This window comes from Martes martes (genome assembly GCF_963455335.1).
Source record: "Martes martes genome assembly, chromosome: 4".
NCBI lineage: Eukaryota > Metazoa > Chordata > Mammalia > Carnivora > Mustelidae > Martes > Martes martes.
The window spans coordinates 89,222,153-89,510,510 of record NC_137891.1 but is presented as its reverse complement, the minus strand read 5'-3'; the positions used below and the strand labels follow the sequence as shown (position 1 = coordinate 89,510,510).

The 288,358-nt window shown below is 43.2% G+C and overlaps 1 protein-coding gene across 1 annotated transcript; it reads left to right on the top strand.

Moving 5' to 3' along the window:
* Positions 1–104,206: 104,206 nt before the first annotated feature.
* LOC308341633 (myomegalin-like) lies at positions 104,207–239,062 on the top strand (the record flags this gene model as incomplete). Its single annotated transcript, XM_080801657.1, is given in 34 exon segments — positions 104,207–104,378; positions 105,444–105,495; positions 106,389–106,564; positions 160,299–160,384; positions 166,144–166,376; positions 171,365–171,800; positions 172,669–172,845; positions 172,850–172,859; positions 173,967–174,083; positions 174,698–174,861; positions 174,863–174,952; positions 174,956–175,069; positions 175,073–175,182; positions 176,739–176,913; positions 176,917–176,974; positions 177,985–178,036; positions 179,105–179,328; positions 179,943–180,095; positions 182,251–182,436; positions 185,679–185,930; positions 186,949–187,080; positions 187,726–187,845; positions 189,870–190,059; positions 190,900–191,024; positions 194,562–194,638; positions 194,642–194,774; positions 197,353–197,375; positions 197,379–197,469; positions 198,292–198,518; positions 199,668–199,807; positions 206,912–208,107; positions 209,746–209,948; positions 238,484–238,645; positions 238,877–239,062. Coding segments are annotated over 34 exon segments (6,042 nt in total).
* Positions 239,063–288,358: the final 49,296 nt, after the last annotated feature.

The following is a 288,358-nucleotide window of genomic DNA, read 5'->3' as shown; positions in this document are numbered from 1 at the left end:
AGGCTGTCTTCTGCATTTCCAATGTCACCATAAATTTCGTTCTGACCACAATGCAGGAAAGGTAGGAGTGGGTATTTGACCCTCATTTTGCTGAGGATGGGAAAACTGAAGACAAGTATGTTTGCATCCTCCCCAGGTTAGCAGTGACGTATAGGGTGGGTTAGAGCTTTCATCCCAGTGATTGATTCCTGGTGCAGACACAGAGATGATTGGTCCTGTCAGGATCCTCTCTGTCCTGTAGCAGATCCTTCATCACTGTTGGCCCAAGTGTCTGGGACTAAGGTTGTGCTTCATGTCATGCTTCTCAGATGTCCTGTTGGCTAAGCACCAAGATACCTAGAGTGGGGAAACATGCTGATTGTACACATGGCACCAGGTTTGTGGGGTGGGGAGAAAACTATAGCAGGTGACACAACCTACTTTCAACAAAATGGAAGTGGGGTCTGCTTTCCCTGAAACTGCGTTATCCATGAGGGACACCATCCACACAGTGACCCCTTTGTTGAGAGGGAACTCCTGCTCAGACTCTACTTCCCGAGTATACGGAGGCTATTTGATACCCAGTGGGAAGGCTGGGGGTGTTTAGGGAATATCAGACAATCTGTGCTACCTTCTCTGTCCCTGTCTGAGCTGAGGAACCTTCAGTGAGGGAGGACAGCCAGCAGGTCTAGGCCTGGGCCATGAGACATGTGGGCAAGTGAGAATGAGGGTGACTAGGGGAAACCACAGCCCCAGAAACCACCCAAGCCAGTGTGTGCGGCAGGCCTTCCCCCACAGTCAGCCTGAAATGGGGAGTTCAGCTGCCTGTTCTTTAGCAAGAGGCTGCAGTGACAGAAGGAGCCATGAAAATGGGGCATGTGCACAGCCGAATGACAGGAAGGAATTATGACAACTATGAGCCTGAATTTTTGTCATTTTCTCACAGTTTGCCTTCAATACAAGCAGAGGTATAGTTAAAAATAACTGAGGTGGAAAAAAGTAAAAATTGGAACCTGCTCTAGAGTAAGTGAAGAGATGGTGAGCTTTTAGTGAAGGATGACAAAGTTTGAACAATTTTCCTGATAATCATCACATAACTGTGGGAAACCAGTTGGGAAGATGATGAAAACAGATTATCACTGAGGGCTTGGGTGGAGGTAACATGGCACAGGGGTGAAGAGCATGGGCGTTGGGTCAGTCGGCCTGGATTCAAATCCATACTGCCTATCTTCCTGGGCCTCTATTACTGTCATGAGACTTACCTCTCTGAGTCAAAATGAATACTGATTAATTTCTTGTAAAGCTCTTACAGCAGAGTCTGGCACCATATAAAATTTGTTCGTAATTCTACTACTTCTAATGATACAAACTTTATTAGGATTTGGCCATGGTCCTTTCACATCCTTCTGGTTTTATGCATTCTAGTTCACACAGTTCTATCTGGATGAATGTTTACCTTTGAGACACTTGCTCACTATAGAAATCCCAGCTCAGGGGACCCATTGGTCCTATAGTCATGGGGGCCTGAAATCATGTCCCTGCTTACTGTTTTCCTCAAGAGTCTGCAGGGCTTGCTAGAGTGGCCAAGATCAGGGTTGGTGTCAGGGGATACGAATTCTGACTCTGCCAAATACCATTTAATCATGGTGTGTAACTCCTCTCTGTGTCTTAGGACTGTTTTTTCCTGGGGTCTAAAACAGGGAGTAATCCAGTGTCTTGTAGTTGGGAGGCTCAGGAATGAGACGTGGAGCTCCCAGCGCAGAGCCTGGTTGCCAGGTTCCATTTGTCCTGGGATGAACCCTGCCTCCTCCCTTGAAGGCAGCGAACATAGCAGCATGTCCAGCTTTCCACTGAGGCAGCCGTCTCTGTTTCTCAGAGTGTGAACAGTCCACAAACATCATTGAATCTGTTCTGGGGGAGCAGATGCTGTTTGAGAAGGGCAAGCGAGCAGACACGTTGGCTGAGAAGCTCAGGCAAGGAAGGCTTTGTGTGGGATGCTGGAGGGAAGCTCTGGGCATCTCTGACTTGGGGGAGCAACAAGTCTGGACCTGGAGAAGGGCAGAAACCATCATGGCAGGCCTATTATACAAACATATCTAGAACAATTTAGAGAACAGTGATTGGTAAATGATGGACTCCAATGACTCAGAGCCTCATTCTCTCCTTTGGAAAAAAAATCATATTCACCAAATTCAAGGGAATAATTTGTGACATTTAGCACATTGACAATGTTGTGAGATTAACACCTCATTTATCTTTCACATGGTCAGTACCTGGCTGACTACAGTCTGCCATGCTTTCTTTCAGAAAATGCTGTCTTCTTGGCCCTGCCGTTCTCCTGAGCTCACCAGTTAACACTAGCCATACTGTCCACGCTTCTGTGTCTGGCGCTGTGTCCATTTACTGCACGCTGCACTATATGTAGTTTTCCAGGAAAATGCTTGTGCCCCAAGTGAGCAGCTGAAGGGACATCTCTCTGAAGTGTGCTTAGGAGGATCCCTGGCTTTGTTTACAGAAGGAAGAGGCAAGGGATGTCCAGGGCATGAACAGGAGCACACTCAGATACAGAGGAGACCTTGATTAACCTACTTTCTCTACCACAGACAGGTCACCACACAGGCCAGAATTCCACGTTGAGGGCTCCTTGAGGAAATTCTGCCAGAAATCTTCACAAAAGTTCTTATAATCTATTATTCAACTCTTTGCATTTTACAATTTTCTCTCTGTCCCACCTTAGGCAATATTATATCCTAATTAAATATCAGGATAAAGAACTGACCCATTTGTATCAGAAGTTACGGGAAGGGAAAGATGTTTCTCAGCTACTCAATAAACATCTCTAGGACCTCCTCATCCATGACAACGCTGATCATTCCCAAGGACAAGTCTTCCAAGTGCAACTGGCTGAGAGTCGCAGTATGGCCAAGTGCCTTGTCCAAAAGCCCAGCCCAGGTAAGATGCCCTGATTGCACTGCACTGCTCCAAGTCCCTGAGCTTCCAAGAGTCTCCCCACTTACCCTCACAGTTTGCAGCAGCTGTCCTGGGCTCCCCATTGCACGTGGGCCCATGAGAGGACCAGGACTGGGAGGTGGTAGCAGAGAGGAACAACGCACAGGGTGGAGATCACGGTGGTCCACCCTGAGGGGACACAGACTTTCGTGTAGGAGACAGCATCAACCAGTGTTAGATCCCAGAAAGGGGAATGAGACAGGAGGCAGCTTATAACTGTGCAAGAATCCCTGAAGAAGTGGGAGCTTCCCAGACTCAGCATGGTCTGTATTAACTGTGGGTGAGAGAGTGTTACTGTCTCCATTACTGTTTCCTCATCTGTAAGGTATATGAAATAAATGTTGTAGTGATCAAATGGGAAAAATCCTTGCATGCACTTCAGTAAAAAAGAAAGTCCCTGGGCACCTGTGTGGCTGAGTGGGTTAAGCCTCTGCCTTCGTCTCAGGTCATGATCTCAGGGTCCTGGGATCAAGTCCCACATCGGGCTCTCTGCTCAGCAGGGAGCCTGCTCGCCCCCACCCAACCTTTCTGACTACTTGTGATCTCTGTCTGTCAAATAAGTAAATACAGTGTAAAGAGAAAGAAAGAAAGAGAGAGAGAGAGAGAGAAGAAAGAAAGAAAGAAAGCAAAGAATGAAAGAAAGAAAGAAAAAGGAAGGAAGGAAGGAAGGAAGAAAAGAAAAGAAAAGAAAAGAAAAGAAAAGAAAAGAAAAGAAAAGAAAAGAAAAGAAAAGAAAAGAAAGGCCCTGACAGTGTGGCGTTTGATGAGGTACTGGATGCAGTAGGACTTGGAGGTGGGAACGCAGTTTAGACTGGAACACTTTTCATAGACGTCCCCTTGAGACCACTGAAGCCCACGTGAGGGTCCATGAAGCCCCCGATGGAGGGTTGTAGGACAGGGTGGATGTCCTATTGTGAGGGCAAGGAGGAGGCTCTGTGTGAGACCTGTGACTTCACAGAGAGTCTGTGCCTGGGGTGGGACTTGGGACACGCTGCTTGACACGGGTGCAGAAGTTAAGACTGAACCTGGACAACAGTCCCCTGATATGGACAACAAGAGACAGGAGAAACAGTTGCCCAGGTTCAGTGATGCTGAGCCTCAGAATCACAGACACACTGCCTGATGGATCAGAAACCCAGACCACAGCAATTATCAAATATGCTGCCCTAAACTCAGTAAAATATCTACTTATGTAAAGAAACTTATGTCTCGAGGGCCATAGAAACCACTTTCTTTATAGTGGTGATGTGGGAAATTGCTGACAGGACATTTCTGGATTTCTTTGCAGAAAATTATGACAATGAGGATGATGAAGAAGAAGAAACACTGACCGCAGGGTGACAATGAATATTCAAGAACCGGTAATGTATGGGTAAAAATGTACAGGGACATAGAAAGAAAAGTAAATGAGGTCAAGAGTGTCCCGGGTGCCAGATGCAAGGATATGCAAGACTGCAGAGGGTCAACCCCGGATGCCCTGTGAGCCTGGCTTTCTATTGTCTCTATTGGGCTTGTAAGACTAAGATGAATTAGCAGCTTTAGGGTTCCCCGTACCTACAAAATATCTGTCCTTTCCTGTAAATGAACACGGGGAGGAGATGCATATCTATTTCCTACATGGTTCTCTAAGATCCGTGGTAGGAAGGTGACCATAGAGGAATTCATAAACAGACAACTAGGAAAATTAAACACCAAGAGAAGAACCTAACCAAAAACCAAAAATATGGTCTTTGCATTAGTGTTGTGACACTATTTATACAAAGTTACCTAGGAGGCACAAATTCCTGCCATCTGCAAACACTCCAGACCTGGAACCACTTGATTAATTCATGTTGAAGTCAACCCAACTCAGGCACGTGGTGGTTGCACCTGGGCTGGTCTCCATCTGTGCTTCATTTTGTGACTGTACCATACTAGGATGGTTGAGTCTCATACCTTGTCAGTTTTTCTGGTGCTTTGAGTATCTATTGCTGCTACTCTCCCAGCCCGAGGCAGCCACACTCTGTCTCTTGTTGGATGGATAGCTTTTTCCCTCTCCAGGCAACGGCCCTTTGCTTCTACTGACACTCCCTATTAACTCCCACCAAAACCAGCAAGGAAGCCACACTGTCTGATCCTCCTGGTTTTATCTTCTGTCATTCCTGTCTCACCTGGCACAGCAGGGAGCAGCACTAAGTTGAAAAGATGGAAGTCCCACAAGACGTAGACGAATGTGTTCTGATACCTTCAACTCTGCCAGAAGGGTGTGACAGTGCCCATTCTTACAATGATGGAGAATTTCCATTAGATGAACAGGAATTTGGCTCCACTCCAGATTTAGCCTCTGCATGCTCCCATTCTAAAGAGGATGAAAGTCCACGTGTTCCCTCAGGTAGTGTCCATATTGTTTGTTCCACACAATTTGTCTACACTGTGGAAGGTCATCTCTATACACAGACCTTATAAACACACATTGTTTAAATCAGGAAATAATGGATTTGGAAACACAGAGGTCAGGTGGGTCAGGGAGCCTTCAACCATCCTAGGTAGGGGCCATGCCTTGGCCTCCATGACCCGAGTGTCAAGCCATTGCACCTGTGTTCATGGGCAACAAACTATCCACCTCAGTAGGACATCCACAAAGGTGTTGTCAGATACCTTACTTGGATCAAATGTCTTTTGCATTTTGCACTGATACTTTCTTTACGATCAATCTCTCTCAAGGTTCTAGGCCTGTCCAACGTTGTTGGCTGACATAAGGTGCTTTCCCTCATTTCACTGCTCTCACAACCAGTTGCTCTCTTCTCTATGCTGGCTCAACTTAGCTAAGCAGTCATCTGGAAACAACTGTGTCATTATCTTGTGTGTTTGCTTCTGTGAAGAAGGGCTCTGGCATCACTCAAATCACAAATGGCTTTTGTTTCAGAAGACCAAAGATTATTTTTGATTTGAGGGTTTCTACAATTGATTCATTAGTCTAGTCTCAAGTATAAATTCCTGTGAAGCATCAAGATCATGATATCTCATAGAATTATCCCATTTTGCAACAACACTTCTGGCAGGTGCCTGGGCTCTTCCCCAGGACCTCTGGGGAAAAATATATTATGGCCTCTCCTCACAGACTCACATTAAAGGAGGATGATAATTTGTAGGGGACAAGGAAGAGAATTTCCCTAGCAGGTTAGGGCACAGTCCTATCTATTTTTCCGAAGGCTTACCCTTGGGCATCCTGGAATATCCCTGCCAGAACTGTATGGTTTTACACTGAGAAACTTAATGGCCTTGCAGGGTGTGTGGTCACTGTGTTGGTAACATGGGAAGTGTGATTTCCTTAGTGTGACCTTCTGTCTCCGAACTTACTTGCAGAAAGTCCTGATGAACTTGGGGAAGGGAATGGATGACAGCCAATGTGCCCCAGGTAACTGAAAACTGTGGACTATGAATTTTCGTGGTGACCCCTGGAGACCTCACATCCAGGGATAAAGAGAAAGTGCTGCCAGAACTATTTCATCTGTTCAGCCAATAGTAGAATATACCCTTTAACCATCTCCTCTATTTCCATGTGGTAGTTGTGCAGGCCTCAATTTCCTAACACTCTCTCATGTTAAGTAACCTGCAAAGAGTAGACACACGTAGGTCACCCAGCCCAGTGATTCCTGTAATCAGCTGTTCTCTCCTGAGTGGTTAAAACCCAGGTGAGAAGCATATCAGCTTTGTGCCTGTTTGACACCATCTGGTTGATACGATTTTTGATAGCAAGGACGGAGATGGAAGAATGAATGCATGTGATATCAAAATAGTGAGAAAATGTTCATTGGAATCAGAATACCTGAAAGTCAGTAAGGTCTCAGGAACGTTAGTTCCTTGGACACTGCAGATGAAACTCAGTGCAATATATGCAGAAGGGTTGAAGCCACTGGTTTGGATTCCCTCTGTGTGCTGGAAGTCATGACTATGACAGGGAGAGTTTAGTCTCCTCCTCCCATCACCTGGTTATGAGGCCAGTGCACGGAGCATCTACAACTCTCTCTCTGATCCTCATATAGGAGGACACACTTCATTCCTCAATAGGAAGATAGTTTTTTCCCTTGAATGGGACAGCCAAGTCGCTTTCTGTGAGCACAATCTGTTAACTCCCATCAGTACCAGCTAGGAAGACATGGTGTCTGATCCTCCTGATTTGATCTTTTATCATTCCTATCTCACCCAACACAGCAAGGAGCAGCATGAAGTTGAAAAGAAGGAAGTCTTATGGGACATAATGATTAATGTGGATTAATGTGTTTTGACTCCTTCAATTCTGGAAGAAGGGTGTGAAAGCAACCAGTGTCACAGTGGTGGCAAATTCCCATTTGGTGATCAGGAATTTGGCTCTGCTCTGGATGTAGCCTCTGAATGCTCCCATTCCAAAGGTGATGAAACTCTACATGGTCCCCCAGGTAATGATCATATATCTTATTCCTCACACACTGTGTAGACTCTGAGACTTGATCCCCCATAAGTCAATCATATACTTACAAACTCTTTTGATTCAGGCTCTAGGTTTGAATTTGAAATAAGACACTCAATGAGTCAATGATCTTTGCTCAACTCCTGTCTAAGCCACAACGCATTTTTGTCTGGGCCACTGTCCATCACTACTCTCAAGGCAGCCCTGACAGAATTGTGTACCTCTTTAGCCCAGGCACATGAGGTCACTTCCAGACCTCCTATTTTGAACTCAACTCTTATGTCTCTTGTAATGATCTAATTTCCATTCTTAACTCATATCCCTGAATTTCAATGCTTGCCAAGGCTGTTGGCAGCCTTTTCTATATCTTTGGAGATGCCACTACCATGGGTCACTGTACTCACTTAATTGATCTCTTCATTTCTCTTATCTCAAGTCACCAGAGAATCAGAACTAGACCCATGCTATCATACAGTGTATGTTTCTCTGGAACAAGACAGGATCCTGAAACTTCCCTCACCCATAAACAGCCCCTGTTTCTTTGTGGCTTTGAAGATTATTCTGATTTGATGGTGTGCAGATTCCATTCATTGGTTTAATCTCAATGGCTGATTCCTCTAAACCATTAACCAACAGCATTTCAGATGGAAAAGCCTGAATATTGCAGCAACACTCTAGGAAGGAGCCAAGTACTTTCACACAATCTCCGGGAAAAAGAATCGTTTATTGTTTGCATAGACTAAAGACAGGATACTGGGATGATGACCTCTCATATCAGGACATTTGTTTAATGGCTCAAAAGAGCAATCCCAGTGAGTGCTTACAGGGCCCTACCTAGGCTCTCTGGGATGATTTTTCTCACAAATTCCTATAATTACGCTGTTTATATTTTTGTTCTGTGCTACATGGGACATAGGAGTGGGCATTTGTGAGGCAGGATCTGCTTAATGTAACTCTTTCTCTTCATTTATTTGCAGAAAAACAAATGGATCAGGAGGGGCTGAAAGGACAGAAGTCAATTGCCCCCAGGTAATTCTGAATACTTGGGGGCTGTGAATTCCAAAATGTCAACCAGGGAAAAGCAGAAAGTGCTGAAGAGAGCTCTATTATCCATTTGATCAATGAGAAATGACCCATTTTCACGTTTTCTGTTTTCATCCTGGTACTTGGATTGCTCTCCATTTCTGAAGTACTTCTATAGTTGACTAACACACAGTCAGCTGACCCAGCTGTCACAGGGTGGTCTCCAACTGAAGTTGTTTCCAGTCATCCAAAGGACTCACCCTATTAGTCAATAGAGACAGTTTGGGCCCTAACTGACAGTTCTTCCTGGAACTGTCATTGCCATATGCCCCCACTGGGGGATCAAAACTGCCATGTAAAAATAATGAAGCCATAGGTTATTGTAGGAACCAGGCTGGAAAGGAGAGCACATGCTCTGCACCTTCTGTTCTTGATCTGATAGCTGAGGAGGTGGAAAATCACAAAATCTCTGTGTACCACAATCCTGGCCTCCAGCTCTAGCTGCTTCTTCTATCAACTTCATACCTGGGACAACCCATGCAGGAGCAAATCCTTTAGAAATTGAGATACAGGAAATTCAAGATGCTTACTCAAAGTCACACTTTCCCAGTCAGGTTTGCAGCTACAGCTAAGAGACCAGAGCTCTCTCTTTTCTTGTTCTCTTTTTTAGGGATTTCTAGTGAGAAAGAACAATGCTAGCTTCTGATACCCTCAACCAACATTCCCAGTCTGACTGTTTTTTCTCATGTTTGAAATAAATAATCTTGCATGCAGAATATCAACCTCAGACAAGATTCCTTTGAGACCTTGATAGAATGAGACAATGCAAGGCTACCTCACAATATTGTTTAGGAAAGATGAAAACAAGACCATAGTGCAACCTGCATCCCAAACATTGTCCTCTCTCCATAAGGAAATGACTTACTTCTTTACTACATTCATAGAATTGCCAGTGCTAATAGTGTACAGTAGAGAAAAACCCTGCATCTTTCCATGCTCCCCCACATCACCTACCCAAAGTCCAAATCCTTGAAAAATTCATCTTACTGAGACCTTAGTGTGTGGACTCTGGGAAACAAAACAACAACAACAACAAAAACAAACAAACAAAAACACAGCATCAGAAATACAGTTTATATTGTCCATGAGATGCCCAGGCTCCAGAGCTCCAGAACTTGCTTTGATCCCTTAAAGGAAGAAAAAAGGTGGGGGGGCCCTTTCTACCAAACCCCTTTAGTAACTAGCACAAAACATGGTGTTCAGGCAGATTTTCCCACCACTGCTTAAAACAGAGATTGCTCTTGATCTCAGGGTTGAGAGTTCAAGCCATACACTGGGTGCACAGATTACTTAAAAACAATATTTTTAATGAAATTGTTGAAAAATATGGAGCACTTTGATGGCTGAGTTGGGTAAGCCTCCAACTCTTGGTTTCAGCTCAGGTCATTTTCTCAGGTTCCCACAGGGCTCAGTGCAGAGACCTCTTGAGATTCTCTCCATCTCCCTCTCACGTTGCCTATTCCCACCAGTTGCAGGCTTGCATTGGAGCTAGGTCTTGGTCTCTCTCTCAAATAAATAAATAAATAAATAAATAAATAAATAAAATATTTTAAAAGTTAAAAAAGAAAAAAACAGATGGCCCTTCTTTTCACTACATCTGTGAAAAGAAGGGCCATCTGTACCCCAATGTTTATAGCAGCAATGGCCACGGTCTCCAAACTCTGGAAAGAACCAAGATGCCCTTCAACAGATGAATGGATAAGGAAGATGTGGTCCATATACACTATGGAGTATTATGCCTCCATCAGAAAGGACGAATACCCAACTTTTGTAGCAACATGGACAGGACTGGAAGAGATTATGCTGAGTGAAATAAGTCAAACAGAGAAAGTCAAGTATCATATGGTTTCACTTATTGGTGGAGCATAACAAATAATATAGAGGACAAGGGTAGATGGAGAGGAGAAGGGAGTTGAGGGAAATTGGAAGGGGAGGTGAACCATGAGAGACTATGGACTCTGAAAAACAACCTGAGGGTTTTGAAGGGGTGGGGGTGGGAGGTTGGGGGAACCAGGTGATGGGTATTAGGGAGGGCACCGATTGCATGGAGCACTGGGTGTGGTTAAAAAACAATGAATACTGTTACGCTGAAAATAAATAAAAAATTTAATTAAAAAAAAAAGAAAAAAACAAAAAAAGAAAAAACAAAAACTAAAATAGCCATCGAGGATAAGTTAGGAAAGAGCTAGCTACAAGAGAATGTGTACCACAGTATAGCTTAATAAGGTGGAGTCAGTTATAACCAGGTATTCCTAGCTAGGCTGCAAGCTCCAACCCTTCAATTAACAGAGGTAAGAGCTCTCTGATGACCCAACCAGAGGCAGGCGCTGGTGCTCTCAGCGGTCTCTCTAGCCCCAAGCTGCCACTCTGGACTCTTCCTCCTTGTCTAACTGCATCAGCTCAGAAGACACTGAGCCCAAAAACCATGTAACAGTATCTACCGGGATGTGGTATCATAGAACCGGAATTTTGCATTGATGACAAAATGAAAGGACTCTCGCCTGCCACATTCAGAAGGAAATGCTACATTTCTTTCAGGGATCAGTCAGTAGCAAGATGTCACCACTCTACCCTATTTAACTATTTTTAACTGTATGCTGTTCGGATTGGATTCTTCTGAATCTGTGACAAAGGCTGAGCTCCCAGTGTTCATGCCGCCCATCACCACCAAATGCATCCAGGACTGGATGGCTCTATGGGGTCTCCTTTCAGGTCCTTCCTTCCCTCCCTCTTCCCAGGAACCTTTGGAAAGCTGGTCCCCAAGCCTTACCCCAGCTGAGCGGGACACTCACATCACATCTCTTGTTCTGCCGCAAATCCTCTTCCTCACACCTGGACTTACCACACACACCTTATGGGTCTATCTTTCTTCTCCATTTGTTCTCTTACAATTTTCACTCTGATTTCCAGAATATACCCTTCTCATTATTCTATGAGTCTTTTGATGGTTGTTCTTATTCTTACTATTACAGTTTTCATTTTCAAGAGCTAGTTTTCTATAGGGTAGTCCCAGTCAGGCCACAGAAGCCACAGGAGGCCTAAATCCATGATATTGACACATCACTTCTTGCCTGGTCAGGTGCTGGACATTGGCCAGAGGGTGAGGTGGGTGGGACACGCTGTGGGCCTGGAGGACATAGAGAAGAGAGAAGGTAACCAGGAAGGGGACCGCATAATGGGTGAGTCTTCTGTGGAAAAGGCGGGACTGGGCTGCTGTTTACGCATCTGCTCCTCACAGGCTCTGGGACCTACTACTCTAGGACTCGCACGTATTTTTTCCACAAGTTCTGCTCTGAGGGACTGGAAGAGAGAGTGTGTGACTGTGTGCACCCATGTGAGTCCTAGAGACCATGAATGTGCAGTGTAAAGTGGACAAGGCTATGCCAGGGCAGCACAGGCTAACTAGCATATACTACCATGGGTATTCAACAATGCCCAAATTTTTTCAAGGTAAGATGGCTGTGTTGCACTTCCTATTTGGTTGTTGAAGCCTGTGCACATGACATAGAACATATGTTAGTGATATGTTTCCTGTTTGTAAGAACCTCTTTTCCACATTAGGACATGTTCTGGCCCACATTGAATATATGTGGTGTGTATGTGGTACATGAGGTCATCACTTACACAAGATGAAGCTGTTTCAGGTCATGTCCTATTCAATAACTCACATAACTGATGTGACAGGTTCCAAGGAACTGGAACCTGGAGCCACAGAAAGCCCTAGATTCTAAATTTGATTTCTTAAAGGGTTCTACACACATCACATACATCCTACTAAAAGCATGCCATAGGTAAGGACTCTCCCAATGTAACCACTGTAAGTGTGCATCCCAAGAGTTTCCTCACCAGATGTTTCCAAGGAAAATTAACTGGGATACATTTGTTTCCCAGGCCAGCCCCACTGAAGGGAAATCATAACACATAAAGGAATACAGTTTTTCCTCTCTTCCCCAGATTGTCTAAGGGGAGTTTTTAGGCACAGCTCATAAAGCAGCAGAAATTCAACTTTATTTCCTGACAAAGGTTACACTGGTTTCTTCTGGCATTGCTCTTTTGTCAGTGCCAGATTTCTGACAGAGAGCTATACATATTGTTAGAAGAAAGAGCATGATCCTCTCTGGAACCAACCCATTTATGAGCATGCTTTCTTTTTGATGGCTCCCATACCCTCATTTCCCTTTATTAACTATTTGACCAACATCCTTCCCAAGTGATGTACCCAGCTCAGAGGGATGTTTAACCTGCAGGTGAGGCCAAGGACAAGAATACACGTGCCTAGAAAGGGGCTGCATTTGGAGTCAGTCATGACTATGTGCAGTCATAAGCCAGCCTAGAACACCATTAAGAAATAGTACCATCAAATAAGTGGTGTGGATTTTTTAAACTTTTTTTGATATTAAACTTATTTTTACAAATATGGGTAGATTCAGGCCTGGCATCAGACAAAATGAAAGAAAAACGCTGTGAAGTGGGAAAGATATTACATTATTAAATTATACAGAGTTGTGTAATCGCAGTCTCCATTAACCCCACCTACCCACGGACATAGCCCACAAAACTTTTCAGTAGAGTATCCACGTGCCCTCAAATAGAATCTAAGGATATAATAACTTGAACTGTTACTCCAATGTTCCACTTTCTTTCCTATCCTGTACTGAATGCAAGGTCTTTCAATTGTCCATTCCCATTTTCAGATACAGTAGAACGTATCAATGAAACTAGAAGCTGGTTTTTTGAAAGAATCAATAAGATCAATAAACCATTGGCCACACTAATCCAAAAGAAAAGAGAGAAAGCCCAAATTAATAAAATTATGAATGAAAAGGGAGAGATCACAACTAACACCAAGGAAGTAGAAACAATCATCAGAAGTTATTATCAACAGTTATATGCCAATAAGCTAAGCAACCTAGATGAAATGGGTGCATTCCTGGAAAACTATAAACTCCCAAAATTGAACCAGGAAGAAATTGACAACCTGAATAGACCGATATCTAGTAAAGAGATTGAAGCAGTGATCAAAAACCTCCCAAAAAACAAGAGCCCAGGACCCGACGGATTCCCTGGGGAATTCTATCAAACTTTCGAAGAAGAAATAACACCTATTCTCCTGAAGCTGTTTCAAAAAATTGAAGCAGAAGGAAAACTTCCAGACTCTTTTTATGAAGCCAGTATTACCCTGATCCCCAAACCAGGCAAAGACCCTACCAAAAAGGAGAATTTCAGACCAATATCACTGATGAATAGGGATGCTAAGATTCTCAACAAGATCCTAGCAAACAGGATCCAACAGCACATTAAAAAGATTATCCACCATGACCAGGTGGGATTCATCCCTGGGTTACAAGGATGGTTCAACATTCACAAATCAATCAATGTGATAGAACAAATCGATAAGAGAGAAGAACCACATGATCCTCTCAATTAATGCAGAAAAAGCATTTGACAAAATCCAGCATCTGTTCCTGATTAAAACGCTTCAAAGCATAGGGATAGAGGGGACATTCCTGAACTTCATCAAATCTATCTATGAAAGACCCACAGCAAATATCATCCTCAATGGGGAAAAGCTCTCAGCCTTCCCGTTGAGATCAGGAACACGACAAAGATGCCCACTCTCACCACTCTTGTTCAACATTGTATTAGAAGTCCTAGCAACAGCAATCAGACAACAAAGAGAAATAAAAGGTATCCAAATTGGCAAGGAAGAAGTCAAACTCTCTCTCTTCACAGATGACATGATTCTTTATATGGAAAACCCGAAAGACTCCACCCCAAACTACTAGAACTCATACAGCAATTCAGTAATGTGGCAGGATACAAAGTCAATGTCCAGAAATCAGTGGCTTTCTTATACACTAACAATGAAAATACAGAAAGGCAAATTAGAGAATCAATTCCATTCACTATAGCACCAAGAACCATAAGATAGATGGTTCTGGAGAGGAGAAGGGAGTTGAGGGAAATTGGAAGGGGAGGTGAACCATGAGAGACTATGGACTCTGAAAAACAACCTGAGGGTTTTGAAGGGGCGGGGGGTGGAAGGGGGGGAACCAGGTGGTGGGTATTGGGGAGGGCACAGATTGCATGGAGCACTGGGTGTGGCGAAAAAACAATGAATATTGTTACGCTGAAAATAAATAAAAATTTAATTAAAAAAAAAAAAAGAACCATAAGATACCTCGGAATAAACCTAACCAAAGAGGTTAAAGTTCTGTACTCGAGGAACTACAGAACACTCCTAAAAGAAATTGAAGAAGACACAAAAAGATGGAAGACCATTCCATGCTCTTGGATCAGAAGAATAAACATCGTTAAAATGTCTATACTGCCCAGAGCAATCTATACTTTTAATGCCATTCCGATCAAAATTCCACCAGTATTTTTCAAAGAGCTGGAGCAAATAATCCTAAAATTTGTATGGAATCAGAAGAGACCCCGAATTGCTAAGGAAATGTTGAAAAACAAAAATAAAACTGGCGGCATCACATTACCTGATTTCAAGCTTTACTACAAAGCTGTGATCACCAAGACAGCATGGTACTGGCATAAAAACAGACACATGGACCAGTGGAACAGAGTAGAGAGCCCAGATATGGACCCTCAACTCTATGGTCAAATAATCTTCGACAAAACAGAGAAAAATATCCAGTGGGAAAAAGACAGTCTCTTCAATAAATGGTGCTGGGAAAACTGGACAGCTATATGTAGAAGAATGAAACTTGACCATTCTCTTACACCGTACACAAAGATAAACTCGAAATGGATAAAAGACCTCAACGTGAGACAGGAATCCATCAGAATCCTTGAGGAGAACATAGGCAGTAACCTCTTTGATATCAGCCACAGCAACTTCTTTCAAGATATGTCTCCAAAGGCAAAGGAAACCAAAGCAAAAATGAACTTTTGGGACTTCATCAAGATCAAAAGCTTCTGCACAGCAAAAGAAACAGTCAACAAAACAAAGAGGCAACCCACGGAATGGGAGAAGATATTTGCAAATGACAGTACAGACAAAAGGTTGATATCCAGGATCTATAAAGAACTCCTCAAACTTAACACACACAAAACAGACAATCATATTAAAAAATGGACAGAAGATATGAACAGACACTTCTCCAATGAAGACATACAAATGGCTACCAGACACATGAAAAAATGTTCATCATCACTAGCCATCAGGGAGATTCAAATCAAAACCACATTGAGATACCACCTTACACCAGTTAGAATGGCCAAAATTAGCAAGACAGGAAACAAGGTGTGTTGGAGAGGATGTGGAGAAAGGGGAAGCCTCTTACACTGTTGGTGGGAATGCAAACCTGTGCAGCCACTTTGGAGAACAGTGTGGAGATTCCTCAGGAAATTAAAAATAGAGCTTCCCTATGACCCTGCAATTGCACTCCTGGGTATTTACCCCAAAGATACAGATGTAGTGAAAAGAAGGGCCATCTGTACCCCTATGTTTATAGCAGCAATGGCCACGGTTGCCAAACTGTGGAAAGAACCAGAGAGACTACAGTGAGGGCAGAGAGTAATATGGTCATCCAGGGAATATTCTCTTTCTTGGTTTACTTCTCTACTTAGTGTGCAAACTTCTGTCCGCCAGTGGACCTCTGAGCACACACGGGAAACCCAACAAACATTAAAAGTATAGGATCTTGGGTTGATCTTGGGAATGTCAGCCAACATTTAGAATTCTCTCAGGGCTCAGAATGGCTCTTGATCTACAAGGACCAAGATAATTTCCCTGTCCTTCCCTGAGGAAAGGCACTCCAGATTCCTGATCCAGCACCTTACGATTTCCAAGGTAACATGCACACACAGACACACACACACCCTCCACTATTTTCTTGTTGGCAAAAGTGTTTACAAGTCTGTGACAGGCAGCTGTTAGATTCAAGCAAGCATAGGAGAAATATCTAGAGGGCAACACTTGGAACAACACTGAGCTCCCCACTCAGAAGAACTCTGCTGCCTTAGCCTGGGATGCTGGTGGCAGGGAGAGGTGTACTCATGGAATGCTGAAAAGGAGCAAGATGATGGAAGGGGGAGGAGCTCAGCAACATGGACTGTGGTGGGAAAGAGAGAGGAAAGTTGGGAAAGCGAGAGGGAGAGATTGCCTCTGGCCTCTTGCTGGGGCTGCTCCAGAGCCCTGAGCACTCCTTACAGGGTCCTCTGGAGACACTTTGGTCCTTCCAGTTGGAGCAGGTGTGCAAAAAGCAAGGGCTTTTGTTAGCCTTTCTATCCCTATGGATGCTGATCTAAGACTCCGGGGCTGAGGTGACTTCCCATCTGTTGCTATTCCTCTTTGTTAGCAAAAAGCAGGGGTGGCCCAAGGCAGAGGGATAGAATTCGATAGTTGGCCAGAATATCTTTCAAAATGGAAAGTGAGAAAAAAGAAGTGTGGGAAGGAACAAATAAAACTACAGTCAATCTTATACACCACAGGTTGGAACAGCATGTTTACATTGACAGGTGCATTTTTTACAAACAAAGCATACTACTCTAAATATATGTTCTCTTCCTTAAAACATTTTTTCCCTCTAGCTTACTTTATTTTATGAATGCAGTGTAGAATTCGTATAACTTGCAAAAGAGCGGCTAATTGACTCCTCTTGTTTTCAGTAAGGCTTCCACTCCACAGGTGACTATTAGTAGCTCAGTCTTGGGGGAGTCAAAAGTTACACATAGATTTTTGACCTTGAGAGTCAGCACCCTTAACCCTGCATTCTTCAAGGGTCAACCTGCACCTCTATTTACAAAGTACATGATTAAATATAGAAAAATTTCAAAGCATCCACACACAAAAATATTAAGAGTCCTTAAACTCATTCCGTAAGGTTGCAGGGTACTATATGTACAAAAATCACTTGAGTTTCTATGAACTACTACTGAACAATCTGAGAAAGAAATTAAGAAAACAATTCCATTTATGGTAGCACTGAAAACAGTAAAATATTTAGGCATAAATTCATTGTAGGAGAAGTAAGACTTGTACACTGAAAAGTCTAAAACAATGCTATAGGAGATTAAATACCTAATGGGAAAAACCACTGTGTGCATGTATGGATGATTTAATGTAGTTCAGATGCTACACAGGGATCTACAGAGTCAATATGATTCTATCAATATTTTTACTCTGCATTTTCTTTTTTTTAAAAAACATTTTATTTATTTGACAGACAGAGATCACAAGTAGGCAGAGAGGCAGGCAGAGAGAGAAGGGGAAGCAGGCTCCCTACTGAGCAGAAAGCCTGATGGGGGGCTGGATCCAAGGATTCTGGGATCATGACCTGAGCCAAAGGCAGAGGCTTTAACACACTGAGCCACCCAGGTGCCCCTAGTTTGCATTTTCTAATTGCTGTCAATCTCTTACCATACATTACCTTTCAGATATCATAGTTTTCATCTCTTAAAGATAGATAGGGTCTTGTTCATATTTTCCATTTATCTATTTTTCATTTTCAAGTGATGGAAAACTGTTTTACTAAATGTTTTCATGACCTTTTCTGGTGGTTCTCACATCTGTGTCAGCTCTGTGTTATTTTCAGATGACTGATCTGTCTACTGATTAGGGGTCATTTCTCCTGCGAGAGCTACAGGCCCTGTTCCCTCTACTGCTTTCAAATAATTGCCCCTGAGTTGCAGACTCTGCCTATTGGAAATTGTATAAAACAAGATACTGAGTTATGATAGATGACGTTTGGGATTTAGTAAGAGCTGGGGGTGCCTTTGTGGCTAAGTCTGTCAAGCATCTTCCCTCAGCTGAGATCATGATCCCAGGGTCCTGGGATCGAGCCACATGTTGTGCTCCATGCTCGGCAGGGAGCCTGCTTCTCCCTCTCCCTTGCTGCCCCCTCCTTGTATTCTCTCTCTCTCTGTCCCTGTCAATTACATAAATAAAATCTTAAAAAATATATTGACAGCTGTTATGATTCTGAACTTCCAGGAAATTGATGACAAGGAACCCAAAGTAGCAGGCCAATATGATTTGGGGCTTTTCGAGTTGCAAATGGGCAGGTGCAAAGGCAGGATACATGGTTTTGGAAGATACTCCAGCAACAAATTTGGCCACCATGGCCACAAAATCCATGATCCACCAGTCACTCTGTACACAGATTACCCTGCTTTAATTTGGCCAATGGCAATTATTTCAAGAAACATCAGATATTTGCATAAGAGCACATCCAACGAATATGGGAATGACATAAAGGATTTTATTGCTAAATCAGTCTCCCAGATCATAAATCATACCCAATATCAAGTTTTACTCATATTTTCAAGGGTCAAATTTTGAGGTATTAGCAAAGCACCTGAGACCCCAGCAGCACAAATTGCAGGAACCTGCTTCCCACAGGATGACACACTCTGACCCACACGAAACATATATTATCTTTAAGTTTTCTTTTTTTTTAATTAATTTATTTATTTTAATAAACATATAATGTATTTTTATCCCCAGGGGTACAGGTCTGTGAATAGCCAGGTTTACACATTTCACAGCACTCATCATAGCACATACACTCCCCAATGTCCGTATCCCCACCACCCTCTCCCAACCCCCCTCCCCCCAGCAACCCTCAGTCTGTTTTTTTGAGATTGAGTCTTTTATGGTTTGTCTCCCTCCCAATCCAATCTTCTTTCATTTTTTTCTTTTCCTACCTTCTCCAACCCACACCCCCACATTGCATCTCCACTTCCTCATATCAAAGCGATCATATGATAGTTGTCTTTCTCCGATTGACTTATTTCGCTAAGCGTAATATCCTCTAGTTCCATCCAAGTAGTCGCAAATGGCAAGATTTCATTTCTTTTGATGGCTGCATAGTATTCCATTGTGTATATATACCACATCTTCTTTATCCATTCATCTGTTGATGGACATCTAGGTTCTTTCCATAGTTTGGCTATTGTGGACATTGCTGCTATAAACATTCGGGTGCACGTGCCCCTTCAGAGCACCACGTTTGTATCTTTAGGATATACACCCAGTAGTGCAATCGCTGGGTCATAGGGTAGCTCTATTTTCAGTTTTTTGAGGAACCTCCACACTGTTTTCCAGAGTGGTTGCACCAGCTTGCATTCCCACCAACAGTGTAGGAGGGTTCCCCTCTCTCCTCATCCTCGCCAGCATCTGTCATTTCTTGACTTGTTAATTTTAGCCATTCTGACTAGTGTGAGGTGGTATCTCATTGTGGTTTTGATTTGTATTTCCCTGATGCTGAGTGATGTGGAGCATTTTTTCATGTGTCTGTTGGCCATCTGGATGGATGTCTTCTTTGCAGAAATATCTGTTCATGTCCTCTGTCCGTTTCTTGATTGGATTATTTGTTCTTTGGGTGTTGAGTTGCTAAGTTCTTTATAGATTTTGGAGACTAGCCCTTTATCTGATATGTCATTTGCAAATATCTTCTCCCATTCTGTCAGTTGTCTTTTGGTTTTGTTAACTGTTTCCTTTGCTGTGCAAAAGCTTTTGATCTTGATGAAATCCCAATAGTTCATTTTTGCCCTTGCTTCTGTTGCCTTTGGCGATGTTCCTAGGAAGAAGTTGCTGCGGTTGAGGTCAAAGAGGTTGCTGCCTGCATTCTCCTCAAGGATTTGGATGGATTCCTTTCTCACATTGAGGTCCTTCATCCATTTTGAGTCTATTTTCGTGTGTGGTGTAAGGAAATAGTCCAATTTCATTTTTCTGCATGTGGCTGTCCAATTTTCCCAGCACGATTTGTTGAAGAAGCTGTCTTTTTTCCATTGGACATTCCTTCCTGCTTTGTCGAAGATTAGTTGACCATAGAGTTGAGGGTCTATTTCTGGGCTCTCTATTCTGTTCCATTGGTCTATATGTCTGTTTTTGTGCCAGTACCATACTGTCTTGATGACGACAACTTTGTAATAGAGCTTGAAGTCTGGAATTGTGATAACACCGACTTTGGCTTTCTTTTTCAATATTCCTTTGGCTATTCGAGGTCTTTTCTGGTTCCATATAAATTTTAGGATTATTTGTTCTATTTCTTTGAAAAAAATGGATGGGATTTTGATAGGGATTGCATTATATGCATAGATTGCTTTAGGTAGAATAGACATTTTCACAATATTTGTTCTTCCAATCCATGAGCATGGAACATTTTTCCATTTCTTTGTGTCTTCCTCAATTTCTTTCATGAGTACTTTGTAGTTTTCTGAGTATAGATTATTTGCCTCTTTGGTTAGATTTATTCCTAGGTATCTTATGGTTTTGGGTGCAATTGTAAATGGGATTGACTCCTCAATTTCTCTTTCTTCTGTCTTGTTGTTAGTGTAAAGAAATGCAACTGATTTCTGTGCATTGACTTTATATGCTGACACTTTACTGAATTCCTGTACAAGTTCTAGCAATTTTGGAGTGGAGCTTTTTGGGTTTTCCACATATAGTATCATATCATCTGCAAAGAGTGATAGTTTGACTTCTTCTTTGCCGATTTGGATGCCTTTAATTTCTTTTTGTTGTCTGATTGCTGAGGCTAGGACTTCTAGTACTATGTTGAACAGCAGTGGTGATAACAGACATCCTTGCCGTGTTCCTGACCTTAGCAGAAAAGCTTTCAGTTTTTCTCCATTGAGAATGATATTTGCGGTGGGTTTTTCATAGATGGCTTTGATAATATTGAGGTATGTGCCCTCTATCCCTACACTTTGAAGAGTTTTAATCAGGAAGGGATGCTGCACTTTGTCAAATGCTTTTTCAGCATTTGAGAGTATCATATGGTTCTTGTTCTTTCTTTTATTAATGTATTGTATCACATTGATTGATTTGTGGATGTTGAACCAACCTTGCAGCCCTGGAATAAATCCCACTTGGTCGTGGTGAATAATCCTTTTAATGTACTGTTGGACCCTATTGGCCAGTATTTTGGTGAGAATTTTCGCATCTGTGTTCATCAAGGATATTGGTCTGTAATTCTCTTTTTTGATGGGATCCTTGTCTGGATTTGGGATCAAGGTGATGCTGGCCTCATAGAATGAGTTTGGAAGTTTTCCTTCCATTTCTATTTTTTGGAACAGTTTCAGGAGAATAAGAATTAATTCTTCTTTAAATGTTTGGTAGAATTCCCCTGGGAAGCCGTCTGGTCCTGGACTTTTGTTTGTTTGGAGATTTTTGGTGACTGTTTCAATCTCCTTACTGGATATGGGTCTGTTCAGGTTATCTATTTCTTCCTGGTTCAGTTGTGGTAGTTTATACGTCTCTAGAAATGTATCCATTTCTTCCAGATTGTCAAATTTGTTGGCGTAGAGTTGCTCGTAGTATGTTCTTATAATTGTTTGTATTTCTTTGGTGTTGGTTGTGATCTCTCCTCTTTCATTCATGATTTTATTTATTTGCGTCCTTTCTCTTTTCTTTTTGATAAGTCTGGCCGGGGTTTGTCAATCTTATTAATTCTTTCAAAGAACCAGCTCCTAGTTTCGTTGATTTGTTCTATTGTTTTTTTAGTTTCTATTTCATTGATTTCTGCTCTGATCTTTATGATTTCTCTTCTCCTGCTGGGTTTAGGCTTTCTTTGTTGTTCTCTCTCCAGCTCCTTTAGGTGTAGGGTTAGGTTGTGTATTTGAGACCTTTCTTGTTTCTTGAGAAAGGCTTGCACTGCTATATATTTTCCTCTCAGGACTGCCTTTGTTGTGTCTCACAGATTTTGTACTGTTGTGTTTTCATTATCATTTGTTTCCATGAATTTTTTCAATTCTTCTTTAATTTCCTGGTTGACCCATTCATTTTTTAGAAGGATGCTGTTTAATCTCCATGTATTTGCGTTCTTTCCAAATTTCCTCTTGTGATTGAGTTCTGCTTAGGAGCATTGTGGTCTGTAAATATGCAGGGAATGATCCCAATCTTTTGATACCAGGTGAGACCTGATTTATGACCCAGGATGTGGTCTATTCTGGAGAACATTCCATGTGCACTAGAGAAGAATGTGTATTCTGTTGCTTTGGGATGCAATGTTCTGAATATATCTGTGATGTCCATCTGGTCCAGTGTGTCATTTAAGGCCTTTATTTCCTTGTTGATCTTTTGCTTAGATGATCTGTCCATTTCAGTGAGGGGAGTGTTAAAGTCCCCTGCTATTATTGTATTACTGTCAATGTATTTCTTTGATTTTGTTATTAATTGGTTTATATAGTTGGCTGCTCCCACGTTAGGGGCATAGATATTTAAGATTGTTAGGTCTTCTTGTTGGACAGACACTTTGAGTATGATATAGTGTCCTTCCTCATCTCTTATTATAGTCTTTGACTTAAAATCGAATTGATGTGATATAAGGATTGCCACCCCAGCTTTCTTCTGATGTCCATTAGCATGGTACATTGTTTTCCAGCCCCTCACTTGAAATCTGGAGGTGTCTTCGGGTCTAAAATGAGTTTCTTTTTTTTTTTTTTTTTTTTTTAAAGATTTATTTATTTGTCAGAGAGAGTGAGCACAGGCAGACAGAGAGGCAGGCAGAGGCAGAGGGAGAAGCAGGCTCCCTGCCGAGCAAGGAGCCCGATGTGGGACTCGATCCCAGGACCCTGGGATCATGACCTGAGCCGAAGGCAGCCGCTTAACCAACTGAGCCACCCAGGCGTCCCTAAAATGAGTTTCTTGTAGGCAGCACATTGATGGGTTTTGTTTTTTTATCCATTCTGATACCCTGTGTCTTTTCATTGGGGCAATTAGCCCATTAACTTTCAGGGTAACTATTGAGAGATATGAATTTAGTGCCATTGTATTGCCTATAAGGTGACTGTTACTGTATATTGTCTCTGTTCCTTTCTGATCTACTACTTTTAGGGTCTCTCTTTGCTTCGAGGACCCCTTTCAATATTTCCTGTAGAGCTGGTTTGGTGTTTGCAAATTCTTTCAGCTTTTGTTTGTCCTGGAAGCTCTTTATCTCTCCTTCTATTTTCAATGATAGCCTAGCTGGATATAGTATTCTTGGCTGCATGTTTTTCTCATTTAGTGCTCTGAATATATCATGCCAGTTCTTTCTGGCCTGCCAGGTCTCTGTTGATAGGTCCGCTGCCAATCTAATGTTTTTACCCTTGTATGTTACAGACTTCTTTTCCCGGGCTGCTTTCAGGATTTTCTCTTTGTCGCTAAGACTTGTAAATTTTACTATCAAGTGACGGGGTGTGGACCTATTTTTATTGATTTTGAGGGGCGTTCTTAGCATCTCCTGGATTTTGATGTTTGTTCCCTTTGCCATATTAGGAAAATTCTGTACAATAATTCTCTCCAATATACCTTCTGCTCCTGTCTCTCTTTCTTCTTCTTCTGGAATCCCAATTATTCTAATGTTGTGTCTTCTTATGGTTTCGCTTATCTCTTGAATTCTCTCCTCATGGTCCAGTATTTGTCTCTCTTTTGCTCAGCTTCTTTATTCTCTGTCATTTGGTCTTCTATGTCACTAATTCTTTCTTCTGCCTCATTTCTCCTAGCAGTAAGAGCTTCCATTTTTGATTGCACCTCATTAATAGCTTTTTTTATTTCAACTTGGTTAGATTTTAGTTCTTTTATTTCTCCAGAAAGGGCTTTTATCTCTCCGGTGAGTGTTTCTCTAATATCTTCTATGCCTTTTTCGAGCCCAGCTAGAACCTTAAGAATCATCATTCTGAATTCTAGATCTGTCATATTACCAATGTCTGTATTGATTAGGTCCCCAGCCTTCAGTACTGCCTCTTGTTCTTTTTTTTTTTTTTTTTTGTGGTGAGTTTTTCCGCCTTGTCATTTTGTCCAGATAAGATTTGCTTTCTCCTCCTCTGGAATTCCGCTGTTCTTGTTGAGTGAAGTTGGTCTTGGCTGGGTTTCTTGTTGCCCTTCTGGGGGAGGGGCCTGTTGTAGTGTTTCTCTAGTGTTTTTGCCCCAGGCGGAATTGCACCGTCTTTACCAGGGGCTGGGCTAAGTAATCCGTTTGGGTTTGCTTTGGGGAGCTTTTGTACCCTGAGCACTTTCCGTAGGGTTCCGGAGGACAGAAATGAAGATGGCAGCCTCCCAATCTCCGGCCCGGAGGAGCCGAGAGCTTGGGGTCCTGCTCCTCAGTGCACCCTCAGAGAAAAGCGCCTAACCGCCCCGCCTCCCTGGCCTGCGGTCGCGCCTGGAGGAAAGCGCTCAGTTGCTCACACTAGGAGAAAAGCGCCCAGTCGCTTCCATCTCCGTGGCCTCTGGCTGCTCTCCGAGCCCACTCAGCCTGCAACCGGCTCAAGGTCACCCCGAGCTGAGAGCTCACTCCTTGGCTTTCTCGCTGTAGCCGGCTTCCCCACTCTAATACCTGCAAGCTCTGTGGCATTCAGACACCCCTGGTCCTTCTGTGACCCCGTGGGACCTGGGGTTACACTGACCCCACGTGGTCTTCCCCCCCCACACACCAGTTTAGCCTCCAGAGCGATTTCCCTCCGTGGAGCAGACTTTTGAAAGTCCTGATTTTGTGCTCTGTTGCTCCGCTGCTTGCCGGGAGCCAGCCCCTCCCCCCGTGGTCTGTCTTCCCGTCGCTTTGGATTCACTTCTCCGTAGGTCCTACCTTTCAGAAAGTGATCAATTTTCTGTTTCTAGAATTGTTGCTCTTCTTCTCTTTGATTTCCCATTGGATTTGTAGGTGTTCACAATGGTTAGATAAGCTATCTAGCTGATCTCCTGCTACCTGATGTCGTCTCAGCCTGCTACTTCTCCGCCATCTTGACTCCTCCCCTCTAAGTTTTCTTTTTTTAACAGCTTTTTAATTTTACTTATTTTTTTGACAGAGAGACACACAAGAAAGAGAGGGAACACAAGCAGGAGGCATGGGAGAGGGAGAATCAGGCTTTCTGCTGAGCAGGGAGCCTGATGTGTGGCTCAATCCCAGGACCCTGAGATCATGATGCTTAACAACTGAGCCACCCCAGTGCCCACAAAGGAGCTGTTTGGGGTGAATTCCCATGGCCATGCTTACATAGCTGATGTGACCATTTCTAGGGAATGCAGCCATATTAATCAATAGATTCTAAATTTGGTTCCTTAAAAATTTCTATACACATCGAATACTCCCTCCTGAGAGCATGCCAGAGAGGGGTCCTCCCAGAGGACACCAGCATTCGGGTTTTGGTAACAGGGTCTTCACTAGATGTTAACAAGGATAATTGACCAGGGTACTTTCTCTTTCTCTCCTTCTCTCTCTCTCTCTCTCTCTCTCTCTCTTTATTTCTTTCTTTTTCTTTCTTTCTGTTTCTCCCCTCCTCCCTACTTCCTCTCTGCCTCCTTCCTTCCTTCCCTCCATTCTTACCTTTTCTTTCTTTTTCCTCTCTTCCTCCCTCCCTCTTTTCTCTCTTTCTTTTCTTCCTTCCTTTCTTCTACTTTTCCTTCTTTCTTTCCATCTTTCTTTCTCTCTATCTGCCTTCTTTCTCCCTCTCCCTCTGCCCATCAACCCTGTTATAAATAATAAACAAACAAATAAATAAATAAAATCTTTATTAAAAAAGTAATAAAAAGTTAACATCACAATCTTATGTGAAAATAATACAACATTGTATGTTAAGTGTAGCGGGATTTTTTTTTTTTTAATTTTTCAAGGGGCACCTGGGTGGCTCATTTGTTTAAGTGTCAGTCTTTGGCTCAGGTCAGGATCCCAGGGTCCTGGGATAAAGCCCCATGTCCAGTTCCCTGCTCCATGTTGAGTCTGCTTCTCCCTCTCACTCACCCTTCCCCCACCATCACTCCTGCTCTCTCAAGCACTCTCTCTCAAATAAGGAAATAAAATAATTTTTAAAAAACATTGGGTGAGCCTGCTGGTGGGTATTGTATTACGGAGGGCATGTATTGCATGAAGCACTGGCTGTGGTACATAAGCAATGAATTCTGGAACACTGAAAAGAAATTTTAAAAATAAATAAAAATTTTTTAAAAATGCAATATTTCTCTCTGGAATCAACACATTTATAGGCCTACTTTCCTTTTGCTGCTGCCTAGTCCACCCCCATTTCTCTTTACTACCTACCTGACCTACATCTTTCCCCAGTGATGAAGATAGCTCAGATGCACTGCTTAACCTGGAGGTGGGGCCAGAGAGAAGAACACACATGGTACAATGGGCTGCCTTCAGAGTCATCCAAGGTAGCTACAGGCAGTTAGAAATGAGCCCAATGTGCCATTAGGAATGAGCACTGTGACTTTCAGTGGTATAGATTTTAAGTGTGGTATTGACATCAACTTCCTTGCACAAATATATATAGACTCAAGCATGAGACCATGGGATCAGAAGATTGAAAGAAAACTGTGTCAAGAGGGAAGATACTAAGTTACCAAAGTTACACTGACTTGTAGAACTGTTTTGTCTGTTTGCCCTCATTTCCACCACAGAAGCTAGAAAACGTTCAACAGAGTCTCCACTTGCCTACTTGCCTTCAAATTCAATCTGAGGACACAGTAATTTAAACTTAGCCCAAACTTTCTTTCTTTCTTTTTTTTTTTCTAACTTGTGTTGAATACCAGGGATTTTGATTGCCCATTCCAATTTCCAGTAAGACTGCAGTGAGGGCAGACAATAATGTGGTGCAGCTAGGGAACATTCTGTTTCTTGGTCTATTTCTGTTTTTAGTGTTCCAACTTTAGTCGGCCAGTGGACTTTTGACCACACATGGGAAACCCAGCAAATACTAAAAGAGTAGGGTCTCTGGGACCCTACATATCTTGGGAAATGTATAGCAACAATTAGGATTCTCCAGGCTCAGAATGACTCTTGATCTGCAAGGACTGAGCTACCCCATCCTTTCTGTCTTTCTTTAATTTTTAAAAAATATTTTATTTACTTATTTGGCAGAGAGATAGAGAGAGAACACAAGTAAGCAAAATGGCAGGCAGAGGAAGAGAGAGGGAAGCAGGCTGTCTGCCAAGCAGGGTCCTATTGTGGGGCTTTGATCCCAGGACCCTGCAATCATGACCTGAGTTGAAGGCAGCTGCTTAACCAACTGAGTCACCCATCACCCTTGCCCCATTCTTTCCTTAAAGGGGGGGGGGGGGTAAACCTGGATTCCTGACACATGTACCTGTTTATTTTTTCTTCCTTGTTTTTTGTTTGTTTGTTTCTGTTTTATAGCTAGTCTCCATCACCAAGGTGGGACCACTGAGATGAAGAGTTGCACACTCTACCCACTGAGACAGCCATGTGTCCCCTCAGGCACATTTGATATCCAGGCACATATCATGATTTTCATGTTGGGAAAAATAGATCAAACTCTGAGAATTGCCTTCAATCTGCTCTTCTCCCTCTGGGCATGTTTCCTGAGTTCTTGCTGTGTGGGAGTTCTATTTCCTACCCACTGATGGACAACTCTGTAGGAAATCATACCAGATCTTCTGGGATCTCTTTCATCCTTTCTGTGTAATCCTCTCCTGCTCTCAGTGTGTTTGTGGTCCTAAAAACACCTATGATTGGACTTCTGTGGGTTCCTGGAGCTACTTTGTACCCAGTCCCAGAGAATGAGGAGTAAGTGTCATATATGACCACCAGCCCCATTGAACTCCCCTCCCCAAAGGCACTCAGTCCTTCATTAATAGGTAGAGGAGGGTGAAATCCCCTTTCCTGGCCTGGGGGAGACTAACTCAGAAACACAAGATACCACTACGTTCTCTTGCCCCTGTCAGGACAAAGCTTCCCCACAGTTTTTGCTGAAAATCACCCCTTTCACAGTAATGAACTCCAAATGGTCACAGACCTAAGTAGAAGAGCCATAACAACAATTCAAGATGATTACACAATAGAAAATGGTCAGGACTTTGCATTAAGTAAAGAGTTACTTTAGCAAGACTAAAATATGGAAGAGAAAATCTTAAGATGAACAACTTATTTGCATCCAACTTTACTACTGAGAAAAGGAACAGAGAAACCAATGATAGGAGACAATATTTGTGATTAAATGCATGTAAAACCAGGTACCATTTTACAGGAGCAAGTGCAATTCTTTTCAAAAGATAATACCAAGTGTTGTTGAGAATGATTTCTACTTTTTTTTAGACTTTATTTATTTATGGGACAGAGTGAGAGAGCATAAGTAGGGTAGCAGCAGAGGAATAGGGAGAAGCAGACTCCCTGCTGAGCAAGAAGCCCAATGCAGGGCTGGATCCCAGGACCCTGGAATCATGTATTGAGCCAAAGGCAGACACTTCCCCAACTGAGTCACCCAGCAGGCCCCAGACATTGATTGCTTAGATATGATACCAACATTGTGGTTAATGAAAGAACAGACTGATAAACTGGACTTCATCACAATTTAAAACTTTTGCTCTTCAGAAGACATTGGTGAGAGAATGCAAAGTCAAGTCACACATCGGGAGAAACTAGTTATAAATTACATGTCTGATGAAGGTCTCCTAAAAGAATACTGAAAGAACTCTCAAAAGTCAATAAGAAGAAGACAAACAATCCATGTTAAAATGGGTCAAAGAAAAGTGCCTGGGTGGCTCAGTTGGTGAAGTGGCTGCCTTTGGCTCAGGTCATAATCTCAGGGTCCTGGGATCTAACCCCTGCCCCCCTCCATCAGTCCTCCTGCTGAGCAGGGAGTGTGCTCCTCCTCTCCCTCTGGCCTCCTCACCCCATCCCAAAGCCCTGCTCTTGCTCTCCCTCCCTCTCTTTCAAATAAATAAATAAAACTTTTAAAAAAGGAAATAAAATAAAATGGGTTAAAAGATTTGTAAAGACAGTTTAGCAAAGAATATATATGGAAGGCATGTAGGCATGACTTACATCATTATTTATTAGTAAAATGCAAACATAAACCACGATCTGCCAATGAAAATGGCAAAAATGAATGGAATCTCCATTCTGACTTTTGGCAAAGAGGTGAGGGAGATAAATTTCTCATATACTGTACATGGGAATGTTAAATTCTATAACCACTCTAGAAAATAGTTTGGAAATTCTTTTTTTTATTTATTAAAGATTGATTTATTTGAGACAGAGGGAGTAAAAATGAGTGGAGGGTGGGGCAGAGGGAGAAGTAGAGGGAGAGAATCTCAAGTATATTCCCCGCTGAACACTGAGTCTTACCTGGGGATCTGTCTCACCAGCAATGAGATCATGACCTGAACCAGAATCAATGTCAGACGCTTTAACTGACTCAGTCACCCAGGCACCCTAACAGTCAGGAAATTCTTCAAAATATTAAACCTATATCTACCATAGTTCATCACCATTCCACTCAAATGAAAAAAAAAAAAAGAAAAGATACATTCAAAAGAATCTACTGTCTATTTCTAATTGTCATTTATATCCATCCACAGAAGAATGACCAAAACAAATTGTGACATATCCAACTCATGGAATACTATTCAGTTTTGCAGAGTAAAATCTTCACATATGTAACACAATGGGAAGAATTTTTTTTCTCTGATAAATATTCTGATTAAAAACCCATCAAAACAAAATATGCTATCTATGTGATTTCATATGATTTCATTAATAGAAAACCTTAGAAATAGCAAATAATTCTACTGTAACAGAAAACCAATCAATGGTTTCCTGAGGTGGGAATGTGAGAGAGGAATTGCTAGAAGGACAAGAAAACTTGTGGGGGTGATAGACATATCCACTATCTGGGTGATGCATATATATGGTCAAACTTACTATACATTAGACTTTAATTATATACACTTTACTGCATGGAAATTATATCTCAATATACCTGTGGAAACAGTTTAAAACACAGAAAAGATCTTTTATACCCTGAAATTCAATACGTGTTTTTTATATTTTCCAAAAAAATCAACCATATGTTTTTGCAAGCTTAAAGGAGGCAATGAGTCATTTCTTTGGATATGAAAATGAATTTATCTATCTTTATCTTTCTATAGGTAACCCTTGAGGAAAATGCAACCTCAACAGAACATAAAGGGAAGCCACAGTATAGAAGTACGTTTTTCTCTGACAAAGGAATTTTCTCTAGAATTGGGTATCATCTAGTATGAGAAGATAATCAACAGAATAAAATAAATGGCCAAAAGACTCGAATTGAAACTTCACAAAACAAGACATATGATCAATTCTAATACTAGTACATGAAAAGAGGCACAATTCATTAGGCATGAGGGAAAGATATCAGTATACAATGAGAAAACATAGTATTCGGTATTTGCTTAATAAGCATAGGAAAGCCCAAAGGGATATCTGCTAGATTGTTTTTTTTTTTTTTTTTAAACCAGGACCCAACGTGGGGTTCTACTTCAGGACCCTGAGATAAAGCCCTGAACCAAGATTAAGAGTTGCATGCTTTTCTGTTGAGCTTCCAGGTGCCTTCAGGAATGGCTTCGAATATTCCCTCCTCTCTTCACTAGATCCGTGACCTTGGGAAGCATTGTCATCTTTCTAAGTATTTTTTTTTTCTCCTCAGGAAAAGGATAATATCTGAGTAATAAGATAGTTCCTAATATTAAGTATAATCACCTGATACTGTGCAGGAACTGTACTTTTTGCATAGAATATAGTTGACCTGGAATTCTCCTTTACACATTTTTAAAAGCACAGACAGACAATTGGCAGAGAACAGAGAAGCTGTTCTGAAATAAATATCCTTTCCCCTTTTCTAGAAAGAAATCATGTGTATAATAAAAAAAAATTGGAGTGGAAACAATTTGCATGGAACAACACTCCCAAAACCCTGAAGCAGATCTAGCTTCCATTCAGACCAGAGAGGAAAGTCTTGACTAGGTCCAACCCTGGCAATCTTCTCCGTCTGGGGGGGACTTAGAAAGTCCAGTCTAGCCCTAGACGATCTGGACTACTAGAGAAGTGTTACTCAGAAAGATCAACGACTCACCTCTAAAGGGCCTGAGCAATTTGTGAAACTGTGGGTGAGTTTAAGACCAGCTCCACTATAGAACTGGGACTTGCCCCTGAATCTAAGGCAGGACACCATTTCCAAATCTCTGTTAAAGGCCATGTCGTGCTCCAAAGGAGGGAAAACAGGCACATGAAGAGCAATTGAGAGAAATATCAATCAACAGTCAAGAGACATTATTAAATAATGTCCACCAACTACTAAAACACAGGAAAGTTCTCATTCAAAAGCAATGTTTTGAAGAACATATACATCTTCATGATTTGGGGTTAGAAGATGGTTTCAAAAGCACACTAGCAACCCAAGAATAAACAGATAAACTGGATTTCGTCATGTTAAAAGCTTTTTATTTCACAGGTCACTATCAAGAAAAGTGAAAAGACAATCCACAGAATGGGACAAATATTTGCAAATTATATATCTGATGAGATCTGTTATCTAGGATATATTTAAAGAAACTTCTTACAACTAAGCAATCAGTAATAAGACAGCCAATATTAGGAATGGGAAAAAGATTTTGATTAGACTTTCTCTAGAGGATAATACCATTGCAACAATGAACACATGAAAAGATGCTCAGTATCATTAGTCTTTCGGAAAATACGAATCTAAAGCACAGTGAGATCCCACTTCACCCCACTAGCATGACTTCAAGCAAAGATACAATACATAAGATGGGAAGCTTGTAGAAAAATTGAATTCTTACACATTCCTGGTGGGAACATAAAATATTGTCTTTGCTTTGTTTGGAAAAAAGTTAGGCAGTTCCTCAAAAAGTTAAACACAGAGTTACACATAATGCAGCAATTCCACTCTTAGATAAATAGCCAAGGAAACTGAAATTATATGTTCACATAATGGGAAAACAAGCCTACCTAACACAGAGACACAGTAAGAAGAATACTGAGAGAGTTGGGACAGAAAACAGTTTTCTTATTTTTCTTTTTTTCTTCTTTAAGACTTTATTTATTTATTTGAGAGATAGAGAGAACATGAGAGGGGAGAAGGTCAGAGGGAGAAGTGTACTCCCCATGGAGCTGGGAGCCTGATGCCACACTTGATCCCGAGACTCTAGGTTCTCCACCAGAGCCCAAGGCAGTTAATTAAACAACTGAGCCACCCAGGCGCCCCAGAAAACAGTTTTCAAAATTAATTGCATAAACTAAGTCTGGGTTGTGTTTTGTGTTTTTGTTTTGTTTGTTTGTTTGTTGTTTGCTTTCTTTTGTTTTGTTTTTGCTGTAAGAAAGCTTTATTTACTATATACATCCTAAGAAAGTATTGTAAATGGATGAAGATCTAAATAAATTGAAAAACTTTTCAAATACAAAACAACTAAAGATAACCAAATGGCTAGCATGTTTCTCTTGTGTTTTAATGGACAGAGAAAAAAAACTAGAGAAGACCTGGAGAAGAACATCCTGATAGTCTTCGACTTTAGAAATTCCCCTTACTAGAAAAGACTTAAGATCTTTTTTTCCTCTGTGAGAAGTGGGATGAGTTAATGAGCACCCTTAAGAACACCTGCTGGGAGGGGCACCTGAGGGGTTCCTTTGGTTGAGCATCTGACTCTTGGTTAGGATAATGTCATGGTCTCATGGGTTGTGACACTGAGCCCCTCTTCACACACTCTCCCTCTACCCATTCCCCCATTCTCTCTCTCTTAAGTAAATAAAGAGAAAGAAAAAAGAAAAAGTAAAAAGAAAACTTCTTGGGACACTATTTCTGCCTGAGGATATTATACACACGTAAGAGGATGACCAATGTAAACTATGCTGAGATGATGTTTTAGAGGAGATGGGACCTGTGCTATGAGCACAAGGGTAGACAACTACTGAGAGTGGCCACTGAGGGATGGATCCCATCAGTGGTGACCTTCAGGGGAGACCAGGCAGCCTTGTATATCAGCTTGACCTCGGCAACTGGAAGACAGGGGCTCCCCAGGTTCCACTGACAATCTGGACATTCCATTCTGTTAGTGCAAGTGCAGACAATTAGCTGGAATTCTGGGTGCTACCTCTGTCATTCCGGTTGGAATCTGAGCTATGAACAGTACCTTCAGCTCCCAGCCCTGCCATCTTGAACCTTGTTTTTGTGGTTACCACCTCTCAAGTGCTGTGGGGTGTTGTTCAAATTGTTCCCAACAGTAAGTAAAGAATTCATGTATCCTTATCCCTCAGTCCAGATTAAACCAACTTGATTTCACTAGAATTTAATCCATCATGGGTTTGGGTTTCTTCTCCTCAGTCCCCAGGTTAACCTCTTCTGCCACACGTCCCCATGCCAGCACCTCTTGGCCCTCTGTCTGAGGCAGGGGAAGAAATCAGCCTCCGGGAAATCAATGAGGAGCTTCAATCCCAGCTGGAGAAAAGCAAGCAGGACTTCCGAGACCTCAGGGAGAAATTCCTTATATCCAAAGCTACTGTCTATTCCCTGGCCAACCAACTTCAGAAATACCACAACTGTAGAAGTCCTATTAGGTCCTGGTCACCAAAGTCATGGCTGTCTATACTCCTTCTGAGAAACAAAAAGACTCTTCAGAGGCTGTCTTCTCCATTTCCAACGTCACCATAAATTTCATTCTTACCACAATGCGGGAAAGGTAGAAGTGGGTATTTGACCCTCAGTTTCCCAAGGATGAGAAAACCGAAGAAAAGTATGTTCACATCCTCCCCAAGTTAGCAGTGATCTATAGGGTGGGTTGGAGTTTTCATCCCAGTGATTGATTCCTGGTGCAGACACAGAGATGACTGTCCTGTCAGGATCCTCTCTGTCCTGTAGCAGATCCTTCATCTCATTTGGTCTGGGACTAAGGCACTCCATCAGGTCTTGGTTCTTGGATGTCCCATGGGCAAAGCACTGAGCTAGCTACACTGCAGAAACATGCTGATGGTCCATGTGGCACCGGGTTTGTGGGGAAGGGGGAGGACGATAACAGGTGACATTGACTGCTTTCTAAGAGATGGAGGTGGGGTCTGCTTTCCCTGAAACTGTGGTAACCATAAGTGATGCCTTCCAGATGAGAGGGTAACCATACTCAGGCTCTGCTTTGCTAGTCCACAGAGGCCATTTGATGCCCAGTGTTAAGGCTGGTGGTGTTTCAGGGAGCATCAGACAACCAATGCTACCTCCTCTGTCTTTCCCTGAGCTGGGGAACATTCAGTGAGGCAGGATGGCCAGCAGGTCCAGACCTGGGCCATGAAACACATGGCTAAGTGAGAATGAGGGTGAGTGGGGGAAACCAGAGCCCAAGAATCCAGCCAAGCCAGTGTGTGTGGGAAGCCCTCCCTCACAGTCAGTCTGAAATGGGGAGCTCAGCTGCTTGTTCATTTGGGGGGGGGGAGCTGTGTGACAGAAGGAACTATGAGAACGGGGCACGTGGACAGCTGAATGATAGGAAGGAATCCTGAAAACCAAGAGTCTGAATTTTTGACATATTCTCACAGTTTGCCCTCAAGACAACAAAGGAAGGTATAACTAAAAACAATCGAGGCAGGGGAAAAGTAAAAATTGAAACCTGCTCTTTAGGAAAGTGAAGGAAGGACAAGCAGAGTTTTGTTTACAACTTCCCTGATAATCATCACATAACTGTGGGAAACCATAAACAGCCCTTGTTTCTTTGTGGCTTTGAAGATTGTTCTGATTTGATGGTGTGTAGATTCCATTCTTTGGTTCAGTCTCAATTGGTGATTCCTCTAAACCATTAAGAGTCCTAATAGACTCTTAATCTCAAGATACATCCTGAGGGGGTCCTGGGTGGCTCAGTGCGTTAAAGCCTCTGCCTTCTGCTCAGGTCATGATCCCAGGGTCCTGGGATTGAGCTCCACAGCGGGCTCTCTGCTCAACAGGGAGCCTGCTTCCTCCTCTCTCCCAGCCTGCCTCTCTGCCTACTTGTGATCTCTGCCTGTCAAATAAATAAATAAAATCTTAACAACAACAACAAAAAAGATACAACCTGAGGGCTGCTGGGGTGTGGGAGGGATAGGGTGGCTGGGTGATGGACATTGGGAAGGGTATGTGCTATGGTGAGTGCTGTGGATTGTGAATGACTGATGATTCACAGACCTGTACCCCTGAAGCAAATAACACATTATATATCACTAATAATAATAATTTTAAAAAATCATGGGTTGTTATTTCAGTGGTTAAACTGAAGAACTGCATTTCAAGGAAAAAAACAGAAACTAACAAACATATGTATTTCATCTATTCTCCAACCACAAAGTTTCCCTTTCTACCATGATATGTGTCTTCACTGTATTACATGGCTAAGTTCCTTTCATGGACTCCTCCATTTCAATAACCTATCATCAGTTGAAGTGGTGAATTGATCAGTCAGTGGGATTCTCTGCTTTCCCCTGTTCCCTTTTTTTGGTAAATCCACAGTGAGAGGCATAGCTGTCTCTCCCTCTTTGGTGTTATCACACTGAGGATATATTGTACCAAAAGAATACCTAGGCAAAAATGCACATCATGTCACAGTAGATAGAGAAAGAGGCACTGAAGACAGGAGGTCTCTCCAGGTTGAGGATGCCTTTTTTTTTTTCTTAAAGATTTTATTTATTTATTTGACAGAGAGAGATCACAAGTAGGCAGAGAGGCAGGCAGAGAGAGAGAGAGGGAAGCAGGCTCCCTGCTGAGCAGAGAGCCCGATGCGGGACTCGATCCCAGGACCTTGAGATCATGACCTGAGCCGAAGGCAGCAGCTTAACCCACTGAGCCACCCAGGTGCCCCAAGGATGCCTTTAAAAGTCTATGTTCACTTGGTCACCAAAAGTAACAGCAAAAGAATTTTGGCAAAAATGTTGAAACCAACTTTGGGATTTTCCATGCTAACTGTGACCCATGACTTCCATTCCACAATCCTTCAGTTTGTTGCTCAGAAACTCCATTCTCTGGCCACCACTCTGAGATCCTTCTGTTCTCTAACAATCTCTACTGCCCCACAGCAGCCACACACTGCTCATCAAACAGGAGGTTAATTTTTGCATCATAATGGCTGTGCTCCTCTGTTATGACTCTACTTCTCAGCCTCCCATCAAACCAGTAGGATGCTGGAGAAACTCTTTTTCTTTTTTTTCTTTTTAATCTACTTTCAGTGAAACAGAATTCATTGTTTATGCACCACACCCAGTGCTCCATGGAATATGTGCCTTCCATAATACCCACCACCTGGCTCCCCCAACCTCCCACCCCGAACCCCTCCAAAATACTCAGATTGTTTTTCAGAGTCCATAGTCTCTCAGGATTCATCTCCCCTTCCAATTTCCCTCAACTCCCCATCTCTTCTCCATCTCCCTATGTCCTCAATGTTATTTGTTATGCTCCACAAATAAGTGAAACCATATGATAATTGACTCTCTCTGCTTGACTTATTTCACTCAGCATAATCTCTCCCAGTCCCATCCACGTTGATACAAAAGTTGGGTATTCGTCCTTTCTGATGGAGGCATAATACTCCATAGTGTATACAGACCACAACTTCCTTATCCATTCGTCCGTTGAAGGGCATCTTGGTTCTTTCCACAGTTTGGCAACCGTGGTCATTGCTGCTATAAACATTGGGGTACAGATGGCCCTTCTTTTCACTCCATCTGTATCTTTGGTGAAAATACCCAGTAGTGCAATTGCAGGGTCATAGGGAAACTCTATTTTTAATTTCTTAAGGAATCTCCACAGGGTTTTCCAAAGGGTAATGCTGACTTCATAAAAAGAGTCTGGAAATTTTCCTTCTGCTTCAATTTTTTGAAACAGCTTCAGGAGAATAGATGATATTTCTTCTTTGAAAGCTTGATAGAATTCCCAGGGAATCCGTCAGGTCCTGGGCTCTTGTTTTTTGGGAGGTTTTTGATCACTGTTTCAATCTCATTACTAGATATCAGTCTATTCAGGGTGTCAATTTCTTCCTGGTTCAATTTTGGGAGTTTATAGTTTTCCAGGAATGCATCCATTTCATCTTGCTTGCTTAACTTATTGGCATATAACTGTTGATAATAACTTCTGATGATTGCTTCTATTTCCTTGGTGTTAGTTGTGATCTCTCTATTTTATTCATAATTTTATTAATTTGGGCTTTCTCTCTTTTCTTTTGGGTTAGTGTGGCCAATGGTTTATTGATCTCATTGATTCTTTCAAAAAACCAGCTTCTAGTTTCATTGATACATTCTACTGTATCTCTAGTTTCCATCTCATTGATCTCTGCTCTAATCTTGATTATTTCCCTTCTTGTATGTGGAGTTGGCTTCATTTGTTGTTGATTTTCCAGTTCTTTAAAGTGTAGAGACAGCTGGTGTATTCTGGATTTTTCAATTTTTTTAAGGGAGGCTTGGATGGCTATGTATTTTCCCCTTAGGACCACCTTTGCTGTATCCCATAGATTTGGGACCAAAGTGTCTTCATTCTCATTGGTTTCCATAAATTGTTTAAGTTCCCCTTTGATCTCCTAGTTGATCCAAGCATTCATAAGCAAGGTGTTCTTTAGCTTCCAGGTGTTTGAATTCCTTCCAAATTTTTCCTTGTGATTGAGCTCCAGTTTCAAAGCATTGCGATCTGCGAATATGCAGGGAATAATCTCAGTCTTCTGGTATCAGTTGAGCCCTGATTTGTGACCCAGTATGTAGTCTATTCTGGAGAAGGTTCCATGTGCACTTGAGAAGAATGAATATTCTGTTGTTTTAGGGTGGGATGTTTTGTATGTATCTATGAGGTCCATCTGGTCCAATATGTCATTCAATGCTCTTGTTTCTTTATTGATTTTCTGCTTGGATGATCTATTACTGAGAGAGGCGTGTTAAGATCTCTTACTATTAATGTATTCATATCAATATGACTCTTTATCTTGATTAATAGTTTTCTTATGTAATTGGCTGCTCCCATATTGGGGGCGTATATATTTACAATTGTTAGGTCATGTTGGTGGATAGTCCCTTTAAGAATGATGTAGTGGCGGGGGAGACAAGATGGTGGGGAAGTAGGAGGAGGCGCCTTTTCAACCTGTACCCTAAAGTGAGCTGATTACCTACCAAAGAACTCCAATCACCCATGAAATCAGCCTGAGATCAGAATTATACATGTCTGGATCTCTACGGGGGGGCAGAAGATGCCAGTGGGCAGGTAAAGTGGAGTGGGAACGTCGGACTGATATCGGAAGATAAACAAAAGGGGGAGGGAGCCACCCAAGGTGACCGATTGGAAAATAATAACCCAATATGAGAGTGCCCTGCGTCTGGGGACCAGCATTAACTTGGAGTCTGGTTGAAAGCATTCAAAAGAGCAAAGGATCGTGGGGGGAAATTGTGGGAATCGGGGCGGCTAGGGACAGGGGCTTAAGTCCCCAGACCCAGGACAGCCTCCCCTGGCGCTGAGCCAGAGAGTGGGGCAGAGAAACCAGGTCTTGGACCCCGAGCCACCAGCGCGCCCGAGAATGAGTGGAGTACGGCTCCCGTGAGGGGCTGGGAGCCACGCCAGACAGCAGAACGTGCACCTTGCCTGAGAAGCACGTGTGCCCCACCCTCCCCTGAGAGAGGTGCACAAACGCCCAGCCAGGTGTTCTGGGACCCCGCCATGCTAAAGCCGGAGACGCCTGCGCCCCACACCCTCCCCTGGGAGAGGTGCATGCAAGCCCGGTGCTCTTAGACCTGGAAAGACCAGGCAGTCCCAGCCCTGGCCAGCAGGAAAATCTCAGTGTGCGATCGCTGCTTGGAACCTCTCTGGCGGTCTGGAGCTGTCCAGACAGCCGCCGCTGCCATGGTTTTGCATACAAGCAGGAGATCGTGCGTCCCCAGGGACCGCGACTCAGAACCTGCTTGCCAGCGGCCCAGTGGCTGCAGCACCTGCAGGGGAGCAGACTGAGGCTTCTCTCTGAGAGGGAGGTCGGGGTGCAGTTTGCTTTCCTCTAAACCTCCAAAAACCATCAAAAGCTGTCAAGGCGAGAGAAAAGAAGGGAACAAACATAAAAACCTCCAGAGAACAAAAGCCTGAAAAAACTGTTTTCCTCAGAGCCCACCCCCTTGAGGGGGGCTGGAGGACTTAACTCAGGGAACATCATTGACTGAAAACTCACGTGGCAGCCCCCTCCCCCAGAAAACAAATCAGGAAAAAAAAAAAAAAAAGACTACAAGAGAACAACCACCACTACTTCATAGATACAACTTTTATTTTTAACTCATTCCCACTATTCTGGTTCATTTTTTTTCTTTTTTAATATAGATAATTTTTTAACCTATTTATCATCACAGTGAGATGTCCAGTACATCAAATTCCATAATAAACTTCTAACCTGAATTTTTTGATACATACACATGTGTTTTTCTTTTGCTTTTCTATTTTTTTAATTTTTAAAAAAATTTTAGTTTAGTTTAGTCCAGTTTATTCCTTTTTTATTTTTATTTTCTAATATTCATATAGAGTTAAACTTCAAGGTAACCCCCTTTCTCCAATCAATGCTACCCCTATAGGTAAACCAATTTTTAATCCCCCTTTATCTTAGGAAAGTTGAGTCCTTCAACAAAGATATCAAGATATATCCAGGAAGACTCAAAATAACCTTCCTCGCCCACACTGAGAATCTATAACCATGCTCCCATCTTTTTCTTCTGCCAGTGTCCCTGTGTATTTATGTTTGTCCTGATAGTATATAAATATTATACTTGGGGTTCTTTTTGACGAGGTTCTTACTTTTTTTGCTTATATATATACATTTTTTTCTCTCGTCATATACTTTTATCAGTCTTTTTGTTTGTCTGTTTTTGTTTGTATACGTCATAAATCTTACCCTGGGGCCCATTTGGGCTGGGCCTTCTCTTTTATCTTCCCTTTTTTTCCTGTCTCTCTCTCTCTATCTCCTTTTTCTTTTTCTTTTCTTTTTTCTCTCGTTTGGGTGGGGAATCCTGAGTGCTCAGAAGCCTTCCAGGGTGCACCTTGACTGCACCACGGTCGATACATCCAGCTACATCTGTCCAGTCATCTCTCACCAAAATGACTAGGAGGAGGAATCCCCAACAGAAGAAAAATACAGAGGATGGGCCTTCTGCAACAGAGCTAATGGCTATCAACATAGACAATATGTCGGAAAGAGAATTCAGGCTAACAATTATCCAGGCAATAGCTAGATTGGAGAAAGCCATGGATGACCAAACGGAATTGATTAAGGCAGAATTGAAAGCCACCAGGGATGATGTTCATAATGTTAGGGCAGAGCTGAAGGCCACCAGGGATGAGGTTCACAATGCTCTCAATGAGTTCCAATCTAATCAAAATTCTCTAAAAGCTAGGGTAACTGAGACAGAAGATAGAATTAGTGATCTGGAGGACAAACAGATAGAGAGAAAGGATCAGGAGAAAGCCTGGAACAAACAGCTTAGAAGCCACGAAAACAGAATTAGGGAAATAAATTATGCCATGAAACGTTCCAACGTCAGAATTATTGGAATCCCTGAAGGGGAGGTGAAGGAAGGAATTCTAGAAGATATAGTGGAACAAGTTCTTCATGAAAATTTTCCCAATCTTGCGAATGGAACAAGTGTTCATATACTAGAGGCAGAAAGGTCTCCCCCCAAGATTATAAATTCCAAAAAAAAATCCAGGCACCTCATAGTAAAATTGAGGAATCATAATTGTAGATACAATCTCTTGAAAGCTGCTAGGAAAAAGAAACTCCTTACATACAGAGGAAAGCCCATCAGAATAACATCAGACCTGTCCACGGAGACCTGGCAAGCCAGAAAGGGCTGGCAAGATATATTCAGGGCACTAAATGAGAAGAACATGCAGCCAAGAATACTTTATCCAGCAAGACTGATATTCAAAATGGATGGAGAGATAAAGAGTTTCCAAGACCGGCAAGGCTTAAAAGACTATGCAACCACCAAGCTGACACTGCAGGAAATATTAAGGGGGGTTCTATAAAAGAAGAAAACCCCTAAGAATAGCACTGAACAGAAATATAGAGACAATCGACAGAAAGAAAGACTCCAAAGATAACACAATGTCAATAAAAACGTATCTCTCAATAATCATTCTCAATGTGAATAGCCTAAATGCGCCCATAAAACGACACAGGGTTGCAGATTGGATAAAACGACAGGACCCATCCATATGTTGTCTACAAGAGACCCATTTTGAACCTAAAGATACACCCAGACTGAAAGTGAAGGGATGGAGAAGCATCTTTCATGCCAATGGGCCTTAAAAGAAGGCCAGGGTAGTGATTCTCATATCAGATAAATTAGATTTTAAACTAAAGACGGTAGTCAGAGATACAGAAGGACACTACATCATTCTTAAAGGGACTATCCACCAAGATGATCTAACAATTGTAAATATCTATGCCCCCAATATGGGAGCAACCAATTACATAAGAAAACTATTAATCAAGATAAAGAGTCATATTGATATGAATACATTAATAGTAGGAGATCTTAACACGCCTCTCTCAGAAATAGACAGATCATCGAAGCAGAAAATCAATAAAGAAATAAGAGCATTGAATGACACATTGGACCAGATGGACCTCATAGATATATACAGAACATTCCACCCTAAAACAACAGAATACTCATTCTTCTCAAGTGCACGTGGAACCTTCTCCAGAATAGACTACATACTGGGTCACAAATCAGGGCTCAACCGATACCAAAAGACTGAGATTATTCCCTGCATATTCTCAGATCACAATTCTTTGAAACTGGAGCTCAATCACAAGGAAAAGTTCAGAAGGAACTCAAACACCTGGAAGCTAAAGACCACCTTGCTTAAGAATGCTTGGATCAACCAGGAGATCGAAGAAGAACTTAAACAATTTATGGAAACCAATGAGAATGAAGACACTTCACTCCAAAACCTATGGGATACAACAAAGGCGGTCCTAAGGGGGAAATATATAGCTATCCAAGCCTCCCTCAAAAAAATTGAAAAATCCAGAATACACCAGCTGACTCTACACCTTAAAGAACTGGAGAATCAACAATAAATCAAACCAACTGCACACGTAAGAAGGGAAATAATCAAGATTAGAGCAGAGATCAATGAAGTAGAAACCAGAGATACAGTAGAATGTATCAATGAAACTAGAAGCTGTTTTTTTGAAAGAATCAATAAGATCGATAAACCATTGGCCACACTAATCCAAAAGAAAAGAGAGAAAGCCCAAATTAATAAAATTATGAATGAAAAGGGAGAGATCACAACTAACACCAAGGAAGTAGAAACAATCATCAGAAGTTATTATCAACAGTTATATGCCAATAAGCTAAGCAACCTAGATGAAATGGATGCATTCCTGGAAAACTATAAACTCCCAAATTGAACCAGGAAGAAATTGACAACCTGAATAGACCAATATCTAGTAACGAGATTGAAGCAGTGATCAAAAACCTCCCAAAAAACAAGAGCCCAGGACCCGACGGATTCCCTGGGGAATTCTATCAAACTTTCGAAGAAGAAATAACACCTATTCTCCTGAAGCTGTTTCAAAAAATTGAAGCAGAAGGAAAACTTCCAGGCACTTTTTATGAAGTCAGCATTACCCTGATCCCCAAACCAGGCAAAGACCCTACCAAAAAGGAGAATTTCAGACTAATATCCCTGATGAATATGGATGCTAAGATTCTCAACAAGATCCTAGCAAACAGGATCCAACAGCACATTAAAAAGATTACCCACCATGACCAGGTGAGATTCATCCCTGGGTTACAAGGATGGTTCAACATTCACAAATCAATCAATGTGATAGAACAAATCAATAAGAGAAGAGAGAAGAACCACATGATCCTCTGCTTGATGCAGAAAAAGCTTTTGACAAAATCCAGCATCCGTTCCTGATTAAAACGTTTCAAAGTATAGGGATAGAGGGAACATTCCTGAACTTCATCAAATCTATCTATGAAAGACCCACAGCAAATATCATCCTCAATGGGAAAAAGCTTGCAGCCTTCCCGTTGAGATCAGGAACACGACAGGGATGCCCACTCTCACCACTATTGTTCAACATAGTATTAGAAGTCCTAGCAACAGCAATCAGACAACAAAGAGAAATAAAAGGTATCCAAATTGGCAAGGAAGAAGTCAAACTCTCTCTCTTCACAGATGACATGATTCTTTATATGGAAAACCCAAAAGACTCCACCCCAAACTACTAGAACTCATACAGCAATTCAGTAACGTCGCAGGATACAAAGTCAGTGTCCAGAAATCAGTGGCTTTCTTATACACTAACAATGAAAATACAGAAAGGCAAATTAGAGAATTGATTCCATTTACTACAGCACCAAGAACCATAAGATACCTCGGAATAAACTTAACCAAGGAGGTTAAAGATCTGTACTCGAGGAACTACAGAACACTCCTAAAAGAAATTGAAGAAGACACAAAAAGATGGAAGACCATTCCATGCTCTTGGATCAGAAGAATAAACATCGTTAAAATGTCTATACTGCCCAGAGCAATCTATACTTTTAATGCCATTCCGATCAAAATTCCACCAGTATTTTTCAAAGAGCTGGAGCAAATAATCCTAAAATTTGTATGGAATCAGAAGAGACCCCGAATTGCTAAGGAAATGTTGAAAAACAAAAATAAAACTGGCGGCATCACATTACCTGATTTCAAGCTTTACTACAAAGCTGTGATCACCAAGACAGCATGGTACTGGCATAAAAACAGACACATGGACCAGTGGAACAGAGTAGAGAGCCCAGATATGGACCCTCAACTCTATGGTCAAATAATCTTCGACAAAACAGGAAAAAATATCCAGTGGGAAAAAGACAGTCTCTTCAATAAAAGGTGCTGGGAAAACTGGACAGCTATATGTAGAAGAATGAAACTCGACCATTCTCTTACACCATACACAAAGATAAATTCGAAATGGATAAAAGACCTCAACGTGAGACAGGAATCCATCAGAATCCTTGAGGAGAACATAGGCAGTAACCTCTTTGATATCAGCCACAGCAACTTCTTTCAAGATATGTCTCCAAAGGCAAAGGAAACCAAAGCAAAAATGAACTTTTGGGACTTCATCAAGATCAAAAGCTTCTGCACAGCGAAGGAAACAGTCAGCAAAACAAAGAGGCAACCCACGGAATGGGAGAAGATATTTGCAAATGATAGTACAGACAAAACGTTGATATCCAGGATCTATGAAGAACTCCTCAAACTTAACACACATAAAACAGACAATCATATCAAAAAATGGGCAGAAGATATGAACAGACACTTCTCCAATGAAGACATACAAATGGCTACCAGACACATGAAAAAATGTTCATCATCACTAGCCATCAGGGAGATTCAAATCAAAACCACATTGAGATACCACCTTACACCAGTTAGAATGGCCAAAATTAGCAAGACAGGAAACAAGGTGTGTTGGAGAGGATGTGGAGAAAGGGGAACCCTCTTACACTGTTGGTGGGAATGCAAACCTGTGCAGCCACTTTGGAGAACAGTGTGGAGATTCCTCAGGAAATTAAAAATAGAGCTTCCCTATGCCCCTGCAATTGCACTACTGGGTATTTACCCCAAAGATACAGATGTAGTGAAAAGAAGGGCCATCTGTACCCCAATGTTTATAGCAGCAATGGCCACGGTCACCAAACTGTGGAAAGAACCAAGATGCCCTTCGACGGATGAATGGATAAGGAACATGTGGTCCATATACACTATGGAGTATTATGCCTCCATCAGAAAGGACGAATACCCAACTTTTGTAGCAACATGGACAGGACTGGAAGAGATTATGCTGAGTGAAATACGTCAAGCAGAGAGAGTCAAGTATCATATGGTTTCACTTATTTGTGGAGCATAACAAATAATATAGAGGACAAGGGTAGATGGAGAGGAGAAGGGAGTTGAGGGAAATTGGAAGGGGAGGTGAACCATGAGAGACTATGGACTCTGAAAAACAACCTGAGGGTTTTGAAGGGGCGGGGGGTGGGAGGTTGGGGGAACCAGGTGGTGGGTATTAAGGAGGGCACGGATTGCATGGAGCACTGGGTGTGGTGAAAAAACAATGAATACTGTTACGCTGAAAATAAGTAAAATATTTAATTAAAAAAAAAGAAAGATGTAGTGTCCTTCTGTATCTCTGACTACCATCTTTAGTTTAAAATCTAATTTATCTGATATGAGAATCGCTACCCCGGCCTTCTTTTGAGGCCCATTGGCGTGAAAGATGCTTCTCCATCCCTTCACTTTCAGTCTGGGTGTATCTTTAGGTTCAAAATGGGTCTCTTGTAGACAACATATGGATGGGTCCTGCCGTTATATCCAATCTGCAACCCTGTGTCATTTTATGGATGTATTTAGGCCATTCACATTGAGATTGATTATTGATACATATGTTTTTATTGACATCGTGTTACCTTTGAAGTCTTTCTTTCTGTAAATTGTCTCCATAATTTCTGTTCAATGATATTCTTAGGATTTTTCCTCTTTTATAGAACCCCCCTTAATATTTCCTGCAGTGTCAATTTGGTGATCGCATACTCTTTAAGCCTTGCCGGTCCTGGAAACTCTTTATCTCTCCATCCATTTTGAATATCAGTCTTGCTGGATAAAATATACTTGGCTGCATGTTCTTCTCATTTAGTGCCCTGAATACGTCTTGCCAGCCCTTTCTGGCTTGCCAGGTTTCTGTGGACAGGTGTGACATTATTCAGATGGGTTTTCCTCTGTACGTAAGGAGTTTCTTTGTCCTAGCTGCTTTCAAGAGATCCTGTCTACAATTGTGATTCTTCATTCTTACTATCACGTGTCTTGAGGTCTTTCTAGATTCTATAATCTTGTGGGGTGACCGCTCTGCCTCTATTACATGAAAGCTGGTTCCATTCACAAGATTGGGAAAATTTTCATGGAGAATTTCTTCCACTATATCTTCTAGTCTTCTTTCTTTCTCCTCCCTCTCAGGGATTCCAATAATTCTGACATTGGAATGTTTCATGGCATCATTTATTTCCCTAATTCTGTTTTCGTGGCTTCTAAGCTGTTTGTTCCAGGTTTCCTCCTAATCCTTTCTGTTTGTCCTCCAGATCACTAATTCTGACTTTTGTCTCAGTTACCCTAGCTTTTAGAGAATTTAGATTAGATTGGGACTCATTGAGAACATTGTGAACATCATCCCTGGTGGCTTTCAGTTCTGCCCTAGTCAATTCCATTTTGTCATCCATGGCTTTCTCTAACCTAGCTATCGCCTGGATAATTGTTAGCCTGAATTCCCTTTCTGACATATTGTCTATGTCGATAGCCATTAGCTCTGTTGCAGAAGGCCCCCCCTCTGAATTTTTCTTCTGTTGGGCATTCCTCCTCCTAGTCATTTTGGTGAGTGATGGCTGAATGGATGTAGTTGAATGTATCAGACATGGTATAGGCAAGGTGCACCCTGGAATGTTTCTGAGCAATCAAGAGTCCCCATCCAAACGAAAGAAAAAATAAAGAGAGAAAAAAGAAAAAGAGAGAGAGAGAGAGAGAGGGAGGGAGAGAGATAGAAAGAGAGAGGTGGGGGAAAAAAAAAAGAAAGATAAAATAAAAGAGAAGGCCCAGCCCAAATGGGCCCCAAGGTAAGATTTATGAAATATACAAACAAAAACAGACAAACAAAGAGACTGATAAAAGTGGATGACAAGAGAAAAATATATATATATATATATATAAAAGCAAAACAAAAAATGAACCTCATCAGAAAGAACCCCAAGTATAAGATTTATACACTAGCGGGGCGCCTGGGTGGCTCAGTGGGTTAAGCCGCTGCCTTCGGCTCAGGTCATGATCTCAGGGTCCTGGGATCGAGCCCCGCATCGGGCTCCCTGCTCAGCAGGGAGCCTGCTTCCTCCTCTCTCTCTGCCTGCCTCTCTGCCTGCTTGTGTTCTCTGTCTCTCTCTCTGTCAAATAAATAAATAAAATCTTTAAAAAAAAAAAAAAAAAAAAAAGATTTATACACTAGCAGGACAAACACAAATACACAGAAACACTGGTGGAAGAAAAAGATGGGAGAGTGGTTATAAATTCTCAGTGTGGGTGAGGAAGGTTATTTTGATTCTTCCTGGATATATCTTGATATCTTTGTTAAAGGACTCAATTTTCCTAAGATAAAGGGGGATTAAAAATTGGTTTACCTATAGGGGTAGCATTGATTGGGGAAAGGGAATTACCCTGAAGCTTAACCCTATATGAATATTAAAAAATAAAAATAAAAAAAGAATAAACTAAACTAAAATTTGAAAAAATTAAAAAATAGAAAAGGAAAAGAAAAACATGGGTATATGTATCAAAAAGTTCAGGTTAGAAGATTATGGAATTTGATGTACTGGACATCTTACTGTGAGGGTAAATAGGTTAAAAAATTATCTATAAAAAAAATGAACCAGAATAGTGGGAACGAATCAAAAATAAAAGTTGTATCTACGAAGTAGTGGTGGTTGTTCTCTTGCCTTTTTTTTTTTTTTTTTTTTTTTTGGCTTTCTGGGGGAGGGGCCTGCCACATGGATTTCAGGCAGTGTTCCCTGAGTTAAGTCCTCCTGCCCCCCTCAAGGGGGTGTGCTCTGAGGAAACCGGTTTTTCAGGCTTTTGTTCTCTGGAGGTTTTTTTGTTTGTTTCTTTGTTTTCTTTCGCCTTAACAGTTTTGATGGTTTTTGGAGGTTTAGAGGAAAGCAAACTGCACCCAGACCTCCCTCTCAGAGAGAAGCCTCAGTCTGTTCCCCTCTGGGTGCTCCAGAGCACATAAATTCCCCCTTGGCCACTGGCAGAGCATGTTCCCAGTCATGGTCCCTGGGGATGCAAGAACTCCTGCTTGTACCCAAAACCAGGACAGCTCCAGACCTCCAGAGAGGTCCCAAGTAGCGATAGCAAACTGAGATTTTCCCACTGGCCCAGACTGGGAGTGCTCAGACTTTCCAGGTCCAACAGAGCCAGGCTGGCACCTGCACGCAACTTTCTTAGAGGAGGGTGTGGGGCATGGCTCAGACTCTGGTCGCATGGCCTGCATGCATGGAGAGGGCAAAAGGCTGTTGTTCTGGTAGCTGGAGCCTGCACACACACCTCTCTCAGGGGGAGGTGTGGGGCCCGACTCAGACTTTGATAGCACAGCGCAGCGCGCATGTGGAGAGTGCAAAAGGCTGTGGTTCTGCCGGCTGGCATGGCTCCCAGCCCCTCACAGGAGCCACCACCCAGGCGCTCTCAGGTGCACTCGCAGCTCAGGGACCAAGACCCGGTACCTTCGCCGCACTCTCTCTGGCTCAGTGCCAGGGGTTGCTGTCCTCAGTCTGGGGACTTAAGCCCCTGTCCCTAACCGCCCCAATTCCCACAATTTTCCCCCACGATCCTTTGCTCTTTTTGAGTGCTTTCAACCAGACTCCAAGTTAATGCTGGTTCCCGGTCACAGGACACTTTCATATTGGGGTATTACATTCCAATGGGTCCCTTCTGGTGGCTCCCCCCACCTTTTGTTTGTCTTCCAATATCAGTCCGAAGTTCCCTCTCTGCTTTACCTGTCCCCTGGCATCTTCTGCCCCCACAGAGATCCAGACATGTATAATTCTAATCTCAGGCTGATTTCATGGATGATCAGAGTTCTTTGGTAGGTAATCAGCTCACTTTAGGGGACAGGTTGAAATGGCGCCTCCTCCTAGTTCCCCACCATCTTGTCCCCACCAGTGCTCCATATTTTTAAACATTTTGTTAAGATTTTATTATTAAGGAATCTCTATACCCAATGTGTGGCTCAAACTCTCAACCCTGAGATCAAGAGCAGTCTCTGTTTAAACCAGAGGTGGGAAAATCTGCCTGAACACCAAGGTTCATGTTAGTTACTAAAGGGATTCCATAGAAAGAGACTTTTTTTTTATTCCTGTTTAAAGATTAAAACAAGTTCTGGAGTTCCAGAGCCTGGTCATCTCATAGACAATATCAGCTTTATTTCTGGTGCTGGGTTTCGACAGCTGTTCATTCCTGGAAAGCTGGTGTTCATTCCTTTATGTCGAATTTCCAGGAACACATTTCTCATGAACCACACTGGCTTTTTTACTCCTTGCGGACAAAAGAACACACCCAAGGTCTCAGTAAGGACCATTTCTAGGATTTGGACTTTGATGTGGGGGAGCATGGAAAGAGGCGGGGTTTGTACTCTTCTGAACACTATTAGCACTGGCAGTTCTATGATTATAGTAAAGAAGTCATAGTCATTTCCTTATGAAGAGAGGACGATATTTGGGATGTGGGTTGCACTGTGACCTTGTTTTTGTCTGTCCTGAACAATATTGTCAGGTAGCCTTGTTTTGTCTCATTTTATCAAGGTCTCAAAGCAGTCTTGTCTGAGGTTGATATTCTGCATGCATGATTATTTATTTCAAACATGAGAAAATACAGTCAGGCTGGGAGTGTCAGTTGAGGGTGTCAGAGGCTGGAATCATTCATTCTCACTAGAAATCCCTAAAACAGAAGAAAAAAAGAGAGAGCTCTGATCTTACAGCTATAGCTGCAAACCTGACTGGGGAAGTGTGACTCTGACTAAGTGTCTTGAAATTCCAGTGTCTCAATTTCTCAATTTCAAAATGACTCAAAAGGACTTATCCCTCATGGGTTATCCCAGGTGTGAAATTGGTAGAGGAGGAAGGTTGATATGAGCCGGAGGCCTAGATGGTGGTACACAGTGCTTTCATGGTTTCCCACCCCTCCTGGGTTATCAGATCAAGAAGAGCAGGTGCAGAGCATGTGCTCTCCTGTCCAGCCTGGGTCCTACAATAACCTATGGCTTCATGATATTTACATGGCTGTTTCAATCCCCCAGTGGGGGCAGATGGCAATGACAGTTCCAGGAAGAACTTTGTTAGGGCCCAAACTGCCCTTACTGACCAGTAGGTTGAGTTCCTTAGATGATTGGAAACAACCTCAGTTGGAGACCACCTTAGCTATGACCCATAATCTATGAGACAGGAAAAGAAGAGACATTCCTAACTGTTGGGTCAAATTCCACATTAAAACCTGTTAAACCCCTAGGGCCTGCCTGGGCCTACTTAGCCATAGTGACTCCATGTTGCCTAGGTAGACATTTTGTTGTTTAATAAATGCCTCAGCAGTTACTGATATCAGTTCCAGGTAACTGTTGCTAAAACACATATCTAAAACAAGGCCATTTTGTTGTTTAATAAACGCCTCAGCAGTTACGAGTGTCGGTTCTGGGTAACCGTTCCTAAAACACACAGGTAGGAGACATCCAATCAGCCAAAGCCACATATGTAGAGGTCTGCAGTTGGGCCCTATAAAACTAGCCTGTAAGACCAAAGTGGGGTCACTTTCTTCGGAGGCGGCCCTGGCCGGTCAGTCTGACTTCTAATGCTTGGCATAGAATAACGCTTTGCATAACTTTCACTTTGTCTCAGTCTCATTCCTTTGATAACAGACCCAACACTAACCCCAATGCAGTTGCCACCTCAAGGCCTTCCTGCTCTCCCATCTTGAGGGTGTACTTACTGTAGTTCACCCAGGATTATAAACCAACTGAGTATAAACTGTAGGAGTGTAGAATTGTGACAAAAGCATGAGGGAAAAGTCCTTCTGGACATTTTTGTTTTAACAGTGGGAAGGTTGATTGACCAGTGTCCCCTGATATTCAGAAGTGGGTTTCTGGAGGGTGTGTTAAGAGCCTGGACAGGGAAGTTTGTAGCCAAGGCCTGTGAGGGGGCTCTGCTGCTATCAGTTGGTGGGGGACATTCTCCTAATCTCACTCTTCTGCAAGTGCACGAGGGATTGAGGTATCTGTTATACAGTCCTGGGGACTGCAGCCAAGACCTGACTTCGTCCCTTCTCTGTGTGCCTCCCACAGGAGCCTGAGCTGAGTCCACACTGAAAACAGAGAACAGATAGAAGAGATGGGAAGACAGGGTATCAGCAAGTTTAGAAGGTAAGAATAACACAAAGAAGAACAAGGCAATGGTGGAGCAGGTGGTTGCCAGAGGAGGGAAGAATAAACACAAGTTGAGTCCAGAAAAATCAGGGGAAACTGAGGAATACATGCAGCAGCATCGAATTTGCAAGGAGTAGCCTGAGCTGAGCAGGAAGGACTAGGACAGTAATGTAGTCCACAGTGAAACTGGGCCTCTGCCACGGAGCCTCAGCGGAGGGATCGGGATTCATTTGTACTGTGGGGAAGCACCAGTTCCCAGAGGAGGAGGATGTGACCATGTGGCTCTGCCCCAGACCCCGAGCTTCGACCTTGGAGCTGCCCTTATGGTGGATGTCTTCCAAGTAAGTGTGGGCTTAGGGGGATCAGTGATGTTTGGATAAGAGTTGGAGAGGTCCATTCATACTGCAGAATATTGTTGTAAGTTCAGAAATGACCACAGTAGGGGACTGTTGTCTCTGAGGTAGTGATACCAATAATAATTATCTGAATTTATGGTTTTAAAAGGCTTTATGCACAATATACCTTGTGTGTATGTTCTGTGTTTTATTTTCCTTAGTCTCTGTTAAGAACTTGGAATTCTGACGTCAGTAAGATTTCACTGAAGAGGTCAAGCAGTGAGTGGAAGAATGCAAACAAAATCTTGTAGTATGTGGGTATCTCAGTCCTTTGAGAGTCTGCCTTCAGCTCATGTCATAATCCCAGGCCCCGAGGATCAAGTCCCTTGGGGAGGGGGAGGGGCAGAGGGGGTCCCTGCTCAGCAAAATGGTGTGGGGGCTAGGCCAAGTACATCGAATCCTAATGACAGGGTGAGCCATTGAGAAGAATCCAAGAAGACAGTCCCTTCATCAGAGTGCACCACAAAGGAATGTCACGGGACATCGAGAGTGTCATGAGGCTCCTCTTTAAGGAAGAGGATTTGTTGCCTCCTGGGAGAAAGTAGAGAGTATTCCTGCAGGACATTCGGTCCAGGAGTGCAGTTGAGATTAGAGATTTTTGACCACTTCTATTGGATCAGGGAAGGAATGTCTCTGAGAGCTTCCTCCATGGTTGGTTTGGTCCTTGGAGCCATGAATACAGAGGTAAATACAATGTTATCTTAACTCTCATAGAGCTTTCAGTCTAGTAACCAGAAGTCATGAGGAGTGTGGGTGTGGTGAGTTCCTGGGAGGAAGTGGCCAGTGCTGCCTGGGGATGATATCAGTGGTTGTCCTGTTCTCTCACAGTGACCTATCTTGGCCCAGGGATCCTGGACTGTGACCAGATTTCAGCTTCTTGGGACACTGCCAACACCTGGGTTCCATGTTGGCCCAAAGCAGTCAATACTTCCAAGTTTTCCAGAGGAAACTGCTGGTATCAGTAGCTCCCCACTCTGTCTTGGCCAGCTGGAGAAATCGAGGGAAGTTCAAAAAGTGTAACAGGGGCATCATTGCCCTAATGATCAGTGATGTTCTGCCTTTCTCTTTGAGAACTTAAGAGCTTTCCAGACTTCAGTATTCTCTCTCCATATAAAAATAATGTAAATAGGGGTGCCCGGATGCCTCAGTTGTTGAACCTCTGCCTTCGGTTCAGGTCTTGATCCCGTGGTCCTGGGGTGGAGCCCCACATCGGGCTCCCTGCTCAGCGGGGGTCTGCTTCTCCCTGGCCCACTCCCCTGCTGTGTTCCCTCTCTCACTGTATCTCTCTCTGACAAATATATAATTAAAGTTTAAAAAAAAAAACATAAATAGTGGCCAGATTTTAGATCACGTTACTAACATAAAAAGGGATAAAGGCAACTTCCAAGCTGCACTGAGAATGTGCAGAAACTCCTAAAACTGAAGATTAATAGAATACGTCACTTTTAATTTGCATAACATATTTCTATAGTAATTCTGGAGTAGGCAATGTAAGTCTGCCACTTCATTTTTTTAACATTGTGACGTGCACACTGTGCATTGCTCCTCTCTGCTACCATCTCCCAGTCCTTGTCCTCTCATGGCCCCAACGTGTAATGGGGAACCCAGGACAGCTGCTGCAAACAGTGTGATGGCAGGCGGGAGCCTCTTGGCAGCCGAGGGTCTTGAGCAGCGCAGTAAAATCAGGGTCTGTGGCTGTCTTACCTGGGCTGAGCTTTCAGGCAAGGCACTTGGCCAGCCTGCGTCCCTCAGCCAGTTGCTCTTGGAAGCCCTGCCCTTGGGAATGTTCGGCATCATCATGGGTGAGGAGGTCTTAGAGGTGCTTACTGAGTAGTTGGGAAACATCTTTCCCTTCCCCCTAACTTCTGATACAAACAGGTCAGTTCTTTAGCCTGGTCTTTAATTAGCATATGGCATAGCCTAAGGTGGGACACAGAGAAAATTTTAAAATGCAAAGGTTTGTACAATAGATAAAATATCTTTCATAGAGATTTCTGGCAGAATTTCCCAAAGAGCCCCCGAAGCCAAATTCTGGCCTGTGTGGTGACATGTCTGTGGCAGAGTAAGTAGAAGGTTAATCAAGGCCTCCTCTGTATCAGAGTGTGTTCCTGTTCATGTCCTGGACATCCCATGCATCTTTCTTCTGTAAACAAAGCCAGGGGTCCTCCAAATTACATGCCAGAGAGATGCCCCTTCAGCTGCTCACTTGGGGCACACGCATTTCCCTGGAAAACTACATATAGTGCAGCGTGCAGTGAATGGACACGATGCCAGACACAGAAGCATGGACAGTACGGTTGGTGCTAACTGGTGCAATCAGGAGAATGGCGGATCAAGAAGACAGCATTTTCTGAGATAAAGCATGGCAGGCAATAGTCAACCAGGTCCTGACAGGTAAATGAGGTATTGATCTCATAACATTGTCAATGTGCTCACTGTGCTAAATGTCACAAATTGTCCCTTGTCCCATGAATTTGGTGACTTTGAAATTCTTTTTTTTAAAAAGATTTTATTTATTTATTTGACAGACAGAGGTCACAAGCAGAAGCAGGCAGAGAGAGGGGGGAGGCAGGCTCCCTATTGAACAGAGAACCCAATGTGGGGCTTGATCCCAGGACCCTGAGATCATGACCTGAGCCAAAGGCAGAGGCTTTAACCCACTGACCCACCCAGGCACCCCTTAATATTCTTTTTAAAAAGAGACAATAAGGCTCGGAGTCATTGGAGTCCATCATTTACCAATCACTGTTGTCTAAACTGTTTTAGATATGTTTGTATAATGTACCTGTCATGATTTCTGCCCTTCTATGGGCCCCAACTTGTTATAGCCAGAAGTCAGAGATGCCCACAGCTTCACTCCAGCCTCCCACACAGGGCCCTCCTTACCTGAGCTTCTCAGCCAACATGACTGCCCACTTGCCCTTCTCAAACAGCACCTTCTCCGCCAGCACGGATTTCATGAGGTTGCTGGACTGTTCACACTCTGAGAAACAGAGATGCCTGCCTCAGTGGAAAGCTGGATTTGCAGCTGTGCTGGATGCCTTCAAGGGAGGAGGCAGGGTCCATCCCAGGACAAATGGAACCCGGCAACCAGGCTCTGTGCTGGGAGTTCCACATCTCATTCCTGAGCCTCCCAACTACAAGACACTAGATTACTCCCCGTTTTAGAGCCCAGGAAAGAACAGTCCCAAGACACAGAGAGGAGCTACACTCCATGATTAACTGGTATTTGACAGAGTCAGAATTCGTATCCCCTGACACCAACCCCAATCTTGGCCACTCTAGAAAGCCTAGCTGCCTCTTAATTAAACCCTAAGTAGGGACCTTAAGTAAAGCCCCCAGGATTACAGGACCAATGGGTCCCCTGAGCTGGGATTTCTATACTGAACAAGTGTCTCAAAGGTAAAAATTCATCCAGATACACCGTGTGAACTAGAATGCAGAAAACCAGAGGGACCTGAAAGGAACATGACCAAATCCTAATAAAGTGTATGTAATTAGACACAGTAGAATTATGAACAGAGTTTACATGGTTCCAGGCTTTGCTATGAGAGCTTCACAAGAAATTCCTTAGGATTCATTCTGACTCAGAGAAGTAGGTCTCACGATGGTAGTAGTTTAACAGAGAGGGAAACTGAGGCACAGGAAGATAGGCATCAGGGATTTAAGTCCAGGCTAACTGACCCAGAGCCCATGCTCGTCACCCCTGTGCTGTGTTACCTCCAGCCCAAGCCCTCGGGTGGTAACTGTCTTCATCATCTTCACAACTGGTTTCCCACAGTTATGTGATGATTATCAGGAAAGTTGTAATCAAAACTTTGCTTGCCCTTCCCTGAAAGGTCATCATCTCTTCACTTTCCTAAAGAGCAGGTTTCAATTTTTACTTTTCGCCTCCTTAGTCATTTTTTAATTATACCTCCCCTTGTTGTATTGAAGGCAAACTGTGAGAAAATGACAAAAATTCAACCTCAGCATTGTCAGGATTCCTTCCTGTCATTTGGCTTTGCACATGCCCCGTTATGATTCCTTCTGTCACCACAGCAGCCTCCTAATGAACAGGCAGCTGAGCTCCCCATTTCAGGCTGACTGTGGGGGAGGGCTTGCCCCACACACTAGCTTGGGTGGCTTCTGGGCTGTGGTTTCCCCACTCACCCTCATTCTCACTTGGCCAAGTGGGTAGTGGCCCAGGCCTGGAACTGATGGCTGTTCTGCCTCACTGAAGGTTCCCCAGCTCAGGGAGAGACACAGGAGGTAGCACCGATTGTATGATGTTCTCCAAAACACTGCCAGCCTTATCACTGGGCATCAAATGGCTTCTGAGTACTTGGAAAGCAGAGCCTGAACATGGGTTCCCTCTCCCCTGGGAGTCCCTGTGTGGATGGCATCCCTCATGGATACCACAGTTTCAGGGAAAGCAGACCCTACCTCCATCTCTTGGAGAGCAGGTAGTGTCACCTGCTATAGTGCTCCTCCCTCCCTGCAACCCTGGTGCCGCGTGGACCATCAACATGTTTCTACAGTGTAGCTTGTTCGTTGCTTTGCCAATGGGACATCCAAGAACCAAGACCTGATGGGAGTTCCTTAGTCCCAGACCAACTGAGATGAAGGATCTGCTACAGGATGGAGAGGATCCTGACAGGACCAGTCATCTCTGTGTCTGCACCAGGAATCAGTCACTGGGATGAAACCTCTAACCCACCCTACAGGTCACTGTTAACCTGGGGAGGATGTGAACGTACTTGTCTTCAGTTTTCTCATCCTCAGCAAACTGAGGGTCAAACACCCACTTCTACCTTTCATGGATTGTGGTCAGAATAAAATTTATGGTGACATTGGAAATGGAGAAGACAGCCTCTGAAGAGTCTTTTTGTTTCTCAGAAGGAGTTTAGACAGCCATGACTTTGGTGAGCAGGACCTTGTAGGACTTACTGTATTTCTGCAGTTGGTTAGCCAGGGAGTAGGCAGTAGCTTCCGATATAAGGAGTTTCTCCTTGAGGTCTCGGAAGTCCTGCTTGATGTTCTCCAGCTGCGATTCCCGGAGGGATTTCTGCCCCTGCCTCAGAAAGAGGGCCAAGAGGTGTTGCCATGGGGACGTGTGGCAGAAGAGGTGGAGCTGGGGACCAAGGAGAAGAAACCCAAACCCATTATGGGTTAAATCCTAGTGAAATCAAGTTGGTTTAATCAGGACTGAGGGATAAGGATACACTAATTCTTTACAGTTGGGAACAATCTGAACAACACCCCTCAGCACTTGAGAGGCGATAACCAGAAAAACAACGTTCAAGATGCCAGAGCTGGGAGCCGAAGGCCCTGCTCATAGCTCAGACTCTAACCAGAATGACCAAGGAGCACCCAGAATGCCAGCTAATGGTCTGCACTCGCACTAACAGAATGGAACGTCCAGGCTGTCAGTGGAACCTGGGGACCCCCTGCCTTCCAGTTGCCGAGGTCTTGCTGATATACAAGGCTGCCTGGTCTCCCCTGAAGGTCACCGCTGATGGGGCCCACCCCTCAGTGGCCACTCTCAATAGTCATCTACCCTTGTGCTGATACCACAGTTCCCATCTCTTTCTAAAACATTATCTCAGCATAGTTCTCATTGTTTGTTCTCTTACGTGTGTAAAATATCATCAGGCAGAAATAGTGTCCCAGGGAGTTTTCTTTTTCTTTATTTATTTGGAGAGAAAGAATGGGGGCATGGGTAGAGGGAGAGTGTGTGATAAGGGGCTCAGTGTCACAACACATGAGACCATGACACTATACTAAACCAAGAGCCAGATGCTCAACCAAAAGAACCACTCAGGCACCCCTCCCAACAGGTGTTCTTAAGGGCTCTCATGAGCTCATCCCACTTCTCGCAGAGGTAAAACAGATCTTAAGGCTTTTCTCGTAAGGGAAATTTCTAACGTCAAAGACTGTCAGGATGTTCTTCTCCAGGTCTTCTCTAGTTTTTTTTTGTTTTTTTGGTTTTTTTTTGTTTTTTTTCTCTATCCATTAAAACACAAGAGAAACATGCTACCGGTTTAATTAGCTTTAGTTGCTTTGTATTTGAAAAGGTTTTCAATTTATTTAGATCTTCCTCCATTTACAATACTTTCTTAGGTTATATGTAGTAAATAAAGCTTTCTTTACAGAAAATCAAAAGAAAGCAAAAAACAAGAAACAAACAAACAAACAAAACCCCACAAAAACACAAAACAAAACCCAGACTTAGTTTATGCAATTAATTTTGAAAACTGTTTCTGGGGCCACTGGGTGGCTCAGTTGGTTAGGCAACTGCCTTCAGCTCTGGTGGTGATCCCAGAGTCCCAGAATCAAGTGTGGCATCAGGCTCCCAGGTCCCTGGGGAGTCCATGTCTCCCCCTGAACTTCTCCTCTCTCATGCTCTTTTGCTTGCACTCTCTCTCTCTCAAATAAATAAAGTCTTAAAAAAAAAAGAAAAATGAAAGAAAACTATTTTCTGTCCCAACTCTTTCAGTGTTCTTCTTCCTGCATCTCTGTGTTAGGTAGGCTTGTTTTCCCATTATGTGGACATATTATTTCAGTTTCCTTAGCTATTTACCTAAGAGTGGAATTGCTGCATCATATGTAACCCTGTGTTTAACTTTTTGAGGAACTGCCAGACTCTTTTCCAAAGCAAAGCAAGGACACCATTTTACATTCCCACCAGGAATGTGGAAGAATTCCATTTTTCTACAAGCTTCCCAACATGTGTATTGTCTCTTTGCTTGAAGTCATTCTAGTGGGGTGAAGTGGGATCTCACTGTGCTTTAGATTTGTATTTTCCTAATGACTAATGATACTGAGCATCTTTTCATGTGTTCATTGTTGCAAAGGTATTGTCCTTTAGAGAAAGTCTACTCAAACTCTTTTTCCCACTCTTATGTTGGCTGTCTTTTTACCTACTGCTTAGTTGTAAGAGGTTTCTTTAAATGTATTCTAGATAGCAGACCTCATCAGATGTAGAATTTGCAAATATTTCTCCCTTTCTGTGGATTATCTTTTCACTCCCTGATAGTGTCCCTTGAAACAAAAAGCTTTTAACATGATGAACTCCAGTTTATCTGTTTATTCTTGGTTTGTTAGTGCATTTTTGAAGCCAGCTTCTATCCCCAAATCATGAAGATGTATAACTCTATGTTCCTCAAAACATTGCTTTTGAATGAAATTTCTTGTGTTTTAGTAGTTGGTGGACATTATTTAATAATGTCTCTTGACTATTGATTGATATTTCTCTCAATTGCTCTTCACGTGCCTGTTTTCTTTCCTGCGGAGCATGCCATGGCCTTTAACAGAGATCTGGAAATGGTATCTATCAACAACCTTAGATTCAGGGGTGAGTCCAGGTTCTACAGTGGAGCTGGTCTTAAACTCACCCACAGTTTCACAAATTGCTCAGGCCCTTTAGAGGTGAGTCACTGTTGATCTTTCTGAGGAACACTTGTCTGATAGTCCAGATCACCTAGGGCTAGACTGGACTTTCTCAGTCCCCTCCAGATGGAGAAGACTGTTGGGGTTGGACTAGTCAAGACTTTCACCTCTGGTCTGAATGGAAAGTAGACCTGCTTCAGGGTTTTGGGAAAGTTGTCCCATAGAAATTAGTTCCTCTCCAATCTTATTATATACATGATTTCTTTCTAGAAAAGGAGAAAGGATATTTGTATTAGAAAAACGTCTGTTCTTAGCCAATTGTCTGTCTGTGCTTTTAAAAATATGTAAAGGAGGGGCGCCTGGGTGGCTTGGTTGTTAACCATCTGATTTCGGCTCAGGTCATGAGCTCAGGGTCTTGGGGTCAAGCCCCATGTCAGGTTCCCTGCTCTGCACAGAGCCTGCTTTTCCCTCTCCCTCTGCTGCTCCCCCTGCTTGTGCTCTCTCACTCTCTCTAGCAAATAAATAAAATCTTAAAAAGAATAAATTCATCTATATTCCTACCTGAATCAATATTTCATGAAATTTTTATTGCTGGGTAAGATTTCAAGGGTTTCATGTTTGCTTATACATTCATCTGTTACTGGACTTTCGTGTTACCTCCGGTTTGAGGCAGTTATAATTCAGGCCTAATAATGAAACTGTTATGAACATTCACATGCTAATCATTCTGTAGACATATTGCATAAATACCTAGGAATGGAATGACTCTTCATAGGATTTGTGTTTGTTTAGTCTTATAAGTATCTCGAAGTCAGCTTTTCTAAGTAGTATTATTTTTCATTCCCACAGCTACTTGAGACTTCCAGGTGTTTTATGCAAGATTTCAGCCTTTCTGACTTTAGTCATACCAGTAGATGTGTGGTGGTATCTCATTGTATACTGATTTCTGTCCCTCCTGATTAATGAGTTGTGCCTCTTGTCATGTGCTAATGAACCATTCATATATCTTGTTTTGTGAAGTTTCTGTTCAAGTCTTTTGACCAATTATTTTATTGTATTAATTATCTACTCAGACTACATGATATCTAGTTCTAGAGAAAAGTCCTTTGTCAGAGATAAACATACTTCTATACTGTGGTTTCCCTTTATGTTCTCTTAAGGTCGTCTTTTCTCCAAGAGTTACATATAGAAAGATAAAGATAGATAAATTCATTTTCACATCCAAAGAAATGATTCATTGCCTACTTTAAGCTTGCAAAAATATATGGTTGATTTTTATTTTTTTTTGAAAATAGAAGAAACACTTACTGAATTTCAGGGTATGAAAGGTTTTTTTTTGTATTTAAACTGTTTCAACAAGTATATTGAGATATAATTTACATGCAGTAAAGTGTATATAATTAAAGGCTAACATTTAATAAGTTTGAACATATATATGCATCATCCCGATAGTGGATATAACTATCACCCCGAAAAGTTTCCTTGTGCTTCTAGCAATTCCTCCCTCACATTCCCACCCCAGGAAACCACTGATTGGCTTTCTGTTACAATAGAATTATATGTAATTTCTGAGGTTTTATATTAATGAAATAATATGTTATGTACATTATTTGTTTTGAAGTCTTTTTGCTCAGAATAATTATCCAAGCAAAAAAAAAATTTCTTACCCATTTTGTTATGTATGTGAAGAGATTACTCTGCAAAACTGAATAGTATTCCATGAGCTGGATATGTCACAATTTGTTTTGGTCACTTACCTGTGGATGGATTTGAATGACAATTAAAAATAAGAGTTTCTATCTATAGATTTTTGTCAATATATCTTTTTTTTTTTCATTTGAGTGGGATGGTGATGGCCAATGGTAGGTGTAGGTTTAATATTTTGAAGAATTTCCCAACTGTTGGGGTGCATGGGTTACTGAGTTGGTTAAGCATCTGACTTTGATTCTCATTCAGGTCATGATCTCCTTGGTAGTGAGACAGAGCCCCAGGTAGGGCTCGGTGTTCAGCAGGGAGTCTTCCTGAGCTTCTGTCCCTCTCCCTCTGCCCCTGCCCCCACTCACTTTCACTCCCTCTCAAATAAATCATTCTTAAAGAAAAAAAAAAGTTTCCAGAATATTTTGTAGAGTAGTAGAATTTAGCATTTCCATGTGCAGTGTATGAGAAATCTAACTCTCTCACATCCTTGCCAATACTTGGAATGGAGATCCTTTCCATTTTTGCTATTTTCATTGGCAGAGAGTGGTTTAAATTGTATTTTCCTTAGGATTAATGATATAGATCTTGTCATGTTCTTATATGCTTTCCATATATATTCTTTGCTGGACTGTCTTTGCAAATCTTTTACCCATTTTATTATTTTAATTTTTAAAGATTTTATTTATTTATTTGAAAGAAACGGAGAGAGAGCAAGAGTGGGGGTGTGTGGTAGGGTCAGAAGGGCAGAGGCAGTGGAGAAGCACACTCCCTGGTCATTGGGGAGGGGTACGGGGGCTGGGTCCCAGGACCCTGAGATCAGGACCTGAGCCAAAGGCAGCTGCTTCACCAACTGAGCCACCCAGACACATTTCTTTTATCCATTTTAAATTGGATTGTTTGTCTTCTTATTGACTTTTGAGAGTTCTTTCAATGTTGTATTAGGAGACCTTCATCAGGTATGTCATTTATAACTGTTTTCTCCCTATGTGTGACTTGACTTTGCATTCTCTCACCAATGGCTTCTGAAAAGCCAAAGTTTTAAATTTTGATGAAATCCAGTTTGTCAATTTGTTCTTTCAAAAATCACAATTTTGGTATAATATCTAAGAAATCAATGTCCAGGGGCACCTGGGTGACTCCGTCAATTAAGTATCAGTCTTTGGCTCAGGTCATGATCCCAGGGTCCTGGGACCCAGCCCTGCATCAGGCTCCTTGATTAGCAGGAAGCCCACTTCTCCCTGTACCTCTGCTTCTCCCCTGCTTGTGCTCTCTTTCACCTGTCACATAAATTTAAAAAAATCTAAAAAAAAAAAAAATAGAAATCATTGTCCAACTTAAGGTTATAAGGATTTTTTAAAACGGTTTATTTATTGGGGTGTCTGGTTAGCTCGCTTGCTTACTCCTCTGCCTTCAGCTGAGGTCATGATCCCAGGGCCCTGGGGTTGCCCACACCCCCCTGCCCTGCCCTGCCCTCCCCAGGTTGGGCTCCCTGCTCAGCAGGGAGTCTGCTTGTCCCTCTGCCTGCCCCATGTTTTTAATTTTTAGAGAGACTGACAGAGACAAGCTAGTGGGAGGAGGGACAGAGGGAGAGAAATTAAAGCTGACTCTCCACTGAGAGCACGGCCAGCTCTGGGCTTGATCCCCCCACAACCAATGAGATCAGGACATGAATCAATATCATGGGTCACATGAGCCATTGACTGTGTGACCCACGTGTTCCTAAAGATTTTCTCCTATGCCTTCTTCTGAAAGTTTTAACATTTTAGGGTATCTATTTAGTCTCATGCTCTACATTAGGCTAATTTCTGTATAATGTGAGTTATGGATCCAATTTTATGTATTTATTTTCATATGCATACACATACATCATATCCATATTCATATGTTGAAAAGGTTACACTTTACCCTTGTTGAAAGATTATACTTTTTAAAAATATTTATATATTTATGTAGGGGGGGCAGAGGAAGAGAGAGAGAATCCCAGACAGATCCCCTGCTTAACATGGAGCCTGATGAGGGACTAGATCCCAAGGACCCTGATATCATGACCTGAGCCAAAATCAAGAGTCAGGCACTTCTCTAACTTAGCCACCCAGGTGCTCCAAAAGATTATATTTTTTACAGTGCTTTGCTTCTCACATTTGTCAAAAATCTGTTCACTATATAGGTATTAGTTGATTTTTGAATTCTGTAATCCATTTCATTGGTCTACTTACCTGTCATATGCCAATACCAATCCGTTTTGATTACTATAATTTCAGAATAGTTCTTCAAATCAGGTACAGCTAACCCTAAAACTTGGTTCTTTGTTTCACAAGTGTTTGGCAGTATGAGGTCATTTATATTTGTATACGAATTTTAAAATCAAATGGTCACTTTCTACCAAAGACATGGGCTGAGATTTTGAGAGATTGAATTGAATATATAGATCAAATGGGGAAAGTTGATGTTTGAACAGTGTTGAACCTTGTCACCCCCAAATACGGAAATTCTCTTCATTTTCTAAGGCTTTCTTCATTTCTCTGTGAAATATTCTGTGATTTTCAGTCTGATCTATTCCTCAGTATTTCAAGCTTCCCACTATTACAAATGATACTACTTTTCACATTTCAATTAGGCATTGCAATCACATAAGTCACACCTGAATTTTATATATTGATGTTGGATTTTGATACAAAGAAACACATTTCAGATTCAAGCTGGATCTGGCAGTGACCATATCACTGGAGACTTAGGTATTTGCCAGATGAGAAGAATCTGATTCCGTTCCCTTGCACTTTTCTCAGCAGCCTAGGGAAAAGGAATAATCCAACCCAAATCCAGTCATATGGCTGGGAAGATTGTACAGAGTCTTGCATGTGAAATGTTTTGTATGTCCATTAGTAACCTTTCCTTGAGAGTAACCATTCAGTTGGCGAGGCTGCCAATTTATCTTGTGTGTAGCTGTAACACCACAGTTGCAAAATTTAGATGCCAATGTCCTCTCTTATTACTTAATTTAGTCTTCAATAATCTATTGCCAGCATTATGTACTGCCAGAAACTTTGGAACAGTATGGAATTCTATCCATCAAATGCCATGAGTTTGTGTCCAAATCTGATTTGTTTCATTTCTGATGTGGTCTATTATAAAATGACACCAACAGCATGAAAATAAGTAATAGTGGCAGGCTGAGGGCTGTGTGTGACCAAGTCGTGTGACCGAGTCATGTGAGTCAGTTGCTTTAGGAGACAAAGGCTCATACTCCAGATCTGAAGTAGGTGTCCACTGCCATCTGTCTGTAAGCATCGGGTCTGGATTCTGCAACAGAATCTGTAGTCCTTTGTGTCAGCTTCATTTCCCTAAGGAAGAGTGAAGATCTTTGACTTAAGTAATGATTGGTGTGTGTAACATATTTAAGTTACCTCTTCAGTCACTGAACTTAACATCCTATCAGGTAAAGCTTGCTCACCAGTGTAACTCACAAGCTCACATTCCCTGTGTCTCAGGTAACAGGTCTCAAAGAAATCAAAGCATCCGTTCAGTGTTAGATGTCTCATAAAGTTCACCTCTGATGGGCTAACATGTGGCTCACAAACAGCTTTAAATATGTTTGCTTTAGGTTTGCCTAATGGTTTTCTAAAGTCCAATTTATGCAAATGACTTTCAGGCGAGTTTTTTTTTTTTTTAAGATTTTATTTATTTGACAGAGATCACAAATAGGCAGAGCAGCAGGCAGAGGGAGAGGGGGGAAGCAGGCTCCCCACTGAGCAGAGAGCCAGATGCAGGGCTGTATCTCAACCCTGAGATCATGACCTGATCCGAAGGTACAGGCTTAACCCACTGAGCCACCCAGGTCCCCCCCTGGCCAGTTTTTGTTTCCCAATGCTCTGCCTATTTCACTGGACCTATGAGTCAATATAAACATAGATTTATTCCAATTTGTTTATAACCAACTGATCATTGTGTAGATGACATATAATTCCATACATTCTTTCTTTTACCTGTTTACTTTTGGATGTTGAGATGATATGATATTACTTGCCTCTTCTGCTCTCTGTTGGAAAAAAAAAATCTGCTTTACCTTGTTGTTCATCAAAGTCATCATAGGATGTGTTTAAATCTGCATATTTGTGAGCATCATTATTTTTTAAAGATTTTATTTATTTTAGAGAAAGAGAGTAGTATGATCTGGGAGAACAGAGGGGGATGGAGAGGGACAAAGAAGCTGAAGTAGATTCTGTGCTGAGCATGGAGCCCAACTTGGTGTTGATCCCACTACCACCACCTCATGACTGAGCTGGAACCAAGAGTCAGATGCTTCACTGACTGAGCCACCCAGGTGCTCCTTGGTATCTATGAATAGAAAAGTCATTTTTGGTTGAAGCCAATAGTGGATAACCTGTGAAAGAATGACTGCAGATCATGGACTAAACATTTAGCGTCCATTGAATCCAAAATTGTGCTAAACATGTGTTCCCAAGATTGTGTAATGTTACCATGAGCCAGCCCACCTGCAACTTCAAGCCCCAACCTTCTTCTCCAAGACCTGGGAGACACTGTCACAAACTCAACCCATTCCCTTCTTGGGCCACTGCCCAAGTGATCTGTTCTATCGCACGACCCTACAGGCAGAGTAACTTTCCAGTTATGTGCATTAAGGGCATCCTGTTTCTGTACAACCAATGGAAGTAAGTGGTTTGCTTTGTTATTTGGCACCTAGAGCCACGATTAGGGTCAGATTTGTTAGGGCATAACTCCCTGCAGTAAGAATGGACATCTCCAACCCTTACCCAAACATCCTTGATCCCTCTAAGCCCACACTTTCTTGGAAGACATCCACCATGAGGGCAGCCCCAAGGTCGAAGCTAGGGGACTGGGGCAGAGCTTCATAGTCACATCCTCCTCCTCTGGGAATTGGTGTTTCCAGCAGTACAAACAAATCCTGATCCATCCTGTGGGGCTCCTTGGCAGGGTCACAGTTTCACTATGGACTAAGTTACTCTCCTAGTCCTCCCTGCTCAACTCAGGCTGGTCCTTGCAGGGTTGGATGCTGCTGCATGCATTCCTCAGTTTCCCCTGGTTTTTCTGAACTCGACTTGTCCTTATTCTTTTGTCCTTTTGCAACTACTTGCTCCACCATTGCCTTGTCCTTCTTTGTGTTATTCTCATCCCCCAAACCTGCTGATATCCTGTCTTTCATCTCCTCCTCCAGTTCTCTTTACAGTGTGGACTCAGCTCAGGCTCCTGCGGGAGATACACAGAGAAGGGACCAAGTCAGGTCATGGCTGCAGTCCCCAGAGCCGCAAAACCAGCACCTCAGTCCCTCGTGCACTCACAGAACTGAGCAGGAACGGATTTTGGAGAATTTGAATATCAACCTTATCTTACACATGAGGAAACTGAGGCCCACAGAGATTAGGAGAATTTCCCAAACTCCCCTACCAGCTGATAGCAGCAGAGCCCCCACACAGGCCTTGGCTGCAAGTTTCCCTGTCAAGGCTCCTACACACCCTCCAGAAACCCACTTCTGAATTTCAGGGGACACTGAAATTAAAAGTTCAACTTAAAAGTAAATTTTGAGGAGACTTTGTATCAAATGTAGGTATTTCCACTGTTTAAAATACCAGAAGCGCCTATCTGGGAATAGATCTTTTCTCATAATTATGTAATGCGGTTACTTATATTCACTTTTAAATCACTGGCTAAGAGATTAGGATCGCATAACACAAAAGTATTAACTAACATTTATCATAATCACTAGTAAAATGCACTTATGTGATTATCTATAAAATATCTGACTCCAGTGTCAAAGTTCATTTTCCTGAGACTGGCACTTGGTCTGCCTTGCTCACTCCATGTCCCCAGTGCCTCCTGCCCAGTGAAACATTCAGTATATACTTGTCAAGTGGATAAATAACAGTTCCCAGCAGTAACTATAGTTTACTGATCTCTAGTCCCAACCATATTTTCATTCAAACCCTATCCCAGGTCTGTGCTGAAGCAAGAAAAGCACAGCCTTAAGACAAGCAGTCCGAGATCCCAATGCCACATATGCTTTAGTGGACAATATAATTACCTCTTTGAGCATATTTATCTCAGGTATGATAGAGAGTGTAGGATATAAATTAGAGAAGGCAGCATGAAGCACGGGAATGTTAGATGTGAAATGGGATATCATGTAGCAGACAGGGCTCCCGTCCCTGGGCACCAGCTGCAGAACTAAAGAACACCTCCATCAGAGTCACTTTGGTGCCTGTTCCATTCCCCTGGGGGTAAGGCCTCCGAAGCTGCACTTCAGACAAAAACTCCAAGGAGATCCTCAGGTACGGACAAAGCCCATTTTAAACAAACAGCTGAGGATGGAGACTCTGAAAGACCCAGTGCTCATAAGACTAACTCTGCTTTGAGCAGACCACGTCCTTCATCCAAGGTGGCTTTCAGTGGGGCTATGGGGACATTTCCAGGAAGGACTCCTACCTGATGTGGGTCCTGCTTCCACAATTTGGGTTTGTAGGGCTTCTGCTGCCCTGTAGGCTTCCTTCTCTGTTCTAATTGCTGGGGATGTCAGCCCTCAGGGGGGTCATTCCTTTATGAAGACCTCTGTCATTGATTCTCTTCCTGGAGAAGAGACAGCAGAGATCAGTTCTGGGGCTCCACAATTCTAGCCTTCTCCTAAGCTGAAAGAATCATGACAGATAGAAATCCGGTCAGGGAAGAGGATCCCAGAGGAGTGAGATGGTGAGGGCAGCCCCTCCTGGGGGAGAGAACCACAACAAGGTCACTATCAGACCTGTTCAGGTGGGGACAACATACCAACCATTAAGGGGAGGATGCTGTCATGAGAAGGAAGTGGAAGAGCCAGAGACCTATGAGAGAAAGGAAAAAAAAAAAATTAAATGAAGATGCAAACAAATGGGAGCCCACAGGCAAAGCCTCATGTCACAGAGGATTATTCCTGGGTCTTGAAACCTAACCAAGGAATTCCTGCTCAATTTTGTTTGGGTGGATTTCCAAATTATTTTGGATCAGTGACCTTTTAATACCTTCCATTTTCCCTTTTTTCAGCTGGAAGCTGAATAAATGTTATCCTTTATCTGTCTCACTATTGCACTTGGGGGGTGGGATGCAGATCAATGGTTCTATAGTTTCACAGGTCCACAGAGAGAGGGAAATTGTACTCTGCTTAATGGACACCTTCAGGAGTCATCCACACCTGATATAAATGATTCAGATGTGATTTTGGAATTTTGAGCTGATTACACAACTTTTTTTTTTTTTTTTTTTTTTTTTTTTTTACTTTGAACTGATGCTGCAATGGGATAAAACTTTGGGAACCTTAGGAGTAAAGTAAATGTATTTTGCATCTGGAAGGGACATATATCCCTGAACCCAGAGGCTGGACTATAGTGAAAAGAAGTTAAAATGGTTTCCAAATATGTCTCCCCCAAATCCCTGGAACTTGCTAGAGTGATGAGACATTGCTCCCATGGTGATGTTGTTATATAGCATGCCTGACTTTAAAATGGGAAGATTATCTGGGTGAACCAGATCTAATTGCATGACTCTTTATATATGAGAGCTTTCTCTGGCTGGCAGAAGACAGAATCAGAGTGAATCATGAGAAGGACTCAGCATACAATTACTTGTCTGACAATGGAAAATGCGCCATGAAAAAAGAATGTAGGCAGCTTCTAAAAGCAGAGCATGGACTCTGGTTGACAGTCAGCAAGAAAACAAGGACTTCAGTCCTACAACCACAAGCAAATGAATTATTTTTTCACTTAATGTTTTAATTTAAACTCAATTAATTAACATATATTATTAGTTTCAGAAGTAAAGGTCAGTGAGTCATCAGTGTTATATAATACTCAGCGCTCATAACATCACATGCCCTCCTTAATGCCCAGCACCCAGTTACCCCATCACCCCACCTATCTCCCTCCAGTAACCCTGTTTGTTTCCTATGATTAAGACTCTCTTGGGGCACCTGGGTGGCTCAGTGGGTTAAAGCCTCTGCCTTCGGCTCAGGTCATGATCCTAGGGTCCTGGGATCGGGCCCCGCATCGGGCTCTCTGCTCGGCAGGGAGCCTGCTTCCCCCTTTCTCTCTCTGTCTGCCTCTCTGCCTACTTGTGATCTCTGTCCGTCAAATAAATAAATTAAAAAAAAAAAAGAATTACTATAGGTCCAATGCAAACAACTTAAAAAAAAAAAAGACTCTTTTATGATTTGTCTCCCTCTCTGGTTTTGTTTTGTTTTCTTTTTTTCCTTTCTTCCCCTATGATCCTCTGTTTTGTTTCTTTAATTCCATATATCAGTGAGATCATATGATAATGGTCTTTCTCTGACTTATTTCGCTTAGCATAATATCCTTGTTCCATCCATGTCGTTGCAAATGGCAAGATTTCATTTTTTGATGGCTGCATAATATTGTGTGTGTGTGTGTATCACATCTTTTTTATCCATTCATCTGTCTATGGACATCTGGGCTCTTTCCATAGTTTGGCTATTATAGACATTGCTGCTGTAAACATTGGGGCACAGGTGCCTCTTTGGCTCACTAAATTGGCATCTTTGGGGTAAATACCCAGGAGTGCAATTGCTGGGTCATAGGGTAGCTCTATTTTCAACTTTTTGAGGAACCTCCATGTTTTCCACAGTTGCTGCTCCAGCCTGCATTCCCATCAACAGTGTAAGAAGGTTCCCCTTTCTCTGCATCCTCACCAACATCTGTCATTTCTTGACTGGTTTTAGCCACTTTTTAGCCATTCTGACTGGTATGAGGTGGTATCTCATTGCGGTTTTGATTTGTATTTCCCCGATGCCAAGTGATGTTGAGCACTTTTTCATGTGTCTGTTGGACATCTGGATGTCTTCTTTGCAGAAATGTCTGTTCAAGTCTTCTGCCCATTCCTTGATTGGATTATTTGTTCTTTGGGTGTTGAGTCTGATAAGTTCTTTATAAAATTTGGATACTAACCCTTTATCTGATAAGACATTTGCAAATATCTTCTCTCATTCTGTCAGTTTTCTTTTGGTTTTGTCGACTGTTTCCTTTGCTGTGCAAAGTGTTTGATCTTATTGAAGTTCCAGTAGTTCGTTTTTGCCCTTGTTTCCCTTGCCTTTGGAGACGTGAAGCAAATAAATTCTACCACTAACTTGTGAGCTTGGAAGAGGAGCCTGAGCATCAGATGAAAATATAACAAGCTGACACCAGGGATTTCAGACTTGTGAGGAAACTAGTCACCCGGGCAGAGCAGGTACACCTGGGGGAGGCATACAAAGCCCATCCCTGTCGCTAACCCCCAAACGAACTTGATCTCAATCCCCACACGCAAGCCCCCGGAGCTGCAGGGAGAACGTGAGCCCTGGTGACTCCTCCTGGGTCCAGGAGCCCAGCTCCCACCCCCGGAGGCAAGAAGAAGAACCCGGCAGGAGGCGCGCCCCAGGAACGCCAGCGGGAGGAAAGGCTGTCTGCACACACCTGGAAGAGTCAGAAGGCGCTACCCCTCGGCGGTTCCATGGTGTAATGGTGAGCACTCTGGACTCTGAATCCAGTGATCCGAGTTTAAGTCTCGATGGAACCTTGCTCTTCGGGCCAAAGCATCGCATTTTGCTTTCCTCTCCGATACCGAGCGAGTGGCAAGTGCTTTCCCCCTCCCGATGTCCCGCCCCCAACCCGGGGAGGTAAATTCCGGGGACGTCGCGCCCCCCGCACTCCCGAGGTGGGCCCCTGGCAGCTGCATCCTTCGCACTCCGCAGCCTCCTCCTCAGGAATCCCGCGTCTCAGAGTGCTGTACCCCCACCACAGACACTGAGGCCACAGAGGGTGCACCGGACCAGTGCCACCTCTCGTCGGGGTCCCCCTCGGCCTCGGGTAAAACCCGGCGCTGCGCCCACGAAATGCTGCACGGCAAGGGCGTCCCGCCGCGCGACCTGTCGTTGCACCCACTCGCCTGCACGGTGGAAAACGATGGCGACGTGAAACAGCGTCTCTTACCTCCGCCCTGCGGTGGTGAGAATGCAGTTTCTAGGGTCTGGGTTCGAGCCCAAGGTTGGGCGTCTTTCCTTTTCTTTTCCTCGGATCCTTTCCCGCCCCTCTCAGAAGAATCCCGAGTGTCTGTTCCGGCCAGTAGGGGTCGCAGTTGTCCTAAACTTTGTACTTGAGCGCGGGGCGTCTGTCTGGTCAGTCAACCCCAAAGCGCGGAAATAAGAGATTCTGGCTGGGGATTCTCTGGGCCTCACCTGATGCCGCCCTCGGGGCTCCTCCCGGGCGAAGTTAACACGAGCCAGGGCAGCTCCGAGTCCTGACCCGTAGGGTTCCCCTCGCTCCTGGGGCGACTCTGCTCCACGGAGAAGACGCCTTACGACTGGACCTGATGGAAACACGCTCGTTCTCTTCTGCTCGGTAGAAAAATTTGGTCACAAGCTCTGAAGGACCTCATAGCTAGTGAAAATGTCCACTGCCACATCTCTCCTAGTTTGGGAACTTCCGCTGGTTACAAAGGAACGTAAAATACAATTGTTCTCCAAGGGCTCGGTTTGCGGGTCTGAAAAGCAAAGGAGTGAGAGCCCTAAGGCTGGAGGGGAGAAACGGGGAAGCGGAGACAGGAGGAGGAAAAGAGATAGCAAGGAGAAGGGGCGGGATCCGAGGGCGCGGAGCCGGGCTTTTGACCTGCGGATTCCGTTGCCGCTTCTGGCTCTTTCAGCCGCGCTCCCGCGTTTGGGTTGAACCTCGTTGATTCCCGGAGAACTTTGGCTTTACCTGGAAAGTGCGAACGTGCGTGTCTGGCGTTGTCCTTGCTCTTTTCATTAATTGTGGAAGTCGGAGTAGGAGGGTAAGTAGACCTGCAAGTTATTGGGAACCAAGTTAGGACCTTACTGAATTCCCTGGCGTTAACTGGAAAGTAGACTTTCCCTCCCTTCTCTCCCCTTGCAAGACAACTGCCTGCAGGACAGGCTTGGAGAGGGTCGAGGCACCCAAGACCATGAAGATGGCCAAGGACTAGTTCTTTGCTGGACATGCGGTGGCTGAGCAGACTGTGTCCTTCCTTCCCAGAGCGTGGAGCCTGGGGGACTGGCCAGAGGACTGAGCTAGGGGACCAGTCAGGGTGAAGCAATAGGCTTTCTCCAAAGCATTGCAGACATTCCTTTCTGACCTCCATCTTCTGTACTGGAGGAATCCTTTTAAGGGCACTGCATTGATACATAGATTTGGGTACCCTTACCTGGCCACCTATAGCTTCACTCCCTATCAAGACCTGAGCCTCAGACATTGCTTCAAGGAGAAGTTGCCCTTTCTTTGTTTTCCCACCTGAGCTGCTCTGGCTCAAGCCCAGTGTCTGTCTTGTGATCAAGACAGCCTCTCACTCCTCCAGGTTAGGAGGGCAGATGCTCCTTCACTCCCAGCCCCTCTGCAGTCCCACATATGTGTATGGTTTCAACCCACAGAAGCATATCCAAGGCCTACATCTCTCAAAACTCCTTTCCCTTCACCCTGGATCCAGATTCTACTCCATACATCCACTGCAGAGTGACAGAGTTTTCTTCTTGTCCTTCTTGTTGCCCACCCAGCACTCCAGCATTTTTCTTTTTTTGTTTTTGGAATTGTTGCTCCTTTCTTGGATAATGTCTTCCTTGTACTGTTCATGAAGGTGCTCTGCCCTCATTTGCTCAAGGTGAGGATATGGACCTAAGCTCAACCAATCACCTCCAGTGACTGGAATATGAAAATTCCCTGGAATATGAAAATGGGGGTGGGGTGATCAAAGAGTAAATAAACCTCAGATTTATCCACTTGAAAAAAAGAGTCTGTGAAAACACTGGTCTTTTGTTCCTGCTATTTGTTTCCTGTGTGGCCCAACTATGAATTTGGAGCTTACATAGTTAATATGATAGTTGACCGATAAAATTATGACACAGATATATTGGAAGATAAAGCAAGAGGAGGCATGTTTGGTGTGGGGGTGATAATAGAGGGGTATGTGAGAAATAATATCTACAATTTGAAAATCAAGGAATAGTGAAGGGGGGTTGCTGTTTTCGAAACAAACTTATGAGTATACATAATTTTGACAAAAATTTGTCCCAAATACAAAATAATTCCTTTGCCATATATGTATGTATGTGTAAATTTAAAGTTTATTGTTTGTATCTCGAATATGAATTTTTATGTAGCCATATGATTGGCTCTTTTCATGGAGGAATTCTTGGTTTGATGTCTTGCACAGAATATTTTCCCACTGTAGGTCTATAAAACTGTGAGCAAACATAGGTTCCAATGAAATGGCAGGTAAGTACTAATCAATTTTGGCAAAACATTGGAGAAAAGAATATTTTCATAAAATATAAGGGGTTATGACCTACATTTTCTTTTCAGGGTAGTTAGGCAGGCAGTCACAAACTTTGATAGACAATTCCATGTTCAGGACTCTGGAGAGAAGGAGAGGCATGATAATGCATATTAGTATATGCGTGTTCCCTGCAGTAGTATGTGTGATAATCAATATTGGAGCCAATTGCATGACCATCAATTAGAGACTGTTTGAATAATGACTTATTTATATCAAGAAGGATCTTAACTAAAAAGAACAAAGCAGGTAATGAAAATGCTGATGGCAATGGCGCTGGTAAGAGCTAATGTGCTTTGAACATTTGCCTGTGAGAGTCATTGGCTACGTGCTTTCCCCACACATTTCATTAAAACTCTGGACAAGCAAAATACTCCATTTTGCTCATCTTACATGTAAAAATGGAAGCACAGAAAAGTCACATAACTTTTTTGGACTGACTAAGTTTCCCTCCCAGAGCCCGTGCCTTCACCGGTGGATGTGAGCCAGGTTCTCTTGTTCTCCGTTTTAGGGATTTACGATGTTGCAAATACGTTAAGCTGTAAACCAGGCTCGGGAAAACTAGGGGAAGATGTAAGGGCGGTTGTAGATTATATGTGCTCTGGAGCTCCAAAACGTTTTCCTCAAAGAGGGACTCATTGCTAGTGGTGCCTGGGAAATAGAAAGCATAAATTTGGTATCCTAAAGAGAAAGGGAAAAGGTTGGAAACCCACCTTCTCCAGAAACCCAAGCATCCCTGGGTGGGATTGAACCACCAACCTTCTAGTTGGTAGTCCAGTGCACTAACTAACTGCACCACAGAGACACTCCATGTAGTCACTCATTGGCTGGTGGTCAGTTATATTATATACATTATGGTTTCGTGTTCCTGGTCAAAGTCTGAAGAATGCACAACCTGACGACTATGGTTAACCTTGCTGTATAGTATATTTGAAAGGAGTTAAGTAGTTGTTATGAGTTCTTATCAAAAGGAAAAAAATACATTTAAAAACATTTTTATCTATATGAGAGGATGGACGTTCACCCAACTTGTAATCATTTCACAATATAAGTAAGTCAAGTCATTATGCTGTATATCTTAAACTTTTAAAGTGCTGTATCTCATTTCAATCTCAGTAAAACTGGGGGAAAGTATATTATCCATAATCGTCTCATTGTACAGAGGTACAGAGAAGTGCTCTTTGTGCCCAAGCTAGGGCACCCTCAACTCTTCTGTTTGGCCTAACCTCCCTCCCTGCTCCAGAAGCCTGAGGGTGCAGGAGACATTCAGGCCAAGAGTCCTGGGATTACCTAAATTTGGGCGATGACTTGGAGCCCAGGGAGTGAACTCCCAGGATCAAACATCAGGTGCCCAGGTGACAACCACAGCCTCTCGGTTGGAAGTCATCCATTGTCCAGTTCTTTGCTCCACCTCACCTGTCCTGCTCTTCTTTGCGAGTCCCCCCAGATCGCGGGAGGGTGGGGGGCGGAGAGGGCGAAAGCCTGAAGAACCAGAATCAGCTGTTCCTCCACCGCACCAACCCCTGGAGGCCACTAGATGGGGACTCCATGGGGGCAGGGACTCGGGTTTGCTCAGGATGCAGCCCCCTTGCTTACAATATTGCCTGACACTTACGCGCCCAATAAATGCCCCGTGAAGGAGTCCATTGCGCCGCAGCGGCCTGAAGGGCACCCAGAATTTCACCTTGGACGATTAAATTTAGTTCTAGAGAATCCCTGAGTGGGAAGACGTGAAAGTCGGCCATTCTTTAAAATCTTTATACCGGAAGCTGATTTAGAACCAGGTCAAGGTCCTGATCGTGGAAACCTTTAGAGGACACCACCCAGAACTCCCCACCCAGGGCGGTGCGGCGTTCTCAGCCTAGGCGACGCGGGTGGGCGCAGGGAGAAAGGTGATGAGGGGAGCTGAAGAGCAGTAGGAAGTGGGTGGGAGTGAGGGCGGTCTGGAGTAGGAGAAAGAAAGGGCAAAGGGAGGAGGAGTGAAAATAAAGCTGAGAGACACCAACTCTAGCCACTGAAAGCAAAACCGGTTAAAAAACGCTGAGGCTATTTAGGTCGGTTAATGGATCTCAACCACAGCGCAGCAGGTTGTCGACGGCCTGCGTTGGTGGTACAGTAGTTAGTACTCCGCTTTGCGACCCTAGTAACCCTGGCTTGAATACTCGCTCTTTTCCTCTTTAAACAACCTCCCACCCCAGTAAAGCCGGCGATAGGGTGCGATTTCCCGCAATGAAACTGCAGACTGCGAACATCCGAATCAGGCTCTCGAAGTCCCACGTGGCGGAGCTCCCAGCCTCAGCTCCCGACAGGGAGCAGAGAGAGACCTGCCTAACTTGGGGAAAGGCCAATAAGTCGCCCAGAGGCGAGGTCTGCAGCGCCCAGAGTCCCCACCCTCACCCCCGCCCCCGCCCGGAGAGTAGAGGCAAAGACAGCAAAGGGCCAGATCCGCTTTGAGGGAGGAAAGAGCCTGCACCGGGAACCACTCACTTTCATTGATGGGTAAGACTGAAGAAAAGCACCCAGCTTTGCCTTGGAAAGGGAATTCTTGCTACCCTTAGGTAAAAGACAAAAATTCCAGCTTTTCACATATAACTTGTTTAGTTTGTAGTGTATGACTTCTGCTGATGTCTTAATTATCATAGTGAAGCAGACCTTTTCTTTTGGTACAAATTCTCCATAAATTTAACGTATATGTGGATTTGTGTAGTCACCACCATAATTACAATACATACAGTTTCATCTCACCAAAAACTTTCTTTGTGCTATCTTGTTACTGTTACAACTCACAGCCAACGTAAGCCCTTGCAATCACTGATCTGTCCATCACTATATATATCTCTATCGATTTGTGGGATATACAGATAGAGATCTATAGATATATCTATCTCTCTATTTTTTCTGAGAATGTCATAAGAATGGAAGCATATAGTATGCAGCCTTTTCAAATTGGCTTCTTTTACTCAGCAAGGTGGAGTTGGGATTTGTTTTGTAGATCAACAGTTCCTGTTTACTGCAGAATATTCCATCCAGTGGGTATACCACTGTTTTGTCTATCAGGTAACCCTTTGAACTACATTGAATGATTGTAGCTTCTGCTCTTACAAATATAGCAGCTATGAATATTCCTGTAGAGATTTTTGTGTGAACGTTAGTTTTCATTTCTTTGAGGCAGATTCCTGACAACCCAAGTTTGCTAGATCATATACTACTTGCATGCTTAACTTTATGAGAAACTACCAAATCTTTTCCAGAGTGCCTATACCATTGTGTATTCTCACCAGCAGTGTTAAGAGAATTCTAGTTACTCCTTATCCCAGACACTTGGTACTGTCATTCTAGTAGATGTGTAATGGTATTTCATTATTGTTTCAGTTTGCATTTCCCTGATGCTTCATGATGTTTGTGTGCTTATATCCTCTAGAGAAGTCTGATCATGTCTTTTGCCTATTTTTTCATTATTGTTTGTTTCCTTATTGTTAATTTAAGATTTCTTTATATATTCTTGTCACCAGCCTTTTGTCCTATTTGTGATTTATTTTTTTTCTCTCAATCTGTAACTTTTCATTCTTTTAGCTGTTTTTTTGAAAACATTTTTAATTTCAATGAAGTACAATTAATTGATTTCTTTTTTCTGGATAGCACTTTGAGTGACATCCCTAAAAACACTGCCTAACCCCATGCCATGAAGATTTTCTTCTATAAAACATTTAGTCAATTCTCCATGTTTTTTTTTTCCATAAACTGTATGGTTTAGGTGGATTTTTTCTTCATACGGATGTCAAATTATGCTGACACAATTTGTTGAAAAGAAAATAAAAGTCTTTCTTCACTGAATTGCTTTTACACTTTTGTCAATCAATTGGACATATTTCTGTAGTCCTATTTCTGGACCTTCTATTCTGTTTCATTGGTCTGTGTGTCTATCCCTTTGCTCACCCACAATATCTTGCTAACTGAAGCTTTATACTAACTCTTAAAAATGGTTAGTCTTATTCCTCTAACTTTATGGTACTTTTACAAAGTATATTTAGTTCTTCTCAGGATTCTATCTCTCTGCCATTCCAGACCAAAAAATTGAGAATCTGTTTATATCTACAAAAACTTTAAAACTTCAAAGACTCTGTGAATAGAAGGAAAAGATAGTGGTCTCCTTTTCCTATGGTGTCTTGTTGGAGTAGATCCAAGGGAGTAAGAAGGGGGAGCCCTGTGCGCGGCAGCAGATGAGGCCCAGAGAATCCTCAGCCAGAATCTCTTATTTCCCACAGTTTAGGGTTGACCAACCAGAGACACACCCCACGCTGAGTTTAGGACAACTGCGACCCCTACTGGCCTGAACAGATACTCAGGATTCTTCTGAGAGCTGAGAGAGGAAAGGATCCGAGGAAAAGAATATGAAAGACACCCAACCTTGGGCTCCAACCCAGGACCAGAGAAACTGCATTCTCAACCCCCACACCCCCCACACGACGGAGGTAAGAAACTCTTTCACACTGATGTCGTTTTCTACCCATGCAGGTGAATGGGTGCAAGGTCAGGACGCCCTCGGGGGAAGGCACATGCCACTCGCTCGGTATCAGAGAGGAAAGCAAAAGGCCGCGGTAGCTTGGCACAAAGGGTAAGGTTCCATCAAGACTTGAACTCAGTTCGCTGGATTCACAGTCCAGAGTGCTCACCATTACACCACAGAACCACCCAGGGAAAAGGACCTGCTGACTCTCAGAAGTGTGTGCACACAGCCTTTCCTCCCTCTGGCGTTCCTGGGGCGCTGCTCCTGCCAGGATCTTCCCCCAGCCTCAAGGGTCAGGAATCGCCAGGGATCACATTCTCCCTACCTATCTGGAGGCTTGCCTATAGGGGATGGAGATCAAGTTCCTTTGGGGATTAGCAACAGGGACAGGCTTTTTACGCCTCCCCCAGGTGCACCTGCTCTGCCTGGGTGACTAGTTTCCTCACAAGTCTGAAATCCCGGTGTCAGCTTGTTATGTTTTCATCTGATGTTCAGGCTCCTCTTCCAAGCTTACTACAGTTACTGGTAGAATTTATTTGTTTCACATCTCCAAAGGCAAGGGAAACAAGGGCAAAAATGAACTGCTGGAACTTCAACAAAATCAAACTTTTGCACAGCAAAGGAAACAGTCGACAAAACCAAAAGACAGCTGATGGAATGAGAGAAGATATTTGCAAATATCTTATCAGATAAAGGGCTAGTATCCAAATTCTATAAAGAACTTATCAAACTCAACACCCAAAGAACAAATAACCCAATCAAGCAATGGGAAAAAGACATGAACAGACATTTCAGCAAAGAAGACATCTAGATGTCCAACAGACACATGAAAAAGTGCTCAACATCACTTGGCATCAGGGAAATACAAATCCAAACCACAATGGGATACGATATCACACCAGTCAGAATGGCTAAAAATTGGCTAGAACGAGTCAAGAAATGACAGATGTTGGTGAGGATGCAGAGGAAGGGGAACCTTCTTACACTGTTGATGGGAATGCAGGCTGGAGCAGCAACTGTGGAAAACATGGAGGTTCCTCAAAAAGTTGAAAATAGAGCTACACTATGACCCAGCAATTGCACTCCTGGGTATTTACTCCAAAGATGCCAATGTAATGATCCAAAGGGGCACCTGTACTCCAATGTTTACAGCAGCAATGTCCACAATAGCCAAACTATGGAAAGAGCCCAGATGTCCACAGACAGATGAATGGATAAAAAAGATGTGATACACACACACACACACACACACACACACACAATATTATGCAGCCATCAAAAAATCAAATCTTGCCATTTGCAACAACATGGGTGGAACAGGGTTATTATGCTAAGCAAAATAAGTCAGAGAAAGACCATTATCATATGATCTCACTGATACATGGAATTAAAGAAACAAAACAGAAGATCATAGGGGAAGAGAGGAAAAAAAGAAAACAAGACAAAACCAGAGGGGGGAGACAAACCATAAGAGAGTCTTAATCATAGGAAACAAACAGGGTTACTGGAGGGAGATAGGTGGGGCGATGGGGTAACTGGGTGCTGGGCATTAAGGAGGGTATGTGATGTAATGAGTACTAGGTATTATATAAGACTGATGACTCCCTGACATTTACTTCTGAAACTAATAATATATGTTAATTAATTGAGTTTAAATTAAAAAATTAAATTAAGTGAAAAAAAATAATTAATTTGCTTCTGGTTGTAAGACTGAAGTCTTTGTTTTCTTGTTGACTGTCAACCAGAGGCCATGCTCTGCTTCTGGAAGCTGCCTACATTCTTTTTTCATGGCGCCTTTTCCATTGTCAGACAAGTAATTGTATGCTGAGTCCTTCTCATGATTCACTCTGATTCTGTCTTCTGCCAGCCAGAGAAAGCTCTCATATACAAGGAGTCATCGAATTGGATCTGGTCCACCCAGATAATCTTCCCATCTTAAAGTCAGCCATGCTATATAACAACATTACCATGGGAGCAATGTATCATCACTCTAACAAGTTCCAGGGATTTGGGGGAGACATATTTGGAAACCATTTTAACTTCTCTTCACTATAGTCCAGCCTCTGGGTTCAGGCATACATGTCCCTTCCAAATGCAAAATACATTTACCTTATCCCTAAGGTTTCCAAAGTTTTATCCCATGGCAGCATCAGTTCAAAGTAGAAAAAAAAAAAGTTGTGTAATCAGTTCAAAATTCCAAAATCACATCTGAATCATTTATATCAGGTGTGGATGACTCCTGAAGGTGTTCATTAAGCACAGAATACAATTCCCCTCTCTCTGTGGACCTGTGAAACTATAGAACTATTGATTTGCGCTCCTCTGCAAGTGCAATAGTGAGACACATAAAGAATAACATTAATGGGGGAGGAGTCAAGATGGTGTAGAAGTAGCAGGCTGAGGCGACATCAGATAGCAGGATATCAGCTAGATAGCATATCTAACCACTGCAAACACCTATAAATCCAACGGGAAATCGAAGAGAAGAGCAGCAATTCTAGAAACAGAAAATCGATCACTTTCTGAAAGGTAGGACCTGTGGATAAGTGAATCCAAAGCGACTGGAAGATAGACCACAGCAGGGGGAGGGGCCGGCTCCTGGCAAGCGGCGGAGCAACAGAGCACAAAATCAGGACTTTTAAAAGTCTGCTTCACTGAGGGACATCGCTCCAGAGGCTAAACTGGGGTGAAGCCCACGCAGGGTCAGCATAACCCCAGGTCCCGCGGGGTCACAGAAGGACCGGGGGTGTCTGAGTGTTGCAGAGCTTGCAGGTATTAGAGCGGGGAAGCCGGCTACAGGGACAAAGCCGAGGAGTGAGCTCTCAGCTCGGGGTTACCATGAACCTGTCACAGGCTGGGTGAGCTTGGAGCACTGCTGGAGGCCAGGGAGACAGAGTGACTGAGCACTTTTCTCCAAGCGTGCAGCTGGAGGCCAGGGAGATGGAAGGAACCGAGAGCTTTTCTCCAAGCGCAATCAATTGAGCACTTTTCTCCAAGTGCGACCAGAGGCCAGGGAGACGGGGATGGTTGGGCACTTTTCTCTCAGGGCGCACTGAGGAGCGGGACCCCGAACTCTTGGTTCCTCCAGACCAGAGATTGGGAGGCCGCCATTTTCATTCCCGTCCTCCAGAACTCTACGGAAAGCACTCAAGGAACAAAAGCTCCCAAAAGCAAACCCGAGCAGAGCAGATTACTTAGCCTGGCTCCTGATAAGGGCAGGGCAATTCCGCCTGGGGCAAAGACACTTGAGAATCACTACAACAGGCCCCTCCCCCAGAAGATCAACAAGAAACCCAGCCAAGACCAACTTCACTCACCAAGAACAGTGGAATTCCAGAGGACAAAGACAAGGTAGAAAAACTCACCACAAAAAAAACCAACAAGAGGCAGTACCGAAGGCTGGGGACCTAATCAATATGGACAATGGTAATATGACAGATCTAGAGTTCAGAATGACAATGCTCAAGGTTCAGACGGCTCAAAAAGGGCATAGAAGATATTAGAGAAACCCTCTCCGGAGAGATAAAAGCCCTTTCTGGAGAAATAAAAGAACTAAAATCTAACCAAGTTGAAATAAAAAAAGCTATTAATGAGGTGCAATCAAAAATGGAAGCTCTTACTGCTAGGAGAAATGAGGCAGAAGGAAGAATTAGTGATATAGAAGACCAAATGACAGAGAGTAAAGAAGCTGAGCAAAAGAGAGACAAACAAATACTGGACCACGAGGAGAGAATTTGAGAGATAAGTGACACCATAAGATGACACAACATTAGAATAATTGGGATTCCAGAAGAAGAAGAAAGAGAGAGGGGAGCAGAAGGTATATTGCAGAGAATTATTGTAGAGAATTTCCCTAATATGGCAAAGGGAACAAACATCAAAATCCAGAAGATGCAAAGAATGCCCCCCAAAATCAACAAAAATAGGTCCACACCCCGTCACTTGATAGTAAAATTTACAAGTCTTAGCAACAAAGAGAAAATTCTGAAAGCAGCCCGGGACAAGAAGTCTGTAACATACAAGGGTAAAAACATTAGATTGTCAGCGGACTTATCCGCAGAGACCTGGCAGGCCAGAAAGAACTGGCATGATATATTCAGAGCACTAAACGAGAAAAACATGCAGCCAAGAATACTATATCCAGCTAGGCTATCATTGAAAATAGAAGGAGAGATAAAGAGCTTCCAGGACAAACAAAAACTGAAAGAATTTGCAAACACCAAGTGAGCTCTACAGGAAATATTAAAAGGGGTCCTCGAAGCAAAGAGAGACCCTAAAAGTAGTAGATCAGAAAGGAACAGACAATATACAGTAACAGTCACCTTACAGGCAATACAATGGCAACAAATTCATATCTCTCAATAGTTACCCTGAATGTTAATGGGCTAAATGCCCCAACCAAAACATACAGGGTATCAGAATGGGTAAAAAAACAAAACCCATCAATATGCTGCCTACAAGAAACTCATTTTAGACCCAAAGACACCTCCAGATTTAAAGTGAGGGGGTGGAAAACAATTTACCATACTAATGGACATCAGAAGAAAGCTGGGGTGGCAATCCTTATATCAGATCAATTAGACTTTAAGCCAAAGACTGTAATAAGAGATGAGGAAGGACACTATATCATACTCAAAGGGTCTGTCCAACAAGAAGATCTAAAAATTTTAAATATCTATGCCCCTAACATGGGAACAGTCAACTATATAAACCAATTAATAACAAAATCAAAGAAATACATTGACAATAATACAATAATGGTAGGGGACTTTAACACTCCCTTCACTGAAACGGACAGATCATCTAAACAAAGGTCAACAAGTAAATAAAGGCCTTAAATGACACACTGGACCAGATGGACATCACAGATATATACAGAACATTCCATCCCAAAATAACAGAATACACATTCTTCTCTAGTGCACATGGAACATTTTCCAGAATAGACCACATCCTGGGTCATAAATCAGGTCTCAACTGGTATCAGAAGATTGGGATCATTCCCTGCATATTTTCAGACCACAATGCTCTGAAGCTAGAACTCAATCACAGGAGGAAATTTGGAAAGGACCCAAATACATGGAGACTAAACATCATCCTTCTAAAAAATGAATGGGTCAACCAGGAAATTAAAGAATTGAAAAAATTCATGGAAACAAATGAGAATGAAAACACAACTGTTCAAAATCTGTGGGACACAACAAAGGCAGTCCTGAGAGGAAAATATATAGCATACAAGCATTTCTCAAGAAATAAGAAAGGTCTCAAATACACAACCTAACCCTTCACCTAAAGGAGCTGGAGAGAGAACAACAAAGAAAGCCTAAACCCAGCAGGAGAAGAGAAATCATAAAGATCAGAGCAGAAATCAATGAAATAGAAACTAAAAAAAAAACAATAGAACAAATCAATGAAACTAGGAGCTGGTTCTTTGAAAGAATTAATAAGATTGACAAACCCCTGTCCAGACTTATCAAAAAGAAAAGAGAAAGAACCCAAATAAATAAAATTATGAATGAAAGAGGAGAAATCACAACCAACACCAAAGAAATACAAACAATTATAAGAATATACTATAAACAACTCTACACTAACAAATTCGACAATCTGTAAGAAATGAATACATTTCTAGAGACATATAAACTACCACAACTGAACCAGGAAGAAATAGAAAACCTGAACAGACCTATAACCAGTAAGGAGATTGAAACAGTCATCAAAAAATCTCCCAACAAATAAGAGCCCAGGGCCAGACAGCTTCCCAGGGGAATTCTACCAAACATTTAAAGAAGAATTAATTCCTATTCTCCTGAAACTGTTCCAAAAAATAGAAATGGAAGGAAAACTGCCAAACTCATTTTATGAGGCCAGCATCACCTTGATCCCAAAACCAGATAAGGATCCCATCAAAAAAGAGAATTACAGACCAATATCCTTGATGAACACAGATGCGAAAATTCTCACCAAAATACTGGCCAATAGGATCCAACAGTACATTAAAAAGATTATTCACCATGACCAAGTGGGATTTATTCCAGGGCTGCAAGTTTGGTTCAACATCCACAAATCAATCAATGTGATACAATACATTAATAAAAGAAAGAACAAGAACCATATGATACTCTCAATAGATGCTGAAAAAGCATTTCACAAAGTGCAGCATCCCTTCCTGATTAAAACTTTTCAATGTGTAGGGATAGAGGTCACATACCTCAATATTATCAAAGCCATCTATGAAAAACCCACTGCAAATATCATTCTCAATGGAGAAAAACTGAAAGCTTTCCCACTAAGGTCAGGAACACGGCAGGGATGTCCGTTATCACCACTGCTATTCAACATAGTGCTAGAAGTCCTAGCCTCAGCAATCAGGCAACAAAAAGAAATTAAAGGCATCCAAATCGGCAAAGAAGAAGTCAAAATATCACTCTTTGCAGATGATATGATACTATATGTGGAAAACCCAAAAAGCTCCACTCCAAAACTGCTAGAACTTGCACAGGAATTCAGTAAAGCATCAGGATATAAAGTCAATGCACAGAAATCAGTCGCATTTCTCTACACCAACAACAAGACAGAAGAAAGAGAAATTAAGGAGTCAATCCCATTTACAGTTGCACCCAAAACCATAAGATACCTAGGAATAAACCTAACCAAAGAGGCTAAGAATCTATACTCAGAAAACTATAAAGTACTCATGAAAGAAATTGAGGAAGACACAAGAAAATGGAAAAATGTTCCATGCTCCTGGATTGGAAGAATAAATATTGTGAAAAGCAATATTTATTGCTAAAGCAATCTACACATTTAATGCAATCCCTATCAAAATCCCATCCTTTTTTTTCAAAGAAGTGGAACAAATAATCCTAAAATTTATATGGAACCAGAAAGACCTCGAATAGCCAAAGGAATATCGAAAAAGAAAGCCAAAGTTGGTGGCATCACAATTCCAGACTGCAAGCTCTATTACAAAGTTGTCATCATCAAGACAGCATGGTACTGTCACAAAAACAGACACATAGACCAATGGAACAGAATAGAGAGCCCAGAAATAAACCCTCAACTCTATGGTCAACTAATCTTCGACAAAGCAGGAAGGAATGTCCAATGGAAAAAAGACAGCTTCTTCAACAAGTTGTGCCGGGAAAATTGGACAGCCACATGCAGAAAAATGAAATTGGACTATTTCCTTACACCACACATGAAAATAGACTCAAAATGGAAGAAGGACCTCAATGTGAGAAAGGAATCCATCCAAATCCTTGAGGAGAACACAGGCAGCAACCTCTTTGACCTCAATCACAGCAACTTCTTCCTAGGAACGTCGCCAGAGGCAACAGAAGCAAGGGCAAAAATGAACTATTGGGATTTCGTCAAGATCAAAAGCTTTTGCACAGCAAAGGAAACAGTTAACAAAACCAAAAGACAACTGACAGAATGGGAGAAGATTTTTGCAAACGACATATCAGATAAAGGGCTAGTATCCAAAATCTGTAAAGAGCTTAGCAAACTCAACACCCAAAGAACAAATAATCCAATCAAGAAATGGACAGAGGACATGAACAGATATTTCTGCAAAGAAGACATCCATCCAGATGGCCAACAGACACATGAAAAAATGCTCCACATCACTCGGCATCAGGGAAATACAAATCAAAACCACAATGAGATACCACCTCACACCAGTCAGAATGGCTAAAATTAACAAGTCAAGAAATGACAGATGCTGGCGAGGATGAGGAGAGAGGGGAACCCTCCTACACTGTTGGTGGGAATGCAAGCTGGTGCAACCACTCTGGAAAACAGCGTGGAGGTTCCTCAAAAAACTGAAAATAGAGCTACCCTATGACCCAGCAATTGCACTACTGGGTATATATCCTAAAGATACAAACGTGGTGCTCTGAAGGGGCACGTGTGCCTGAATGTTTATAGCAGCAATGTCCACAATAGCCAAACTATGGAAAGAACCTAGATGTCCATCAACAGATGAATGGATAAAGAAGAGGTGGTATATATATACAATGGAATACTATGCAGCCATCAAAAGAAATGAAACCTTGCCATTTGCAACAACGTGGACGGAACTAGAGAGTATTATGCTTAGCGAAATAAGTCAATCAGAGAAAGACAACTATCATATGATCTCCCTGATATGAGGAAGTGGAGATGCAATGTGGGGGGTTTGGGGGGTAGGCAAAGAAAAAATGAAAGAAGATGGGATCTGGAGGGAGACAAACCATAAGAGACTCAATCTCAAAAAACAGACTGAGGGTTGCTGGGGGGAGGGGGGACGGGAGAGGGTGGTGGGGATATGGACATTGGGGAGGGTGTGTGCTATGATGAGTGCTGTGAAATGTGTAAACCTGGCGATTCACAGACCTGTACCCCTGGGGATAAAAATACATTATATGTTTATTAAAATTTTTTTTAAAAAAAGAAATAACATAATTCAACATTTTGAATTTTTAAATTTTCCATATTTGAAACTAGAGCTTAAAATACAATTTAACATTGCATTATTATTTTATATAGCATTAAAATGCTTTTAATAGAAACATTGCAAAAAAAGAAAAAAAGAAAAACATTTATTCAGGTTCCAGCTGAAAAAGAGGCAAAATGGAAAGTATTAAAAGGTCACTGATCCAAAATAATTTGGAAATCCACCCAAACAAAATTCAGCAGGAATTCCTTGGTTAGGTTTCAAGACCCCAAGACATGAGGCTTTGCCTGTGGGCTCCCATTTGTTTGCATCTTCATTTAATTTTTTTTTTTTTTCCTTTCTCTCATAGGTCTCTGGCTCTTCCACTTCCTTCTCATGACAGTATCCTCCCCTTAATGGTTGGTATGTTGTCCCCACCTGAACAGGTCTGATAGTGACCTTGTTGTGGTTCTCTCCCCCAGGAGGGGCTGCCCTCACCATCTCACTCCTCTGGGATCCTCTTCCCTGACCGGATTTCTATCTGTCATGATTCTTTCAGCTTAGGAGAAGGCTAAAATTCTGGAGCCCCAGAACTGATCTCTGCTGTCTCTTCTCCAGGAGGAGAATCAATGACAGAGGTCTTCATAAAGGAATGACCCCCCTGAGGGCCGACATCCCCAGCAATAGAAGAGAGGAGGAAACCTACAGGGCAGCAGAAGCCCTACAAACCCAAATTGTGGAAGCAGGACCCACATCAGGTAGGAGTCCTTCCTGGAAATGTCCCCATAGCCCCACCGAAAGCCACCTTGGATGAAGGACGTGGTCTGCTCAAAGCAGAGTTAGTCTTATGAGCACTGGGTCTTTCAGAGTCTCCATCAGCAGCTGTTTGTTTAAAATGGGCTTTGTCCGTACCCGAGGATCTCCTTGGAGTTTTTGTCTGAAGTGCAGCTTCGGAGGCCTTACCCCCAGGGAATGGAACAGGCACCAAAGTGACTCTGATGGAGGTGTTCTTTAGCTCTGCAGCTGGTGCCCAGGGACGGGAGCCCTGTCTGCTACATGATATCCCATTTCACATCTAACATTCCCGTGCTTCATGCTGCCTTCTCTAATTTATATCCTACACTCTCTATCATACCTGAGATAAATATGCTCAAAGAGGTAATTATATTGTCCACTAAAGCATATGTGGCATTGGGATCTCGGACTGCTTGTCTTAAGGCTGTGCTTTTCTTGCTTCAGCACAGACCTGGGATAGGGTTTGAATGAAAATATGGTTGGGACTAGAGATCAGTAAACTATAGTTACTGCTGGGAACTGTTATTTATCCACTTGACAAGTATATACTGAATGTTTCACTGGGCAGGAGGCACTGGGGACATGGAGTGAGCAAGGCAGACCAAGTGCCAGTCTCAGGAAAATGAACTTTGACACTGGAGTCAGATATTTTATAGATAATCACATAAGTGCATTTTACTAGTGATTATGATAAATGTTAGTTAATACTTTTGTGTTATGCGATCCTAATCTCTTAGCCAGTGATTTAAAAGTGAATATAAGTAACCGCATTACATAATTGTGAGAAAAGATCTATTCCCAGATAGGCGCTTCTGGTATTTTAAACAGTGGAAATACCTACATTTGATACAAAGTCTCCTCAAAATTTACTTTTAAGTTGAACTTTTAATTTCAGTGTCCCCTGAAATTCAGAAGTGGGTTTCTGGAGGGTGTGTAGGAGCCTCGACAGGGAAGCTTGCAGCCAAGGCCTGTGTGGGGGTTCTGCTGCTATCAGCTGGAAGGGGAGTTGGGGAAATTCTCCTAATCTCTGTGGGCCTCAGTTTCCTCATGTGTAAGATAAGGTTGATATTCAAATTCTCCAAAATCCGTTCCTCCTCAGTTTCTGCGAGTGCACGAGGGACTGAGTGCCTGTTATGCAGCCTTGGGGACTGCACCTGAGACCTAACTTTGTCCCTTCTCTGTGTGTCTCCTGCAGGAGCCTAAGCTGAGTCCACACTGAAAGCAGAGAACAGAGGGAGCAGATGGAAGACAGGATATCAACAGGTTTGGGGGATGAGAATAACACAAAGAAGGACAAGGCAATGGTGGAGCAAGTGATTGTGAAAGGATGGAAGAATAAGGACAAGTAAAGTTCAGAAAAACCAGGGGAAACTGAGGAATGCATGCAGCAGCATCCAACCCTGCAAGGACCAGCCTGAGTTGAGCAGGGAGGACTAGGAGAGTAACTTAGTCCATAGTGAACCTGTGCCCCTGCCGAGGAACCCCACAGGACGGATCAGGATTTGTTTGTACTGCTGGAAACACCAATTCCCAGAGGAGGAGGATGTGACTGTGAAGCTCTGCCCCAGTCCCCTAGCTTCGACCTTGGGGCTGCCCTCATGGTGGATGTCTTCCAAGAAAGTGTGGGCTTAGAGGGATCAAGGATGTTTGGGTAAGGGTTGGAGATGTCCATTCTTACTGCAGGGAGTTATGCCCTAACAAATCTGACCCTAATCGTGGCTCTAGGTGCCAAATAACAAAGCAAACCACTTACTTCCATTGGTTGTACAGAAACAGGATGCCCTTAATGCACATAACTGGAAAGTTACTCTGCCTGTAGGGTCGTGCGATAGAACAGATCACTTGGGCAGTGGCCCAAGAAGGGAATGGGTTGAGTTTGTGACAGTGTCTCCCAGGTCCTGGAGAAGAAGGTTGGGGCTTGAAGTTGCAAGTGGGCTGGCTCATGGTAACATTACACAATCTTGGGAACACATGTTTAGCACAATTTTGGATTCAATGGACACTAAATATTTAGTCCATGATCTGCAGTCATTCTTTCACAGGTTATCCACTATTGGTTTCAACCAAAAATGACTTTTCTATTCATAGAAATACCAAGGAGTGCCTGGGTGGCTCAGTCAGTGAAGCATCTGACTCTTGGTTCCAGCTCAGTCATGAGGTGGTGGTAGTGGGATCAACACCAAGTTGGGCTCCATGCTCAGCACAGAATCTACTTCAGCTTCTTTGTCCCTCTCCATCCCCCTCTGTTCTCCCAGATCATACTACTCTCTTTCTCTAAAATAAATAAAATCTTTAAAAAATAATGATGCTCACAAATATGCAGATTTAAACACATTCTATGATGACTTTGATGAACAACAAGGTAAAGCAGATTTTTTTTTTTCCAACAGAGAGCGGAAGAGGCAAGTAATATCATATCATCTCAACATCCAAAAGTAAACAGGTAAAAGAAAGAATGTATGGAATTATATGTCATCTACACAATGATCAGTTGGTTATAAACAAATTGGAATAAATCTATGTTTATATTGACTCATAGGTCCAGTGAAATAGGCAGAGCATTGGGAAACAAAAACTGGCCAGGGGGGAACCTGGGTGGCTCAGTGCGTTAAGCCTGTACCTTCGGATCAGGTCATGATCTCAGGGTTGAGATACAGCCCTGCATCTGGCTCTCTGCTCAGTGGGGAGCCTGCTTCCCCCCTCTCCCTCTGCCTGCTGCTCTGCCTATTTGTGATCTCTGTCAAATAAATAAAATCTTAAAAAAAAAAAAACTCGCCTGAAAGTCATTCGCATAAATTGGACTTTAGAAAACCATTGGGCAAACCTAAAGCAAACACATTTAAAGCTGTTTGTGAGCCACATGTTAGCCCATCAAGGGTGAACTTTATGAGACACCTAACACTGAACGGATGCTTTGATTTCTTTGAGACCTGTTACCTGAGACACAGGGAATGTGACCTTGTGAGTTACGCAGGTGAGCAAGCTTTACCTGATAGGATGTTAAGTTCAGTGAGTAAAGAGGTATCTTAAAGACGCTACACACACCAATCATTACTTAAGTCAAACATCTTCACTCTTCCTTGGGGGAATGGAGCTGACACAAAGGACTACAGATTCTGTTGCAGAATCCAGACCCGATGCTTACAGACAGATGGCAGTGGACACCTACTTCAGATCTGGAGTATGAGCCTTTGTCTCATAAGGCAACTGAGTCACACAACTCAGTCACACAACTGATCACACAACTCGATCACACACACCCCTCAGCCTGTCACTATTACTTATTTTCATGCTGTTGGTGTCATTTTATAATAGAGCACATCAGAAATGAGAGAAATCAGATTTGGGCACAAACTCATGGCATTTGATGGATATATCATTGCATACTGTTCCAGAGTTTCTGGCAGTACATAATGCCGGCAATAGATTACTGAAGACTAAATTAGGTAATGAGAGAACACCGGTCTCTAAATTTTGCAACTGTGGTGTTACAGCTACACACAAGATAAACTGGCAGCCTTGCCAACTGAATGATTACTCTCAAGGAAAGTGTATTAATGGACATACAAAACGTTTCACATGCAATCTGCCCAGCCACAGGACTGCATGTAGGTTGGATTATTCCTTTTCCTTGGGCTGCTGAGAAAAGTGCAAGGGAATGGAATCAGATCCTTCTCACCTGACGAATACCTCAATCTCCAAAGATAAGGTCACTGCCAGATGAAGCTTGAATCTGAAATGCATTTGCTTGTATCAAGATCCAACATCAATATATAAAACTGAGGTGTGATTTATGTGATTGCAGTGCCTAACTGAAATGTGAAAAGTGGTATCGTTTATAATAGCATGAAGCTTGAAATACTGAGGGATAGATCTGACTGAAAATCACAAAATATTTCACAGAGAAGTGAATGAAGCCTTAGAAAATGAAGAGAATTTCCTTATTTGGGGGTGGCAAGATTCAATACTGTTCAAACATCAACTTTCCCCATTTGATCTATACATTCAATTCAGTCTCTCTCAAAATCTCAGACTATGTCTTTGGTAGAAAGTGACCAGTTGATTTTAAAATTCATATACAAATAAATGACATCATATGGCCATACACTTGTGAAACAAAGAACCAAGTTTTAGGGTTAGCTGTACCTGATTTGAAAAACCATTCTGAAAGTATAGTAATCAAAACAGATTGGTACTGGCATATGACAGGTAAGTAGATCAATGAAATGGATTACAGAATCCAAAAACAAACTAATATATATAAGTATATAAGTGAACAGATTTTTGACAAATGTGAGAAGCAAGGCACTGTAAAAAATATAATCTTTTGGAGCACGAGGGTGGCCCAGCTGGTAAAGCGTCTGAGTCTTGATGTTGACTCAGGTCATGATCTCAGGATCCTTGGGATCTAGTCCCTCATCAGGGTGTTAAGCAGGGTGTCTGCTTGTGATTCTCTCTCTCTTCCTCTGCCACCCCCAGATAAATAAATAAATCTTTTAAAAAAGTATAATCTTTCAACAAGGGGTAAAGTGTAATCTTTTCAACACATGAATATGGACATGACATGGGTATGCATATGAAAATAAATAAATACATAAAATTGGATCCATGACTTACATTATACAGAAATTAGCCTAATATAGAGCATGAGCCTAAATTGATACCCTAAAATGTTAAAACTTTCAGAAGAAAACATAGGACAAAATACGTGGGTCACACAGTCGGTGGCTCATGTGACCCATGATATTGACTCACATCCTGATCTCTTGGGTTGTAGGATCAAGCCCAGAGTTGGCTGTGCTCTCAGTGGGCAGTTGGCTTTAATTTCTCTCCCTCCGTCCCTCCCCCAACTTGCTCTGTCTTTGTCAGTCTCTCTAAAAATTAAAAACATGGGGCAGGCAGAGGGACAAGCAGACTCCCTGCTGAGCAGGGAGCCCAACCTGGGGAGGGAAGGGCAGGGGGATGGGTGTGGGCAACCCCAGGGCCCTGGGATCATGACCTCAGCCGCAGGCAGATGAGTAAGCAACCGAGCTAACCAGACGCCCCATAAACCTACCTTTAAAAAAAATCCTTATAACCTTAAGTTGGACAATGATTTCTATTCCTTTAGATTTTATTTATTTATGTGACAGAGTGAAAGAAAGAGCACAAGCAGGGGAGAAGCAGAGGGACAGGGAGAAACGGGCCCCCCCTCTGACCAAGGAACCTGATGCAGGGCTGGATCCCAGGACCCTGGGATCATGACCTGAGCCAAAGGCTGACACTTAATCGACAGAGTCACCCAGGTGCTCCTGGACATTGATTTCTTAGATATTACACCAAAATTGCAATTTTTGAGAGAACAAATTGATAAACTGGATTTTATCAAAAGTTAACACTTTGGCTCTTCAGAAGCCATTGGTGAGAGAATGCAAAGTCAAGTCACACATAGGGAGAAAACAGTTATGAATTTCATACCTGAAGAAGGTCTCCTAATACAACATTGAAAGAACTCTCAAAAGTCAATAAGAAGACAAATAATCCAATTTGAAAGGGGTAAAAGAAAAGTGCCTGGGTGGCTCAGTTGGTGAAGCAGCTGCCTTTGGCTCACATCATGATCTCAGCATCCTGGGTTCTAGCCCCCGCCGCCCTCTGTCAATCTCCCAAATGAGCAGGGAGTGCTCTCCCTCTGCCCTCCTCACCCTGCCCCACACCTCCGATGTTGCTCTCTCTCTCAAATGAAAAAAATAAAATCTTTAAAAATTAAAATAATAAAATAAAATGGGTAAAAGATGTGTAAAGACAGTTCAGCAAAGAATATATATGGAAGGCATATAAGAACATGACAAGATCTATATCATTAGTCCTTAGGAAAATACAATTTAAACCATTATCTGCCAATGAAAATGGTAAAAATGAAAAGGATCTCCATTCCACATATAGGCAAGGATGTGAGGGAGCTAGATTTCTCATACACTGCAGATGGGAAGGCTAAATTCTACTACTTTAGAAAATATTCTGGAAACTCTTTTTTTTTTTCCCCCTTAAGACTGACTTATTTGAGAGAGAGGGAGTGAAAGTGAGTGGGGGAGGGGCAGAGGGAAAGGGAGAGGGACAGAATCTCAGGAAAACTCCCTACTGATCACTGAGCCCTACTTGGGACTCTTGTCTCACCACCAATGACATCATGACCTGAGCCAGAATCAATGCCAGATGCTTAACCAATCAGTCACCCAAGCACCCCAACAGTTGGGAAATTCGTCAAAATATTAAACCTATACCTACCATTGGCCATCACCATTCCACTCAAATGGGAAAAAAAAAAAGATATATTCACAAAAATCTATTGATTGCAACTCTTATTTTTTTAATGGTTATTTTATTTTATTTTATTTGCAACTCTTATTTTTAATTGTCATTCAAATCCATCCACAGGTAAGTGACCAAAACAAATTGTGACATATCCAGCTCATGGAATACTATTCAGTTTTACAGAGTAATCTCTTCACATACATAACAAAATGGGTAAGAAAAAAAAATTTTTTTGCTCAGATAATTATTCTGAGCAAAAAGACTTCAAAACAAAACATGTACATAGCATATTATTTCATTAATATAAAATCTCAGAAATTGCATATAATTCTATTGTTACAGAAAGCCAATCAGTGGTTTCCTGAGGTGGGAATGTGAGGGAGGAATTGCTAGAAGCACAAGGAAACTTTTGGGGGTGATAGATATATCCACTATCAGTGTGATGCATATATATGTTCAAACTTATTAAATGTTAGACTTTAATTATATACACTTTACTGCATGGAAATTATATCTCAATATACCTGTTGAAACAGTTTAAATACAAAAAAAAAAAAAAAAAACTTTTCATACCCTGGAATTCAATAAGTGGTTCTTCTAGTTTCAAAAAAAAATCAACCATATATTTTTGCAAGCTTAAAGTAAGCAATGAATCATTTCTTTGGATATGAAAATTAATTTATCTATCTTTATCTTTCTAACTTTCAAAGAAAAGACAACCTTAAGAGAACATAAAGGGAAGCCACAGTATAGAAGTGTGTTTATTTCTGACAAAGGACTTTTCTCTAGAATTAGATATCATGTAGTCTGAGAAGATAATTAACACAATAAAATAACTGGTCAAAAGACTTGAACAGAAACTTCACAGAACAAGATATATGAATGGTTCATTAGCACATGACAAGAGGCACAACTCATTAGTCAGGAGGGAAAGAAATCAATATACAATGAGATACCACCGTGTATCTACTGGTATGGCTAAAGTCAGAAAGTCTGAAATCTCACATAAAACACCTGGAAGTCTCATGTAGCTGTGGGAATGAAAAATTGTACCACCACTTTGAAAAGCTGACTTCCACTTACTTGTAAGATTAAGGAAATACAAATCCTACGGACAGTCATTCCATTCCTAGGTATTTACACAATATGTCTACAGAATGATCAGCATGTGACTGTTCATAACAAGTTTTAATATTATGCCTAAATTATAACTGCCTCAAAACAGAACTAACATGAAAGTCCAGTAACAGAGGAATGTATAAACAAACATGAAACCCTTGAAATCTTACTCAGCATAAAAATGTCACAAAATATTGATTCAGGTAGGAATATAGATGAATTTATTTTTTTAAAGATTTATTTACTTATTTGCCAGAGAGAGTGAGAAAGCACAAGCAGGGGGAGTGGCAGAGGTAGAGGGAAAAGCAGGCTCTGTGTGGAGCAGGGAACCCTACATGGGGTTTGACCCCAAGACCCTGAGCTCATGACCTGAGTGGAAGTCAGATGATTAACAACTGAGCCACCCTGGCACCCCTCCTTTATGCATTTTTAAAAACACAGACAATTGGCAAAGAATAGATAAGTTGTTCCAATATAAATGTCCTTTCCCCTTTTCTAGAAAGAAATAATGTATATAATAAAAAGATTGGAGAGGAACGAATTTGTATGGAACAACTTTCCCAAAACCCTGAAGTAGGTCTACTTTCCATTCAGACCAGAGATTTAATGGAAGCCCCTCCAGTCTAGAGGGGGCTGAGAAAGTCCTAGAACCCTAGAATGATCTGGACTACCAGACACATCTTCCTCAAAAAGATCAACTACTCACCTCCAAAGGCACTGAGCAATTTGTGAAATTGTGGGTGAGTTTAAGACCAGCTCCACTATAGAACCAGGACTCTCCCTTGAACCAAAGCCAGGATATTGATACCATTTCCAAAATCACTGTTACAGGCCATGGCATGCTCCACAGGAGGGAAAACAGATACATGAACATCAATTGAGAGAAATATCAATCAACAGACAAGAGACTTTTTTTTTCAAGAGACATTATTAAATAACGTCCACCACCCACTAAAACCCAGGAATGTTCTCATTCAAAAGCAATGTTTTAAGGAACATATAAGTATACATCTTCATGATTTTGGGATAGAAGCTGGTTTCTTAAGTGTACAAGCAATCCAACAAATCAATAGATAAACTGCATTTCATTCATTCATTCATTCATTCATTCAAGTTAAAAGCATTTTGTTTCAAAGGACACTATCAAGGAAGTGAAAAGCCAATCCACAGAGTGGGAGAGATATTTGTAAATTGTATTATCTGATGGAGGTCTGCTATATAGAATACATTTAAAGAACCTCTTACAACTAAGCACTCAGGAAAAAGACAGCCAATATAAGAAAGGGAAAAAAAGAGTCTCAGTAGACTTTCTCCAAAGGATAATACCAATGCAACAGTGAACACATGAAAAGATGCTCGGTATCATTAGTTATTAGGAAAATACAGATCTAGGCACCTGGGTGGCTCAGTGGATTAAAGCCTCTGCCTTTGGCTCAGGTCATGATCCCAGGGTCCTGGGATAGAGCCCCGCATCGAGCTCTCTGCTCAGCAGGTAGCCTGCTTCCTCCTCTCTCTGCCTGCCTCTCTGCCTACTTGTGATCTCTCTCACTGTCAAATAAATAAATAAAATCTTTAAAAAAAAAAAAAGGAAAATACAAATCTAAAGCGCAGTGAGATCCCACTTCACCCCACTAGTGTGACTTCAAACAAAGAGACAATACATGTGTTGGGAAACTTATAGAGAAATGGAATTCTTACACATTCCTGGTGGGAATGCAAAATGGTGTCATTGCTTTGCTTTGGAAAATAGCTTGGCAGTTCCTCAAAAAGTGAAACACAGGGTTACCTTTGACATAGCAATTCCACTGCAAGGTAAATAGCTAAGAAAATTGAAATCATATGTCCGTAGGATGCGAAAAGAAGTCTACATAACACAGAGATGCAGGAAGAATACTGAGAAAGTTGGGATAGAAAAAAATTTTCGAAGTTAATTACATAAACTAACTCTGGTTTCTCTCTTGTTTTTGTTTTTGATTTTTTGTTTTGTTTTGTTTTTGCTTAAAAGAAAGCTTTATTTACTACATACATCCTAATAAAGTATTGTAAATGGAGGAAGATCTAAATAAATTGAAAAGCTTTTCAAATATAAAGCAACTAATGATAACTAAACTGCTAGCATGCTTGTGTTTCTAATGGATAGAGAAAAAGACTAGAAAAGACTTAAGAGAAGAACATCGTGATAGTCTACGACTTTACAAATTTCCCTCACTGGAAAAGCCTTAAGATCTGTGTTACCTTAAAGAGAAGTGGGATGAGTTCATGAGAGCCCTTAAGAAAACCTGTTGGGAGGGGTGCCTGAGTAGTTCCCTTGGTTGAGCATCTGACCTTGGGTTTAGGCTAGGGTCATGATCTCAGGGGTTGTGACATTGAGCCCCTTATCACACTCTCTCCCTGTACCCATGCCCCCATTCTCTCTCAAATAAATAAAGAGAAAGAAAAAGCAAAACTTCTTGGGAAAGTATTTCTCCCTTGATGATATCATACACACATAAGAATGAACAATGAGAACTATGCTGAGATAATGTTTTAGAAAGAGATGGGAACTGTGCTATCAGCACAAGGGTAGACAGCTATTGACAGTGGCCATGGAGGGATCGGCCCCATCACTGGTGACCTTCAGGGGAGACCAGGCAGCCTTGTATACCAGCATGGCCTCGACAACTGGAAGGCAGGGGCTCCCCAAGTTCCACTGACACTCTGGACGTTCCATTCTGTTAGTGCAAGTACAGACTGTTAGCTGGGATTCTGGGTGCTCCCTCGGTCATTCCAGTTGGAGTCTGAGCTATGAGCAGTGCCTTCGGCTCCCAACTCTACCATCTTGAACCTTGTTTTTGTGGTTACCAACTCTCAAGTGCTGTGGAGTGTTGTTCAAATTGTTCCCAACAAGAATTTCTTTTTCCTCATCCCTCAGCCCTGATTAAACCTACTTGATGTCACTGGTTTTTAACCCATCATGTGTTTGGGTTTCTTCTCCTTGGTCCCCAGCTCTACCTTTTCTGCCACACATCACCATGGCAGCACCTCTTGGCTCTCTGTCCAAGACAGGGGCAGAAATCAGCCTCCTGAAAATAAACCAAGGGCTTCAATTCCAGCTGGAAAAAAGCAAGCATGACTTCTGAGACCTTAAGGAGAAATTCTTTATATCTGAAGCTACCGCCTACTTCCTGGCCAACCAACTGTAGAAATACAGTAAGTCCTACAAGGTCCTGCTCTACAAAGTCATGGCTGTGTGTACTCCTTCTGAGAAATGAAAAGCCTCTGCAGATGCTATCTTCATTTCTAATGTCACCATAAATTTCATTCTGACCACAATGCAGTAATGGTAGAAGTGGGTATTTGACCCTCAGTTTCCTGAGGATGGGAAAACGGAAGACAAGTATGTTTGCATCCTCCCCAGGTTAGCAGTGACCTATAGGGTTGGTTAGAGCTTTCATCCCAGTGGTTGATTCCTGGTGCAGACACAGAGATGACTGGTCCTGTGAGGATCCTCTCTGTCCTATAGCAGATCCTTCATCTAGGTTGGTCTGGGACTAAGGAACTCCACCAGGTCTTGGTTCTTGGATGTTCCATTGGCAAAGCACCAAGCTAGCTACACTGCGGAAACGTGCTGATGGTCCAAGCAGCACCAGAGTTGCGGGGAGCGGGGAGGACTATAGCAGGTGACACTACCTGCTTTCGAAGAGATGGAGGTGGGGTCTGGTTTCCCTGAAAATAGGGTATCCATGAAGTATGCCATCCATGCAGGGACTCCCCAGGTGAGAGGGAACCCGTGCTCAGGATCTGCTTCCCGAGTCCATGGAGGACTGGTGATACCTGGTTGGAAGACTGGGGGTGTTTCAGGGAATGTGAGACAATCTTTGCTACCTCCTGTGTCTCTCCCTAACCTGAGCAACCTTCAGTGAGGCAGGATGGTCAGCAGGTCTAGGCCTGAGCCATGAGACACGTGGCCAAGCGAGAATGAGTGTGAGTGGGGAAATCCACAGCCCTCGAAACCACCCAAGTCAGTGTGTGGGGCAAGCTCTCCCCCACAGTCAGCCTGAAATGGGGAGCTCAGCTGCCTGTTCATTAGAAGGGGGCTGTGGTGGCAGAAGGAATCATAACGGGGCATGTGCAAAGCCAAATGACAGGAAGGAATCCTGACAATGCTGAGGCTGAATTTTTGTCATTTTCTCACAGATTGCCTTCAATACAACAAGGGGAGGTATAATTAAAAATGAGTGAGGATGTGACAAGTAAGAATTGAAACCTGCTCTTTAGGAAAGTGAAGAGACGATGACCTTTCAGGGAAGGAGAAGCCAAGTTTCGATTGCAACTTTCCTGATAATCATCACATAACTGTGGGAAACCAGTTGTAAAGATGATGAAAACAGTTACCACCCGAGGGCTTGGGGTGGAGGTAACACAGCACAAGGGCGAAGAGCATGGGCTCTGAGTCAGTCTGCCTGTACTCAAATCCCTGATGCCTATCTTCCTGTGCCTTAGTTTCCCTCTCTGTTAAACTACTACCGTCGTGAGACCTAACTTCTCTGAGTTGGAATGAATTCTGAGGAATTTCTTGTTAAGCTCCCACAAAAGAGCCTGGAACCATGTAAATTCTGTTTATGATTCTACTGCTTCTAATGACACAAACCTTATGAGGATTTGGCCATGTTCCTTTCAAGTCATTCTGGTTTTTTGCATTCTAGTTCACACAGGCATATCCGGGAGAATTTTTACCTTTGAGACACTTGTTCAGTATAGGAATCCCAGCTCAGGGTACCCATCGGTCATGTAAACCTAGGGGCCTTACATCCTGTCCCTGCTTAGTTTTTTCCTTAAGAGGCTGCAAGGCCTTGCTAGGCCATGATCAGTGTTGGTGTCAGGGGATACAAATTCTGACTCTGCCAAATACCAGTTAATCGGGGCATCTAGTTCCTCTCTGTGTCCTGGGCCTGTTCTTTCCTGGGATCTAAAACAGGGAATAATCCACTGTCCTGTAGTCAGGAGGCTGAGGAAAAAGATGTGGAGCTCCCAGCACAGAGCCTGGTTGCCGGGTTCCATTTGTCCTGGGATGGACCCTGCCTCCTCCCTTGAAGGCAGCGAACATAGCAGCATGTCCAGCTTTCCACTGAGGCAGCCGTCTCTGTTTCTCAGAGTGTGAACAGTCCACCAACATCATTGAATCCGTGCTGGGGAAGGAGATGCTGTTTGAGACAGGCAAGCAGGCAGACACATTGGCTGAGAAGCTCAGGTAAGGAGGGCTCTCTGTGGGAGGCTAGAGGGAAGCTGTGGACATTTCTGACTTGGGGTAGCAAAAGTCTGGGCCCGGAGAGGGGCAGAAACCATCATAGCAGTAACGTTATACACACATGTCTAAAACAAGTAGACAATAGTGACTGGTAAATGATGGACTCTAATGACTGAGAGCCTCATTCTCTTTAAAAAAAAAATCAAAATCACCACATACAAGGGAAAAATTCATGACATTTAGCATATTGACAATGTTGTGAGACCAAGACCCCATTTGCCTTTCACACTGTCAGGACCTGGCCGACTACAGTCTGCCATCCTTTCTCTCAGAAAATGCTGTCTTCTTGACCTACCATTCTCCTGAGCACACCAGTTAATGCGAGCCGTACTGTCCACACTTCTGTGTCTGGTGCCGTGTCCATTCACTGCACGCTGTACTGTATGTAGTTTTCCAGGGAAATGCGTGTGCCCCAAGTGAGCAGCTGAAGGGACATCTCCCTGATGTGTTCTTAGGAGGACATCTGCCTTTGTTTACAGAAGTGAAGATGCACGGGAAGTCCAGGGCATGACCAGAAGAACACTCTGATACAGAGGAGGCCCTTTTTTACCTTCTTCTTTCTCTGCCATAGACAGGTCACCACACTGGCCAGACTTTAGCTTCAAGGGCTCCTTGGGGAAACTCTGCCAGAAATCTCCATGAAAGCTCCTATCGTCTACTGTTCAATTACTTGGATTTAAAAATTTTCTCTGTCCCACCTTAGGCAATGTCATATCCTAGTTAAAGATCAGGATAAAGAGCTGACCCGTTTGTATGAGAAGCTACAGGAAGAGAAAGATGTTTCCCAACTACTCAATAAGTACCTCAAGGACCTCCTCACCCAAAATGACAATGAGCATTGCCAAGGATAGGACTTGCAAGAGCAAATGGCTGAGGGACATAGGCAGGCCAAGTGCCTTGCCTGAAAGCTCAGCCCAGGTAAGACAGCCACAGACCCTGATTGCACTGCACTGCTCCAAGTCCCTGGGCTCCCAAGAGACTCCCAAGAGACTCCCCGCCTGCCCTCACACTGTTTGCAGCAGCTTTCCTGGGTTCCCCGTCACACGTGGGGCCATGAGAGGACTGGGACTGGGAGGTGGTAGCAGAGAGCAGCAATGCACAGGGTGGAGGTCACGTGGTCCACCTGTCTGCTTCCTCCCTGAGGGGACACAGTCTTTGGGGCAGGAGGCAGCATGGAAAAGTGTTAGAGCCTGGAAAGGGGAATGTGACAGGAGGCAGCTTGTTAGTATGCAAGGATCCCTTACAGAAGTGGGAGGTTCCCAGACTCAGCCTGGTCTGGATTGACCATGGGTGAGAGAGTGAGTTTTACTTTCTCCATAGCTGTCCCCTCATCTGTAATGTATATCAAAAAAATTCTTGTCACCATAGTAATCAAATGGGAAAATTCTTGAATGTACTTCAGTAAAAAAGAAAAGCCCTGACCATGTGGATTTGGATGTGGTACTGGAGGCAGTATGATTTGAAGGTGGGAATGCAGTTTAGATTGAACACTTTTCATAGACAGATGTCCCCTTGAGGACACTGAAGCCCATGTGGGGGTCATGAAGTCCCTGGTGGAGGGATGTGGGAAAGGCTGGTTGTCCTGTCATGAGGGCAAGGAGGAGGCTTTGTGTGAGTGCCATGAATGCACAGAGTCTGTGTCTGGGGTGGGACTTGGAGCCTGCTGCAAGACATGGTTGCAGAAGTTAAGACTGAACCTGGACAACAATCCCTTGATATGGACAACAAGAGACAGTAGAAACAATTGCCCAGGTTCAGTGATGCTGAGCCTCAGAATCACAGACACACTGCCTGATGTATCAGAAACCCAGGTCACAGCAATTCTTAAAGACACTGGCCTAAACTCAGGAGAACATCTAGTCATGCAAAGACACTTATGTCTCTAGGGCCATAGAAGCTGCTGAGCTTATAGTGATGATGTGGGAAATAGCTGAAGGGACAATTCTGGATTTCTTTTTAGATCATTAGGACAATCAGGAGGATGAAGAAGAATAAAAAACAATGACCCCCAGGTGACAATGCATATTCAGGAACTGGTAATGTGTGGGTAAAAATGTACAAGGATGTAGAAAGAGAAGTAAGTGAGGTCAAGAGAGGCCCAGGTGCCAGATGCAAGGATAAGCAAGACCGCAGATGGTCAACGCAGGATGCCCTCTGAGTCTGGTTGTCTGTTGTCTCTATGAGGCTTGGAAGACCAAGATGAATTAACAGCCTTAGGATTCACCATACCTACAAAATAGCCATTCTTCCCTGTAAATGGACGATGGAAGGACATGCATATTTATTTTCCACAGTCTCTAAGGTCCTTGGTAGGGAGGTGAGCAGCAAAGGAATTGCTAAAGAGACAACTACCAAAATTAAACACCAAGAGAAGTAATTAACCCAAAACCAAAAACATGGGGAGTCATGTGACACTAATATAAAGGTGCTGAGAAGGCACACATTTCTTCAGGCTGTAAGGAGTCCAGAGCTGTAACTGCAAGACATAGGCACATGGTGGTTGCCCCTGGGCTGGTCTCCATCTGCGCTTCATGTGGTGACTGTACCATACTGGGATGGTTGAGTCTCATGCCTTGTAGGTCCTTCTGTGGCTGGTGCTCTGAGTATCTGCTGCTGCTACTCTCCCACCCCAAGGCAGCCACACTCTCTCTTGTAGGATGGATACCTTTTTCCCTCTCCAAGCAACGGCCCTTTGCTTCTACTGACACACCCTATTAACTCCCATCAACACCAGCTAGGAAGCCACACTGTCTGATCCTCCTGGTGTGGTCTTCTGTCATTCCTGTGTCACACGGCATGGCAGGGAGCTGCAGGAAGTTGAAAAGAAGGAAGTCCCACAGGACACAGAGGATGAATGTGTTCCGACTCCTTCAACTCTGCAAGAAGGGTGTGACAGTGACCAGTCTTACAATGATGGCGAGTTCCCATTAAATGAACAGAAATTAGGCTCTGCTCCAGATTTAGCCTGTGAATGCTCCCATTCCAAAGGGGATGAAACTCCATGTGCTCCCTCAGGTAGTGTCCATATTATTTGATCCACACACTTTGTCTACACTGTAGAAGGTCATCTCTATACACAGGCCCTATAGACACACATTGCTTTCAATCAGGACATAAGGGATTTGGAAACACAGAGCTCAGGTGGGTCAGGGAGCCTTCAACCATCCTAGGTAGGGGTCATGCCTTGGCCTCCATGACCCGAGTGTCAAGCCATTGCACCTGTGTCAGGGGTGACAAACTCTATCCACCTCAGTAGGACATCCACAAAGGTGTTGTCAGATACCCTACTTGGATCAAATGTCTTTTGCATTTTGCACTGATACTTTCTCTTTACGATCAATCTCTCTCGAGGTTCTAGGCCTGTCCAACATTGTTGGCTGACATAAGGGGCTTTCCCTCATTTCACTGCTCTCACTCCAAGTTGCTCTCTTCTCTATGCTGGCTCAACTTAGCTAAGCAGTCACCTGAAAACAACTGTGTCATTACCTTGTGTGTTTGCTTCTGTGAAGCAAGGTGGGGCTCTGGCATCACTCAAACCACAAATGGCTTGTTTCAGAAGAAGACCAAAGATTCTTTTTCATTTGAGGGTTTCTACAATTGCTTCATTAGTCTAGTCTCAAGTATAAATTCCTGAGAAGCTACAAGACCATGATATCTCGTGGAATTATCCCCTTTTGCAGCAACACTTCTAGCAGGTGCCTGGGTTCTTCTCGGGGGGGGAAATATATTATAACCTCTTCTCACAGACTCACATTAGAGGAGGATATTGGGATAATTTGTAGGGGACAAGGAAGAGAATTTCCCCAGCAGGTCAGGGCACAGTCCTGTCTAATTCTCCGAAGGCTTACCCTTGGGCATCCTGGAATATCCCTGCCAGAACAGTATGGTTTTACACTGAGAATCTTAATGTCCTTGCAGTGTGTGTGGTCGTTGTGTTGGTAACATGGGAAGTGTGATTTCCTTAGTGTGACCTGCTGTCTCTGAACTTCCTTGCAGAAAGTCAAGATGATCTTGGGGAAGAAAATGAATAACAACCAATGTGCTCCAGGTAGTTGAAGACTGTGGACTATGAATTTTCCTGGTGACCCCTGGAGACCTCGGATCTAGGGATAAAGAGAAAGTGTTGCCTAGAACTATTTCATCCAAACGGCTAATAGCAGAACATCCCCTTTCCATGCAGCAGAACATCTATTTCCATGTGGTAGTTGTGGAGGCCTCAATTTCTTACTCCCTCACATGCTGAGTAACCTACGGAGAGTGGACACACAGGAACTGACCCAACCCAGGGATTCCTGTAATCAGCTGTTCTCTCCTCAGTGGTGAAAACACAGGTGAGAAGCATATCAACTTTGTGCCTGTTTGACAGCATCATCTGGGTGGATTTTTAATAACAAGGGAGGAGATTGAAGAATAAATGCATACCATGTCAAAATACTGAGATATATTCATTGGAGTCAGCATGCCTGAGAGTAAGGCCTCAGAAACTATAGTCATTTGGGCACTGCAGATAAAAGTCAATACAATGTATGTAGACGAGTTGAAGCCACGGGTTTGGATTCCCTCTGTGTGCTGGGAGTCATGACTATGACAGAGAGTTTAGTCTCCTCCTCCATCACTTGATTATGAGGCTAGTGCACAGAGCATCTAGAGTTCTGTCTCTCACCGATCCTTGTATAGGATGCCATACACTGTTCCTCATATTGGAGGACAGTTTTTTTCCTTCAAGGGGACAGCCAAGTTGCTTTCTCTAAGCATAACCTATTAATTCCAATCAAAAACAGCTAGGAAGCAATGGTGTCTGATGCTCCTGATTTGAACTTTTATCATTCCTATCTTACCCGCCACAGCATGGAGCATCATGAAGGTGAAAAGAAGGAAGAACTACAGGACACAGTGGATGTATGTGTTTTGACTCCTTCAATTTTAGAAGAAGAATATGAAAGCAACGAGTGTTACACTGATGGCAAATTCCCATTTGATGCATAAGAATTCAGTTCTGCTCTGGATATAGCCTCTGAATGTTCCCATTCCAAAGGGGCAGAAACTGCACATGGTCCCCAAGTAATATCCATATATCTTGTTCCTCACATGCTATGTAGATTGAAGGACTTGACCCCCATAAGTCAATCATATACTTACAAACTCTTTTGATTCAGGCTCTAGGATTGAGTTCAAAATAAGACATTCCATGAGTCAGTGAGCTTTGCTCAACTCCTGTCTAAGCCACAGCACTTTTATGTCTGGGCCACTGCCCATCACTGCTCTCAAGGCAGCCCTGCCAGAATCATGTACCTCTCTAGACCAGGCACAGGAAGTCACTTCCAGACCTCCTAATTTTGAATTCATCTCTTGTGTCTCTTGCAAGTATCTAATTTCCATTCTTAAGCCATATCCCTGAATTTCAATGCCTGCCAAGGTAACTGGCAGTCTTTTCTATATATTTGGAGATGTCACGACCCTGGTTCACTCTCCTCACTTAGTCTGTGTCTCCATTTGTCTTCTCTCAAGTCAGCAGAGAATCAGAACTGGATCCATGCTATCGTGCAGTGTATTTTTTCTGGAGCAAGGCAGGAAGTTTCACAGCCCCTGTTTCTTTGTGGCTTTGAAGATTATTCTGATTTGATGGTGTGTCGATTCCATTCTTTGGTTTAATCCCAATGGCTGATTCCTCTAAACAATTAACCAACAGCATTTCAGATGGAAAAAGCCTGAATAGTGCAGCAACACTCTAGGAAGTAGCTGGGTAGTTCCCCCAATCTTGGGGAAAAGAATCATTTGTTCTTTGCATAGTCTCAAGGCAGGATGCTGTGATGATGGCCTGACATATCAGCAACATTTGTTTAATGGCTCAAGAGAGCAATCCCAGTGATTGCTTACAAGAACCTATCTAAGCTCTCCAGGATGATTTGTCTCACAGTTGCCTGTAATTACTCTGCTTAGATTTCTGTCCTGTGGTACATGGGACACAGGAGTGAGCATTTGTGAAGGGGAATCTGCTTGCTGTGACTTTGTCTTTATTTATTTGCAGAAAAGCAAATGGATCAGGAGGGGCTGAAAGGACAGGAGTCATTTGCCCCCAGGTAATTCTGAATACTTAGGGGCTGTGAATTCCAAAGTGGCAACCAGGGAAAAGCAGAAAGTGCTGAAGAGAGCTCTATTACCCATTTGGTCAATGACAAATGATACGTTTTCACCACATTTTCTGTCTTCATTGTGGTACTTGGATTGCTCCCCATTTCTGAAGTACTTCTCTAAATGAGTAACCCACAGTCAGCTGACCCAGCTGAACTAATACGTCACAGGGATCGCTGTGCATGCTCATTGTCCCCGGTCTACTTTACAGAGACATGCATGTCTACTTTCCGCCTGTTGGACTTACCAATTGACAGTGTTCATAGAATGAAAATATCATGGCAAGGAGACAAACATATTCTATCATGCCACAATATTTAGAGAAAGGGACCTTCATTGCATGAAATACCTGGTACAGTCACCTGCTCCCAAAGCTGCCAGTGCTTGGCCCCTACATGCAGAATTCAATGCCATTTGAATGAAGGGGGAAAGCCACCATTCTGGGACACTGTAGCTAGTCATGGCTGGACAGCACAGACAGAATTCAGTCTCTTCCTTCACAAGCTTGCTATTCGGCTTGTGTACTGAGCACTTATTGTCCTTTCTATCTCACACCCCTGTGACAAACACACCTTGTCCCACAAACACAAGAAGAGTTGTTCTTCTCTTTCCTAGGTCAACCTCTTTGCTTTCTGGACCACTCCCTTCTGCCTTCCATCAAAGCCAGACAGGACATAGGATTCAGATCCCTCTGAGGTTAATGTTCAGTTGTCCCCACCCTGCAGGCTCAGCAGACAGCTGCTAGAGGTGGTAGAGAAGGACACCTCATGGGACTCTCCGGATGAATGCTACTTGACATACTCAGTGCTTCCTGACCTGCTGACTCCTACTGGCCTTACAGGAGTGCCGCCATCTTCTTACCTGAGAACCCAGAAGTCTGTTCCTCTCTGGAAGGGGCCAGTGAGTACTCCATTGTCAAGGTGATAAAACTTCCAGTGGACATCCACACAGATCTCCTGTTCTTTATACCCCAGACCTCTGCTGTGCCCAGAAAGTTCATCCCTGTGGGCAAGATCTGTAGAGACATATTGATCTGAACTGGGCTCTAAGATTGAGTTTTAAGCCCAGACATCAGGTGGGTCAGGGAACTTTCCTCTCTTCCTACTCCCAGGGCATCACCTGTCACCCTGGCTTCTCTGTCAGGTCACTGGACCCATGTCAGGCACCACAAACTCAACTCACCTCAGCAATATGACCAGAGAAGATGTCTGTCAGACCTAATTTGGATGAAATTTCTTTTCTCACATTTAATAAGCTGTATATTTCATCTGTGAGCCAGGTCCTTTATGAACCTATGCCTGCCAAATTCAAGTGGCATTCTTGTCCAGAGTTAACTGGTTTTGGTCTTCTTAGCCCCATTCTCTATCTCCTTTAGGTTGGCTTGTCTTCCTAAACAGTTGTCTGAAAACCCACCATCAGTGCCTCCACTGATAGCCTCTTTGTGTGTTTCCAGAAGCACAGCTGTGCCTTGGCATTTCCTTCCCCCCACATGAATTGGGCTATGGATCTGTGTAGCACCAAAGACTCACTTTAAGTTGAGGGTTTGTAGTTGCATTCCATCTGTTCAGTCTCAGTATATAAATTCCACTAAGCTTTCAGCAACCCAGCTATCTGAGGAGAGAAGACTGAATACTGCAGTAATCCTTTTAGAATACAGGAAGGCTGGCTCTCTAGAATCTGTGAAAAAAGAGAAGTTAAAGTGTTTACACAGACTTCAGACAGGGGAAACTCTGATGATAATCTCCTACCCAATGGCTAAGGCTGGGAAATCAAGGCAGTTATCACAAGGCAATACACGAGGCATCCTCATGTAATCTTCTCACTGAACATGTTCTCACATTGAGCATATCTGAGTGCCTGGGCAGCATTAGACACTGGATTCTTTTGTACTGAGAGGGACCTGCTTAATGACTGGCACGGTCTATATCTATTTACAGAAAATCAGTTCCATTGTGAGGAGAAAGAAGACCAAGACCTGATATGTCCCAGGTAACTCCAAAGACTCATGGGTTGTCATAAGAGACTCTTAATCTGAAGAAACAAACTGAGGGCTGCTGGGGGTGGGGGAGGGATGGGGTGGCTGGGTGATGGACATTGGGAAGGGTATGTGCTATGGTTGAGTGCTGTGAATTGTATAAGACCGATGATTCACAGACCTATACCACTGAAACAAATAACATATTATATGTAAATAATAAAAAGAAAGAATTATGGATTGCTATTTCAGTGGTTAAATTTAAGGACTGCATTTCAATGAAAAAATAGAAACTGACGAATGTATCTATTTCATCCATTCTCCAACCAGAAAGTATCTCTTTTAACCATGATATGCATCCTCACTGTGTTACATGGCTAAATTCCATTAACGGACCCCTCCCTCTCACTAACCTTTCAGTTGAACTTGGTGAATTGATTAGTCAGTGGGATTCTCTGCATTCCCCTGTTGTCTTCTTTTGGTAAATCCACAGTGACAGGCATAGCTGTCTCTCCCTCTTTGGTGTTACCACATTGAGGATATATTCTAGCAAAAGAATACCTAGAAAAAAATTCACGTCTTATCACAGTAGTTAGAGAAAGAGTCACTGAACAGTTGTCACAGAGTCAGTGACAGAGTCAGTGACAGAGTTCAGTGTCACTGAACATCCTCAACCTCTTCAGGATGAGGATGTCTTTTAAAGTCATGTTCACTTGATCACCGAACATAACAGCAACAGCATTTATGCAAAAGTGTCGAAACCATCTTTAGGATTCTCCACAGTTGCTGTGAGCCATGACTTCCATTCTACAATCATTCAGTTTGTTGCTCAGAAACTCTGTTATCTGGCCACTGCCCTGAGATCCTTCTGTTCTCTACATATCTCTACTGTCTCCACAGCAGCCACACACTGCTCATGAAACAGGAGGATAGTTTTTGCATCAATAATGGCTGTGCTCCTTTGTTATGACTCTGCATCTCAGCTTCCCATCAAAACCAGTAGGATGCTGGGGTGTCTCCTTTTCTTGTTTTAATGTTCAGATCTCCCCACCCTCCTAGGCTCAGTATGAGGCTGCCAGAAGTGGAAGAGCAGGATGCCCAAGGGGATTCACTGGATGAATGCTATTTGACGGATTCACCCCCTCCTGAATGGTCTAACCAGCATGCAACTTATAGGAGGGCTGACAGCAACTCATTTAAAGATCTGGACATCTGTTCTGCTCTGGAATTAACTAGCAAGTCCTCCATTGTCAAGGTGACAAAGCTCCAACTGGAATCCCAAGTTGACCCCCTATGTTTGGTATCCCAAACTCTGGTTACAATGAGATGTCTCATCCCTGTGTAGAAGTTCAGTAGACATAGGGATGTCAGTCAGGCTCTAGGATAGACTTTTCAGCACAGACATCAGGTGAGTCAAGGACCTGCCCTTTTTTCCTCATCTCAGGCCCTACTTATGGCTTCTGACAGAAGTTAGGACACTGGATTCAAGGCAGATGTGACAACTCACACTCACTTGTCCTATACAGGCCAAGGTGTCTGTCTTTGTTCCTGATTTCCATTAAATGTTTCTCCTCATCTGCACTGCTCTTGTTTTCATACCCAAACAAAGTCCTTGCACTTTTATGCCTGTCCAAAGATGTCGTCAGCCTTACCTATATCTTTGAACTGGTTGTTTCCCTGGTTTGACTGCTCTGATCCCCACAGTCTGTGTCCTCTATGTTGGCTACCTTCAGTGAGTCATCATTGGAGTATCAGGACATCAACTTCTCTGCCATCAGCTGGCTTAGATGTTTCCCTGAAGCAAAGTTGAGCCTGGGCATTGCCCCTCCCCATGCATGTCTCCTATGTCTGTGTAGCACAAAGGATTGTACACAAAAGATTCCTCTTGATTTGAGGATTTGCAGATTCTATCCATCAGTCTGGTCTCTGTGTTGAAATGCCTTTAAACCATCACACCTAGAGTATCTCATGAGATAAGGGAAGGTGAGAAGGTTGCAGTAAGTTTTTAAAATTCAGGTAAGATGTTCCCCAGAATCTATGGTAAAACACACATTTCACTCTGTACACAAGACTCTTTCTATCTGGCCTGACCACATCAGGGAGCTCATGCCCAGTGGCTAAAGAAAGCAAACCATGACACATTCCCAAGACATTCCCTGAGGCCTCCTGGAGGATTTCTCTCACACTATCCTCTGCCCCGCTAAGGATAATTATGCCCCAGTGCTAGTTGTAGTGGATATTTAATTTTAATGCATAAATGGTGCTCTGTTGAATGTGATTGGCCCTCTCTTTATTTGTAGGAATAAAATATATGTAGGAATTGGTCTCAGTTTGTAGGAAGTCATAATGATCTTTTGGAGGAAGAAGACCAAGACCGGATTTACCCCAGGTAACGCTGAAGAATCATGGGCTTTTATTTAATGGTGACATCTGAGATCTAGGCAAATCTAGAAAGTGCTAAATGTATCTATTTCACCCATTCAGACACCCACAAAATGGTCCATTAGTAATGTTCTCTGTTTCACTGTGCCACTTATACAGGCCCCTTTCCTAATCCCTCCCAAACTTGGACCCTGCAGTCCCTTGGGGGAAATACACAGCCATCCAAGCCTCACTCAAAAAAACTGAAAAATCCCGAATACACCAGCTCTCTTTACATCTTAAGAACTGGAAATTCAACAACAAATTAAGTCAACCCTATGCATGAGAAGGGAAATAATCAAGATTAGAGCAGAGATCAGTGAGTTATCTAGAGATACAGTAGAACACATCAATGAAACTAGAAGCTGGTTCTTCGAAAGAATCAATAAGATCAATAAACCACTGCCCATACTAATTCAAAAGAAAAAAGAAAGGACCCAAATTAATAAAATTATGAATGAAAGGGGAGAGATCACAACTAACACAAAGGAAATAGAAACAATCATCAGAAATTATTAACAGTTCTATGCCAATAATTTCAGCAACCTTGAAGAAATTAATGCAATCCTGGAAACCTCTAAACTTCCCAGACTGAAACAGGAAAAAACTGAAAACCTGAATAGACCAATGTCTAGTAACGAATCTGAAGCAGTGATCAAAAACCTCCCAAAAAACAAGAGCCCAGGACCTGACGGATTCCCTGGGGAATTCTACTGAACATTCAAAGAAGAAATAATACCTCTTCTCCTGAAGCTGTTTCAAAGAATAGAAACAAAAGGAAAATCTTCAGACTCTTTTGATGACGCCAGCATTACTCTGATCCCCAAACCAGGCAAAACCCCATCCAAAAGGACAGTTTCAGACTGATGCTGGTAGACCAAGCAATCACAGGATTTCTGGCATTATCACGTTCTCTCTTTGATTCGGATCCAGCCTAAGATGCCATCTGTCTCTGCTGGGTTTGCATTACGATGTTGGCAAGAATTCATGGCAAGAAAAGTGTTTAGAAAAAAAATTTATGTCTCAGTCTTTAGACACGTAGGCCTTGGACACACAAGCTTTCTGGGAATCCACAATGTTGCCATAGTCGAGGGTTGTCTTGGGGTCTTCTCTAAATTTCACCAAAACGTATGCAAGAGTTGGTGCTGGTTGGACTGTTTTCTGAGTGTGCTGTGTGTTCTGACTGTCATGCACTGGGGAAGTTGAGACTGCTTCCCTTTAAACTCCCATTTTGGCCATGCTCTGACCACTTCCTGCTCTCTTTCCCTCCATGGATCCCTGAACTATCCCCAGCACATCCACACTCTGGCCCCAGATGGAGGCAAAATGGCTCATCTCCCTGGATGGGGACTTCCCGTTTGTTTCCTGTGACCAGTCCCTCCTCCTGCTGTCAAAATCAGCTGGGACTCCACATTGACTCAGCCCTTCTTGTTGCATCTCCAGTCCTCCTAGTGACAGAAGGCTCCACAGGGAGCTGCTAGTGGCAGAAGAGAATGAAGTCCCACAGAAGTCACTGGATGAATGTTATTTGACTTCTTCAGTTGGCCAGGACCTGTCAGACACCTGGAGGCCTTCCTTATACAAGTGCCTCATCCACATGTGAAAAGCAAGAAACCTTCTTGAATCTGCATGTAGATGGTAAGTACTCCCATTGTGAGGGGAACAATGTTCCTGGGGAGAGGGGGTCCCAGGAAGCCTGTCTTCTCTGTATCCAACAACCCAAACAGGCTGAAAGATGCATCTATGCCAAAAAGCCTTGTAGACTCACACTGGTTTGATCTCTGCTCTTGGATTCAATATTAAATTACATAGAGCCGGGGGAGGAGTCAAGATGGGGAAGAAGTAGCAGGCTGAGACTGCATCAGGTAGCAGGAGATCAGCTAGATAGCTTATCAATCCATTGTGAACACCTAAAAATCCAACAGGAGACTGAAGATCAGAACAGCAACAATTCCAGAACCAGAAAATCGACCACTTTCTGAAAGGTAGGACCAGCGGAGAAGTGAATCCAAAGCGATGGGAAGATAGACCATGGGGGGAGGGGCCAGCTCCCGGCAAGTGGCAGAGCAACAGAGCACAAAATCAGGACTTTTAAAAGTCAGCTCCACTGAGGGACATCGCTCCAGAGGCTAAACCGGGGTGAAGCCCACGCGGGATCAGCATGGCCCCAGGTCCCACGGGGTCACAGAAGGATCTCGGGTGTCTGAGTGTCACAGAGCTTGCAGGTATTAGAGCGGGGAAGCTGGCTACAGAGACAGAGCCGAGGAGTGAGCTCTCAGCGTGGGGTTACCTTGAACCGGTCGCAGGCTGGGTGAGCTCAGAGCATGGCCGGACACCAGGGAGACAGAGTGATTGAGCACTTTTCTCTGAGGGTGCACTGAGGAGTAGGGCCCCGAGCTCTCGGCTCCTCCGGGCCAGATATTGGGAGGCCGCCATTTTCATTCCTGTCCTCCGGAACTCTACGGAAAGGGAAAGCGGTCAGGGAACAAAAGCTCCTGAAAGCGAACCCGAGCGGATTACTTAGCCTGGCCCCTGATAAGGGTGTGCAATTCCGCCTCGGGCAAAGACACTTGAGAATCACTACAACAGGCCCCTCCCCCAGAAGATCAACAAGAAATCCAGCCAGGACCAAGTTCATGTACCAAAGAGAACAGCAGAATTCCAGAGGAGGAGAAAGCAAAACATGGAATTCATGGCTTTCTCCCCATGATTCCTTAGTCTTGCAGTTAATTTATTTTTTTTATTTTATTTTTTTCTTCTACATTTTTTTAAATGTTTACCTTTTCCTCTTTTAATGTTTTTGAACTAGTTTATCTTAACAATAAGTTTCACAAAAAATAATAATAATAATCTTTTTTGAACCTTCATTATTATAGTCATATATTATCCTTCATTGTATCTAACTTTATTTTTTGTATATATTTGGTATTTATTTTTTGTATATATTTTTCTTCTAAAAAAGTTGGGGTACGACTTCTTCTAATAGATCAAAATATGCCCTAAATCTAGCTCCGGGCTTGTTCTAGTTTCCAGCCCAAGCAAAATCTCTCCACTTTCTTTTTCTTTATTCTCCCAACCAACTTACTTTATCAACTCCTTTTTTAGAAATATAAAAAAAATTTGTTTTCATCTTTATAGGCATATTCCATCCCTTCATTGTATTTACCCTTATATATGTTTTTCATTCTTTAAGATTTTGGGAGGTAGTTTCTTCTAAGAGACCAAAATACGCTCAAAATTAAGTGGGTGACCCTGTTCTAGTCACCAGACTAATATATATATTTTTTTCTTTTTTATAATTTTAAAATTTATTTTCTTTTTTTTTTTAATTTTTTTTCTGAACTACTTTTTAATCCCCTTTCTCCCCTCCATGATTTGGAGTCTCTTCTGATTGGGTTAAAGCGCATTTTCCTGGGGTCTTTGCCACCCTTTTAGTATTTTATTTGCTCCTTCATATATTCTTATCTGGACAAAATGACAAGTCGGAAAAACTCACCACAAAAAAAAAAAAAAAAAAAAACAAGAGGCAATACCGAAGGCTAGGGACCTAATCAATACGGACTTTGGTAATATGACAGATCTAGAGTTCAGAATGACGATTCTCAAGGTTCAGACAGGCTCGAAAAATGCATGGAAGATATTAGAGAAACCCTCTCCAGAGAGATAAAAGCCCTTTCTGGAGAAATAAAAGAACTAAAATCTAACCAAGTTGAAATAAAAAAAGCTATTAATGAGGTGTAATAAAAAATGGGGGCTCTTACTGCTAGGATAAATGAGGCAGAAGGAAGAATTAGTGATATAGAAGACCAAATGACAGAGAGTAAAGAAGCTGAGCAAAAGAGAGACAAACAAATACTGGACCACGAGGGGAGAATTTGAGATAAGTGACACCATAAGATGACACAACATTAGAATAATTGGGATTCCAGAAGAAGAAAGAGAGAGGGGAGCAGAAGTTATATTGCAGAGAATTATTGCAGAGAATTTCCCTAATATGGCAAAGGGAACAAACATCAAAATCCAGGAGGTGCAGAGAACCCCCCTCAAAATCAATAAAAATAGGTCCACAGCCCCGTCACTTGATAGTAAAATTTACAAGTCTTAGCAACAAAGAGAAAATTCTGAAAGCAGCCCGGGAAAAGAAGTCTGTAACATACAAGGGTAAAAACATTAGATTGGCAGTGGACTTATCCACAGAGACCTGGCAGGCCAGAAAGAACTGGCATGAGATATTCAGAGCACTAAACGAGAAAAACATGCAGCCAAGAATACTATATCCAGCTAGGCTATCATTGAAAATAGAAGGAGAGATAAAGAGCTTCCAGGACAAACAAAAACTGAAAGAATTTGCAAACACCAAATGAGCTCTACAGGAAATATTAAAAGGGGTCCTCGAAGCAAAGAGAGACCCTAAAAGTAGTAGATCAGAAAGGAACAGACAATATACAGTAACAGTCACCTTACAGGCAATACAATGGCAACAAATTCATATCTCTCAATAGTTACCCTGAATGTTAATGGGCTAAATGCCCCAATCAAAAGACACAGGGTATCAGAATGGATAAAAAAACAAAACCCATCAATATGCTGCCTACAAGAAACTCATTTTAGACCCAAAGACACCTCCAGATTTAAAGTGAGGGGGTGGAAAACAATTTACCATACTAATGGACATCAGAAGACAGCTGGGGTGGCAATCCTTATATCAGATCAATTAGACTTTAAGCCAAAGACTATAATAAGAGATGAGGAAGGACACTATATCATACTCAAAGGGTCTGTCCAACAAGAAGATCTAAAAATTTTAAATATCTATGCCCCTAACATGGGAGCATCCAACTATATAAACCAATTAATAACAAAATCAAAGAAACACATTGACAATAATACAATAATAGCAGGGGACTTTAACACTACCCTCACTGAAATGGACAGATCATCCAAGCAAAAGATCAATAAGTAAATAAAGGCCTTAAATGACACACTGGACCAGATGGACATCACAGATATATTCAGAACATTTCATCCGAAAGCAACAGAATACACATTCTTCTCTAGTACACATGGAACATTCTCCAGAATAGACCACATCCTGGGTCATAAATCAGGTCTCAACCGGTATCAAAAGATTGGGATCATTCCCTGCATATTTTCAGACCACAATGCTCTGAAGCTAGAACTCAATCACAGGAGGAAATTTGGAAAGAACCCAAATACATGGAGACTAAACAGCATCTTTCTAAAGAATGAATGGGTCAACCAAGAAATTAAAGAAGAATTGAAAAAATTCATGGAAACAAATGAGAATGAAAACACAACGGTTCAAAATCTGTGGGACACAGCAAAGGCAGTCCTGAGAGGAAAATATATAGCAGTACAAGCCTTTCTGAAGAAACAAGAAAGGTCTCAGGGGCATCTGGGTGGCTCAGTGGGTTAAAGCCTCTGCCTTCGGCTCAGGTCATGATCCCAGCATCCTGGGATCGAGCCCCACATCGGGCTCTCTGCTCAGCAGGGAGCCTGCTTCCTCCCTTCTCTCTCTGCCTGCCTCTATGCCTACTTGTGATCTGTCCATCAAATAAATAAATAAAATCTTAAAAAAAAAAAAAAAAAAAAACAAGAAAGGTCTCAAGTACACAACCTAACCCTACACCTAAAGGAGCTGGAGAAAGAACAACTAAGAAAGCCTAAACCCAGCAGGAGAAGAGAAATCATAAAGATCAGAGCAGAAATCAATGAAATAGAAACCTAAAAAGCAATAGAACAAATCAATGAAACTAGGAGCTGGTTCTTTGAAAGAATTAATAAGATTGATAAACCCCTGGCCAGACTTATCAAAAAGAAAAGAGAAAGAACCCAAATAAATAAAATTATGAATGAAAGAGGAGAGATCACAACCAACACCAAAAAATACCAACAATTATAAGAACATATTATGAACAACTCTATGGCAACAAATTTGACAATCTGGAAGAAATGGATGCATTCCTGGAGACGTATAAACTACCACAACTGAACCAGGAAGAAATAGAAAACCTGAACAGACCTATAACCAGTAAGGAGATTGAAACAGTCATCAAAAATCTCCAAACAAACAAAAGCCCAGGGCCAGATGGCTTCCCAGGGGAATTCTACCAAACATTTAAAGAAGAATTAATTCCTATTCTCCTGAAACTGTTCCAAAAAATAGAAATGGAAGGAAAACTGCCAAACTCATTTTATGAGGCCAGCATCACCTTGATCCCAAAACCAGACAAGGATCCCATCAAAAAAGAGAACTACAGACCGATATCCTTGATGAACACATATGCGAAAATTCTCACCAAAATACTAGCCAATAGGATCCAATAGTACATTAAAAAGATTATTCACCACGACCAAGTGGGATGTATTCCAGGACTGCAAGGTTGGCTCAACATCTGCAAATCAATCAATGTGATACAATACATTAATAAAAGAAAGAACAAGAACCATATGATACTCTCAATAGATGCTGAAAAAGCATTTGACAAAGTACAGCATCCCTTCCCAATCAAAACTCTTCAAAGTGTAGGGATAGAGGGCACATACCTCAATATCATCAAAGCCATCTATGAAAAACCCACTGCAAATATCATTCTTAATGGAGAAAAACTGAAAGCTTTTCCACTAAGGTCAGGAACATGGCAGGGAAGTCTATTATCACCACTGCTATTCAACATAGTACTAGAAGACCTAGCCTCAGCAATCAGGCAACAAAAAGAAATTAAAGGCATCCAAATCGGCAAAGAAGAAGTCAAACTATCACTCTTTGCAGATGATATGATACTATACGTGGAAAACCCAAAAAGCTCCACTCCAAAACTGCTAGAACTTGTACAGGAATTCAGTAAAGCGTCAGGATATAAAATCAATGCACAGAAATCAGTCGCATTTCTCTACACCAACAACAAGACAGAAGAAAGAGAAATTAAGGAGTCAATCCCATTTACAGTTGCACCCAAAACCATAAGATACCTAGGAATAAACCTAACCAAAGAGGCTAAGAATCTATACTCAGAAAACTATAAAGTACTCATGAAAGAAATTGAGGAAGACACAAGGAAATGGAAAAATGTTCCATGCTCCTGGATTAGAAGAATAAATATTGTGAAAAGCAATATTTATTGCTAAAGCAATCTACACATTTAATGCAATCCCTATCAAAATCCCATCCATTTTTTTAAAGAAATAGAACAAATAATCCTAAAATTTATATGGAACCAGAAAAGACCTCGAATAGCCAAAGGAATATTGAAAAAGAAAGCCAAAGTCGGTGGTATCACAATTCCAGACTTCAAGCTCTATTACAAAGCTGTCATCATCAAGACAGTATGGTACTGGCACAAAAACAGACATATAGACCAATGGAACAGAATAGAGAGCCCAGAAATAGACCCTCAACTCTATGGTCAACTAATCTTCGACAAAGCAGGAAAGAATATCCAATGGAAAAAAGACAGCCTCTTCAACAAATGGTGCTGGGAAAATTGGACAGCCACATGCAGAAAAATGAAATTGGACTATTTCCTTACACCACACACGAAAATAGACTCAAAGTGGATGAAGGACCTCAATGTGCGAAAGGAATCTATCAAAATCCTTGAGGACAATGCAGGCAGCAACCTCTTTGACCTCCACCGCAGCAACTTCTTCCTAGGAACATCGCCAAAGGCAACAGAAGCAAGGGCAAAAATGAACTATTGGGATTTCATCAAGATCAAAAGCTTTTGCACAGCAAAGGAAACAGTTAACAAAACCAAAAGACAACTGACAGAATGGGAGAAGATATTTGCAAACGACATATCAGATAAAGGGCTCGTATCCAAAATCTATAAAGAGCTTATCAAACTCAATACCCAAAGAACAAATAATCCAGTCAAGAAATGGGCAGAGGACATGAACAGACATTTCTGCAAGGAAGACATCCAGATGGCCAACAGACACATGAAAAAATGCTCCACATCACTCGGCATCAGGGAAATACAAATCAAAACCACAATGAGATACCACCTCACACCAGTCAGAATGGCTAAAATTAACAAGTCAAGAAATGACAGATGCTGGCGAGGATGCGGGGAGAGGGGAACCCTCCTACACTGTTGGTGGGAATGCAAGCTGGTGCAACCACTCTGGAAAACAGTGTGGAGGTTCCTCAAAAAACTGAAAATAGAGCTACCCTATGACCCAGCAATTGCACTCCTGGGTATATATCCTAAAGATACAAACGTGGTGCTCCGAAGGGGCACGTGCACCCGAATGTTTATAGCAGCAATGTCCACAATAGCCAAACTGTGGAAAGCGCCTAGATGTCCGTCAACAGATGAATGGATAAAGAAGATGTGGTATATATACACAATGGAATACTATGCAGCCATCAAAAGACATGAAATCTTGCCATTTGCGACGACGTGGATGGAACTAGAGGGTATCATGCTTAGCGAAATAAGTCAATCGGAGAAATATAACTATCATATGATCTCTTTGATATGAGGAAGTGGAGATGCAAGGTGGGGGGGTTTGGGGGGAGGTAGGAAAAGAAAAAATGAAAAGATGGGATTGGGAGGGAGACAAACCATAAAAGACTCAATCTCAAGAAACAGACTGAGGGTTGCGGGGGGGAAGGGGGACGGGAGAGGGTGGTGGGGAAATGGACATTGGGGAGGGTATGGGCTATGATGAGTGCTGTGAAATGTGTAAACCAGACGATTCACAGACCTGTACCCCTGGGGATAAAAATACATTATATGTTTATTAAAATAAAAAAATTAAAAAAAAATAAAAATAAAAATAAAAAAATAAGAAAATAGAGGTAGTAAAAAGACATTCTAATAAATATCTTTTTGTTAACATTCATATGGAATGCTGTTTAATTTGGGGGGCGGGGAGCGGATGGCCAAACAACCTCTTTGAATAGTACACATCGTGTTTGTGCTCTGGTTCATAGCAGGAGGGAGGAGAAGGAAGTGCAGAGACCTCTGCCAGTGTGTTTATAGTGAGGGAATATTGTCCTTCATGTTCCTGCATTTTGGTTTACTTAGCTGTGTATATAGTGTATGTACTAGACAAATGAGTCCTAATTTTCAACATCTAGTTTTTCTAGATCTTAAAGAGGTTGGCAGTGTATGACAAATTAGTAAAATTAGCACATTCTGTACATATTGCATTGAAATTCAAAGGAAAGTTTTTCTTCTATAAATGACGTTTGGCTATGAATTTGTTCAACCACCTTTAAACATTACACTTGCCTGTACTTGTCTACTGGAATAGTGGTGGAGAGAAGGAAGTGAGGGAGAGAATAGTTTAGTCCAAAATCATGGTCGTATTTTGAAGGTACCTCCGATTATACCCATTGTTAGGTGTGTGCAATTTTATTTAACAGTGCTGTTGTGTACGTAGTGGACAAGTACCTATATGAAATATCTAGTCTTTCTAGTTATTTAGGAATGCTTGATGTATTTAAAAGTAGGGTAATGTTTCCTATAAGTAGCTTTTAAAAACTGATGGGAAATATGATCTTTGGAAATGGAATTTCTAAACCACCTCTCTGAACAGTATACTTGTTCCTTGGTTTGAGGGAAGTGAGAGGAAAGAAATTGCAAAAGATGCTTGGCTAGTGTGTACTAGGAAATTTCAGCTTATCCATTGCCCTATATGTTATGTGCATTTAACTTGACTGTATAATCTCTATATATACTAGACAAGTAGGTCCTAATTTTATAATATCTCGTCTCTAGATATGAAAGAGGTAGCCAATGTATGACAAAAGTAGAGTTAGTAAACACATTTTGCACACTTTGTGTTAAAATTCATCGAAAGGCTGTCTTCTGAAAAGGACTTGAAGAGATGACATTGTAGTCACATCTAAGTGACATGTGCCTGTTTGCACTCACCCACTGGGTTGGCAGTAGAGAGGAGTTGTGAGAAATGAAGGGTTCTAGACTGGAATATTTCCATGCAGAAGACACTTTCGGATATAAACCATTGTTCCATGAGTGTAGTTGATTACACTACTGAGTATACAGTGGACAAACTTAAGTCCTTATTTGAAACATCTAGCCTTTCTAGATGTTTAGAAGTGCACAAAGTATGTTAAAAGTAGAGGTAGTAATCCTTTTGTTAAAATTCATATGAAATATTATTGTCTTGAAAATGGAATGATCAAAGGGATCAAACCACCTCTCAGAGCAGTACACACTCTTATGATATTTGTGCTGGTTTAGGGAGGAAGGAGAAGAAAGAGCAAAGGGCTTTATACCAGTATGTTTAGAGTTAGGGGGGATTAACCATTGTCCTGTATGTCTGCATTTTATTTTACTGAGCTGTGTATATAGTGTATATAAAGGACAAATGAGTCCTAATTTACAACATCTAGTCTTTCTAGATGTTAAAGAGGTTGCCAATGTATGACAAAAGTAGTTAGTAAACAAATGCATTGTGTATACTTTGTGTTTAAATTCATAGGAAAGACTATTCTGAAAACAACTAGAGGAAGTGAAATTGTTAAAATCCCCTCTAAACATTACAGATGCTTATACTTCCCACTAGGTTGATAGAGATGAGAAGAGGAAGGGTTCTAAGCTAGAATATTCTTTCAGTGCTACTATGTATGTAGTGAGCAAATTTTTAAATAAATCCTTACTTGAAACATCTAGTCTTCTGGATGTTTGAAAGTGAACATGTTAGAAGTAGAGTTGCAGCACTCTTTATTGTTAATTTATGGGAATGTTTGTACTTTGGGAATGGAGTTGTTAAACTTGATGTCTTGGAGAGTATGCTGACTTTTCATTGCATTCACTAGGGGATGGGGACGGGGGCAGGGAAGAAGCGAGGAGAAAATGGTTCCGTGCCCATGAGTCTTCAAAGTTCTGTATGTGCATTTTAGTTAACATTGCTGTATGTCAAAGGATAAACGAGTCATAATACCCAAAGTATATTAAAAGTAGAGGTAGTAAATACTCCCTTTATGAATGCCCTTTTGTTAGTTTTTAGGAAGGACTGTTCTAGGAGTGTCTGTCAATCACCTCTTAGAGCCAGATGTAGTCCTAGACTTGGTCATTAAAATGGTGGAGGGAGCAGAGGAGGGGTGAAGGGAAGGGCTTTTTCCTGGTTCTCTCCACATAGAGAAGACCATTTTAGGTTATAACCACAGGTCTGTATGTGCCTTGTTATGAAATACCTGTGTTTGTTGTGGGCAAGTTTCATTATTTTGTAACACCTAAGCTTTTTGGATGTCCTGAGGTGACAATGTGTGATAAAATGTACAGCTAGTGAATCAACATATTTATAAGTTTCTTTTTGTTATCGTTGATAGGAAAGAAGCATCTTGGACATGCAATTGTTACGCTGTCTCAGAAATGTCAGGCCTTAGTAGGTTGGCAGCAGAGAGGCAGAAGGAAGTATAGAGGGAGAGATGTATGCGGATGTGTTCGTTCTTCTATTGTAATAACTGTTAATTATTGTGTGTGCATCTCTTTCAATGGAAACAAAGGCCCTTGCTAATATTTGAATAGTCTAGATTGGATAATGAATTCTTTTAGAAGCGTTATACATTGTGTACTCTTACTTAGGTCTGTTTTAATTACATATTAAGAGAATGCAATGTTTTAATTGTAACCCTGCCAGTATCTTTATCTAGAGGCCTGTTGCCATTTTTGTCTTTTCTGAATTTTTTGTCACCAAGAAAGGCAGGATTACATTTTTTTCTTTCAGATGGAGTTGGTGTAGTGTATTCTTGGTTATCAAAATACTCACAGTTTGAGGACTTTGAAATGGTAAATATTCATGGTGTATAAAAAAGCATGATACATAACTATGATCTTAATTATATTAAAATGCTTACTTTTGTAGATATATACATGGGACCTAGAAGTCAAACTGTAAACTGCTTCTAATTACGGATGACTTTGTTCTTTGCTTCTTGTGTTTTTCAATTTCCTTTTATGCACATGTTAACTTTTAAGATTTTTTTTTTTTTTTTTTTGACAGACAGATCACAAGTAGGCAGAGAGGCAGGCAGAGAGAGAAGGAAGGAAGCAGGCTCCCCGCTGAGCAGCAGAGCCCAATGCAGGGCTCGATCCCAGGACAGGACGCTGGGATCATGACCTGAGCTGAAGGCAGCGGCTTTAACCCACTGAGCCACCCAGGTGCCCCACACATGTTAACTTTTAAAAAATAAATTTTTTAAAACCCCAAAAAAGTTTTTCTTTCTTTCTTTTGTTTACTTTCTTTTATTTGCTTTCTTTCAAAGTTTATTTCTTTGAAAAATGGTTTGCTTTCTATTTAGCCCATCTGGTGTCATAAGAAAACTCACTTTTGGGGTGCCTGGGTGGCTCAGTGGGTTAAGCCTCTGCCTTCAGCTCAGGTCATGATCTCAGGGTCCTGGGATTGAGTCCCGCATTGAACTCTGTGCTCAGCGGGGCGTCTGTTAACATTATTAATTTCATAATTAAAATTTCAAAAACGGACATTTAAACAGTACATTGATTTGTTTTTTCATATTTAATATACAACAATGGGTATATACATGGCACAAAAAAAATGAGGGATCATAATCGAAAGCCGGAGTCCTGGCCCAGTCCCATGCTACTTCTCACCAATCTGACTGTTACCTCCTTATCACTGAGTAACATGGTCTGTGTTCTTTATTTATCTTTAGAAATTTTCTCATGACTTAGAGCTAGGATGGCTAAGAGTGCAGATCAAATTCACCATCCTGTCACCACTCATATCATTTTAAATTTTTTACTTCTGGGAATTTAAAAGATACATTGCAACTTCTTTTTTTTTTTTTTTTTTTTTTTTCCTAACTGGTTAACATGCTGCCTCTTGATTTGCCTCTCAGATGAAGAAAATTCCTCCATCTACAATTCTTTCTCCTTCCCATCAATCCTTTTCTGGCCATTATTTTCATGTTGCCTAGGTTGACTAAAATTTACACTGCTGAATATTGACATTTCCAGCCAAGATGAAAAACAATAAATGTTAAAATTCTATGACTTAGAACCATGGTACTTGCATAGGCAGCAGTATCCCGATGCCAAAACTGTTTCTCCGTGGGTCAGTGTCCTAGCTCTGAGCTGCTCAAGAATGGAACTCACATGTTCTTGAAGTGACTTCTCTCTTCTTTACTCATCATCAAGGTCTCAAAGGTGTGATTTGTTACAGTTAGTTTATATTCGAATCAGGTTTGTCTTTTTCCAGATTTTCTATTTCACCTTTATGCTGTCCTTATTGACTGAAGTAAAGAGAGCTTTCTTTAGTGTGGACTATTTATTGCATGCATACTTTTGGTATCTAATCGGTTCTTTTTCTTCAAGACTATTTTTCCTTTAGATGTCACACAACTTACTTTCTTATTTTAATGTTGTATTTCAAGGTCTCCTTAGTGCACATATCAAGTTACCATTTCCGTTTTGCTGGAACTCTAGGTGAACTTCACTGTTGTGGGTGTAGCCTTCCGTTATTTTATTTTTCACTTATATTGTTTTTACTAATATGTTCAGACAACATCCTTAAAAAGAAACGAAGATAGGGAAAGAGGCAGGCAGGAAGATACACAGAGCGTGGAAGACACAGGAGCAGAGACAACATAGGAGGTAAAATTTCTGTCTGGTGGTCTTAGGAGACAGAGAATCTTAGGTTCAAATCATATTTTACAATCAAAATGTTAAAGATACACCACAATTTTATGTGTAGATTCCACTCTGATGAAAATCTGATGCAGTTCTCCTGTACTTTCTCTCTAGAAACTTAATGCTCTGCATTTCAAAGTTATGTGTCAAGGAGAAGATTTATTTAGTTATATTTTCCACCCATTCTTAAGGGCACTGAGCAGTCCTTTTATTGTGAAATTTGTGGGGTGTTTTTCCCCTCAGCTTTTCTAAATGACTTCTCTTCCTGCTGCAGGAATTTCTCCTTCTCCTTTTTTTCCCCCCCTCTGCTCCGCAGCTCAAATTCATGCATTCATATACGGACAGTATTGGAATGCTGCATTAGGTTGTTTTTCTCTCAAAATCAATCTCTCTTAGTCTTCTTAACTCTGAATAAAATTTCCTTCTTTTTTTTTTGCATTTTTTAATGTTTTAAAATTTTTAATTTGCATAATGAATATACAACTTTTAAACTCTCTTCCCCACCCCATCCTACCTTTTTTGTAGTTCATTTTGTATAATATGCTGGTGTTATGTAACCAATACATTCTTGAGTCATTCTGAAAATACAAATTTGAAATGTTTAAATTTTCTCTTGAAGCCGCAATTCTAATTGTTTTCATTCCTTTCATGCTATTAGTTCTTCTTGATCATTCCTTATTCTGCTGCTGACTTGCATCATGCATGTAGCAATAAGAAGATAATTTAGATTCTGGAACCAGCATCTACCATAGGATCGCTCATTCTTTCAGGGATTGTGGTAAATTTCTGTTGAGCTGTGTAGTTCTCCACTGACCTGAGTAAAGTGTGTCCTCTGGGCGATTTCTGTCCTCTGTGGAATCTAAAATGGCCAAATACAGGATACAGGACCAAGAGTGTGAGTGGAGGGGTGTCACCTATTCCACTTGTTCCACATAGGGACTTCCTAGAAACCACTCTCGATCCCTACTTCCTCCCCCACCCCCTCCAACCTTTCTGCCTGTCTTGCTTTTTCCAGAGCTGGATCCAGGAGCCTTTCCAGATGACCTGCCTGCCACTTCCTCCTCTGCTTCATCAGTAAAGAAGTGCCCACCATCTCTTATTCTCCCATAAATAGATTTCATTCTGTTACCCACTGTGCTTCCCATCCCCAGCTCACTCATACATCCCCAGATTTCTTGGCTGTGGCAAGCACATTTAATGACCCTCATTTCTAAGTGGGTCTAAAGATGGATACATGTCGATACATGTGCTCAGATCCCTCTTCAACAACTACCTTTGTTCCAATTTATCCATTCCTCTTTGGAATTTTCATTTTCTATTTTTTGATGAAATTTATTATTTTGAAGCTACTGCCTATTTAGAAATAGCACAGTAATTTTCAATTGAATAATGTCTTCAAAAAATGTATTACTTGATCTGTCACTTCTTCTTAAATCTCTTGTTTCCATTCTAGGCTTAGTTTTGTCTTGACAAAAACCATATGTAATACTTTCCACCATAGTCTACTAGGAGTAAACATTCTTGTGTGTTCTTTTCTCTGGATATGCTCTTTTTTTTTTCCTTAGTCTTTGATGATACCTTGGTGGCATATGAACACCTAAATTGTTATCACTGAGCACATGGGAAATGTTCTCTAGGGTCTGGTCTGTGTTGTAAACGTGAATCCTGACACTGATCCAAATTTTTGTCATGTCATGTTTAGAATAACTACCTTTCTCTCTGCTTTAATATTATTTGCTTTAATTTTATCCTTTTTTTACTATAATGTACTCATATAAGGAGTTCTTAACCTGTGTGTGTGTGTGTACATGCATGTGTGTATGGAGAGAGAGATCCATGTACCTCCCTTTCTATATATTTATGGAGAGAATAACTTAAGCTTCCTTAGTGTGAGGATTAATATTTTTCAAAAGCTCTAGACAATTATTATTTTAATGCTGCCTCTTGAAAATTTCTTATTTCATTTTGTTTAATTTATACTATAATTTTCCATTCTATTTTAGTGTCTCTTATCCCATTTTTTTCCTATTTTTTGTATTCTTTTAGAAATGATAGTTATTAGATGTGATGGAACCACGAACTAATAATACAGTGATAACTGCGGTGCAATATATAGATAGATAAAATCAATATATATACAATGCTGTATGTGGAATAAAGGGAAATGAATCTGGGGGAATCCCTATGGCTGTGTTGAGGTCAGTTGATCCAGGGCTACTCACTTACTTTCTAGATGTTATAAAGATACTCTTCAGTTTTGCCCTTTTTTCTAAGTATTCTGCTGAATTTTTAACTTACAAGAACTGTATTTTAACTTGCATAAATTCTAGTGGTTATATTACCCATCTCCTCCCCAGTTTCCCTGGTGTTTAACTTTTTAATATATTTTCTTTTTTAGGTTTGTAAGCTAAGTCATTGTAGAGTATTTTCTGTTACTTTTTTTTTTCCAGTGTTCTAAGATTCATTGTTTACGCCCCATTTTTTTGTTGTTGTTTTTATTTTAATTCCAGCATAGTCAGCACAGAGTATTAGGTCAGTTTCAGGTGTACAATAGAGTGAGCAGTTCAACAATTCTATACATCACTCAGTGCTCATAGTGATAAGTGGACTCGTTAGTTCTATCGCCTATTGCCCCCTCCTCCCCCACCCACCTCCACTCTGGTAACTATCAGTTGGCTCTGTATAGTTTGTTTCTTGGTTTGTCTCTCTCTTTTTTTTTTTCCTTGTTCATTTTGTTTTTAAAATTCTTCCTGGGGACATCTGGGTGGCTCAGTCAGTTAAGATCTGCCTTCGGCTCAGCTCATGTTGCCTCGGTCCTGGGATCGAGTCCTGCATCAGGCTCCTTGCTCAGCAGGGAGTCTTTTTCTCCTTCAACCTGCTGCCCCCACTGCTTGCGCATGTTCTCTCTCTCTCTCTCTCTCTCTCACACACACACACAAATAAATAAAATATTTTAAAAATAATTAAAATAAATTCTATTCATTGGGAGTTACATGGTATTTATCTTTCTCCAGTTTCTTTCACTTAACATTATATTCTCTAGCTCCATCCATGCTGTGCACATGGCAAGATTTCATTGTTTTTATGGCTGAATATTAATCCATTGTGTGTAATAAGTATGCACACACACACACACACACATACATACATACATATATATATGTACACACACACACACACGCACACACATATACCTTCTTTATCCACTCATCTATCTGTGGACACTGGCTGCTTCCGTTCCTTGACTATTGTAAATGCTACAATAAACATAGGAGTGCATGTATCCTTTGAATTAGCGTTTTTGTATTTTGGGAGTAAACACCCAACACTGTGATTACTGGATCATAAGGTAGTTCTGTCTTTAACTTTGTATGGAACTTTCCTACTGTTTTCCACAGTGGCTGCACTATGAAAACTTGATTGTAGAGCAGGTGGCTCTCTGTAGAGCAGGTGGATTTGATCATATTAATATTCTGGTTTGGCAGTGTAAGTTCAGACTCTGACTTCTTGGTAGCATAGGCCAGAAGTTTGTTTGTTTTTTCCAAAAGTGACAATTTATTTTTTATTCTCTTCCCCCTCCTAGAGAACCTTGACCCTGAGTGTGTATTAGCCTCCCTCATGGCTTCTTGATCAGTGGCTGGAGCTCTGTCTCCTGTCACTTGGGGCAGCTCAGGTGAAAATGTGTAGAAATCTCACTTGTAGTTCCCTGGTATGTGCAGAGGTAAAACCGTATTTTAAATTTTTCTTCCGTATTATCCATCATTGTAGGATCTTTTGGTAGAAAACAGTCTTATTCGGTTTACCATACCATCGGAGCATTCATACAAATAGAATTTTCTGTTTCCCCACACATAAAGATTTTTGTTCTAGATTTGGATTTTTCTTTAAATGGCTAGATTGCAAGTACTTAAGGCTTTCTGGGTCATACAGTCCTGTATCTACTCTGTAATTATAGCATGAAAGCAGCCATAAATAATACACAAGGTAACTGATTTAGGCTGATTTCAATAAACCATTTATAAAATCAGTCGCTGGGCTGGATTTTTCCCATAGGTCTTATTTTGCTGACCTCTGGCTAAGTGAAATTTTTATTCTGATTCTCTAAACAGAAATCAGGAATATATGGTTCTTTATAAGAACGTATGAATTTACAACAGTTTTTTTTTTAATGTGTACAAGTCCATATATATGCAAATGGGTATAATAGTGCCTGTGCGTGAGTATATGGATATGGGTAAGAGTGTGTTGGATGGGATTATGTACATGCACCAGTGACTTTTTTCTCTGGGGAAAGTCTACATCTTTTTGCAAATGTTTGAAAATCCAAGGCTTGAAAGATATTAATGACATCATGCAAATATTTCTGAATTCTGAAACTCAAGAATTCACTGATAAGCTTTTATCTTAACACATTCTCTTTCCAGCATAAAAATAAATCATTGCATTTTAAATGATTTTAATACTCTGGTCCCCCTTTTCACCTGAATGTGGGCAAGGAAGGGAGAGCAGGTGGGAGAGAAGTGAAAGGCAATTGGATAAGACAAGATGAGAACATTATTTTTAGATAATTTTAAGTCCATGCCATGCCATTTAAAGAAGTTAAGGTCAACTTACTGAACAAAATACTTGTCTCTCACTAATTTAAACTGCTAGTTTTAACCACCTATCAGCAAAACCACATACTTGATGTTCAACTTGTGATGCAGAGTTCAAACCACCAATCTGGACTGACTACTATTTTCACCATTAATTGTTGGCCCCAAAAATAAAAAAAAATTGTGTAATCATAGCTTTATCTTTTGAATGCAATATACACTTCTTTCTTTTTCCTTCCTTCCTTTCTTCTTTCCTTCCTTCCTCTTTCTTTCTTTCTCTTTCTTTTTCACTTGGACTAAGATCTACTAGTAAATGCAGGTGTTTATTTCTGACTTTTCTCCAAAGTTTCTGTGTAAGGTGGTTGAATTGGATAGGTCATCACTAGTAGGTATTTTTTTGCTTAAGTTGTTTCTTACAGAATAAAAGTAAATGAAGAATGTTCTCATAAGTTCTGTCTGAGTTTCTGATGTGTCTATCTACAAATGTACTTAGAAATATTAAACTAGGGGCACCTGGGTAGCTCAGTTGGTTAAGCATCTGTCTTTGGCTCAGGTCATGATCTCAGGGTCCTGGGATCGAGGCCCCCCAATCCCCCATGCATCAGGCTTTCTGCTCAGGAGGTAGCCTGCTTCCCCCCACTCCTGCCTGCTTCTCTACTTGTTATCTCTCTCTCTGTCAAATAAATAAAGAAAATCTTTTTTAAAAAAAAGAAATATATTAAACTAATATTTGAGTACAATATAACAATAGGTATTGATAAGGTTTAGAAATCCAACTTGAACAGTCTGATAGTCAAAATTAAGTTATATGTCATAATGTGAATATTAACTTTTGGAAAAAAAAATGAAATTTATTCTTAGACCAGTAAATTTCAGGAACATATCTTAAAGTTTTATAACAACTAAAAGTGTAACTTTTATACATAATAGGTTATAAATATACCTGTTATAAATATAACCTGTTATAAATATAACAGGTTATATTTCTTCCTACACATTAAAAAAACTAATTCTAGGGGTGCCTGGGTGGCTCAGTGGGTTAAAGCCTCTGCCTTTGGCTCAGGTCATGATCCCAGGGTCCTGGGATCAAGCCGCATGTCGGGCTCTCTACTCAGTGGAGCCTGCTTTCTCCTCTCTCTCTGCCTGCCTCTCTGTCTACTTGTGGTCTCTGTCTGTCAAATAAATAAATAAAAATCTTTAAAAAAAAAAAAAACTAATTCTAAAATTGTTGTTCCTCTAATTTCACACAGTGCTCCTTGTAATTACACGCAAGTTCATTTTTGTTTGTTTTGTTGTTACATTACTGAAAAAAAAAAACCAGTATACACATTTTTAGAATACATATTTATAGGGGCAGTGTGTGGCACAGTTGGTTGAGCATCTGACTCTCAGTTTTGGCTCAGGTTGTGATCTCAGGGCCATGAAATTAAACTCTGCACTGGGCTTCTCGCTCAGCATGGAGTCTGCTTCAGATTTTCTCTGTTCCTTTCCCTTTGCCCCTCCCACTTGAACTTCCCCTCCCTCTCCTTAAAACAAGTGAACCTTAAAAAATACATATTTATACATGTGTATATATGTTTATCTGTGTGTGTGTGTACATAAATATATATATAAATATACAAATATATATATATATATATCAATTACTAAATGCAACTGACCCATGTGGGCAAAGACTAAACAATCACCTGCTAACGATGATGTAGTTTTATTTATAAGGGGAAAGAACCACTATTGACTAATATTAATCCCTCATAAATTTCTTCCATTTTAGACAGCTGCGAAACATATTTATTTTCTTTCTTTTTTTATTGTTATGTTATTCACCATAAAATACATGATTAGTTTTTGATATAGTGTTCAAGATTCATTGTTTAAGTATAACACCCAGTGCTCCATGCAGTCTGCCCTCCTTAATACCCACCACCAGGCTTACCCCTCCCCCACCCCTCTCCCCTCTAAAACCCCCAGTTTGTTTCTCAGAGTCCACAGTCTCTCATGTTTTGTCTCCCTCCCCCAATTTACCCCAACTGACTTTACCTTTCCTTCTCCTAATGTCCTCCGTGTTATTCCTTATGTTCCACAAGTAAGTGAAACTATATGATAATTGACTTTCTCTGCTTGACTTATTTCACTCAGCATAATCTCCTTCAGTTTCATCCATGTTGATGCAGAAGTTGGGTATTCATCCTTTCTGATTGCCAAGCCATTTTTTTCTTTCTTTTTTTTCAAATTTTATTATTTATTTGACAGACAGTGATCATAAGCAGGCAGAGACAGAGCGGGGCAGGGAAAGCAGGCTCCCCACTGAGCAGATAGCCCAATGTGAGGCTCCATCCCACGGCCCTGGGATTATGACCTGAGCTGAAGGCAGAGGCTTTAACCCACTGACCCACCCAGGCACCCCCTTTTTCTTTCTATGCACTGTCACCCAGCCAAGGTTGTCTGATCACCAGCTTCAAATTTATATACCCCAAATAAAGATTCCATATTTATGTTTTCCTTTTAAAGCTGGAGGTATTTTTCTATTTAGATAAATTTGAAAACCTGTCATATTAGCCATTTAAGGGTCCAGATTAAAGCCATGTTTTAAGAAGTGAGTTTGGGAGGGAAGGCCCAAAGGAAATAAGTCTTGAAAAAAAATGGAAATGTTTAACCACAATCCCCCATCTTGTTCCTCTTTCACCTATTAACTAATTCATCCTGATAAATGTTTATTTATTACTTATGCAATGCTAGACTCTATTCCAGAAGTAAAGATTAATAAAGGGAACAGAATAGACAAAAGTCTCTACCATTTTGGAGCTTATATTCTAGTGGAAGAACTCAAACAAGGAAGTCCTACAGAATGTGCACAATACAGTTCTGTGGTCATGAATGCCAGGGAACAATACAAATCATGAAGGAGGATAAGGACTTTGTGTGGGGAGGAACAGGGGAGACAGGAGAACTCTCTGAGTATTAGAACAAAGGCAGTGAAGAATGTTATGGGTTTGGGTTTTTTTGTGCTAACCTACAGAAACAGGACTAAGGAACACAACAGAGATAGGCCTGATGGTCTCAACGCTAATAATCATGTCCAAGACACAAGGAACCCCTTTTTGTGAATGGTTGCTTGTCTCTTTATTCTCTTATCTTTTCCAGTAACTTGTGAGAGCTCATTTTTTTCTTCTGTTCAATCCTGCTTTAGTAGAATTTTCATGTCAATTCTTGGCCAGTAGAGGCCCTGTTGCACTACTTATTGGGAGCAATACTTTATTTCCTGACCTTTTCTGTATAATACAGTGCTGTGAAGATTGTAGAAGGGGGTGAGATTTTACACTAGACGCTAACAATTTAGCCTGCCATAATTTTATAGATGGTGGCAGAACATACAAGACTCCTAGGCCAGAGACAAAGAACTGTATTACTCCTGGCCTAGCACAGGAAACACAACATGGGTAGGCTGGGAGAGCTGACAAACCTGCTTTACCCTTTCCTCAAAAGGAGACATCATCTTGAATAACCTAGCAGAGAAACGGATCTGCCTCTACCCTGGAAAGAGACACTGTCTCTTTCTTCTAAGACTGTTTTCTATATGAAACTTGGAAAAGATAATTGAGAACAAAAGCTATCAACAGCTTTTGACAAGGTGTGTAGAATCACAAAAGACCTGTGGAGAATTGTTTCCCCACCACCTTTTTTTTTTTTTTTTTTTTGCAATCACATGAGGGTTTATTTGACAAGCTTAAGCTTGGGCCCAAGTATACCCAACACAGTAGAGTAGGGACTTGGACCCCGAACTGGATTACAGTCAGAGTTTTTTTTGTTTTGTTTTGTTTTGTTTTTGTTTTTGTTTTTTTGTTTTTTTGTTTTTTTTTAATTAAATTTTTTATTTATTTTCAGCATAACAGTATTCATTGCTTTTTCACCACACCCAGTGCTCCATGCAATCCGTGCCCTCCCTAATACCCACCACCTGGTTCCCCCAACCTCCCATCCCCCGCCCCTTCAAAACCCTCAGGTTTTTCAGAGTCCATAGTCTCTCATGGTTCACCTCCTCTTCCAATTTCCCTCAACTCCCTTCTCCTCTCCATCTACCCTTGTCCTCTATATTATTTGTTATGCTCCACAAATAAGTGAAACCATATTCTGATCGGCGACATTCCAAATGCCAAGACTTGCATGCTACCCTAGAGATTTGTCATCTTGGCAATCCTGTCATCATCTCTGACCACTTCCCTGATTCTGTAGAGCTTCCAAATCCAGGATTCTGTACCTGTTCTTTTATAAAATGTAATTAAAATTATATTAAAATACAACCAACCTGCATGTTAGAGAAATTAGATGAAGCAGAAGTTTGATTTAAAAAGTTGAAGCTTCTCCTATAATATTTCAGGGTAGAATATGTTTTTATCTATTTTCATGCCATAAGGAAGGGTTGTGAAAAGTAATTTATTTTCGTGTGTTAATAATCGATAATGGATTGAATTAATTACCCCTGCAAGGACATTTGTGTTTTAAAAAGTCTATAGTCATAATCAAAGGAATGGTCATTATCTGTACTAGCAATAAAGGTTAATGGAAAAGTTGTTATCTTTTCCAAAAGATAGATAAGATGGATAGATAGATGGATCAGAAAGAGCCTTTGTGACCAATCTATGGGACTCCATCTAATTTAGAAAAGGACTTTATCATGTGAGTAGAGTACATGACCTTAGCTGCCTAAAGTAGGTGACCCAGACCTGTTTTATCCAGAGAAGCTCTGCTTTCTTTGTTGTGTGGTGGATCCCCACTACGGGTTTCTTTGAATTAAGTTATTTCCAGCTCAAGAAAGGACAGCAGCAGCAGCGGCAGCAACAAAAATCATGAGAAGGTCACTAGTCTAATTTGTTGATGATTTGGAGCTGTCCATACCTGAGTTCTTGCCTCTTCTTTTGAGGAGGCAGTATTTGGAACAGATTATTTCTACCTTTGTTTCCTATTAACCACAGGACTAAGTTTTTAAATCCAAACGTATCACATTAATAACTGGAAAAAAATAACTAGTTTATGGTATTGCAGTAGCTCTATATTCTAGAGAACAAATGTTTGATGGAATGTGTAAAAACACTTAAAAATATTTAGATCACCTGGGGAAAACATGTCTTTCCATTTACTTAAGGGGCATTTACTGCTAATTTCTACTATCCATGTTCATAGAAGACACATTTTCTTTCTGTTATATTTGGTGGGACAGAATGCAGTGTCCATGAGACCTGGGAACTTGCAACAATCTACGAATGTGACTTTGGAGTTGTAGGGTCAAGCCAAATAGGATGTGCATAATTGGTGGAAATTTGCATTATGACTTTCCAGAAAAATTGGTTCTTCCTTCTATGATTGTATTCCCAGAATATCCAATTATTTCAACTCAACAAGATATACCAGAGACCTTGTTCCAGTGGCTCAATCATAAAACTTCATGACAGAAAGATACTTGATTATAAGATCCAGTAGAATTACTGTTTCTCCGAATTAAAAAAAAAAAAAAAAAGTGCTGTTTTTTCCTAGGCGTATTATTTTTCTTGTGGGGAAAAAAAAGCATTAGAAAAAGCACAGGCTTTCCTTTTCCTCTCCCCTCCCCCAAGTAATCATTTTTAAAGTTTAAAGCTAATTTTAATTTCAAGTTGGTTATTACCCTTAAGGAGAAAGGAACTTTTAATAATTCCTTAAATAGCATCCATGTTTTTAATGTCTGTAGAAACAGATGCAAAGTATTCCTAGTCTGTAGTAAAGTCTTCCTGGTCAGGCTCACTCCACTGCCCCTCCCCTTCGGGGCATGTTTGCCTTTAGTCTGCATGATCATTTGCTAAACATGGAGGGATCATTTGTCTACTTTGGTTGACAGCATTGAGTCCTGTCTAGGGCTAGGGTGCCTCCCTGCAGGAGTTACATAAATAAATTCCTGTCACCTCTTCTACTGCCCATTAAACCTAGGAAATCAACATGCTTCTCTGTGCACATGGGCTCCTAGGAAGACTTCTCCTAAGAATTGTCAAATAAATACTGCTTGATAATTGAGCTAGTTCCAGTTTCAAGCATGTGAACTTGCTGTTCTGGACCATACCGTACATGCACAATGTTACTCAAATTTAATGTGGATATTAAAAAACAAAAAACAAAAAACTACATACTCACAGGAATTCTTATAGATGGGCTCCATTCTCCAAAAAGTAAATGGCATTTTGCTTTTGTCTCATTGAGTTTTCTGACCATTTACTCTGCATATCTCTATGATTGCTCTTCAAACAGTTGTAGTGAATGTATTTTAATTTTTTATTTCCTCTTATTGTCTGTATTTTAGCCTTATATAGTATTGAAGCTATCAACTTCGCAACTCTTCAGTCGTTTTGGCACTTGTATCTATCTAAAACTATCCTTTAAAACACCTCTACTTTCAAATTTACTAGTTTAAAATTTATATATAAAAATATGTTCATTCAGAAATTTTCTTCTCAATTTATAATGTTGTTCATTTGGGTTTCATATTTTTTTCAGCACTTTGCTAAAGAGTTAACTATTTTTCTTTTTTAAAATAGATACTATGGTTAATTGCTTTTTCCTAGTTTATATGTTTCTGGGTTTTGTTTTGTTTTGTTTTTTGCACTAAATAATTAATTTAAAAACTGTGAAATAATCCAGACTTGGAAGAAAATTTGTAGCTTTAAATTCACATGTTAAAAAAAAAAAAAAAAACTAAACTAATTTAGATATCTATTTTATCTAGAGAGAAAGCAAACTGAAAAATTAAAGATAAAGATGGCAGTTAATGATATTGAAAACAACAAAAAAGAACACACAAGTCAATTAAAAAGTAATTTTTCAAAATCACTAATGAAATTAAGAAACACAAAAGTAAAAATCAGTATTTAAAAGATATGTTACTGTAAGGGCCTACTTAGCCAGAGGGAGCCATTTCGTTGTTTATGCAGTAGACTTAGATTGACCCTGCCCCTCCCAGAGGAACTTACTTGCAAAGCCCATCTACAAGGGCAGGTCATGCCAGGTGGGGATATCCAATCAGTGGAGCACGCATACTGTCTCCCTAGCTACCAGGGAGAGTGGGCCCCACCTTTGGGACACCAATTCTGACCAAGGTGATAGGCTAGTTCAAATATCTACTAGGGTAAATTGTAATCTCATTGGCCACCTATGTGTAGCCAGGCTCAACCACATGTCCTTTGCTCCATAAAAGTTAGTCTGTGAGGCAGGGAAGGGTCGCCTCTTTGTAAGAGATGGCCCTGACCAGTCAGTTTGATTCTCGATGCTTGGCGCGAAATAAAGCTTTGCTTGACCTTCGCTTTGTATCAGTCTCATTCCTTTGACCATGGACCCAACAGTTACTACCTATCACACATACTTTAAAAATGGGAAAATATTATAAATAACTTCCTGCTGATAATTTGTTAAAAAATGAACTGACAACTTCTAGGAAAATAGAGCTTATCAAAACTACATGAAGAAAATTTGAAATCTAATATTCCTATAACTACAAAAGAAACACCCATAATTTCAAATTCTCCCTCAAAGGAAACTCTGGATTAAGGCAACTATTCTGAATAAATAAATGAGTATTTCATAGACTATTTCAGAGAATAAAACATTAACACAAACTTTTCAGGTCAACACAAACCTGACAACTAAATACAATTCAATACTAGAAAGATGTAAATACTCCCCAAGTTACTCCATATATTCAATGTGACGACAGCATTCCAAACTGTATTACAGTCTTATTGTAGAACTTGACAAGTGATTTTAACTTTATGTGAAACTTTGAAGGCCAAGGATAGACATGGGGAAATAGAAGATAAGGAAGATATGCTTTTACTGTGTATCCAAAGTTTTGAGAAAGTAGGATTTGGGGTCCTAAAAAAGAGAAAGAAACTAATGGAACTCAAAAGAGTTTAGATGAAGCCCAGGACATGAATTAAATGGTGTTACAAAACATTGGGAAAGAATTATCCTTTTCAGTAAAGGGTGCTAGACCAATTGCATAACCTTGGGGAAGAAAATAAAGCTTGGTGTTCACCTTACATCATGTACAAAATTCAATCACAACAGAAATCAATAGGTAAAATGCTAAATAATTAAATTCCAGAAGGTAATAAAGGCGGATATCCAATGGTCTGGCGATAGGCCAAGATTTAATCAACAGGACATTAAAAAATAAGCACTAAACATAAAGGTAAAACCTGATAAATGGATCTATGTGTCAGAGATATATGCCAAACCATTTAGAACTGCATTGTTTATTAATCAAAAAGTAGAAACCACCCAAATTCCCCTTAGCAGCAGGATGCATACATAAACTGTGTTTTATTAATAGAATGGAATTCAATGCATCATTAAAAACCAACAAACCACAGCTCCCTACAACAGAAATGGATCTCACAGATGAAAATTTGAATGCAAGAAGCCAGACCCACGTGTATACATCTTGTATGATTTCATTTACATAAAACAAAATGAAAAACTAAACAGTGGTGTTAAGGAACTTAAAGCTCTAAATAAGTGCAAAGGAATAAATGTCAAAATATAGGTAACATTACATGAGAGGTTGAGAGGGGCGATGGTACAAGGGCTACATTCAGCCTCTTGACCTTAGTGTCTCAGTCAACCACATGTTTACTTTGATATATGTCATTGGGCTGTAGAATTCTGTGTTCTTCATACATCTTATTACATGCAACTCGTAATGAGCTAAAAAAAAAAAAAAAAAGAGAGCAGGAACAATGAGGAGAGAGAGGACAGAGAGGGAAGAGGGGAGAGTCTCCATGTTTCCTCAGGGTATCAGATAGTATTTCTGAAAAACTTCTCTGAAATATATATGGTGTATTAATTTTGGTATATTTGAATCTGGGTTTCCAGGTCCTAACTAATTCTAATTCATCTTTACCAGTATTCAGAAAAATCTAAAATCTGGATTACTAGTGTTATCTGTTAACAACTGAAGTCACAAAAAGGACACAGGTCATCAACATCAAACATGATATTTGCAGTTTTGTCTGGCTAGTAGCCTTTTTCACTTCAGAGAAGTCCACATTCCCTTGTTTGTTTCCTGAGGAACTCTTTTCAAAAGAGTCCTGGAGATATGAATTTAAAATGTTACCAAGAAGCACCCTGTGTACAAGAAGCACACTGTGTCATCAAAGGAAAATTCTGTCCAATCTGTCCCTGTCTCTGGACACAAATGAAATCAATTGATGACTACTTGATAGTATCTTAAGTGTTAATGTTTGACTTCATTATAATATTACATTATAGAATCCACAACAATTACCTGAGATTTGATGCTTAATGACTATTAATATCTTATTCTATTTATTTTAAAGGCCATTTTAGATGAAAATCCTTCCTCGAAGGAAGTAACACTGACATGGAAGTCTGTTATATAAATGCATAAAAATTATGCTATCCTGGCATTCGTGTTGGAGGGCACGGGCAATAGTCAGAATCTCGAGCTTACCCTCCAGGATATGGAACACATTCTGACAATTCCATTTGTGTGTTCCGTATGTTAGTAGAAATTCCAGTATTTAAATAAAAATTTACATAATAAGGTCAATATAGGTAATAATTCCCTTGGAAATAAAAACGTACACATTTTCAGACCCATTTTCATACCCAATCAGTTTTCTGGTTGTGGTAAATGACTTATTCGGCTTCACGTTTGTCAGGTGACCCTCATGGCTTTTCAAGCGGTTTTTAAGAAGGCCAAGTTAGCAGATTCATTCAAGTAGAAAAAGTGACCTTTAAAATTGGAAAACCTGAGCTTTCTAAAATCTAATAACAAAAGAAAAGATCTTCCCTGGAAGGGGAAGTTTAATAGTTATTTGATTAAGGTGCATCCAAAACTAGCAAAACATACTAATCTGTATTCAGTTCTCATGTTACCACAGCAAACAGAATCTGGCAGAGAGTTTCTAAGATCATAAAAATCTTGCATTGCATTGAAAATTATTTTTTGTCTAGATTTTTAAAAGCTGTCTTCGCTCTTATTATTTATGTTTTCTTTTTGCACTTGAGTGGCACGAGGTGTTCTGTACTACACAAAGTTTGGTCAGCATTCTGGGCAGGCTACAGATGAAGATGTCCAGAACCTTTACTATGTTACTATTTCTGCTCTCCCACCTGACTTAGAGCAATGCTTTCTCTAGCACCAGTGGAAAGGTTTTGAAAGGTCAAGGAGAGCATGTGAAACCTAACTGTAATTTCACACTAGCATTTTGCAACATATTTAGAGATGCTTAAAAATAGTTTACCTCTTCTTTCTCCATGGTGATCACAGTCTTGTCTCTTCTGACTTAATGAAACTAATTTGGCAGAAACAAGGGAGCTGGTTGATACATTTTGTGTTCATACTGATTGAAGAGTAAACGGAGGCTGGATTTCTCTGAGAATTTCTTCATTTTTCCAACTGTGGAGGCAGAAGAAGGGAAGACAATGGCTGTATTTCTGATTTTGTATTAATCTCTTTAATCCAAATACACAGATCAATGACGTGAATATGTTTGTCTTTGAGAGCAGGTGATCATTCTGCTCATCAGCTTGTTGACTTGTTCTACTAACTAATTCTACTTTTTCTAATTAATTTTACTAAGTAGTAATAGACTAATAGACTTGTTCTACTAATTAATTCTCCTAACCTACTAGATTGTTCTGCTAATCAGCTTACACCATTTGTGCAACACGCCTGTTCCTGTGATGGGTATGAGTTTCTATAGCCCATCAGTTCCATCTTCATATACTGCCTTTCACAGTCTCATAAGAATCATCAGGAAATTTTCAAAAAAGAATTTCAGAAAGGCCTATCATCACGTAGCTTACTTTTTCCAACTTGGTAATGTACTGTAAACAGTTGTGCCATTCTCAATAACTGTGAGGACTTAATACAGTTAGGTATTTTTCGAAGCTTTATTTTCCTGTTCTTAAATCTCAAACAAGGGAAAGCCCACTCTGTGGCATATCAAATATATTATAAAGATATAAAGATGTATTTGTTCCAAAGTAATAGTTTTCTCCTTTTTCTTATAATTCTATTTCAATATTAGCTTTTTTAATTTTTATTTTTTTAATTAGTTTTCAGTATACTAGAATTCATTGTTTATGTGCCACACCCAGTGCTCCATGCACTACGTGCCCTCCACAATACCCACCACCAGGCTGGCACAACTTCCCACCCCCTTCCCCTTCAAAACCCATAGTCTCTCATGGTTCATCTCCTCCTCCAATTTCCATCAACTCCCTTCTCCTCTCCATCTCCCATTGTCCTCCATGTTATTTCTTATGCTCCACAAATAAGTGAAACCATATGATAATTGACTCTCTCTGCTTGACTTATTTCACTCAGCATAATCTCTTCCAGACCCGTCCATGTTGATACAAAGTTAGGTATTCATCCTTTATGATGGAGACATAATACTCTATAGTGTATATGGACCACATTTTCCTTATCCATTAATCCGTTGAAGGTCATCTTGGTTCTTTCCACAGTTTGGCGACCGTGGCCATTGCTGCTATAAACATTGGGGTACAGATGGCCCTTCTTTTCACTACATCTGTATCGTTGGGGTAAATGCCCAGTAGTGCAATTGCAGGGTCATAGGGAAGCTCTATTTTTAATTTCTTGAGGAATCTCCACACTGTTCTCCAAAGTGGCTGCACCAACTTGCATTCCCTCCAACAGTGTAAGAGGGTTCCCCTTTCTCCACATCCTCTCCAACACACCTTGTTTCCTGTCTTGTTAATTTTGGCTATTCTAACTGGTGTAAGGTCGTATCTCAATGTGGTTTTTATTTCAATCTCCCTGATGGCTAGTGATGATGAACATTTTTTTCATATGTCTGATAGCCATTTCTATGTCTTCATTGGAGAAGTGTCTGTTCATGTCTTCTGCCCATTTTTTGATATGATTATCGTTTTGTGTGTGTTGAGTTTGAGAAGTTCTTTATAGATCCTGGATATCAGCCTTTTGCCTGTACTGTTGTTTGTAAATATCTTCTCCCATTCCGTGGGTTGCCTCTTTGTTTTGTTGACTGTTTCCTTTGCTGTGCAGAAGCTATTGATCTCGATGAAGTCCCAAAAGTTCATTTTCAGTTTTGTTTCCTTTGCCTTTGGAGACATATCTTGAAAGAAGTCACTGTGGCTGATATCGAAGAGGTTACTGCCTAGGTTCTCCTCTAGGATTCTGATGGATTCCTGTCTCATGTTGAAGTCTTTTATCCATTTCGAGTTTATCTTTGTGTATGGTGTAAGAGAATGGTCGAGTTTCATTCTTCTACATATAGCTGTCCAATTTTCCCAGCACCATTTATTGAAGAGACAATCTTGTTCCACTGCATATTCTCTCCTGCTTTGTTGAAGATTATTTGACCATAGAGTTGAGGGTCCATATCTGGACTTTCTACTCTGTTCCACTGGTCTATGTGTCTGTTTTTATGCCAGTACCATGCTGTCTTGGTGATCGCAGCTTTGTAGTAAAGCTTGAAATCAGGTAACATGATGCCGCCAGTTTTATTTTTGTTTTTCAACATTTCCTTAACAATTTAGGGGTCTCTTCTGATTCCATACAAATTTTAGGATTGTTTGCTTCAGCTCTTTGAAAAATGCCAGTGGAATTTTGATTGGAATGGCAGTAAAAGTATAGATTGCTCTAGGCAGTATAGACATTTTAACAATGTTTATTCTTCCGATCCAAGAGCATGGAATGGTCTTCCATCTTTTTGTGTCTTCTTTAATTTCTTTCATGAGTGCTCTGTAGTTCCTCGAGTATAGATCCTTTACCTCTTTGGTTAGGTATATTCCCAGGTATCTTATGGTTCTTGGTGCTATAGTAAATGGAATTGATTCTCTAATTTCCCTATCTGTATTTTCATTGTTAGCATATAAGAAAGCAATTGATTTCTGTACATTGACTTTGTATCCTGCCACATTACTGATTTGCTGTATGAATTCTAGTAGTTTGGGGGTGGAATCTTTTGGGTTTTCCATATAAAGAATCATGTCATCTGCGAAGAGAGAGTTTGACTTCGTCCTTGCCAATTTGAATACCTTTTATTTCTCTTTGTTGTCTGATTGCTGTAGCTAGGACTTCCAATACTATGTTGAACAAGAGTGGTGAGAGTGGGCATCCTTGTCGTGTACCTGATCTCAGTGGGAAGGCTGTGAGCTTTTTCTCATTGAGGATGATATTTGCTGTGGGTTTTTCATGGATAGATTTGATGAAGTTCAGGAATGTTCCCTCTGTCCCTATACTTTGAAGCGTTTTAATCAGGAACGGATGCTGGATTTTGTCAAATGCTTTTTCTGCATCAATTGAGAGGACCATGTGGTTCTTCTCTCTTCTCTTATTGATTTGTTCTATCACACTGATTGATTTTTGAATGTTGAACAATCCTTGCAACCCAGGGATGAATCCCACCTGGTCATGGTGGATAATCTTTTTAATGTGCTGTTGGATCCTATTTGCTAGGATCTTGTTGAGAATCTTGGCATCCATATTCATCAGGGATATTGGTCTGAAATTCTCCTCTTTGGTGGGGTCTTTGCCTGGTTTGGGGATCAGGCTAATGCTGGCTTCATAAAAAGAGTCTGGAAGTTTTCTTTCTGCTTCAATTTTTTGAACCAGCTTCAGGAGAATAGGTGTTATTTCTTCTTTAAAAGTTTGTTACAATTCCCCAGGGAAACCATCGGGTCCTGGGCTCTTGGGTTTTTTTTTGGAGGTTTTGATCACTGTTTCAATCTCATTACTAGACATTGGTCTATTCAGGTTGTCAATTTCTTCCTAGTTCAATTTTGGAAGTTTACAGTTTTCCAGGAATGCATCCATTTCATCTAGGTTGCTTAAATTATTGGCATATAACTGTTCATAATAATTTCTGATGATTGTTTCTATTTCCTTGGTGTTAGTTGTGACCTCTCCCTTTTCATTCATAATTTTATGAATTTGGGCCTTCTCTCTTTTCTTTTGGATTAGTGTGGCCAATGGTTTATCGATCTTACTGATTCTTTCAAAAAAACAGCTTCTAGTTTCATTGATGCGTTCTACTATATCTCTAGTTTCTACCTCATTGATCTCTGCTCTAATCTTGATTATTTCCCTTCTTGCGTGTGGAGTTGGCTTCATTTGTTGTTGATTCTCCAGTTCTTTAAGGTGTAGAGACAGCTGGTGTATTCTGGATTTTTCCTTTTTTTTTTTTTTTTTTTTTGAGGGAGACTTGGATGGCTATGTATTCCCCCTTAGGACCACCTTTGTTGTATCCCATAGATTTTGGACTGAAGTGTCTTCATTCTCATTGGTTTCCATGAATTGTTTAAGTTCTTCTTTGATTTCCTGGTTGATCCAAGCATTCTTAAGCAAGGTGGTCTTTAGCTTCCAGGTGTTTGAATTCCTCCCAAACTTTTCCTTGTGGTTGAGCTCCAGTTTCAAAGCATTGTGATCTGAGAATATGCAGGGAATAATCTCAGTCTTTTGGTATCGGTCGAGTCCTGATTTGTGACCCAGTATGTGGTCTATTCTGGAAAATGTTCCATGTGCACTTGAGAAGAATGAGTATTCTGTTGTTTTAGGATGGAATGTTCTGTATATATCTATGAGGTCCATCTTGTCCAATGTGTCATTATTGATTTTCTGCTTGGATGATCTATTACTGAGAGTGGCATGTTAAGATCTCCTACTATTAATGTATTCATATCAATATGACTCTTTATCTCGATTAACAGTTTTCTTATGTAGTTGGCTGCTCCCATATTGGGGTCATAAATATTTACAATTGTTAGATCTTCTTGGTGGATCTTCCCTTTAAGAATGATGTAGTGTCCTTCTGTATCTCTGACTACAGTCTTTAGTTTAAAATCTAATTTATCTGATACGAGAATAGCTACCCCAACCTTCTTTTGAGGTCCATTGGCATGAAAGATGCTTGTCCATCCCTTCACTTTCAGTCTGGGTGTATCCTTAGGTTCAAAATGGGTCTTTTGTAGACAACATATGGATGGGTCTTCTTAGTTTATCCAATCTGCAACCCTGTGCCATTTTATGGGCGCATTTAGGCCACTCACATTGAGAGTGATTATTGAGAGATACGTTTTTATTGACATCGTGTTACCTGTGAATTCGTTGTTTCTCTAGATTGTCTCCATATATTTCTGTTCAATGATATTCTTTGTTTTTTTTTTCCTCTTTTATAAAACCCCCCTTAATATTTCTTGCAGTACTGGCTTGGTGGTCACATACTCTTTTAAACCTTGCCAGTCTTGGAAGCTCTTTATCTCTCCCTCTATTTTGAATGTCAGTCTTGCTGAATAAAGTATTCTTGGCTGTATGTTCTTCTCATTTAGTGCCCTGAATACCTCTTGCCAGCCCTTTCTGGCTTGCCAGGTTTCTGTGGACAGGTCTAACATTATTCTGATGGGCTTTCCTCTGTATATAAGGAATTTCTTTGCCCTAGCTGCTTTCAAGAGCTCCTGTCTACAATTATGGTTCATCATTTTCACAATCAGGTGTCTCGAGGTCTTTCTAGATTCCATGATCTTGGGGGCAGACCTTTCTGCCTCTAGTACATGAACCCTGGTTCAATTCCCTAGATTGAGAAAACTTTCATGGAGAATTTGTTCAACTATATCTTCTAGTCTACTTTCTTTCTCCTCCCCTTCAGGGATTCCAATAATTCTGACTTTGGAACATTTCATTGCATCATTTATTTCCCTAATTCTGTTTCCTTGGCTTCTAAGCTGTTTGTTCCAGGCTTCCTCCTGATCCTTTCTCTCTGTTTGTCCTCCAGATCTCTAATTCTATCTTCTGCCTCAGTTACCCTAGCTTGCAGAGAATTTAGATTAGATTGGAACTCACTGAGAACATTGTGAACATCATCCCTGGTGGCTTTCACTTCCGCCCTAATCAATTCCATTTTGTCATCAAAGGCTTTCTCCAACCTAGCTATTGCCTGGATAATTGTTAGCCTGAATTCCCTTTCTGACATACTGTTTACGTCCTGGATAATTGTTAGAGAGTATGTCAGAAAGGGAATTCAGGCTATGTCCATACCCATTAGCTCTGATGGAGACGGCCAGTCTCTGAATTTTTCTTCTGTTGGACATTCCTCCTCCTAGTCATTTTGGTGAAAGATGGCTGAACAGTTGTGTAGCTGAATGTATCAACCATGGTGCAAGCAAGGTGCACCCTAGAATGCCTCTGAGCTATCAAAGAAAAAAAAAAGAAAAGAAAAAAAGGAGAGAGAGAGACAGGAAAAAAAAGAGAGAGATAAAATAAAATGGAAGGCCCAGCCCAAATGGGCCCCAAGGTAAGATTTATGAAGTATACAAACAAAAACAGACAAATAAAAAGACCAAAAAAAGTAGATGCCAAGAGAAAAATAAATAAATAAATAAATAAATAAATAAAAAGAACCTCGTCATAAAGAACCCCACGTATAAGATTTATATACTACCAGGACAAAAAGAAATACACAGAAACACTGACAGAAGAAAAAGATGGGAGATTGGTTATAAATTCTCAGTGTGGACGAGGAAGTTTTTTAATTCTTCCTGGATATATCTTGATATCTTTGTTAAAGGACTCAACTTTCCTAAGATAAAGGGGGGATTAAAACTGGTTTACCTATAGGGGTAACATTGATTGGGGAAAGGGGATTACCTTGAAGCTTATCTCTATATGAATATTAAAAAATAATAATTAAATTAAATTAAAAAATAGAAAAACAAAAGAAAATCACAGGTATATGTATCAAAAAGTTGAGGTTAAAAGGTTATTGTGGAATTTGATGTACTGAACATCTCCTTGCGATGGTAAATAGGTTAAACAGTTATATATTTAAAAAATGAAAAGAACCAGAATAGTGGGAATGAATTAAGAATAGAAGTTGTATCTATGAAGTAGTGGTGGTTGTCCTCTTGTCTTTTTTTTTTTTTTTTTTTGGCTGGCTTTTTGGGGGAGGGTCCTGCTGCATGGTTTTCAGGGAGTGTTACTAGAGTTAAGTCCTCCTGCTCCCATCAAGGGGCTGGACTCTGAGGAAACTGGTTTTTCAGGCTTTTGTTCTCTGGAGGTTTTTTTGTTTGTTTGTTTGTTTTCTCTCACCTTGGCAGCTTTTGGAGGTTTTTGGAGGTTTAGAGGAAAGCAAACTGCATCCAGACCTCCCTCTCAGAGAGAAGCCTCAGTTTTTTCCCCTCTGGGTGCTCCCAGAGCACAGAAATTCCCCCTCTGCTGCTGGCAGAGCACATTCCCTGTCATGGTCTCTGGGGTCACAGGAACTCCCGCTTGTACCCAAAACCATGAGAAATGCTAGCCGTGGCTGTCTGGGCAGCTCCAGACTGCCAGAGAGGTCCCAACCAGAGAGAGTGCACTGAGATTTTCCTGCTGGCCTGGGCTGGGAGTGCTCAGACTCTCCAGGACTGGCACCTGCACACACCTCTCTCGGGGGAGGGTGTAGGGCGTGACTCAGACTCTGGTTGCACAGCACGCACACCCCCGTGCACCCCCGCGCACCCCTGCAGAGTGCCAAAGGCTATGGTTCTGCTGTCTGGCAAGGCTCCCTCACCCTCACCAGTGCCGCCACCCAGACACTCTCAGGGGCTCCGGTGGCTCAGGGACCAAGACCTGGCTTCATCGCTGCACTCTCTCTGGCTCAGCGCCAGTGGTGGCTGTTCTGGATCAGCGGGCTTAAGCCCTTGTCCCTAACCACCCGATTCCCCCACTTTCCCCTAGGGTCCTTTGCTCTTTTGGAGTGCTTTCAACCAGGCTCCAAGTTAATGCTGGTCTCCAATCACAGGGCACTCTCGTATTGGGATATTACTTTGCAATGGGTCGCTTCTGGTGGCTCCCACCCACTTCTGTTTATCTTCCGATATCAGTCTGATGTTCCCACTCCACTTTACCTGCCCACTAGTGTCTTCTGCCCCCGTAGAGATCCAGAAGTGTATAATTCTAATCTCAGGCTGATTTCATGGATGATCAGAGTTCTTTGGTAGGTAATCAGCTCACTTTAGGGGACAGGTTGAAATGGTGCCTCCTCCTACTTCTCCACCATCTTGTCTCCCCCACCACTTAGGATTTATTTATTTATTTATTTTTGTATGAGTGTTTCATAGGTTCAAGTCTTAGGTTCAAGTTCTCAACCACATTTGAGATGATTTTTGTATATTGTATAAGAGAGTATGATTTGTTTTGTGTGTTTGTGTGTGTGTGTGTGTTTTGTTTTATTTTGTTTTGCATATTGCTGTCTAGTTTTCCAAATGTTATGTATTCAAGAGACTATCCTGTCTCCATTTTATATTCTGGTCTTCTTTAACATAAGTTCTCATACATATATGACTGTATTTCTCTTTATTCTGTTCCATTGATCTATGTGTTGGTTTTCTTGCTAACACTGTACTATTTTGATTACTGTGGGTTGGTTATATAGTTTGAAATCAGGGAGTATGATGTCTCCAGCTTTGTTCCTTCTTAAGATTGCTTTGGCTATTTAGGATCTTTGTTGTTTCAGAACAATTTAACATTGTTCTATTTTGGTTTAAAAATGCTACTTGGGGGACGCCTGGGTGGCTCAGTTGGTTAAGCAACTGCCTTCGGCTCAGGTCATGATCTCAGCGTCCTGGGATCGAGTCCCACATCGGGCTCCTTGCTCGGCGGGGAGCCTGCTTCTCCCTCTGCCTCTGCTTACCACTCTGTCTGCCTGTGCTCGCTCGCTCTCTCTCTCTAACAAATAAATAAATTTTTTAAAAAATGCTACTTGGTACTTGATAGGGATTTCGCCTAATCTATAGATGGCTTAAGCTAATATAGACATTTTTAAAATCTTAATTATTTCAATTTATGAGCACAGAATATCTTTCGATTTGTTTCTAATTTCTTTTTTTTTATTTTTATTTACTTTTTAAATTTATTTTCACTGTCTTAGAATTCATTGTTTATGCACCACACCCAGTGCTCCATATTTCTAATTTTTTTATCAACTGTATACACATTTTAGGAGACAGATCTTTCACTTCCTTGGCTAAATTTAGTCCTAGATATTTTATTCCTTTGATGCAATTGTAAAAGGAATTATTTTCTAATTCCTTTGGTAGTTTGCATATAATGGAGAGAAACGAAACAGATTTTTGTGTATTGATTTTGTACTCTGATATTTTACTGAATTTGTTTATAAGTTCTCACTTTTTTGGTAAAGTCTTTAGGGTTTTCTAAATATTGAATCACAGGTTATGTTCTGAAAAGATCACTCTGCTGGTTACTGCAGAAGAATGGGCTCTGTACAGCAGAGGACAGGGAGAGCCTAACCCTAAGCCCTAACCCTAACCCCACCCTAAATCTAATCAAACATCATGCCCAATTTTGAGGACTGACAGCTGTACTCTGAAATCACAAACAAGTCCATCATTCTGCCTTTCACTCCTTGCTCAGTATTGTACTGAAAGTTCTACCCAGAACAATGAGGCAAGAAATAAGAATCCACATGTGAAAGGAAACAGTAGACCTAGATCTATTTAGAGACCAGAGATGGCATCATCTCATATAAAGAGCTTCCTAAAGAATCAACAAAGAATTACAGCCAGTTCCTTAATTCTGCAAAGTGAGAGGACAAAATATCAATACACACAAATCTCTCTTATTTGTATACATTAGCAATGAATCATCCAAAAAGGAATTTAAGAAAACAATTCCATTTTAGGGAATATCAACATTGACAAAAATATTTAGGAATAGATGTAATCAAGGTATATGTCTTGTACACCAAAAATTATGAAACACTGCTGAAAGAAAGTAAGGGAAACCTAAATAAATCTGGGGATACCCCATGGTGATGAAAAGACATACTACTGATAAGATGGCAACAGTACACAATGTGGAAATTCAGTGTCTTCCAAAGAAATTGCACAAAGGCCTTTGGGAAGAAATGCACATATGGAATTTTAAGGGACCACAAGATAACCAAAACCTTCTTGAAAAAGAAAATCAATGGTGAAAGGTCATACTTCCAACATTCAAACCTTAATACAAAGCAACAGTAAATAAAACATTGTAATACTGTTGTAAAGGTATGCATACACCCTGAAACAAATAATACATTAGATGTTAAATAGTTGAATTTAAATTTAAAAAAAATTAATAAATAAAATAGGGTTTTTTTTTTTTAAAGTATGCATACAGATCAGTGGGATTTAACTGAGAGCCCAGAAATAAACCCCTTCATCTATGGTCCACTGAATTTTGACAAGGGTAGACAACAACATTATACTAGGGGGACAGAATGGTCGTTTCAACAAAGGGTGCTAGATAATTGGCTATCCATGTACAGAGGAATGGAACTGGACCCTTACCTCACACCACATATAAACATTAACTCAAAATAAGTTAAAGATTAAATGTAAGAGGTAAAATTATAAGCTCTAGAAGAAACAAATGGGGATAAATCTTCATAACTTTGGATTTAGCAATGGTTTTAGATCTGACACCAAAACATAAGAAGGGAAAGAAAATAATACATAAAATAATATCTTTAAAATTAAAAATCTGTCCCAGGCACCTGGGTGGCTCAGTTGGTTAACCATCTGACTCTTAATGTTGGCTCACATCATGACCTCAGAGTCATGATAGAGCCCCATGTCATGCTCCACACTGAATTTGGGGCCTACTTGAGATTCTCTTTCCTTCTCCCTCTGCCCTGTCCACTTGTACACTCTCTCTCACTCACTCTTTAAAAAAATGTAAAAAAAAAATTAAAAATATTTGTACATAAGAAGATACTATCCAGAAAGTGAAAAGGCAGCCTCCAGAATGGAAGGAAATAGTTGTACATTATTTATCTAAAAAGAGTCTGTTGCCCAGAATATGTAAAGAGCTTTTGCAACTCAAAAAGACAACCCCAGAGAAATCATGCAAATGGTGAAGAGCACATGAATGGATGTTAAACATCATTAGTCTTTATGGAAATGAAGATTTAAACCAGTTAGATGTCCTTTCACACAGTAGAATCACTATGATTGAGAAAACTAAAAATAACAAAAGGATATTGAGAAACTGAAACCCTTATACCTTGCTTGTAAAAAATAGTGCATCTATGTATAAAATAGTTTGACATTTACTCAAATAGATCAAAGCAGAATTAACATATGGTTCAACAATTGCATTCCTAGATATATATCCCCCAAATTGAAAACACTGGTTCAAACAAACGAACAAAAATGTACAGGAATATTCATAGCAGCAGTGCTCGCAAAAGGCAAAAGCCAGACACTGTGCAAATATCCATCCATGGAGAAAGGGATCAACAAAATGAGGTTGATCCATAAATGGCTATTTTGTTCTGCCCTAGGAAGGAATGAAGTAAAATGGCTCATCTGTGTGGAAAAAAATACAGTGGTTCCTTAAAATATTAAACACACAATTCCACTGCAGCCTATATGCCCCCCAAAACTGAAAGCAGAAGCACCCTTATTCAGAACAGCATTTCTCACAACAGCCAAAAGGCGGAAGCCACCCAAGTGTCCACTGACAGACGAATGGATAAACAAAATGTGGTTTATACACCATGGAACATGATTCAGCCTTAAAAACGAAGGGAGTTCTGACACAGGCTATAACACAGATTGAACCTGGAAGTCATTATGCTGAGTGAAATCAGCCAGGCATGGAAGGAGAGATTCTATATGATTCCCCTTGGAGGTGTCTGGGACAAAAAGCTGGATGTGGCTGCAGGGGGCTGAAGGGAAAGGACAATAGGGAGTTGGTGTTTCATGCATACAGATTCCCTTGGGAGAATGTGAAAGTTCTGGAGAATGATGTCCAACTGTGGGAACTCAGCTAAGGTCAGAGAACTGTGAACCTGAAATGTTTTAAGGGGTCGATGTTCTTACGTTTAGTCACTGTGAAAAAGTGAACAAAGGATTGATGCATGTCACAACGCGGATAGAAACTGAAAAGAGCCCCAGTGACATAAGCCATATAGAAATCCCACTCACTTGGGAGCTGTCTGTGCTCCTTAAGTCCGTCAAGGTTACCCAAATAAGGGAAGGTCCTGAATAAGTTCCGGAAGAAGAAAACTGGATCCGAATGGAGAGGACATTTCAGACCGTTGGGCAGGTGGTGACAGCTGGAGTGGACCTGTGGTCTGGATTCAAATGTGGGAACCATCATGATTTCCTCACTTGGGGTTATATGGTGGTTCTGCAGGACAGTGTCCCTGTTTGCGGTAAAATGCACTGAAGTAGTCCATGTGAAGTGGCAGATGTGGTAGAGAAACAACAGCTGGGGAGTTCGAGTGTGGAGATAAAGCTCATCTGTGCTGCTGTGACATCACAGCAGAGGAAATGACTCTTCTGAACACCCACCTCAGCACCACATCACAGAAGCAGAGAGGACATCAGACTTTGGGGTGGAGGCCAAGCCTCCCCCCAGATATAGGTCACCCACAGTGGAGAGGCCACTCACCCTTGCAGGAGGCCACATGTTAGCAAGAGACTCATGGGGGCATTGAATCAGGTGCCGCCGTGTCTCGGGTGCAGTAGAAGCAGTGAAGTGTGAAATTCCAATTCTCTACAATGCTCCCCCACAACCTGCTTAGAACTGAAAAGGCAGGAAGGAAGCCTCAGTAGAGTGGACTGGGGACACCAGAAGGGGAGGCTGGAAGGGGGTGCCTGCTGCTGCATTAAAATGGAGCCCATTACAGACCCCACAATAGTAGCCCCCACAGGATAGGCTGCTCTGTTCCAGGCCCACAGGGGAAGCTGGAACGTTCACCTTCTACAGGAAATCAGCATCCCTGCAGCTAAGCCAGTGAGAACCCTCTTCACACACACACACACACACACACACACACACACACACTCACTGAACCCCTGCCTTTCTCCAGGGGACTTTCCTTCCAAGCAGCCCTCCCAACCGCTTCCTTGCTCTCCATGAAATACTGTTCCTCTCCTTTGTTTCTTGCACTTGCCTGTGATGGGACTGGAGCTTGCTCAGTCCAGATCGCCATTCTCTGCTCTTCCCAAATAAACCCACGTTGTTGGTCAAATAACTGGCCATTTGAGTTTAAGGTGAAAGGAACTAATAAACTCAAGAAATTCGTAAGGAACAAAATCAATATACACAAATCAATTGCATTTCTACGTGCTCAGAAGGAACCATCGGGAAAAGTCCATGGAGAACAATATCATTTACTACTTGGTCCAAAAGAACAAGATACCTAGGAGTCCCCTGAACCCAGGAGGGGAGAGACCTGTCCTCTGACAGCCATGCAACACTGAGGACAGACAGGGAGGGAGACACATGGATGCGGGGAGAAACTTTGTGCTCAGGGAGGAACCGACACCAGGAAAACACCTGCTCTCCCCAAAGCCGTCTATAGATTCCACAGTGTCGCTCCCAAACTTCCAAACTCCGGACCAGCCCTGGAGCCAGTATGGATGCAGGAAGAACCCTGCAGGGCTGCGGTGGGGGGAGCATGAGTCCCAAGCAGGGTGGCCGCTCCCTGATGCAGACCATCTGAGGAGCCCCAGGAACTGAATCCACGTGGGCACAAACACAGCTGTGGAACCTGGGAAGAATCCGAGCCCAGAAAGGGAGACCCCACAGCCCCCATGCACAGCATGGTGAGAGGCCACATCACCACACACAAAACCATGGAAGCCAAGTGTCTACAAAGCATGCCCTTCCTCTGTGGGGTCCTGACACCACACACCCCCTCGGCAGTCCCCGCTCAGGTGGCTTCTTCTCACCTTCTCCTCCAGCAGCCAGTCGTGAGGAGGCTGGACAGTGTGGACAGGGCCCATATCCTCCACAGCTAGTTCTGCTTGTACTACTCCTGCTTCTATCATCCTCCAAGAGTAGGCATTTCCCTTGGTATCTTGAACAGTTACTAAGTGTTAGAAATATTAAGGTGGCTGGATGAATATTGAGGAACACAACTATTGAAAAATGATCAAAATAGATTAGTGGGAAAAAGTAAGTGAATTCTGATCCTGATTTGGATCCTGAAGAGACAGACTAACTTGTGCTACAGTTACTCACCCTTAATATTGGTCCTTGGGAAACATTTTAGATAATTGATTTTTGTGGCAAAGGATAAACTATGAGGTTGATCCTGATACCGTAGATGTGACTAAAATCTGCTGCTGACATCCTAGAATGAGGCTTGCCAACAGTGCTTACCTGGAGAGAGTTTGCTAGTCTAAAAATTTTGTGTGATGATTTGGCATCTTGTTAGAGAACTCCACTCTGATGAATTTTCTTCTGTAAACCCACATATAGATGATACTGTCATTGGCCACATCATTCATGGAATTCTACTTACCATGATACAGTATGATTCCGTTCTCTCTCCAAGAGCACAGACCCTTTCTCTTACTGGATTATTCTACCTTTGTCAGGAATTTTTCAGCTTTACAGTAATTTTAGAGAACACGTCATGGGCTTGTAGAACCTTGTGCTTGAATTAAAAAAAAGAAAATCATCTTGAATGAATTAAACTCAGGTCATGATTAATTAGAAGCACAGAACTTAAATTGAGAAAAATCCATATTGATAGATTTGTTTTTACTTACATTTCCTTTTTGAATCATAGCAAATATACAAAGCAATGGTTGTAAGAGTCAGCAGAGATGAAGTCTATAGTTCTTAGAGCTGTAGAGTTGAAAAGGACCTCCAGGAGGATTTATTTAAAGAGTGAAATGGAAGTCCTTTTGATCAATATTTCCCTTAAATGCTTTTCTGTTGCAGAAGTCTGACAATTAGTAAAAGTCAACATTTTTCTGTTGTTTTCTTGTAAGCTATTTAGCAAAGTTATTATTTTGGGAAGGAACTACTGGGCTATTTTAATATTGTCAGCCATCTGTTTGGTAGGTGTGCTCTTATCCTGAATCTCACCCACACCTGCTTCTCCATTCACTGCGGACAGCAGCATATTTTTCCTTTTTCATATTTTAAAAAGATTTGTCAGTATCATTTTATATACAGTAAGAGAGCTATAAAGATTAAGAAAATTGTGACCTATACAGGATATTAGATCCTAGCCACAAAAAGTTTCCTGGAGGGCTCTTTAGTATATTCTCCTTGCACAGTTTATATCTATATTCTCCTTGCACAGTTTATACCTAAGTGACCTCTGGGACGGATATACCTAAAAGCCCTTTCACTTTGATGTTTGTTTATGCTAATTTGGTATGTGAGTGTGGGAAGTTTGGTTCACAGATTCAAAACACTTCAAGAAAATTGATGTTAGTTCTGTCTCTGTTCCAGTTTGATCTAGGATTCTCTGATCAAGGAAAGGAGAAACAGATCAGACTATACCAAAAAATGCTCTTTTCATTGAGAAATAAAAGTTGAATTACCTATGGTCACCTCTCTTTAGACTATAAACCTTAAAGGGACAATACTTCAGTTCCTTTGCTTTCCTTGGGCAGCTGGTATTAGCAAACTCTAGTTCCTGTTTATTAGGATAAGGTTGTTGTTTTCTGGTTTCATGGTCTTTATTTATTTTTTGAAGATTTTTATTTTTATTTATTTGAGAGAGAGCACAAGTCAGGGGGATGGGGGAGGGAGAAGCAGATTCCCCACTGAACAGGGAGCCTGACTCGACTTGGGGCTTGATTCCAGGACTCTGGGATCATGACCTGAGCTGAAGGCAGACACCCAACTGACTGAGCTGTCCAGGCGCCCCTCATGGTCTTTTAATATGAAAAACATGAGTTTGATGTCCCTGAAAAACTCAAGTTGCCTCTTCAACTAGGGCCTCAGTAGTAATTCTACAGGTCTGCAGCCAATGCCCTGCAGGGAAATGTGGCAATCGGTCCCATGAAGCTAAGAAGAAATGGTAGGAACCATGCCCTGACAGTCCCCTTTCCATCTTGCCTTGTAGAAATGGTACTAGAGGTAGATTAAACAAAATTGGCTTTCTTTTTCAGAAAGTAACATCATGTGAGACCTGAGCATATAGAATATTTTCTCTCTTTTAAGTTTAAAATTTAGAGAGCTTTCTTCTCTCTTTGGTCATGAAGAACCATCGCTACTGTAGGAAGAGTAGCTAGAAATACAGAGCTTATATGAACCAACCTGGTAATAAAACTTAGAAGGAATGAGTGAATGGGACAATATATCAGAGTGATTTCTGTAGGTTAATAGTTTTTATGTCTTACAACATTTTGGAATATGGATTTAAGACATCTTCTCACTAGATATTTAGAGTAATAACTTTGTTAAACAACTTTATTATAATTAGAAGACAGGCATGTTGCTTTTAAGTAGTTTGAGTATTGACAAAAAATAAGTCCTCAACTTCCTTATATGTAATCCCATGAGCCGGGCCAAGTTTCCCAAATAAAAAAAATTGCACTGTAAGTTGCTTCCAGTAGAGGATGAGAAGTGGAAGGGAAACAACATGTAAAGCTGACAATATGAATTTTACTAGATTTCAAAAAAGAATGATTAAACTTACAAAGTGATGTACTGATTCTTTTTGCATTACCTTCCCTTTATGTTGTTTAATGTCAAATTCCAGAAATAAACTTTTTTTATTTATCATATTCTTTCCTTTTGCCAAAGCTCAAGGGTATAGCTGGAAGTTTGGCAAGAAAATCTTAGATAGAAAATTATACGAAGAACAGGGGTGTTAAGTAGATGAGCTAAATCACCTTCTTTTTTCCCTTTAAAAACTCATAATTGTCTAGTGCATGCATGTAGCTTTGCTTTTAGTATATAACTTAAGTCTGTAGTGCTTCCTTTAGCAATTATCAAAATTGTTACTCTAAAATACCAACCTCTCAGTCCGTAAACTTTAAAGGCATGTGTGTGTACAAGGATGTCCTAAAAGTCATGAATTTCTGTTTCCACAAAGTATTCAGTTTGATAATAAAAGCAGTTTTACTTTTATCGCTTAAAATTTTGATCGTAGAGCTGTAGAGAAAAAGTAAAGTGATTTCATAACAATTTAAATGAAGAAGGAAGTGACATGTTAAATGTCCAATAACTTGGCGTTAGATTATTTATAGGACTATTTTCCCACCCAGATAAGCTGTATATTTTCCTCTGGAAATTCGTTTCTCTCAATGTTAAACTGTGTTAACATTTGTGCTGAAGTGGAGAGTGTTCTTTTTAATACATAAGTGTTAGAATTTCAGCTACTTTAGTTGAGACGCAGAAAATTGTTACTGATCCGATAAAATATCAAAGGCCAAACAGTAACCATTTGGTTTCATTCTTGAAAAGATGGATGAGAAGAGAAGTAGAGAAAGCTCATGTCTTTTTTGTTTGTTTCCTTATAGGAGAATCAGTACTAAAAATCCAAGTCAAAGTTAAGGCTCTGGAATGAGTGGATGCTTTTGTGATTTATTTAACTAGAGGAGGGACAAGGAAGAAACCTGGATTGTTCTTCTCTCAAGGAAGTGAGACTAAAGAAACAGCATTACTCTTCCCCCCAAAATGTGAAATGAACTCCCTTCCCTTAAAAACTCTTTCTTGTTCTCCTTGCTGAAGGAGAGCAGTAGTAAGCAGGATGGAGGTGTGAGGAGTCAGCTTTTAATGGTGGGTGGTGCTCCTCCCCTAAATGTTCCTGGAAAGGCCTGCTGCTTGTGTTCTTTGAGGAAAAGAAAAGAGGCCATGAGCAGGAGGAACTCCTTGACGTTACAGAATTGTCAGTCCCCCGAAAAACTGCTTTCTGAATAAAGTACAAGCTGGAAAGCTGCTTGAGAGGTGTTGCCATCTATAGACCAAGCTACACGGTAAAGGGTCTCGGCAGACAGCAGGGGCTCGGCCGCAGACCCCAGTTTTCTTTCCTAGCTACTTCTCTCCCAAGAGCAGAATCTATTTAGTGGAAGACTTCTACTTCTCAGCAGAAGCTTATGGAGGACTATATGAAACCTTAAAGTTCTTTTTTGGTCCTGAAGGGAATGGATGCTGAGTTTGACAGGAGACCTTTTCTGTTGGATTCTGTCATACAGCATCATCATACTTAAGTCAGGGACAGTTAGTTGGCTCATGATGTGAACATGGAAGAGTTCTCATAATAATGAGCACATGGCAGGTGCCTAAGAGTGAAGGTGAGACGTCCCAGAGCATCTGGTACGAGAGCCTGGTGCTCAGGGGAAGACCAACCAGGGGCTTGGCACCGCATGCTTGCTCATGCTGTACAGTTTTTGTTCTTTGAATCCCCTTTCAAAATTAGTCAAATAGGATTTCTGCTATGTTCTGAGTAACTATACGGGAAATACCACTCCTTTTCTGTTGGTTGATTAAAAATAGCTTAAAGGGGAAACAATAATGACTGTAGAGTAGAATTTAGAGAAAATGGTCTTGTCAAAACCCAGTTTGGGCTCATTACTGAATAATTAACAGTCTATGATTTTTCCTCTAAGGCTTATTCACACATGATAGAGTTTTAAGACAGTTATAATGTAATAATGATGAATCCTATTTGTAAAACACCCGTCCAAAAGAATTCATCTTACTTTACTGACAACTCTATTTTTTCAACTGTCCTGTGAAGCAGAGAGACCAGAAAGTGTTACTTCAAGCCTCCCGTTGGGGGAAACGGAAATTCATAAGTAAGGAAGTGCAGATAAGTGCAATCAAGATCATCCAGTTATAACATTACGTATAAAATTTATCTCTGCAGATTACACTTAGGTTCTGTGGCCACCTTTTTTCAGCCCACAGACCATGTCAGTTTACTAATGATAATAATGCTTAAAAGCAATATTTAATGTGTATACACTGTATGCCAAACACTGTTCTAAGCACTTCAAACACAACAAATCCTTTGAAGTTCACTAGTGAACACCTGTATGGAGTGGATATCACTGTTTCCCCTACTTAGTAAGTAAGGAAACTGAGTTACAGAAAGGTTGTGGCTTGCCTAAAGTCACAGAACTAATGACAGAAGCAGAAATCAAACCCAGACAGTTGGGCTCCAGGGTCCATATTAATAATTAATGCCATCCTCAATTTTAAAATCTCCACAAAACTATCCATTTCTGTTTCAATGATTAAAAGAATACATGTACATGACACTTAAATTTTCACAGAAGGATTTACAGTATTTTATTTCTGTGTACTTTATCAAGTTAGCTGGTGGAGGATAATTTTCTAAATCTAAAAGGGAGTTTGGATCTGAATGTAGAAATTTTCAAGAACCACAATTTGGGAACCACCATCAAAGCCTCAAATACAAAAAAAAAAAAAAAAAAAAATAGTTAAATGAAATTTCTAGTCTAATGTGTAAAACTTAACCTGGAGAAGAAAGTTAAATTTGAAGTGACAGACTCTTACTTTTCAGAGTATCTAAAATAATAAGCAGTAGGTGCACCAATATAAAGTATAGTAGATTTAAATCAGAAATTTAGAACATCACCAGTTAGTTTGGAAGATAGCATTTTGTTGCCTTGTAAAAGCTTAGAAAAGGGTATTCCCTCAAAAAAGAGAAATTACCGTCATTGATTTAAAAAATGGTAACAAAGGTGTTTAGTGCAAACCTACAGGGCTTTATGTGGAATAACTTACTCATTTCAATTTTTTCTGTAAAACTTTTTCAACTTTATTCTAGCCCCCTCCCCCCACAGCCTTCAGCATTCTAATTCAAATTGGTAAAAGGCTGAGCAACTGTTGAAGTTTCCCTAAAGGAACTACACCAGACTAAACTAGCTAAAAACAAATGAGGAAAGCAAAACTCCTATGTAGTAGAATGTTGGGATGAAATGGGCATGCTTACTTTGTCTCCATTTAACTCCTGATGAAGTCAAAACCATGGTATTGTGACCCTGAGTGAATTACAGAGAGAACATTACCTAAAAATGCAGGCATGGCATCAGAAAGGCCAACAAAGGTAAATGGAGGGCAGAACATGTGAGATGAAAGCCTTCAAGACCAGTGATAGTTACTTTTTCCAATCGTCCCTTAAACTTACTCCTGGAACCTAGCCCAGGAATCCCCCTGGGATGTAGGGCAGTGTGGCCACACAAGCCCTCAAGAATAATAATGGAGATGAGTTCAACTCATCCAGCTGAGCTTTCTTCAACCATAGGAACATTCTCTAGCCCGAAGCTCAGAGGAGAAACAATGTGAGAACCATGTTTTCTTAATCTGTCATTGAGTGGGACATTCATTTCCTTTACAAGGAAAAAACAAAAGATTCTGATCTCTACTGTTGTACAGGGAATGATTTTCCAAAATAAGCATAGTAAGATATGGATGTCCGCAAGTGAATTAGCATCCTGGATTTCAATGAGCTGCCAAAGTTTAGGGAGTCTGTTCATCCATCTCTCTTGCAGCTACTATTGTGAATGAGATGGTTCTGGGGCTAGTTTGAAACAGTAAGTATTGGAAATCCCTCTTGTACAATGTCTGCCAAGGAATCCCTAACAATCTGAGAGGTGGAGTTACCTCTTGTAGGTAGGACATTATTGAACAGGGCACAGGAACTTGGTTCAACGTTAATAAAACACTCATGGAATGAGTCATAAGATTAGGTTGTTAGGGCAACATACTTACTACCTTTCAGTACTTTAATAAGATTGGCCTGGGTCATTGCAAGCATTCTGCCATGAACTTGCAGATGACAAGAGATGGAATGAAGGTGTGAGATGGTCTGTTCACCTTATCTGCAGAGAGGATAGTGGATGCTCATTATTTATCCATGGATGTCTGAGCTCAGGAGCAGGTTCTTTGGTCTTGGAGGAAGAAGCAAAGATAAAGATCTGATTTGTCACCAGAAGGAGCAGTGAGTTGCCTCTGTCTGAAAGTCCAGAGACCTGACTTCTTGGCACAGCTCTTGTCAGGACTATCTGTGTAACCGTGGACAAACCACCTAATCTCTTTCAGGCACAGGTTACTCAGTGGCCAGAAGAGGAGTTTTAATAGGTTGGTTGCTGAGGCCAGAATCAGAATGAGATCTCAGGTTTCTCGAACTTAGGCAGTTTCTATAAGACCTGTTCTGTAGACACGGGGATTGTCATGGTAGATTTTCTTTGGTATTAAAATGAATTAACCATCATAAATTCCCCCAACTTCAGAAGAAATCAGTAATGTGGGCCACAAGTCTTAATCTAAAATTGAATGGACAGTCTTTTATTATAACGATATGGAAAGGAAGAAATGCCCCAGCTTTGTTCTGTCCAATGTGGTGGCCATGAGCCCTGTGTGCCTAGCTGAATTTAAATTTGAATTAAATAAAAAAAATTAGTTCCTCAATCACCTTAGCCCATTTCGAGTGCTCAGTAACCACGTGTGTCTACTGTATTGGACAGCACATACATAGAATTACAGAAAGTTCTATTTATTGGTCAACGGTGTCTCAGACCTTTGCCCAGACCACAAACTGCAGCTATTGTTCCTCCCTTAGTGCAAGACATAGATGTTTGTGTCCTCGGATGACTGTGTCCATCTTTAAGGAACAAAAGAATGTATTAAAACTCACTTGGAAGTATAAGAACTATAAGAAACCCTTCAGGCAAAAGATGCTGGGGGCATTGAACAAGAGTTTGAGAGAGGTGGGGAGGTAAAAGGAAGGAATTAGGAAACACCAAAACCATTCTGTGCCTTGAGTCTTAACTAGTCCTGAGCTTCTGTAGAATACACAGCCCCTAGAGGGGTGTTCCTCAGAGGTATGGCCACCCCATGACCCCAGAGATGGAAAAGGATGAGAAAAGCAGGTCTCCCTTAATCCCTAGGAAATCAGGGACCCTCTCAGTACTCGATGGTGGAGAAAAGGTTAGTCATGTTGGGCCCATGTTTCAAAGGACAAAGTTGTTATGTAGCCGGGCTGGCAGGACAGGAAATAGTTCAGGCTTTCTGGAAATAGGTGAGGGGGTAACCACTCTATCTAACAGCCAGCTCCTTAGGTACAGGTCTGTGCAGTCAAAGTCAGCGAATGTTTTAAGGCTTAAGCTTAAATATTAGAAATTATCCGTGATATAAGTCTTTTCTGCAGATTTGGTACAGTGGTTCCACCTTCAGCCCTGCTGGCTAGGGGGCCATGCATATGGGGAAAGGAAGAAATCAGAGGCAGATGGCAAAAAGCGTAATTTCAGCTGCTGTCTGAAAGCCACCTGTGAAGGGAATCACCTTTCTCTTCTGGACTCACTTCCAGGTGCAGCTGCAGGGGACGACACTGAAGACGCTAGCACCGAGTTCACAGACAGCATCGAGGAGGAAGCTGAACACAGTAGCCAGCAAGTAAGTCCAAGTCAGGTTCTGGGTTCCCAGGGTGGCAGGCTCATAGCCCTTTGGGGTCTGGTAGTCTCCTGCAGCCCTTGTAAGCCTAGAGTAAGAAGATATCTTTTTATCAAAACCACTTCCCAGTCTTCTTTCCGCCCTCCCTGAGCTTCCCAGCCACGTTGCCAGCCAACCCCTATCCTCACTCCACTTTTCTCTCCAATCCACCTTTTCCCCCCCCTTCTATCTCTTGCTCCTCCTTCCCACCTTTGCCCCTATGTACCACCTATAGCTCTAGCTTCAGAAGAATTTTTACTTACAACAAGATGATGGACAGTTCCCCTCTTGGGTTTTTGTATCTGAAACACACCACAGAAGACAGGAATTCATCGGAGCGCTGCTGGGGGAGGTGGCAGGCCTAAGATCCACTTCAGGAAAAGTGCTGAGAACCTCCAAGAGGATCAGAAATGCTTCCAAAGCAGGGATCTGTCTTGGTGAAATCTCTTTACACAAAACAGAAGTCTGTTGGACAACCTGACAGACCACCCAGGTTGGGATACATCAGTGACCAGCAGGTGACACTTCAAGAGCAAGCCCCCATCAAACCTCAGAACTTGCTACCCAGGGCTGAAATACTGTTCACACCAGCCATCACTGAAGGTGTAACCAGCAGTTCGCAAGCTCAAGAGTTGAATGCCTTGGACTTCAGAGATTAAGTCACTGACAGTGATCCCAGTGCACTCACTGGCACTCCTGTGTGTCTCCACCTTGCCCAGTGACACTTAGCAATCACACCTCCTGCATGGACCATGCTTGTGAGTCTCTGAGTTATTAAGGAGAAAGTGGATCATTTGGTATTTGTCCTTCTGCAGAAGTAGCTGGGCTTTTCCAGGGATAGCTTCCTTGGAGCTATTAGAGAAACTGCTGGGAAAATGAGGCGCTCTGGGTCTGCCTCTATACCTCCTGTATAATAAAAAGAGACCAACAAAAAGACCCTACATGAGCATTCCTCAAATCTCATTGGACTTGGCACAGTCTTTGGCTCTTGAGGACATGAGTAGTTGGTTGTCTGGGATACCTCACGTCCTCAACACCTTTTCTTCCCCTTCTACCAAGATCCCCTTTTTGTTGCTCTAGCCATACCTGACCCTTGCTTCTCCCTTAAATTCTTGCATGAATTACACTTCTCCTTTTGCTTGAACAGCTTCTAAGTTCTCCTAACCAATGCTTGTGACTTTAATTATGTACAGTATTGCCTCTCCGGACAGATCCCTCTGCCTCCCACTCCTCCCACTGAGGGGCTCTGGGGAGAAGAGAGGGATCTGCAAAATAAGCAAATGTCCATTCTAAGAGTTAGATTGGGGTATCAGCCGGTCATGTGGTTATTGCTGCTGTGGACAGGATTAGTTCCAGAAAAAGTGAACAAGAGACACAGATGTGAAGACAGCCAGATTCTGATTGACAAGATCTTAACTATGAGTAGTCATGTGAGCCCTTTGCTCTAGTTCTCAGTTGTAGGCAAACAGGTTTGTAAAGTTATTCCTTCTCAACCTTCCTTCCCATAGCCTAGCATGGAGCAAATAACCAGGTCCCATTTTGAGAAGGTCAGTTCAACCCTGGACTAAACCTTTTGCATTGGGGCAAGTATATTTCCCTTGCAATGGCTGCCCTACTGCTTGGCAGAGATACTTAATGAATTATTTGTTAGCCTTTGGATAGGGCTCATGATGGACAAATTTATATACCTGCTGGATGGAGAATATCTTGGGTAAGCGTAATTTTCTTTCCATCACCTTTCCTTGAAAATCAATGTCTAGTTTTGGGCAGGAGGAACCTTTGTACAAATCATTGTAAATTCACTTCAGCTTTTCTGGAGTTTGAGGGCATGACTGTCCGGCTACCAAATAAATGACGCTTGTTTTGCCATAACTCTTGTGTCCAGATTCTCAAAACTGTGTTTGCTGGTTTCCGGCAAAATAGACTCTTACAGTTAGGCTCTGAGTTCCTCTTTGCCGCATCCTTGGAAGGTAAACTTTATTCAACACCAAGCTACCTTCCTACCTCAGGTATACACAGACTTCCCCTAACAAACACATCCCACATTGTGTTCCTTCTAAGGCAAGAGCTATCTTTTGACCAAAGCAAGTTGGTTCATCCTTATTTTTAGACTCATTCACATCTGGAAATCTCAGGTCTGGCTATGTTGATAATTTTCCCCAGGTATCTCCCACAAAATCCCATTCTCAAGCAAATGTAAGGTCTCTAATAAATAACTAGGAAATGCCTGTGAAATTGCCTTTCTTCATTTGAATGTATGCAACAAAAAAAAGTTATCAGGTGTCAAATGCAATGATGTAGAAAAAAGTTAGTAGACTTCGTGTGAGGAACTTGAAAAAAACATCAATACCTTTCACATGTGTGAGAAGTGATTTACATTGTGAAACATATGTCATAAGGTAAAAACAAAACAACGCGATTCAGACAGGAGATCAGACTTGCATATGAATTTCTGTAGGGTAAAAGGAAACCCAGCACACACAAAAGAGGTTTAATTTTACCATGGAAGCAATAGAACAAATGAATTAGGGACTGGCCAGTGGGGAGGAAACTGTACGAGATATAACTAACAATAGACCTAAAGGATTTATACTAACACCACACATACTGAAAGCCCTGGGGTTTTATTTGGGAAAAAATATAGAAATGTCAACTTTCCATAGATGAGAAAGAAAAACTGATTAAAAAACTAGATTCTGCGTCATTTTTCATGCATTTACATTTCAGTTTTAAAGATAAGTTAGCCTAAAGTAAGCTTCTGCTGACACAGAACCCAAATTAGCTGGGAAACAAATCATAGCTCTATTTTCATTTTTTTTTTTTTTAAGATTTTATTTACTTATTTGACAGATGGAGATCACAGAGAGGCAGGCAGAGAGAGAGAGGAGGAAGCAGGCTCCCTGCTGAGCAGAGAGCCTGATGCGGGGCTCAATCCCAGGACCCTGGGATCATGACCTGAGCCGAAGGCAGAGGCTTTAACCCACTGAGCTACCCAGGCGCCCCCATAGCTCTATTTTCTAATTTTAAAGTGGGAAATTAGACCAGGTCCTTTCTGGTACAGACATTCCGCGGTTATTTATTTTTTTTTTATTTTTAAAGACACTATGTATATTTAAATCAGTGAACGATAACATACATTCAGAAGGCAGTTTAAAAATAGATAGGTATAGATGGGGCACCTGGGTGGCTCAGTCAGTTAGTTGGGCATCCAAGTCTTGATCTCAGCTGAGGTCTTGATCTCTAGGTCATGAGTTCAGGCCCCATGTTGTGCTCCTTCCTGGGTATGGAGCCCACTTAAAAAAAGATATCATTAAAATGAGATTTTTTTTTTTTAGATTTATTTATTTGAGAGAGAGAGCATGAGCAGGGGGTAGGGGGAGAGGGACAAGCAGACTCCCTGCTGATCAGGGCGCCCAACATGGAGCTCAATCCCAGGACCCTGGGATCATGACCTGAGCCGAAGGCAAACACTTGACCAATGGAGCCACCCAGGAGTCCAAAAGTGAGATGTTATTTTTAAAGAGAAAGAACACTTAGTTTTTAGCAAAGAATAAAGTGCCCATATTCAAAGCTGATGGTAATGTTTATTTATTTTTTTAAAGGTTTTATTTATTTGAGAGAGAGAGAGCACAAGCAGGGACAGGGGCAGAGGGGAAAGCAGACTCCCCACTGAGCAGGAAGCCCAATGTGGGACTCAGTCCCAGGACCCTGAGATCAAGACCTGAGGCTGAAGGCAGATACTTAACCGACTGAGCCACCCAGGTGTCTTGCCAATGTTTATTTTCGTTAAGTTTTTTGGAAAGGGTTTATATAGAAAGGTAACATCTCATAGTTTAAATGAGGGGTTGAAGTCCTAAATTTTCAGAAGTGGTTTTATCCAGTCCCCCTTTCTTTATTTTGTCCCAAGTGCTTGGTGGCACATGTGGAGATAGGCCAACCTAACTGAGCCTGGTAGGAGAACCAGGGAGACAAAAGTCAGGCTCAGAACCCAAGGAAGGCCTGGGAAATGAGCAGCTGTGTCTATGCATCTTTCTTCATTTTCTGTCTTTGCAACCTCAACGGCTGTGCTACTGGCAAATTCATGTTGTGAATCGACTCACCCATGCAGCCTAGGTCTTACCAAGCTCCATTACAAGCAGAAGTCTGTGGCTTTGTGCCACAGGCCAAGCAGCTCTGTCAGTCATTGATCCATTTAAGTGGCTCTGGGCCCTGTTCTGTTCTATATATTTGTAACCCAAATGAAGGTATAAAGCATGTAATTAACTCTACAAATAATGCCCAATTGAGTGGCTACTACTTGATTTATGGAGATGCACATAAAATATTTTGAAGACTTTGATCATTGAGAAATGATTCTGGATAGCCAGAACGAATTTACCAGCGACAAGTATAAGTCACACTGTTAATACAGATAGAAGAAACAGCACGAGCCCGAAATAGCTGTGGAAGAGAGGTGGGAAACTGGGAAGTCAACATAGACCCCAAGCTAAGTAGAACCCCAAAGTGCAGTCGCCAAGAGGAGAAAGAAGCAACATAACATTGGGATGTATTAAGATTAATATTGGATGGATGGACAAGAAACCCTTGCACAAAAATACCTAGTCATACACGGAGTGGGTTCTCATACTCAGGTTTTGGTTTCTATACTTTTAACAGTGTGGGGGAAACTGGAGAGGAACCCAAGATGAACAATAAGAAAATCTTTAAAAAAAATTCTCCTTTGAAGGAGAATTTTTCCTCCTTTGAAGAAAAGCTACATGATCTGCTTGAGTTGACGCACTGAAGAGTAACTTCAGGAGTATCCACGAACATAGAAACGTGTTGGAAAGTTGTTTCCACCTTGTTTTCTCCTCAGGTGCTTAGATTTGTAGAGAGAGTTTACCTGTCAACATCAGCGCAAGAGTGATAAGCAACAAATGCGCAGGTGGCCTCACTTTAACTTCTCCGTAGTTATGGGGTGTGATTCTCCTGCTGCCAGTGAAATTAAGCTGCTGTTTTACCTGTGGCTGAGTGCCTCCTGTCTCAGTCTTCCTTTTTAGGGCCTGAGGTGCAGGCTTGGCCTTAGGCTCTGAGAGCTGGTGTCTCAAGCCGAGATCTTTATAGTCAAGGACTTGGATGTTGTGGTGTCAAGGAAGTTTCCTGTCTTGTAAGAAGCCTCTCAAGAGACTCGGTTCCCTAGGGAGAGAAGAATCACAGCATCCACACTCTCTGGTTCTGTGTAAACCTCAGTTGTTTGCATTGGGTTTTTATTTATGATGGGCTTGTGTTTTTTTTCTCACCCACATCTGGATGCGGCTCTTCTGCCCATGGAAGCAGTTCTGAACACTGGCTCCCACGTGTCCTCCCCATCCAGACCAGTCTCCAGGGCCCTTATGGCTGAGGAAGTCCTTAGGGCGAGCTCATTTTAGGGCTGTCTTTTTTGTTCCCAATAATGACTGTCTTTGCAATCTGATGTTCCTCTTAAATCCTCTCTCATGACCTAACTTCTTTAAATTACGATTTTCTGGGGCGCCTGGGTGGCTCAGTGCGTTAAAGCCTCTGCCTTCGGCTCGGGTCACGGTCCCAGGGTCCTGGGATCAAGCCCCACATTGGGCTCTCTGCTCAGCGGAGAGCTGCTTCATCCTCTCTCTCTCTGCCTGCCTCTCCGCCTACTTGTGATCTCTGTCTGTCAAATAAATAAATAAATCTTTTTTAAAAAAAAATAAATTACGATATTCTTTCAGCTCATCAAGGTGGCCTTGGAGAAAAGCCTGGCAACTGTGGAGACCCAGAATGTATGTCTTCCCCCTCCTTCCTCAGCAGGAGGGGACAATAACAGAGGTCTTCAGGAGGAAATGCTCCATCTGAGGGCTGAGATCCACCAACACTTCGAGGAGAAGAGGAGAGCTGAGGGGGAACTGAAAGAGCTAAAGGCTCAAATTGAGGAAGCAGGATTCTCCTCTGTGGCCCACATCAGGTAGGACACTGCCCAGAGGAGGAGAGCCTGCCCATCGGGAGGTCACCATAGCAAGGGAGTTCACCTCACTGCAACGAAGGCATTTGTGCTGCTCTAGGGCTTCCTGGTCCACATCCCAAGCTCCGTGCATTAATGGTTCAAATTCTTAAGAGAAAACTCAATAATATTGGATAATGGTGATCATTCAAATTATTTAAATCTGGCCTTAATTCCGTGTAATAATGCCCCTAGAGTCACAAGTGAAAATCGCCCAGTGTACGACTGGAACATTTTGAAGAATGTCCTACTACCCATGATGCTTCACTGCTGCGTGTGGAACCAGAAGAGTCCCTGAGGGAAGATGATGTATACAGGGGCCCCTTTGCTTCCACTCAGCTCTCTCTTAGCAGCGTGAATCCCTAAATCATGGAAAAGCACTTTAAACAATCTCTGCTGTTTTGTTAACTTTACAGAAGTGGTAAATAGCTGATTCATTGGTTAGACTGACCACCGTGGGGTTTTTTTAATATTTTATTTATTTATTTGAGAGAGAGACAGAGATAGTGAGAGACAGCACAGGTGGGGAGGAGAGGGAGAAGCAGACTCCCCACTGAGCAAGGAGCCTGACATGGGGCTTGATTCCAGCATCCTGGGATCAAGACCTTAGCCAAAGGCAGATGCTTAGCTGACTGAGCCGCCCAGGTGCCCCTGGCCACTCTGTTTTTCATGGCATTTTTCAAAAGATGTTTGGGGAAGAGACTGATAAGGTAGGACTAATCCATTCATTCGTTCATCCCTAAGAGTCATAATCATCATGGGGCCTGTTGTTTAGAACACAGCAGTGCAATTGTACAATTTCTAATTCATGTCCTATAGTTTCCCTGCCTATTATATTCCACTTAAATGTCCCCAAGTCATAGAATAATATTAGTGCTGAAGAAGACCTTGGCATCTAGCCTAATCCTTATTTCATAGTCAAGGAAACACCAGTCTAAAAAGTTCTAGCAGCTTGCTCAAAGTTGCATATTAGTCTGTGGCTAGACGCCTGCCTCTGAATTTTTTTTTTTATTAAATTTTTTATTTATTTTCAGCGTAACAGTATTCATTGTTTTTTCACCACACCCAGTGCTCCATGCAATCTGTGCCCTCCCTAATACCCACCACCTGGTTCCCCCACCCTCCCACCCCGCCCCTTCAAAACCCTCAGGTTGTTTTTCAGAGTCCATAGTCTCTCATGGTTCACCTCCCCTTCCAATTTCCCTCAACTCCCTTCTCCTCTCCATCTACCCTTGTCCTCTATATTATTTGTTATGCTCCACCAATAAGTGAAACCATATGATACTTGACTTTCTCTGTTTGACTTATTTCACTCAGCATAATCTCTTCCAGTCCTGTCCATGTTGCTACAAAAGTTGGGTATTCGTCCTTTCTGATGGAGGCATAATACTCCATAGTGTATATGGACCACATCTTCCTTATCCATTCATCCGTTGAAGGGCATCTTGGTTCTTTCCACAGTTTGGCGACCGTGGCCATTGCTGCTATAAACATTGGGGTACAGATGGCCCTTCTTTTCACTACATCTGTATCTTTGGGGTAAATACCCAGCAGTGCAATTGCAGGGTCATAGGGAAGCTCTATTTTTAATTTCCTGAGGAATCTCCACACTGTTCTCCAAAGTGGCTGCACCAGTTTGCATTCCCACCAACAGTGTAAGAGGGTTCCCCTTTCTCCACATCCTCTCCAACACACGTTGTTTCCTGTCTTGCTAATTTTGGCCATTCTAACTGGTGTGAGGTGGTATCTCAATGTGGTTTTGATTTGAATCTCCCTGATGGCTAGTGATGATGAACATTTTTTCATGTGTCTGGTAGCCATTTGTATGTCTTCATTGGAGAAGTGTCTGTTCATATCTTCTGCCCATTTTTTAATATGATTATCTGTTTTGTGTGTGTTGAGTTTGAGGAGTTCTTTATAGATCCTGGATATCAACCTTTTATCTGTACTGTCATTTGCAAATATCTTCTCCCATTCCGTGGGTTGCCTCTTTGTTTTGATGACTGTTTCTTTTGCTATGCAGAAGCTTTTTATCTTGATGAAGTCCCAGAAGTTCATCTTTGCCTTTGTTTCCTTCACCTTTGGAAACATATCTTGAAAGAAGTTGCTGTGGCTGATATCAAAGAGGTTACTGCCTATGTTCTCCTCGAGGATTCTGATGGATTCCTGTCTCACATTGAGGTCTTTTATCCATTTCGAGTTTATCTTTGTGTACGGTGTAAGCGAATGGTCAAGTTTCATTCTTCTACATATAGCTGTCCAGTTTTCCCAGCACCATTTATTGAAGAGACTGTCTTTTTTCCACTGGATATTTTTTCCTGTTTTGTCAAAGATTATTTGACCATAGAGTTGAGGGTCCATATCTGGGCTCTCTACTCTGTTCCACTGGTCCATGTATACACTAACAATGAAAATACAGAAAGGCAAATTAGAGAATCGATTCCATTTACTATAGCACCAAGAACCATAAGATACCTCGGAATAAACCTAACCAAAGAGGTTAAAGATCTGTACTCGAGGAACTACAGAACACTCCTAAAAGAAATTGAAGAAGACACAAAAAGATGGAAGACCATTCCATGCTCTTGGATCGGAAGAATAAACATCGTTAAAATGTCTATACTGCCCAGAGCAATCTATACTTTTAATGCCATTCCAATCAAAATTCCACCAGTATTTTTCAAAGAGCTGGAGCAAATAATACTAAAATTTGTATGGAATCAGAAGAGACCCCGAATTGCTAAGGAAATGTTGAAAAACAAAAATAAAACTGGTGGCATCACGTTACCTGATTTCAAGCTTTACTACAAAGCTGTGATCACCAAGACAGCATGGTACTGCCTCGGAATTTTTAATATCTAAGCCTTTTCTTCTATGCTGTATACTTTTTAGAACAGTCTTAGAAATATTCTTTTGATCATCCTTCATGCTGGTTCTTTTACACTGAATTATGATATTCCTTCCTTTTTTTTAAGATTTTTACTTATTTGATAGAAATAGAGAGCACAAGTAGATAGAGCAGCAGGCAGAGGGGGGAGGGAGAAGCAGGCTCTCTGTTGAGCAGGGAGCCAAATGAAGGGCTCTATCCGAGGACCCTGGGATCATGACCTGAGCTGAAGGCAGACACTTAAGGGACTGAGCCACCCAGGCACCTCTTTCTTTCTTTCTTTCTTTTATTTTCTTTCTTTTTTTTTTTTTAACAGAGAAAAAGAGAGTAAGTGTGAGAGCGTATGCACAAGGAGGGGGAGGGTTAGAAGGAGAGAAGAGAGAGAATCTTGAACAGCCTCCATGCCTGGTGCAGAGCCCGATGTGGGGCTCAGTCTTGCAGCCCTGAGATCATGACCTGAGCTGAAATCAAGAGTCAGATGCTTAACCAATTGAGTCACCCAGGTGTCCCCATGATATTTCTTTCTACTGTAGTGAAATTCTACTTAAGTGAAAGCCTAAGTTGTTGTTGTTTAAGTAATCTCTCTGCTCACCATGGGGTTTGAACTCACAACCTCGAGATCAAGAGTCACATGCTCTACTGAATGAGCCAGCCAGTTCAGGATTCTAAGAAACTCAATCTAGGAGGAGAGCCAACTGCTAATTCTTCAGGTGTGAATTACTAGTTTCCCATGCCTCTTCTCGTCAGCAATTCTAAATACAGCATGCTTACAGATCACCTGCAGGACTTACGTAAAATGTAGATCCATAGGCCTTAGCTCTAAAGTTGTGGGTGTTTTGTTGTGTTTTGTTTTGTTTTGTTTTACAAGTACCTCATAGAATTCTGATGTTAGTACTTTTCAGGTCTGCAGCTGGTATAGCAGAATAAAATGACCCCTCTGTTGTAGACCCTGAACTGACTAGACCATATATGCAATTCCATTTAAGCATCCAGTAGCTCTACTAGGTACGAGTTATCCTTATTCTATATAAAAGGAGACTGAGGCTCAAAGAGGTTAAGCAAACTGCCTATTTAAATGAATTGCCTTGTTAAAGCAATGTTGTTGTTTTTTTTAACACTTCCATCCAACCCTGGCGAAGGGTTCGGTGTGAAGAAAGGATGGAATCTAGAATGTCTTGGTGAAAATTAGTTGTTTGTCCATTTTATGTCTTCTACAAGTATGCATGTTTTATGTGGCAGGAACTGTGGAGGCTCTGGGGATACAGGGTGAACAGGACAGGAAGAGTCCCTGACCTCATGAAGATGATTTATCAAAAAAGCCAGACGTAAAGCAAATAATTACAGAAGTACATTTGATTGTAGTTCTGATGGTATTGTTTATTTCTTGTTTTCTTAGGTCCCAATTTCTCAACCAGTGGTTGAAAACTGACCAATGATAATTAATAGAATTGTAGAACCCATAATAAATTTGTCCCAGGAAAGGTCTTTCTTATACTTTTTTTTCTTAACACTATAAGTACCCTTGTTTATTCCAGAGACCAGTGATAATTAGAAACATGAGGGGAAAATTAGAACATGAGGGAATGCCTGGGTAACTCAGTTGGCTGAGTATTTGCTTTTGACTTGGGCCATGATCCCTGTTCTGGGATCAAGTCCCACATCCGGCTCCCTGCTCAGCGGGGAGCCTGCTTCTCCCTCTCCTCTCCCCCTGCCTCTGCCACTACTTACTACTTATGCTCTCATTCTCTATCTCAAATAAATAAAATTGTAAAAAAAAAAAAAAAAAAAAAAAAAAGAAAAGAACATGAGGCTGGATGACCAGGGTAAAGACAACTAGACCATGTGTGTTGAGTCCAAGATTTTTAGGGACTGTTGCCACCAAATAGCTGTGGTAATACGGGAGTCTCTCCTCCTGAGTCTATCCAATAAAGGAGCCCTTGTCCATCTCTGAGGTGGCTTCCTGCTTTGGGGTGTCTCTCAGTCTCTGCTGGGCTGAGATGGGGGCTACGGAAACTGAGGCCGAGAGAGGAGCCACCCCCTCATGGTGTGTGTGTATTTCCTGCAGGAACACCATGCTGAGCCTTTGCCTTGAGAATGCAGAGCTGAAAGAGCAGATGGGAGAAGCAATGTCTGATGGATGGGAGATTGAGGAAGACAAGGAGAAGGGTGAGGTGGCAGTGGAAACTGTGGTAGCCAGAGGGGGTCTGAATGAGAATAGCCTTCAGGCTGAATTCAGAAAGCTCCAGGGAAAACTGAAGAATGCCCACAACATCATCAGCCTCCTCAAAGAACAGCTCTTGCTGAGCAGCAAGGACGGGAATAGTAAGCTTAGCCCAGAGCTCCTTGCACACCTGGCCCGGGAGATCGACAGAATGAACACAGAGCTGGTCTGTTCTCCTGAGAAGCCCCAATGCCAGGAAGAGGAGCACATGAATATAAGGCCCTGCCCCAGACCACAGAATCTTGGCGTTGGGGCTACCCTCACCATGGATGGCCACCAAGTAAGTGTGGGTTTAGATGGAAATAGAGACCTGTGGAGAAGGACTGGAGGTAACAGCTTTTACCTAAAACAGTTCTGCTCCATGGGTTAGAAGGGACTGAGGGAAAGGCTTCTTTGCCCCCCAAGCAGAGGTAATAATATTCCTCACATATTCAGCCTTTGGAAAAGCTTTTACAACATTGTCTCACAAACATTACTTGGGTAATTAATTTTTCATAAATAGTGTTTCATTTTCCAGATGGCACACTAGGCATTGGGCAGCAGGCAGAAAGACCTGGCCTCTGCCTGTAAGTATGCAGTGTGGTGGGGAGAGATGGTATAAAACAGGTCATTTCAATAGGATCCTGTATAGGGATGTTTGGGACTTAAGGCAGCCCCGACAAGTGGTGTGTAACGACATCTCTCTGTATCACTGCCATTTTTATCACAGCCCATCCTAGGTATCTTTTCATGGGCCACAGGATTGGGCTTTTGGGATCCTCCTAAGGGGAGGGGCTTTGCTGACTATTGAGTAAATGGAGACTAGAGAGGATTCGGGGTGGGGGGAGTGGAAGACAAGGCTGCGACAGGAGCATGAGGATAGATGAGGAGAGGTTTCTACCCCTCCTCTCTTCAACCACTGAACCAACATTTACTGAGAGCCCCTCTGTGGACTCTACTGGCACCATACTTTGTGTTGAAAATACAGAGATGAATAAAACATTATCCTAGCTCTGCAGGAGCTTGGAGCTGGAAAGCAAGCCACTACCAAAGGGCATGAGGAATGCTGGAACAAACCCATATATATAGTCCATGGGGGTCAGAAAGGGAAGGGGCCGGGACTGCCTGGGACTGTTACTGCCTGGTCCCTATGCTGGCTCTTTTCACAGCTGGATAACCAGTCCCAAGCCCAAGACCCTGAAACTCCATCAGAATTTAGCCTTCCTGGATCCACAAAGCACCTGCACACTCAGCTGGCCGACTCCAGACAAGGCTACCAGGACCTCCAGGAGAAGCTGTTGATATCAGAAGCCACGGTCTTTGCCCAGGCCAACCAGCTGGAGAAATACAGTCATGCTTAGTAAGTCTTAATTTCACCATCACTAAGACATCTGTCTACGTGCTTTGTAGACTTCCCTTTTCTTTTCCAGCCTCAAAACAAATTTAATCCCGACCAGGGTCCTAGAATTGTGGAAATGGTTATTGAACTTCAGTTTTTGCACCTGGCAGAGAAGAAGAAAAAAACAAAGCAAGTTTGCAGTGAGCATATAGGGAAGAAATGGGCTAATGTCTAGGTTTGCTGATTTCAGATATAGTCAGCAAAATGCTTTACATCTCTCAACATATACTGATAGTTTCTCTCCTCTTCTTGGCACCAAATCCCATTCTTCAAAAATATACCATCAGGGGCACCTGGGTGGCTCAGTGGGTTAAAGCCTCTGCCTTCGGCTCAGGTCATGATCCTAGGGTCCTGGGATCGAGCCCCACATCGGGCTCTCTGCTCGGTGGGGAGCCTGCTTCCTCCTCTCTCTCTGCCTGCCTCTCTGCCTACTTGTGATCTCTGTCTGTCAAATAAATAATGAAAAATAAAATCATATATATATATATATATATATATATATATATATATATGCCATCACCATTGGTTTAGAATCCATGCTTTCTACTAGAACTTCCTACGGTGATTGAAATGCTTATGGAGCACATGAGATGTATCTAGTTCAACTTGGGAATTTCGTTTAATTTTAATTAATTTAATATGAAGTAGTCACATGTGGCTAGTAGCTACCTATAGAACCATATGGATCTTGATGTTTTAGGACTCTAAATTAGTTTGGCCCTATTCACATATTTACTGAGCCTCTGTGGATAAAGCACTTGCTAGTTTCGCTGGGGCTTCTAGGGATGATAATATATATAATACCCCACATAAAGATATCTGGTCCCCACAAAGCCTCAGTTGTTGTAGGTGAGATCACCAGTGGCACACAGAGGCTCATCCTAGTTGCAAGGAAGTCCTGCCTGGAGTGAGTGGTCTCTTCTCCCACTTGTGTCCAAAGAAGCATCCATTCCACTTTGGCTGTAACCTCCCTGGCCCCTGAGGGCTAGGGCACATGCCCCTGAGGTTGAGAGGGTACATGGGACATTCCGAGAACCTCTGTGACACCCTCTGTCTCTTCCTGAGCAGGTGAATCCTTGGTGAAGCAGGACAGCAAGCAGGTGCAGGTGGGCCTCCAGGATCTGGGCTACGAGACCTGCAGCCGAAGTGAGAATGAAGCTGAGCGGGAGGAGAGCACCAGTCCCGGTAGGAACACAAGGTCAGGGCTCACCTGGCCTCTCTGGAGTCGGCCTTCCCATCTGGGAGCTGCTGGCCAGTCCCAACCTAATGAGGAGTAGGGCCGAGGGGTATGGTAGAGGGAAGGGGACCCAGGACCAGTGAGACACGGGAAGTTTGGCAGAGAACTCTTGTCCAACACAAGGCTGAGTGTGAGTGGGAATGTGTCTAATTAGTTTCTAACATACTGCTGTTGATTAAAAGAAGGAAAGTTCTGTCCAACTGGTGATCATCTAAGGCTTACTTTTTAATGAAGAGACCAGATGAGCTTGTGGAGACATGCAAACCCTAAGCTAAAAAATCTGTTTTTCCATCCTAGAAGGACTTTGACTGTAGGTACACCCACCAAACTGAAATTGAGAAAAGAAAAAACACTCAGGGCAGTAGAAGGTGACTGTACCTGGTTCCTGACCTGCAGGCTGTGGGTGGAAATACCATGTCTGAATGCTAGTAAAGCTTGGGGCTGAATGAAGTACTGCCTCAACTTTCGCTCTAGTGATTCCTATCCCCGGCACCAGAGCTGCCCCCAAGCCTCAGCAGCACTGAGTAGCTTTATTCAGGAAGATGTCTTTGTCGTTTCTCAGAGTGTGAGGAGCACAACAGCCTCAGGGAAACAGCCCTGATGGAGGGGTGCCTTGGCTCCCCAGAGGCTAGCCCCCCAGGGAAGGAGTTCTGTGCATACAGAAAGTTGGAAGTCATCTCTGTCCTGCAGAAGGACATCAGGGACCTGAAGGCCCAGCCGCAGGTGGCGGAATGCCAACAAGTTCATAGAGAACCTCAAAAGCCAGGTCCAGTCCCTCTCAGTTACAAGTGATTATTCATCTAGTCTGGAGAGACCATGAAAGCTGAAGGCTGTTTGCACCTTTGAGGGATCTTCACCTCACAGTGTCACTGATGAGGATGAGGGGTGGCTGTCTGATGGCACTGGGGCTTTCTATCCCCCGGGGCTTCAGGCTTAAAAGGATCTGGAGAGTCTGATCCAGAGAGTGTCCCAGCTGGAGGCCCAGCTCCCGAAAACTGGAGTAGAAGGGAAGCTGGCAGAGGAACTGAGATCAGCCTCCTGGCCTGGGTAAGGGGGACACTCTTTGGGCCTGATAGGATTGAAAATGTCTAAGTTTGTATTGGAGGTGGGCTAGCCCAGGCACGTAGAAGACAGAACCCAACAGGGTGATCAGAAGAATACCTACTTAAATGCTAGGCCTAGATCCAAAGAAAGGTCAGTAGGCCCTGCTTGGGAGACACCAGGTCTCTGGGATTTCCTCTCAGGAATCTATTAGTAAAGCAACTGCATATGTGGTATAGTAGGAAGACTGGAGTCAGATTGCCTGGGTCTGAATCCTAGCTCTGGCACTTTCTAGCTGTTCAACTTACTTAGACTTTCTGGGCTCTTTCCTCACCTATTAAATGAGGAGAGTAAGAGAACCTAACTCAACAGGTGGTTACTGGGTTTAAATGAATTAGTACAAGTGATCAAAATTGCCTAACATATATGAAGCTCTCAGTACGACTTTGTGATGGAATACAATACTTTGTGTTGGGTATCTGTCCTTGTTATCTGCACTGAGTATCAAGCCATGCAAAAGCTTAGTGGCCTCAAACAATAATTTATGTGGATTTACAGGGCTCAGCAGGGTGGCTGTTGCTTGGGGGTCTCTCCTGGGGCAGCCATCCGATGGCTTCACGTGTCAGGTGATATGATGCTCCTTGCCTTCTCTCTTTCCCCCCTTGGCTTCTTGTCTTCCAGGGTCTTTCTTCTTGGGGTGGGCCTCTCAAGTGGTCTTAGGTTGTTCCACATCTGCATGGCAGCTGGCTTCCAACAGAGTGGAAGTAGAAGTTGCTAGGACAGTTCAGAGCTACTCCTGGACTTAGCACAGTGTCGCTTCCCTTACTACCTCAGTCACAGAGCTTGCCCAGATTTAAGGAGGTGGAGAACAGCCTCTACCTGCCAACGAGAGAAGGAGCAAAGGCACATTGGCAAAACAACATGTGGAACAGGAATGTAACGGCCATCTTGGCAAAACAGTCTGCCGTAATAGAGATGTTCTTCCAAATAGAAGGCATGAAAGATCTTATCTAGACTTAGAATTAAGTGATTCCTTTTTTCCCCCCAAGTTTATGTATTTCTTTATTTTACACAATGTCTCCACCCAACATGGGGCTTGAACTCCTGACCCCATCATCAAGAGTCGTGAGCTCTTCTTACTGAGCCAGCCAGCCAGGTGTCCCAGGATTAAGTGATTCTAGTCACTGAACTTATTTTTATTTATTATGTCTATTGAATATCTACTCAGTAAATACATTTAGTGTTTCTTGAGTATCAGCTGTGAATCTACACTCTACTAGTCCCATGAGGAATGTAAAATTGGGCACCATATTTACCTCCACAGGACCTACGATTCTCCTGGACATAAGGCTAACGTGCACAAAACATTGTAAGAACCACTAAATTGCTAAACTGACATCATGTATCAGAGCGGGATTTACTCTTATATACTACGGTTTGTGTGCCAGAATTCAGCCTGGGGAGCTCCTTTGTAATGTTCTCATGGAAATCTCTACTGAAGGCCCGTAATTTCACATTCACTCCTTTTCATTCTTACTTTTTCCTCTCCTCCCCTGTATTAGGAAATATGATTCCCTGATTCAGGATCAGGCCCGAGAGCTGTCGTACCTACGCCAGAAGATACGAGAAGGGAGAGGCATCTGTTACCTTCTCACCCAGCATGCGAAAGATATAGTAAAATCATTTGAGGACCTTCTTAGGAGCAATGACATTGACTATTACCTGGGGCAGAGCTTCTGAGAGCAACTTGCCCAGGGAAGCCAGCTGGCGGAGAGGCTTACCAGCAAACTCAGCACCCGTAAGTTGGCCACAGGGCTTTGGCACACACTCGGTCACTCCCATAGCCCCAGGCCCAGGTGGCCACCACACCTCCACCACAGTCTTTTAACGCAGGTCCTGTTCCATTTCATTTCCTGGGGCCATTACAGGAACAGGACTGGCTGGTGGGGAACACTGAGGAGAAACACAGGATTCGGAGGTCATGATTGCAATGGCAGAAACTGGAGCACTCATGGCAAGTGACCTTTAGGGAAGCAGGCTGTGTCCATCCAGTGCTAAGGGGCAGAAAGTGAGAAGAGATCAGAAGATGTCATCATAGTGAAAAGAGCCTGACCTGAGAATTGCAAGACCCCAATGGTAGCCTGGATGCTGCCATTAATATGCTTTGGGCAATGGTTTAGCCTTTCAGTGTCTCTTTGTTTATCACATGGTGTCATACATGAATATGATTCCAGTATAAAAGCACCCTGCCCTTTGGACGTGGTTTGGGCACCGAATGTCATAGTGCAAGGGCTAGGAATATGGGTTATTTTTGGAGTTCTTTACTTAGAAAACATTTTCTGAGAGTACCAAGAGATAGCGAGATCAGTCTTGGGGGCCAACCATCCCACACACTGGTGGCAGGTGCAGAGGTGGGACAGGATGGTTTGTCATCTCTCAGAGCAAGAGTGGGCTCTCCATGAATGCTGTGATGGGACACAGAGCATGCACCTGGGAGTGAATGTGTGGCAGGCTTAGAAGGTGGAATATTCCAGAGAGAAGCTGAGCAAGTGCGCTTCAAACTTCTTTGCATTGATTTAGGGTAGAGGAAGTCCTGAGGCTGATCACAAGGTCAGGGGAGGTCTGCCTGGTGAGTTCAAGAGAGCCCACGGGTCTACTCTCTGAGGATACAATCTGCAACCTTCCCAAGTAATTCTCCTGCATGTCTTGGACATACACAGAAGAATCACCATTCTGTACCCACAGATGCTCTTGCATTTATAATGTAGGAAGTGTTTTTTACCATGTCTTTCTAAATTTGGCTTACAGAGGATCATAAAAGTGAGAAAGATCAAGCTGGACTTGAACCGCTGGCCCTCAGGTAACTTGAAATAGGATCTGCTAAAGGAATCAGGAACAAGGCCCAAGGGGTCCAGGGTGACTGTAACTTTACAAATCGGGGCCAGGAAATGCTGATTATAACATGTTCGTTTATTCATGAGACACTTTAGCCTCTCTTTTGCTATAATTCTGTTGATTTCTATTGTGTAATTATGCTCCAGGCTTGGTAACCTAGACTCAGTCTGACCCAACAGTAAACTAACCAGGTTCCAGCGGTCCTTGGCACCCCGAAGGCTCTCCTCTGCTTTCTTCCCTGGTGTTTAAAGATGAGGCTGTGCTGCTGAGTTGACTTACCCTAAGCTACGTTGGCAGCTCATTTGGTAGTAGTCCAGTTCCCCCGGGGGAAAAAAAGAATTGAAGAACCGTAATGTAGTTCCTTGTGGGGGTGGGGGAAAGGCCTGGGTGTTGCAGACTCCTGTGAGTCTACGGTCTCTCAGGAACCAATTTTCAATGAGTCACTGCAGAGAATCTTACCATGTACAGTAAAATATGGGCTCAAAATCCGTAGCTGTAGCCTCTAGTCTAAGCCCCTCTCCGTTGGAAGCCTGCTTTAGACCACGTGGTGCTGCTCCAAGTCCCTGCGGTGAAGAGCAAAGCATTTTGGTTTTGTTTTCATTGCTAATCCATCCCAGACACATACATGGGCTGTACCTCAATCATCCAAATGATTCCACGCATCCTGCTCTCCGTTGTCAAGGGCGATGCCAGACTGCTGTGTGTTGGTCACTACTTACCTTCAGTTACTGTACTTAGGAGACTGGTAACCAGCAGTTCTTGGGGCCACACTTGGAGCAGCTGTGCCTTACAGGGCTGGCTGAATCTCTGCTAGTTCCCAGCATCTCCTGTGGGCAGTGCCCTGGGTGGTGATTGCCCCTCTTTCTCCCTCTGCACCCCACCTACTCTCCGCCCCTAATCAGTGATAGGTTATTTTGATGGTTCTTCACAGGAAAGGTTCCCTTGACTTAGGTGACTTTTCCCATGTGCCTTGGTCAGGACAAGCTGGGCTGGTGCCCTTGGCTTCACCGATTGTCTCTTTCCACCCCACTAGGCTCAGCAGAGAGCTGCAGGAGAAAGAGAAAGTGATTGAGGTCCTGCAGGCCAAGCTGGACGCCCGGTCCCTCACGCCATCCAGCAGCCACGCCTTGTCGGACTCCCAGCGCTCTCCCAGCAGCTCCTCCTTCCTGTCTGATGAGCTGGAAGCCTGCTCTGACATGGATGTAGCCAGCGAGTACACACACTACGAAGAGAAGAAGGTGCTGCCTGGTCGCTCAGGTAACCTCCTGTTTCTCTAGCCAGGCCTTATAGATCCTTCCTGGTGTGTCAGGCTGAACGTGGCCCTGGGACCAAACACTAAGTACAGGCCCCAGTGCCTCAGGATCTTTGCTCTGCTCCTGACTCTGCAGGGTGTCACAGGGTCTCCACTGGATTTGCAAGCTGGTAGACCCAAGGGGAAGGGCAGTGGGAAGAGCGATAACATCCAGGCAGGCTCTTCTTCCCCATTGTCTCATGAGCACAGACCGTCTGTCTGACTTCCTTCTTCAAATGGGACATCATCTCCCTCCTGCAGTGGTTTTGCTCACTGCATGTCCTGAGCCAGTGTCCCCTGGGTATCTGTCAGCAGTCACGGATGCTGTCGCTGCCACCTGGTACTTTTAGAAATGCCATTTTCACGGTTTCTGGGTCTGGGCCCCACTCTCACCTCTCAGGTGGTTTGCCTCCCTCAAGAAGCTAACTGCAAGCAAGGAAATGAACACGGCTCACAGTGTTTGTGCTTGGTGCTTTCCCAGAAAGCCAGGCCCTGCCCTGGTACCGCTGGCTCAATAGAAGGCCAGATTCCAGTTCTTTGTCGACCACCAAACATTTTCTTTCATTCATGGGTTTTGTAGATTCCATCCATCATTCGAGTCATTCCGCTGTACTGTCTTCTAAGCCATCAGCAACCAGTGCACCTCGGGGGGTTAAGGCCGAACCCAGCAGCAACCCCATCAGCTTGCCAGCTCCCCAGAACCCCCCCCAGGAGGCCAGCCAGGCCCATCCAGGTATGCGACAGCCAACACAGCGGGAGCGCTGTTTCCTCTCCCTCAGCAGCCTGTTTGACTTTTCTTCAAGGACGAATGTTTCCACTGTCAGAGGCTTCTAGGCTTCAGATCCTAGATGAAATCAAGAGGCCTTCCTAGTCCACCAATTGTGTCTGCATTTTCTTGGTTCTAAATATTTTAGGCAAATCAGAGATCTGTAGTAGTAGACTTTGATCAGAATACCAATTTTGACCAGTAGTCAGCAAATCCTTTTAAAGTAAACATTTTCATTTCTTTCTTTCATTTCACTCGGGGAGCAAAGAGGCAAAATGTCTCTTCCATGATTATAGTCACCACAGAACAAAAAGAAAGTCACTTCATGGCTAGCCTGGAAGCATTACCCATTTTATATTCAGGGAGAGCCTCTGCAACAACTCGGGATGCTTCCGGATCCTACAAGATTCTGTCGACATTACATGGTCATTCATTCATGGATTTACGAACAACCAGGCAGCCCTTGATATGTACATCGTGCCTGTCCTGCAGCCAGTTGGAGGGGTACATTTCATTTACCTGCCCCAACCTAACTGCCAGGAGTGTGCTCAGTTAGAGCCCCACACCAGTGATGGCAAGAAGGCAAGCCTTGTCCCTGCCTCCTACTTCTTGCCACAACGGGCTGGCTGCCCTTGGTGTGGTTTGTCGTAAGGTGCCCGCAGAAGGCACATGCTGTCCTTCTGTGGCTCCCATTTCTCCTGAGAGCCCATCAGCCAAAATCTTCAGAAGGGGATGTGTCTGGCCCTTTCTGAGCTGGGGCTCGAAGTTTCTGGGCCAGAGTAGGCAGCAGCTGGCCTAGGAAGTCATGGGGAAAAGCTGTTTGCCTAGCGCTGTAAACATCTGTGCAAATGCTCTGGGGTCAAACGGAGCAGAAGGCCAGGGGTTTTAAAATCGGAATGCCTGCCTGAAGGATGCCTGACCTGTGTCACTGGGCAATGTGGGTGTCCTCACATTGTTTCCCTGACAGTGAGCATCCTGGGGCGAGGGATGTGATTAGAATGTACTCATTGTTTTCCACGGAGGCATTCTCCGTAGATCAGTCTTGGTTTCTGCTTCCTCCACAGGCTTCCTGCCATATAACTGTTTTTAGAAAAGAGGAGACAGATTCAGACATCAGAATGTCCCAGGGTCCCTAAAGACTTGTCCATAGATGGGCTACATCATGGTCATCTGTGGAGATCTATTTTAAATGCAAATTTCCAAGCCCTCCTCCCAAAGTTAATGACTTAATAGAGCAGAGCCTGAAGCAACTGCACGCATTAAGAATTTTTCCTGGGACGCCTGGGTGGCTCAGTTGGTTAAGCGGCTGCCTTCGGCTCAGGTCATGATCCCAGGGTCCTGGGATCGAGTCCCACATCGGGCTCCTTGCTCGGCAGGGAGCCTGCTTCTCCCTCTGCCTCTGCCTGCCTCTCTCTCTGCCTGTGCTCACTCTCTCTGACAAATTAAAAAAAAAAAAAAATCTTTAAAAAAAAAAAAAAAAAAGAATTTTTCCTAAGTGATTTGAATGCCCAGACCGGCATGCAAGCTATTGTGTCTGAGTCACTTTACCAAGACCTTGATTTTTCTTTTGGTGAATGAACGCGTTGATTTGAGATTCTCAGGTTTGTTTCCATGAGACTCGAATGACACGCATGAGGAATGCACATTTCCCCACAGTCCCAGCCCGCTTCTGCCCTCTCGGGATGAGCCCTCATACTCTCAGAGGAGTTCCAGGTGTAGGGAGTCTTGTCACAGGGGCAAGGACCGACTCACGCCCAGGGGTGGTTGGGAGCATTAAGGTGTGGATGTCCTGACCCCTCCGTGAATGGGACAGCTGGGAGAGGCTCTCATAGCTGCCTGGGATACAGCTATGCCACCTTACCTGCTTTAGCTGGTTGTTTCCAAGATGAGCATAGAATATGTATTTTGGATGTCCCCAACAAGGGAGAAGGCAGAGGGGTCCGCTAAGCCCGGCTCTTGGGTGGCAACCCTGGCCCTTCGCCTTGTTGGCGGGCACCATGCTGAATGATAGCCGCCCCCCAAGGAGACATCAGGGCAAGAAATAGTTTCATCTTCTTCATCTTTTCCCCATTCCTTTCTTTCTAATGACGTGTCTCCTTTCTTCCCAACTCTGTGTTTCTAGGCCTTCACTTTCCCTCCATACCCACGCTGGTTAGCCTTCCCCAGGCACCACTGCCCTCAGCAGCACCCAGCTTCCTGCCTTTCAGCCCCACTGGCCCTCCCCTCCTTGGCTGCTGTGAGACCCCCGTGGTCTCCTTGGCAGAGGCTCAGCAGGAGCTGCAGATGCTGCAGAAACAGCTGGGAGAAAGTGAGCACTTCCTGTGGCCTTCGTGTGCTTGGGCCTGGCCGCCCCGCCCCATGTGGCCCTGCATGGCTTTGGCTTGGCGGCAGAGTTTTGAAAAATGACCTAGGGTGTGCATGTCGCCAGCAGGGGACTGGCGGATGGCCCTGCTTGCTTTTTTGGGGAAATACCTTTACTGTTGTCTTTCTGGGGGGTGTGTGTGTGTCTCATCATTTTGTCAGGTCCTAGACCTGCTCCTGCCCCGCTGCTGCCAGTGTGGGGTACCAGCAAGTCTGCTGAAAGCCTGACACACCGGTGATGTGTCTGCAGGCAGGACACGGGTGAGAGCTTTTGTGCCTTGCCTGTGCGAGACAAAGTGTCCATTTCTGGGGAGTCCTTTCCATGCCTACGATAGTCTCCTGCTCTTCACCAAGTTCGGCTCCTGACATCATTATGTTGAGGGCATGAAGGGTAGTAGCAGTAGAGGGATTCAGAAGAGGCGGCAAAGCCCCCCTTCCTAGGGCACACGGTTCATTTCTACCCCGGGACAGGTGACACGTGGGCAGCTCGGACCAGAAGCACAGGCTGTGATACCTGATTGTAAATTCTGTCCTCTGACTCCCAGAGATCATTGATCGTATTGATTGTAACTGTTTCAGGCTCTGTATGGTCAACTTTTTGGAAAGGCTTTGATGTATGTCTGGGCTGGGTGACTCATTGTCAAAATTGTTGGTGTGGGGTCATTTATAGCTTAGAAAAAAAGAAGAAGAACCCTCAAATGAGGAATTTGCTCTCTAGTAATGCTTTAAAAAAACAAACACCCACTTAGAAATCAGTTTTTTTTTTTTTTTAGAAATCAGTTTGATGTTACCTTAAAACCACATTCTGTGCCTTCAAAAAAAATAAATAAATAAAATAAAGGCTCAGATGAGCCAGAGATTGATGGTAAGGGAAACCAGGCACAGTGTCCAGTGACCTAGGACCACAGCTGAGAATTCATATACCTGAAGCCCCCATCGTCATTTAGCCCAGTTTTTTTCTTATGTCAATCCTGAAAGTGACCACACTCTCTGGTCTACTCTGTCCCAGTTTGATTCCCAGAACCAATCCTCTTTTTAGGAGAGTTTGTACAGCTCCCCTTTTTGCAGGCAGAAACGTCTAGAAGACTGCCTCCTGCTTATCACAGCTTTACCCAGGTGTAGCAATCTAGGCTAACCCAGCAACACAAACCTGGTCTTCCTGAGTCTCACACCAGTTGTGTGATAGTAGAGCCCGGGCAAGGAACTAAGGCTCAGGGGAGTAGAGCTACTTGTTTAAGGTTACTAGTAAGTGGGGGAGATGGGCTTGAGTCCAGGTCTTCTGCTTCCAGTCCTGTGTTTCCATGATACCTTTTCTGTCTAGGATGGTTTTGTTACCATCCTGCTCAGAGCTAAGCTCAACAAATTCTGGAAGGCCCAATCTTTTCTCTGTCTCTTTAGAGATCAGTAGACGGTTCATCAGAACCTCTGATCTAGAATTTGATATTCGATGGATAACAAATTTGTCCCATATCAAGATGGCAAGAGTGATCTCTAGCTGACTTGTCTTTTCCTTTACCTATGCACATTTGTCAGTTTGTCTTTGTCCAAAAGGAGAGATAGGAGACATCTGTGCATGAAAAAGGGTCTGTTGATGGGATCAAGTCATACTTAGTCTGAGCCATTGACTAGAGTTTGGATGGTCCCAGCTTTGGTGAGCAAGATTACGGCCTGTCTTTCTGTCCTGAAGCACAGGCCTCTCTGAGGGAGGGCAGCTTATCAGTGTTCCTTGTTTGCTTTGAAACAAGCTTCCACATGGACAGTGGTGCATGGCGGCTTCTAGGGGCACCGTGGGGCAAAGATCTCCTTGTGTTAGAGTCTGTCTGGTGTCTTTGCATGGTTTAGGGCATGTGCTCTCTGTTGTGTGGCCTGTGCAACCAGAACGTGAGAATGATGATCGCTGTTACTGATAGACTTGGAACCTTCTACAGCCTTGGTTAAAATGTAAGCTGTCGACAACCCCTGATTTCCCCCTTTTCCTTGTGTTGGGCTGGGGAGGAAGGGGGTGTGAAAGAGGTAGGAAATCACATCTTTACAAATCCCAACTAAAATTTAGATGCTGAGGGTCACATGGGTAGCTCAGTGACTCTCAGTGAGTTAGGCATCTGACTCTAGATCGATCTCAGCTCAGGTCTCGATCTCAGGGTGATGAGTTCAAGCCCCACATTGGCCTCCATGCTGGGCATGGGCCCTATTTAAAAAAAAAAAGATTCAGATGCTGACATTTTTCATCCCCCAGTGATCCTAGTGAACATCTATTATTTTGCAGATTGAGGAAGGAGAGACCCATGATGGGTACTTCTCAAACTTTGCTGCCAATTAGAATCACCTGGGATGGTTTTAAAACATCCAGTGCCCAAGCTGTATCCCCAGTTAAGGCAAAATCTCTGGGAGGTCCAGGCATCAGTATGTGTTTGTTTACATTTTCCAAGGTGACTGTAGTGTGTGGATAAGTTTGAGAACCAGTTACAAATGGAGATAAAAATTGACATGTAGCCAATTGCATTATCCCCTCTGAGGAGTTTGGCTTAGCTGGAGGGAATGATGACCTCTTTCTCTTTGCTTAGGTCAAGCTACCTGCTTACGATGCTGCCCATGCTGATAATCCCTGAAGGAAAGCAGTCTTCTGAATAGGAATATCCTAAACTACAGCCCTGCCCACCTCTCTCTGTCTCTCCCACAGCCTGGACTTCTTTTCACATAGAAGCAGAGATGATCGGGGTCAGGGGAAGGCCCATGATTTCCTAAGATCTATGAGAGCATCAGCCTATGTTAAATGAAAGGTCCCACATCCCTCCATGGATGCTAGCATTGAGCACATCTATGAATAGGAATGTGCTGTATCCCCCAGCTTTGGGACTGAGTTCTCCTTCCAGAACTTTCCTGGACTGTATCTTGAGGAATTATGGTAGAAGCCAGGAGTGCAGCCCCTGGACTTTTCCTTTGTGTACACTGGTGACTTCCAGATACTTTGTCCATCCTCCGCCTCTTGGTGTCTCATGCCAGCAAACACATGAGGTGAAAGTTATGGCTTCTAGGTTATGGTCTTCATCTAACTGGTATTCCGCAATGGACTGGGATTTCCGACATCGCACATGTCCCCGTTAGTGTCCACTCTTAGCAATCCCACACTTCCTTGCCGGTCCTTCCCTTCCAATCCTCTCTTCCTCACTCTGGTTTCTTTCTGCCCAGGTGTCAGCACCGTCCATCCTGCTTCCCCAGCTGCACTGCCAAGCAACCATTTAGAAGCCAGCTCTTCTCACTATCTCAACCCCGCCCAGCCCCACTCTCCTCTGAGGGGCGGCCCAGAACTGGGCAGAATCCTGGAGCCTGGCTACCTGCGCAGTGGCAGCCAGTGGGATGTGATGAGGCCTCAGAAGGGGAGTGTATCAGGCGACCTGTCCTCAGGGTCCTCTGTGTGTCAGCTTAACTCCAAACCCACAGGTAAAACATAAAGCCAAACAGGTCGGTCTGCGAGATGAAATCTCATTTCGAATCTCCTAGCTGGGCAGGGGCATTTTTCATTTCTCTAGTCCCTGGCTTACAGAGTGGGAGTAAAATGACAGGGTCCTATCTGTGCTGGACCTTTCTAAGTGCCCCACTTCAGCCTCCCTGCCCAGTGCCTCAGTGCTGTTCGGGGAACTGGGAAAGTCAGGAACACACCTTGTGCTCTCACGTTCATGTCATTAACCACACAGGGGAAGTTTATATCCACGGACTTCTACCTCATGCCTCCTCTCTGAGGCTGGAGGAAGGGCTTGATGCCTCATTAAAGAATATTCCATCAAGTATCCATAAGAAGAACGGTATCAGGCTAGAGTGAAGTCTTCCCTAACACACTCAGGAGAGAAAGTCACACTCAGGTCACACCATACCTTTCCTGATACTTCAGTTATTTTTCTAAACCACGTGGAACTCCCTCACCCTCACCGGTTACACTGGTCATCGTACACTTATATTTAAAACTCCCTCATACTTTGGGGCGCCTGAGTGGCTCAGCTGGTTAAGTGTCTGCCTTCAGCTCAGGTTATGATCTCAGGGTCCTGGAATCGAGGCCCTCACTGGGGGCTCCCTGCTCAGTGGAAAGTCTGCTTCTCCCTCTCTTTGTGCCCCCCCACCTGCTCATGCACTTTCTCTCTCTCTCTCTCTCTCTCTCTGTCTGTCTCTCTCTCTCAAATAAATAAATAGTCTTGAAACTCCCTCACACTTAACTGTGTGTAGGAGGCAGCCCCTGGGGCATGCTTCATGCGGTCTGTCCTGGGTTTGACAGCCCGTTTCCTCTTTAAGCAAAGTCGCTGTGTTCCTGAGTGCCCATGTGAGAGAATGAAGTTGGGACAAGGGTGGGGATGTTTAGGGATCCTGCTGAGGAGCCACTGGCTGTACCCCACTACCACCTGGGCCCCCCTGGTGACCAGGATTCCTCATCTCGCACCTCTCCCCTGTCCTGATGGGATGGCTGTAGGGGCTGACCTGCTGGAGGAACATCTCGGAGAGATCCGGAACCTGCGCCAGCGCCTGGAGGAGTCCATCTGCATCAACGACCGGCTGCGGGAGCAGCTTGAACACCGGCTCAGCTGCGCAGCCCGTGGGAGCGGTAGGAGAGGCCCAGAGCTGCCCACGCTGTCACGACCGGGAGCCTCTAGAGGCTGGGCTTCACGATTTCCAAAGCATGTGCTGGGCTTTCCTCTACTTGCTCCTAAACAGTCCGGCAAGGCAGGGGGAGCAGGTGCTCTTATCCTCACTTAGAGCTAAGAGAGAACTTTCCTCCTGGCAGAGCTAACGAGGCATGTCTGCAGGGCGTCTGACTTCCCAGCCCGTCCTTAGTCTGCTGGTATATGTGCCTGCTGACCTCTCTGCCTTACCATGGGATTGGCACGTGGTGGAGCCCGCTCAGCGGGCACCTTCCCGTAGCCACTCACCAAGGCGGCCATTCTCCCAACACTCTCCTCTCAGGTTGTGGTCTCTTGGAGGCCATTCCTTCTACATGCCCTTGTCCTGGCCCCAGCCCCTCGGTGGCTCCTGCGGGGACAAGAGCCCCTGGAACAGCTGCAGCTGGGGCACATGGTGGGGCCCACACAGAAACCAGGCATTGGGCTTGCCAGGCTTGGGGTCCAGACCTTGGGGACCCAGGCACTCCTGCTGGGTTGGGACAGTATTTCCGGAGGGAGAGAATGGGTAGTTTCTGGAAAGCATCTGTTACCCTAATGTGTAACGTGTCTGCTTACACTTTCTGGGACAGGATCTACCTCCAATTTCTACAGCCCCGGCCTGGAACCCACACCTCAGCTCTACAACGAGAACAGAGTCCTTAAGGAAGAAAACCGGAGACTTCAGGCTCAACTGAGTCATGTTTCTAGAGGTGGGTGGTAAAAGCCACACACTGCGCTCCTTCCCGGTCCCTTTCCTCCTGGCCACACCAATCACCTTTTGAAGCCAAGAGAAGAAGGCGGAGATAACAGCTAACCAGATCTACCAACCCAAAGTCCCATGTGGTTCTCAGTCTAGAAGGGGCTACTTCCTGAGAGGTCCCAACCATGGGCCCTCATGCTCCGAGGTGCTAGGGACAAAGATAGCCCTAGAACACCCACCACCTCTGTGCAACCCACAGATACTCAGATACTCAGTCATTAGTTATGAACTGGATACCAGTTAGGTGTCTATTCTCCCTGTCCAGACTTTACTGCAGCCTCATGTGTCTCTCCTGGTACTGAGCTGCCATCCCCGTCTCCTCACTACGTCCCCTCACTCACCCAGTCCAGGCTCCTCTCTGCTCAGTAATCCTCAGGACTCTGTGCCTGGAAGCACCAGCCAGATGTCCTCCAGAGTGTTCCCAGCACTATTCGATGGGCATCCAAGGGAGATGGGGCATCATTTCCCGTGTGACCTGGGGGCAGCTGACCTTAGTGTCAGTTGACTTGATCAAATCAATATATGGTCAATAAAAATTTTTTTTAAAGATTTTATTTATTTATTTGTCAGAGAGAGAGAGAGAGAGAGAGAGAGCGTGCACTGGCAGACGGAGGCAGAGGGAGAAGCAGGCTCCCCGCTGAGCAAGGAGCCCGACGTGGGACTCGATCCCAGGACGCTGGGATCATGACCTGAGCCGAAGGCAGCCGCCCAACCAACTGAGCCACCCAGGCGTCCCTGGTCAATAAAAATTTTATTTATCTGCAAATATTTATTGAATAGTCATGAAAGACTAATACTTTCCTAAAGGATTAAGCCCACAATGTTGTGGAACGGGAAGAGACAGCAAGTGATGTTTCTAAATCTGCCTCTTTGGAGCAGGAAGATGTGAGGGGAGAGGTCACTGATGGGGAAGTAACGAGACATCACAGAGAAGAGAGAAGACACAACTGCTACACCACCATTGCATGCTGGGAAAGGCTAGCACAGACTTCAGTGGGGAGAAGTTACTAAGATGTGAACAAGCACAGTCGTCCAGGCCCAAGGACTTCCCCCTGGTAGACTGACAGCTCCTACAGCCTGGTTCTCAGAGCCCCTGTCCTTAGTCTCTGAGAAATCATGCAGGTTATTGAGATTCCACAAGCCCAGAAAAGGACAGATGTGCCCATTTTCAAATTGACGAATATAATATATTCTAAAAACTGTGGACAAGAAGTCTTGATGATGCTCTTTACCAAAATTAAAGAATGGATTATCACAGAGAAGGTGTATGAATGTAGAAAATAGTGAGCATTAGAAACCACAGCATTTGGGGCTCCTGGGTTGCTCAGTGGGTTAAGACCTCTGCCTTGGCCTCAGGTTATGATCCCAGGGTCCTGGAATCGAGACCCACATCAGGCTCTTTACTCAGCGGGGAGCCTGCTTCCCCCTTTCTCTCTGCCTGCCTACTTGTGATCAAAACCCACAGCTTTTGGGGCACCTGGGTGGCTCAGTTGGTTAAGCGCCTGCCTTTGGCTCAGATCATGATCCCAGGGTCCTGGGATGGAGCCCCCTGCTCAGCAAGGAGAGGAGTAGGCTTCTCCCTCTCCCTCTGCTTCCTCCCTGCTGCTCCTGCTCTATCTCTCTCTCTCAAATAAATAAATAAATTCTCAAAAGGGAGGGAGGAAGGAACAGAAGAAGGGAGGAAGGAAAGAAGGAAGGAAGGAAAGAGGAAAGAAAGAAACCGCAGCGTTTTCTCTAATAGCAGGGTAGACCTTATGAAAGCAGAAGATCAAGGGCATTGCAAAGGTGGAGGCTCCACATTCCCCAGGGCATGTGGATGTAGTGAGCTGACACCCTCTGCTTTTTTGAGCAGCTGCGGCATCAACTTGCATTCCTGTTGCCTTAGTTCTGCGAGTCAGGATGGAGGAGCTTGGGCTCATTGTCCTGCCAGCCTCTGCCCCCACAGTGTAAGTCGTCCTGTGTTCTGCTCCCCAGAGCGCTCCCAGGAGACGGAATGCCTGAGGGAGGCCCTGCTGTCCTCAAGATTCCAGCTTCAAGAACTGGAGATGGAGCTGGAGCGCCATAAGGGGGAACGGCAGCAGCTTCTGGAAGACTTGAAGGAGAAGCAACAGGAGATCTTGCATTTCCAGGAGGAACGCCTGTCCCTCCAGGAGAAAGAGTCCAGGTAAGGGGGAGCCCAATAAGAAGGAAGGGGCCCCTGTTTTCACATTTAATGGGATATTGACAAGACAGGTATTGGAGCCTTTTGGGGCCCTCAGTTTCCCCTCTGCTATTCCTGATTTATGGGTGAATTCAAGCAGAAGGAAGGACTTCTCTGAGAATGCCTTTTCACTCCAAAGTTGGGAGAGTAAAACCCTATTTTAGAAGGCTTCAGCATATCAGGGGTGCCTGGGTGGCTCAGTCGGTTAAGTGTCCAGCTGTTGATTTTGGCTCAAGTCATGATCTCGGGGTCATGAGAATGAGCCCTGCGCTGGGTATGGCCCTCAGCTTAGAGTCTGCCTGGGATTCTTTCCCTCCTCCTCTCCCTCCTCCTCTGCCCCTCCTACCGCTTGCAGGCAAGTGATCTCTGTCTCTCAGATCAATCTTTAAAAAAAAGGGGGGGGGGCTTCAGCGTATCAGATCCTGGAGAAAAAAATGTTCTCCTCCTTCCCATTAGTTTAAGGATATTGGTCTCACTGTAACGTAGGAAGTATCCCCACCAGCCATCATGCGCGTCCCCGACACAAACCCTATGACTGCCTGTCACCAGGAATAGAGCACCATAGGGGAAGGAAGAATACAGAGCTTGCGTGTCTGCTCCCAACTAATGTAGCTAATGGCATGACATCAAGCAAAGTTAGTTCACCTCTCAGAGCCTCTGTTTCCACATCCGTTAAGTAAAAGTAATGGTCTTCATGACCTCTGGGTTGACATCTAGGGCTAAAGCCCCGTGATGCAAAGGCTGGCTGACAGCCGGTGGCCTGGAGGGGCCGAGGGGCGCCAGGCCCTTGCTTCCCCCATGCAGGCTGCAGCACAAGCTCGCCCTCCTGCAGCAGCAGTGTGAGGAGAAACAGCAGCTCTTCCAGTCCCTCCAGTCGGAGCTACAGATCTACGAGGAACTTTACGGCAATTCCAAGAAAGAGCTGAAACGTATGTGTTCTCCTCCTCCCCTCCCCCATAAGCACCATGCCCTTGCTTAGGATTCTGGTGTGGTCCTTACCCTGGGAGTTGTAGGGCTCTGGAAAGCTACAGAGTTCTGCCTCAGCCAGGTTTGGGGCTCCCAGTAAGAACAAAGTGGTTCTCTCATGTGAAAGCCCAGAGGTTGGTGACATGAGCAAGATCCAGCCGAGACATCCTTAAAAGTAGTTAGACAAGAGTCCAACTCTGCCTGCCTAGGTGGCCAGAGAAAAGTTGAGCAAAGTCCAGGTTATATAGGGACTTAAAAAAAAAAAAAAATTCAAAGAACTGTCCTGATGGCACCATCATGTGAGAAGCTCTTGAATATTGTGAGTAATACATATTGCCCCCATGCAGCCAGTACAGCAGGCTCCCTGCTCCTACCCTGACACATTCCCCAGGAAGAAAGTTAAAAGATGCACATTTACAGAAATAACCTCTATCAGGATCTAAATTCCAAGCCTGGATTTAAATTTTAAACTGTTTTATTGAGGACTTTTTTGCCACCCGCCAAAATACTGATCTAATGTTGGAGAATCTTCTTCTATTTCCCCATTGTTGTTCAAATGGGGGAGGGTATTGTAAACATCAAGTTAATAACTCTAACCAGGCTGGAACAGAGTACTGATGTCAATATGACGAAATTTAGAAAAGATTGGGGTGCCTGGGTGGCTCAGTGGGTGAAGCCTCTCTCTTCAGCTCAAGTCATGATCTCAGGGTCCTGGGATTGAGCCCACATCAGACTCTATGCTCAGCAGGGAGCCTGCTTCTCCCTCTCTCTCTGCCTGCCTCTCTGTCTGCTTGTGATCTCTGTCAAATAAATCAATAAAATCTTTAAAAAAAAATAAAAATAAAAGAAATTTAGAAAAGATTAAAAAAAAAAGAAAGAAAAAGAAACCCTGAGCTTGATTGAAAATATCAGTGGTAGAGGTACAGGATCAGGAGCCCTGGCTCTCTAGCCGTTTGTGGACTTGACTATGGGGAGTTACTTAGAAACCCACCGGGACAAGGAACTTGTAGGCAAAGGTTGCTACAAAAACCAATTCAACCTGAGACCACAGTAGGGTGAGAGACCATGTCAGAAATATTGTTAGATTGTGGGACACCATCTTGTAAAAGGGACTTTGGCAAACCAGGGAACAAAGTGAAGACAGGAGCCACCATGCCGGGTGACCAGAAATCTTGAACTGTTGGAGAAACTAAACAATTTTAGGCCTGGACAAGATCACAAGGAGATGAGAACTGGTTTTAAATATTTGAAGAACTATCAGGTGAAAAAGAGCTGTTGTGTTTGGCATCCCTTTAGAGGTCTGAACAACGGTCATCAAAGGATAAAGGGCAGTAGAATTTGGACTTACATCATTCTTATGCCTTCCAGACCACTAGAGATTTCGAATGATGGAACTGCTAGTTTGTGAAGGAATAAGCCTCCCATCCAAGCCCCTTTAAATAGAAAGGGATGATTTGTCAAGGATCCCATTGAAACAGCTCTTGCTTTGGATGGGATGTTGGCTGTCTAAGCCTTTCAATTCTAATTTTTTTTTTATTATCTGTTTAAAAATTCCTTAAGCAATACAGAATTTTCAATATTCATCCAAATTTGAATTTTCATAAAACCTGATTGGATTTCCTAACTTGCTGATGAGAAGGTGAACCAGAACTTGAAGAAGTATCAGGGGTACCGCAGGCTGAGAGAATAGCTTCTGTGCACTCCTGGGAGCATCGGGTCCAGCCTTCCCCGTGGGAGAGCTTTGTATGAGGGAGTGTGAGAAGTCAGGTCAGTTGAGATGGCTGCTGGTATACAGAGGACCTATGAAGTGCGATGGAAGTTTACACTCTACAGAGTGGGCCATGGAAAATGAGTACATTTTTCCAAGCAAAACAGGTACTTGATGGGAAGAGAACTCTCAGACTAGTGGGACACACTGGAGTCGGGAGACACTCAAATCAGGGAAACCCACTGAATGGGTGTGGTTATGGGGTATTTACGTGAGGAGAGTCTGATCTAAAGTGCCATTGGGAAGATAAAGAGGAATGGATAGAAGACGGTATTTTTAAAAAGAAGCAAAACTTTGTGAGGATTTGGATATATGGAAAGAAAGATAGGAAGGAGCTTCATGGAGCTTTGGGGTTGGTAGATACTAACCATAGACTGCAGGTGCCCCGTGAGACCTTCTCATGGGGAGTTGCCTCCCACCTCATGACCTCTGGCCTCCTTATAAGATGCTATAGCCATATTTGGATACTATGGTGATTATAAAAACATAATGCAAATGAGTAAAAATAGAAAATATGGGATGTTTCCAGAAAATTTCTCATAGTAAACTCTTATCCCTTATAACTTGTAGTAACAACTTGGATGTTGGATGTTGGATGAAGCCTTTCTATACTAACTTCTTGGGAGCAGTTTTTCGTATGTAAATTCAGTATTTTTTTTTCCTTTCAATTTCATTTTTATATGACAGAGGGGGAAAAAATCCCTTCATCCTGACTACATCCTCTTTCATGCCTTTCTCCCTTCTTATAGTTGTTTTAGGAGTCATTTCAAAGCTACTACTGCTGAAGCCCCATAGTTTCTTATCCTTAATTCTATAATCCCATAAGAACCATGAATTCTTGTGATAGCTCTTTCATATACTCATTTGGTCACAAAACGTGTCTGAACTGACCAAAGACTTTACTTACCCCCACTCAGTGGTAATGTTCACCTGGCTCATCACAGAGATATGAATGTATTTGACTAAAGGCCTGTGGCCCAGAGGCAGCCTGGTGTATGGGCTACGTGAGAGATGGCGTACGGATCCTATGACCTTCCTAAACACCAAAACAAATTCTACTTTTTGAAATATATTTGGCTTCAAGCTTTCAGATAAGGTATGTGGTTTTGTAGAATATTTCTTAGCTGTCTTCGTCCCTAGTACAAAGAAACAGACTGTGGTAGCAAATAGAGATTTAAAAAACAAAACAAAACAAAAACATGGCAAAGTGGAATAGTTCAGTGAGTTGTGACCCCTGGCCTCTAGCAGAGACTCCCGTTCCTCCATGCTGCCAAAGGGCCTGGTGCCTCCTCTCCTCTCCCTGGTGACCTCCTCCTCCTCTCCACGGTAACTCCTGAGGACAGAGGCATCGGCTTTCCTCCTCCCGCATCGCCTGGCCTTCTCTAGCCCAGTGCTGACCCCCCTATCTCTGAAGACCCTGCTCTCTGGCCTGTAGGACTAGTGTGACTGTGGAAGTCAAATACTAATAGGCTTTGACCCCACCAGCTCATGGGAGGCTCTCCAGATGCAGGTGGGTCACATGAGTCTCGGGGCAGTTCCGGTGTGCGGTATCTCGCTCAGTGAGTGCGAGACCCACGAAGGAAAAGGAGGCAGCTCCGTCCCTAATGTGTTGCCTGGGGCCCTGAGAGGACAGTGGTCTGAGTAGAAAGGAATGCCCCGGAGGAGTGTTCTGACAAATGCTTGGAAAAGCTTGGATCGAGCCACCAGACCTCTTCTCTCTCTCTTCTTTCAGCTGCCACCTGGGATGCTTGTCTCCAGGTGCCTTTGAGCAGTGAGCTGAGCCACCTGGTGGCAGAGATCCGAGCTTTGTGAGGGCAGCTGGAGCAAAGCATCCAGGTGAAGAGCTGTCTGCGATTGCAGCTGGAGCAGCAGTTGGGCGGCAGGGGGAGCAAAGCCAGCCTCAGCCTCTCCTCTGCCCACCAGGAGGACCCTGAAAACAAGCAACCACTCTTCTAAGGTAGGAAGGGCAGGGGGACCATGAAGCCCATGGTCAGTGGGGCAGTGGCCAGGATGTCTGTGGTGGAAGGGATCTTCCCTCTTCCACACTCCTTAGGGTCCAGGTGAAATCAGAGGTGTTTCAATCTCCAACCTTGGGTGAGAGGGTGGGATTGAGGGTCCCAGCTGGCTTGGGCCCCAGATTCTGAGTTTGCAGGTACAGGTTGCTTGCCTTGGGCAAGGCGTTTGAAGTCCCCAAGTACTGAAGCCTTACTTTCCTCATCTTCAGGGTGAGGACAATAATCATATGTATCTTATGGACAATCATATGTGTGTTATATGGTAATATGGTAATTAAGCCTTAAGTGCAATAATTTACAAGTGCCTGACACGGTAAGCATCGCTCAACTGTTAATAGCTTGTGAGTTAATATCTATTCCTTATATTTGTGGAATGGTTTAAAATTTACCATGAGTTTTCAAACAATTTTTCAAACTGTTTCATCTGAGGTAAGGGAGGTTTTACTTCCATCTTTCAACGTGGGAAAACTTCGGGATTGAGACATTAACCAGCTAAGACCCAACCCAGGATTCGAACTGGATGTTTTTATTTCCAGCTACTGGCCTTCCTCCTCACGTCCTTCCTCCTTACCAGCCTCTGTCTCGGCATCGCTTGCCTTCCAGATTCCCATTCCCTGATTGGAGGGGAGCTCAGCTGAGTGGAAACCATTCCTGTCCCACAGGCAATGCTGGTTGTGGAAAGCAGGGGGGTGATAACCCCCTTTATTCCCAGTGGCTGTCGTCCCCTCCCCCTCCCCTCCGGCTCTGCCCATCCAGATACTGCCTTGCCTGCTCTCTCCGTCTCTTCTCAATGTCCTTCACCCAGCCCCCCTCACCTAGCTTCAGTCTGAATGTTAGTACTGTCCCCCCTCCTTCTTGACACACTCATTTCAACTTATTCTTTTCTTTTTTTAATTAACCATCTTCTCTCACTTCCAGGACCCTATTTTCAATTTTATTTCAGTAGGAGCCATTTCTGCTCAGGATTCTCTAAAGATGAGCTTTCAGACACCTTCCTGCCTGCTCTTCCTGGGGCATGTTAATCCTTAGCTTTTCCCCCGGTCCCGCTAGATTTTCACTAATTAGGCACTGACTTGTCAAATGAAGGTGACACTTCCAAGATCCTGTGTTGTGGCCATTAGATGAGAAAGTGTCAGGTAAACTGTGTCCCATAGTAACTGCTCAGCCACAATAGGGTGGATGGCTGGCTCTCCCTGGGGAGCCGTGACGGTTGTAGTGTTCAGTTATAACTCCCTGCTCTGCCCTCCTGGCCAGCTTTCCTTCGTCACTGTGTCCCCACGACCCCAGCCAGGACTCAGCCCCAGTGACTCTGACACTGTGCCTGGTCCTTACCCACCACAGTGGCCTGAGCTGAAGAGCTGGTTCTAGGCCACCTCCTGAGCAAGATTTCCTGCCTTCTCTGATATTTTCCAATTCTTCCACTGTAGGATTGCTGCCTGGTCTCCAGGAGGGCGTCTCTAACCTGCCACACCTTCTGTCTCTACCTTTCTCATCCTGCTACATTTTTCCCATCACTAACTCATCAGAATGGTGATTGGAATGCTAGTTTAATTGCCCACAAGTCCATTCATACTTTGATTCAGTATTTTTGACACATATACTACACATATCTGATGTGGAAATATTGGGGTTCAGAGCTCAAGAAAGAATTCTTGAGAACTTTTCAGTGCAAAAAGTTGTTTTTACAGGGACGCCTGGGTGGCTCAGTTGGTTAAGCGGCTGCCTTCAGCTCAGGTCATGATCCCAGCGTCCTGGGATCGAGTCCCGCATCGGGCTCCTTGCTCAGCAGAGAGCCTGCTTCTCCCTCTGCCTCTGCCTGCCACTCTGTCTGCCTCTGCTCACTCCCTCTGACAAATAAATAAAATCTTTAAAAAAAAAAAAAAGTTGTTTTTACGATAGCATGGGGACAGGACCACTGGGTTTGGGAGGAGCCATTGATTATATAGTTTGGAATTGGGGGAGCTACAGGTAAAGGGAAGTTTCCAAAAGGACTTTAATATGCTAAAGAAGACCCATGAGATCCTGGAGGCCTGGCTTTTGTCAAGCTAAGACTGTTTTTCCCTCTAGTAGGTCATTAAGTTTAAGACAGTTGGGATTCCTGTAATGTCTTATTCTGCCTGCCTCAAATGTTTGTCAATGGACTGCAGGTTATAAGGAAATTTAACTTTATGTACATTTCCTTTTGCCTTTGTTCTCCACATCATAGGTTTAGTTACAAGGCAGTGTATTAAAAATTGCACACATGATTATATTCAAAATGCAGGCTAGAAAAATGCACTTAATAATCTCTCAAACCAGAAGTTGCTTCTCATGGAGCTCACTTCCATTAAAGGGACATGTTCTTGTTCCAAACTAAGGGATTTGTTTGCTGTTGCTTACCGTCACGGTTGGGGTATAATGAGGACAAACCACGTTGCCTTAAGTCTCTGCTGGTGACAACTAGGCTGTGTGTGGGTTTGGTTAGTGGTGGTTCCAGGGTTCCTGAAAATTGTTGTCTTTATGCCCAAGACTCCATTGCTTCCCCTCCACTCTGAGATGTCGGCATGAACTCTCCAGCGCTCGCATTCCCTAGCCTTTTTGCTGCTGCTCCCGGCTCAGAGACCACCATTTTCAAGAGGACAAATGGTAAATATGGCAACGGAAGGATTCAGGGATTGATGATGGAGAATTACCAATACAAGTAGCCTTTGGTTACTAATGGGCACATTACCTGAATGCAGAGATTTTTCTCCTCGGGTCCCAGAGTCTTTAGCCCTACTCATTGCACCTTCTGTGGCCAACCATTTTGCCATTATTCTTCCTCCTGTGGTTTTCCTATTGCTCTGTTGTGCTTCACTGCATGGTGATCTCTCCGTCCTTGAAAGTGCTCTCTGTGTCCGGCTTAATTTCTTTATCTGTGTCTTCTTTTTTTAAATGGGTTTATTATTTATTTATTTTTATTTTTATTTTATTATATTATTATTTATTTTATTATTATTTTATTATTTTATTTTATTAATTTATTGTTTTATTTTATTTTTTCAGTGTTCCAAGATTCATTGTTTATGCACCACACCCAGTGCTCCATGCAATACATTCCCTCTTTAATATCCACCACTAGGCCCTCCCAACCCCTCACCTCCCTCCCTTCCAGAACCCTTAGTTTGTCTGTCTTCTTAACTGGAAATTTAAAATTTTTTATTAAAATAATATTTGTCCTGGATATTTCATTTGTCAATAAGGATAAAATTTTGCCTCCTGGCAATTTGATCATTATGAGATGATGTAAAAAAGATCATAAAACCATAGAACCCAGAAATCTATGGACTTCACACCTCACTGTACTTTTCCCAGAGTGCCTTTCCTATTCCTGGCCTCTTTCACTCCTTGATGTCTATTTTAGAATGAAGTGGACTGAGGATATGCTTATCACTGTGGATTCTATGTTGTTCTGGTCTTGTTTTTCAGAGCTGGATTTGGATGCTTCTCCAGTGATGACGAAACCTCCCAAGCTGGAGGGCGAAGCTACTGATGGCTCCTTTGCCAATAAGCATGGCCGCCATGTCATTGGCCACATCGATGACTACAGTGCCCTAAAAGAGCAGATAGGGAAGGGCAAACTGCTGGTCAAAAAGATAGCAGCTCTTGTGAGATCAGCCTGCACCTTCCCTGGCCTTGAAACTCAGGGCACAGAGGTAATCACACTGTAGGTCTTAAGTGCTCCTTTTCCTTGTGCCCTTTCTCCTTCTGATCTTAGCTCCTTCTCTCAACTGCATATCTCCCATAGCTGAGTCTACATCTTCTGCTTACACCCAGCTGGGCCTTTCTTCTCCATCTCCTGTTTTCACTATCCACTCTGCCCTGACTAACGTTTCCTCTCAGAAACACAGAAGAGCCAGAAGAGAATTGTCTTCCTCATCTGTAGGGGATTTGCTGAGTATTGGCTTATGTGTCGTGCTCTACCAAGCACCTTCTGCTCACTTGTTATCTGGTCCAGTCACCCTGGCACATTGTCATCCATCAGCAGAGTAAAATCACTTAATCAGGTGACTGGAAATTCAGGATTTGCATCTGCATGGGCCACATATTGTGGAAGGGGCTAAGCCTGGCAGCCATGGGATTTCTCTGGGCAGACTGAGCAGGGCAGGGAAGCAGGCAGCGCACCTTCTCAGAGCGCTTCCCTGTTCAGACACCAGGCACCAGCTGCTGTGCTGTTTGAGGCACTGGAGGTGCATGGATGTGTAGGGACAGCCCTGTCGACAAGAGCCCCCACCCCAGAGAAAAGGCCACATATCCAAGTAAATAAGGACAACAGAGGATCTGGGCTCAGTGTCAGAAGCCATTGTCTGAGTTGGGAGGGTGCAAACACAGAAGGGGTCCTTGGGCCAGGCAAGGAAAGTCACAGGGTCCTAGAGGAACCACTGGCGAGATACACAGCTTCTCTGGGTGGTGGAGGATAGCATTCCAGGTAAAGGGAATGGCATCACAGTCCCTGGAGCTACAAATGGTTCAGCCCAGTTGAAGCACAAGTATGATTTAGAGATACGCATGGGGGTGCCAAAGCAAAAATCAGGGACCTTAGACCCAAGAGCACAGAGCAAGACTAGGAGGTTACAGAGAGTATGAGAGAAATCAGAATCTAGTGATGCTTATAAGTTGGAGGTCACTGCTGAAGTGGAGATTCAGGGCTTCCAGGTTTAAAAACGGTTTCACAGGTTCAAGCAGGCCCATGCCTGTGCCTCACTCATGAGGGAAACCTGAGCCCTGTGCTGGGGGAGCCGGAGCAGAGGGAAGGGAATGATCTCTCAGTCTTGGTGCCCAGGGCTATCTCCCCTTTCTCCCAGGTGCCGGGGAGCAAAGGCATCCATGAACTTGGGAGCAGCGCCCAGGCCCTGCAGCACATGCTGGACGAGTCGGCGTCCCTCCTTACCATGTTCTGGCGAGTGGCCCTGCCCAGCTCCCCCAGCCCTGCTCTGACAGCACAGTGAGTGGCAGCCTCCTTCATCGCTTCTGCCCCAGATGCCATTCTGCCTCCTCAGTTCCCAAGTGCTAAAGGTCTGGAGCTGGACAGTTAAGTTGGGACAGGGGGACCTTAGGGGACCGTCCCCGGGGGAAGACCTGTCGTCCATGGTAGCGGCTGGCAGGCAGCTCCTACGACATCTCTTCTCCTCCCACCACCAGCAAAGAGGGGAGGACAGAATATGAAGAGGGCAGACATGTGAGAGAACCCCAGCAACCAGGAGTGTCTGGGTTCTTTCACTTTCTGAACTTAGCTGAGCCGAAAAATGTAGGGACCTGTGAAAATGTCAACACCTCCTTTCCCTGCGCCATCCCCACAGAATGTCACCATGAGATGAGCAGCTTCCTGGAGCCACCCACTGCATCCCACACACAGCTTTCCTCCACATCTCTGGGCCAGGCCTGGAAGAGTCAGCCGCCCCACCACCAGGTGCTCTCAGATATGAGGCCTGCACTCTGGTCAGGGGGAGTGTGAACCAGAAATTTTCTCCATCTCCCCACACCAGCCCCACCTAGGAGCCTGAGGGCAGATTAAAGCACTAACACCTATGGGCCCCAACTATGCCGGTTCTGAGGCAGAGGGTGTTCTGCCATCTTGAAGTTGTTCCAAAGATTTACAGAATCACACACTGTCTCCCCAGGCAAAACACGCCCAGCTAGCAAGTCTCATCCGTGAGGCCTGGGTACTAGAACCGATGTCAGTGCTGAATGTGTGCTCTTGATCCACCGCTGGGAGTCCTGGCACTGCCCGGGGATCAGGGCCCCTACAGCCACAGGAGTGGAGGCCCGTTTCCATCTGCGTGGGGGCTCCCAGGGACTCAGTGTACTGACGTAACGCCCACAGTCTAAGCTGGCCTCAGCTGGAGCCTTCTAGTGGTTCTCCTGGAGGGACTCCAGTCCAGAAATCATTGAGAGGATTGTAGAATCCTGCTTTTGATTTTCAAGAGCCACAAAGCATGGGGTGCTTGAAGCCTTTTGACTTGTGACAGAGAGCCTGTTTTCCTTCCCCAAGGACAGTCCCTGCAAAGGGAACTTCTGGAACTGAGAACCAGACTGTCCAGACAGGAGAGTGTCCTTCAGAGCACAGAGGAGCGTCTAAAGGAGCATGGAGCAGTTCATCTTCAATCATCTTCAATCAGTGTGGGTGCCCCTGAGCCAGGGGATGAGAGAGGAAAGTAGGGGTGGGAGGACTTCCAGGCTGCCCACTTGTGCTGCCAATGGACCCTGACCAGACAGACTGGGTGGGGTGGAGAGGAGGGCTGCGGACCAGTGTGATGTCCCCAAACCTCCTGTACCATGAGTAATTGGGGATGCAGAAGGAGGGGTGCATGGGGGCAGCAGGAGACCCTGATCTGAGCTGCCAGAAAGACACCCTTTGGAACACACTAGGCTAATATGGTCCCAGATGGTCACTTCTTCCTGTTGGGCTGTTTTGTTGTTTTAGTGACCAGGACACATGATGTTTTGAAGAAGGCAAGGACTAATTTGGAGGTAAGGACACCACTGCACCTGCCAGAGCCACAGAACCCAGCCCAAATCCAACCCCACCTGTCTTCAGAGTCTGCAGATCATCCCCGACCCACTCTGACCTTTCAGGAGATTTCCAGTCCATTCCTAGGACTCAGGTCCTCACTAAATGTCCTTCTAGCTTCGCTCCCCATCACCTCTCCCACCCCAGTCCCTTCCCTGTCATCTCATCTCCCTGTGACATCGTGACCCTCTTCTCTCCTCACCGCACTTCTTCCCTCCTTTAGGCCAAGTCAGGAGTCCGAGGAAAGCAAGTGAGTTGATTCCCAAGACCAGAGGACATGGGGAGTATGCCTCTGAATTAGCTTCTAGGAAAGGGGCTCTGGGGCCAGCTCTAGTGTTTCCTGTAGCCCTTTTCACTTCATGAAAAAATAAACTAGAGACGCCATCAAATCGGTTGATTTTGTTGCACACTCTATTGGCAGAGAATAGCCATTCAATCTTGATCTTTCTTTTTTTCAAAGAAAACCATTGGGTCTTCTTGACCTAAAAAAGAATTTGATAATAAATAAAAATGAAACTTGAAGGGAAACATTTTATGTATATGCAGGTATTCTGTACATTTACTTGAAATACTAACCCGATCCTTAGCAAGTAAGCTGAAGTGTACCAAATGGCTTGTAAATCAGAAACTAAACCTTTAGGGGAACCTGGGTGGCTCGGGCAGTTGAGCATCTGACTTGATCTTGGCTCAGGTCTTGATCTCCTGGTTGTGGCTTCAAGCCCTGTGTTGGGCTCCACGCTAGGCATGGAGATTCCTTAAAAAAGAATAGGGAAAGAAACTAAACCCTTCACTGGATGTTAAAGTTCTGCCATAAGCAATTGAACCTATTCCTAGGAATGTTCCTTATGTAGCCTGAGAGAATATTGATCCCATGGTGTGAAAATGGGTCGGGCCATGACTTCACCCCCCCGCCTTTTTTTTTTCCTAATTCCCTTTTGTTCTTCTCTGATGATTCCTTTCTTTCCTGAGCCTCTTTAGAAGAACACATACAAGATGGCCTCTGTAAAGCCTTATTCCTGTCCCAGCAAAGGTAATCCAACAACCCCACACACCCACTGGCTTCCCCATGTTTGGAAGTTTCCTCTGCACTTCCCAGAGACCAATGGAAAGGGCCTGAGGCCTGTGTTCCAATCCCAGACTTGTCACTAGCTGGCCCTGTGGCATTGGCCAATCCATCTGTAAGAGGTGGCACTAGGGTGTGTTGGAGCTCCCTGCTGGTGGGGCCCCTCCCTCTCCTCATTAAGTACATGGGACATGAACTGAACAGGGGACTTCCCTGCACAACATCCTCTCCTTCCTACAACAGACTGTTTCTTCATGGGCATGTTTCATACTAAGTGCTTCAGTTCCTAGGAGGTCACAGAAGCCATCATTTTGCTCCAAGTGAACTGGGGAGTGGACTGGCCCGTGAAGAGGGAGTGTGGGATCTGAGCATCTCATGTGCAGCAGCTCTGAGCGGGGCTGTCACCTGCCTGAGGTGGTGGGGAAGCTTCCCTCTCACCTGGTGGCATGAGGGGCTCCACAGGTCCACACCCCCTCCCCTGGGCTCATCCTTCTGACAGGCTCTCGCTGAGCTCCTGGCTCAGCCCCAACCCAGTGCTCACTGCAGCTCAGGGAGCCACCAGCGGAACCTGATACTAGGTTCTCACCTTGTCGTATTTCTGTCTCCAGGTGAAGTCCCTAAGGGCTCTGCCGTGCACCCCAGTCTTGTGACCCTTGCCTTCCAGGAGCCACAGAAGAAAAGGAGCCACCAGGGGTCCTTCAAACAGCAGGAAGACTGGGCCTGCCCCGCTTTGGTGCAGATCCCAGTCTGCTGAGGAGACCTGGAGCCCTGTCCTCCACACCTGCCAGAGGGTCCCATCCTCCTCCCGGTGGAGGAGGATGAAGGGCAGACAGCCTCTCCTGTGGCTGAGGAACACCACCCACCAGGGCCCGCTCATCTCAGCACTGGTCTGTAGAGGAGCTCCTGACACTGCTTCTGTGCACCTCACTGGCCTGGGAACCAGCCGCAATCAGTCCTCACTCCAATGCCTACCCTCAGACGGTCAGCTCAGGGGACACAAGACCCTGCTTCCTACAGATGGGACCCCTGATCCCCACACAGGAGCTCCTCAGCCCTTTCCAAAGCCCATGAGTGACAGCTGTGCCCTGAGGGTCAGTGGGGCTCAGCCAGCACAACTCCCAGATCCATGGTTCCCTGGGGCCGGCTTAGGCCAGCCGCCGATCAACTGGGCATCCGTCTACACCGTGGCTCCTGAGTGCTTCGAATGCTCCTGGTGAAAGCGGTGGCTTTCCATGTGCCATCTCCTGCTTAGCCTAGCACCTCCTAGTTCCCTTCTTTGATGATCTCCGAAGTGTGGCCACCTCACTCTGAATACGCCGTTCCCTTTCATCACCCTAACTCTTCTCTGGGGAACTCGGGCTCAGGGCCAGCCCAAGTGCATTGAAAGTCCTGTAAGACAAACCAGTGATCATTTTTAAGTGGCACCTGAGAAGCCCCAGTTGTGGGAAAGCCTAGTCTGTGTCCTGACAGTGCTTTAGAAGGCGTGTACGTGTGTATAAATGTACGATAGATATTTATATATGTTGCTATAGTAGTTTGTCGAGGGCAACGTAACTGGTGGACAGGGTCTGTTAGAGGAAATGAAACACAGTCCTTTTGGCGGCTATGAAAGTAAAATGTGTTCAAAGAAATAAAAGGTTTTCCTCACCTGCTCTGTTTCTGATTTCTGCACCAGTCTCTAGGCTGAGCATGTAAGAGTAGGAAAGACACACTGTCCCTAAGAAGGTCATAGACTATACTGCTGAAGTCTACGCTTAAAAGGAGTTTTGCCTTCTCTGCCATTTTGTAAGAATCCCCAATCTAAAAAGATTGGAGAGTGGTTCTTAGGTTTGGGGAGCCTTAGAATCAGCAGTGGAGATCACAGGAGCCACTTCCTGGGCTCCAATCCCAAGTATTTCATTGATGTGTGGCCCCAGAATCTGCATTTCTTACACAAATACCTCAGGTGGGTCTCTTCTTTTTTTTTTTTCCTTTTGAGTTTCAGAGCTTTTTGTTTTTGTTTTTGTTTTGTTTTTAGCCTTTTTTAAAATTTCTTTTCAGTGTTCCAGAATTCATTGTTTATGGACCACACCCAGTGCTCCATGCAATATGTGCCCTCCATAATACCTACCACCAGGCTCACCCAACCTCCCACCCCCCTCCTCTCCAAAACCCTCAGATCATTTCTCAGTTTCCACAGTCTCTCATGGTTCGTCTCCCCCTCCCAATTTCCCCCATCTCCCATCTCCTCTCCATCACCCCATGTCCTCCGTGTTATTCCTTATGTTCCACAAATAAGCGAAACCATATGATAATTGACTCTCTCTGCTTGACTTATTTCACTGAACATAATCTCCTCCAGTCCCGTCAATGTTGATACAAAAGTTGGGTATTCATTCTTTCTGATAGAGACATAATACTTCATAGTATATATGGACCACATCTTCCTTATCCATTCATCCGCATCTTGGTTCTTTCCACAGTCTGGCAACTGTGGCCATTGCTGCTATGAACATTGGGGTACAGATGGCCCTTCTTTTCACTACATCTGTATCTTACCCCAGGTGATTCTGATGCAGACCACAGTTAAAACTGTTGTTCTCCAACATTGACCCAAAAGTATAAATAGATTTGTCTCACTTTGATTGATAACCTTTAACTGAAAAGCGTGTAAGTCCTTCCATAAATGTGGCACAGAGATCTGCAAATATTCCTTGGGAAGAGTCCTTAGTTATGTCCTTTTGCCTTCCAAGAATTGCTATAAAGCTATCACTCCACAATCATTTCCTAGAGAGTCACAACCAGGGACAACAACGAACAAAACCCTCAGATAGTATCTCACAACCATCACCACCACTGTGACCAGTAACAGAAAGACCCAAGAAAAGACTCCCACCTGAGGTAGGGATGCCCTCTAATTTTATAGTCGATGGAGTGACTCCACATCTGCTCTCCCACTCTGTTGTTCAAGTATTTCCACGAAGGCCTTTGGCTGTCAATACAGAGGAACTCGCTGGCCCCATCGGTTGAATGGATGAAAGTCGGTAAGCTATTAAGGCAAAGAAACCAAGTGTGAGACTGATGAAGTTCTAGAACCTAGGTCAGGTTCGGTGGGGTGAGGTTCGGAGCCGACGGCTAAGAAAGAATTCTTAAGACGTCTCTGGTGCAAAAAGGTGGTTTATTAAAGCACGGGGACAGGACCCGTGGGCAGGCAGAGATGCAGCTGCCCCGGGTCCTGTCCCCGTGCTTTAATAAACCACCTTTTTGCACCAGAGACGTCTTAAGAATTCTTTCTTAGCCGTCGGCTCCGAACCTCACCCCACCAAACCTGACCTAGGTTCTAGAACTTCATCATATTGGCGACCACGAAGGGACTGTGAGTCTTTACATTTGGACTCTGAGCTTCAGTGCAAAATTGGTGAGTACTTTCTCTTTTCTCCCTTTACTCTCATTTCAGGGGCTTTTCAAGGAGTATGGTCTTATTGGAACACTTGCATGCCAATTGCTCAGGCTGTAATCCTCTAGCCCGTGGCTGCTCTACGGGGAGGAGAGCGTCTGCCTTTTGGCTGTAAGTTAGTACCTTGGCCGGAATGGTAATAAGATCCAGAAACTTAATGCCCTCTCTTTATTCCTGTTCTTATATAAAGTTGTCTCTCTTGGGCACGGGACAGCCACCTAAGTCACCAGGACGGCTGCCAATCTTAAGACTCCCGTGTGAGGTTTCCTCCTGATTGATCTAATGTGATCCCCTCCACATCCCTGGTCTAGCCACTTCTGGCCGAGAGACCTCCACTGGGAGTCGGCCGAAACCAGTACCCGATTGAATTAAAATGCAACCGGGGACCGTTTCCTTGGGAAGTTGGCTGCAAGGACCACATGTGTTGGAATGTCGCATAGACCATGATGGATTTCAGTCTTTACTGTTTCTTGTCAGTGTCTTCTGCTAACTACTTAAAGCTACGGAATTGGGTAATTTCCCCTTTGCCAAACTTCTCTAGTATTTCCGTGGGTTAAAAATGGCAGGACGGTAACATAACCTTTAGAGTGTAGGATAGCACAGTATCCTAGTCCATTCACCAGGCACCCATCTGTAGCCTAGGATGCGATGGGGAAGAGGAGGGACGCCGGCACCCCTTCAGGGCCTTAATGGCAGGAATGCCTTCACAGGAAGGTAGAATGGTGATCAATAGCGATTTTTGTTGAGGGATGCCTCCGATCGCTTTGACACCTGGAACCTCTGACATACCCTGCGTGGGACGCCACCCAGGAGTGGGGGGGAATTTTGGTAATGGACCTTCTTTACTTTTTAGGAACATGGGATCCTCCTCTTCTGTGCCCAAGGACTCTCCCTTGGGATGCCTCTTAACCCACTGGAATCAATTCAAACTGCAAGTTTTAAGAAAGAAAAAGATGATCTTCTTCTGTAATACTGAATGGCCTCAGTACTCCTTAGGAGATGGAGAAAAATGGCCCATAAATGGGACTCTAAATTTTAGGTCAATCTATCAGTTAGACCTCTTCTGCAGAGAAAAGGGCAAATGGACTGAAGTTCCATATGTCCAAGCCTTTATGGCCCTAAATCAGGACCCAAACCTGCGGGCCTCTTGCAGAATGTGTCTAACCCTCAGCCAGGTTACTGGGCCCCTCCCCCCTCAGGATATATTGGATGATGACTGTCTAAACAGGCTGATTCCTCTCAACAAACCCGGGATGTTGAAGGAACTGCCAGACAGTCCCAAAGAAGAGGACACTGGCTCTGATGCTATCCCTCCTCCTTATAAACCCCAAGAACCCTCTGCCCCTAGCCCCGCCGGACATACCAGGAGCGGGACTCCCTATTTACCAGGAGCTCCATCTAAGTATGGGATGCATCCTCTTAGGGAAGTTGCTAATGGAGAAAGAGGCACAATTAGGGTCCATGTCCCATTCTCCATGGCAGACCTGGCTCAGATAAAGCAACGTTTAGGACGGTATTCAGAAAATCCCTCTCAATTTATTGATGGCTTTCAGGAAATATCTACTATGTTTGATTTGACCTGGAAAGATATATATATCATTTTAACTCGCTGTTGCACCCCTGAGGAAAAGAGACGAATCTGGGAGGGAGCACAGGAGTTTGCTGATGAGCTGGCAATGAGAGACAGGAATCATTACCCAGTTGGGGGTACTGCCGTCCCTAACACTGAGCCTCACTGGAACAATCAGGAAGATAGTTCAGGGAGAGAAAAACGGGACCATATGATCACTTGTTTGATAGAAGGAATGAAAAAAGGATTTTCTAAACCTGTAAACTTCGACAAACTCCTGGAAGTTACACAGGGAATTAATGAAAATCCAGCCCTATTTCAGGGACGATTGGTAGAGGCCGTCCGTAAGTACACGAATCTGGATCCAGCCTCACCTGAAGGAATAACTATACTAAATATGTATTTCATAAGTCAATCGGCACCTGACATCCGCCGAAAATTAACTAAGATGGCTTTAGGTCCTCAAACTCCCATCCAGCGCCTATTAGAGGTAGCGACTGAAGTCTTTAACAATAGAGATGTGGCCTTAAGGCAAGAAAAGGACCGGAGGACTAAATTACAGGGTAAGATACAGGCTCAAATAATGGCTGCCGCTATTGCGGATTCCCCACAGCACCAGACTAACCGGGGGCAAAAGAAGGGGCCGACAGCAGGAAAGGAACTAGGTAAGTCCCCATGCTATACGTGTGGCCAGATCGGACACTGGAGCAAAAAATGTCCAAACAAGCACTCTCCACCAGGGCCATGTCCTGTCTGTAAAGAAACAGGACATTGGAAGAGAGACTGTCCTCGTCTCCAGAGAGAGAGGGAGACAGGAACTCACTTCCCCGCCCGAGAGTCAGCGCCGGAGGAGGAACTGGCATGACGGGGCCCTGAGGCTGGTCCGGCTCCCTTTGTCATCAAGATGACTGAGCCCCGGGTTACCCTGGATGTGGGAGGTAAGTTTATCAATTTTCTTATTGATACTGGAGCCACTTACTCTGTCCTTATTCAGCACTCCGGCCCTACTTGTCCTTCTAGCCTTAAAATTGTTGGCATAGAGGGGGAAACTAAAACATGTCGTCAGACAATGCCTTTAACCTGTAAATATAGGAGTCAATTGGTAACTCATGTTTTTCTAGTCCTTCCGTCTTGTCCCACCCCATTACTCGGACGAGACTTGATGTATAAACTGGGTAGTCGATTTGCTCTTACTGTAGAGGGGGATGGCTTGTTCTCTTTAACGTCTGGAGAACTTGATCCATACCCTACTATCCCTTCCAATGTCTGGAAGGAAGTAAACCCACAGGTCTGGAATTGTGATATCCCAGGACGGGCTCTTACAGCCCAACCTGTCAAGGGGACCTTAAAAGACCCAGCCAATATACCTCATAAGAAACAGTATCCTCTAAAACCTGAGGCCAAAGCTGGGTTACAACCGCTTATTGATAAGTTTTTAAAACATGGTATATTAAAGCCTTGCCAATCTCCTTATAACACCCCAATTTTACCAGTAAAAAAGTCAAATGGAGAATATCGGATGGTACAAGATTTAAGAGCTATAAATGAGGCAGTAATGCCTATTCATCCTATAGTACCAAATCCGTATACTATTCTCACCCACGTCCCCGGTGATGCCAACTGGTTTACTGTACTTGACTTAAAAGATGCCTTTTTCTGCATCCCATTAAGTGAGGAAACACAGCCCCTATTTGCTTTTGAGTGGACTTCACCCTCAAGTTCACAAGCTACTCAGTTAACCTGGACAGTCTTACCACAAGGATTTAAAAACAGTCCTCATCTATTTGGAGCTGTACTTAGCAAAGATCTCCGTGATGTGTCCTTATCTAAGGGGACAATAATTCAATATGTAGGTGACATTTTAATCTGTAGTCCCACAAAGGAGACATCTGATGAAAATTCTATAACTTTACTTAACTTTTTGGCAGATAGAGGGTATCGTGTATCCCCTAAAAAGGCACAAATATCTCAACAAAAGGTACACTATTTGGGATATGAACTAATGCCTGGCCACCGAGTTCTATCTACTGATAGAAAAAGGGCCATACTAGATCTCGAGCCTCCAACTACAAAAAAACAACTTCGCACTTTTCTAGGTATGGCAGGTTTTTGCCGCCTGTGGATTCCTGGGTTTGGACTTTTAGCCAAACCATTATATGACTCAGTTAAAGGCCCTGATGAGGAACCTTTGTTATGGACTAAAGCTCAGCAGACAGCCTTTCAAACATTAAAAACTAAACTTCTGTCAGCTCCAGCTTTGGCATTACCAAATTTAGAAAAACCTTTTACCCTTTATGTGGCAGAAAAGCAAGGCCAAGCCTTGGGAGTTCTCACCCAAAAATTAGGGAATGAAACAAGGCCGGTGGGCTACTTTTCAAAGTCACTTGACAATGTAGCCCAAGGGTGGCCAGCTTGTCTTCGAGCAGTAGCTGCCACGGCCCTCCTAGTAGAAGAAGCCTCAAAACTCACGATGGGACAGTCCCTGACAGTGATGACTCCCCATCAGGTACAGAGTGTTTTAGAAACCAAGGGCCACCAATGGATGACAGGAGGCCGCCTTACTAAATACCAGGCTATGCTTTTAGATATGCCTGAAGTAATACTTAAAACCTGTCAAACTTTAAACCCAGCTTCTCTGTTGCCTGTACCTGACCATTCTGCCTCCATAGAACATAACTGTTCAGAGATCATTGATCTTGTCTACTCTAGCAGGCTGGATTTAAAAGACTCCACTATTGAAAATGCGGATGATAGCTGGTTTACTGATGGCAGCAGCTTCATGGATAAGGGAGAAAAGAGGGCTGGATATGCTATAGTTAGTTTGATTAAAACAATCGAGGCAAAACCCCTTCCAGTAAATATTTCTGCCCAAAAGGCTGAAATAATAGCACTTACTCGTGCCCTTCAATTGGCAAAAGGCCTAAGAATTAACATTTACACTGACTCCAAATATGCTTTCCTGGTCCTACATGCCCATGGAGCTATTTGGAAGGAAAGGGGATTGCTATCAAGCCATAACTCCCCAATCAAATATGGGCCTGAGATCATAACCCTTCTTGAGGCTGTACACCTGCCCAAGGAGGTGGCAGTGATTCACATCAAAGGACATCAAAAGGATATGACCTTAGAGTCTAAAGGAAACAATTTAGCCGACCATACAGCTAAAGAAGCAGCAAAGGGTAAACAGATACTAAGCCTTATACCAGTCTTAACTCCAATGGCGTCCATAACTCCTGTCTATTCAGACCAAGAATTTCATATTGCACAGGAGCGAGGGTATACTAAGAATGCACAGGACTGGCTTGTTAACGATGAGGGAAAATTTTTTATGCCTAAAATTAGCCAATGGAAAATAATACAGGGCTTACACCAGGCTACTCATTTGGGCAAAGATGCTTTAAAACATTTAATCAAAAATATATTTGATGGAGTAAATTTAACAACCACAATAAAACAGGTGTGTCAATCCTGTATTATCTGTGCCCAAGTAAATCCTGAGGGTGCAGCTCGCCCTCCCCCTCTCTTAAAACCAGTCCAAAGGTGTGGATCCTATCCAGGAGAGGACTGGCAACTTGATTTCACACAAATGCCACCTTGTAAAGGCTATAAATATCTATTAGTATTTGTTGATACCTTCACCGGATGGGTCGAAGCCTTTCCATGTAAAACTGAAAGGGCCGTAGAAGTAACAAAGGTTTTGTTGCGAGAAATTATCCCTAGATTTGGCCTTCCTCAATCTCTTCAAAGTGACAATGGTCCTTCCTTTACTGCTCAAATAACTCAACAAATAGCCCAAGCCTCAAAAATTAAATATTTCTTACATTCAGCCTGGCGTCCACAGTCCTCCGGGAAAATAGAAAAAACTAATCATACTTTAAAACGTCATCTTACTAAACTTAGTCTAGAAACTCAGGAAAATTGGGTTACTCTCCTACCAATAGGACTTCTCAGGATGAGAACTGCCCCAAAACAACCTCTAGGACTCAGTCCTTTTGAGCTATTATATGGAAAACCATTTCTTTCTGTAGATCTGCTACTAGACGAAGATTATAATGCTTTACTAAATTATTCACTGGAAGCTGGTTTAATCCATAAGTTACTCAATGAGTATGCTAATCGTATACTCCCCAAACCTGACTTAACTATAACTGAAAACCCACCCCATGTAAATCCCGGAGACATGGTTTATTTAAAAAATTGGAAGTCAGATACAGCAGAGAACCTACATCCAAAATGGAAAGGTCCATATCGGGTCATACTATGTACTCCCACTGCGGTAAAACTAGAAGGACACTCTTCATGGGTCCATATATCTAGAATAAAACTTGTACCTCCTTCACAGGAACCGAGTGAACAAACTAACGTGACTTCTTATTCCTGCGAGCCCATAGAAGACCTCAAACTTCTCTTCAAACAAAAATGAAGGTTGTATATATTCTCTTTATCTTCCTTTCACCTATCTTAACTGACAATTCCTTTCTACAGTGGGCACAGCATTTTGCTGAACTGCAAAATCAAACAGATTGTTGGATATGTGGAATTTTGCCTACTTCAAGTACGTCTGGGTTACCCTGGTGGGTTTCCCCTTTACAGGGCACTGACTGGCATGCTCTGCAAAATTATATTTCAGATATAATAGATGCAGACAGTACATTCTGGGATAAATCTATTACTAATCAAAATGTTTCTTCCTGGCCCATGATCAGTAAAACATGGGATTCACCAGGACATAACCAAACTTTTTCGTATTCTCAAACTGCTAAAATCCTAACTGACCTTACAAGCTCACAAAATAATACCCACCGGCTAGGGCCTAAGTTACAAGACCCTCCTTATCGCTATACTGAGGATGGTATATATCAAATTTGGGATACATCTTTGTGGCTCACACCCACGATTGGATGGCTCAGTCAAAAGGCAGCTTTATGCTGGGAACAAAGAAATTATACATATGACACTTGGGCAAATAACACACGATATCTAGGATGGATATCATTAGGAATGTGTTCCCAAGTGATAGTACTCCAGGAGACTGACTGGTTTGCTACTGATTGGGTGAGGCGACCTGGCATTAGATGGTTAGCTCCAAACGGAACCCACTGGATATGTGGAACTAACCTGTGGCCCTGGCTTCCTCCAGGATGGATAGGTCGCTGTACTTTAGGATTTGCCTGGATTCATGGGCGCATTACTAAAACCATCACCACTCCAGCTAATCTCCCCAATTTAAAGCAAAGATGGACACGTTCTGTTTTTAAATGGTATGATCACTTAGCATCCATTTTTGTTCCATCTGTGGGACTAGAGGATGTCATGTACCATGTAGACGCCCTTAATAAATATACTACAAAGGCACTCAATGATTCACTACATAGCATCTCCCTACTTAATACTGAAGTCTCACAGATACGCAAGGCAGTCCTACAAAATAGGATGGCCTTAGATGTCCTGACAGCAGCACAGGGTGGCACATGCGCAATTATCAAAACAGAATGTTGCGTATACATCCCAGACTACCACAAAAATGTCTCAGGACTAATAAAAGATATGAATGCCCAGATTAAGGCTCTACAAGATCCCTCTCTCTCTCTTGGTGATTGGTTAGCTTCCTGGTTTGAGGGAGGGCTATGGCCAACATTTAAAAATCTCCTTTTCGGGCTTCTCATTCTTACCACCTTATTAATCTTATTATGTTGCTTTGTTCAATGTTTCTCTACTTGGTGCCGAGACTCCATTACTGCAATAACTTCACCACGACAGATGATCCTTACCACGCACGGAGACACTTCTTCACTGTCAGCGCTGGATTCAGCTGCCTCCGCCTTTCGTAACTCCCTTATACGTTCCTCCACTGATCAATATTGACCCGAATAGGTAGGGACAGCTCTACGCCCCTATTCAGCAGGAAGAAGTTACAGAAGATGAGACCTTCCACCTTCAACCACCTTAAAGATTTAAGGGTCAAAATTGTTCAGGGGGGAATGATGAGGGAGCAGGAGGCTGGCTGAGGACAAAGCAAAAGCTGGCATCTTGCACCCCCTCTCCATCCGCTCCCCTCGGTGATGTGTGTGGCATTCCTCAGGTACCCCTGACTGCCAAAATAAGTAGTTAACTCACAATCCTGCAAGACAGGAGTCTCCCTTGGTTTACAAATGTCCTAGAGATCTATGAACAAAGAAGTTACGTTATCAATAGCACAAATTCCAGAGGCAAATGACTCGGTTCCTCAGGCCTTGATGTCACCCTCCCCTCCATAAACAAAACTGGGGGAGGCTGGGGTAGAAGGAAATGTAAGTGAAGATAAGTTTCTCACTAACAGAGACAGCTTGATAGCAGGATTGTGACATTTCACCAGGAATCTCCCAACCCTCTTGATGTTAATGGCTCTCCAAAAGACAGCATTGATCAAGCCTCCGGTATCCCTGCACCTCGGAGGCCTTCTTTAACATATGAAAGCGCCGTTCAAACCTCCATTTCCCTCACCTTCCCCCAACCGCAGGGTACATAACCTGCCGTCCCTCACAACCCGGGGCAGCTGCATCTCTGCCTGCCCACGGGTCCTGTCCCCGTGCTTTAATAAACCACCTTTTTGCACCAGAGACGTCTTAAGAATTCTTTCTTAGCCGTCGGCTCCGAACCTCACCCCACCGAACCTGACCTAGGTTCTAGAACTTCATCAAGACCATGTCGCCCTGTGCTTATTCCAGCATCCCAGCGATTCCTCCTCCATCCCTGTGCCACCAGGGCTGCTGCACTCTGAAGGGATAGTCAGTAATCAGTGAAGAACTCAGACACTGCTTCTACAAAACTCATTTGAAGTACGTAACATTTAGGAAAGCAACAGCGTATGACGTCATATTGATGAAGTTCTAGAACCTAGGTGAGGTTTGGTGGGCTGAGGTCCGGAGCCAAAGACCAAGAAAGAATTCTTGAGACATCTTTGATGCAAAATGGTGGTTTAGTAAAGGGACAGGACCTGTGGGCAGAAAGAGCTGCTGCTGCGAGTTGTGAGGGATGGCAGGTTATGTACCCTGTGGTTGGGGGAAGGTAAGGGAAAAGAGGGGTTTCAACGGAGCTTTCATATGCTAAAGAGGGCCTACAAGGTGCCCGGATACCGAAGGTCTTGTGGCTTGATCAATGTTGTCTTTTTCCCTTTTCGCAAGCCATTAACATCAAGATAGTTGGGAGATTCCTGGTGGATGTCTCATTTCTGCTATCAAGTGTCTTTGTTAGTGAGATTTAGGTTCAGAAGAGATTTAACTTTATTTACATTTCCTTCTACCTCAGGCTCCTTCAGTTTTGTTTATGGAGGGGTGGGTGGCATTAGGGCTTGAGGAACTGAGTTACTTGCCTCTGGAAATTGTGCTATTGATAATGTAACTTCTTTGTTTGTAGATCTCTAGGACATTTGTAAACCAAGGGAGACTCCTGTCCTGCAGGACTGTGATCTCAGCAAGTTAACTATTTGTTTCTCAATTATGGCAGTCAGGGGTGCCTGAGGAATGTCACATGTATTACCGAGGGGAGGGGAGTGGGTGGAGAGGGCGTGCAAGGTGCCATCTTTTGCTTTGTCCTCAGCCAGCCTCCTGCTCCCTCATCAATATTAACCTCACTCTGCTCAGGATCCAGTCACAGATCAGTTGCTTTTCACCCTTTGTGAAAGGCTGAAAAGTAGCTTTGTGCCTTAAGGGACCTCGCTGCAACAAAAATGTACCTTTGATGGGAACATTGTCCAATATTCACTTCTTTGTAAGTTATGTCCTAACCCTCTCTGTGAGAGTAACAGAGCCCACTCTTGAAATATCTTTCTGTGTGGCCGCCAATTGCTTCCACTTGGCATAATTGCCATAAGAACCCCGCTGAGCCCCTGCAGGGAACAGACTGTGAATCCCACAGAAAAGAATGGAAAGAAAAAAAAAAAAAAAAGCAGGTGATGAGGAGAGAAAAGGCCAGTGAAATGTAAATAAAAGTGAATTTCCTTACAACCTGCAGCCCGTGACAGAAAAAGCAGGATGTCCTCCAGGAACTCACAAGCGCCCTAATGGTAATGCTTTGCTAGAGGCAAAAAGCAACCTTAGCTAGAAAATAGCCAGAACTCCAGCATCATGAAATCTCTTATAACACCTAAAAATCCCTTTGGAAATGTCTGTATCTCCACCCTCCACCCCCAACGTACAGTATATGATCAATCACTCCTCACAATCCCAGGGCACCTCTTCCTGTCCAGGGATCCTGTCCCTGAACTTTAATAAAAACACCCTAATTTTGCCCTGAAGATGCCTCTTGACCATTCACTCCTGGCCCACATCACATCAGCAGGTACCTAAAAGTAAGACATAAACCCAAATAAAACTAGCTCTTGACCTGTGGACCTGTTATGCCCCAATAACGGTTCCGTGATTAAAGGAGCGAGACTGATACAAAGCGAAGGTCAAGCAAAGCTTTAATTCGCGCCAAGCATCAAGAATCTAACCGAACGTTCGGGGCCGCACCTCTTACAAGAGAGGGCGACCCTTCTCTGTTTCACAGTCTAGCTTTTAAGGGCAAAGGCCATGCAGTTGGGCCAGGCCACGCACAGGTGACCAATGAGATTGTAACACACACAGGAAACTCCACAGTGATGCTATGTGACCAATTGAATTACAATTTACCCTAGTAGACATTTGAACCAGCCTATTACACCTTGATTAGGATTGGCGCCAAAAGGGTTCCCAAAGGGCGGGGCCCATGCTCCTCGGTAGCTAGGGAGACAGTATGCAACCCCCTACTGATCGGATGTCTCCACCTGGCCTGACCCACCTTTGTATCTGGACATTGTTACCCGGAGCTGGTTTCCGGGACCCGCCTTTAAGTGAATCCCCTGGGGGAAGGGGAGCGAGGACAGTTCAAGGGCTAAACAAGGTTTTGTTTAACCTCAATGAAAGCCTCTTGACAAAATATAAACATAAAATAGGTCCTTACAGACCAAAGACAGAAAACCTGCATCATTTGTACAGAATTTATCGCATTCCCCAGAACTCATTACCACTGAGGTGATGAGCAAGATGCTTCTTACTGTGACATCAAGTCACCATAAACGGAGCGCATTAAAAGAACACTTTTTTTTTTTTTTTAACCTTACAGTTCTGAGGGTGCAGAGTCCCAACAAGGATCTCACTGGACTAAGATCGAATTGTCCACAGGGCACCTTCCCTTCTGGAGGCTCTAGGAGAGGGTGGAAATTAGTCCAGGGAAACCACACTAAAATGCAGTCTGGAGGTTTTAGCAAGGGAGCTCCTCTGCCCTCCTTACCTCCTAGTGATGAAGTTCTAGAACCTGGGTGAGGTTCGGTGGGCTGAGGTCCGGAGCCGATGACCAAGAAAGAATTCTTGAGACATCTTTGGTGCAAAATGGTGGTTTATTAAAGCAAGGGGACAGGACCCGTGGGCAGGAAGAGCTGCTGCCGCCCCGGTTTGTGAGGGATGGCAGGTTATGTACCCTGCGGTTGGGGGAAGGTAAGGGAAAAGGGGGGTTTCAATGGAGCTTTCATATGCTACAGAGGGTCTACAAGGTGCAGAGATACCGGAGGTCTTGGGCCTGATCAATGTTGTCTTTTGGCAAGCCATTAACATCAAGATAGTTGGGAGATTCCTGGTGGGATGTCACAATCCTGCTATCAAGCGTCTTTGTTAGTGAGATTTAGGTCCTTCTACCCCAGCCTCCTTCAGTTTTGTTTATGGAGGGGAGGGTGACATTAAGTCATTTGCCTCTGGAAATTGTGCTATTGATAATGTAACTTCTTTGTTAAACCAAGGGAGACTCCTGTCTTGCGGGATTGTGATCTCAGCAAGTTAACGATTTGTTTTGGCAGTCAGGGGTACCTGAGGAATGCCACACACATCACCTAGGGGAGTGGATGGAGAGGGGGTGCAAGGTGCCAGCTTTTGCTTTGTCCTCAGCCAGCCTCCCGCTCCCTCATCACTAGGGCATTGCAGCCCCAGGGGAGGGGCTGATCTGACCTTACTGGGACTTGGCATTGCACAGGCATAGACCTCTACTAACCTGGCCAGAGGAAGAAACGCTAGCTTTGTCCCCCAGGGAGACACCAGCTCTCTTCTGACTCACAGTTCACCCCGATGGACTTTTAGAACAATCTTCCCAACTGATTCCTTTCCTCCAAAAAGAAGAGCGTCCCTCCCGTTTGTTCTCTGGACTCACCTATGGATTTGCCAATGCTGGTTTATCGCAGATCGCCTTTCCCTTTTATTCCCGACAAGTCCTATTTTTGCTAGTAAAATAATTGGCAGTTTGTATTTTTTAGGTGAAGCAGATGGTGCATCTCTGCCTGTTCCAGCTTTTAGAGGCCCCTCCTCCATGCTCAGCCCCAGCCCCAGCAGGCAGAGTCCTCCTCATGCAGCATCCTTCTGACCTCCTTTTCTGCCTCTTCCAGTTGTAAGACCCCCCTTGTCATTCAGGGGGTTGTCTGGAGAATCCAGGATCATTTCCCCGTCTCAAGGTCTTTAACATAAGCACCTCTGCAGGGTCCCTTTTGCTGCTGATGGAACACGTGCACAGGTTCCTGGTGATGGGGTTTTGGAATACACGTGAGGTTTGGTGGAGTGAGGTCGGGATCCAATGACAAACAAAGAATTCTTGCAACGTCTCTAGTACAAAATGTTGGTTTTAGTAAAGCATGGGAACAGGATCCTTGGGCAGAAAGAGCTGCTGCCTTGGGGTTGGGAGCCAAGGCTCATTATACACTTGGGCATTAGGGGTTGGGAGAAAAGGAGGTTTTCAAAAGAATATGCTAAAGAGGACCTTCAAGATCCTAGAGGCCTTTGGCATTGTCAAGTTAAGGTTGTTTTTCGTATAGTTGGCATTACCAATAAGACAGCTGGCAGCTTCCTGGAACTGTCCCAGAGATCTCACCCAGGAGTGGGAGGTCAGGGGTTCAGGGAGTCAGCCTGTGCTTTGTCCTTTAGCTAGGCTTCTTCTTCCTCCTCACTGGCATTAGCATGGGCACCTCCTAGGGATGGGGCATTATTCTGCCCCCCACCACACTACGAACTAGGCGACAACTAATGTTGAACACCCTCCACCCCCCAATCTTTTCAAATTTCAACAATCCAGTAAAAGCAAAGCACTCCCTCAAGGCGCAATCAAGATGAAGGCAAATCAAGACCCGAGGACACTCCATCCAGGGCCATACAATTGCCCAAGTACTGGTCTCTTGGGAGTATTTGTTTTGCTTTGTTTCCCAGACCTGGCTTTTTTCCATCAAAAGGCCAACTTTGATGCAGAAATCTCATCCAAGGGGAAGAGAACCTCAATGGAGGGAGGGAAGGTGGTGGCAGAGCAGGGTACCTGGAACCCCGCTAACCCCCTGCTGTGAACTCTGAGCCCAGTCTAAGGGAGCAGAAAGGATGGTTTCCTTTGGCCCTGCCCTCAACAGCCTGATCCCTGGGCATTCTCTCTCCAGTGGCCATGAAGGGCGCCTCGTCCCTGCCCTAGGAGCCCGCCTGGTGAAGAAGCCAGCCCTGGTGGTGGTCTCAGGGCCTGGGATATTGCTGGCAGGTGTCGGCCCAAGGGCTGGCCCAGAGGTTGCTGACTTTGGGTTCCCTGCCTCCTCCCACAGGGTGTCTGGCCTGGGGGTTGTGTGGGGGACAGGCTAGGAGGCGGAACCCCACAAGTGCAGCCAACGCCCTCTGTCTCCTCAAAGCAGGTTGTAAGGAGCAGGAGAGAGAGAGAGAGATGGATCTGCGCTTCTCTGTCTGCTGGAAAGTACCCCCTCATGTTCCTCTCAGGCTGGGACAGCCTTCCCTGTGCTGAGTGCTCTGTGTGCCTGCCTGTGTGTGGTGGTAGGGAGACCCCCTGACATCATGGATAGGGCGTGTCTGATGTAAATCAGTTACCCTTAGGTGACATTTCTGGGCTGGAGAATTCCTGGGGCAGAGGATGTAGCAGTGCTGTAGCTTCCGTTGTATTAGGAAGCCTCCTGTGGAGAGTGAGGATGCTTGGGGCAGGAGTGGGTGCTGAGGGTTTTGGGGTGTGGGTTGGTGAGTGAGCGTGTGTGCAGGGTGGACTGTGGGTGAGGCTAGTGTGGGGCAGAGGCAGAGGCGGAGAGGGTCATTCTTACCCGGCAGGGAAGATACCATGATCAAGCAGGTGGTTTTCCCAGGATGAGGCCTGTCCATTGCAGTGCAGATGTGCTGACCCCTGCGATTTCCCCAAATGTGGGAAACTCAACTCCATAATTGATGGCAGTGGGGGACTGCGTTCACGCTCTCCCTGGGTAATAGGGGAGATGCTCTGGTTTTTTTCTTACAGCTTTATCTTTTAAGAGAACATTTGCAGTTGGTGCTCTTTTAGCGGTACCACTTACTCAGTGAATGCATGATTTATAACCCACTTAACTACATTGCTGGTTGATGGTCTTTCTCACCGGATTCACGCGGGAGTCCTCTATGCACAGTTTTCAGGAAAAGATTGGGCCTCCTGTTTTTCTTGAGGTCTCTCCTGGAGCAGTGTGCCCGGTGTTCTCCAACATTTTGTGTGATTCTGCTTACGTTTTGGTGTCTTGCAGTCCCAGGATCCAGGCAAAGAAGGTGCTTTCTTTCACTCCCCGGGGAACACAAGCTTGAGTCTGTCCCCCTCCGCTGCCCTCTGGCTCCCTTTTCCCACCAGCACCCTACAAAGTCTCACGCAGTCCCCAGACTCCCTATCCTTAATCAGGCCACTTCTTACCCTTGGCAGCCTTCCTCCAGAGGGCCCTTCAGAGAATATAGACTTTGGAACTTGATGTGCTTTTGTTTATTTATTTAAGTTTATTTAAGCAATCTCTATACCCAGCGGAGGTGGGGGGATCCCGAGCTCAGGACCCTTAGATCCAGACTCTGGTGTTCTCTGGACTGAGCCAGCCCAGTGACCCTTGATAGGCTTCTAAAGAGGCACATCTGCCTACTTGCAAAGGACCCGTTCAGTTGGCACCATAGACCTTTCCCAGACAGCAGGTTAGCTCTTGGGCCAGGGACGGTGGGCCTTCTGCTTGCTCTCAGGCTCAAGCAAAAACTGTCCTCACATCTGTGTTGCTTTGTAATTCCAAGCTTGAAGGGGTTTCTGGCTTTGTGCTTTCACTGGAGCTGGGGCTTTTCCCGGGTAAAAGCCTCTATTCAGAATCTACATGGGCGCTTTCCAACTTTGATTTTTATTTGGGGGGGCACACCAATAGGGACTCACAGGAAGTGGTTTACTCTTCTGGACCATTTAACAAATCAATAAAGCTACACTGGAAATGTTTCCAGGTAATTTAAATGTATCGCTAAATAAAGCTTAATATTACAGAAAGCAAAAAATATGCAGCAACCAACATGATAGCATTCACAGTGTGTGACATCCCATCCAACAGTTTGAGGTCTGTAGACAAGCAGGGGAAATGAGCCCTCATGAGGAGACGGGTCACTTATCTGAAAATGACCCAGAGCTGACACCAAGGTGAGAATCACCAGAGGACAAGAAAGCGTTTGTTATAACTGCATCCCATCTGTTCAAAACATTCAACAGATGCATGGAAAATGTAAAACAAAACAAAACAAACAAACAAAAATCTCACATTAAGAGATGAAAACCACAATGTCTGAGAGGAAATGTATTGCAAGGTGCTGGCAGCGATTAGAGAAGGCAGAAGAAAAAAGTTTGATAGGAATCCCACGGAATCTGCAGATCATGGTGTTGCCTTCTTAGCCACTTCAGTTCTTCCAATTGGTGAACACAGGATGTCTTTCCACTTGTTTAGGTTTTTTTTAAACTCTTGCAGCAATGTTTTGTAGTTTTCAGTGTACAGGTTTTGTGCCTCCTTGAATCAATTATTCCTAGATACTATTCTGGTGGGTGCTGTTATAAATGGAATTGTTTTCTTAATTTCCTTTTCCGATTGTTCATTGCTAGGTTATAGAAACACCTGATTTTGTCTTATACCCTGCAACTCTGCCGATTTAAGTTATGGACTCTAGTGGTTGGGTACTTGGTGTTTTTCTCTATGTAGGAGCATGTCATCTGCAAATACAAATAAAAATTGTCCTTTGAAAAACCCGGGGGTTAGGGGTACAGGTTCCCACAATTGAAAATCTGTGTATAGGGGCACTTGAGTGGCTCAGTGGGTTAAAGCCTCTGCCTTCGGCTCAGGTCATGATCCCAGGGTCCTGGGATCGAGCCCCGCATCAGGCTCTCTGCTCTGCAGGGAGCCTGCTTCCTCCTCCTCTCTCTGCCTTTCTCTCTGCCTACTTGTGATCTCTGTCTGTCAAATAAATAAATAAAATCTTTAAAAAAAAAAAAAAAAATCTGTGTATAACTTTCGACTCCCCAAAAACATAACTAGTAACAGCCTACTAAAGCCTTACAGATAACAGAAACAGTTGATAACACATGTTTTATGTTGTTTGTATTACATACTTTATTCTTTAAATACAGTGAGTTAGTGTAAAGAAAATGTCATTGAGAAAATCATGAGGAAGAGAAAATACATTGGCAATACCATACTGTATTTGTAAGGAAAAAAATCACCCCTTAAGTGGACCTACATTGTTCAGTACAATTCAAACCCGTGTTGTTCCCCAGTCAACTGTAGTTTTATTGCTTCTTTTTCAAATGTTTCCCCTCGCCTTCAGGTTATTTTAAAACTTGATTTATGGTTGATACACCATGTGACACCAGTTTGACTTGACAAGATAGTGATTGGACAACTCTATAAACTATGTTACGTTCACTGCAAGTGCAGCTACCTTCTGTCACCACGCAGAGCTGTTACTGTATCACCGAGTATATAATCTGACATCTATCCTCTAAATATATTTTTTTTTAATCTTCACTGTGGACGACGTTTTGACAGAATGTAGAATTCTACCCCTGCTTCTCCCCCCACCACTACCATGGGCCTCCTTTGGACTCTGCCAGAGAGAAGCAGTGACACGCAGGAGGTTCCCCACTTTAGGTCACTGCAGCACCTGATCTTGGACGAGGATGCTCAGCCCAGGCCAGAGAAATACAGATTAGCAGGAACCCTTCTTCGTAAGCCCAGCTCCAATTTGAAGGACAAGGGTGCCCCTTCTAAGTCCCTGCAGAGATGGCTCAGCACCCGGAAGCTGGCCATATGTAGATGGCCAGAAATGGGCAGATTCCCCTAAACCAGCCCAAACCGTTCCATTTAGACTGAGAAGAATTTTAATAGCAGCACGGGCTCTTTTCCCTATTCTGATGGGGGGAGGGGAGCCTCAGTGCCAGTGCAGGAAGAGCATCAATTATGTCATTATGTCTTTGGTTGTTAACCTAAAAGTTGATGGGTAGAGCCCAAACAGCAGAACAAACCTACTTCAGATCTATCCAGGGGCACCTGGGAGACTCAGTAGGTTAAACGTCTGCCTTCAGCTCAGGTCATGATCCCAGAGTCCTGGGATGGAGCCCCCATCAGTCTCCCCAAGCCTGCTTCACCCTCTCCTTCTGCGGCTCCTCCTGCTTGTTCTCTCTCTTTCTCTCTCTCTGTCAAATAAATAAATATATAAATATATAAATAAATTTTTTTAAAAAATCCTTCCAGATCTTGCCAGCTGCTTTCATGTGTTCTGCAGCCCTCACTTCCTCCCCAAATCTCCAGGGAGCTGGTTCCCCCCCTCTTTGCCTCCTGCCTCCCCCCTCCTTGTGCCACCTGGAGGTCTCCTCCCTTAAGTCATCTGCCCTCTTGTGGAGTTTAGGGAAATTGCGGGGACCAGAGGCTGAAGGCACAGGCCCTGAATCCCTGACTCAGGCTGTGACCTCAGACACCAGGCTCTAAATCACCAACTGCTGGACTCCAGGATGTGGCACCTCACCAGCCAGTGTTTGCCTGGGGATCCCAGGACACACTGAAGTGGGATTGTCACCTTCTTTCTCTTTTTTTTAGGTGAAATTTGCATACAAGAATTTCACCCATTGTAAAAGTATCCTACAAGACAGAGTTGTTCAGCTAGGACCCTAGTTGGTTTTAGAGGCTTCCTTCACCTCCCCACACCTCCTCCAGCCCCTCTGCAGGCAATAGCCACTCCCTCCTCCAGCCCCAAGCAACGCTGATCTACTTTCTGTCTCTATACATGGCTCCATTCTGGACATTGTACATAAATCGAATGAGACAGTATGTAGTCCTTGGTGACTGGCTTCCTTCACTTGGCATGCTTTTCAGGGTCCTCCATGCTGTAGCTTCAATCAGATTTCTCTGCCTGTTGTTGCCAAATAGAATTCCATGGTACAGATGGGCCACATTTGTTCATTCACCAGTCGATGGTTGTGTTGCTCTCAGGTTTTTCCTATTGTGAGTCATGCTGACCCGAATGTTTCTGAACAAGGCTTGAGTGGTCAAATGCTTTTATTTCTCTCAGATGTCTGGTTGTGGAATTGCTGGGAACTATGGGAAGCCTGTGTTGAACTCTTAAGAACTCTCAAAGTGGCTTCCAAAGTGGCTTTTTCATTTTCTTTCCCCCTAGCAATCTAGGAGGGTCCACTTTCTCCAAGTTCTCAGCAACACTTGGTATTGTCTTTGGATCAGAATCGCACTTGTTGGTGTAAAATGGTCCCTGGTTTTGCATGGATTGCCCTGCAGACTAGTAACATTGATGACCTTTGTCTGTGCTTATGAACCATGCATGTTTCTTCTTTGGTAACATGTGTATCCGAGTCTTATACTGGCTTTTTATTAACAGTGTGTTCCTTCTGCCCAAAGTCCTCTTATGTCTTGTGGATGTGAGTCCTCACTGGGTATTTAATCTGCAAATATTGTCTCCTTATCAGTGGCTTCTCTGTTCCTTTTCTCAGTGGTAAAGTTTGATGCAAAAAACATGTTCGTCTTAAGTTTTTCTCTTCCATGTTTTGTTCTTGCTGTAGCGACTGAGAACTCTTCACTTAATGCAAAGTCCTGACCATTTTCTATTGTGTAATCATCTGGAATGGTTGTTATGGCTCTTCTACTTAGGTCTGTGACCATTTTGAGTTCATGGCTATGAAAGGGGTGATTTTCAACCATGGGGAGAGCTTTGTCCTGACAGGGGCAAGAGAACCTAGAGGTAACTTGTGTTTCTCAGTTAGTCTCCCCCAGGCCAGGAAAAGGGATTTCACCCTCATATACCTATTAGTGAAAGGCTTGGTGCCTTTGGAAAGGGAGTTTAATGGGGCTCATTGTCATATCCAGGACTTACACCTCACTCTCTGGGACTGGGTACAAAGCAGCTCCAGGAGCCCAGGGCAGTCCTAGTCAGAGGTGTCTTTAGGAGCACAAGCACAGTGAGAGAAAGAGAGGATTACACAGAAAGGATGAAAGAGATCCCAGGGATCTGATATGGTTTCCTACAGGGTCTTCCATCAGTGGGTGGGAAACGGGACTCCCACCCAGCAGGAACTCAGGAAACATGCCCAGAGGTAGTGGAGCAGATTGAAGGCAATTCCCAGAGTTTGATCTATTTTTGCCAACATGAAAATCATAATATGTACCTGGATATCAAAGGTGCCTGAAGGGACACATGCCTGGCTCAGTTGGTAGAGTGTGCAACTCTTCATCTCAGGGGCCCTATGTTAATGATGGAGACTAGCTAAAAAAACAGAAACAAAATCAAAAACAAATAAAGAAAAAATAAGCAGGAGCATGAGTCAGGAATCCAGAATTACTCCCCCTAAGGAAAGGACCAGGCAAGGGTGATGGGTGGTTCAGCTCGCTAAGCGGCTGCCTTCAGCTCAGGTCATGATTGCAGGGTACTGGGATCCAGCCCCACACTGGGACCCTGCTCAGCACAGAGCCTGCTTCCCTCTCTCTCCCTCTGTCTGCCCCTCTGCTCACTTGTGCTCTCTCTCTATCTCCCTGCCAAATAAGTAAATAAAATCTTTAAAAAAATAAAAGAAAGAAAGGATGGGGCAGCTCGGTCCTTGCAGAACAAGAGCCATTCTGAGCCCTGGAGAATCCTAATTGTTGCTATACATTTCCCAAGAGAAACCCAGAGACACTACCTTTTACTATTTGCTGGGTTTCCCATGTGTGGTCAGAAGTCCACTGGCCGACTAAAGTTGGCACACTAAGAATGGAAGTAGATCGAGAAACAGAATGTTCCCTGGATGCACCACATTACTCTCTGCTCTCACTGCAGTCTCACTGGAAATGAGAATGGGCAATTGAAATCCCTGGTATTCAACACAGGTTAGGGAAAAAAATGGAAAGTTTGGGTTAACAGATTAAATTACTGTGTCCTTGGAATGAATTTGAAAGCAAGTGGAGACTGTTGAATGTTTTGTAGCTTCTGCGGTGGAAATGAAGGCTAACAACAAAAGAGTTCTACAAGTCAGAGTAACTTTGGTAACTTAGTATCTTCCCACTGGACAGAGTTTTCTTTCAGTCTTCTGATCCCACGGTATCATGCGTGAATCTAAACATACTTGCACAAGGAAGTTGATGTTATTACCACACCTCAAATCTGTACCACTGCATGTCACAGTGCTCATTCCTAATGGTACATTGGGCTCATTTCTAACTGCCTGTAGCTCCCTTGTGGCTGACTCTGAGGGCAGCCCATTGTACCATGTGTGTTCTTCTCTCTGGCCCCACCTCCAGGTTAAGCAGTGCATCTGAGCTGTCTCCATCACTGGGGAAGGATGGAGGTCAGGTAGGTAGTGAAGAGACTTGGGGGTGGACTAGGGGGCAGCAAAAGGAAAGTAGGCCTGTAAGTGTGTTGATTCCAGAGAGGACCATTGCATTGTTTTGTTTTGTTTTAGTTTCTTTTCATTGTTCCAGAATTCATTGTTTATGTACCACAGCCAGTGCTTCATGCAATACGTGCCCTCCATAATACCCACTACCAGGCTCACCCAATGTTTTTTAAAAATTATTTTATTTCCTTATTTGAGAGAGAGTGCTTGAGAGAGCAGGAGTGGTGGTGAGGCGAGGGTGAGTGAGAGGGAGAAGCAGACTCATCACCGAGCAGGGAGCTGGACATGGGGCTTATCCCAGGACCCTGGGATTCTGACCTGAACCAAAGACTGACACTTAAGAGCCACCCAGGTGCCCCTTGAAAATTTAAAAAAAAAAAATCTGCTATACTTTACATACAGCGTTGTATTAGTTTCACATAAGATAGTGATGTTATTTTTTTCTTTCTTTTATTAAAAATTTTATTTATTTATTTATTATTTATAGCAGGGTTGATGGGCAGAGGGAGAGGGAGAAAGAAGGCAGATAGAGAGAAAGGAAGGAAGGAAGGAAAGAAGGAAAAGAAGAAGGAAGAAAGGAGGGAGGGAGGAAGAGAGAAAAAAGAAAGAAAAGGTAAGAATGGAAGGAAGGAAAGAGGGAGGGAGAGAGGAAGTAGGGAAGAAGGGAGAAACAGAAAGGAAAAGACAGAATGAGAAAGAAAGAGAGAGAGAGAGAGAGAAAGAAGAAAGAGGAAGTACCCTGGTCAATTTTCCTTGTTAACATCTAGTGAAGACCCTGTTAGCAAAACCCCAATGCTGGTGAGCCCTGGGAGGGCCCCTCTCTGGCATGCTCTCAGGACGGTGTATCTGATGTGTATAGAACTACTTAAGGAACCAAATTTAGAATCTATTGATTAATATGGCCACATTCCCTAGAAACTGTCACATCAGCTATGTAAGCATGGCCATGGGAAATCCCCCCAAACAGCTCCACTGTGTGCACCTGGGTGGCTCAGTGGTTAAGTGTCTGCCTTTGGCTCAGGTCATGATCTCAGGGTCCTGGGATCGAGCCACACATCAGGCTCCCTGCTCAGCAGGAAGCCTGCTTCTCCCTCTGCCACTCCCCCTGCTTGTGTTCCCTCTCTCGTTGTTTGTCTCTCTCTGTCAAATGAATAAGTAAAATTTTTTAAAAAGAAAACTTAGAGATAATATATGTTTCATCTGGGTCAGAGTGTGTCCTCCTGTGGGAAGCAGGTTCCTGCAGTTAGTGCGGCTGGGGTCTCAGGTGCTTTGCTGGTACCTCAACATTTCACCCTTGAAAATGTGAGTAAAACTTGATACTGGGGATGATTTATGAGTTAGGGGGACTGATTTGGCAATACAACCCTTTATGTCACCCCCATATTGGTTGGATGTACTCTTATGCAAGTCTCTGATGTTTTCTGAAATACTTGCCATTGGCCAAAGTTAAAGTAAGATAATCTGTGTACAGAGTGACTGGTGGGTCATGGATTTTGTGGCTGTGATGGCCAAGTTTGTTGCTGAGCTCTCTTCCAAAACCATGTATCATTCTTTTGCAAGTGCCCATTTGCAACTTGAAAAGCCCAAAGTCATATTGGCCTGCTGCTTTGTGGTCCTTGTCATCAATTCCTTGGAAGTTCAGGATCATAATAGTTGTCAATATGTTTTTTAAGATTTATTTATGTAATTGACAGAGACACAGAGAGAGAATACAAGGAGGGGGAACAGCAAGGGAGAGGTTGAAGCAGGCTCCCCGCCAAGCAGGGAGCACAATGTGGGGCTCGATCCCAGGGATCATGACCTCAGCTGAGGGCAGACGCTAAACTGACTCAGCCACACAGGCACCCCGAGCTCTTACTAAATCCCAAACCTCATCTATCATAACTCAATATCTTGTTTTATACAATTTCCAATAGGCAGGGTCTGCGACTCAGGGGCAATTATTTGAAAACAGTAGAGGGACAGGGCCTGGAGATCTCACAGGAGAAATGACCCCTAATCAGGAGACAGATCAGTCATCTGAACAGAACCCAGAGCTGATGCAGATGGGAGAGCCACCAGAAAAGGACATGAAAACATTTATTGTAACAGTTTTCCATCACCTGAAAATGAAAAATAGATAAATATGAACAAGACCCTATCTATCTTTAAGAGATGAAAATGACGATGTCTGAAAGGTAGTATACTCCAAGAGACTGACAACAACTAGAAAATGCTGAGTAAAAATATTGATAGAACCATATTGACTCCGTAGATCCCTGTATAGTATTGCCATAGGAACTACAGTAAATCATCCATATATGCACACAGTGGTTTTTCCCATTAGGTCTTTAATCTCCTACAGCAATGTTTTATACATTTCAGTGAACAAGTCTTGTTTCTCCTACAATGAACTTATACTTAAATATTTTACTGTTTTCAGTGCTGCTGTAAATGGAATTGTTTTAATTTCCTTCTCAGATTGTTCAGTGGTAGTGCATAGAAACACAAGTGATTTTTGTATGTATAGTACCCTGCAACCTTACGGAATGAGTCTATGGACTCTAATATTTTTGTGTGTGGATGCTTTGAAATTTTTCTATATTTAAGCATGTCCTCTGTAAATAGAGATGCAGGTTGACCTTTAAAGAATGCAGGGTTAAGGGTGCTGACTCTCAAGGTCAAAAATCTGTGTATACCTTTTGACTCCCCCCAAGACTGAGCTACTACCTGTGGACTGGAAGCCTTATAGAAAACATAAGGAAATGATTAACTGCTATTGCAAGTTATATGGATTCTACACTGTATTCATAAAATAAAGTAAGCTAGAGGGGAAAAATGTTATAAGGACAATCATAAGGAAGAGGACATATATTTAAAGTGGTATGCTTTGTTTGTAAAAAATGCACCTGTAAGTGTACACATGCTGTTCCAACCTGTGGTGTATAAGATCAACTGTAGTTTTCTTTCTTCCTTCCCACACTTCTTTTTTCTCACTTTCCATTTTGAAAGATATTCTAGCTGGGTATAGAATTCTATCTCTCTGCCTTGGGCCACCCCTGCATTTTGCCAGCAGAGAGGAGCAGTGACAGATGGGAGGTCACCTCAGCCCCGGAGTCTCAGATCAGCACCCATAGGGATAGAAAGACTACAGGAGCCCTTGTTCTTGGCACACCTGCTCCAACCAGAAGGACCACAGTGTCCCGGAGGCCACTGCAAAGAGGGCTCAGGACTTTGGAGCTGCCCCCAACAAGAGGCCAGAGGCAATCTCTCCCTCTCACCTTCCCAACTTCCCTCTCTCATTCCCCCAACACTTCATGTTGCTGACCTCCCCCGCCCCCACCATCCTTTTGCTGCTTTTCAGTATTCCACGGGCACGCCTCTCCCTGCCACCAGCATCTGAGGCTAAGGCAACAGAGCTCTTCTGGGTGGGGAGTTCAGTGTTGTTCCAAGTGTTGCCTTCTAAGTATTTCTCCCATGCTTGCTTGAATCTAAATCAGCTGCATGTCACAGACTTGTAAACACTTTTGCCAACAAGAAAATAGTGGAGGGTGTGTGTGTCTCTGTGTGTGTGTGTTGCCTTGGACATAGTAAGGTGCTGCATCAGGAATCTGGAGTTCCTTCTCAGGAAAGGATAGGGGAATTATCTTGGTCCTTGCAGATCAAGAGCCATTCTGAGCCCCGAGAGAATTCTAAATGTTGGCTGACACTTCTCAAGATCAATTCAAGATCCTATACTTTTAGTATTTGTTGGGTTTCCCATGTGTGCTCAGAGTTCCACTGGCAGACAAAAGTTGGCACACTAAGTAGAGAGGTAGACCAAGATACAGAATATTCCCTGGATGACCACAGTACTCTCTGCCCTCACTGCAGTCTCTCTGAAAATGGGAAAGGGCAATCAAAAGACCTTGCATTCAGTACAGGATAGAACAAAAGGTGGAATGCTGGAGTAATAGTTCAAATTATTATATTTTTAGACTCTATTTGAGGGCATGTAGAAACTCTACTGAAAAGTTTTCTGGGCTATGCCCATGGGTGGGAGGGGCTAATGGAGACTGCGATTACACAACTCAGTATAATTTAATAATGTAATATCTTTCCCACTTCGCAGGGTTTTTCTTTCATTTTGTCTGATGCCAGGCCTGAATCTACACATATTTGTAAAAAGAAGTTTATATCAAAGAAAGCTTTAAAAATCCACACCACCGATTTGACAGTACTATTTCCTAATGGTGTTCTAGGCTGGCTTATGACTGCACGTAGCCACATCATGGCTGACTCTGAAGGCAGTCCCTTTCTAGGCATGTGTATGGTTGTCCTTGGCCCCACCTGCAAGTTAAGCAGTCCCTCTGAGCCTGGGAAACAAATGTATCCCAGTCAATTTTCTTTGGAAACATCTGGTGAGGAAACTCTTGGGATGCCCACGAATGGTGGTTACATTGGGAGAGTTCTTACCTATGGCATGCTTTTAGTAGGATGTATGTGATGTGTGTAGAACCCTTTAGGGAATCAAATTTAGAATCTATGGCTTTCTGTGGCTCAGTTCCTTGGAACCTGTCACATCAATTATGTATCTGCATAGGAAATGACCCAAAACAGCTTCATCTTGTGTAAGCGATGATCTCATATACCACATACATACCACATATGTTCAATGTGAGCCAGAACATGTCCTAACGTGAAAAAGAGGTTCTCACAAATAGGAAATATGTTACTAATATACCTTTCATGTCATGTGCAGAGGCTTCAACAAGCAAATAGGAAGTGCAACACAACCATCTTACCTTGAAAAACTGGGCATTGTTGAATACCCATGGTAGCATTTGCTAGTTAACCTGTGCTGCCCTGGCATAGCCTTGTCTGCTTTACACTACACATTCGTGGTCTCTAGGACTCACATGTGTGCACACAGACACACACTCTCTCCTCCAGTCCCTCAGAGCAGAACTTGTGGACAAAACATGTGCCAGTCCTAGGGTAGTAGGTCCCAGAGCCTGTGAGCAGCAGATGCCTAAACAGCAGCTCAGTCCCGCCTTTTCTACAGAAGACTCGCGCATTATGCTGTCCCTTTCCTGGTTACCTTCTCTCTTCTGAATGCCCTCCAGGCCCACATCGTGTCCCACCCACCCCACCCTCTGGCCAATGTCCAGCCACTGACCAGGCAGAAGTGACGTTGGCATCCCCGGGTTTAGGCCTCCTCTGGTCTCTGTGGCATCATAGGGCCTGCCATGTAGAAAACTAGCTCTTGAAAGTGAAAACTGTAATAGTAGGAATAAGAGCAACCACCAAAAGACTCGTAGAATAATGAGAACGGTATATTCTGGAAATCAGAGCGAAAATTGTAAGAGAACAAATGGAGAAGAAAGATAGACCCATAAGGTATGTGTGGTAAGCCCAGGTGTAAGGAAGAGGATTTGCAGCGGAACAAGAAATGTGACGCAAGTGTCGTCCTCAGCCGGGGGGAAAGGCATGGGGACCAGCTTACCAAAGGTTCCTGGGAAGAGGGAGGGAAGGAAGGGCCTGAAAGGAGACCCCATAGAGTCATCCTGTCCTGGATGCATTTAGCGGTGATGGGCAGCATGAACACTAGGAGCTCAGCCTTTGTCACAGATTCAGAGGAATGCAATCCGAACAGCATGCAGTTAAATACAGTTAAATAGGGTGGGGTGATGACATCTTGATACTGATCCCTGAAAGAAATGTAGCATTTCCTTCTGAATGTGGCAAGTGAGAGTCCTTTCATTTTGTCATCAATGCAAAATTCCGGTTCTATGATACTGCATCCCGGTAGATACTGTGACATGGTTTTGGGCTCAGTGTCTGCTGAGCTGATGCAGTTAGACAAAGAGGGAGAGTCCAGAGTGGCAGCTTTGGACTAGAGAGACTGCAGAGAGGACCAGCACCAGCCTCTAGTTGGGTCATCAGAGAGCTCACACCTCTGTTAAGGGAAGGGTTGGAGCGTCCAGCCCAGCTAGGAATACCGGTTTATAACTAATCCCAGGCCTTATTAAGCTATACTGTGGTGCACATTCCGTTGCAGCTAGCTCTTTCCTAACTTATCCTCGATGGTTTTTTTACTTTTATTTTTTTTTAATTTTTAAAAGATTTTATTTATTTATTTATTTGAGAGAGAGACCAAGACTTAGCTCCAATGCAAGCCTGCAAGTGGTGGGAATAGGCAAAGTGAGAGGGAGATGGAGAGAATCTGAAGAGGTCTCTGCACTAAGCCCTGTGGAAACCCGAGATAATGACCTGAGCCAATACCAAAAGTTGGAGGCTTAACCAACCCAGCCATCAAGGTACATCATATTTTTCAACATTTCATTAAAGATATTGTTTTTGAGTAATCTGTGCATCCAACATGTTGCTCAACTCTCAACCCTGACACCAAGAGCAATCTCTGTTTTAAACAGAGGTGGGAAAATCTGCTTGAACAGCAAGTTTCATGTTAGTTACTAAAGGGGTTTGGTAGAAAGAGCCTTTTTTTTTTCCTTTTCTTTTTTTTTTTTTTTTTTTTTCCTTTAAGGGATTAAAGCAAGTTTTGGAGTTCTGGAACCTGGGCATCTCATAGACAATATAAACTGTATTTCTGATGCTGTGGTTTTTGGTTTTTGTTGTTGTTGTTTCTTTTCAGTGTTCCAGAATTCATTATTTATGCACCACACCCAGCGCTCCATGCAATACATGTCCTCCTTAATACTCGCCACCAGGCTCACCCAACCCTCAAATCCCCTCCCCTCCAAACCCTCAGTTTGTTTCTCAGAGTCCACACCCTAAGGTCTCAGTAAGATGACCTTTTCAAGGATTTGGACTTTGGGTAGGTGATGTCGGGGAACATGGAAAGATGCAAGGTTTGTTTATGGAACACTATCAGCACTGGCAATTCTATGAACGTAGTAAAGAAGTAATAGTTGTTTCCCATGGAGACAGGACAATATTTGGGATGCAGGTTGCACTATGACTTGTTTTCATCTTTCCTAAACAATATTGTGAGGTAGCCTTGTATTGTCTCGTTTTATCAAGGTCTCAAAGCAGTCTTGTCTGAGGTTGATATTCTGCATGCACGATTATTTATTTCAAACATGAGAAAATACAGTCAGGCTGGGAGTGTCAGTTGAGGGCATTCAGAGGCTGGCATTGTTCCTTCTCACTAGAAATCCCTAAAACAGAGAACAAGAAAAGAGAGAGCTCTGGTCTCAGAGCTGTAGGGGCAAACCTGACTGGGAAAGTGTGAGTTTGACTAAGCATTTTGAATTTCCTGTGTCTCTATTTCTAAAGGACTTGTTCCTGCATGGGTTGTCCCAGATGTGAAGTTGGTAGAAGAGGCAGCTAGATATGAGCCATAGGCCCAGATGGTGGTACATGGTGCTTTTGTGGTTTCCCAGTTCCTGAGCTATCAGATCAAGAACAGCAGGTGCAGAGCCTGTGCTCTCCTTTCCATCCTGGGTCCTACAATAACCTCTGGCTTCATTATATTTACATGGTGGTTTCAATCCTCCAGTGGGGACAGATGGCAATGACAGTTCCAGGAAGAACTTTGTTAGAGCCCAAACTGTCTCTATTGACTAATAGGATGAGTCTCTTGGATGATTGGAAACAACTTCAGTTGGAGACCACCCTGTGACTGCTGGGTCAGCTGACTGTGTTTTAGTCAACTAGAGAAGTTCTTAAGAAATGGGGAGCAATCCAAGCCCACAATGAAAAGAGAAAACATTGTGAAAATGGATCATTTGTCATTGACCAAATGGGTAATAGAGCTCTCTTCAGCACTTTCTGCTTTTCCCTGGGTGCCACATGGAATTCACAGCCCCCAAGTATTCAGAATTACTTGGGGGCAACTGACTCCTGTCCTTTCAGCCCCTCCTGATCCATTTGCTTTTCTGCAAATAAATGAAGAGAAAGAGTTACATTAAGAAGATTCCCCCCTCACAAATGTCCACTCCTATGTTCCATGTAGCACAGAACAAAAATATAAGCAGCATAATTATAGGCATCTGTGAGACAAATCATCCCAGAAAGCTTAGGTAAGACCCTATAAGCAATCACTGGGATTGCTCTCTTGAGCCATTAAACAAATGTCCTGATATGACAGGCCATCATCACAGTATCCTGTCTTGAGTCCATGCAAACAACAAATGATTCTTTTTCCCAAGATTGGGGGAACTACCTGGCTCCTTCCTAAAGTGTTGCTGCAATATTCAGGCTTTTCCATCTGAAATCCTGTTGGTTAATGGTTTAGAGGAATTAACCATTGTGATTAAACCAATGAATGGAATCTGCACACCATCAAATCAGAATAATCTTCAAAGCCACAAAGAAACAGGGACTGTTTATGGGTAAGGAAAGTTTCAGGATCCTGCCTTGCTCCAGAGAAACATACAGTGTATGATAGCATGGGTCTAGTTCTGATTCTCCAGTGACTTGAGATAAGAGAAATGAAGAGATCAATTAAGTGAGTACAGTGACCCATGGTAGTGGCATCTCCAAAGATATAGAAAAGGCTGCCAACAGCCTTGGCAGGCATCGAAATTCAGGGATATGAGTTAAGAATGGAAATTAGATCCTCACAAGAGATGCAAGAGATGAGTTCAAAATAGGAGGTCTGGAAGTGACCTTATGTGCCTGGGCTAGAGAGGTACACGATTCTGTCAAGGCTGCCTTGAGATCAGTGATGGACAGTGGCCCAGACATAAAGGTATTGTGGCTTAGACAAGAGTTGAGCAAAACTCACTGACTCATTAAATGTCTTATTTCAAACTCAAACTTAGAGCCTGAATCAAGAGTTTGTAAGTATATAATTGACTTATGGGGGGTCAAGTCACTGAGTCTACACAGCGTGTGAGGAACAAGATATATGATCATTACCTGGGGGACCACGTGAAGTTTCATCCCCTTTGGAATGGGACCTTTCAGAGGCTACATCCAGAGCAGAGCCAAGTTCCTGATCATCAAAAGGGAATTTTCCATCACTGTAACACTGGTTACTTTCACACCCTTCTTCCAGAATTGAGGAGTCAAAACACGTTCATGCACTGTGTTCCATAAGACTGCCTTGTTTTCAACTTCATGCTGCTCCCTGCTGTGCCGGTTGAGATAGGAATGATGAAAGATCAAATCAGGAGGTTCAGACACCATGTCTTCCTAGCTGGTACTGATGGGAGTTAATAGGTTGTGCTCACAGAAAGCAACTTGGCTGTCCCTTTGAAGGGAAAAACTATCCTCCTATATGAGGATCAAAGTGTGGCCTCCTTTATGGGGATCAGAGAGAGAGCTGTAGATGCTCTGTGCACTGGCCTCATAACCAAGTGGTGGAGGAGGAGACTAAACTCTCCCTGTCATAGTCATGACTCCCACACACAGAAGGAATCCAAACCAGTGGCTTCCACCCTTCTGCATACATTGCATTGACTTTCATCAGCAGTGCCCAAATGACTATAGTTCCTGAGGCCTTACAGATTCTCAGGCATTCTGACTCCGATGAATATTTTCTCACTATTTTGATATGGCATGCATTTATTCTTCCATCTCCTCCCTTGCTATCAAAAATCCTGTCAACAGGATGGTGTCAAACAGACACAAAGCTGATAGGCTTCTCACCTGTGTTTTCACCACTGAGGAGAGAACAGCTGATTACAGGAATCTGTGGGCTGGTTCAGCTATGCGTGTCTACTCTTTGTAGGTTACTCAACATGAGAGGGAGTAAGAAATTGAGGCCTGCACAACTACCACATGGAAATAGAGGACACAGTTGAAGGGTATATTCTACTATTGGCTGAACGGATGAAATAGTTCTAGGCAACACTTTTTCTTTATCCCTGGATGTGAGGTCTCCAGGGGTCACCACGAAAATTCATAGTCCACAGTTTTCAGTTACCTGGGGCACATTGGCTGTTGTTCTTTTCCTTCCCCAAGTTCATCAAGACTTTCTGCAAATAAGTTTGGAGGCAGAAGGTCACACTAAGGAAATCACATTTTCTATGTTACCAACACAGTGACCATACACACTGCAAGGACATTAAGATTCTCAGTGTAAAACCATACTGTTCTGGCAGGGATATTCCAGGATGCCCAAGGGTAAGCCTTCGGAGAATTAGACAGGACTGTGCCCTGACCTGCTGGGGAAATTCTCTTCCTTGTCCCCTACAAATTATCCCAATATCCTCCTCTAATGTGAGTCTGTGAGAAGAGGTTATAATATATTTCCCCCCCCGAGAAGAACCCAGGCACCTGCTAGAAGTGTTGCTGCAAAAGGGGATAATTCCACGAGATATCATGGTCTTGTAGCTTCTCAGGAATTTATACTTGAGACTAGACTAATGAAGCAATTGTAGAAACCCTCAAATGAAAAAGAATCTTTGGTCTTCTTCTGAAACAAGCCATTTGTGGTTTGAGTGATGCCAGAGCCCCACCTTGCTTCACAGAAGCAAACACACAAGGTAATGACACAGTTGTTTTCAGGTGACTGCTTAGCTAAGTTGAGCCAGCATAGAGAAGAGAGCAACTTGGAGTGAGAGCAGTGAAATGAGGAAAAGCCCCTTATGTCAGCCAACAATGTTGGACAAGCCTAGAACCTCGAGAGAGATTGATCGTAAAGAGAAAGTATCAGTGCAAAATGCAAAAGACATTTGATCCAAGTAGGGTATCTGACAACACCTTTGTGGATGTCCTACTGAGGTGGATAGAGTTTGTCACCCCTGACACAGGTGCAATGGCTTGACACTCGGGTCATGGAGGCCAAGGCATGACCCCTACCTAGGATGGTTGAAGGCTCCCTGACCCACCTGAGCTCTGTGTTTCCAAATCCCTTATGTCCTGATTGAAAGCAATGTGTGTCTATAGGGCCTGTTTATAGAGATGACCTTCCACAGTGTAGACAAAGTGTGTGGATCAAACAATATGGACACTACCTGAGGGAGCACATGGAGTTTCATCCCCTTTGGAATGGGAGCATTCACAGGCTAAATCTGGAGCAGAGCCAAATTCCTGTCCATCTAATGGGAATCTGCCATCACTGTAGAACTGGTCGCTGTCACGCCCTTCTTGCAGAGTTGAAGGAGTCAGAACACATTCATCCTCTGTGTCCTGTGGGACTTCCTTCTTTTCAACCTCCTGCAGCTCCCTGCTGTGCCAGGTGAGACAGGAATGTCAGAAGATCAAACCAGGAGGATCAGACTGTGTGGCTTCCTAGCTGGTGTTGATGGGAGTTAATAGGGAGTGTCAGTAGAGGCAAAGGGTCATTGCCTGGAGAGGGAAAAAGTTATCCATCCTACAAGAGACAGAGTGTGGCTACCTCAGGGTGGGAGAGTAGCAGCAGCAGATACTCAGAGCACCAGCCACAGAAGGACCTACAAGGCATGAGACTCAACCATCCCAGTATGGTACAGTCACCACATGAAGTGCAGATGGAGACCAGCCCAGAGGCAACCATCATGTTTCCGAGTCTGGTTGACTTTAACATGGATTGAATCAAGTTGTTCCAGCTCTGGAGTGTTTGCAGACAGCAGGAACTTGTGCCTTCTAGGTACCTTTGTATAAATAGTGTCACATGACTCCCCATGTTTTTGGTTTTTGGTTAGGTTCTTCTCCTAGTGTTTAATTTTGCTAGTTGTCTGTTTACAAATTCCTTTATGGTCACCTTCCTACCATGGATCTTAGAGAACCATGTAGGGAATAGATATGCATCTCCTCCCTGTGTCCATTTACAGAGAAGAACAGCTGTTTTGTAGGTATGGGGAACCCTAAGGCTGCTAATTCATCTTAGTCTTACAAGCCCCATAGAGACAACAGAAAGCCAGGCTCACAGGGCATCCGGGGTTGACCCTCTGCAGTCTTGCATATCCTTGCATCTGGCACCTGGGAATCTCTTGACCTCACTTACTTTTCTTTCTATGTCCATGTACATTTTTACCTACACATTACCAGTTCCTGAATATTCATTGTCACCTGGGGGTCAGTGTTTCTTCTTCTTCTTCATCCTCCTCCTTGTCATAATTTTCTGCAAAGAAATCCAGAAATGTCCCGTCAGCTATTTCCCACATCACCACTATAAACAGAGTGGTTTCTATGGCCCTAGAGACATAAGTGTCTTTGCATGACTAGATGTTCTCCTGAGTTTAGGGCAGTGTCTTTAAGAATTGCTGTGACCTGGATTTCTGATCCATCAGGCAGTGTGTCTGTGATTCTGAGGCTCAGCATCACTGAACCTGGGCAACTGTTTCTCCTGTCTCTTGTTGTCCATATCAAGGGATTGTTGTCCAGGTTCAGTCTTAACTTCCACAACTGTGTCTTGCAGCAGGCTCCAAGTCCCACCCCAGGCACAGACTCTGTGCTTTCACAGCTCTCACTCAGAGCCTCCTTGTGTCCTCACAACAGGACACCCACTCTGTCCTACATCCCTCCACTGGGGACTTCATGGACCCCCTCATGGGCTTCAGCGGTCTCAAGGGGACATCTGTCTATGAAAAGTGTTCCAGTCCAAACTGCGTTCCTACCTCCAAGTCCTACTGCATCCAGTACCTCATCCACCTCCACATGGTCAGGGCCTTTCTTTTTTACTCTAGTGCGTTCAAGAATTTTCCCATTTGATCACTATAGGGACAACATTTTATTTCAGATATGTTGTAGATGAGGAGACAGTAATGGAGAAAGTAGAACTCACTCTCTCACCCACAGTTAATACAGACCAGGCTGAGTCTGGGAAGCTCCCACATCTGCAGGGATCCTTGCACACTAACAAGCTGCCTCCTGTCACATTCCCCTTTCCAGGCTCTAACACTGTTCGATGCTGCCTCCTACCCGAAAGGCTGTGTCCCCTCAGGGAGGAAGAAGACAGGTGGACCACGTGACCTCGACCCTGTGCATAGCTCCTCTCTGCTACCACCTCCCAGTGCTGGTCTTCTCATGGCCCCACGTGCGATGGGGAACCCAGGACAGCCGCTGCAAACAGTGTGAGGGCAGGTGAGGAGACTCTTGGGAGCTCAGGGGCTTGGAGCAGTGCAGTGCAATCAGAGTATCTTACCTGCGCTGAGCTTTCGGGCAAGGCACTTGGCCAACCTGCATCTCTCAGCCAGTTGCTCTTGCAAGCCTTTCCCTTGGGAATGCTCAGCGTTGTCATGGATGAGGAGGTCCTAGAGATGTTTATTGAGTAGTTGAGAAACATCTTTCCCTTCCCGTAACTTCTGATACAAATGGGTCAGTTCTTTATCCTGATATTTAATTAGGATATAATATTGCCTAAGGTGGGACAGAGAGAAAATTGTAAAATGCAAAGAGTTGAATAATAGATTATAAGAGGTTTTGTGAAGATTTCTGGCAGAATTTCCTTAAGGAGCCCTCAATGTGGAATTCTGGCCTCTGGTAGTGACCTGTCTGTGGCAGAGAAAGTAGAAAGTTAATCAAGGCCTCCTCTGTATCAGAGTGTGCTCCTGTTCATGCCCTGGACATTCCTTGCATCTTTCCTTCTGTAAACAAAGCCAGGGGTCCTCCTAAGCACACTTCAGAGAGATGCCCCTTCAGCTGCTCACTTGGGGCACACGCATTTCCCTGGAAAACTACATATAGTGCAGTGTGCAGTGAATGGACACAGCGCCAGACACAGAAGCGTGGACAGTGCAGCTGGCATTAACTGGTGCACGCAGGAGAATGGCAGGTCAAGAAGACAGCATTTTCTGAGAGAAAGGATGGCAGACTGTAGTCAGCCAGGTCCTGACAGTGTGAAAGGTAAATGAGGTATTAATCTCACAACATTGTCAATGTGCTAAATATCACAAATTTTTCCCTTGAATTTGGTGAATTTGATCTTTTTTTTTTTTTTTTTTTCAAAAAAGAGAATGAGGCTCTGAGTCATTGGAGTCTGTGGTTTACCAATCACTGTTGTCTAAATTGTTTTAGATATGTTTGTACAATGTGCCTGCCATGACGGTTTCTGCCCTTCTCCAGGCCCAGACTTGCTGCTACCCCAAGTCAGAGATGCCCACAGCTTCCCTCCAGCCACCCACACAGAGCCCTCCTTACCTGAGCTTCTCAGCCAACATGTCTGCCTGCTTGCCCGTCTCAAACAGCATCTCCTTCCCCAGCACGGATTCAATGATGTTGGTGGACTGTTCACACTCTGAGAAACAGAGACGGCTGTCTCAGTGGAAAGCTGGACATGCTGCTATGCTCGCTGCCTTCAAGGGAGGAGGCAGGGTCCATCCCAGGACAAATGGAACCTGGCAACCAGGCTCTGCGCTGGGAGCTCCACGTCTCATTCCTCAGCCTCCCAACTACAGGACACTGGATTATTCCCTGTTTTAGATCCCAGAAAAGAACAGCCTCAGGGCACAGAGAGGAACTAGATGCCCTGATTAACTGGTATTTGGCAGAGTTGGAATTCATATCTCCTGACGCCAACCCTGATCTTGGCCACTCTAGCAAGCTTTGCAGACTCTTAAGGAAAACACTAAGCAGGGACATGATATCAGGCCCCCAGGACTACAGGACCAATCAATCACCTGAGCTGGGATTTCTATAGTGAACAAGCGTCTCAAAGGTAAACATTCATCCAGATAGAACTGTGTGAACTAGAATGCATAAAACCGGAAGGACCTGAAAGGACCATGGCCAAATCCTAATAAAGTTTGTGTCGTTAGAAGTACTAGAATTATGAACAGAGTTTACATGGTGCCAGATTCTGCTGTGAAAGCTTTACAAGGAATTATTCAGTATTTGTTTTGACTCAGAAAAGTAAGTCTCATGACAGTAATAGAGGCCCAGGAAGATAGGCAGCATTGATTTGTGTCCAGACCGACTGACCCAACGCCCATGCTCTTCACCCCTCTGCCATGTTACCTCCACCCATGACCTCGGTGATAATCTGTTTTCATCATCTTCCCAACTGGCTTCCCACAGCTATGTGATGACTATCAGGAAAGCTGGAATCAAAACTTTGTTGTCCTTCACTAAAAGCTCATCATCTCTTCACTTTCTCTAGAGCAGGTTTCAATTTTTGCTTTTTTCAGCCTCAGTCATTTTTAATTATACCTCCCCTTGTTGTATTGAAAGCAAACTGTGAGAAAATGACAAAAATTCAGGCTCATAGTTGTCAGGATTCCTTCCTGTCATTCGGCTGTGCATGTGCCCCGTTCTCATGGCTCCTTCTGTCACCGCAGCCCCCTCCTAATGAACAGGCAGCTGAACTCCCCATTTCAGGCTGACTGTGGGGGAGGGCTTGCCACCACACTGGCTTGGATGGTTTCTAGAGCTGTGGTTTCCCCCACTCACCCTCATTCTCACTTGCTCACATGTCTCATGGCCCAGGCCTGGAACTGCTGGCTGTCCTGCCTCACTGAAGGTTCCCCAGTTCAGGCAGGGACAGAGAAGGTAGCATAGATTGTCTGATGTTCCCCAAAACACCCCCAGCCTTCTCATTGGGTATCAAATAGCCTCCATGTACTCGGGAAGCAGAGTCTGAGCAGGGGTTCTCTCTCGACAAAGGGGTCGCTGTGTGGATGGTGTCCCTCATGGATAACACGGTTTCAGGGAAAGCAGACCCCACTTCCATCTTGTTGAAAGTAGATCATGTCACCTGCTATAGTTCTCTCCCCACCCCACAAACCTGGCACCATGTGTACAATCAGCATGTTTCCCCACTCTAGGTAGCTTGATGCTTTGCCAATGGGACATCAGAGAAGCACAACTTGAAGCACAACCTTAGTCCCAGACACCTGGGCCAACAGTGATGAAGGATCTGCTACCTGACAGAGAGGATCCTGACAGGACCAGTCATCTCTGTCTCTGCACCAGGAATCAATCACTGGGATGAAAACTCTAACCCACCCTATAGGTCACTGCTAACCTGGGGAGGATGCGAACATACTTGTCTTCAGTTTTCCCATCCTCAGCAAACTGAGGGTCAAATACCCACTCCTACCTTTCCTGCATTGTGGTCAGAATAAAATTTATGGTGACATTGGAAATGGAGAAGAAAGCATCTGGAGAGGCTTTTCATTTCTCAGAAGGAATACAGACAGCCATGACTTTGGTGACCAGGACCTTGTAGGACTTACTGTATTTGTGCAGTTGGTTGGCCAGGGAGTAGGCAGTAGTTTCCGATATAAAGAGTTTCTCCTTGAGGTCTCGGAAGTCCTGCTTGATTTTCTACAGCTGCGATTGAAGCTCTGGTTTGATTTCTGCCCCTGCCTGGGACAGAGGGCCAAGAGGTGCTGCCATGGTGACGTGTGGCAGAAAAGGTAGAGCTGGGATCTGAGAAGAAACCCAAACACACAATGGGTTAAATTCCAGTGACATCAAGTTGGTTTAATCAGGACTGAGGGGTAAAGATACAGGAATTCTTTACTTACTACAGGAACAATTCAAAAAACACCCCACAGCATTTGAGAGTCAGTAACCACAAAAACAAGGTTCAAGATGACAGAGCTGGGAGCTGGAGGCACTGCTCATAGCTCAGACTCCAACCAGAATGACCGAGGGAGCACCCAGAATGCCAGCTAATGCACTAACAGAATGGAACGTCCAGGGTGTCAGTGGAACCTGGGGAGCCCCTGCCTTCTGGTTGCTGAGGCCATGCTGATACACAAGACTGCCTGGTCTCCCCTGAAGGTCACTACTAATGGGGCCCACCCCTCAGTGGCCACTCTCAGTAGTTGTATACCCTTGTGCTGATAGCACAGTTCCCATCTCTTTCTAAAACACTATCTCAGCTTAGTTCTCATTGTTCAATATTATGTGTGTATAAAGTCATCAAGGCAGAAGTAACTTCCCAAGATGTTTTCTTTCTTTTCTTTTTTCTTTCACTTTTTTTATTGATTTCAGAAAGAGTGAATGGGGGATGGGTAGAAGGAGAGAGGGTGATAAGGGCCTCAATGTCACAACCCATGAGATCATGACCCTAGCCTAAACCCAAAGGTCAGATGCTCAACTAACTGAACCATTCCGGCACTCCTCCCAACATGTGTTCCTAAGGGCTCTCATAAACTCAGCCCACTTCTCTTTAAGGTAAAATAGATCTTAAGCCTTTTCCAATAAGGGAAATTTTCTAAAGTCGTAGATTATCATGATGTTCTTCTCTAGGTCTTCTCTGGTTTTCTTCTCTATCCATTAGAAACAAAAGAGAAACATGATAGCAGTTTAGTTATCTTTAGTTGCTTTGTTTTTGAAAAGCTTTTCAATTTATTTAGATCTTCCTCCATTTCAATATTTTCTTAGGATGTATGTAGTAAATCTTTAAAGCAAAAACAAAGCAAAACCCCCCAAAAATCTAAAATAAAAACACGAGAAAAACCAGAGTTAGTTTATGCAATTAATTTTGGAAAACTGTTTTCTGTCCCAACTCTCTCAAAATTCTTCTTCTTGCATCTGTGTTAGGTGGGCTTCTTTTTGCCTTACGTGAATGTATAATTTCAATTTTCTTAGCTATTTTCCTAGGAGTGAAATTTCTGTGACCTACATAACCCTGTGTTTAACTTTTTGAAGAACTGCCAAACTATTTTCCAAAGCAAAGCAAGGACACCATTTTACATTCCCACCAGGAATGTGTAAAAATTCCATTTCTCTCAAGCTTCCCAACATGTGTATTGTCTCCTTGTTTGAAGTCATACTAGTGGGGTAAAGTGGGATCTCACTGTGCTTTAGATTTGTATTTTCCTAACGACCCATGATATTGAGCCTCTTTTCATGTATTCACTGTTGCATTGGTATTATCCTTTAAAGAAATTCTACTCAAACTCTTTTTCCTATTCTTATATTGGCTGTCTTATGACTGCTTAGTTGTAAGAGGGTTCTTTCAATGTATTCTAGATAGCAGACCTCCATCAGATATACAATTTGCAAATATTTCTCCCACTCTATGGGTTGCCTTTTAACTTCCTTGATAGTGTCCTTTGAAACAAAAAGCTTTTAACTTTAATGAAATCCAGTTTATCTATTTGTTGTTGGGTTAGTTGTGCATTTAAGAAGCAAGGATCTAACCCCAAATCATGAAGATGCATAAGTGTATGTTCCTCAAAACATTGCTTTTGAATGAGAACTCTCCTGGGTCTTAGTGGGTGGTGGAGATTATTTAATAATGTCTCTTGTTTGTTGATTGATATTTCTCTCAATTCATACTCCTGTGCCTGTTTTCCCTCCTGTGGAGCATGCTGTGGCCTATAACAGAGATTTTGGAAATGGTATCTATCAATATCCTGGCTTAGATTCAGGGGCAAGTCCTGACCTGGTCTTACCTCACTCAGTTTCACAAATTGCTCAGGGCCTTTAGAGGTAAGTAGCTGATAATCTTTCTGAGGTACACTTAATTGTCCAGTAATCCAGATCATTCTAGGGCTAGAGTGGACTTTCTCAGTCCCCTTCAGGCCAAGAAGACTGCCAGGGTTGGACCTAGTCAAAACTTTCATCTCTGGTCTTAATGGAAAGTAGACATGCTTCAGGGTTTTGGGAAAGTTGTTCCTTACAAATTGGTTCCTCTCCAGTCTTTTTATTATATACATGATTTCTTCCAACTTGTCTGTTCTTTGCCAATTGTCTGTCTGTGCTTTTAAAAATGTGTAAAGGAGAATACAAGGTCAAATATATCCTTAGCAAAAAGTACAGTTCCTGTACACTATCAGGTGATCATACTTAATACTAGGAACTATTTTATTACCCAGATGTTATCCTTTTCCTGATGAGGGAAAAAAAAAGCTCAGAAAGATGACAAAGCTTCACAAGGTCACAGATCTAGTGAAGAGAGGAGGGAGCATTAGAAATCATTTCTGGAGGCACCTGGGTGACTCAGACAGTTAAACATCCAACTCTTGATCACAGTTCAGGTCTTGATCTCAGGGTCGTGAATTGGAGACCTGTGTTGGGGCCCACTTGAAAAAAGAAAGAAGGAAGGAAGGAAGGAAGGAAGGAAAGAAGAAAGAAAGAAAGAAAGAAAGAAAGAAAGAAAGAAAGAAAGAAAGAAAGAAAGAAAGAAAGAAAGAAAAAGAAAGGAAGAAAGAGACCAATGTAGCAGATACCCCATTGGGTTTTCATAGGCTTATGAATCATTTGGATATCTTCTTTTGGGATAAGCTTTTTTTTTTTTTTTTTAAGATTTTATTTATTTACTTATTTCTCGGAGAGAGAGAGAGAGAGAGAGCAAATGCAGGCAGAGGCAGAGAGAGAAGCAGACTCCCTGCTGAGTAAGGAGCCCGATGTGGAATTCCATCCCAAGACCCTGGTATCATGACCTGAGCCAAAGCAGTGGCTTAACTGACTGAGCCACCCAGGTGTCCCTTGGGATAGGCTTTTTAAAAATATTCTTCTCATTAATATACAGGTTATTTCTCACTTTCTTTGCGATTTGTAAGAGTTTTTCATATATTTTAGATGGGTGTTTTGTCAGATATATGTTTTGAAAATCATCATTCCTGGCCTGTAGATGGCCTTTTCATTTCTAAAGACTGTCTTATATGTACCCCAATGTTCATAGCAGCAATGTCCACAGTCACCAAACTGTGGAAAGAGCCAAGATGCCCTTCAACAGATGAATGGATAAAGAAGATAATATCCATATATACAATGGAATATTATGCCCCCATTGGAAAGGATGAATACTCAACTTTTCTATCAACAGGGATGGGACTAGAGGAGATTATGTTGAGTGAAATAAATCCAGCAGAGAGAGTCAGTTATCATATAGTTTCACTTACTTGTGGAACATAAGGAATAACATGGAGGACATTAGAAGAAGGCAAGGAAAAGTGAATTGGGGGAAATTGGAGGGGGTATAAAGCATGAGAGACTGGGGACTCTGAAAAACAAACTGAGGGTTTTGGAGGGGAGGGGAAGGGACCGATGGGTGAGGCTGGTGGTGGGTATTAAGGAGGGCATGTATTGAGTGGAGCACTGGTTGTGGTGCATAAACAATGAATTTTGAAACACTGAAAAAATAAAATTAAAAAAATAAAGACTGTCTCATTATGTAAACAGAAGAATTGTTTTTGTTTTCCTTGAAGTACATTTTTTTTTATTTTCTATGAAGTACAATTTAATTGATTTTTTTAAAGATTTTATTTATTTATTTGACATACAGAGATCACAAGCAGGCAGAGAAGCAGGAGGGGTGGGGGTGCGGAGGGGAGAAGGCTCCATGTCAAGCAGAGAGCCTGATGCAGGGCTCAATCCCAGGACCCTAAGATCATGACCTGAGCCTAAGGCAGAGGCTTTAACCCACTGAGCCACCCAGGCACTCCAATTTAATTGATTTTTTTATGGTGAGTGCTGTTGTATCCTGTTTTAGAAATATTTTCCAAGATTATGAATGCCAAGATTATGAATATTTCCTATTATTCTTTTATAAGCTTTGTAAATTTTGCTTTATATCTCCAATTAATTTCAATATATGGTGGAACTGTTTGTTAATATTTACTTTTTTAAAAACAAATCTTCTTTTGCTCTAGTACAAGAATATGGATATATATATACACACATAAATAAAATCAAAGAACTGTACTTATTTTGTGGATGTATGTTTAAATCTTTATTCTTTCACTTTGATATATTTATGTTTACTACCACCATACTAGTTTTTTGGTTTTTTTTTAATTACTGGAGCTATAGAGTGAGTTTTGAAATTACGTGGAGTCCGCCACGTGAGTGCTTTTTCAAGATTGTCTGTCTTATTTAGGTTCATTGATTTTCTTTTCTTTTTTTTTTTAAGATTTTTATTTATTTATTTATCTGACAGAGATCACAAGTAGGCAGAGAGGCAGGCAGAAAGAGGTTCGTTGATTTTCATATACATTTTTTTGGTGTTATTTATTTGTCAGAAAGAAAAAGCCAGCACAAGCAGGGGAAGCACAAGCAGGGGGAGCTTCACGCAGGGGGGCAGGCAGAGGGAGAAGCAGGCTCCCCGCAGAGCAGGGAGCCCACTGCAGGGCTGGATCCCAGGATGCTAGGATCATGACCTAAGTTGAAATAAGATGCTTAACCCACTGATCCACCCAGTCGTCCCTTCATATACATTTTAAAATTGGCTTGTCATTTTCTTCATAAATACCTTCAGCAATATTGATCACAGTAATGTTCGTTTGTTATCCTAATAAAACAGTCTTACAATCAATGAACATGCTACCTATTTTTCTGTTTACTAGTCTTCTTCAATTTCTCTCAGCAATAGATTTTAGGGGTCTTGTGTCTGCTTCATTTTATATATTCTTAAGCATTTAATAATTTTGGATGTTAATCTCTATTGTGCTTTACTGAATTTCATTTTCTCACTATTCATTGTCACTATGGAGAGACACAATAGATTGTGAGATCAGCTTTATTTAGGTATAATTTAGGTATAGTAGGCTGCATGGCTTTAAATCATACAACTAAAATGCATTTTGGTAGATGTACACACCAATGCAGGTTTCTGCTACAGTCACGATACAGGCATTTCCACTACATCACAACTTCCCTTGGGCCCCTTTGCTGTCCATCACTGCCTCTAGCATCAGACTCAGGGAACCATCGCTACTAGAGATTACTGCATTTTTCACAACTTCATATAACGGGAAACATACATATATTCTTTTGTGTCTGCCTTCTTTCATACATTGCAGTGCAGTGATTTTGAAATTCACCCATATTCCAGGGCATCTGGGTGGCTCAGTTGGTTAAGCGTCTGACTTTGGCTCAGGTCATGATCTCAGGGTCTTGAGGGTCAAGGCCCATGTCCATTTCGCTGGTCCCCATGGAGCCTGCTTCTCCTGCTCCCTTTGCTGCTCCCCCTGCTTGTGCTCTCTCACTCTCTCTATGAAATAAACAAAATCTTTAAAAAAAAAATCATCCATATTCCCACCTGCATCAATATTTCATGACATTTTTATCGCTGGGTAGGATTTCAAGGGTTTTATGTTTGTTGATACATTCATCTGTTACTGGACTTTTGTGTAACTTCCAGTTTGAGGCAGTTACAATTCAGGCATAATAATAAAACTGTTATGAACATTGTCATGCTAATCATTCTGTAGACATATTGTGTAAATACCTAGGAATGGAATGACTGTCCATAGGATTTGTGTTTGTTTAGTCTTATAAGTATCTCAAAGTCAGCTTTTCTAAGCAGTATTATTTTTCATTCCCACAGCTACATGAGACTTCCGGGTGTCTTATGTGAGATTTCAGACTTTCTGACTTTAGCCATTCCAGTAGATACACGATGGTATCTCTTTGTATACTGATTTCTTTTCCTCCTGACTAATGGGTTGTGCCTCTTTTCATGTGCTAATGAACCATTCATATATCTTGTTTTGTGAAGTTCTATTTAAGTCTTTTGACCATTTCTTTTATTGTGTTGATCCTCTTCTTAGACATGATACCTAATTCTAGAGAAAAGTCCTGTGTTGGCGATAAACATACTTCTATACAGTGACTTCCCTTTATGTTCTCTTAAGGTTTTCTTTTCATTGACAGTTACATATAAAAAGATAAAGATACATAAATTCATTTTCATATCCAAAGGAATAATTCATTGCCTACTTTAAACAGGCTATGGTTGATTTTTTTTTTTTTTTTTTTGGAAACTGTAAAAAAACACTTACTGAATTTCAGGGTATGAAAGCTTTTTTGTATTTTAAACTGTTTCAACAGGTATATTAAGATATAATTTAGACAAAATAAAGTGTATATAATTAAGTCTAATATTTTATAAGTTTGAATACATATATGCATCACCTAGAGAGTGGACATATCTATCACTCCCAAAAGTTTCCTTATGCTTCTAGCAATTCCCACTTCACATTCCCATGTCAGGAAACCAGTGATTGACTTTCTATTACAATAGAATTATTTGCAATTTCTAAAGTTTTATATTAATGAAATAATATGCTATGTACATTATTTTGATGGTTTTTTGCTCAGAATAATTATCTGGGGAAAAAAGGGTTTTTTACCCAATTTGTTATGCATGTGAAAAGATTACTCTGGGGGGAGACAAGATGGCGGGGAAGTAGGAGGAGGCGCCTTTTCAACCTGCACCCTAAAGTGAGCTGATTACCTACCAAAGAACTCCGATCACCCATGAAATCAGCCTGAGATCAGAATTATACACGTCTGGATCTCTACGGGGGCCAGAAGACGCCAGTGGGCAGGTAAAGTGGAGTGGGAACGTCGGACTGATATCGGAAGATAAACAAAAGGGGGAGGGAGCCACCAGAGGCGACCGACTGGAAAATAATACCCCAATACGAGAGTGCCCGGCATCTGGGGACCAGCATTAACTTGGAGTCTTGTTGAAAGCACTCAAAAGAGCAAAGACTCGAGCGGGGAAATTGTGGGAATCGGGGCGGATAGGGATAGGGGCTTAAGTCCCCAGACCCAGGGCAGCCTCCCCTGGCGCTGAGCCGGAGAGTGCGGCGGAGAAACCTGGTCTTTGTCCCGGAGCCGCCAGTGCGCCCGAGAACGGGTGGAGTCCGGCTACCGTGAGGGGCTGGGAGCCACACCAGACAGCAGAACGCGCACCTTACTGGAGATGTGCGCGTGCCTCAACCTCCCCTGAGAGAGGTGCACGCCCAGCCTGGTGTTCTGGGACCCACGCGGCGATACACCCACGCGGCGATAGAGCCGATAGAGCTGGAGGCGCCGCGCCCCAAACCATCCCCTGGGAGAGGTGCGCGCAAGCACTGAGCTCTCAGCCCCAGCCAGCGGGAAAATCTCAGTGTGCTTGGAACCTCTCTGGCGGTCTGGAGCTGCCCAGACAGCCACAGCTGCCTTGGTTTTGCATACAAGCAGGAGATCCTGCGTCCCCAGGGACCGTGACTCAGAACCTGCTCTGCCAGCGGCCCAGCGGCTGCAGCACCTGCAGAGGAGCAGACTGAGGCTTCTCTCTGAGAGGGAGGTTGGGGTGCAGTTTTCTTTCCTCTAAACCTCCAAAAACCATCAAAAGCTGTCAAGGCGAGAGAAAAGAAGTGAACAAACATAAAAACCTCCAGAGAACAAAAACCTGAAAAAAAACGTTTTTCTCAGAGCCCACCCCCTTGAGGGGGTCGGGAGGACTTAACTCAGGGAACATCATTGACTGAAAACCCACGTGGCAGCCCCCTCCCCCAGAAAACAAATCAGGAAAAAAAAAAAAAAAAGACTACAAGAGAACAACCACCACTACTTCATAGATACAACTTTTATTTTTAATTCTTTCCCACTATTCTGGTTCATTAATTTTCTTTTTTTATATAGATAATTTTTTAACCTATTTACCATCACAGTGAGATGTCCAGTACATCAAATTCCATGATAAACTTCTAACCTGAATTTTTTGATACATACACATGTGTTTTTCTTTTGCTTTTCTATTTTCTTAATTTTTAAAAAAATTTTTAATTTAGTTTAGTCCAGTTTATTCCTTTTTTATTTTTATTTTCTAATATTCATATAGAGTTAAACTTCAAGGTAATCCCCTTTCTCCAAGCAATGCTACCCCTATAGGTGAACCAATTTTTAATCCCCCTTTTTCTTAGGAAAGTTGAGTCCTTTAACAAAGATATCAAGATACATCCAGGAAGAATCAAAATAACCTTCCTCGCCCACACCGAGAATCTATAACCATGCTCCCATCTTTTTCTTCTGCCAGTGTCTCTGTGTATTTATGTTTGTCCTGATAGTATATAAATCTTATACTTGGGGTTCTTCTTGACGAGGCTCCTCCTTTTTTTTGCTTATATATATATATATTTTCTCTCGTCATATACTTTTATCAGTCTTTTTGTTTGTCTGTTTTTGTTTGTATACGTCATAAATCTTACCCTGGGGCCCATTTGGGCTGAACCTTCACTTTTATCTTCCCTTTTTTTCCTGTCTCTCTCTCTCCCTCTTTTTTCTTTTTCTTTTCTTTTTTCTCTCATTTGGGTGGGGAATCCTGAGTGCTCAGAAGCGTTCCAGGGTGCACCTTGACTGCACCACGGTCAATACATCCACCTACATCTGTCCAGTCATCTCTCACCAAAATGACTAGGAGGAGGAATCCCCAACAGAAGAAAAATACAGAGGATGGGCCTTCTGCAACAGAGCTAACGGCTATCAACATAGACAATATGTCAGAAAGAGAATTCAGGCTAACAATTATCCAGGCAATAGCTAGGTTGGAGAAAGCCATGGATGACCAAACAGAATTGATTAGGGCAGAATTGAAAGCGACCAGAGAGGAGGTTCATAATGTTAGGGCAGAGCTGAAGGCCACCAGGGATGAGGTTCACAACGCTCTCAATGAGTTCCAATCTAATCTAAATTCTCTAAAAGCTAGGGTAACTGAGACAGAAGATAGAATTAGTGATCTGGAGGACAAACAAATAGAGAGAAAGGATCAGGAGGAAGCCTGGAACAAACAGCTTAGAAGCCACGAAAACAGAATCAGGGAAATAAATGATGCCATGAAACGTTCCAACGTCAGAATTATTGGAATCCCTGAAGGGGAGGAGAAAGAAAGAAGTCAAGAAGATATAGTTGAACAAGTTTTTCATGAAAATTTTCCCAATCTTGCGAATGGAACAAGTGTTCATGTACTAGAAGTAGAAAGGTCCCCCCCCAAGATTATAAATTCAAAAAAAACATCCAGGCACCTCATAGTAAAATTGAGGAATCATAATTGTAGATACAATCTCTTGAAAGCCGCTAGGACAAAGAAGCTCCTTACGTACAGAGGAAAGCCCATCAGAATAACGTCAGACCTGTCCACAGAGACCTGGCAAGCCAGAAAGGGCTGGCAAGATATATTCAGGGCACTAAATGAGAAGAACATGCAGCCAAGAATACTTTATCCAGCAAGACTGACATTCAAAATGGATGGAGAGATAAAGAGTTTCCAAGACCGGCAAGGCTTGAAAGACTATGCAACCACCAAGCCGACACTGCAGGAAATATTAAGGGGGGTTCTATAAAAGAGGAAAAATCCTAAGAATAGCATTGAACAGAAATATAGAGACAATCGACAGAAAGAAAGACTTCAAAGATAACACAATGTCAATAAAAACGTATCTCTCAATAATCACTCTCAATGTGAATGGCCTAAATGCACCCATAAAACGACACAGGGTTGCAGATTGGATAAAACGACAGGACCCATCCATATGTTGTCTACAAGAGACCCATTTTGAACCTAAAGATACACCCAGACTGAAAGTGAAGGGATGGAGAAGCATCTTTCACGCCAATGGGCCTCAAAAGAAGGCCGGGGTAGCGATTCTCATATCAGATAAATTAGATTTTAAACTAAAGACGGTAGTCAGGGATACAGAAGGACACTACATCATTCTTAAAGGGACTATCCACCAAGATGATCTAACAATTGTAAATATCTATGCCCCCAATATGGGAGCAGCCAATTACATAAGAAAACTATTAATCAAGATAAAGAGTCATATTGATATGAATACATTAATAGTAGGAGATCTTAACACGCCTCTCTCAGAAATAGACAGATCATCGAAGCAGAAAATCAATAAAGAAATAAGAGCATTGAATGATACATTGGACCAGATGGACCTCATAGATATATACAGAACATTCCACCCTAAAACAACAGAATACTCATTCTTCTCAAGTGCACATGGAACCTTCTCCAGAATAGACCACATACTGGGTCACAAATCAGGGCTCAACCGATACCAAAAGACTGAGATTATTCCCTGCATATTCTCAGATCACAGTGCTTTGAAACTGGAGCTCAATCACAAGGAAAAGTTCAGAAGGAACTCAAATACCTGGAAGCTAAAGACCACCTTGCTTAAGAATGCTTGGATCAACCAGGAGATCAAAGAAGAACTTAAACAATTTATGGAAACCAATGAGAATGAAGACACTTCACTCCAAAACCTATGGGATACAGCAAAGGCGGTCCTAAGGGGGAAATTCATAGCCATCCAAGCCTCCCTCAAAAAAATTGAAAAATCCAGAATACACCAGCTGTCTCTACACCTTAAAGAACTGGAGAATCAACAACAAATCAAACCAACTCCACACGTAAGAAGGGAAATAATCAAGATTAGAGCAGAGATCAACGAGGTAGAAACCAGAGATACAGTAGAACGTATCAATGAAACTAGAAGCTGGTTTTTTGAAAGAATCAATAAGATCGATAAACCATTGGCCACACTAATCCAAAAGAAAAGAGAGAAAGCCCAAATTAATAAAATTATGAATGAAAAGGGAGAGATCACAACTAACACCAAGGAAGTAGAAACAATCATCAGAAGCTATTATCAACAGTTATATGCCAATAAGCTAAGCAACCTAGATGAAATGGATGCATCCCTGGAAAACTATAAACTCCCAAAATTGAACCAGGAAGAAATTGACAACCTGAATAGACCGATATCTAGTAACGAGATTGAAGCAGTGATCAAAAACCTCCCAAAAAACAAGAGCCCAGGACCTGACGGATTCCCTGGGGAATTCTATCAAACTTTCAAAGAAGAAATAATACCTATTCTCCTGAAGCTGGTTCAAAAAATTGAAGCAGAAGGAAAACTTCCAGACTCTTTTTATGAAGCCAGCATTACCCTGATCCCCAAACCAGGCAAAGACCACACCAAAAAGGAGAATTTCAGACCGATATCACTGATGAATATGGATGCTAGGATTCTCAACAAGATCCTAGCAAACAGGATCCAACAGCACATTAAAAAGATTATCCACCATGACCAGGTAGGATTCATCCCTGGGTTACAAGGATGGTTCAACATTCGCAAATCAATCAATGTGATAGAACAAATCAATAAGAGAAGAGAGAAGAACCACATGATCCTCTCCATTGATGCAGAAAAAGCTTTTGACAAAATCCAGCATCTGTTCCTGATTAAAACGCTTCAAAGTATAGGGATAGAGGGAACATTCCTGAACTTCATCAAATCTATCTATGAAAAACCCACAGCAAATATCATCCTCAATGGGAAAAAGCTTGCAGCCTTCCCATTGAGATCAGGAACACGACAAGGATGCCCACTCTCACCACTCTTGTTCAACATAGTATTAGAAGTCCTAGCAACAGCAATCAGACAACAAAGAGAAATAAAAGGTATCCAGATTGGCAAGGAAGAAGTCAAACTCTCTCTCTTCACAGATGACATGATTCTTTATATGGAAAACCCAAAAGACTCCACCCCAAACTACTAGAACTCATACAGCAATTCAGTAATGTGGCAGGATACAAAGTCAATGTCCAGAAATCAGTGGCTTTCTTATACACTAACAATGAAAATACAGAAAGGCAAATTAGAGAATCGATTCCATTTACTATAGCACCAAAAACCATAAGATACCTCAGAATAAACCTAACCAAAGAGTTTAAAGATCTGTACTCGAGGAACTACAGAACACTCCTAAAAGAAATTGAAGAAGACACAAAAAGATGGAAGACCATTCCATGCTCTTGGATCGGAAGAATAAACATCGTTAAAATGTCTATACTGCCCAGAGCAATCTATACTTTTAATGCCATTCCAATCAAAATTCCACCAGTATTTTTCAAAGAGCTGGAGCAAATAATACTAAAATTTGTATGGAATCAGAAGAGACCCCGAATTGCTAAGGAAATGTTGAAAAACAAAAATAAAACTGGTGGCATCACGTTACCTGATTTCAAGCTTTACTACAAAGCTGTGATCACCAAGACAGCATGGTACTGGCATAAAAACAGACACATGGACCAGTGGAACAGAGTAGAGAGCCCAGATATGGACCCTCAACTCTATGGTCAAATAATCTTTGACAAAACAGGAAAAAATATCCAGTGGAAAAAAGACAGTCTCTTCAATAAATGGTGCTGGGAAAACTGGACAGCTATATGTAGAAAAATGAAACTTGACCATTCTCTTACACCGTACACAAAGATAAACTCGAAATGGATAAAAGACCTCAACGTGAGACAGGAATCCATCAGAATCCTCGAGGAGAACATAGGGAGTAACTTCTTTGATATCAGCCACAGCAACTTCTTTCAAGATATGTCTCCAAAGGCGAAGGAAACAAAGGCAAAGATGAACTTCTGGGACTTCATCAAGATAAAAAGCTTCTGCACAGCAAAAGAAACAGTCATCAAAACAAAGAGGCAACCCACGGAATGGGAGAAGATATTTGCAAATGACAGTACAGATAAAAGGTTGATATCCAGGATCTATAAAGAACTCCTCAAACTCAACACACACAAAACAGATAATCATATTAAAAAATGGGCAGAAGATATGAACAGACACTTCTCCAATGAAGACATACAAATGGCTACCAGACACATGAAAAAATGTTCATCACTAGCCATCAGGGAGATTCAAATCAAAACCACATTGAGATACCACCTTACACCAGTTAGAATGGCCAAAATTAGCAAGACAGGAAACAACGTGTGTTGGAGAGGATGTGGAGAAAGGGGAACCCTCTTACACTGTTGGTGGGAATGCAAACTGGTGCAGCCACTTTGGAGAACAGTGTGGAGATTCCTCAGGAAATTAAAAATAGATCTTCCCTATGACCCTGCAATTGCACTGCTGGGTATTTACCCCAAAGATACAGATGTAGTGAAAAGAAGGGCCATCTGTACCCCAATGTTTATAGCAGCAATGGCCACGGTCGCCAAACTGTGGAAAGAACCAAGATGCCCTTCAACGGATGAATGGATAAGGAAGATGTGGTCCATATACACTATGGAGCATTATGCCTCCATCAGAAAGGACGAATACCCAACTTTTGTAGCAACATGGACAGGACTGGAAGAGATTATGCTGAGTGAAATAAGTCAAACAGAGAAAGTCAAGTATCATATGGTTTCACTTATTGGTGGAGCATAACAAATAATATAGAGGACAAGGGTAGATGGAGAGGAGAAGGGAGTTGAGGGAAATTGGAAGGGGAGGTGAACCATGAGAGACTATGGACTCTGAAAAACAACCTGAGGGTTTTGAAGGGGCGGGGTGGGAGGGTGGGGGAACCAGGTGGTGGGTATTAGGGAGGGCACAGATTGCATGGAGCACTGGGTGTGGTGAAAAAACAATGAATACTGTTACGCTGAAAATAAATAAAAAATTAAAAAAAAAAAAAAGAAAAGATTACTCTGCAAAACTGAATAGTATTCCATGAGCTAGATGTGCCACAATTTGTTTTGGTCATTTCCCTGTGGATGGATTTGAATGACAATTAAAAATTGAGTTTCTATCAATATATTTTTGTGAATATATCCTTTTTTTTTTTTTTAATTTGAGTGGAATGGTGATGTCCTATAGTAGGTATAGGTTTAACATTTTAAAGAATTTCCTGACTATTGGGGTGCTTGGGTGACTGAGTCAGTTAAGCATCTGACATTGATTCTGGCTCAGGTCATGATCTCATTTGTGGTGAGACAGAGCCCCAAGCAGGGCTCAGTGCTTGGAGTCAGCTTGAGATTCTGTCCCTTGTCCCTCTCCCTCTCCCTCTGCCCCTCCCTCCACTCACTTACACTCCCTCTCTCTCAAATAAATCAATCTTAAAAACAAACAAAAAAGGAATTTCCAAACTGTTTTCTAGAGTAGTTGCAGAATTTCACATTCCCATAAGCAGTGTATGAGAAATCTAGTTCATCCTTGCCACTACTTGGAATAGAGATGCTTTTCATTTTTGCCATTTTCATTGGCAGAGAGTGGTTTAAATTTGCATTTTCCTAATAACTAATGTTGTAGATCTTATCATGTTCCTACATGGCTTCCATATATATTCTTTTCTGATCTGTCTTTACAAATCTTTTACCCATTTTATTTTATTTTTATTTTATTTTTTAAAGGTTTTACTTATTTATTTGAAAGAGAGGGAGGGAGAGCAAGAGTGGGGCTGTGGGGTAGGGTGAGGAAGCCAGAGGAGAGAAGCACATCCCCGATCAGTGAGGAGACTGACAGAGGGGCACGGGGGTTCGATTCCAGGACCCTGAGATCATGAACCGAGCCAAAGGCAGCTGCTTCAGCAACTAAGCCACCCGGGCACTTTTCTTTTACCCATTTTAAATTGGATTGTTTGTCTTCTCATTGACTTTTGAGAGTTCTTTCAATGTTCTCTTAGGAGACCTTCATCAGGTATGTAATTTATAACTATTTTCTCCCTATGTGTGACTTGACTTTGCATTCTCTCACCAATGTCTTCTGAAGAGCAAAAGTTTTAAATTTTGATGAAGTGCAATTTATCAATTTGTTCTTTCATTAATCACAATTTTGAAATCATATCTAAGAAATCAATGTCCAGGGGCACCTGGGTGGCTCATGATCCCAGGGTCCCAAGGATCCAGTCCTGCATCAGGCTTTTTGCTCAGCGGGGAGCCTGCTTCTCCCTCTCCCTCTGTTGCCCCCCTACTTGTGCTCTCTCTTTGTCTGTCATATAAATTAATAAAATCTTTCTTAAAAAAAAAGAAATCATTGTCCAACTTAAGGTTATAAAAGTTTTTCTTAGGAGCTATTTTTTGGGGCATCTAGTTGGTTCAGTTCTTTATACATGTGCCTTTGACTGAGGTCATGATCTCAGGGTCTTGGTATTGAGACCCCCCTCCCCTGCCCTGCCCTTGTCGGGCTCCCTGCTCAGCAGAGTATGCTTTTCCCTCTACTTCTGCCTGCTCCTCTGCTTGTGTTCTCCCTCTCTCTCAAATAAGTAATTTAAATTTAGAGAGAGTGACAGAGAGAGAGCAAGTGGGAAGGAGAGAGAGAGAGAAATTGAAGCCGATTCCTCGCTAAGAGCACAGCCAGCTCTGGGCTTGATCCCACAACCCATGAGATCATGACCTGAAACAACATCATGGGTCACATGAGCCACCAACTCTATGACCCAGGTGCTCCTAAAGGTTTTTCTAATATGTTGTCTTCTGCAAGTTTTCAAATATTAAGGTATCTTTTTAGGCCCATACTCCATATTAGGCTAATTTCTATATAATGTGAATCATGAAACTAATTTTATGTACTTATTTATTTTCATATACATATACATGTGTCATATCCATATTCATGTGTTGAAAGATTACACTTTCCCACTTGTTGAAAGATTATGCTTTTTTAAAAGATTTATTTATTTATGTTGGGGAGGGGAGCAGAGGAAGAGAGAGAGAATCCCAAACAGAGCCCCTGCTGAGCATGGAGCCTGACACAGGGCTAGATCCCAAGATCCTGAAATCATGACCTGAGCCAAAATCAAGAGTCAGATGCTTCACCAACTGAGTCAGGTGCTCCAAAAGATTTTATTTTTACAATGCTTTGCTTCTCACATTTGTCAAAAATCTGTTCTCTATATAAGTATTAGTTTTTCTTTGGGTTCTGTAATCCATTTCATGGATTTACTTATCTGTCGTATGCCAATACCAATCTGTTTTGATTCCTCTAACTTCAGAATGTTCTTCAAATCAGGTACAGCTAACCCTAAAACTTGGTTCCTCGTTTCCCAAGTGTTTGGCCATACTAGGTCATTTATATCTTTATATGAAATTTAAAATCAACCTGTCACTTTCTACCAATGATACAGGCTGAGATTTTGAGAGAGACTGAATTGAATGTATAGATCAAATGGGAAAGGTTGATGTTTGAATAGTATTGATTCTTGTCACCCCCAAATAAGGAAATTCTCTTCATTTTCTAAGGCTTCATTCATTTCTCTGTGAAATAGTCTGTGATTTTCAATCTGCTCTGTCCCTCAGTATTTCAAGCTTCACACTATTACAAATGATACTACTTTTCACATTTCAGTTAGGCATTGCAATCACATAAATCACACCTGAATTTTATATATTGATGTTGGATCTTGATATAAAGAAACATATTTCAGACTCAAGCTGGATCTGGCAGTGACCATATCTTTGGAGATTTAGGTATTTGCAGGGTGAGAAGGGTCTGATTCCATTCCCTTGCACTTTTCTCAGCAGCCCAAGGAAAATGAATAATTCAACCCACATGCAGTACTGTGGCTGGGCAGATTGTACAGAGTCTTGTCAATCAATGCATGCAAAATGTTTTGTATGCCCATTAATACACTTTCCTTGAGAGTAAAACTTCAGTTGGCTAGGCTGCAAATTTATCTTGTGTTTAGCTCTAATACCACAGTTGCAAAATTTAGAGGCCAATGTTCTCTATTATTATTTAATTTAGTCTCCAATAATGTATTGCTGGCATTACGTACTGCCAGAAACTTTGGAACAGTATGCAATGATATATCCATCAAATGCCATGAGTTTGTGCCCAAATCTGATTTCTCTCATTTCTGATGTGGTCTATTATAAAATGACACCAACAGCATGAAAATAAATAATAGTGGCAGGCTGAGGGCTGAGTGTGACTGAGTTGTGTGACTGAGCTGTGTGACTCAGTTGCCTTAGGAAACAATGGATCCTACTCCAAATCTGAAGTAGGTGTCCATTCTCATCTGTCCATAAGCACCGGGTCCTGATTCTGCAACAGAATTTGTAGTCCTTTGTGTCAGCTTCATTCCCTCAAGGAAGAGTGAAAGATCTTTGCTTTGAGTAATGATTGGTGTGTGTAGCATATTTTAGTTACCTCTTTAACCATTGAACTTAACAACCTATCTGGTAAAACTTGCTCACCTGCATAACTCACAAGGTCACATTCCCTGTGGCTCAGGTGACATGTCGCAAAGAAATCAAAGTATCCGTTCAGTGTTAGGTGTCTCTCCTAAAGTTTACCCTTGATGGACTAAAACGTGGCTCACAAACAGCTTTAAGTGTGTTTGACTTAGGTTTGTCTAATAGTTTTCTAAAGTCCAACTACACAAATGACTTTCAGGCCAGTTTTTGTTTCCCAGTGCCTTGCCTATTTTGACAGGACCTACAGGTCAATATAAATGTAGATTTATTCCAATTTGATTATAGCCAACCAATCATTATGTACATGACATACAATTCCATACATTCCTTCTTTTACCTGTTTACTTTTGATGTTGATATGATACGATGTTACTCACCTCTTCCACTGACATCCTGTATTTCAATTCTGCTCTCTGTTGAAAAACAAAACAAAACAAAACAAAACAAAAAGCTGCTCTACCTTGTTATTCATCAAAGTCATCACAGGATGTGTTTAAATCTGCATATTTTTGAGCATCAATATTTTTTAATGATTTTATTTATTGTAGGGAGAAAGGGTAGTGCGATCTGGGAGAACAGAGGGGGACAGAGAGGGAGACAGAAGCTAAAGTAAACTCTGTGCTGAGCATGGAGCCCAACTTGGGTGTTGATCCCACTACCACCAGATCCTGACTGAGCTGGAACCAAGAATCAGACACTTCACTGACTGAGCCACCCAGGAACCCCTTGGTATTTCTAAGACTAAGAAATTCCTTTTTAGTTGAAGCGAATAGTGGATAATCTGTAAAAGAATAATTGTAGATCATGGACTAAATATATAGTGTCCATAAACCCAAAATTGTGCTAGACATGTTTTCCCAAGATTGTGTAATGTTACCATTACACACCACCCACCTGCAACTTCAAGCCCCAAACCTTTCTTTTCCAAGACCTAGGGGACATTGTCACAAACTCAACCCATCTCCTTCTTGGGCCACCAGCCTCATGATCTGTTTTATTGCATGACCCTATAAGCAGACACTTCCCAGTTATTATGTGCCCAGGGCCCAGGGCCCCCTGTTTCTGTCCAAACAACGGAAGTAAGAGGTTTGCTTTGTTATTTGGCATCTAGAGCCATGATTAGGGTCAGGTTTGTTTCCCCAGAAGTCATTAGGTGCTGTTAAGTGCAGGAACTTTTCTCCCACTATACAACACTTGACTCCACTCATGTACTCTATTCTGTAAAATTTCACTTTCTGATTAGATCCTTGACCCTTTTTATTCATGGCCCACTCAGGGAGCATTACTAAGAATATTATTAATATCATGTGGCTTCAGATGGAAGGGTCCCCTACACTTGCCCTTCCTGAACTTAGGGTAGAACTCTCTGCAGTAAGAATAGACATCTCCAACCCTTATCCAAACATCACTGTTTCCTCTAAGCTCACACTTACTTAGAAGACATCCACCATGAGGGCAGCTCCAAGGCTGAAGCTAGGGGTCTGGGGCAGAGCCTCATGGTCACATCCTCCTCCTCTTGGAATTGGTGTTTCCCAGCAGTACAATCCAACATACGGGGCACCTCGGCACATGCGCAGTTTCACAGTGGACTAACTCATTCTCCTAGTCCTCACTGGTCATCTCAGGCTGCTCCTTGCAGAGTTGGATGTTGCTGTATGCATTCCTCAGTTTCCCCTGAGTTTTCTGAACTTGACTTTTCCCTATTATTTCCTCCGTTGGCAACCACTTGCTCCACCATTGCCTTGTCCTTCTTTGGGTTATTCTTATCACCCAAAACTGCTGATTTTCTGTCTTCCATCTCTCCCTCTGTTCTCTGTTTTCAGTCTGGGGTCAGCTCAGGCTCCTGCAGGGGACACACAGAGAAAGGCCCAAGTCAGGTCTCAGCTGCAGTCCCCAGAGCTACTTTACAGTCACCTGAGATCCTCACGCACTCATAGAAACTGAGCAGGAATGGAATTGGGAGAATTTTAGCTTACACACGAGGAAACTGATGCCCAGAGAAATTAGAAGCCAGGGCAGGAAGTAGAATGTGGCCTCAGTGGAAACTCTGGCTGCTCCAGACTGAGTTCAAGTAACAGAATCGCCATGACTCTTCCCAGGCTCTCCAGCATCTCCACTCTCATTAGGTCTGCATTCTCCAGTTCATTGAGGAGGCACATTGGTGTTACAGCGGTGGCATTTAATGAGGACCTTGATCTTGTATAGAAACTCCTCATGGACAAGATTAGAGAATACAGAATGAAACTACGGGCATCTGGAGGACCCACTGATACTGGCCCAGAGCCCCAGCAAGACCTAGAGAGGGAGCTTTTGAAGCTTAAGCAAATGTATGGTCAAGCAGATATAAGTATGTCCCAGACTTCACATGTGAAGATCCTAAATTTGGAGTAATTGAAAAGCCCTAGACCTGAAAAAAATAAGGGGAAATTTCTTTGGCAATTTGACCCAGATTAGTTCTACAACTGGTTCAGAATAAACACACATTTCTCAACTGTCAAATGTTCTTCAATTCTGATTCCAAATAAATTATTTGGTGATGCTGATGTAAAAAACAAAAAATCAAAAACCACAGTAAAAATGTGTTCCTCAGCTTCAGGTGATGTTCCCTAGCCCTTGTAACATGAAGGACCCTGTGAAGGGCATTTTCCATCTATAACAGATTCTTTTGACACCCTCTTCCTGAGACCCTGGGGTGCGTGCATTCTGGCTGCAAGGAATAAAAACCCTAACTTGTTTCTGGGAGGTGTGTTCCTGGTGATTTGACTTCATGGAATTACCATCAGCCTTAGGCTCTGCTAGGGCAGCAGGGAACCATTTTTCACACATGTGTGGTGTGGCAGATTTGCAAAAAAAAAAAAAAAAAATACAATTTCAAGGTAAATTGCTCACTGTACTTCCTCTTTTCTTACCTCTGCTGTTTTCCTAACTATGGGAAATTGTATAAAACAAGACAGTGAGTTAATGATAGACTTGGTTTGGGAATTAATAAGAGCTGTTGGGGTGCCTGCATGGCTCAGTCAGTTAAGCCTCTGCCTTGAGCTTAGGTCATGATCCCAGAGTCCTGGGATTGAGCCTCACACTGGGATCCCTGCTAGGCAGGAGCTTGCTTCTTCCTCTCCCTCTGCTGCTTCCCCTGCTTGTTCTCTTTCCCTGTGAAATAAAAAAAATAAATAAGTCTTTTTAAAAAAAGTTAAAAAGATACATTCAGATCCTGCCAGCTGTCTTCATGTGTCCGGCAGCCCTCACTTCCTCCCCAAATCTCCAGCCACCTGGTTCCCTCCTGTCTTTGCCTGCTGCCCCCTTGTCTTGTGCCACCTGGAGGTCTCCTCCCTTAAGTCGTCTGCCCCCTTGTGGAGTTCAGGGGAACTGCGGGCCAGAGGCTGAAGGCACAGGCCCTGAATCCCTGACTCCAGCTGTGAGGTCAGAAACCAGGCTCTAACTCACCACCTGCTGGGACTCCAAGATGCAGCACCTCACCAGGCAGTGTTTGCCTGGGGACCCCAGAACCCACTGATGTAAGACTGTCGCCTTCTTTTTTTGGGTGAAATTTACATACAAGAATTTCACCCAATGCAAAAGTATCGTACAATGACAGAGTTGTTCAGCTAGGACCCTAGTTGGTTTTAGAGGCTTCCTTCACCTCCCCACACCTCCTCCAGCCCCTCTGCAGACAATAGCCGCTCCCTCCTCAAGACCCAAGCAACGCTGATCTGCTTTCTGTCTCTATACATGGCTCCTTACTGGACACTGTATATGAATCAAATGAGACAGTATGTAGTTCTTGGTGACTGGCTTCCTTCACTTAGCATGCTTTTCAGGTTTCTCCACGCTGTGGCTTCAATCAGATTTCTCTCCCCTTGTTGCCAAATAGAATTCCATGGTACAGATGGGTCACCTTTTCTTCATGCAGCTGTCGGTGGCCCTTTGTGTTGCTGTCAGGTTCTTCCTATAGTGACTAATGCTGATCCGGACGTTTCTGAACAAAGTTTGAATTGACAAATGTTTTTTATTTCTCTCAGATAGATTTCTCGTTGTGGAAACACTGGGTCCTTGGAAGCTTGTGTTGAACTCTTAAGAACTCTCAATGTGGCTTCCAAAGTGGCTCTTTTATTTTCGTTCCCCCTAGCAATCTAGGAAAGTCCACTTTCTCCACGTTCTCAGCAACACTTGGTATTGTCTTTGGATCAGAATCACACTTGTTGGTGTAAAGTGGTCCCTAGTTTTACATGCATTGCCCTGTGGACTGGTAACATTGATGACCTTTTTATTTGCTTATGAATCATGCATGTGTCTTCTTCGGTAACATGTGTATTTAAGTCTTATACTGGTTTTTTGTGAGAGGTGTGTTGCTTCTGCCCATTAAGTGAGTTCAGAGTACACTTATGTCTTGTGGATGTGGGTCCTCATTGGGTATTTAATCCGCAAATATTGTTTCCTTATCAGTCGCTTCTCTGTTCCTTTTCTCAGTGGTAAAGTTGGATGCAAAAAAGTTGTTCATCTTAAGTTTTTCTCTTACATATTGGGCTCTTGCTGTAGTGACAGAACTCTTCACTTAATGCAAAGTCCTGACCATTTTCTCCATTCTCTTTGAATGGTTGGTTGCTTTGGCTCTTCTACTTAGGTCTGTGACCATTTTGAGTTCATGGCTGTTAAAGGGGTGATTTTCAGTAACAACCATGAGGGAGCTTTGTCCTGACAGGGGCAAGAGAACCTGGAGGTAACTTTTATTTCTCAGTTAGTCTCCCCCAGGCCAGGAAAGGAGATTTCACCCTCATGTACCTATTAGTGAAGGGCTGAGTGCCTTTGGGGAGGGGAGTTCAATGGGGCTGGTGGTCATATAGGCACTTATATGGTTCAATGGGGCTGGTGGTCATATAGGCACTTATATGGTTCAATGGGGCACTTATATGGTTCAATGGGGCTGGTGGTCATATAGGCACTTACTCCTCATTCTCTGGGACTGGGTACAAAGTAGCTCCAGGAACCCAGGGCAGTCCAATCATAGGTGTTTTTAGGAGCACAAACACACTGAGAGCAAGAGAGGATTACACAGAAAGGATGAAAGAGATCCCAGGGGATCTGATATGGTTTCCTACAGGGTCTTCAATCAGTGGATGGGAAACAGGGCTCCCACACAGCAGGAACTCAGGAAACATGCCTAGAGGGAGTGGAACAGATTGAAGGCAAATCCCATAGTTTAAACTATTTTGGCCAACATGAAAATCATGGTATGTGCCTGGACATCAAAGGTGTCTGGAGGGACACATGGCTGGCTCAGTCATTAGAGCGTGCCAACTCTTCTTCTCAGAGTTAAGAGTTAGAGCCCATGTTGGTGTTGGAGACTAGTTAAAATTTAAAAATAAATAAATAAATAAATAATAAACAGGTGCATGTGTCAGAAATCGGGAATTACTTCCCCTAAGGAAAGGATGGGGCAGCTCCCTCGGTCCTTGCAGATCACCAGCCATTCTGAGTCCTGGAGAATCCTAAATGTTGTGTGACATTTCCCAAGATAAACCCAGAGACACTACACTTTTAATAGTTGTTGGCTTTCCCATGTGTGGTAAGAGGTCCACTGGCCGACTAAAGTTGGCACACTAAGAACAGAAGTAGACCAAGAAACAATGTTCCCTGGATGCACCACATTACTCTCTGCACTCACTGCAGTCTCACTGGAAATGGAAATGGGAATGGGCAATCAAAATCCGTGGTATTCAACACAGGCTAGGGGGGCAAAAATGGAAAGTTTGGGTTAACAGTTTAAATTACTGTGTCCTCAGATTAAATTTGAAGGCAAGTAGAGACTGTTGAACATTTTCTAGGTTCTGTGGTGGAAAGGAAGGCTAACAGACAAAACAATTCTACAACTCAGAGTTAGTGTTGCCGGGGGCCTCAGATGCTTTGCTGGTACCTCACAATTTTATCCTTGAAAATGTAAGTAAAACTTGATATTGAATACAATTTATGGTTTGGGGGGACTGATTTGGCAATACAACCCTTTATGTCATCCCCATATTTGTTGGCTGTGCTCTTATGCAAGCCTCTGATGTTTCTTGAAATAGTTGCCATTGGCCAAAGTTAAAGCAGGATAATCTGTGTACAGAGTGACTGGCAGATCATTGGTTTTGTGGCCGTGATGGCCAAATTTGTTGCTGAGCTCTCTTCCAAAACCATGTATCATTCCTTTGCATGTGCCCATTTGCAACTCGAAAAGCCCAAAGGCACATTGCCCTGCTACTTTGTGGTCCTTGTCATCAATTCCCTGGAAGTTCAGGATTATAACAGCTGTCAATATTTTTTCTTAAGATTTTACTTATTTATTTATTTGACAGAGACAGAAGGAAAGAGAACACAAGGAGGGGGAGCAGCAGAGGGAAAGGGAAAAGCACGCTCACCGCCAAGCAGGGAGCCCAATGTGGGGCTGGATCCTAGGACTTGGGATCATGACCTGAGCTGAGGGCAGATGCTTAACCCACTGAGCCACACAGGCTCCCCAACAGCTTTTATTATCCCAAAACTCGTCTATCATAACTCGCTTTCTTATTTTATACAATTTCCCATAGTTAGGAAAACAGCAGGAAGTACAGTGAGCAATCTTAGCTTGAAAAAGTACATTCATATTTGGAAAACCTTCCACACCACGCATGTGTGAAAAATGGCTCTCTGCCATCCTGGCAGAGCTTAGCTGATGGCAATTCCCTTAAGCCAAGTCATCTGGAACACACCTCCCAGGAAACAAGTCAGGGTTTTTATTCCTTGTAGCCAGAAAGCACACACCCCATGGTCTCAGTAAGAGGGTGCTGGAAAGAACATATTGTAGATGGAAAATGCCCTTTACAGTGTCCTTCATGTTACAAGGGCTAGGGAACATCACCAGAAGGGAAGGAACAGACTTTTTCTGTGTGTGTGTGTGTGTGTGTGTGTGTGTGTGTGTGTGTGTGTTTTACATCAACATCACCAAATAATTTATTTGGAATCAGAATTGAAGAACATTTGACAGTTGAGAAATGTGTGTTTATTCTGAACCAGTTGTACAACTAATCTGGCTCATATTACCAAAGAAATTTCACCTTATTCCTTCAGGACTTGCCACCAGGACATACCACCAGGCAGTGAAGTAATTAAATGTGTTAAAAACCATGCGTTCGTTAAGTAACTGCAAGGGCCAAAACACCAACAACTATAAGCATTGTCTTAAAAGAGAAAAACCTACGAAAACACAAAGAAAAGAGTATTCTATCTTTGAACAGCTATCATCTAAGGCGAGCGTGAACCCAGTCCCTTATTATCACAAATCAGGCAGTCAAGTTTCCCGCATTTGGAACGGACAAGCCTCAACCTGGGAAAACCACCTACTTTGATACCGGTATCTTCCCTGCGAGGTTAACTATGAATCGCTCCGCCTCCGCTGGCCTCATACCAGTCTCACCCGCCATTCACCCTGCACACACACTCACTCGCCAACCCAACCCCCAAAACCCTCGGCACCCACTCCTGCCCCAAGCATCCTTACCCTCCACAGGAGTCTTCCTAATACAACAGAAGCTACAGCACTGCTACATCCTTTGCCCCAAGAATTGTCCCGCCCAGAACCGCCGCCTAACGGTAACTGATTTACATCAGACACGCCCCGTCCGTGAGGTCAGAAACACACGCACGCACACACGCGTGCACACAGAGCACTCAGCACAGGGAAGGCTGCCCCAACCTGAGAGGAACATGAGGGAGGACTTTCCAGAAGACAGAGAAGCGCAGATCCATCGTCTCTCTCTCTCTCCTGCTCTTTAGAACCTGCTTTGAGGAGACAGAGGGCGTTGGCTGCACTTGTGGGGCTCAGCCTCCTAGCCAGTCCCCCACACAACCCCCAGGCCTAGACACACTGTGGGAGGGGGCGGGGAACCAAAAATCAACTATCTCTGGGCTGGCCCTCTGGCTGACACCTGTTGGCAACATCCAAGACCCAGAACACCACCAGGGCCGGCTTCTTCACCAGGTGGGCTCCTAGGGCAGAGCCGCGGCGCCCCTCATGGCCACGGGAGAGAGAACGACCAAGGATCCCGCTGTTGAGGACAGGGCCAAAGGAAACCATCCCTTCTGCTCCCTTAGACTGGGCTCGGAGTTCACAGCAGGGGGTTAGTGGATGCCAGGCGACCCCCTCTGCCACCACCTTCCCTCCCTCCAGTGCGGGGCGTTTCCCCTTGGATGAGATTTCTACAAGAAAGTTGGCCTGTGGACGGAAAAAAGCCAGGTCTGGGAAACAAAGCAAAACAAATACTCCCAAGAGACCAGTACTTGGTCAATTGTATGGCCCTGGACGGAGCACCCTAGGGTCCTGATTTGCCTTTGTCTTGATTGCACCTTGAGGAAGGGCTTTCCTTTTACCAGATTGTTGAAATTAGAAAAGATTGGGGAACAGAGGGGCATTCAACTTTAGTTGTCACCTGAGCTCATGGTGTGGCACTGAGCAGAATAATGTTCCCTCCCTAGGAGGTGTCCATGGTAATGACAGAGGAGGAAGCAGAAGGTTAGCTAAAGGACAAAGCACAGGCTGACTCCCTGAAACCCTGACCTCCTACTCCTGGGTGGGATCTCCATGACAGTTCCAGGAAGCTGCCAGCTGTCTTATCAGTAATACCTTACTATAGGGAAAATCAACCTAATTTGACAATGGCAAAGGCCTCTAGTATCTTGTAGGTCCTCTTAGCATATGAAAGTTCATTTGAAAACCTCCCTTTCTCCCTACCCCTAATGCCCAAGTGTATAATGAGCCTTGGATCCCAACCCCAGGGCAGCAGCTCTTTCTGCCCAAGGGTCCTATCCCCATGCTTTAGTAAAACCAACATTCTGCACCAGAGACATTGTTAAGAATAACATCATAAGAATTCTTTCTTCGTCATTAGCTCCCTACCGCACTCCACCAAACCTCACCTGTATTCCAAATCTCCATCACCAGGAACCTGTGCACATGTTCCATCAGCAGCAAAAGGGACCCTGCAGAGATGTTTATGTTGAGGACCTTGAGATGGGGAGATGATCCTGGATTCTCCAGCAGCCCCCTGGAACGACAAGGGAGTCTTAAAACTGGAAGAGGCAGAGAAGGAGGTCAGAAGGATGCTGCATGAGGAGGACTCTGCCTGCTGGGGCTGGGACTGAGCATAGAGGAGGGGCCTCTAAAAGCTGGAACAGGCAAAGAGACACACTGCCTGGTTCACCTAAAAAAATAGAAACTGCCGGTTATTTTACCAGCAAAAGTGGGATTTGTCGGGAATAAAAGGGGGAGGCGATCTTGGACAAACCCACGGTGGCAAATCCATAGGCAAGTCCAGAGAACAAATGGGAGGGACACTCTTCTTTTTAGAGGAAAGGGGTAAGTTGGGAAGATTGTTCTGAAAGTCCATCAGGGTGAACCGTGAGTTAGAAGAGTGCTCGTGTCTCCCTGGGGGGGACAAAGCTAGTGTTCCTGACTCTGGCCTGGTTAGTAGAGGCCTATACCTGTGCAATGTCAAGTCCCTGTAAGATCAGATCAGTCCCTCCGCTAGGGCTGCAATGCCCTAGGAGGTAAATAGGGCAGAGGAGCTCCCTTGCTAAAACCTCAGGACTGCATTTTAGTGCGGTTTCCCTTGACTAATTTCCACCCTCCCCTAGAGCCTCCAGAAGGGAAGGTGCCCTGTGGATATCTGGATTTTAGTCCAGTGAGATCCTTGTTGGGAACTTGCATCCTCAGAACTGTAAGGTAAAAAATGTGTGTGAGTGGAGCCCTTTTTCTGGTCTCCTGGGACCAGCAGGGGAGGGCCTGGATGGGAGCTAGGAATCCCTGCCCCTCCTTTAGCACCAGCCTTGCAGTCCAGGGCTTTGACATAACTGGTGGCTCTCCCTTTCTCCCTAGGGATCAGAAGTCAGCCCTGGGCTCAGTGTTACCCATGAGACACCCTAGAAAGGCTGTGAGAAACCCACACTTCCCATGAGGCCACGCTGTAGTCATGCTCATCCTTCCTGGGGAGGACACTGGAGAGAAGAGAAATGAGCAAGGCAGGCTCAGGGGCTTTAAAGAGCCATGCCCACTGGCACAGGAGGGCTCTTACCACAGACCTCAGGGCAGCATCCTCTCAGTCCCCACGCAAGGGGCGGGGGTCTCCTGCCCTCCTCCCCAGTGTCAAGGAAAAACTGTCTCAGAAAAGCTGACGAGATGGTAACAGTGGAGCAGCAGAAAAAGCTCACCTTCCCCAGGTTCTGCCTCAGCCGCCAGGTGCACCTCCACAGGCTCTGGGACTGGGCCTCAGAGCAGGGGCTGCTGGCACACAGCGCCCCCCAGCGGCGGAGGCTGATCCTGCTTGATGGAGGAGGAGGCACTCTGCTGAAGCCCCTGGGCAAGGCCAGGAAGGAGGCTCCCCCATGGACAAATCCCAGGTGGTTAAGGAGCAGCTGCCGGACCCCAACCTCCTGCCAGAGATGGTGGGCAGCAGGGAGACTGCCTCCAATGGAGAGACATTCAGCCAGGTGGAAATCAAGCCACTACCTGGGTGAGGTCTCCCATCACCTCCAACCTGGAAAGCAGGGCAGCCCTGCATGGGCATCCTGGGGCTACTCAGTCCTCCTGCTTCATCCTCCTCAAGTAGCCTGTTGGGCCCATAATGGCACAGGCTTCTCTTAAAAAGAAAAAAAGTACACAATAAAGGCTGCCCTTTGGTCTGGCTCAGTGCTTTGTAAATACAAACTTGTAAGGGTTTTCTTACTTCAAGGTTTCACCCTGGCTCTGGTTCTACATTCTGTACAAGGCTGTATTCAGAATCTGGATGACCTTTCCCAGCTTGATTTTAAAATATGGGAGCCACCCCAATAGGGACTCAGGGCAACTGGATTTACTCTCCTGCCTGAAACAACAAAGCAACTGCAAAGACACACAAGATGCATGAAATGCAAATTTCCAAGTTTCTGGGCATCAGGGAAAGAAGACAACCTTCCAAGACAGGGAAGCACACAGGTGAGTGGAGCCCTACATGTTCTCCAAGGAACTGGCTCCGGAGAGTTTCCAAGCGAGGCCACAGGGGAGGGGAACTTGAGGAGGAGCCCCATGGACCTCCTGGAGGTGAGGACACTGAGCTGTGAGACCCCAGGACACTGTCCCCAGGAAGACAGGGTTACAGAAAGTCACCTAGCCAGAGCTGTGAAGGGGCACTGGGACGACGTGCAGCGCGGTCCTGCTCAGGGCCTCCATGGACGGCAAGGTCTGCAACTCGGGGGCAATCATTTGAAAGCAGTAGAGGGAACAGGGCCTGGAGCTCTCACAGGAGAAATGACCCCTAATCAGGAGACAGATCAGTCATCTGAACAGAACCCAATGCTGATGTAGATGGGACAACCACCAGAAAAGGGCATGAGAACATTTAGTGTAAGTGTTTACCATCAATGGAAAATGTGAAACAGATAAATGGAAAATATAAAAAAGACCCCATCTAAGAGACGAAAGTGACGATGTCTGAAAGGAATGTACTGCAAGAGATTGACAGCAACTAGAAAATGTAGAATAGAAATTCTGATAGAATCGCGTTGACTCTGTAGATCCCTGTGAGTAGTATCGCCATAGGAACTACAGTAGATTGGCCGTACACGCACACAGTTGTCTTTCCCATTAGATCTGTAATCTCCTACAGCAAGGTTTTCTACTATTCAGTGAACAGGTCTTACTTCTCCTTGAATGAATTGATGCCTACATATTCTACTGTTTTGGGTGCCACTGTCAATGGGATTGCTTTCTTAATCTCCTTCTCTGATTGCTCATTGCTAGTGCATAGAAACACAAATGATGTGTGTATACATGGTCCCTGTAACCTTACAGAATGAGTTTATGAACGCTAATATTTTTGTGTGTGGATGACTTGAGATTTTTCTATGTTTAGGAGCATGTCCTCTGTAAATAGAGATGTCAGGCTGACCCTTGAAGAATGCAGGGTTAAGGGTGCTGACTCTCAAGGTCAAAAATCTGTGTATAACTTTTGACTCCTCCGAGACTGAACTACTAATAGTAGCTGTGGGCTGGAAGCGTTAGTGAAAACATAGTCGGTTGACCCCTCTTTTGCAAGTTATTTGTATTCTACACTGTATACATATAATAAAGTAAGCTAGAGAAAAAAATGTTATTAGGACAATCATAAGGAAGAGAACATATATTTAGAGTAGTATGCTTCGTTTATAAAAAGCACACCCGAAGGTATACACGTGCTCTTTGAACCTGTGTTGTACAAGGTCAACTGTAGTTTTATTTCTTCCTTCCCACATGCTTTTTACACACTTGGAGATTTGAAAGATATTCTAGCTGAGTATAGAATTCTATCCTTCTGCCTGGGGCCACCCCTGGATTTTGCCCTCAGTGAGGAGGAGCGACAGATGGGAGGTCACCTCACCCCTGAGCCTTGGATCAGCACCCTCAGGGATAGAAAGACTACAGGAGGAGCCATTGCTCTTTGCAAACCCGCTCCAACAGGAAGGACCATAGTGTCCATGGAGGCCACTGCAAGGAGGGCTCAGGGCTCTGGAGCTGCTCCCAGGAGGAGGCCAGAGCAATCTCACCCTCTCATCTTCCCAACTTCCCTCTCTCTTTCCCCCCACACTCCATGTTGCCGACCTCCCCCCCCCAACCATCCTCTTGCTCCTTTTCAGCATTCCATGGGCACGCCTCTCCCTGCCACCAGCATCCCAGGCTGAGGCCTTGGAGCTCTTCTGGGTGGGGACCTCAGTGTTCCAAGTGTTGTCCTCTAGATATTTCTCCCACGCTTGCTTAAATCTAAGTCAGCTGCATGTCACAGACTTGTAAACATTTTTGCCAACAAGAAAATAGTGGAGGGTGTGTGTGTGTCTGTGTGTGTGTGTTGCCTTGGACATAGTAAGGTGCTGCATCGGGAATCTGGAGTTCCTTCTCTCGGGAAAGGAGAGGGGAATTATCTTGGTCCTTGCAGATCAAGAGCCATTCTGAGCCCTGAGAGAATTCTAAATGTTGGCTGACACTTCCCAAGATCAACCCAGAGACCCTATATTTTAATACTTGTTGGGTTTCCCATATGTGCTCAGAGGTCCACTGGCTGACAAAAGTTGGCACACTAAGTAGAGAAGTAGACAGAATATTCCCTGGATGACCACATTACTCTCTGCCCTCACTGCAGTCTCTCTGAAAATGGGAATGGGCAGTCGAAATACATTGCATTCAGTAGAGGATAGGGGAAAAAGTGGAACAGTGGGGAACAGTTCAAATTATTATATCCTTAGACTGTATTTGAGGGCACGTGGAAACTCTACTGAAAAGTTTTGAGAACTATGCCCATGGGTAGGGAGGGGTTAATGGAGACTGCAATTACACAACTCAGTATAATTTAATAATGTAATATCTTTCCCACTTCACAGGGTTTTTCTTTCATTTTGTCTGATGCCAGCCCTGCATCTAAACATATTTATAAAAAGAAGTTTATATCAAAAAAAATTGTAAAAAACCCATACCACTAAATTTGACGGAACTATTTCCTAATGGTGCTCTAGGCTGGCTTATGACCGCATGTAGCCACATCATGGCTGACTCTGAAGGCAGCCCCTTTCTAGGCATGTGTATACTTGTCCTTGGCCCCACCTGCAGGTTAAGCAGTTCCTCTGAGCTGGGTGCATCACTGGGGGAAGGATATTGGTCAAATAGGTAATGAAGGGAAATGGGGGTATGGGGAGCCAGCAAAAAGAAAGCATGCTCTTAAGTGGGTGGGTTCCAGAGAGGATTATGCTATTTCTTCTAACAATATGCATAGCTCTCTGTCAGAAATCTGGCACTGACAAAAGAGCAATGCTGGGAGAAACCAGTGTACCCTTTGTCAGGAAATAAACTTGAATCCCTGCTGCTTTATAAGCTGTGCCTAAAAACTCCCCCTAGACAATTTGGGGAAGGGAGGAGAAACTGTGATCCTTTTAGGTGTTATGATGTCCCTTCAGTGGGGCTGGCCAGGGAAACAAATGTATTCTGGCAGAATATCTGGGAGAAGATAATTGTAAATGACATATCAGATAAAGAGCTAGTATCCAAAATCTATAAGGAACTTATCAGACTCAACATCCAAAGAAGAAATAATCCCATCAATAAGTGGGCAAAGGACACAAACAACATTTCTGCAAAGAAGACATTCAGATGGCCAACAGACACATGAAAAAGTGCTCTACATCACTCGGCATCAGGGAAATACAAATCAAAACCACAATGAGATACCACCTCATGCTAGTCAGAATGGCTAAAATTAACAAGTCAGAAAACAACAGATGCTGGTGAGGATGCAGAGAAAGGGGAACCCTCCTACACTGTTGGTGGGAATGCAAGCTGGTGCAGCCACTCTGGAAAATGGCATGGAGGTTCCTCAAAAAGTTGAAAATAAAGCTACCCTATGACCCAGCAATCGCACTACTGGGTATTTGCCCTAAAGATACAAATATAGTGATCCGAAGGGGCACGTGCACCTAAATGTTTATAGCAGCAATGTCCACAATAGTCAAACTATGGAAAGAACCTAGATGCCCATGAACAGATGAATGGATAAAGAAGATGTGATATATATACACACACACACACACACACACACACACATGTGTAGAGACTCTTAATCTCACAAAACAAACTGAGGGTTGCTGGGGGAGCGGGGTAGGGAGAGGGTGGTTGGGTTATGGACTTTGGGGAGGGTATGTGCTATGGTGAGTGCTGTGAAGTGTGTAAACATGGCGATTCACAGACCTGTACCCCTGGGGCTAATAATACATTATATGTTAATAATAGGCCTTTTTTCCCCCCAAAAGAATGAAAGTAAAACTACCATGTGATGCAGCAATCCCACTTTGGGGCATATATCCAAAGGAAATGAAAACACATCTCAAAGAGATATCTGTACCCCATGTTCACTTCAGCATTGTTCACAATAGCCAAGACATTGAAACAACCTAAGTGTTGCATGGGTGAAGAAAATGTGGGTCATGGGCATGAAAAGTCTAGCACAAAGAACATAGTTAATGATATTGTCATAACAGGGTATAGTGACAGATGCTGATTACACTTATTGTGTAATACTGAATAGTGTTTATAATTGTCAAATTAATGTGTTGTACACCTGACACTAATATAATATTGTATATCCTTTATGTTTTAATGATAAAGAAAATGTGAATATTATTTTGTCAAGAAAAAGAAGGAAATTCTGCTATTTGTGTCAACATGGATGAAACTGGAAGACATTATATTACGTGAAAAAAGCCAGAAAGAGAAAGACAAATACTGTGTGCTCTCATCTATACATGGACTTTTTAAAAAATAAAGAAGTAAACTCACAGAAACAAACAGTAGGATGTTGGTTACCAGTGGCTGGGAGGTGGGGCATATGGGGAGATAAGAATATTCATATTCTCCAAAGTCCCTTCCTGCTCAGTTTCTGCGAGTGCACGAGGGACTGAGGTGCCTGTTACACAGCCCTGGGGACTGCAGCGGAGACCTGACTTTGTCCCTTCTCTGTGTGTCTCCCACAGGAGCCTGAGCTGAGTCCACACTGAAAACAGAGAATGGAGAGAGGAGATGGAAGACAGGATATCAGCAAGTTTGGAAGATGAGAATAACACAAAGAAGAACAAGGTAATGGTGGAGTAGGTGGTTGCCAGAGGAGGGAAGAATAAACACAAGTTGAGTCCAGAAAAATCAGGGGAAACTGAGGAATGCATGCAGCAGCATCGAACGCCACAGGGAGCAGCCTGAGCTGAGCAGGAAGGACTAGGAGGGTAACGTAGTCCACAGTGAACCTGGGACCCTGCCACGGAGCCTCACAGGACGGATTGGGATTCATTTGTACTTCGGGGAAGCACCAGTTCCCAGAGGAGGAGGATGAGACCATTAGGCTGTGCCCCAGAACCCTAGCTTCAACCTTGGAGTTGCTCTTATGGTGGATGTCTTCCAAGTAAGTGTGGGCTTGGGGGATCAGTAATGTTTGGATAAGAGTTGGAGACGTCCATTCTTACTGCAGAGTATTGTTGTAAGGTCAGAAACGACCACAGTAGGGGACTCTTGCCTCTGAGGCAGTGATACCAATAATATTCTTCCAAATTTACAGTTGTAAAAGGCTTTATGCACAATATATCTTGTGTGTATGTTCAATGTTTCATTTTCCTTAGTCTGTGTTAAGAACTTGGAATTCTGACATCAATAAGATTTCACTGAGGAGGTCAAGCAGTGAGTGGGAGAATGCAAACAAAATCTTGTAGCATGTGGGTATCTCAGTCCCTTGAGAGTCTGCCTTCAGCTCATGTCATAATCCCAGGTCCCAGGGATCAAGTCCCTTGGTGAGGGGGAGGGACAGAGGGGCTCCCTGCTCAGCAAAAGGGCATGGGGGCTAGGCCAAGTACATCAAATCCTAATAACAGGGTGACCCATTGAGAAGAATCCAAGAGGACAGTCCCCTCTTCATCAGAGTGCACCACAAAGGAATGTCATGGGACATCAAGAGTGTCCTGCAGGGGCACCTGGGTGGCTTGGTGGGTTAGGGCCTCTGCCTTTGGCTCGGGTCATGGTCCTGGGATTGAGCCCCGCAACAGAGCCCCGCAACAGAGCCCCGCAACAGAGCCCCTGGGCTCTCAGCTCAGCAGGGAGCCTGCTTCCTCCTCTCTCTCTGCCTGCCTCTCTGCCTACTTGTGATCTCTATCTGTCAAATAAATAAATAAAATCTTTAAAAAAAAAAAAAAGAAGAAGAAGAAGAAGAGTGTCCTGCAGTCTCCTCTTTAAGGAAGGGGATTTGTTGCCTCCTGGGAGAAAGCAGAGAGCATTCCTGCAGGACATTCTGTCCAGGACTGAAGTTGAGATTGGAGATTTTCCACCATTTCTATTGGATAAGGGAAGGAATGTCTCTGAGAGCTTCCTCAGTACTTCTCTTGGTCCTTGGAGTCATGAATACAGAGGTAAATACAATGTTATCCCAACTCTCACAGGGCTTTCAGTCTAGTAACCAGAAGTCATGAGAAGTATGGGTGTGGTGAGTTCCTGTGAAGAAGTGGCCAGTACTGCCTGGGGATGACATCAGTGGTTATCCTGTTCTCTCATGGTGTTTTTGACATATCTTGGCCCAGGGACCCTGGACTGCAACCAGATTTCAGCTTCTTGGGACACTGCCTACACCTGGGTTTCACAATGGCCCAAAGCAGTCAATACTTCCAAGGTCTCCAGAGGAAACTGCTGGTATCAGTAGCTCCCCTCTCTGTCTTGGCCAGCTGGAGAAATTGAGACAAGTTCACAAAGTCTAATAGGGACATCCTTGCCATAATGATCAGTGATGTTCTGCCTTTCTCTTTCAGAACTTAAATGCTTTCCAGACTTCAGTATTCTCTCTCCATATAAAAATAATGTAAGGGGGAGACGAGATGGCGGGGAAGTAGGAGGAGGCGTCTTTTCAACCTGTACCCTAAAGTGAGCTGATTACCTACCAAAGAACTCCGATCACCCATGAAATCAGCCTGAGATCAGAATTATACACATTTGGATCTCTATGGGGGGCAGAAGACGCCAGTGGGCAGGTAAAGTGGAGTGGGAACGTCAGACTGATATCGGAAGATAAACAAAAGGGGGAGGGAGCCAACAGAGGCGACTGATTGGAAAATAATACTCCAATACGAGAGTGCCCTGCATCTGGGGACCAGCATTAACTTGGAGTCTGGTTGAAAGCACTCGAAAGAGCAAAGGATCACGGGGAGAAATTGTGGGAATCAGGGTGGCTAGGGACAGGGGCTTAAGTCCCCAGACCCAGGACAGCCTCCCCTGGCGCTGAGCCAGAGAGAGTGCGGCGGAGAAACCTGGTCTTTGTCCCTGAGCTGCCAGTGCGCCCGAGAAGGGTGGAGTCCGGCTCCTGTGAGGGGCTGGGAGCCACACCAGACGGCAGAACGCGCACCTTGCTGGAGATGCACGCGTGCTTCACCCTCCCCTGAGAGAGGTGCACGAACGCCCAGCCTGGTGTTCTCGGACCCACGCCGCGATAGAGCCGATAGAGCCGATAGAGCCGGAGACGCCGCGCCCCAAATCCTCCCCTGGGAGAGGTGCGCGCAAGCCCGGCGCTCTTAGCCCCAGCCAGCGGGAAAATCTCAGTGTGCGATCACTGCTTGGAACCTCTCTGGCGGTCTGGAGCTGCCCAGACAGCCACCGCTGCCTTGGTTTTGCGTACAAGCAGGAGATCCTGCGTCCCCAGGGACCGCGACTCAGAACCTGCTCTGCCAGTGGCCCAGCAGCTGCAGCACCTGCAGGGGAGCAGACTGAGGCTTCTCTCTGAGAAGGAGGTCGGGGTGCAGTTTGCTTTCCTCTAAACCTCCAAAAACCATCAAAAGCTGTCAAGGCGAGAGAAAAGAAGTGAACAAACATAAAAACCTCCAGAGAACAAAAGCCTGAAAAAACTGTTTTTCTCAGAGCCCACCCCCTTGAGGGGGGCGGGAGGACTTAACGCAGGGAACATCACTGACTGAAAACCCACGTGGCAGCCCCCTCCCCCAGAAAACAAATCAGGAAAGAAAAAAAAAAAAAAGACTACAAGAGAACAACCACCACTACTACATAGATACAACTTTTATTTTTAACTCATTCCCACTATTCTGGCTCATTTTTTTTTCTTTTTTTATATAGATAATTTTTTAACCTATTTACCATCACAGTGAGATGTCCAGTACATCAAATTCCATAATAAACTTCTAACCTGAATTTTTGGATACATACACATGTGTTTTTCTTTTGCTTTTCTATTTTTATAATTTTTAAAAAAATTTTAGTTTAGTTTAGTCCAGTTTATTCCTTTTTTATTTTATTTTCTAATATTCATATAGAGTTAAACTTCAAGGTAACCCCCTTTCTCCAATCCATGCTACCCCTATAGGTGAACCAATTTTTAATCCCCCTTTTTCTTAGGAAAGTTGAGTCCTTTAACAAAGATATCAAGATACATCCAGGAAGAATCAAAATATCCTTCCTCGCCCACATGGAGAATCTATAACCATGCTCCCATCTTTTTCTTCTGCCAGTGTCTCTGTGTATTTATGTTTGTCCTGATAGTATATAAATCTTATACTTGGGGTTCTTCTTGACGAGGCTCCACCTTTTTTTGCTTATATATATATATATATATATATATATATATATATTCTCTCATCAAATACTTTTATCAGTCTTTTTGTTTGTATACGTCATAAATCTTACCCTGGGGCCCATTTGGGCTGAACCTTCTCTTTTATCTTCCTTTTTTTTCCTGTCTCTCTCTCTCTCTCTTTTTTCTTTTTCTTTTCTTTTTTCTTTCGTTTGGGTGGGGAATCCTGAGTGCTCAGAAGCGTTCCAGGGTGCACCTTGACGGCACCACAGTTGATACATCCAGCTACATCTGTCCAGTCATCTCTCACCAAAATGACTAGGAGGAGGAATCCCCAACAGAAGAAAAATACAGAGGATGGGCCTTCTGCAACAGAGCTAATGGCTATCAACATAGACAATATGTCAGAAAGAGAATTCAGGCTAACAATTATCCAGGCAATAGCTAGGTTGGAGAAAGCCATGGATGACCAAATAGAATTGATTAAGGCAGAATTGAAAGCCACCAGGGATGATGTTCATAATGTTAGGGCAGAGCTGAAGGACACCAGGGATGAGGTTCACAATGCTCTCAATGAGTTCCAATCTAATCTAAATTCCCTAAAAGCTAGGGTAACTAAGACAGAAGATAGAATTAGTGATCTGGAGGACAAACAGATAGAGAGAAAGGATCAGGAGGAAGCCTGGAACAAACAGCTTAGAAGCCACGAAAACAGAATCAGGGAAATAAATGATGCCATGAAACGTTCCAACGTCAGAATTATTGGAATCCCTGAAGGGGAGGAGAAAGAAAGAAGTCAAGAAGATATAGTGGAACAAGTTCTTCATGAAAATTTTTCCAATCTTGCGAATGGAACAAGTGTTCATGTACTAGAGGCAGAACGGTCTCCCCCCAAGAGTATAAATTCCAAAAAAACATCCAGGCACCTCATAGTAAAATTGAGGAATCATAATTGTAGATACAATCTCTTGAAAGCCGCTAGGACAAAGAAGCTCCTTACGTACAGAGGAAAGCCCATCAGAATAACGTCAGACCTGTCCACAGAGACCTGGCAAGCCAGAAAGGGCTGGCAAGATATATTCAGGGCACTAAATGAGAAGAACATGCAGCCAAGAATACTTTATCCAGCAAGACTGACATTCAAAATGGATGGAGAGATAAAGAGTTTCCAAGACCGGCAAGGCTTAAAAGACTATGCGACCACCAAGCCAACACTGCAGGAAATATTAAGGGGGGTTCTATAAAAGAGGAAAAATCCTAAGAATAGCATTGAACAGAACTATAGAGACAATCGACAGAAAGAAAGACTTCAAAGATAACACAATGTCAATAAAAACGTATCTCTCAATAATCACTCTCAATGTGAATGGCCTAAATGCGCCCATAAAATGACACAGGGTTGCAGATTGGATAAAACGACAGGACCCATCCATATGTTGTCTACAAGAGACCCATTTTGAACCTAAAGATACACCCAGACTGAAAGTGAAGGGATGGAGAAGCATCTTTCATGTCAATGGGCCTCAAAAGAAGGCCGGGGTAGTGATTCTCATATCAGATAAATTAGATTTTAAACTAAAGACGGTAGTCAGAGATACAGAAGGACACTACATAATTCTTAAAGGGACTATCCACCAAGATGATCTAACAATTGTAAATATCTACACCCCCAATATGGGAGCAGCCAATTACATAAGAAACTATTAATCAAGATAAAGAGCCATATCGATATGAATACATTAATAGTAGGAGATCTTAACACGCCTCTCTCAGTAATAGACAGATCATCCAAGCAGAAAATCAATAAAGAAATAAGAGCATTGAATGACACATTGGACCAGATGGACCTCATAGATATATACAGAACATTCCACCCTAAAACAACAGAATACTCATTCTTCTCAAGTGCACATGGAACCTTCTCCAGAATAGACCACATACTGGGTCACAAATCAGGGCTCAACCGATACCAAAAGACTGAGATTATTCCCTGCATATTCTCAGATCACAATGCTTTGAAACTGGAGCTCAATCACAAGGAAAAGTTCGGAAGGAACTCAAACACCTGGAAGCTAAAGACCACCTTGCTTAAGAATGCTTGGATCAACCAGGAGATCAAAGAAGAACTTAAACAATTTATGGAAACCAATGAGAATGAAGACACTTCACTCCAAAACCTATGGGATACGGCAAAGGAGGTGCTCAGGGGGAAATTCATAGCCATCCAAGCCTCCCTCAAAAAAATTGAAAAATCCAGAATACACCAGCTGTCTCTACACCTTAAAGAACTGGAGAATCAACAACAAATCAAACCAACTCCACACGTAAGAAGGGAAATAATCAAGATTAGAGCAGAGATCAATGAGGTAGAAACCAGAGATACAGTAGAACGTATCAATGAAACTAGAAGCTGGTTTTTTGAAAGAATCAATAAGATCGATAAACCATTGGCCACACTAATCCAAAAGAAAGGAGAGAAAGCCCAAATTAATAAAATTATGAATGAAAAGGGAGAGATCACAACTAACACCAAGGAAGTAGAAACAATCATCAGAAGTTATTATCAACAGTTATATGCCAATAAGCTAAGCAACCTAGATGAAATGGATGCATTCCTGGAAAACTTTAAACTCCCAAAATTGAACCAGGAAGAAATTGACAACCTGAATAGACCGATATCTAGTAACGAGATTGAAGCAGTGATCAAAAACCTCCCAAAAAACAAGAGCCCAGGACCTGACGGATTCCCTGGGGAATTCTATCAAACTTTCAAAGAAGAAATAATACCTATTCTCCTGAAGCTGGTTCAAAAAATTGAAGCAGAAGGAAAACTTCCAGACTCTTTTTATGAAGCCAGCATTACCCTGATCCCCAAACCACGCAAAGACCCTACCAATAAGGAGAATTTCAGACCAATATCACTGATGAATATGGATGCTAAGATTCTCAAAAAGATCCTAGCAAACAGGATCCAACAGCACATTAAAAAGATTATCCACCATGACCAGGTGGGATTCATCCCTGGGTTACAAGGATGGTTCAACATTCGCAAATCAATCAATGTGATAGAACAAATCAATAAGAGAAGAGAGAAGAACCACATGATCCTCTCAATTGATGCAGAAAAAGCTTTTGACAAAATCCAGCATCCGTTCCTGATTAAAACGCTTCAAAGTATAGGGATAGAGGGAATATTCCTGAACTTCATCAAATCTATCTATGAAAGACCCACAGCAAATATCATCCTCAATGGGAAAAAGCTTGCAGCCTTCCCGTTGAGATCAGGAACACGACAAGGATGCCCACTCTCACCACTCTTGTTCAACATAGTATTAGAAGTCCTAGCAACAGCAATCAGACAACAAAGAGAAATAAAAGGTATCCAAATTGGCGAGGAAGAAGTCAAATTCTCTCTCTTCGCAGATGACATGATTCTTTATATGGAAAACCGGAAAGACTCCACCCCCAAACTGCTAGAACTCATACAGCAATTCAGTAATGTAGCAGGATACAAAGTCAATGTCCAGAAATCAGTGGCTTTCTTATACACGAACAATGAAAATACAGAAAGGCAAATTAGAGAATCGATTCCATTCACTATAGCACCAAGAACCATAAGATACCTCGGAATAAACCTAACCAAAGAGGTTAAAGTTCTGTACTCGAGGAACTACAGAACACTCATGAAAGAAATTGAAGAAGACACAAAAAGATGGAAGACCATTCCATGCTCTTGGATCGGAAGAATAAACATCGTTAAAATGTCTATACTGCCCAGAGCAATCTATACTTTTAATGCCATTCCGATCAAAATTCCACCAGTATTTTTCAAAGAGCTGGAGCAAATAATACTAAAATTTGTATGGAATCAGAAGAGACCCCGAATTGCTAAGGAAATGTTGAAAAACAAAAATAAAACTGGTGGCATCACGTTACCTGATTTCAAGCTTTACTACAAAGCTGTGATCACCAAGACAGCATGGTACTGGCATAAAAACAGACACATGGACCAGTGGAACAGAGTAGAGAGCCCAGATATGGACTCTCAACTCTATGGTCAAATAATCTTTGACAAAACAGGAAAAAATATCCAGTGGAAAAAAGACAGTCTCTTCAATAAATGGTGCTGGGAAAACTGGACAGCTATATGTAGAAGAATGAAACTTGACCATTCTCTTACACCGTACACAAAGATAAACTCGAAATGGATAAAAGACCTCAACGTGAGACAGGAATCCATCAGAATCCTCGAGGAGAACATAGGCAGTAACCTCTTTGATATCAGCCACAGCAACTTCTTTCAAGATATGTCTCCAAAGGCGAAGGAAACAAAGGCAAAGATGAACTTTTGGGACTTCATCAAGATCAAAAGCTTCTGCACAGCAAAAGAAACAGTCAACAAAACAAAGCAGCAACCCACGGAATGGGAGAAGATATTTGCAAATGACAGTACAGACAAAAGGTTGATATCCAGGATCTATAAAGAACTCCTCAAACTCAACACACACAAAACAGATGATCATATTAAAAAATGGGCAGAAGATATGAACAGACACTTCTCCAGTGAAGACATACAAATGGCTACCAGACACATGAAAAAATGTTCATCATCACTAGCCATCAGGGAGATTCAAATCAAAACCACATTGAGATACCACCTCACACCAGTTAGAATGGCCAAAATTAGCAAGACAGGAAACAACGTGTGTTGGAGAGGATGTGGAGAAAGGGGAACCCTCTTCCACTGCTGGTGGGAATGCAAGTTGGTGCAGCCACTTTGGAGAACAGTGTGGAGATTCCTCAAGAAATTAAAAATAGAGCTTCCCTATGACCCTGCAATTGCACTGCTGCGTATTTACCCCAAAGATACAGATGTAGTGAAAAGAAGGGCCATCTGTACCCCAATGTTTATAGCAGCAATGGCCACGGTCGCCAAACTGTGGAAAGAACCAAAATGCCTTTCAACAGATGAATGGATAAGGAAGATGTGGTCCATATAGACTATGAAGTATTATGTCTCCATCAGAAATGATGAATACCCAACTTTTGTAGCAACATGGACGGGACTGGAAGAGATTATGCTGAGTGAAATAAGTCAAGCAGAGAGAGTCAATTATCATATGGTTTCACTTATTTGTGGAGCATAACAAATAACATGGAGGACATAGGGAGATGGAGAGGAGAAGGGAGTTGAGGGAAATTGGAAGGGGAGGTGAACCATGAGAGACTATGGACTCTGAAAAACAGTCGAGGGTTTTGAAGGGGCAGGGGGTGGGAGCTTGGGGGATCCAGGGGGTGGGTATTAAGGAGGGCACGTATTGGATGGAGCACTGGGTGTGGTGCAAAAACAATGAATTCTGTTACGCTGAAAATAAATTTTTAAAAAAGTATTAAAAAAAAGCTGCTTTACCTTGTTCATCAAAGTCATCAGAGGATGTATTTAAATCTGCATCATTATTTTTTAAAGATTTTATTTATTTAATGAAAGAGAGTAGTGTGATCTGGGAAAACAGAGGGGGATGGATAGGGAGAAAGAAGCTGAAATAGATTCTGTGCTGAGCATGGAGCCCACCTCGGTATTGATTCCACTACCACCAGCTTGTGACTGACTGAGCTGGAACCAAGAGTCAGATGCTTCACTGACTGAGCCACCCAGGCACTCCTTGGTATTTCTATGAATAGAAAAGTCATTTTTGGTTGAAACCAATAGTGGATAACCTGTGAAAGAATGACTGCAGATCATGGACTAAACATTTAGTGTCCATTGAATCCAAAATTGTGCTAGACATGTTTTCCCAAGATTGTGTAATGTTGCCATGAGCCAGCCCACCTGCAACTTCAAGCCCCAAACCTTCTTCTCCAAGACCTAGGAGACACTGTCACCAACTCAACCCATCCCCTTCTTGGGCCACTGCCCAAGTGATCTGTTCCATTGCACGACCCTATAGGCAGAGTAACTTTCCATTTATGTGCGTTAAGGGCCTCCTGTTTCTGTACAACCAATGGAAGTAAGTGGTTTGCTTTGATATTTGGCACCTAGAGCCATGATTAGGGTTAGGTTTGTTAGGGCAGAACTTTCTGCAGTAAGAATGGACATCTCCAATCCTTATCCAAACATCCTTGATTCCCTCTAAGCCCACACTTACTTGGAAGACATCCACCATGAGGGCAGCCCCAAGGTCGAAGCTAGGGGACTGGGGCAGAGCTTCATAGTCACATCCTCCTCCTCTGGGAACTGGTGTTTCCAGCAGTACAAACAAATCCTGATCCATCCTGTGGGGCTCCTCGGCAGGGTCACAGTTTCACTATGGACTAAGTTACTCTCCTAGTCCTCCCCGCTCAGCTCAGGCTGGTCCTTGCAGGGTTGGGTGCTGCTGCATGCATTCCTCAGTTTCCCCTGATTTTTCTGAACTCGACTGTCATTATTCTTTTGTCCTTTTGCAACTACTGCTCCACCATTGCCCTGTCCTTCTTTGTGTTATTCTCATCCCCCAAACCTGATGATATCCTGTCTTTCATCTCCTCCTCCAGTTCTCTTTACAGTGTGGACTCAGCTCAGGCTCCTGTGGGGGACACACAGAGAAGAGACCAAGTCAGGTCTCAGCTGCAGTCCCCAGAGCCGCAAAACCAGCACCTCAGTCCCTCGTACACTCACAGAACTGAGGAAGAACGGATTTTGGAGAATTTGAATATCAACCTTATCTTACACATGAGGAAACTGAGGCCCACAGAGATTAGGAGAATTTCCCAAACTCCCCTACCAGCTGATAGCAGCAGAGCCCCCACACAGGCCTTGGCTGCAAGCTTCCCTGTCGAGGCTCCTACACACCCTCCAGAAACCCACTTCTGAATTTCAGGGGACACTGAAATTAAAAGTTCAACTTAAAAGTAAATAATTTTGAGGAGACTTTGTATCAAATGTAGGTATTTCCACTGTTTAAAATACCAGAAGCGCCTATCTGGGAATAGATCTTTTCTCACAATTATGTAATGCGGTTACTTATATTCACTTTTAAATCACTGGCTAAGAGATTAGGATCGCATAACACAAAAGTATTAACTAACATTTATCATAATCACTAGTAAAATGCACTTATGTGATTATCTATAAAATATCTGACTCCAGTGTCAAAGTTCATTTTCCTGAGACTGGCACTTGGTCTGCCTTGCTCACTCCATGTCCCCAGTGCCTCCTGCCCAGTGAAACATTCAGTATATACTTGTCAAGTGGATAAATAACAGTTCCCAGCAGTAACTATAGTTTACTGATCTCTAGTCCCAACCATATTTTCATTCAAACCCTATCCCAGGTCTGTGCTGAAGCAAGAAAAGCACAGCCTTAAGACAAGCAGTCCGAGATCCCAATGCCACATATACTTTAGTGGACAATATAATTACCTCTTTGAACATATTTATCTCAGGTATGATAGAGAGTGTAGGATATAAATTAGAGAAGGCAGCATGAAGCACGGGAATGTTAGATGTGAAATGGGTTATCATGTAGCAGACAGGGCTCCCGTCCCTGGGCACCAGCTGCAGAACTAAAGAACACCTCCATCAGAGTCACTTTGGTGCCTGTTCCATTCCCCTGGGGGTAAGGCCTCTGAAGCTGCACTTCAGACAAAAACTCCAAGGAGATCCTCAGGTACGGACAAAGCCCATTTTAAACAAACAGCTGAGGATGGAGACTCTGAAAGACCCAGTGCTCATAAGACTAACTCTGCTTTGAGCAGACCACATCCTTCATCCAAGGTGGCTTTCGGTGGGGCTATGGGGACATTTCCAGGAAGGGCTCCTACCTGATGTGGGTCCTGCTTCCACAATTTGAGTTTGTAGGGCTTCTGCTGCTCTGTAGGTTTCCTCCTCTGTTCAAATTGCTGGGGATGTCAGCCCTCAGGGGTGTCATTTCTTCATGAAGACCTCTGTCATTGATTCTCTTCTTGGAGAAGAGACAGCAGAGATCAGTTCTGGGGCTCCACAATTCTAGCCTTCTCCTAAGCTGAAAGAATCATGACAGATAGAAATCCAGTCAGGGAAGAGGATCCCAGAGGAGTGAGATGGTGAGGGCAGCCCCTCCTGCGGGAGAGAACCACAACAAGGTCACTATCAGACCTGTTCAGGTGGGGACAACATACCAACCATTAAGGGGAGGATGCTGTCACGAGAAGGAAGTGGAAGAGCCAGAGACCTATGAGAGAAAGGAAAAAATAATAATAATAATTAAATGAAAATGCAAACAAATGGGAGCCTAGAGGCAAAGCCTCATGTCACAGAGGATTATTCCTGGGTCTTGAAACCTAACCAAGGAATTCCTGCTCAATTTTGTTTGGGTGGATTTCCAAATTATTTTGGATCAGTGACCTTTTAATACCTTCCATTTTTCCTTTTTTCAGCTGGAACCTGAATAAATGTTATCCTTTATCTGTCTCACTATTGCACTTGGGGGGTGGGATGCAGATCAATGGTTCTATAGTTTCACAGGTCCACAGAGAGAGGGAAATTGTACTCTGCTTAATGGACACCTTCAGGAGTCATCCACACCTGATATAAATGATTCAGATGTGATTTTGGAATTTTGAGCTGATTACACAACTTTTTTTTTTTTTTTTTTTTTACTTTGAACTGATGCTGCCATGGGATAAAACTTTGGGAACCTTAGGAGTAAGGTAAATGTATTTTGCATCTGGAAGAGACATATATCCCTGAACCCAGAGGCTGGACTATAGTGAAAAGAAGTTAAAATGGTTTCCAAATATGTCTCCCCCAAATCCCTGGAACTTGCTAGAGTGATGAGACATTGCTCCCATGGTGATGTTGTTATATAGCATGCCTGACTTTAAAATGGGAAGATTATCTGGGTGAACCAGATCTAATTGCATGACTCTTTATATATGAGAGCTTTCTCTGGCTGGCAGAAGACAGAATCAGAGTGAATCATGAGAAGGACTCAGCATACAATTACTTGTCTGACAATGGAAAATGCGCCATGAAAAAAGAATGTAGGCAGCTTCTAAAAGCAGAGCATGGACTCTGGTTGACAGTCAGCAAGAAAACAAGGACTTCAGTCCTACAACCACAAGCAAATGAATTATTTTTTCACTTAATGTTTTAATTTAAACTCAATTAATTAACATATATTATTAGTTTCAGAAGTAAAGGTCAGTGAGTCATCAGTGTTATATAATACTCAGCGCTCATAACATCACATGCCCTCCTTAATGCCCAGCACCCAGTTACCCCATCACCCCACCTATCTCCCTCCAGTAACCCTGTTTGTTTCCTATGATTAAGACTCTCTTGGGGCACCTGGGTGGCTCAGTGGGTTAAAGCCTCTGCCTTCGGCTCAGGTCATGATCCTAGGGTCCTGGGATCGGGCCCCGCATCGGGCTCTCTGCTCGGCGGGGAGCCTGCTTCCCCCTCTCTCTCTCTGTCTGCCTCTCTGCCTACTTGTGATCTCTGTCCGTCAAATAAATAAATTAAAAAAAAAAAAAGAATTACTATAGGTCCAATGCAAACAACTTAAAAAAAAAAAAGACTCTCTTATGGTTTGTCTCCCTCTCTGGTTTTGTTTTGTTTTCTTTTTTTCCTTTCTTCCCCTATGATCCT